Source organism: Vipera ursinii (assembly GCF_947247035.1).
Source record: "Vipera ursinii genome assembly, chromosome: 1".
NCBI lineage: Eukaryota > Metazoa > Chordata > Lepidosauria > Squamata > Viperidae > Vipera > Vipera ursinii.
Genome location: NC_139512.1, coordinates 130,960,350 through 131,212,717, shown reverse-complemented (window position 1 = coordinate 131,212,717; position 252,368 = coordinate 130,960,350). Strand labels below are relative to the sequence as shown.

At 39.7% G+C, this 252,368-nt stretch overlaps 4 protein-coding genes across 9 annotated transcripts; 3 read left to right on the top strand and 1 right to left on the bottom strand.

The window, feature by feature from the left end:
* The first annotated feature begins 20,120 nt into the window (after positions 1-20,120).
* Positions 20,121-71,621, top strand: OSBPL11 (oxysterol binding protein like 11). Of its 3 annotated transcripts, XM_083348214.1 has the most exons (14): positions 20,121-20,516; positions 40,024-40,092; positions 42,701-42,876; positions 44,049-44,128; positions 46,736-46,915; positions 49,336-49,537; positions 51,855-52,000; positions 54,079-54,219; positions 57,870-58,368; positions 62,271-62,457; positions 65,380-65,562; positions 67,337-67,490; positions 68,996-69,230; positions 69,905-71,621. In XM_083348214.1, exons 1-14 carry the CDS (start codon positions 20,212-20,214, stop codon positions 69,925-69,927), a joined length of 2,580 nt encoding a protein of 859 aa, XP_083204340.1. In that variant the 5' UTR covers positions 20,121-20,211; the 3' UTR covers positions 69,928-71,621. The 3 variants fall into 3 exon arrangements, with proteins under 3 accessions (XP_083204340.1, XP_083204342.1, XP_083204341.1); XM_083348216.1 differs by lacking the exon at positions 68,996-69,230; XM_083348215.1 differs by lacking the exon at positions 68,996-69,230 and having other exon boundaries at positions 44,049-44,149.
* A 219-nt stretch (positions 71,622-71,840) lies between these two features.
* On the bottom strand, positions 71,841-144,269 carry LOC310642831 (TGF-beta receptor type-2-like; the record flags this gene model as incomplete). Its single annotated transcript, XM_083366770.1, has 11 exons — positions 71,841-73,435; positions 80,741-80,868; positions 83,999-84,140; positions 85,208-86,019; positions 94,427-94,629; positions 98,358-98,508; positions 98,784-98,919; positions 141,454-141,558; positions 142,690-142,778; positions 142,928-143,162; positions 144,249-144,269. The coding sequence occupies 11 exons, from the start codon at positions 144,267-144,269 to the stop codon at positions 73,226-73,228; spliced, it is 2,232 nt and encodes a 743-aa protein (XP_083222896.1). The 3' UTR covers positions 71,841-73,225.
* A 1,256-nt stretch (positions 144,270-145,525) lies between these two features.
* On the top strand, positions 145,526-182,534 carry SNX4 (sorting nexin 4). 3 transcript variants are annotated; one of them, XR_014491327.1, is made up of 15 exons: positions 145,526-145,737; positions 148,037-148,155; positions 153,392-153,530; positions 155,484-155,633; positions 157,606-157,653; positions 158,969-159,024; positions 161,086-161,158; positions 164,191-164,252; positions 166,337-166,402; positions 168,246-168,335; positions 177,586-177,685; positions 179,176-179,321; positions 180,228-180,342; positions 180,457-180,552; positions 180,668-180,725. XR_014491327.1 is itself a non-coding variant. In XM_083353680.1 (15 exons), the coding sequence occupies exons 1-15, from the start codon at positions 145,537-145,539 to the stop codon at positions 180,713-180,715; spliced, it is 1,506 nt and encodes a 501-aa protein (XP_083209806.1). In that variant the 5' UTR covers positions 145,526-145,536; the 3' UTR covers positions 180,716-182,534. The 3 variants fall into 3 exon arrangements, 2 of the variants coding, with proteins under 2 accessions (XP_083209806.1, XP_083209807.1); XM_083353680.1 differs by having other exon boundaries at positions 180,460-180,552; positions 180,668-182,534; XM_083353681.1 differs by lacking the exon at positions 180,457-180,552 and having other exon boundaries at positions 180,668-182,534.
* Positions 182,535-196,037: 13,503 nt separating this feature from the next.
* ZNF148 (zinc finger protein 148) lies at positions 196,038-247,653 on the top strand. Of its 2 annotated transcripts, none has more exons than XM_083367704.1 (7): positions 196,038-196,312; positions 223,236-223,581; positions 227,122-227,247; positions 229,396-229,519; positions 230,018-230,101; positions 239,217-239,335; positions 240,232-247,653. In XM_083367704.1, the coding sequence occupies exons 2-7, from the start codon at positions 223,252-223,254 to the stop codon at positions 241,834-241,836; spliced, it is 2,388 nt and encodes a 795-aa protein (XP_083223830.1). In that variant the 5' UTR covers positions 196,038-196,312; positions 223,236-223,251; the 3' UTR covers positions 241,837-247,653. The 2 variants fall into 2 exon arrangements, with proteins under 2 accessions (XP_083223830.1, XP_083223829.1); XM_083367703.1 differs by having other exon boundaries at positions 227,119-227,247.
* The last annotated feature ends 4,715 nt before the right edge of the window (positions 247,654-252,368 follow it).

The following is a 252,368-nucleotide window of genomic DNA, read 5'->3' as shown; positions in this document are numbered from 1 at the left end:
GATGGCTCCCGACCTCCGCTCCTTCCGACGTGATCTAAAGACCTATTTATTCGAACAAGCCGGCCTGGTCTGATGGGTTTCGGGTTTTAATTATAGATTTTAACTAATTTATTGTATCGGGCACAATTGTTTAATTTGTTTTTAATTTTTGTATCCTGTATTTTTGATATTTATTGCCTTGTACACCACCCTGAGTCCTTCGGGAGAAGGGCGGTATATAAATCAAATAAATATAAATATAAAATATAAATATATAATGATAAAATTAATCTGTCGGGTTCAGCACCCACTGGAGTTCAAACTGAGTCATTCCAAAGTAGTATAAAAAAAAAGATGAGTATTTTCTATTTAGTGAAAAATTATAGTTTTCATTTTGGGGAGCTTTTTGTCTACATATCAAGTCTTGTTAAAGCAATTCAACATAGAACCTATTGTCTTATAGCAATTACATCCTATTGTCATGTTTTGCGCACGCAAAAAAAGGCAGCGATAACCTCCCACGTGTCCTGTTTGTGATCTTCCCATGTTCACGTATGGAAAAGGAAGAGAATCAACATGGATCCTTCAGTTTGAAACAGTAAAGCAACAAAGCAGTTTGTAATTAAACTTTAAATCTGTGAAATTTTAAAACACCGGTATTTTTCCTCCTGTTCTCTTGCAAGTACAGGGTCTGTTTTTTTTTCAGATCAGCCAAGCCCTGATCTATTGATCACAATAGGAATTGACTGACAGGCTTGTCTTCAAAGCCTAATGTGGGCTGAGTGAGTGTGATTGCATAAGGTGGGACTAGAACTCACAGTCTCCTGGTTTTTAGCCTGTGCCTTATCCACCAAACCAGACTGTCTCCCTAACACTGGAAGACACTAGTATCAGCCTATGATAAGTTGCTGACAAGGTCATTTTTCAGCTGAAGCTACAACACATTGTTTACAGCTTTTTTTGACCTTGCTTTTCCCAGTTTAGTATTCTAATTTCCAGCCTAGACAAAAGAAAGGTGGTTGATTAGGGAAGAAGAGCTCAGGATTGGGACTCAAACACTCTTCCCCTGCTTGGCATGGCCATGTCTGCGGGCAAATCCACACCACACCACCGGCCTGGAAAACTGTTCCAGACTATCTGAAAACAAAACTCTGCTCATAGAGCGTTCTGCTAAAGGAAGAGAGAGATTTCTTGTTGACTTGCCCTTTCTTCTAGATTCCCATATTCCTGCTCCTGGGGATTTGTTGCCTACTCTGATTTTTCAGAGAAGCATTTTATCTGCACCATTTGCTGACATTTTCATCATTTTCTGATTCTATTATTAAGGAAGGTGAGTTGGCTGAATGAGTCATAGAGGGTGCTATGACACCAACAGATAATTAGCCTGTGAGAGTGCAGAAGCTGCTGTTTCGTGAATCCCACTGATGAGGACAGGCTATCTGTGATAAAGAACCTGTAAAAGGAATTGAGAGTCAGGGCAAAGGACACAAAATGTTGAAATTAGAATTCACCAATTAGCTTGAACACCAGCCACATTGACCTCATTTTTCTGCTTCTCTTATTTTCATATTTCCCATATCAACAAAAGAAAGAAAGAAAAAAATGTTATTTTAATTCTAAATCATATCTTTCATCATAAAAATTTAATCGTATCTAAAGGTCAACCGTTCTTTTAGTCTTATTCAAATAAGTATTTGAACATATAATGCCCTCTCTAAAAGGTCAAATCTTCTGTTTTTTAAATCTAACTCTTTCTTTCTTTGCCAAGTAGCTTTCCAAGGCAGGGCAATTAAGTTGCCCAGGAATTTTCTTTCTATTTTTGTGAAATTTGCTTGGCCATAAGGAAGACAATTTAGGTATTTTGGGGGGAGAATTCTGCCCATTTATATTCCTTAAACAACTCCCAGTTTCCTTCTCCCTCAGTTTCTCTTTTCATTCCTTGTCTCCCAAATTGTGGCATTTTCCCTAACAGCTCTATATTCCATTTTTAAAAATCTTCTTCCTTGCCATCAGATGTATTTTGCAGACCTAAGGGGTAAAGGGTCTTTTGCATTTTCATTGTTATGGCTAAATGTTGCAGTATTTTGTTTGTATATGGTTGTTTATATTTCCCTTATTTTAACTCTTCCATCTCTAAATCCGTTTCCTCTACTTCGTCTTCTAGTTTCTGGTTTGTTTGTTCATACTTTGAAGTCGTTGCCTGGGAGTTTCTAGTTGTAGATTTAATTTGGAGATTTGCTCATTTATATTATCTAAATTGTTTTTTGTCTCATTATGTTTTTATGCCCTCTTTGTATGCAAAAATTGTTTGGTGAATTAGTTATAGCATAGAGTATATTTCCTTCTGAAAGGTGTTTGTTTTTTCTTGAGGCATTATTCCTGGAGATCTTCTAGTATCACCAGTCTCAGTAAGAGTAGATCAAAGTTTCATCTAGTTTTCTGGCCTTTATGTGTAGCCTTTATAATCGAATAGATTCCAAAGTATAGGTTCAGTCCTGAAAACAATATTTTATAGTGATGCTTTGTCTCAAGTACCCAAAAATTGTCAGTCAAGCAACGTTGTAATCCACAATGTTTGAAGTGTTCAAAATGTTCAACCTCTCTGAAAACAGCTCAAGAGTTTCTCCCAGCCAGGCGTAGGCCAAGGTCAAATTTTTCTTTCTCTCCCACTAGCTCTTGAAGTTAAAAGTCCAAGCTCAGCAGGTATTTATAATCCAAGAAGGTCGGGGCGATAAGTATGCCAAAATATTTTCCTTTATTGTTAGCTGTTCTCCCAGGCTAGGAGTCACCAAGCAGCCAGGAAGCAAGTTATAGTGCTATACACAAATCCACCATTAGATGTCATTCAAAGTTAATTTTCCACTCTTAAAAGAAAGAATTGATTTCTTATATTTTGCCTCAATGTTTTTTTTCAAAGAGAAAATCTTAGTTCTCAAATTTATCAAAGCTATAGCTTTATGTTACTTCCACTTCAGTATTGTATGTTTCCCCCATAAAATTAAAACACCGCTTCTGCTCACATTCAGAGGTTTTTAGCTTCTTGGGAGCCTTTTCCAGGAAATTTGGTTGTAAAACAGTAAAGAAAGGATCAATATTTTCACCCAGTTCCAAACATGCTGCTTACGATGTGCTAATTGGTGCTTTTTTTCTTCAGTTGTCAGCAGCTAATGACTGGCCACAGGAATGTAGCCATTTTTTCCCCTGCCATTTTGGAGGCTTTTCTTTGGATCAAATGAAAAGACCACCATCTCTTTGTGATCAATGAGGTACTCCTCCTCTTCATAGCCTCTTCGGGGCAACTTTAGGCCCTTTTTAGGACCCCCAGCAGGGCAAAATCAGACGCAGATGGCAGATCCCTGCCTTCCTGCATCCATGCCAATGGAAAACCAGAAGTCAATAATAATGCATTCTGTTGGAATGCTTGGTTTGGCCTGATGTCACAGAATCCCCAAGTATTAAGTTGGGCTGACCTCTTTAGTATCTAAGTCCCAACTGAGGCATCCAGATGCTCTCACCTGCCAAAACTGTGTCTCTCTCTATCAAATTAAAGTTGCCAGCTAAGGAATCCAAACTCTGTTTCCAACAGTGGCTAGAATTTTAAGTTCCAGAAGTGGTTACAATATAAAATATATCACAATCTTAACCCGGCGACTGCAACACCGAGTAGGTGTGCAGGCTGGTGGCACTCATCAGCCCAAAGGCAGAGATGTGTGTGGTGCACTTTTACCAGTGGTCGCTGGTGAAGGGCCCTGGCAGGCTGGCAGGGGGACACTCCGGCAGTTGCATGGGACGACTTGCCCTCTGCCAGGCAGGAGCAGCCCAGCAGGACAGCCCAGAGCAGTGCAGCCAGAAGGGAAAAGAGCCCCACGAGGGCAGCAGCATGGGCAGCCACTTGGTGGCTGCACAGCACCCAATGTGGACGAGTAATGTCCCAGCAGCAGTAGGGCTAGCAGGCAGGGCTTGGTGGAGGCTGGGGCTCACTGAGCGTTTGGTTTGTTGTGGCTGCAGGCAAGTAGGCGGTTAAGATGGAGAGGTCAGGGCCGGTGGTAGCCAGTTTCACCAGTGGACACTGGTGAAGGTTCCTGGCAGGCCGGCGGCAGGAGGTCACTCTGGTGGTCGCACAGAAGATCTGGCCCAGCTAACCCAGTGCCTGGTTCGGCGCCCTTTCCAGACTGTGGTGTAGTTAATCCATGTCAATAAGCCTGAAACAAGCAGTTCAACTTTTATGTTTGTCCAGTGTCCATATTTCAATAATATGCCAGCAAATTAATGAGATGTTAGGATAGGATTATGTATCTCTATAGACAATAATTTGCTAAACCAAAGATGGAGTTACACAATATGCTAAACTACAAAATGTACTTTACATGCAATAATGGCTGGATAATAAATCAGAACAAAATAAGTCATTTTGTGATTTAAATTGATGTGGGAATCCTGTGAAAGTGAAACTGACAAAACATATGGCAGTGTGTCAGGCTGAGGTATCTTCTGGGCATATGTGAAAAAGGCAAGATGGTACAAACTATTGAAGTTATCTTCCGTTTATTTTGTATCACATTCATTTTTTATTTTGTATTACATTTATAATCTACCTTTATTTTCTGCAAATCATACCAGCCTATATACAGGTAGCCCTCAAGTTACAGCAGTTCATTTAGTAACCATTCAAAGATACAATGACAATGAAAAAAGTGACTTATGACCATTTTTCACACTTATGACTGTTGCAAGATCCCCATGATCATGCGATCAAAATTCAGATTCTGGGCAACTGGTTTATATTTACGACTGTTGCTGTGTCCCAGGGTCATGTGATCATCTTTTGTGACCTTCTGACAAGCAAAGTCAATGGGGAAGCCAGATTCACTTAACAACCGTGATTCACTTAACAACTTATCAACTGCCGTGGTTCACTTAACAACTGTGGCAAGAAAGGTCATAAAATAGGGCAAAGCTTATTTAACAAATGTGTCACTTAACAACAGAAATTTGGGGCTCAATTATGGTCATATGTCGAGGACTACCTAATAGAGCTGTAGTGGCACAGTGTTTAGAATGCCATACTGCAAGCTAACTCTGCCCAGAGCCGGCAGTTCGATCCTGAGCAGCTCAAGGTTGACTCAGCCTTCCATCCTTCTGAAGTTGGTAAAATGAGGACCCAGATTGCCTGGGGCAATATGCTGACTATGTAAACTGCTTAGAGAGGGCTATAAAGCACTATGGAGCAGGATACAAGTCTAAGTGCTGTTGCTATTTGCTAAGACTATTCCTAGCATCCTTAGGCAGAAAAGATGTCTAATTAGTATATAATCACTTTAAGACAAATGGACAGGTGTTTTAAAGCTGACACCACACTGGAAAACTCACAGAAGTCGTGCAAGTTCGGGAGATGTGGAGATAGAGACTTGACCCAAAAAATTGCCAAGAGTTAGACATGAGTGAATGGATAATATCATCATCATTTGTCAGATAAATGAACCCACAACTCTTTACACTTGTACGAATCCCATTCTTCAAACTGGGAAATCAGTGATGCTCATGTAGCGTAAAGGAGTCTCAGACTAGTCGAAGAAGGCAACAAACATTTTATCTGCTGTAGATTTCCATCCAGCAGTAATTCTTAGACCACATTACTATTCCTGCGCTCTCTCTCCTTAGTCCCAGTGTACTATACACAGCAATTCCTATAGCACTGTGCCTTCTCAGCAGTTAATCTGCCAAATATCAAAACCACGACTGAGGCCTGGGAAATTAAGTTAGAGTGGGTGGCATATGGCAGATGTAGAGATTCAGTGTTGCCATAGGAACTGGTGTATAAAAAATAGCAAGTAGGAGTAGTAAGAGCAAAGCTGTTTGGCAAGTACAAGAAGAAAAAACTCAACGCATTTGATGTGACTAATACAGCAATATAAGGGACAAACAAGGTTGGAATGAAAATGAATGCCTCCAACTCTATAACTTTGGTTTAAACAGAGACATTTTGATAAATGAAAAGAAAATAAAATTTGAAATGAGCTCTTTTGCTACCTATGTTTATTTATTTTTTTATTTTATTTTTATTTTATTTAGAGTTATATACCGCCCTTTCCCGAAGGACTCAGGGCGGTTTACAGGGCATTTAAAAAACAGTCAATACAAACGTTAAAACAAATTAAAAGAGATTAAATAGAACCCTGAGAAAATTAAAACCCAGTTAAAATTAAAATTAAAAATATTCTCAGCCTGGGCCAGAGAGCTCGAAGAGCCAGGTCTCCAGGTCCCGGCGGAAAGAACGGAGGGTAGGGGCAGTCCTAAGCTCCGCAGGCAGCTGGTTCCACAGGGCAGGCGCACCCACTGAGAAGGCCCTACCCCTGGGTGTTACCCGCCGGCAATCTTTAGCCGGTGGCACCCTGAGGAGACCCTCCCTGTGGGAGCGCACTGGACGAAGGGAACTTGATGCTGGCAGCAGGTGTTCCCTCAAATATCCCGGGCCCTCCCCATAATCACTCAGTATACAATTCTGTCAAAAACGGATAGGCTTCTTAATGCCATCACAAAGGAGCTCCATGCTTTGTCTCTTCAGCCAACTCCTCATGATCCTTTCCACCTGAATCAAACAAATGCCCACTAAGCCATTCCTTCAATGTTGGGAAAAGATGGAATTCGATGACACCAAGACTGAGCTGTATTGGTAAAATAGGGAGATCCAATTTTGCAATTGATGCTTGGGTAGATAATGAAGTATAAGGCCGGCACTGTCCCATTACATCAATTTGTCCTGGTGCTTCTAAACTCTGATTTAATTGGTGTTTCAAACTTTTGAATAAAGCACTCTCTTTAATCGTGTTCAAGAAAAATCCACAGATATCCCAAAAAAACATAACCCTGAGTGTTTCCGAGGTTTGGGTTTTGAACTGTTTCTTCAGAAGCAATGCTTTGTGATGAGCTGAAGCTTCATTTCCCGGTCATAATGGTGTAACAGCTTAGCAAGGCAGTCCAGACAAGAAGCATGCCCAGATGAACTAATCCTACTTTATTGGAAGGTTTCATTAACAGAATCTTACAAGTCTGAAAGTACATTTCTCCCCCATTGCCTTTATAGTGCAAGAAACTAGGAAAGATCCTTTCTGTTTGCCACAATCACATTCCTGTTGCTGGTGAAATTGTCTCTTATCCAACTATTCCTCTGGTTGTGGCTCTTCCCCCTGTCTCCCAAAGTCATTCCTACATACTGTTACATACTGTGAAGAAATTTTTTACAATTCTTCTAGCTTGATAACAATTGGTGGCCATTTTCCACCCTTGGAGCTTTTATTTCTGTGTCAGCCTGAAGGATCTCATCTTGCAAATGAAACTCATGGCCTGCTGTCACAGATCATCCTTGATCACATAAATCAGCTTTCCCGTTAGCCACAGGGTTGTTTTTTTAAGTCCAGCAATGCACACTATTCATGTCAACACAGTCATCACCATAAACAAACTGTATTCTGTGGTGAATTTTAATTGGAAAGACTTCTTCAGTAGTCAAAATATATTAGGCCATAACTGTGGGTTATATCCACAATAGATGGATTCACACAGGTTGCTAAGCCATGAGTGCTTTTATATTATTTAAGCCCGATGAATGTGATTTATTGAGTTTGTCATAGCAAGTTATACAAATACAACCAATAATATTTATTCAATAAATCTTCAATAAACAAACTAAGGTAAGTTTCTATGCTGGTGTCCATCTCCAGGCTCTAATCTAATTTATTTTGAAAAAAACTGTTAATTTCCCACAATAATATATAGCGATCTGTTTATTTTTCTGTTTTCTCTTTTGATAGTATAGTTCTGGAAAATTTTAGTACTGTCTGTAACCCATCCCTTGGAGGCAAATGTCAAACATAAGTGAGCCACATTTATAACCTTACAGCTCTACCCCTCTGGTAGTTGGATGTTGTTATCAAGGAAACATTTAAATTTCTCCAAAGCACACTGAAATGCAAACCGTAAAATAAACTCTTTGGCATATTAGTAGTTCAATTATTAAGTTTGCTTCATACTCTTTAATAAGAGCATGGAGTTTGTTTGTAATTCTGTAATGATGTTTGCTACTGTCTATTTTTTAAAGATTCATAGACCTGTATATCTAAATAAATGATCTGGTACAAATTAGCAATGCACATTTTAAAAGAAATTGAAGAGCTATGGGCAATATGTTACAAGCTCCAGTTTAGCATGTTGCTTACTTCAATTGGGAACCACATAGAATATGCTAAACCAGTGCTTTTCAAATTTGGCAACTTCAACTCACAACAGCCAGCATAGGAATTCCAGCAGTCTACACATTTTAAAGTTGCCAGGTTTGAAAAAGACTGTGCTAAATTGTTTACCATTTCATAAGGTTGTCATTGAATCAAGCTCAGCTTTTGATTGCTACATGGACACATCCATGTAATTTTTCTTGGCACCAATATGGTAGTGATCTGCAATTGTGTCTGTTATTAGCTTCTTAGATTACTTTTCAGCTCTGCACTTTCCCCCATGGTCTCAAATTCATGTACTAAGCGTGTCCAACTTAGCTTCGAAGATCAGCTACTGATGCCACCTACTGGGCTTTATCCTATGGTAGCTATCACTGCACTAAGTGGATAATTGAGTAAATTAAAGCCAGTATTTTCAGTTTTCCTTTCTTTTCCATCGAGATACAAACTACTGTGAAATGCTCTGATGAATCATTTTATAGAAAAAACAGTGTTTTGTATAGGTTAAGATTTGTAAAGGATTAGAAGTCTGTTGAGATCCAGGTTAAAGTCCACTTAGTCCAGAAAACTCATTCACCATCTTTAGACCTGTCATTTCTTCTTAGCCCAATTTCCCCACAAATCTGTAGTGAGAAAAACTGGAGCAGAAATGCTATATATTCTACTTTAAGCAGGAGTGGGCAGTTAATCTTCCCAAGGGGCCACATGAGAAATTGGGACTGTTGTAGCGGGTTGAACCAATTGGCTGAACTTAATTCTGCTCATTAATCTTATCTCTTTATAAAAAGCAGTAAATTATATGGTTTCGATTAGCTGCATCAAATTTACCGTATTTTCCGACGTATAAGATGACTTTTTAACGCATGAAAATCTTCTCAAAAGTTGTGGGTCGTCTTATATGCTGTCGCCTTATACGCCGGAAAATAGTAAATCCTCGGGAGCAGAGATGTTAGTGGAAACGGACAAATCCAGCGCTCGAGAATGGCGAAAGACGGCCTCCTCATAAATAAACCGACCAGCCCAACCGAGGCTGAGGCTCCAGCTTACTGGCGTCCTAGGGCAGCAGACCCCCTTTTTTTTGGGAAGGGAGTGGGAGTCAAGCGCGTGCTGAACTGCCAGCACTCGGCGAGCACGAGAGCTCAAGGGAGTGCGGGAAGCCAGGCGGAGGCCGACCTGACATGTTCGCGCGGAGCTGAGCTTCACCTGACCCTGGGAGCTCAACTTCAGGGTGTGGTGCCGTGGCCAGACCTACAGCAACACCTGCCCGGGAAGGTGCAGCTCAGGAATTGCGACAGGCAGACCGCAGCGGAAAGCTGGCGCTGGGGCTTCAGCAACCCGGGGTCGCCCCTCCGCCCTGAAGTAGAAGGTGGCTTTTTGAAAAATAAATATTATAATATGTGCGGGGTTTTTCCCCTTTATTTCTTTTTCCCCTTTCTGTATACTCCAGCGATAACTTATGCAAGTGAAAGGAGGAAAAAACCCGCATTTGCATTTTCTTGGAAAACTTTAGAAAAGCACAGCAAAATGCAGGGGAGGGTAAACGGGCTTCTCGATCTCAGTGCCACGCAGGGCTCCTTCTGGTTTCTAGTTACTTGGAAACTCGGGGCTTTCTTTGAGGGAATCTCAAACTTGCGGCGCAGGGCTGAGCCCGTTTCTTTCACCACCACCACCACCACCCTCTGCCGCCCTTTTCATTAACTAACCTACGGAAAGAACCGCCTTCTTTCAGACCTGGTGCCTTCCCGAAGTGTTGGGCCACAATGCTCGTCGCTCCAGGCCGAAACAGCCAGCGTGTGTGGCTGAAGTAGAAGGGGGCGCCAACGCGAGAGGAGACGAGGTTTAGGCAAGGCAGAGCAAAGCTGATCTCGAGGCCAAAAGCTCTTGATAAACCTTCACCTAATTGAGAAGCAGCCCTGACTTCCTACTTACCCGTATTTTCCGGCGTATAAGACTTTAACCCATGAAAATCATCTCTAAAGTTGGGGGTCGTCTTATACGCCCAGTCGTCTTATACGCCGGAAAATACGGTACATTTGTTACCTAATTTCCGATTGACTTCACATGGGCTGGACAGGGACAGCCGAAGGGCCGGAGGTGGCCTGGGAGCTATAAAAAGCCCAGGCTTGATCTTGAGCAGGCATGTCAAACTCACGACGTCACGTGAGGTCGCGCGACGTATCGCAACTTTTCCCCCATTGCTGGCAATGGGGTGGGCGCAGTTTTAGTATGATGCATCAGGCCCACGGGCCGGCAGTTTGACATGCCTGATCTTGAGTGTAAGAAATTAAATAACATCAGTACAGGTATTCCTTGACTTACAACAGTTCATTTGGTGACCATTCAAAGTTGCAAATGCATTGAAAAATGTGACTTATGACTGTTTCTCACATTACAACCATTGCAGCATTCTCATGGTCATGTGATCAAAATTCAGACGCTTGGTGACTGACTCATATTTATAAGAGTTGCAGTGTCCCAGAGTCATGTGATCACATTTCCTGACCTTCTGACAAGCAAAGTCAATGGAAAAGCCAAATTCACTTAACAACCAGGTTACTAACTTATCAACTGCAGTGATTCAGTTAACAACTGTGGTAAGAAAGGTCATAAAATGGGGCAAAACTCACTTAACTGGATTTGCATATTATGCTAAACTGAAGACTACGTTCTCATAAACAAACTTAGTCAATGACTTGGGTTAATGAGGACATAGGTCCTGCCATCTTAGCATCATCCTATACAGCCTCCTAACTTCCACTGTGACTTAACTGGGATTCAATAGATGACTAGAATCTAGAATAACCATATTTTATAATTAGATTAAAATCTGAAACCAAACTTAGTTATTTCAGCTTCTGGGGGGAATGCTAGCAATGATGTCTGATCTCAGCCATTGCTGTTTCTTGAACTGTGTTCTGTTGAATGCCAGCATTCCCTAAATAACTTGAAGGTGTTCCATGTCCTAATTCTAAAACCAAACATAGATGTTCTGGTAGAGTTCAGCTTCATTCAGTTTCAGCAGGGAAAGAAATGCCCTATTTACTCATCAATGAAAAAGTGATGATGGCAGAGTGCTTCTTAAATCCCACATTGAGATAATGGAAAACATTATCATTAAAACTTTGGAAAACATTCATAGACAATACTACCTTTTTCTTCACTGTTATCTTTATGAAAATCTATTATCAACTCTCATTGTGGCTGAATATTAAAATAGGACAAATGCTGGAGCAACTTCCTTTAACGAATTTCACTCCAGACACTGAAGAAATATGCCATCTTAAGGAAACTTATGCAATCTATAGATGGTTAACTGATATATTAAAGGTAAGGGAAAAGCTAAAGGTAAGGGAAAATTAACATTAATACTATATATCCCATTAGTGTTTTATTGCCTTGAAAAAATTAACACTGACTCTGGTAGGTATATTATTACCCTGCTGAGTATTCTGGAAACAAAAAATACTTTATTGTTGTGTATTATAAAGAAAGAATGTGATTTTGGACCTTACAAAGAATAATAAGATTTACTTCTATTGTGTATTATCTTGGAGCTTACAAAGAATAATGAGATTTATTTTGCCTTCTACAAGAAATTTGAAGCCGTGGTGGCACAGTGGTTAGAATGCAGTATTACAGGCTAATTCTGCTGACTGCCAACTGCCAGCAGTTTGGCAGTTCAAGTCTCACCGGCTTGAGGTTGACCCATTCTTCCATCCTTCTGAGGTCGGTAAAATAAGGACCCAGATTGTTGGGGGCAATAGGCTGACTCTATAAGTTGCTTAGAGAGGGTTGTAAAGCACTACAAAGTGGTATATAAGTCTAAGTGCTCTTGCTATTAAAATAGCAGACTTAGGATCCTTTCCAAGTTTTTGTACTGGATGTTGTTAGTTGCTCTGTGTTTAACAAACTGCTACCCTGGCCCTAGCAGCCATTTATGTGTATGTGTGTGTATATCATTGTTGATTCATGGCAGCTACCTGGATAAGTCTCTGCAATTCTTCAAAAGGATTATCAGAATTGGCTTGCTCTTGCCTGCTTCCCAGGGCTGAAGGAGAATAACTGGTGCAAAAGTACCAAGTTGGCTTCATGCAGTGGTGGGATTCAAATACGTGAACAACCGGTTCTGTGTGTGGATGCTGCTTCCGGAAGTCCATTCAGGGCTTGGGCAACAAAAAATTAGCTACTGGTTCTGCTGAACTGGTACGAACTGGCTGAATCCCATCAGTGGCTTCATGTCTTTGGTAAAACTAGTTTCCCAGTCTCTACTCTGGTACAATAGGAGGGTCCATCTGTGTTTCCAGCATTTTTATCCAAATCTGTGACTTTTTTATTATCTATCAAACGTGTGTTCTACAAATAGGACTTTCTACAGCATAAATTGCTTTACACATATTTCATAGTTATCGGGGAGGGGGGAAGAGTCCAACTGCAAATCAAAAGATGACAAAGCCAAAAATGAAAACATGAGTCATGTCTTCAAGTCTTGTTGAATGTGCAAAAATCAGTGTGCCCAATGCAGTGTGGTCTACATATTGTACTACTTGTACTCTGCAATACAATGAACAGCGTAGTGGGTAATCTGATATGTACAAATGCATGCAAATGTCATTCTCAATATGAGAGAGGCACTTTTATATACTAATAGTTTTAGGAAACTCCTGTGCAAAATCATTTTTGCCATTGAATTTGCAATGTTCTCCAATTATATCTGAGGTTGGTGGCCAAATAGTTATTTTTATTTGCAAATGCCCTTTCCACCCATTTCTCAGAAGTGTCGTGCCTCATGTTAGAAAATCTCCCAATTGTCTCACGCTTATTTTCCTAACTTTTAAATAAATCTTGAGTCTTCCATCTTTATTACAGTAGATGTACAGGGAAAGAAGATACCTTACTCTCAATTTTGTTTCCTAATCTGGATCAATCCTAATGTAAGTTTCCAGTTCATAAAAGAAAAGTATCTGCACTGTAAATTTGTATCTGTAGCTCCTCAATGCATGGTGAGTGGGAGTACTCCTAAGCCCCTTAAATATGTGTAATACATTTGAGGCTTCCTTAGGCCTCAAAGCTTCATGCAAGTTCTTGAGAATCTTAATATTTGACTTGTAGAGCTTCCTCTGTTCCAAGGGCATTATAATAAGGTAAAATATTAAAATCCTGAAAAGCTGTCTAGGTTTCTACCTATTCCATCTTATACTAAACAAAATCAAGCCAAGGTTATTTTGAGTTTCGTTGTTATGCTTTACTCTTCCCTAAAAGGAGATAATCTTTTTTAGAAACCATTCTAGAAAGGGTACCCGTTATCAGGTGCCCATTCTTCCTCTATATCAAGATCAGCTAAATCCCTTTCTTGACATTATTACTTCATTAAATTATGGAAATTCCATCAGGCATGCCATGATGCAAATGACCTAAGGTACATGATTTATCTCCTATGTGTGATTATACAATAACAGTTGAGGTCACTGCTCCTACCCAAGACATTTTGGCCCTAAGGTAAAGGTAAAGGTTCCCCCGCACATGTGTGCTAGTCGTTTTCCAATTCTAGGGGCCGGTGCTCATCTCCGTTTCAAAGCCGAAGAGCCAGCGCTTGTCCGAGGACGTCTCCGTGGTCATGTGGCCGGCATGACTAGACGCCAAAGGCGCACGGAACGCTGTTACCTTCCCACCATAGTGGTCCCTATTTTTCTACTTGCATTTTTACATGCTTTCGAACTGCTAGGTTGGCAGAAGCTGGGACGAGTAACAGGCGCTCACTCTGTTACACGGCACTCGGGATTTGACCCACCAAACTGCCAATCTTCTGATCGACAAGCTCAGCGTCCTAACCCACTGAGCCACCGCGTCCCTTTTATTTTGGCCCTAGCAACCTCCACACTTTGGACCATGCTTTCTGCTGCTTTGTGGCCAAAAGCACCTTGATATACAGGCTTCCTGGCTATGCTTGCTTATTTTCACCAAGAGGCAGCAGTGATGAGCTATCTCTCCCAGTAATACCATATGGAAGTGTCACCTTTCACAGTGCTGCTGCTGAGACCGTTAGAGACAGAGAGATTGTCTCTAACTAGAGATTGTTCTAGCCATTTTTTAAAATTTCCCAGAAATTTCACTAGATTCTGAATTTATGGGCAGAATATTCAAGCTCAAATAAGAGTACCTTTCCAGGAAAAAAACAGAATTAGGTAAACTTCATCCTCTATGAGGCATTTTGTTTCTTGGTACCTACAAAAGCCTACTGTAAACTCTCTAAAGACTCAAGATTTTGTCCACTCGGAGAGCCAAAATAATTTTTAAAAATGCAACTCTATCAGCAAAACAAAACAAATGCCCCCACACCCAAAGCCTTGTATATGGCTGACTTAGGATACTGTGAACATCACCATAGTAACCTAGGATTTGTTTTTATTATATTATTATTCTTTTGAATCTGTATTGATTGCTGTCAACTGCCTGGACAAGTCTTGACAATATTTCATAAATAGTTTGCCATTGTCCTCTTCCTAGAGCTGACAAATGGCTTCATGCCTTAAGGTAGCAGGAGAACCCAAATCTCCCAGCCTGGTGTCTTAACCAATATACTAAACTGGCTGGTCTAACTAGGAATAAGGTTCATCAAATTAGTACTTCATCTAATTTATAGTTGACCTTAAACCTTTAGCTATTAATTAGAAATACAACCTTGCCATGAGTTGAAGAAAACTATCTCAGATCTTTTTCTTGTGTACTTGTTTTAATTTATACCATTTATGTTTACGAATCACATAAATGAGCAAGACATGAATTTGGAATCAACAAGTGACCTCACTTTTAATTTCTGTTTAGTGTTAACTAGTAACTGGGTGAACATGTGCGTAATTACTGAACACTTCTCTAATTGTGGTGGTCCAAGTCATTGACAGTTGAAAGTCTTGAACTATATAGCTAAAACTTACGGGCAGAATGAAATAATTTAATTGCATGAGAAAAGAATTTGATAATATTTACTTGGCTTAGATGTAAAACAGGCTCAACAGAAATAGTAATAAATCCTTATGACAGATCAGACAGGTTTGTCTTGTTATAAAATATGTTATTTTTCCTTGGTTCCACCTAGGAAAGCTCTTAATTTCAATCTGCATCCTAGTAGTTCCCTTCTTATTAAATACGCTAGTATTTTTAGTATGTCTATTACCATAATTATATAGTAAGCTTTCATAGTAGATTAGATCAGGGGTGTCAAACTGCCGGCCTGCAGGCTGGATGCGTTATGGTGAAACTGCGCCCACCCCATTGCCAGCAATGGAAAAAAAGCCGCGATACATCGCGACACATCACGTGACATTGCACGTTTGACACCCCTGGAGTAGATCATCAAACTCTTAATGAAATTCCCTGCTATAGCTACTCCTGTAGCTCCTATAGGAGCTATACTCCTATACCTACTCCTATAATAATTTTTATTCAGAAGAGGCCAATTATGGCTGACATAATTTAGCACTACTGAAGTCTGATATAGTGATATCTGAATTATTGAAGCAATGTAAAAAATAAACCATGGAGGCATATAAAAACAGTACTTACTTTCTTTAAAATACGTGCTTGCAAGTAAATGTATTATTCATTTATTTTGTTTGATATAAATGTGCATTAACAAATGAAACACAGTATAAGCCAACAAATAAATAAGACAGCATGTAAAGCACTCTAAATAGAAAAGGCAGCATAAAAAGATAATGAGGAAATAGTTCCAGAATTTGGCCAAGTATTATAAACAGGACTAAGGGACGCGGTGGCTCAGTGTGTTAGGACGCTGAGCTTGTCGATCAGAAGATCGGCAGGTTGGCGGGTCAAATCCCGAGTGCCGCGTAACAGAGTGAGCGCCTGTTACTCGTCCCAGCTTCTGCCAACCTAGCAGTTCGAAAGCATGTAAAAATGCAAGTAGAAAAATAGGGACCACTACGGTGGGAAGGTAACAGCGTTCCGTGCGCCTTTGGCGTCTAGTCATGCCGGCCACATGACCATGGAGATGTCCTCGGACAAGCGCTGGCTCTTCGGCTTTGAAACGGAGATGAGCACCGGCCCCTAGAGTCGGAAACGACTAGCACGCATGTGCGGGGGAACCTTTACCTTTACCTTTACCTATAAACAGGAAGAATTCCACTTGGAAGCAGCCACAACAGGGATCAAAAGCAGTGTTGTGGTGAATGTCTGAACAGGGAACATAAGAAAATTAGCTTGGCTAATAAATACTGGCTGAGTTTATACATTGCATGGAACCTTATTTATCACATTTTAATGCAATGTCTGAAATGTATTCTGGATAAACATAACTCCTTTTGGTGAAGGTGGATATGGGGCCAGTTCAGGAAAGGAGCTGTGGGGAAAAACAACTCTGATAGCAATGTAGCACATCTTCTATTGATACTTCTATTGCCTGCATAAAGAAATTTCCACTATCGTAGCAAGCTTCGACAGGGTGTTTTCATTAGCCCAGGGGTAGGCAACCTTGGCTCTTTATGACTCAAGGACTTCAACTCCCAGAATTCCTGAGTCAGCTATGCTGACTCAGGAATTCTGGGAGTTGAAGTCCATGAGTCATAAAAGAGCCTAGGTTGCCTACCCCTGTATTAGCCCATAATGCGGCACCTGAAACTGTGGGAAGCCTTGCATTCACCCACTCCCTGCATTTGGTTCGCAATCTTTGCCAAACGGGTATGGGCAGAAAGCATGTTTCCTTCCACCTGACGGTTTTAAGAGAAGGGGAAATGTAGGGAATGCTTTAAAAAGGTAGAATTGGGGGTATTTAGAGAGCATGACATGTGCTCTGTGGGCTACTTTACGATCTGCACCACTGAAGACAGCGTTTGTAAAATGACCACCACCATGATCTGCTTCTTTGCCTTTAACTAAATATATTAATTTATTAGAAACTATTTCTCAGGGTTTTTTTTGAAAAAATAGCGTTCTATAGTATTTGGCGCAAAAAAACCCCTGCTTATCCAATTGCATCTTTTCTGAGCTGTATAGTCTCTAATGTATAATTGTAGTACTGTTGTGTATATATACAGTAGTGGCCAAAATTGTAGAAACCTTTTGGGAAAAGTGTACATTTGAGGTTTGATGGCTAATAACACCACTTTTTTTGGAGTGGTACCATAAAATTATGTATCATTGGAAAGATAATTTAATCAAGAATGTAATGCAACAAAGTTTGTTCAGTTGTCTGTATTCTGTGAAAAGTTATAGCCAAATAACCAGAAAAAGGAAGCACAACATTCTTAGGTTGATATTAGGTAGCTTTCCTTCATCTGATTGTAGCCAATGAGCATGAGTATTTAGAGCCAATCAGGTGTCATCTTGTTTGGCAATGAGCCAATCAGATCACAATAGGATTCAGTTATTGATGTCATGTATTGAAGCTGAGAGGAGGATATTTCTCAGTTGTTATGTGATCACTATCAAGTTGTTGAGTTTTTTGTGTTCTTTCATTTAGTGAGCTTGTAAAATGTAATAAAATTAAACGGTGCAAAGAGTTGACTGGTCGTCCAGAAAGAGATGTAAAATAGTATTATTAAGTGAACAAGGCTACAGTTATAAAGAAATTAGAAGAAAATTTGATGGAAACTTAACCAAAGGTGGCATTTCTAAGTTTTTGAAGAGGTATAAGGAGACTCAGTCACTACAAAACCACACTGGTAAAGGCAGGAAAAGGTGCACAACAGCAAGTGATGATAGAATTAAGAGACTGTGCCTACGTGACAGAAGAAAATCATCTGGGTGTATACAAGATGAAATGGCGCAATGCATGGTGAAGTTGAGTGCAAGGACTGTTTGGCGCAGACTGCAGGAATTTGGTCTAAAATCTAGAATTCCACGAAAAAAGCCACTTTTATCTCTCAAAGGTTGAAAAGACTAAACTGGGCTAAAACCCATGTTACCTGGACAGAGGAACAATGGGACAATGTTATTTGGAGTGATGAGACCAAGTTTGGTAGTGATGGCATAAAATACGTAAGAAGAATCGGAGAAGATTTGCATCCTGATCGCATTACATGTACCGTGAAACACCCAGTCAGTGTTATGATCTGGGGTGGTATGACATCAAAAGGTGTGGGCAGAATTTGTATGATTAATGGGTATATAAAAGGCCAAAAATACATTAACGAAATACTTGAGCCCAAACTGAAGCTTTCCACACATGATCTTTTCCAAGACAACGAAGCACTTATATTTCAGCAGGATTTAGCTCCATGTCATTTTGCTGCTGTGTGCTAAAAGTGGTTTCAAGATAATCATATTCCACTGCTGGAATGGCCTGGGAATAGCCCAGACCTTAACCCAACTGAAAATCTATGGAGCCGACTAAAGAAACTTGTTAGTCAGAAGCAACCCAGCAATAAAACCCAGTTAATAGAAGCAATCATTCAATCTTGGTTTCACATTATAACAGCTGCAGAACTAAAGGATGACATTGTAAGGCCGTAATTCATGCTAAAGGTTACCCAACTAAGTATTAACTGACACGGTGATAATTTTTGTATATCTCAATTTTTTCTATGGTGATAATTTTTGTATATCTTGTTTTTTTTCTACATTTCACTTTTCTTCTTTATAACTGCTATTCCAATAGCAGATCATAAAAGTTATTGCATTACATTCTTGATTAAATTATCTTTCCATTAATATATAATTTTATGGTACTACTTTAAAAAAGGTGGTTATTAGCCATCAAACCTCAAATGTACGCTTTTCCCAAAAAGTTTCCACAATTTTGGTCACTACTCTCTCTCTCTCTCTCTCTCTCTCTCTCTCTCTCTCTCTCTCTCTCTCTCTCTCTCTCTCTCTCTCTGTGTGTTTGTGTGTGTATGTGTGTGTGTATTAAACATTGCTAAAAATCACAAAAAACGATTTTTAAAAAAAAAATAAAAAGCATGTTATTTAAAACTATTTTTCTGGAACGCGAAGCTAAAATTGGACACCGGTGGAAAAAAAACGAAAAAGGGTTGCACAATAAAGGATCCATCCACCCCGTCGCGAGCTCTGGAACTCCGCCCGAGACCTTTTTCTTCCCTACCACGTTCTCTAGCCAGAAAGCCGTCACGTGCAGAAACGGGAACTGCAACCAACTGAAGGGTGACCTCAGTCCGGTGGCTGCATTCACAGCCTCTTGCCTCCAAACCCTAGTTCCTTTCCTGAACGTTAGGCCTCCCTCCACCACGACCGATTAAACCTACATTTAATTAACTAATCTCTCTCTCTCACAAACACACACAGAAAAAACAGCGCCTATTTTCTTGCTCGCGCTTGCTTCTTTCCTCCGGAGCAAGCGCCGACTCTGCCCTTAACAAACATGGCGGCGCGGGCACCACTTCCTTTTCTCAAGCGGACGAGGCGGTGGGGTGGGGTTAAGGCTAACCCGGAAGGGGTGGCGACCTGCTGCTTGCTGTGCTGCTGCTGGGTCGGGGAGAGGCAGCTCGGCCGAGCCGGGCGCGCTCTCCCTGCTGGGTGGATCTCTCGGGTGGGCGTGAGGAACGGGCTTCCTTGCCGGGCTGGGCTGGGCTGCGGAGGGAAGACGAAGGCGGAGCCTGGTGTCTGAGGGTGAGGGCAGCTCCCGGCCGCCTCTGGGTTAGTAGGCTGGAGAAGGACCGGGAGAGCCGCCTTGAGCCTCCCCCTCTCGGTCTCCTTGCGCCGGAGCATCCTTCTCTGGGCAGGGTCGAAGAAGAGCCGCCGCCCTGACTTCCTCCCGAGGAGACCGGCGCCAAGCCCTTCGCCCTCCCAAGCACTTGTTTACACGTCCCGGAGAGCTCGGGAGAGCCCGGCTACGCCTCCGCCGTCCGGCCGCCTTCCTCGCCGGCGTCGCTGCGAGCCAACTCTTCCCCTCCCGCCATTGGAAAAAAAAACAAAAAACACGTTTTAGTGTTTTGTTTTTTTTTGTCTTCTGCCCGCTCCGACTTGCCCTTGCGGAAAAGTTTCCTTCCAGGCTGCTGCTGCTGAGGATCGTCCCTTTGTAGAAAGGGGGTTGATGACATTTGTGTTGCCTTTTTTTGGCCTGCCCGGCTGTGGCACTAAGTGCAGCCCTGACTGGCCGCCTCCCACCACCCCGGTGGGCGGGGGTGCTTTCGTTTCTCCGGCCATGCAAAGTGGGGAACCCATGCCGGCAGCCACGCTTACCGCGATGAAAGTGTCGGAGAGCGAAGGCAAGCTGGAGATCTTGCTCCCAGCCCCGAACTGCCCCAGCAAGTGTAGCAGCAGCAGCAACAGCAGCAGCAGCGGTGGGCTTAACAGCAGCCGAGGAGGAGGAAGCAGTAGCAAAGTGTGGCAGTACAGGTGGGTGCTTTAACTGGAGCCGGGGGGCGGCGGGGTGGGGGTGTGTGGAAACGACAGCTAGGAATCCAAAGTTGACTGGTTGGGACTTGCCTTTTTTTTAAAAAAAAAAAAATCCCATTTATATCCCGCCCTTCTCCGAAGACTCAGGGCGGCTTACATACAATTTTAAGCACAAAACCAATGTGCTTAGCTTTTGTAATCGGGAGCGAGATGGTGAGCGTGCAACTTTCAGAAAGGATGGAAGAAATGGTGGCAATGCTTTGTCCTTCTCCCTTCAAAATCCGGTGTGCGTTATAATTTATATATAGGTCGTGTTCTTGAGAGTCAGCACGATAAACCAGTGGAACGGCTGGCCTTCAGAAGTTGTGGGTGCTCCATCCCTGGAGGCTTTTAAAAAGAGGCTGGAGAGCCCCATTTGTCTGAAATAGTATACTGTCTTCAGCTTGAAGACCTTCCAACTCTGTTATTCTGTTAAATGCATTACTTTGTGCTTTTCCAGGTGGGGAATTGTATTTTCAATTTTTTTTTCTCTGAACCCCCAACAGGGGAGCTGAACCCTTCAGTCCCCCACCCCACCCCCTATATCAGTTGTGCTCAATTTTCAGAGACTGCCTGGTCAAGTCTTTGTAGTTTTCTTGGCAAAGTTTTTCAGAAGTTTGCCATTGCCTCATTCCTAGGGCTGAGAGAAAGTGACTGGTTGACGGTCACTCAGCTGACTTTGTGCCCAAGGCTGGACTATAACTCAGGATCTCCCAGTTTCTAACCTGATGCTTTAACCACCACCACTAAATGGACTCACTTATCTTTCAATGTTATCTAATATGTCTGTATGTTTCAAAACAGGAGATAATTAAAGCTAGTCATAAATGGTAAACAGGTAAGTGAGAAGCACTTGAGAAAGAGCAGTAGGTCAGAGGGCTTTGATGTGCTTCCCATTTTTCAGAATGTGAGTTTGATTTTAAAATGTCAGAACCACTATATACAGGAAGAAAAATGAATCTTATTATAATCAACTAATGCTTCTTGCTGTTGCGTATAGTGTCTTTTTGCAGAATTGTCACTATTCATACTTTATGCCAAGACACAATTTTCTTTAGATAATAGAAGGATTGCTAAATTTACACATTGTATGAACCAGAACCAAGTAAATTTTTTATGGTCATTATTTGGGACAGCCAATCAATGAGGTATGATAGAACTGGAATTACTTCTTAAGTGTATGTTTGTGAGTCACCAAATCTGGCACTGGAATTTTTGATGTAGGTCAGTGTGCCTGCTTTCAGCCAAAGCTCATTTTCTATCTGGATTGTTTATATTTCATTTAATCTAGTAAGATGCATATATATTTTTGTATAATGGTTTAAAAACAGAGAATGAGTTTTTGTTCTCCCTTAGGAACGAAACCCAGCTGGTGACCTGGTCTACTCATCTCTCTGGACCCAACACAACTCATAAGGTGGTTGTTGTGGGGAAAAATAGGCAGGGATATTATTTGGTTCCTTGTATTGTACAAAATGAATAAGAGTATGATATATATTTTTTTCTATTTTGAATGCTATAGATATGCCAATATAAAGTGAATGTTTTACTTGTTGCATCCACAATTGTGGATATTCTTCAATATTCTGTAATCTCACAGCTATTTTGGGTATCGATTTATTATTTCTCAAATTTTACCCAGTTTAAAATTTAGCTGTTTTTATTAAACTTAAGCCAAAATGATTTAAACAAGCATTTGTATTTTAATTATGTAATATTATAGCATGGGCATTTAAAATATGAACAAACTAAAAATCTTCTTATAAAATATTTTCAGCTACTGGTTAATTAGCACTTGTCCTAAAAATTTCAGATTTGTGTTAAACATTTTCTTTCCTTCTAAATATAAATATATGCCCTTTTCCTTAAAGAGAAGAAATGAACTCATGTTAATCTGTGCTTTTTCATTTATTTCTCATTTTTCTACTATTGACTAATATAGTTGTACATATCTCAGGTTTTATAATGAAATGCAGATATTTTAAAATGCATAAAATTTTATAGAATATTAATGTAGCAATTAAAACATGAAAATAAAGCCATCAACAATTAAAAGGCTGTTAAAATATGTTTTAGAGCATTTTAAATTGTCAACAAGGTTAGTTTTCTTAATTTAGTGTGGAGTATATTTTAGAAAAAGGTGACTGAAGAAGATGTAATTGAAAAAATGATCATTTAACATTTATGGACATCTATATGTACCAATCTATTCAGTTGAATTATAATTTTATCAGAAGTTAAATAAGATTAAAATGGTTTAGCAATCTAGACTTTAATTAGCTGCTAGATTTGCCTGGCTTTTGAATCAATGCTGTATGCAGGTTAGTTGTAATTTCAAAATATCTATTCAATTAATTTCTAAATAGTTAAGGTTACAGTTAAGATTACAGTCATATCCACATGTGCTTCGTCTTACAAATCTATGTTTTCAGAAAATACAATATTCCCTCTGGGGTTTTTTGGTTAGATTTGTTATTTAAAATAGTCGTGAGAGAGTATTCATAGGAGATGTTGAAAAAATGCTGGAATATTGGTTAGATTCTAATTTGGTCTTTCGACAGCTTGTTGATTGATTAGTTGCTGTCAAGTTCCTCTTGATTCTTAGTACCGTAACTCATTTCTGCCTAAAATGGTTTGCAACATAATAGAAGTAATTACCAGTATTCATAGATTAACAGATACAATCAAAATTAAACCAATCAATTCAGTCAGCATCAATTAAAATAATACAAATAAACTGCAGTAATTCATGGTTTGAATTAATTGGAAATAAAAATGAAAGTGGACTTAATTCAGAAAGAAAATCTCCATTCTGCAAAGGAAATTAGGCCCCTACACAGTTAACCATAGACACATTGACAGCTATATCACTTGTCTATGGTAGACTTCCCCATGGAGAAAATACATGGATCTCTTCTGTCTAGTTAACAGTGGCTATGGGAAAATAGTTAATTTTCCACTGAGCCTTAAATCTCAGAGGATTTACCATGAGCCAATAATTATTTCTTTATCTTAAGCTGCTTCATTGAATTTCTGATAGCAGAATGACAGCAGAATTGGAATGATGTGCTCTGTGTAGGGGTTTTATAGAAATAAAAGAACATCCCATGTTTTTGTTTTAAAAAAAATACATCTATGGAACAGTGAATCAATTAGTGTACAAAATATATCTAGAGAAATGTAAAACAGAATAAATACAGTAGATTTCTGAAAGCACACATAAATGTTTTACATATAATAAATGAAAACTGTAAAGAAATAGTTGATTGTACAATATTATTTATCTCAATATGCCTCAAGTCAAAAGTGTAATGTTGTTTGCAGTTCTCCTTTTGTAAAAATACAAGATGATTCCTGTTTAACTTGTCTGGTAATTGAAAGTCAGTTTAAGCAGCCTGTCAAATTTATCAGTAATAGGTGCCAGTAATGAAAAAAAAAGCTGTTGTTACACTTGAATACTCTAGACATAAGATTAGAAAATCTAAAACCATGAAGTCTGACACCCAACACAGTTCCCAAAATAGTACTTAACACTTGCCTTTGATTTACATTTTGAGCAAATGTCCCATGTGAAAAAGCTAGAGACGGAAAATGCAAAAATTGATATTTTGATTTTTTCCCCTAACTTGAATGCAAATGGAAATTACAATAGTGTAGTTACAATAACTGTTCTGTCGCCTTCAGGCATTTGAACGTGCATGCTGCAAATGCAAAGAGAACTGTAGGGGACAATAATACGGTTATATTAACTTGAATCTGAAATTTAATATCCTTTTGATAAGGAATAGCTCTGCATCTACCTGAAATTGCATGGCTTGTTGAATTGGAGAATGATAAAAAAGAAGATTACTCTAATTTTAAATAAAAGACCATTTTTGAATTTAAAAAGATTGTGTGATGTTACAACCCTGCTCAGCACTTTTCAGAAGGACTGTGTAGATCAGGTGTGTCAAACTGCCGGCCCGCAGGTCGGACGCGTCACCAGGATACTGTGCTTACCCCATTGCCGGCAGTGGGGAAAAAGCTCCAATAGGTTTTACAACATCACGTGATGTCGTGAGTTTGATGTGTCTGGTGTAGATGCATCCTACATCATTGCCCCTCGTTGTCAGTGGATATGGCTAAATTCACCAGAAATTGAGGGGGGGGGAACCCTTTTGTTTCGGAAGGAGAACTCCTACCTTATTACTCCTCTGATAAACCAGAATTGTTTGAAACCATTGTTTGAAATGAATTTCTAATTCCTGAGTTTGTAAGAAGAATGACAGATCAGGATATGGTGTTGACCATAATGAGAGTTTATGATTTCTGAACAATTTAGCTTCATTTGATGGTGAAAAGAATTAAACCGGAAGGATTTAATGTGTATGAAGCTGCTGGATCGATGAATTGATTTCTTACTATTTGACAATGCATGTATAAAATGTTCTGGGTTTCATCTTTTTTTGTTGTCAGGTTTCAGCAGTTGTGATTTATTGGGATAGATTAGTATGTTGTCATTAAAAACTTTGAGATTTACAATATATAGCCCAACTTGACTGTGACATTTGTAGGCACCATGTGATTCATCACAAATGGTAGACCTCAAAATGAACCTAAAATGGCCAAAATCTTGCAAAATTTTGATATCCAAAATCTCACAGGTTTTCTGGTACTAATAAGCATGGCAATACCTTCCAAATTTTATGAATCTCATATGAGTATAATCGTTTTAAAAATTGTCTTGATCTTGTTTCTCACACCATAGACACAGCACAGTACCACATGGAACATCAGTAATGCTCAGACTACGGGATGGAAACTGGTTTTATTTAATAAGCTATGATTAAATGAATTGGCACAATATCTGCATCATGTCAGTCTGTGCAAGTGGTGGCAAAGTTATGTTATATATGTATCATAGGTGACAAGTCATAACACTGTGGGTGAAATGTGAGTATTCACCAATACCCAGTGACAATTATTCTTGTAAGCAGCCCTATTATCTTGTGAGTTTGGGGGCTGTGTGAGAAAAGGGTGGCAGCCTTTGGATACTCTAGATGGGGGGGGCGGGAATGTAATGGTTTCTCTTTGTTGGGGAGGGCAGCAGTGTCAAGTTAGGCATTTGCTGAATTTTTACCCACTGAACCCAAAAGCATCCTTATCACTGGTATAAGCTATGTCAAGACTTCCAGGAATGTAACAATGATATTTTGTAACTGAACTTGCTTTCTAAAATCATCAACTTAGTATCAACTGATGGCATGGCAGAAGTCATTTAGTTGACCATCTCTATAGACTTTTTTTTTTAGTAGGCAGACATTCCATCCTGGCTCTTAAAACCGTAGCCACGTCTAGAAACGTACTTATATACAGATAAACATACTTTATTTTAAAAAAATATCAGTTTTTAAAAGATGTTCCTAACATTAGTTCAGGCCTAGGAAGGGTGGTGTCTAAAGAAGTAAAAAGTTGCAGCAGTATCAGCTAAATTGTTATTTTTTTTATTGCATCTGCTTAAAATGCTGTTTGCAGAATTTGGTAGGCTGCAGATATTAGAAGGACAGTTTGTGTTTACTGCAGGCAAGAATACATAAAAATACACCCTTCCATCTCTACATGAACAGCTTGCCAGTATGCAGCCTGTGAATCTGTAAATTCCTTCTCTGCAGTAGGTTGATCTAGACATAAATTTGCTTTAAAAGAATGCATAAATGGTTCTTAAAGACAAAAAACCGTAGTACAGATTTCTAACTTGCTCCTGTGAGACTTTATACCTTTTGCCACTATTTCTGATGAGCAGAAAGAATTGTTATTCCTCTATGTTAGATTATTTTTAAGAATCATCATATTTGGACTTAATTGGCCACATATTGCAAACTGACCTTGACAAAGGTTCTTGAACAGGCGAAGTTCTTAAGCAGATGGTTTAACTTGTGACTGAAAAGAAAAAAAAAACAAGTTCTATAACTTTAAATGCTCAGTTTGTTCTCTTTAGAGAGATGGTCCTCAACTTATGACCACAGTTGAGCCCAAAAGTTACGTTGAGCCCAAAAGCTATGTTGCTAAGTGAAACCTTTGTTCAGTGAGTTTTGCCCCATTTTACGACTTGCTACTGTTGTTAAGTGAATCATTGCAATTGTTAAGTTAGTAACATGGTTGTTAAGTGAGCTTGGTTTACCCATTGACTTGGCCTGTCAGAAGGTCGCAGAAGATGATCACATGATCCCAGGACACTGCGACCATCATAAAGATGAGCCAGTTGCCAAGCGTCTGAATTTTGTTCGGGGGACCATGGGGGTGCAGCAATGGTCGTAAGTGTGAAAAACAGTCATAAGTCACTCTTTTCAGTGCTGCCGTAACTTTGAATGGCCACTGAATGAACTGTTCTAAGTCGAGGACTACCTGTATCCAGGAAGTGACTTTGGGAAATGGCAGTATGTCAATGACACAACATAAAAGTTCTACACAGAAGGCCCCAGTTTGAATCCCTTGCATATTTGGTTCAAGCTAGGAATAACTTTGAAAAGTCACTTCAATTAATCAAAGCAGCATAGGGAAACTTCTCACTTGCAGGACCTTCCCATTCAACCTAAGTAAAATTTCTCCTCTGCACACAGGTGGTCCTGTGCAGGTAGGGATGCCCTAATGGTCGTGAGTGTGATAAACAGTTATAAGTCACTTTTTTTCAGTCCGTTGTAACTTCAAATGGTCACTAACTGGAACTGTGGTAAGTCAAGGACTACCTGTACTGGTCACGGAGAAGAGACTCAGGTTTGTTTGTTTATCTTTTCCATCACCGTGTTGTCTGCACGTAGCTTTGTAAAAGGCAGCCCAATTCTGCATGCACGGAGAGGAAGAGAATGCTTTAAATGTAGAGGAAGTTCTTTTTCTTTTTCTTTTTTAATTCCACGGGCATATTGTTTCGTTTCTGTGTGTGCAAATAGAAAAGCCCTTTCTCCATACAGAGATAAAATATTGATTCAACTGTGAAGAAAATGTTGTCTTGTTCTTGACAGTAAAAGTTTGAAAGAAACACTGAACTACTAGTCAGTGGTATCATGAAACATTTGGGAGGTGTCCTGTGAGAGACAATGAGCCATATACCCCAAAACAGTTTTTCAAGTGAGGTTAAACTAACTGGACAGTCAGTAGTTGGACTCGACATAAGTCATCTTCATATGATTGTATTCCCCATCTGGCACTTCGAAATGTCCTTTGCCACTGCTGTCTGGAATTATGTGAAATGCTGGCAGTGTGTATTAGAAGTAATATTTTGAGTCATTAAATTTTCCCAAAGAGATTGCTTTGCACTTGTGTGTTTCTCATTTACAAATGACTTGTTATTGAAAGGTTGATGTTAACCTTGGAGATATGAGACATAGAAGGGAATATATCACAGGGAAGAATCAGTGTGGAGTCCATATTGATTTATGGCTGATAGCAGGTGATCATATTAGCTTTGCAAACCTGCCTATAAAAATTACTAGGCTCATGCACTCTCCTCTTTGTTCAGAGGCAGAAAGAAAAAAATAGATCTTCACAGTATGCAAAGGCTTCTGAAGTCTTGAGAGTACACGAGGAGAAAATGTACTTTTTATCAATTTCTTTTCTATCTTATACAAAACACCCTTTCCACTTTTTCTCACCTTGTAAGTCACTTATACAAGTGTTAGCTCTGAATACTAAATAGTCCAGTGTGCAGATTTTCATTTTTCTCTCTCCCCCTGTTCCTTCCCCTTCCCTAACATATTGACTTAGAAATGGAAGAACAAACCAAGGCACCTTGTTATTTGTATAAGCAGTTTCCCGGTTCATAACAGAGTGCTAATTTTTAAATGTCCCTAAAGATGGAAATAGGGACGCGGTGGCTCAGTGGGTTAGGATGCTGAGCTTGTCGATCAGAAGGTTGGCAGTTTGGCGGGTCAAATCCCCAGTGCCGCGTAGCAGAGTGAGCGCCTATTACTCGTCCCAGCTTCTGCCCACCTAGCAGTTCGAAAGCACGTAAAAATGCAAGTAGAACAATAGGGACCACTATGGTGGGAAGGTAACAGCGTTCCGTGCGCCTTTGGCGTCTAGTCATGCCGGCCACATGACCACGTAGATGTCCTCGGACAAGCGCTGGCTCTTCGGCTTTGAAACGGAGATGAGCACCAGCCCCTAGAGTCGGAAATGACTAGCACGCATGTGCGGGGGAACCTTTACCTTTTAAAGATGGAAATGATAGTGGTGCAGACGTTTACCATTTTAATATAGGTTTATTTTAGCATTGGCATGGCCATCTCCAAAGTGGCAAACAGAAATCTTATTGCATCTGAAAAAGGCAGTTGTTTTTGAAGTCATATTATACATTGGAAGAAGATTTTGGGAGTAGGTTACCGTAAAAAGTAAAGGTGAAGGTTTCCCCTCCACAGTTGTGTCCGACTCTAGGAGGTGATGCTCATCTCCTTTTCCTAGCCAAGGGGGCCAGCATTATTCTTTCCATGATCACGTGGCCAGCATGACTGTATGTAGAGGCACACGGAATGCTGTTATCTTCCCACCGGAGTGGTACATATTATCTGTTTGCATTTGCATGCTTTTAAACTGCTAGGTGGGCAGGAGCTAGTGCAAAAATGGGAGTTAACCCCATCACATAGTACTTGGCTTTCAAATTGCCAGACTTCCAGTTGACAGCCCAACATCTTAGCTGTTATGTAGCTCTTCTATTTAATCAGATATGATAGAAGAGGTTAGCATGATTTCCAGGCCAAAATCATACTTACAAGAGGGTAAGCACACATTAGTCTACCACAGTTGCTTCCTTAGAGCACCGTCTAACTAAATCCAGTATTGAAATGCATTTTGAATCCTTATATATAACTGACGTGTTCAGATATGTTGCATTATTTAACAAAGGCTCTTAAGATAATCTTTGTTAACATTTTTTACTGTGGGCACAACGGCACACATCAAAAATGAAATTTAGTTGCCCGCTCTCAAAGTGAAATAAAAAGGAAAAAATAAACCAGTGGGTCTTGGCTCCAAACAGTTCTGCATATCCTCATTTTGAGCAAAATATTGGATGGAAAAGGAAAAAAGAACTCCATGTATACGAAGCTGACTTCTATTTAACTGAAAGCTTGACATAGCTCTACAACTCATATAGGCAGCTGCAGTGGTGATGCCAGTGGATCCTGCTAATAAGGCATTATCAATTTTTCAGTTTTTGGCTCTGTCATAATAAATAATTATCCATTGAATGGGATCTTCAGCTCTTTTCAGGTTGTATATTATTTAAGCTTACATTTCTGAGCAAAGATGCTTAGATATTTAGTAATTCTACCTCCAGGTTATGTAGAGATGGAAGATGTTCTTTTGCTTGGGTTATTTTTGTGGGACCAACGTAAGTAGAATTGAATAGTGTGCCTTAGATAGGTTTGAGAATTGTAATATGTTATCCATTGTTTTCTGTCACAGGGGATAAAGCTATCAGTAAGTATTGGTGATAATAGGTTTACTCATTACCTTTCAGAGATAGCATACCTCTAAATAAAAATTGCTGGAAAATCTAGTTGAATGGTAGCTTTGAATTTAGTTGTTTTGGGGGTTTCTCAGAAGAAAAACACGGAGGCCATCAGGAAAGGGTGGCTACCCTTTATGGATTAGATAACCTTTGGGCTGATTCACCATGTTGAAATTATATAGAATATTTTAGAATATTATATAGAATATTTTAACAAAGTACTTTTTAAAAGTTGCAACATGCTCATGAATGTATTTCTCACCGTATGTTAAAACGTAAATTAGAAAATCAGTTGCATGAGAGGGGTAACTGCAAATCTGATTTTTCTCGAGATGAATGGACTATCTTTAATTTGACTTCATAGGGTTACCTGTGATATTGTTGATAGATTAAAAATGAAGTCATTTGCATTCACGGAACAGCATAAAACTGAACTGGGCTGAATAATTTTGGAAATAAATAAATGAAGACTGTGGGGGGGGGAAAACAATGAATCAGAATTCCATGTGCCAACTCTATAGTAACAAGTTAGTTCATGGAATTCCATAGATAAGGCAGGAAAACTCCCTTTTGTTCGTCTTCTGATACTTTTGTTTAAGCTATAGGTTATATTTGTAAATTGTGCTAAGGCTTGTTCTGGTTTGCTTTTCTGTGGATTACTTCATGTCCAAACCTATTTGGACATGAAGTGGAAGAAAACAAACTAGATGGAGGACAAGCCAGCAATTTCATGGCTGATGCAGCAAATCAGGATGAACATGAAGCAGGACTTAATACTAGGTATGGATATCAATAAAGGAGAACATTTGTAGCTCAGGGTTGAAATGAGGTATGAATATGTCTATCGTGGGAGCTGTTAATAAAGCTCCATGAATTAATCTACGGATCTGTAAAAAGTTTTATCCCCAAACTATGAATTCCTTGTTATACATGTATAGTAAAATGTTTAAAAATATTAATTTGTTTTATCCCCAAACTATGAATTCCTTGTTATACATGTATAGTAAAATGTTTAAAAATATTAATTTGTTTTAATTAAGTCATTATTATTTTGCCCAATATTGCAAACAATGGGAAAACTTTTGGGTACTTTTTCCATATCTCCATATTGGTTTTTTTTCCTCCTTTTCTACATGTCTTTTCATTTTGAGGGAAATGCTTTAAAATAAATGTTTTGAAAAGAGCTTTAAATTCTTGTAGGGAAGGATTTGGGGTGATTTCCCCCCCCCACTTTTTTCTGCCTCAAAATCATTTTCTTCCAGATCAGATTATCAGAATCAGACATAGTCAAATGGGGCTGTACCCTAAATTCATTTGCAACATTATGATACTATTTTATCTTCATTTCCTTTTTTAATAGTACTCCATAAAGTTGAAGCGCATCTTTTTTAAAAATTGTTGTAGCATTTATGTTATGCAATTATATCCAGATGAGTACTACAAGATGATTTCCTTTGGAGTGACAAACAGTTCTGATCATTGTAAATCTAAATTTACAATTATTTCCCTCCTGTGCATGTTTTTCTTTGGTCTCAAAGAAATAAATAGAAAGGTAGAATAGATGCTGTCTTAGAGGAATAAGAAAATTGGAACCTTCATAAGAAGGTTGTCGCACGTGTGTGTTTTAATGTTGTAAATCATATGTGCGAACATTAGAGGTTTTTTAAAAATTTGAACACAGCTAGACTGTGCTTTGCAGGAAACCAGTAAATAAATATTTTTAACCCTGAGTTTTCATTAATAAAGGCCAGAATAGGTGAATTGGCATGCCTTGTCTTAGACGAGAGTATAGATATAATGGGTGTAACCAAAACCTGATTTGGGAAAATCAATTAGCAACTGGTTACAAACTCTGTAGAGAAGATGGCAAGGGCATAGGGCAGAGTATTAAAAAATCATGTGGATAAAGGTAAGTCAATAGATATCATTTGATTTTTTTTAAAAGCCTATGATAAAATCCCTCATCAAAGACTTTTCAGTAAACTTAACAGCCGTGGAACAAAAGAGCAGATCCTCTCGTGGCTAAGCAATTGGCTGAATAGAAAACAGAATAGGTGTACAGGTTGTCGACCTACAACCACAATTGTACCCCAAATTTCTGTTGCTAAGGGAGACAGTTACTGAGTTTTGCCCCATTTTAGGATCTTTTTTGCCACAACTGTTAAGGGAATCACTGCAGTTGTTAAGTTAGTAGCATGGTTGTTGAGTGAATCTGGCTTCCCTATGGACTTTGTTTTTCAGAAGGTCACCAAAGATGATCATGTGACCCAGGACATTGCAACTGCCATAAAATACATGCCAATTGCCAAGTGTCCGAATTTTGAACATGTGATCATGGAGACGCTGCAAATGCGAAAAATGGTCATAAGTCTCTTTTTTTTCAGTGCCGCTGTATCTTTGAATGGTCACGAAACAAATGGTTTTTAATTGAGGACTACCTGTAGATGGACCTTTGTCACAATGGAGGGATCTAACTAGCCGGCGGTTCTGTCAAAGGACAGGCGCCTTTTAACATATTGATAAATGATCTGGAATTGGAGATGACTAGTAGAATAACCAAGCTTACTGATGACTTTAAATTGTTCAAAGTGGTAAAACCAAAAAGGGACTGAGAAGAGCTTCAGAGAGAGAGCATGTGTGAAAATGGCAGAAGTTGTTCACTGTGGGCAAATGCAAAGTGATGCACATAGATCCCCAAAATCCGAACTACTCATCCAAATTAATGGGGTCAGAGCAAGTAGCGATAGATGAGGAAAGAGTTGTTGGTAAACAGTTCAATAAAGGTGTCAATAAAGTGTGTGCATCCACTGTAAAAAAAACTATACTGGAAATAGAGAGACCATTATTGTTAACGCCCTTGTATAAATCAATTATGTAACCACAATCTGGGATATTGTGTGCTACTCTGGTCAACGCAGCTCAAAAAATGGAGCTGGACAAGGTTCAGAGGAGGACAAAGAGGATCATGGGGTTATGGCAGCTTCCCATGAGGAATGCTTCCGATTATTAGGGTGTTTTAGTCTAAAAAGTAAGAGAAAAGAGAGGAGATAGGATTCACGGGTACAAAATTAGGCATATTGTGGATAAAATGAACAAAGAAAAGCTATTTCCCCTTTTTCCAAAATACTGGAACCAAAGGCCAAGGCATTTATTTATTTATTTTTTAGACAATTTATAATTTAGGTTCAGAATTTGCTAGCAGTAGATGACTACCTTCAAAAGGCTTTTGTCTAGCTTCAAAAACGGGTTTGACCATTTCATAGAAATCATAGGGGTTAATGGCTATTAGCCATGATGGGAATGTGATTGCTTCTGAGACCATCTGCTGGGACACTTGGAGTCTTTCTTGTGCACTTGGGTCAGGGGTCCAATCCTGCAAGGCACCGTGTACGTTGTTGTGTTCTTACCCGGTGGATATAATTATATACGTATTAATAATTGGACAGATACAGATTGAACTTTTGAAATTTTGCCAAAGAATCCATTAAATTGAGAGCTTTTGATCTTCTGATGAGTAAGGTGATTTGTATGTATAATTTGCAATAGCTTTTTTTTATGCTTTTAAAAATAGCTAGACTTTCTCCACATCTGCTTTTTTTATTTGTGCCATTTACCCTGTGTATCATGTTCCAGTGTTGATTTAGAAAAGCTCCTATTGGGTCTCATTTGTGCAAATTATTGGATCTCTTTATTTGTTTCCATGATTAACTTTGCAGGTATTTCATTTTCCAAATCATTAATGTAGCGTCATAGTATCTCTGATTTATTTGGTCAGTAGAAGATGGTATAGGTATGTAAAGGAATGTAGAGACGACCTTGATAAATGAATGGATGAGTCATTAAGGGCTGAGAATTTACTCTTAGGAAAGTGGAGAACGTGGGAAAGCAACTCAAAATAACACCACTTTGATTCTGATTGATGTAAGATAAGGCAGAGAAAAAACTTTGCTAGGCTTTCCAAATGGATGTTACCATGTTGAGTTAGACAAGGTCAGGAAATGTGCGCTGCAAGGAGGATTCCAGGAATCAACTGCTACATTATTGCTGTAGGTTATAATAACAAGAATCTTGAAAGCTTGTCAGAGTTTCTGGGGGCCCCAATTTATATCAAGCAGAATCAAGGCAGGCTTATACATTCCTTCACCAAGGTTATCTCTACATTCCTTTCCAGGATAAGAGTGGGCAGGCTACACTCCTGTCAGCCAAAGCAAAATTGACAGTGCCAAGGAATGATAAGGATTCTAACTCCCGAATATTTTGAAGGACATCCCTAGATTAAGGAATAAAATGCTATCCTATTTATACACTGCGTCTCATTTTGGTTTTTCATCTTTACAACCCTCAGATCAGCTTCCTATTTTGCAAGTCGGTCAGCTGATAGTTGAAAAATAAGAACTATAATAGTGATGTTACATATATCCAACTTTTATGATGAGTAGTTTAAGACTCTAGAGTTCTTGACAACCTGTGCTACAATATTACTATATGGAGGGAGGAGGTTCTTTGTTTCTTCCACTTTAAGAATCCTCACCTGATAATTTTGTGTTGAGGCAGACATGGTTGAATCCTCTCTGCTTGCTTTCTTCTTTCCGGTTTTGCTAATTTTTCTGTGCTACTTCTCTGAAATTAGCTTATAGTTGTCAGTAGGAGGCATTGTGACATCAACAAGAAAGCTGCCAATCAGTGAGGCGCTCCCTCCTCTTAAGTTTCATTAGATTTCAGTTCTGATGATTTATTGGTTGAAATGCTTCTGTAATTATTTGGGTGTTGTTCTTAAGATGGTATTTTTTGGAAAATCTAGTTGCAGCTCTGTTTCCCCCCCCCCATGGCTCATATAATACAGGAGATATCAAAAGAATTAAGCATTTTTTTAAATACGCAAGCATTCAGTGAACAAAAATAATTGTGTATAAAATGTAATATGAGAGTGATTGCCTCTCTTTGTGGTGGGGCCTGCCCTCTGGAAGGATCTTCCCCCCCCTCCATGCATGGGCCCAAATCTGTTGGCATTACTAAAAAAATAATGAGTTGGAGGTTTCCTTGGGTCCCAGGACTGAGCTGTCTTGTCCAGAGGAGGCTTAACACTTGCAAGTTCCTGCTTGCCAATTAAAGGTGTTTTTGTTTTAAAATGGCAGTGTTTGTTTTCAGTTATTTTGGATATTGTAAGCCACCCAGAGTCAGGATGTTTATATTGGATATACGTATAAATAAATAATTAGCCTCTGAAAGTAATTCTGCAGTATTTTAATCTGGATTTGAATTTAATCACAGTTGAGTCTGTAGAAGAGGCTCTTCGTCTTCTGTGCAGGATTCTATATGTAGGACTTTAATTAAGTGAAAGTCCTGCATAGCTGATTCTGAAAGCCATTTGTCTGTTTAAATGGGATTAACTGCGCACAGTAGCAAATACAGTATCATTTTTACAGTTTTTCAGCCTTGATGTCAGTATTTATTTATTATTTATTTATTAATTTAATTTGTATACCGCCCTTCTCCCGAAGGACTCAGGGCGGTGAACAGGGCAATACATATTAAAAGATAAAATACAAAAATTAAAAAAAAAATAAACAAGGTGCCCACAAATAAGTTAAAACACATTAAAAGCAGGTTAAAACACATTAATAAAACCCAACCCCATCCCATCAGGCCAGGCCAGCTTGTTCGAAAAGGTACGTTTTGAGATCGCGCCGGAAGGAGCGGAGGTCAGGCGCCATCCGGAGCTCGACCGGAAGATGGTTCCATAAATCCGGCGCGCCCACAGAGAATGCCCTCCCCCTGGGGGTCACCAGTCGGCATTCTTTGACCGGTGGCACCCTGAGGAGGCCCTCTCTGTGGGAGCGTACTGGGCAGAGGGAAGTTGATGCCGGCCGCAGGTGCTCCCCAAGGTATTCCGGACCCATGCCATGTAGGGCTTTGTAGGTCATTACCAACACCTTTAATCTCACCCGGAAGACAACTGGAAGCCAATGCAGCTCGCGGAGCAGAGGTGTAACATGGGAGTGTCGGGAAACTCCCAACACAACTCTCGCGGCTGCATTCTGTACCAGTTGGAGCCTCCGAGTGGTCTTCAAGGGTAGACCCATGTAGAGAGCGTTGCAGTAGTCCAGACGAGAGGTCACGAGCGCGTGAGTGACCGTACGTAAGGCATCCCGGTCTAAATAGGGCCGCAACTGGCGCACCAGGCGGACCTGGGCGAAGGCCCCCCTAGTCACAGCTACTATATGGTCTTCTAAAGAAAGCTGTGAATCTAGGAGGACTCCCAAGTTGCGAGCCCTATCTACAGGGGGTAATAACTCACCCCCCATAGAGAGAGATGGGATATCCTGAATATCCCAAGATGCCGGTACGCACAGCCACTCAGTCTTGTCAGGGTTGAGTCGAAGCCTGTTCCTCCCCATCCAGACCCGAACTGCCTCCAGGCAGCGGGACATCACGTCGAGGGCATCACTGGGGTGGTTTGGGGTCGAAATGAAAATGAATGATCTCACCCAGCGGTTTCATGTAGATGTTGAACAGGAGAGGCGAAAGGACCGACCCCTGAAGGACTCCACAAGCGAGAGGCCTCGCGGTCGACCTCTGCCCCCCTGCCAACACCGACTGCAACCGTCCCAGGAGATAGGAGGAGAACAACTGAAGGACCGTGTCTCCCACTCCCAATCCCCTGAGACGCCGCAGCAGGATACCATGGTCGATGGTATCGAAAGCCGCTGAGAGGTCTAATAGGACTAGGACAGAGGAATATCCCCTGTCCCGATCCCTCCAGAGATCATTCACCAGAGCGACCAATGCCGTTTCCGTGCTGTACCTGGGCCTGAAGCCCGATTGGTACGGGTCTAGATAATCCGCTTCATCCAGAACCAGAGGGAGCTGATGCGCCACCACACTCTCAACAACCTTCGCAAGAAAGCGAAGGTTGGAGACTGGACGAAAGTTATTTAACACAGCTGGATCCAAGGCAGGCTTCTTGAGGAGAGGTCTCACTACCGCCTCTTTCAAGGCGGCGGGGAAACTACCCTCACTCAAAGAGGCAGATATAACCGCCTGGAACCAGCCTCGTGTCCCCTCCCGGGCTGCATAAACCAGCCAGGAAGGGCACGGGTCCAATAAACATGTGGTGGAGCTCAGCCTCCCCATAATCCTGTCCACTTCCTCCGGAGTTACAGGATCGAACTCCTCCCAGATAACATTGACAAGACCACCCGTGTCCTGATCGTCCGACTCTGCCCAGTCGGAGTCCAAACCAGTCCGAATCTGAGCGATTTTGTCCGACAGATGTTGACTAAACTCCTCGGCACGCCCCTGCAAGGGTTCCGCACTCACCTCCTGATTAAGGAGGGAGTGGGTCACCCTAAACAGGGCGGCCAGGCGATTATCTTCGGACGCCATAAGGGTAGCGAAGTAATTAGACCTCGCCACCCTTATCGCTGTGAGATAAGACCTAATATGGGTTCTTAGTCGCAATCGGTATGAATGTGCTCTGACAGTGAGGAGAAATAATTTTTGAACCAGAATTCAGATTTCAGCCAAGTAGTTTCATGATCACAAAAACTTTAAAAACACAATTTCTTAAAAAATTGTTTACACTACTCACATGAAATTATTCCTGCAGCAGGCAAGCCTCAATTTCATCCCAGGATTATTCTATGGAAAAAAGAAATCAGAGCAGGTCCTTTTCCCTAATTGTTACACAGTTTTCTGCCACAAATATTTTATTACCTGCTTCCAGATTTATGATATACAAGTATATCATTTCATTCTATTGAGTATAGGCAATTAATTTGCTCTTCACTCAAAAATTTTTCACTTTCTGCATGAATTATTTTGGTCTGAAACAGCTCCTTAGAATAAGTGCACAATCAACAATCTGTGAATTGAGTGCATTATTACATAAAAATATATTGCATATGGGTAGAAGATACCCAAGATGAATAAATATATAGTTTCACATATGCTTTTGGAAATTGTGACAAAATGGCTCCTGTTGCCTACAATATTCTGAGAGACAGGTCTGTGACGTAGGCTTCTGAAGGAAAAATAGGTTAAATTGGTATTTAGCAGACATTTTCAAATAATAATTGCAGTTGCTTGTTTAGTTAAATCTCTTGGTTGGAACAGTTTCTCTGACCATTTAAGGTATTTTACATAGAACAGGAAATAATAATTCAGATTTGCAAGACTCATTTGTAGCTTCTGATTTTTAAAATTTTCTTCAGGTGTAGCTCTCCTAGGACTGCTAATCTGTTATGAACTAATAAGGGGCTTAGGTGATTTCTGACATTGGCTTTAGTTCTTTATATAAGGCCCTGAGTTCTAGTTGTGGAACTTAAAAAAATAGCAATTCCCTCAAGTTCCTGGAGGAATGCTCAGCTGCTGTCCTATAAAACTTCTGGAATGTGATGCAGGAATGAGCCTTGGTGGAGCAGTGGGCTAATGCCTCCTTAAGTAACACCAGCTGCCTGCAATTAGTGCAGGTTCGCATCCCACCAGGCTCAAGGTTGACTCAGCCTTCCATCCTTCCGAGGTAGGTAAAATGAGGACCCAGATTGTTGGGGGCAATTAAGCTGACTTTGTAATAATGCCGCTTGGGGGTGTATGAAAGCCCTAATAATTTTTCAGGGTCACCTTTATGGTACCATTGCATTACTTAGTTGGGTTGGAGCTGTCATTCACGTTAATTCTCAATGAATTCTTTCAAATTTGTTGGCGGCACCTTGTGAATGTTAATAATTGGTACTCCGGTAGATGGCAGCATCTAATTGGCTTTGAACTCAAATGGCAAACCACTTCTCTGTTGCTGCCAAGAAAGGGACACACTTTGTTTGAGGGAGACTTTAGTACAATTCCTATGAAACAGGGCCAAGATGGATGCTGTGCATCTTCATATAGGAGGACATATATAGCATGGAGTTGGTCTGCTCTGTGATGCACATAATTTACTGAGGGGTCCTTGGTGTTCTTTGAGCTTGGTTGATTTCTTGCAGACATTTCATTATGCAAATTAGGTAACATCATAAGTGCAGGTAGTGGCACCTACTGTAGTTATTTGTGTTGGCTGCTGGCTGCATTTGGACATTTGCTTGGTAGGGAGAATTTGTGCATTTATAAAATGGCTTTAAAGGGGAAGTGTAACAGTTGTAAAGAACTGGTGTACAAATGTTCTCTCTATCTATTGCAATCTTTTTCTAGTATATTTTCCTGTAGTTCTGCTTAACTTCTATATAATTGGACATACCGCAAAGCAAAACACCATTATTATTTTCTAAGGATGTTTATCAGGTCAAAAGGCGTTTTTGGAAATAAAGGTGATTGAAGACTGGACTCTTTTTTTTCCTTTGCATTAAATGTTTTTTTTTAAACTAAGGGTTTTTTAAATGTAAAATGCAAGAAAAGTTAGATATGGCACACAAAGCAAAATAATAGTCTCCAATGATGTTGATGATTTATGACATATACTCAAAAAGTCCAAGAAGTGTGTATCGTTTCAAAATTCTAAATGTACTTTTCCTTAATTAATAGGGGCCAGTGATTTATTTGTATAGCTTAATTTTTAAAGATATTCTTTTAACCTTAATTAACTTCCATTTTTATAATGAATAATAGTTAAAGTGCCCACAAACGTTTCCTTAAGGTTGGAAAGCTGAAGGGTATTTAGTAATTTAATCTTTAATATTGAAGGTTTATATACAAGAGAAGTCCAATAATTTATTACTGATTCTAGTAGTTTATGCATCAGTAATGTTGCTTCCAGTTTTCAGATTGATAGATTATTTAAAGCATCTCAGTTCTAAATCAATTCTGCAAAGACAAACAAGAAGCAAGAGCTTGCAGGAATTTCTGTTTTAGAAGTCATTTGACATTTGTGCTGAGTTACGAAGTCTCTTCTATTACTCTATCAAATATGAAATTATGCAATATGTATGTGAGATATTTTAATTGTTGTTATTTGCCTATAGCTGATGAATTTTGTTCTTATATTTGCCACAGTGATCATATGGAAAACATTTCTGGCTATTTAATGAAATATACAAATCTTGTAACAGGCTGGCAGTACCGGTAAGTCTAATTTTTCCAAAATATCACTATTTCAGATGGAATAGCTTTATTCATCAGGCAGAAATTGTTGGCAATATTCTGATTGTTTTAGAAAATAATATGTGAATGAAGACTTGCTTTAATCTTTTGTTTTTGTGCATGTATTTGATTTCCTGACCTGTAAATTTTTCACTGAACAAAAGAGGGCTTTGTGTATTTTACCCCTCAAGAGATAATGCAAAGAAAAATACAGCTATGAAATATATCCGAATGTGGAGGTTATAGTGTAGCTGCTATTATAAGCAACTGAAAGATGATTTTGGCTGCCGTAATTGACTTTTGATTAGTCATAATGTTTACAAGATTTTAAAAGTTGGAGCTCATATTTTGAGATTTCTGAAAATAGGATTACAATAAAATCCTACCTGCTGCCATGTCTATTCAGAAACAAAATCCATTCTGTAGTTTATTTCCTGGTAATATATAGGACTGTAGGGTAGGAATTTGCCTTCTTAGTGTGACACAGTTGCAGCTATCTTTTTCTAGTGAATATTTGTGTGAATTTGAAAATGAGATCTGAACTCTTGAGTTTTTTCAAGTTTGCAAAGGCTCTGGGAAAGCTACATTTTTCCTCTTGCTTACCATTCTCCTGCCTTTCCTTCTTGAATAAAAAATTGTTATGATATAACAGCATCCTTGGAATGCTTATATACTCTTTGAAATATTCTCTGAAGCATGGTCTTAAACAGCAAAAAAAAAACATCCATGGTTTTGCCTTCAGTCTATTTTTCCCCTCATGCTTTGAGTTCTGTTTATTGAACATTAGGGGTCCATATTTCACTTGTTCCTGAGATTGGCAATGTAAATTGATTTTTCAATTTGTGAGCTACACTTTGAAATCTCAGGACATGCATAGTCTTGTCGAGATAAGAAGGCTCATTTCCAACTGGTTCTGTAGTGATTAAACTATGCCCATATAAAACCATTGCATTTTTTTATGTCTAAGAGCTTTTCTAAATGGAGTGGTAACTATCTTGATTTTAGTGGCACTACCATTGTCATAAAATGGAATCTTCTTAAATAACGGAAACATGTTTCCTTAATATAGGTTTTATTTGGAGTAGTGTGTGGCATTGTCAGTCCTCTCATTCGTCCATTGAAGATAAAAAATATTTTTATATTTTTATAACAATAACAAGCACAGCAACATTTGCCTAGTCTAAATTGCCCAATAGATCTGCCATGTTGTATGACTCGCTGTTACTAAAATAGGGATTTCTTTCTATCAGCAATGGCAAGTTAGCTCAAATTATGGAAAAAGTTTGGAGTGTTACCTCTACTTATTGTTGTCTTCACTGCTTCTTTGTTATGTGAAAGCCTCAGCTAAGAAATAGGGATATATTGGTAGCCATGGATCCTGATTTCTTACGATCTCTGTAGTTCCAACTTCTTCTGTTTATGTCAACAGTTTTTCAATCTAAGGATAAAAATTTCTGAGAATGTGCAAAATCCCATTTCAGAATGGAAAGATGAAATGCCAGGAACATTGCTTTGGGCTGGCTGATAGGTCTGAATAGCACACCGCGCCACACTTTTCAGCTTCATGGAATTTTGAAGTCTTTCGGCAGAAGCCTCAGCGATAACATAAATGCTTCAAAACTGAATCCAGTCTTCTTTTTCCTTACAGACCTTTTTTTTGGGGGGGGGGAATATCCCAAGTATTTTCATCCTTGTGTTCATTTTTGAGAGTTGTCTTACAATGTGGTTGGTTAGTTTTGATGTATTGCCTTATCATTTGCTTCCCTGTTGTTTCGGGAGCTTTATGCAAACATGGCAGAAAACAGAAAGGTCACCTGCTCAACCCCAAAAGCTGAGTCCACATTTTTCCATCCTCCAATGGAAGATGAAGAATGGCAGAAGGCAGCTTTTTCTCATTTGGTCCCTTCCCTGTACAGTTCCCAATGCCACATTTCCCCCTATTCTGGCAAAAAATATCATTGGGCACACATGTCTGAGAGGGAGAAATGGTTAACAAGTAATGACCTTTGTCTATAAAATATATTCCATACTTCCACTCTCCCTCTTAAAAAAAAATCAGAGTGAGTTAGGTTCCTCCTGGAAGGAATTAAGTCGGGCTGTATATCATTTCTCTTTAGATCAGTATTTTTTGAATTTGCCAACTTTCAGATGTGTGGACTTCAACTCCCAGAATTCCTCATTCCCCATGCTGTCTGGGAGTTAAAGTTCACCCATCTTAAAATTGACAAGTTTTAAAAAAACACACTGGTTTAGATTATAATCTTTGTAATGGGCAAACAGCAAGCAGCCTTCCTCTCTCTGAATTGTGCTGTAATGTCACCGAACAGCTGGACAACATGGGCACAGCACACTCCCTTCAGCTCAAAGTCTTCCAAAAGAACTGCACCTTTTCACTATTCAGCTTCCAGCTCACATCAGGATTTTTCAAAGACTCTCTGTGCCGATAGTCTCTAGTAGGAGAGGATTGCAGCCTCCTGGATTGAGATCTGTATGCGGACATATTACCTGAAAAGGGCTCAAATTTGGAAGTTAGCTACATGTTTGAAAAAGTGGGGAGATTTTTGAATTTGCTTTTCCCTCACCATTACAGGTATTTTGTCTTAAACAATGAAGCTGGTCTCCTAGAGTATTTTGTGAACGAACAGTCCAGAAACCAGAAACCTAGAGGTACATTGCAACTAGCTGGAGCTGTGATATCCCCTAGTGATGAAGATTCTCATACCTTTACAGTGAATCCTGCCAGTGGAGAACAGTATAAACTGAGAGGTACGGGGTTTTTTTTTATAGTTCCATTGTTGCTTGTTCACTAGGATGCAATCCTGTTTCTTTGGTTTGTGGTCTACATTGGCCTTTGCCTTCATTCTGTATGAATTCAGGCAGGGTATTTGTTGGTATAAAGAAAGAGAGAGAAGCAGTCACGTTATATAGAACAGGGGTGTCAAACTAAATTTCATTGAGGGCCGCATCAGCATTGCGGTTACCCTCAGAGGGCCAGGTGGGCGTGGCCTACTGGGTGGGCGTGGCTAGAGTGCGTATGGCCTACTGAGTGGGCGTGGCCAGCTCTACATCGTTCGCATCAAGGGTGCCTATGGGGGCCTGGGCAGGAGTGGGAAAGATCTGAGGGTCTCTGGCAGAAGGAGGGTCTCTGGCCCAGGGCCAAGGCAGTGGGGGCCGTTCCCTCACTGTTTCCAGGATGGCTTCGCGGGCCACATGAAACTGCTTCGTGGGCCGGATCCGGCCCCCGGACCTTGTGTTTGACATGTCTGTTATAGAAAATAAAATCCAGGTATTTATTTCATTGAGCTAATTCATAATAGAGCAAGAGAGATTTCTGAGAGACTCGAGACTGCAGGACTTTATAGGTTTTATTTGTTAAAACAACACAGTGGTTGCTTGGAAGTAATTCGAAGGCCAGCTTGCATTAAAATTAATGTAAAGTTTAGTATTCAAATTGTTTTTGTTAGGTGCATTACTTGTCTGTTCTGTCATGTGAAAATGAACGCAATGTAAAAGACAGTATGCTTTTTTGTTACTAGCTCTCATAGTCGTTAGTTTATGTGTTTTGGCAAATACCTTGCTGTATCTTTTGTTGTAGCCCTTGAAGTTGACTCTGTCGTTTAGTATCGTTTTCCAGTTTAGTATCCCTTGAGCAAAATTTCACTTTTAAATGTTGCTGCTAGCAAAAAGTAGATTTATTCGGTGAATTTCATCACTTTTTCCCCCCCCTCTGGCAGTCTCCAGCATAATCTGCTAGCTGTTTAGGAGTTTCCACATTCTTCTGGAAAAACGTTTTTTAGCAGAGGTGGAAATAGCCACTCATTCTGCTATGATGATGGTGGGGAACTTCTTTTGTCCATTCACAGAAAGCTAGACTCTTTCAATATAACTGGAATTGAAACTGTATTGTGAAAATTCTTCTCCTTTTGCTTTTTATTCAGCTACAGATGCCAAAGAAAGACAGCATTGGGTCAGCAGGCTGCAGATATGCACACAACACCACACTGAAGCAATTGGAAAGGTACTGTCTGTAACAAACACTGTAAGTCATGCAGCAATAAGAGTGTATAATGTCTACAAATCATGTGGACCAATAGATCAATAGGTCCTACTTACATTTACCAAAGAAAAGAAAACCCGATACAAGAACAGCAACAAAGTCAAGATCAATTGGATTTAATTTAATTTGGGTGTAAAAAATCTACAGATTAAGGGTCAACCTTCCTGTAGCTGACTTGTAGGTTCCTTTTTCCTTTAATGTGCAGCTAAAGTTTTATCCAAAAAAATGATACAATTTAACAAAACCATTCCAAAGCATAAGATTCCTGTTACTTTTCACAAACAGAATCTCATTTAAAAAAAATCCTAGCTGTGCACATAGTTACTTTTATCTTTATAAGACTGAAAAGAATCCAAGGTCTCTGGAAATCATAGTCCTCAGATTTAAAACAAGCAATAAATATTGAACTATTAAGTTTAGATGAAACATTGATGAAAGTCAAGTTTTCAAAGATGTTCTGTGTTGTTTACAGCTTGTCCAAAGAGAGGAACAAAGCAGCTGTATACATCACTTTTTATAAATTGGGTTATTATTGTGATCAATTTATATGAGCCCTCTGTAATTTTCTAATTGTTTTAACTTATTTGATGTATAACGTCTCTTGGAACAGTTGGGAAGTCTTGGATCTGTTTTTACTTAGTAAAATTAAAATTACTTAGCAAAATTAAAAGCTGCAATTATCTGGGAGTAAAGCTTATTGAATGCAGTGTGACTGTTTCAGAATGAACATAGGTGAAAAGGGGTTGTGAATGTGTTTGCTCTTGCAGAAATGAAAAGGTGGATAATATTTGACTAGCTGATATTATTGACTATCATGGTTAATGCTTAGTGTAATTGTTGTCAGTCAGCAGCTGGCATGTATGAAAGTGATGATGGCTGGCATAGCCTAGTAAATCTCAAATGGAGTTTTGTAACATATTGAGGAAGCTCTATTAAGTGATTCACCAAGTAAAATGAATTCACTGTATATTGCAGTTCCTAAATGTGTTGCTGCACCATGACTGATAAACCAGTTTTCTAGGTTGCAAAATTGAACTTATCATGTCCTCTTTCAGTTGCTCATAAACAGTGGAATCTGGCTTTAAACTTTAAGCATTATCATTAGCCAGCCATCTGGAAAAGAATACATAGTGTTGTATCTTTGCAAAATAAAATTAATAAGGCAGATTCAGTCTATGGAAACTTCCCCCGTTCCACATGTTTGTTTTTATATTCATTTTTGTATTGCTATAATGTGAAAAAAGACAAAATTCAAAATAAAAACAAAAGTATGAAAAAGCAACAGCAATGCAAGAGCAATAACATAAAAATATTTACTATTAATAAAAGCCAACCATTTTAAGCAGATAATTAATTCTTGTTCATAGGATCATACTGATTAGTCTTTTTATTTCGTTGATTCAAAGCTGAGAGTGAATGTATTACTACTTCAGTCCTATATTTAAAGTCTAGAGGTTATTTCTTTGCAGTCATCCAAATTTCTCTTTTTAGCTACACTGGTAAGCTTGATATGTCCCAAATTCTTCATAAATTTATAAATTCCATGTTTTGATATATAGTTCAACATTGCGTTATAATTTTTAGTCTTTACTTGTCTTCCCCAAATAATATTAACAGTAAGAAAAACAGCCTATTAACTGTAGAGTTAATTTGTATCCAATATCTTCAAATTATTATTTTTAGGATAAAAAGATTTGCAGTTGTAATATATGCTGAGATGTTCATTAAACAAAAATATTTTGATGAATTAATCTAATCTTAACATAACAAACTCATTTTACATTCTTTTAAGCATTTAAAGTTTTAAAATTTATTTGTGTTAATAGGATATTCTAATTCTGATTTCAAAATTCTTGCCAATTAACTATTAAATTCATCTATGATACTTTCCAACAACCAAGTAATCCGGGAATTTCAAAAATAGCTAAAACACCTGTTCCAAACAGAAATTTTTAAAAAATGCTTTAGCTCAATATATTTAGATCATCATGAATGTTTTTTACACAGGATCAGGTTAAATAAATGATAATATGCTGCACTAGAGGGTTAATAATTTTTTTGGATGAGTATTAAAACAACAGCCACTTTTACATTCGGTTATCTCAGACTATCGGTTTTTCACATAAAGAGGAATGGAACTTTTAAGTTATGCTTAAGAATTTTCCAAGTATATCTTGCAACCTTTAGTGCTGAAAAACAATTGAATTTCTGCAAAAAGAACAGTGAAGCATCTGCTGCCCTCTGCTTCATTGTAGAGCTTTTCTAGGATTAATCAAATACGAAAAGTGGAACACAAACACTTAACGACCAAACTGTATATTGTCTTCCATGCAATGCTGGGTCTGGGGTATGTGACTGTGATGGATGCCAGCCCTAGCCCCCAAAGAATATTTAATACATGCTCCTAGCCTGGTTGTATTAATAATTGTATTAGAATATATTATCAGTAATTTAGAAGCAGCCTAATAAGGAAATAGTTACGTACTTCATAAAATGGGCAAGTTAGAAGGATGGACATTTAAACAATTAGTTTTCAAGGATTTCCTAATACATATGTTTGTTCACCAGAACAATCCCCCTCTGAAATCTCGCAGCTTCTCTCTCGCATCTCAAGGAAGTGGCTCTCCTGGTACGCAGAGAAGACCCAGCCAAAACACAGCTTCCTTTTTCAGTGTTGGCCATCACAAGTTGCCAACTGGGAAGAGAATTCCCATTCTGCAGCCAGATCATTTAATCGATGTACGAGAGGTTTGTATAGATCTTTGTTTTTTTTTCATTTCTCTGGAAGAATGGTTTCCCTTTAGAAGGTGAATAGCCCCCCTGTGCCTTCTTAAAAACCATGATTATTTTTGTGGAAAAACACCGGGACCCTACCAGTTTTGAGAATTTATTGAGGCTTACCCTTCTTTATATAACTGATATCTTGAAAAGACGCAGTCTCATATTTCTAATTCATACCGGAATACCACAAGATGCACAGATACAATATGTGTCCTCTTAAGTTGAATGTTTCTCTTCGCATACTGTGGTTGCATGTTCAAAAAAGTACACATTTCCCTCGGTGACATTCTTTTGTTAGTACTGTTAATAATAAATTAAATTTATATGCAGCCCAGCTTCCAGCAACTTGGTTGGTTGTTGAAATATATCAAGGAATATTTAATATTTTAAATATATCCAGGAATATTTTGCCTACTATTTGCTTAGGTTTATTTAAAAGCTACTTTCTTGCAATGTTTTTCTAAAATGATACTGTTGGTAAAACATCTGAATTAGTGACTTGACAAAAATCCGTAGCACAGGCTTGAATGACCTAACATTTTTATGTATCTTGTACATCAGCTTATATTAGTTAGACGTTGCTTTGCCTCATATCTTGAGTAACTACTGTAATTGACTAGGGCACTTTGTAAAAAAGTGTTTCTAATGTTTACTTGTTGCATTAAAACAAATTTTGACTTGTGAGAACAAAGGATTGCTGTATGAAAACATCACATGCATTTAATTTTGGACAGTGCTATATGCAAACCAAAAACTAAAGTTGTGAGAATTCTTCAACCCTGCATTCAGTTTTCCTTTTTCATTATAGATGTTAGTTAGCAGTGGGTGAAGGTTGGGTTCAGTGTAGTCATTATATTTCTTGATTTCTTAGGCATAGCTAGGAGGCAAAGAATGCCCAGTTGACCTGATCTACTCTCTTTTCTTTTTCTCTTCTTTGGCTTACTGACTTTTCTCATTATCCTTCTATATATCTCATCCTCCAATCTCTATGTATGCCTTGACCTCTCCACATTGCTAAATGCTACCATTACTTAATGCACTAAAGTTGGCAGTAGAATTAGAAGCAGAATCCAAATACTGATGGAAAGCTGACTGGGATTAATATATTTGATTCAGCATAGATGGAAAATGAACTTATTTGGCATTGTAAAAGACTTTAAGTAGGGGAGAAAAAGAGCATATAAATGGGTGTAAGAGAACACAAAACGTCTATTTGGACTTTTCTGTAATCAGATACTTTTAAGATCTAGTGAAAATTAACAAGTCTAAATGCTGACGGGCGATCCCCAGAGGGAGGGCGTTCTCTGTGGGTGCGCCTGCCCTATGGAATCAACTGCCAACGGAACTCCGGACTGCCTCCTGACCTTCGTTCATTTTGCCGGGACCTAAAAACCTGGCTCTTTGAGCTATCTGGTCTGGACTGAGGGGTTTTAATGTTTTTAAATTGTGATTTTAATTTTTTGGGGCTAGACTTAATTTAATTTTATTTTTATTTTATATTGTATTGTTTTTAAATTTTGCCTTGTAAACCGCCCTGAGTCCTTTGGGAGTAGGGCGGTATATATGCATATATGGTGCCTGGATATAGTGGGAAAACAACAATCCTGAGTTCCGGAAAAATAGTTGGCGTTAGCATTTCTAATAGATTGTGTTAGATTCCTGCTTCTTTGATTGCTTTGGACTTGATTCCAACTCTTGGTTTCTCAGATGCAAGAGATAATCTATTCATACATATATAATATTGAAGTAATATGTAAAGTACTTGTGCTGGATTTTGACCATGAATCAAAATTCTAGATCCCCTCTTTAAATTGCTATTTTTTCCACTTAGATGAATTTATCCCTTTTTCAGGAAAAAAAACAAAACCCAAATCCGCTATCACATTTTTATAAGATTCCTTCCTTTGAAATAGGAGCAGATTGAAAAGCAAAATATAAGTCAATTATAATTAATTTATGTACAATATCCAGTATAAAATCTGAGAACTTGTTAGATCTTCGAAATCTGAGGTAAGAATAAAAGAGCAAGGAAATATACTGAGAAGCAGAGGATTTGGGTGCTGATCCCTGAGGCTAAGAAATTGAATGGTTTGGGATTTAAAAAATCTTTAACTGATTCTTGTCTTTACTATTTCTTATTCATAAGTGTGAAAATTAGCAAATAAGTTGTCAGTTATTGTAATGACAGCTGTTTCTTTGCTAAAGAGTAAATTACAGATTTTTACAACCCTCGTAAAGAACATTTGACTGAACTACAAGGAATACTATTTTCACAAAATACCATTTTGACCAGGGAAACCTTTTTTAAAAAACTTTTTTTAAAAAGGGTTTTCCTGAAGTTTCATGTTAACAACATTGTGAAACCTTTGTGCCTTGATTAACTGCAGAAGATGTCTCAAGCTGAAGGACAGCAGAGAGATTTGGTAAGAAGCATTGAATGCCTCCCTGCCTCCGGTCATCTTTCCTCCTTAGACCAAGACCTACTGATGCTCAAGGCAACCTCGATGGCAACAATGAATTGTTTAAATGACTGTTTTCACATTCTCCAGCTGCAGCACGCATCACAACAAAAGGGATCCTTATCTACTGGTGAGTTATCATCCTTGCTCTGTTTGAATAAAAAGGTAAACATCAGAAGTTGTGCATTTTGTTTTTTCTGGAAACCTCTAAGGCCCAGGTGTCAAACCTGATTGCGTTATGTGATGTATCGCGAGGATTTTGCCTTTGCAGATCACGTGCGAGGAGGCCTGCGCATGACACATCTGGCTCATGGGCCGCCAGTTCGACACCCCTGCACTAAGGAATCTCTGGCGTATTCCTCTTCAGAAAGTGGATTCCTTATGGGAATTTACTCTCAGTGTCATTTGGACTTGTATTTGGAGAGGAATTCAGTTTCAGACAGTATTTATAGAGAGCAGTACTAATAATATAAAAAGTACATGCCTTAAATTAATTGTTGAAGCAGTCATTTGCTAAAACTGTAATAGCTGTAATCTTTTTATCTCTATTTTTGTCATTTGTCTCTGACTTTATAGTTGATGTTTTGCATACGCTGCCTATTCCTGAAATCAGATCACTTTAAATCATGTCAGATGACACTATAATCACCATATATGCAAACGTACTTTAAATGCATGAGGGAAAATTGCTGAAGCAGAATTTATTTAGCAGATCCATTAAACACATTGATTGCAAAAGGCACTCTTCATAGCAGGCATATTTTCAACTGCTAAAATTTCTGTTTCCTCAAATAAAGCCTGTCAAGCAATGATGGGACATGCTTTCGTAGTACATTAGGATTTGATAACTTAGAAATTATCCACTCTCTCTGTTGACATTTTGTTTTCTAAGAGGCTTATGTAAAAGATGCGGAGCCAGTGACTCATTACTCAGTTATACAGTTTTGTTCAGAATCCTGTAGTGTATTTGATCCTTGAATTGATTGTCTGATTCCAAAGTTGATTTCCAGAGGATGAAATCCTGAATTCTGCATCTTTGAGTGGAAAGGCTGTGTAAGAGATAATATGGAACAAGTGATGCATTGTTTCAAAACTGCAACCTATACTTAAAGACCACCCACCTATATAAGACAAATGTTTTAAAAATTCGATCTTCAACAGAATGGGGTAGTATAAAGCTTTGCCTGTATAGTTTTGTACTTATTGGGACTAGAATATCAAAGCATGAGTAGCTTATTTATAAATGATTTTGCTGTTTCCTCTTAAGTGGGTAAGGGTACACATACATACGTTACCTGTTTGGCATTAAGTCATATAATAAAAGTCCATTATGCATACCAGCCATTGAATTAATAGTAGTTAAACCAGCTTTGACTTAATGCAATCTGTAAACCAGATCATAATTAGCCTGGGATGGTCTTAGGATCTCAGTTCTCTGAAGATGTTCCTTTTTCAAGAATATTTTAATCTATATAACTGAATGCCAGTTGAATTTGTGTCTGTTTTCTATGTTTTAGAAGTTTTTAATAAGCCTACGTAAAAGCAAAAGAATTAAAACAATGCCCACCAAATAGAAATGTCATTATTATGCAAAATGAAAAGCATAGGGATTTACATGCAAAATAGGACGTACACACTCCTCCAATATTTAGGACTCCTGACAGAGTTCATTGCCATTGGCTTGAAGTTTAATTACTGTATATAAAATATGTTCAGTCTATCCAGATAAATACTATGTAAAGTGCTTTTTTCTAAGTTTTGTTTTTAGTGACTAAGCTGATAAATCCAAGACTATAAGCTGAAGATGGAACAGGCTGTCAGGCTGAACCCAGATGTTCCTTTATTCAATTTTATGCAGGAGTTTATTAGTTTCTGCAAACACTAGCATTTGAGAACAGAATGGAACATTTTCATTATTGATAAGGAAATGTATCCATTCAGGAAGACTAACTGGGAGTGGAGAGGTAATTGGAGATACCAGCATCATTAAATAGCTTTTATTTTCAAGTAATTGTAATTTATATAATAGAGCAGACTATTGTGACATTCTTTTTGACCTAAACTTGCATTATTTTACTTTAGTTATATTTCCTTCTCCCTGTTTTAATGGCACGCCTACACTGTTGATTCAGCAACCTGTCTTAACGATATTATATAACAATCTAGTCTTACTGGGTTCTTTATCCAGTGTCTGATTACATCTTTCATAACCCCCTTCTAGTCAGGAACATGTTCTGTGTCATAGGCCTCCCTCTAATGAGAAGAGAATGAGAAGGTGGTGCTGTCTTGTATCCAACTGTTTTCTTGTTGCTGCAGAGCAAGTTTTAGTTGCCTTTCGTGTCTTGGAAGAGAGGGCGTGACACTGTTGAATGGCAGAAGCAATTTTAGGAAAAGCTTCAATTCCTCAAATATGAGCAAATTTCAGCATAAGGTCTCTCTTGCTTCAGGAACAACCATCAGCTGGTTGGAACCAAAGATTTCTTTGCCAAATCACTTCAAAAATGGAGCTGATCAGAATTTCCCTGCAGATGAAACAAAGCCAGCATCAGTCAGACAGGAACAGTCCAATTCTGAATCTGGTCAACTAACTGTGGTAAGGTGTAAAACACTTAGCTGTGCATTGTGTTTTTGTTTTTCCTGTTTTATTTTAAAGAAAAGGACCACTCTTGGAAGAATCAACTATAGTTATCCAGAAAAGAATAGACTCTTATCTCACTAAAGTTTAAACTTAGAATAAGTTGCAGAATATTGGGACAAATAAACATTAGTGAAACTGTAATTAATGTAGCTATATATTGTTTTAAAGTAATATGTGGGTTGAACCATGAAAACTTTCAAGGAATGCAAGTCAAGAACTTCTAGGGGAATTTAATAGTAATTTCTTTTGCCTGACCTAGAGAAAGGGATGTTTTGTAATGTTAACAAGCTAGTAAAAGTATACTGTAAGTAAATAATAAAAGTTAGATAAACTATTGTGGGAAGATGAAAGTCCAGGATTTATTGTGTTAGTTTTGTAGCTACTGTTAGTTCTTTGTAGCTGTCTTTTCTTCGGGCCACTTCTCTGGTTATTATTTCTCCTTTTTTATCCCATATTGTTAAGAGTACAGAAACAATTAAGGAGCAGAGATGTCTTTGAGCCTACATAGCTGCTCCATTTCTGCTTTCTTCTCTTGGCAAAGATGAGGTGGTTGTGATTACCATCCATCATAATTCTATGCCATGGGGCTATATATTCTTATTTGCACTTGATTCACAAGGGCAAAAGCTCTGGGAGTGCTATTTTGTGGTTGTTTTAACCATTCAGTCATGTCGGGCGCTTGGGGACGTTACAGGCAAGTGCTCTCCATGCTTCCCTATCCAGAACAATGTCTTTCAGTGGTTGGAGATTCATCTTTCTATCAGTTTGGGTGCTATCAAGCCAGCGTGTTCTTTGCTTTCCCCTTCTTGTTCCACTAACTATTCCTGGCATGGTTCACTTCTCCAATGAATTTGCAAACGTGACACGGCCAAAGGAAATCAGATGTTGTCTTGAGATTTGGTGTGTGCTGTTTAGCCAGGCTGTAATAATTGCCAGCTCTTGGCTTCTGATGACTGAGAAGGCATCTGGATAGCTGTTGCAGTAATAAAAGCATCCAGTGACACCTGTACATGGACTATAGCCTAAGGAAACGTCACAACTCCAGTGACGTATGACGTGCAGAAACGAAACCAAGCCACATTATAAACAAAACTGAACAAATGATTACCGTAACTTGAATTCTTGAAAAAGTTCTGATAACTCGATGGAGTGGTAAAGCGATAGAATCTAGGCGTGTGTGCTTGTTGGGAAAGTGTGAAGAGAAGAGCAGGGAAGAGAACTCGAAAGTGATACTAAGTCTACAGCAAGAGTTCCCTCTGGAAGGCATGACATCTAGATATAAACAGGCAGTTTTCTTCTACAGGTTTATCTCTAGAAGGGATTTAATAATTGTTTACTGCAAATTCCACATTGTAACGTAATTTAATATATGAGCTGATTGCATTGTCAGTACTCAAAAAACCAAACCCAAACTATTATAGGATCTTATTATAGTGTATAGCAGGGGTGTCAAACTCAATTTCATTGAGGGCTGCATCAGCATTGCGGTTGCCCTCAGGGGGCCGGGTGGGTATGGCCAGGGTGGGCGTGGCCTACTGGGTGGGTGTGGCTAGAGTGTGTATGGCCTGGGTGGGCGTGGCCTACTGGGTGGGCGTGGCTAGAGTGCGTATGGCCTACTGGGTGGGCGTGGCCAGCTCTACATCGTTCGCATCAAGGGTGCCTATGGGGGCCTGGGCAGGAGTGGGACAGATCTGAGGGTCTCTGGCAGAAGGAGGGTCTCTGGGCCAGGGCCAAGGCAGCGGGGGCCGTTCCCTCACTGTTTCCAGGATGGCTTCGCGGGCCGCATGAAACCACTTCGCGGGCCGGATCCGCCCCCCCCCCCCCCAGGCCTTGTGTTTGACATGTCTGGTCTATAGCCTCATCTATAGGTAAGCTAAAAGAAGGAGAATGTATACATATTGATATCATTGTTTAAGAAAAGAAACATCGTTTGTGGCATTTAAGAAGTTGTCTGTACTGAGTCATGGCACCAAAAAAGTTTAGAATACTAAAAATTTTAAATACCTTATGGGTTTTTTTGGGATTTATCCCAGGAACCAGAGGAAATAAATCCAGAAGATGAGTTAGAAGACACATGTGAGAATAAAGAGGATGACCTTGGAGCTGTGGAAGAACAGCGCAGTGTTATCTTGCACCTTCTTTCTCAACTCAAGCTTGGCATGGACTTAACAAGAGTAAGTTGCTCTAAATATTGCTCTATATTAAAGGCAAAGGAATGTACTCCTATAAACTGGAGTTTGTCCTAGCCATTCTGTGTTACGGTTTGTTCAGAGAGCTGTCTTGGGATTCAACCATCATATTAAAATAGTAATATCAAACACGATATTTAGGATTTGCCCATTAACGGACCTGAAATGGGCGGCATGCTCTACGTTCAAAAATTGTTCAAGTTGGTAAATGTGAATTGAAAGAAATGTTCATGATATAACTATGTAATTTGTACTATTGCATATCGTTTGTATCCTGTTTGTATGTCAGCACATTAGGTACTTCCTGACTGGTGAGATGCAGCAATAGTTTGTTGGCTTGCAAGATAGCCTTACGGGTCCTAAGTGCCTTAGAATACTATGAACCTGATAGGGGTAAAATTGGGCTTTGGTTGCTCTTGTGAAATACTAATCAAAAGGTGTCCAAACTGACCCTTGTGGCCCTTGCCATTAGCAAAGAAGGCTGGGAGTTGCATGGTTATTACTCAAGCTGATCACCTTCTTTATTTATTTTTTTTTAAGTGAGAGCATCAATTGATTAAATCACATGGGCTCATGTGGTGACTACTGTGACATATGAAAAAAATGTGACTTAGAATGTAAGTGGAGTAAATGGCAAAGAATATGAATTCGGAAATGAAAGAAAAAGAAAGAAATATATGCTGTGTATCTGTGATACTGAAAGAAAACTGTAATATATGAGAATGCAAACGGCCTGGTGTTGTGGAGTCGAGTTGATGAATAGATGCAGGGGGTCAAGGTATAAGATTAACTATGAACAAAGGGGCTAGGATGTAGCCAGAAAGTATGAATTGGTGTCATCTAAATTGTGTGGTGCACAGGAAAGTAGGAATCCGTGGGTTGTGATAGTTACATGTGGTTTTGCCCGTGTGTTTAATTATAAGTTTATTCCTATGTATCCATGAAAAAGTAATGAATGAAAAAGCACAACTGATTTGATCCTTCATGAAAGATTGTGAGAATGTAAGTCAGAAAAACTGGCATTTTTCTATTTTTTGCTTATTAATAAAAATACAGCATGATAAACAAGGGAGATAAAATGAAACTTAAAAAAGAGATTTCTATATAGGTATAAACTGTACACAGATACAAACATATCCTTTTTTATTTAACTTGCTATAAATCAAAAACAGATCTTCTTAGTACTACAGTCTAAAGGCATCTCAGAAGTCAACAATCCCAATCCAATCTTCAATATGTGGGATTTCATTTTCTTTCTATCTTCAGAAAAATATTCTTGGGGGGAAAAAGTGGATATGGAAGAAAAAGAAAGAAGTGAAAGAAAAAAGAGTGAAAGTGAACTAGCTGCAGGAAGAGAAAGTGCTAGGGCTGTATCAAAAAAAATTAGAAGGTAGATTATTCCCCCAAGAGAATGAATGGAAACTGGCTGTAAGGAAAAAGAACGTGAAAGCTGCTTGGAACAGAACGAGAGGAATTTTGTTTCGGCACCTCACAGAAATGTGTGAAGTTATGCGAATGGAAAGTAACAAAAAAAAGAATGGTTGATGGAGGAAGAAGCTGAAAGAGACGGTCGATGACACGAGAGAATGAAAGCTGAACCTGGGAGAGTGTGAGATGTGCTGTATAATGTGCCTAAAACAAAAATAGTTCCTGAGAACTGGATTAAAGAAAGCAAGGCTTGGTTAAGATTAAAAGAGGATGGAAGTTAAAAATGTTGTTGGGAATTAAAAAATAGTTTTGCAGAAGGTGTGAAAAGGGCTGAAAAAGGATCCTCCAGCAAAGCTAATGGAATGGAATTAAGTGTGAGTTTTCTAGTATGTGTATGCATGTGCACACATGTGTACATCTGTAACTGACGATAAGACTGCAGTGGCTCTTTCCCCTCTATAACAGAAAAAGTAGCAAGACTTGAATGCAAAAAAAAATACAAAAATACAGAGCAATTAGTTTGTTAAGTCTTCCTGAAAAGCTGTGTGGCAGAATTTTGATTGTCGCTAAGTAAAATAAGTTCAGAGTGGCTTTATGCCAGGCAGAAAGTGTCAGGTTTGATCTTCAACAAGTCCTTGTCAAACGTATGAATGTGAGAAAGTAAGTTTATTGTATGTTTGTTGATTTAGAGAAAACATATGGCAAGAGGAATTATGGAATGTTTGGTGAGACTATGAAATTTAAGGTTGGTTGCTGGATGCAATAAAAGCAGTATGAGATGATGAAAGTAAAGCTGGTGTGAGACTAAATTGGAAAGTTAAATGAACGCTTCAGCATAGAGCAGGGAATGAAACGAGGATTTGTGATGTCCCCTTGGCTACACAGAAACATATAGGAAACGCAGGTGCAAATGTTAGAAGTGATTTGGATGTCTGTGCATACAAGTGACACCATGTCTTTTTTTTAGAAGAATCCAAATGCTCTGTAATTAATGTAAAATTGGAAGTGCATTGAACATTATGGGTCTGCAAGTTTAAGTATCAGAGACTGAAGTAGTTGTGTTTGATGGGGAAAATAGAATGAACATTTGTTACTTTACATTCGTGTGCCTTGGTAGAATATTTCTTAAAGAGGGGAAAGGTAGCTCAATCAATTTTAAGACGTGCAAAGGCTGGTTGAAATGTAGTGGCTAGTATGTTTTCCGTTGTCAGAAGAACCCAAAACAGCTAAGAATGTGCTGTGGCCTACATGTGAGTTGGGCATACAAAAAGAAACTTAAAAATAAGTTGAATACAACAGGAATGGGTTGCTTAAGAAGAGTTTATGATATAACACAGAAGTGTGGGGTCCAGACTAAATGGCTCCTAAATGAATTTGGATTATAAATGTTAGTGATCCACGAAATAGATAAAATTTGTACAAGCCGGGCCAAGGCAATGATTGCTTACAACAGGGGTCTTCAAACTCGGCCCTTTTATGACTCATGGACTTCAACTCCCAGAATTCCTCAGCCAGGCATGCTGGCTGAGGAATTCTGGGAGTTGAAGTCCATGAGTCATAAAAGGGCCGAGTTTGAAGACCCCTGGCTTACAAGAATAAAGTGTATAGAAAAATATAGTGAACAGTGATAGTTTAAACTATCATCTTCTTCTCCTTCTCCTTCTCCTTCTTCTTCTTCTTCTTCCTACCCTTCCCCTTCTCCTTCTCCTTCTCCTTCCTCTTCCTCCTCCCTCTTCCCCTTCCCCTCTTCCTCTCCATCCTCCCCCTCTCTTTTTCTCTTAGCAATAGCACTTAGACTTACATACCTCTTCATAGCACTTTACAACGCTCTGTACACAGTTTACAGAATCAACATTTTTGCTCCTAATAATCTGGGTCCTCATTTTACCAACCTCAGAAGGATAGAAGGCTGAGTCATCTCTTCCTCCTCCCCTTTTCTTTTTTTCTTCCTCCTCCCCCCCTTCCCCATTCCTCTTCTCCTTCATCCCTCCCTCCTTTAATTCCAAAATATCTTGTGGAAGCATAAAAGCACTGTGAATGAGAAAATATGAAACACTAAAAGCCACAAATGTACAACGGTCATCTATACCATTGTGCCTTCCACTAAAACCTTTTCCCCCCTTTGTTGGTGCTCTTAAAAAAAAAGAGAGAAGAAAATCAGAAAGTCATTATGTATCTTTCTGTAATATCGTTTTCTTTTGTTGTAGGTGGTTCTTCCCACTTTTATTTTAGAGAAGCGCTCTTTATTGGAAATGTATGCCGATTTCATGTCCCATCCAGATCTGTTCATTTCCATTTCCAATGGCACAAGTCCTGAGGAGAGGATGATCCGTTTTGTTGAGTATTATCTCACTTCCTTTCACGAAGGACGCAAAGGGGCAATTGCCAAAAAACCATACAATCCAATCATCGGAGAAACGTTTCACTGTTCGTGGAAGATGATGAAGAGCGATGTACTGAACAGCATTAATAGTAACTCTTCATCTCATTCTGCCTCTGAGCAAGTGCCTGTTTCAGAAGAGAGCCAGGCTCAAGAAGAGTCAGACTCTTACACCGTCCGGTTTGTGGCAGAACAAGTGTCTCACCATCCTCCAGTCTCAGGGTTCTATGCTGAATGTGTGGAGAGAAAGATGTGTGTTAACGCCCATGTTTGGACAAAAAGTAAATTCCTAGGCATGTCAATAGGAGTAACCATGGTTGGTGAAGGTAAGTGGGAAATGTTGCGGTGCTCCTTACGCTCTTTGAGCAGTTGGAATCGACAGCTCTGGATAGCTGCATTTTACAAAAGAATGTTATTCTTCAGGGTATGATGTATTGCTAATCCTTTGATGCAGCCTGCTCCACTCTCATGACTTCCTAAAGCAGGGGTGTCAAACTGCTGGCCTGCGGGCCGGACGCATCACAAAGAAACCGCGCCCACCCCATTGCCGGCAATGGGGGAAAAGTTCCGATACATTACATGACATCACGTTACGTCGTGAGTTTGACATGTCTGTCCTAAAGTGTTAGATAAATGGTTGTACATCGAGGACTACCTATATGGCAGTTGGAAAGACACCTAGGAGATAATCTACTGTGGTCTGTGTCTGGCATGGGAATAACACTATAGCATACCTAGCAAATGGCCATGCAGCTAGTAGTTAAATACTTAAAGTGAAAAAAAGATTGCCATGTAAGGTCCTGTCTCAGCTATCTACCCAGGAAAGTATGACTCTTTAAACAAACATTATTTCAAAGGAAGCTTTTACTGAGAGAAAGTGATTGCAAGGCAGTCAGGCAGAATCTGAAGTTTCTGCACAAACCATTAAGCTAAATTCCCCAATATGTAAATGCCCCAGTCCATCAGGAGCCAATCCGCTGGTGTGAACGTGTTATGAGAACTCTGAGCCAAGGTGATAACAAGTTGTCTAACACGGGTCCCCAACCCCCGGTCCGTGGTCCGGCACCGGTCCGCAGTATACCAACAAGCGGGCTGCACAAACAAGGGAAGTCCATCCTCGGGATGCAGGCAGTATTCAAAACCACGCCCCCTCTGGTCCGTGGAAAAACCTTTCTTCATGGCACTGGTCCCTGGTGCCCAAAAGTTTGGGGACCTCTGGTCTAACAAGTCTGATGGCCCATCTCCTCCCCTCCCAAATTTCCATACAGATACATCAAAGCAACAGATTGTCTACTCCCCAATCTAAATCCCCCCTCCCCTCGGAATGGCAGCGTTCCGACAGGGACCTGATATGCCATTTCTAAGGCAGCTTGTTGTTTCGTAACTCGTATCCCTAGGAAGTTCTTCCTGATGTCCAGTTGTAATCTGTTGCTATGTAATTTATACCCATTATTCCTTTTCTATCTGCCTGAAAGGCCCCTGGACAAATCTACAATGTCTTGGCACCAGGGACTGGTTTCATGGAAGACAATTTTTCCATGGAACGGAGGGTGGGGGGAAGGTTTCAGGATAATTTAAGTGAATTATATTTATTCTAAATTTTCTAAATAAACAAACAAATAATGTCGGTTATTTCTATTATTATAACATTGTATTAGATTAGGCCAGTGACTTTCTGCTTCTAAGAAAGTGGGAAGGAAAAGAGACAATCCTAAACTCAGCCTTCCAGCAAAACAAACGAAAGACCTAGCATGTTCAGGAAGTGCTTAGAAAACCATTGAGAGGGAGAGAGGACCAGTACCGGTCCACGGACCAGAGGTTGGGGACCCCTGTTTTATATGATAGCACTTCATGTACTTGAATACAACTATTATGTCTCCCCACAGCCTTCCCTTCTCCAGAATAAACACATACAACACCTCCACATCTTAAGTTTTTCATTCCAGGCTCCTTATCATCTTGGTTGCAATCCTCTGGGCACACCTTGGGGTTTGGCAATGTCAATTCTTAAGATGCAGCACCAAGAACTAAACATGTTGTTCCAGATGTGCTTTTACCAATGCAGAATAGAGAAATGATGTCCTCTCTTGATTAAATCCTTCTGTTGATGCAGTTTAGGACTGAATTTGCTTCTTTTGCAGCTATATCACACTATTGCTTGCCTGTGATCCACCATTTCCTGAACTCACCTTTCATTTTTCCTTTCCATATGAAAGACTGTGTTATCTGTGTTGAAATTCACCTTCCTGGATTTTATTCTGGTTTATCAAAGCCCTTCTGAATCTTAATACTGCCTTCTTTGCTATCCCTCCTCATTTTTATCTCAGAGAATTTTTTTCCTATTTACTAATTTCTCCTGCAAGTTGTTTATACAACATCAGGGCCTAGAATAGAATTCTGTATAAAATTCCTCTTTTAGTGGACTTCCATAGCTACGACAGCAATTAAACAGTAACTTTACGATCAATCCTTGCATTTTTGACCTTCACAGGTCCATAAACCAAAGGAAAACTGAAGTAAGATTATAAGCACAGGGCCAGTTTTGCTTAGTGATCATTGAACTTAACAGAGTTGCAGGTCTCATTCTGTTAAATGAAAACTACTTGTAATCATTCCATCTTGACATGATGCCCTTGATATCTTTTTGTATGGGTATGTGCCAATATCATCCAGTCCGTATTTTGCCATATTCTCCACTATGATCTCATGGGAGGCTTGCTATGTTAAACCAATGCCAGATCCTGCCAAACAATGCATTTTGTTCTTTTCTGGGGAAAAAGATTAAAAAAAAAAGAAATATGAAGTGCCTTGTCAGTGCAGAGAAAGACAATTGCTCTGCTAATTAATTGTAATAAAGGCTTCTCTAAATCAGAAAGAAGCAAGGAGAAATGTTTTGAGAGTTATAACAAGCTTTGTAATACCGCTGGAATATAGGTTTTTCTTTTAGAAGCAAGATGGCTTTTAGGTTTCAAGATTGAAGAGATAATCAATGTGGTTTCAGTCTCCACAGGTTTCCTAATTTCTACATGTGAATTTTGTTTCCCAATCAGGTGATGTGTTGTGTTTCATCCAGTTTATTTTTCAGTTTTTCTTCTGCTTGTGCATTCCCATTTGTGCCACCTCTTAGGTCCATAAACCCTTTTGTTGAATCTGTAATATTACCTATAAATAATTGGCTTTGATGGGTGATGCATATCCAGCCCAGGAGTAGCAGTGAAAAAAGCCAGTTTTGCTCCACATCTCATGTTTCTAATATGAAGCTATATGGCAATGTGGTTTTTAATTAGATTTTTTTTAATCCTGCCTTTATTATCACCTCAGAACCAACAGCATGAGTTTAGGGGAGTGGGAATACAGAAATCACTGCACAAAAAACAAGATATTCCCCAGGTGTACTGGACTACAGAGCTAATAATGCTAACCCAGCAGAACCATTTGCCATAATGGCTAAGAACAGACCTGGGCATTCTACGGCCCATGGACCACATCTGGCCTGTGGTGGCCTATAGGCCACATCCGATCCTTTAGCTGTTCCTGTCTGACCCACAGCGGTGGCCACGGCAGCCCTATTGGTTTGGCCCTCCACAACAGTCCTAGTTTCCCATGCAGCCTCTTGGGAAAATTAATTGCCCACCCCTGGCTAAGAGGATTGTGGGGTTTGCTGTGCAACTCTACTTGATGGCACCAGCCCTCACTTTGGGGCCTTCAAACTTATTTCCCCAAAGCCCTGGTCCAGAGGGGGCAGGTCTTCTGAAAGATGGGTGACAAGCTCCACTTTTTCTTCTGCATTTTAGTGATTAAATTGGGGGGGGAACCCTTCCCCACAGGGGATTAAACTTTTTCATATTTTTTCTTAATCCCATGGAATCTATTCAAGTCCTCACAGAACCCTAAAGTTCTGTGGAATTCAGTTTGAAAAACCCGATTCAACCTGAACTGATTACGGTAATTTATTCCTGTTGGATAAACTGCCCAGATCCTGTTTTCTCTCTTTACAATGAATATGTTCCCCCAAGTCGAGTTCATTTAGTGCTAACAAAAAATAAGATTGTTTTTGTTTGCTATCATTTTAAGTTACACTGTATTGCAAAACTGACTGGTTAATATAGAATGAAAATGATACCAAAATGCAGGGTATGCGTAGAGATCCGGTGTGAGGTAAGCACGGAAGACATGAGTTGTTTTTTAGTTAATGTGGATTTCATAGTTATTCTTTCCTCCCTCACAGGTACTTTAAGTCTTCTGGAACGTGGAGAGGAATACACATTCTCCTTGCCTTGTGCATATGCTCGATCAATTTTGACAGTCCCCTGGGTAGAACTGGGAGGGAAAGTCAGTGTTAATTGTGCAAAAACTGGATATTCTGCGAGTATTACGTTTCATACCAAGCCTTTCTACGGTGGCAAACTTCACCGGCAAGTATTTCCGCTGGCAGGACTTTGTTGTTGTTTTTTTTAATTGTCGCGCTATGCAATATTGTAAATTTATTGTGTGTGTTTCTGAAACCCTCTTGAAACGAGATACTAAAAATTAAAGTGCTTATGTCTCAACTCATCTTTCTGTTTATGCTGAAGACTTGGAAAATGCATCGAAAGAAGTCAAATCATGCTTTTGAATTTGATTCCGAGGTAACCTTTAATGGCGTTAGCAAAATTCTACAAATTTTGTCAGAATTATCTTCCAAGCAAAAACAGCCAATAAATGTCCTTACTTAGCTTGACTCGTAAGACTATAAGTGCCAAACAGTATGACTGGATAGGTGTTTTCTTACCTTTTTCCCACTTTTTTTTTTTTTTTAAAAGAGGAATAATGATTTCTTCAACCTTGTTTGAAGAACCTTAATGTATCATCTGGTGCACTTTCGTCCAAAAAATAATACAGGTATTCCTCAACTTACAACAGTTCATTTAGTAACTGTTCGAAGTTACAACAGCATTGAAAAAAGGGATACCTATGACCGTTTTCACACGACCATTGCAGGTGATCAAATTTCAGATGTTTGGCCTCATATTTATGAGGATTGCCGTGTCCCAGGATCACGTGACCAAGCTTTGCCACCTTCTGACAAGCAAGGTCAACGGGTAAACCGGATTCACTTTATTAACTTTTACAACACTTTGATTAACATAGCAGCTGCAGTGATTCATTTAACAACTGCGGCAAAAAAGGTTGTAAAATGGGGCAAAACTCACTTAACAAACGTTAGATTTAGCAACAGAAATTTTGGGCTCAGTTGTGGTGTTGAGGACTACCCGTAACTGGTGTCAGTGGTTTTAGAAACATATGGAAATGGTCTTCCCAGTCTTAATCTGAGAATACTGCAGATATCCCAAGCTACATTCTGCAGTTTTCAGAACCTGACTTTCTGGCAGCCAATTGGCTACCAAGCCTGAGTCCAGGTTTCCCAAGACTTGTTGTGACAGATTGGACCATGGTTGCACTCGTCAGGTTCACCTGCAGTAAAAGGCGGGTCATCTCGGTAACGATGCTTGCACCTTGGAACGTTTCCCCCAGCCCCTGAAAACTGTGAAGGGTCCAGTAATGCACTTAGTCACGGGTGTCAAAATGGATCTCGTCACGTGACGTATCGTGATGGGTTTTTTTGCCTTTGCGGAGCCGGGGGTGGGCGTGGCCTGCACATGACCCATCCGGCCCATGGGCTGCCAATTTGACACCCCTGTACTTAGTCCTAACTTATTGACTGCCTCATTTAGTGACTGTTGGAAGTTATGATGGAGTAAAAAATTAGCTTTGCAACCGGTCCTTATATTTACAACCATCTTAGCATCCCATGGCGTGGCCTTTTATGTATTTCACAACAGATTTGTGATAAGCAGTGCTAACAGAGAAGGAGGAATTAAATTCATAAATTACAGTCATGTGCTGTTTCACTTAGTGACCAAAGGGGAGGTCTGTCCCAATTGTGGTCACTAAGCGTGAACTATCTGTAAATCTTTTAGGCAGCCTTTGAAGACACTTCTATGTATGAATAATGGATGTGCTTTTTAAACTTGTAGTTTTCTTTCTTCCTTTGTGAATTTTGAATACTTTATAGTTTTTTCAGGTTAATACCCGTAGTTGCCATTGTATGGGAAGCAGCATAGAGTTAGATTAAATAAGAAATGAAACCAACTACTTGATCTGTTCATTCAAAATCTAGAAAATGTTTATTATTGAGCTGCGCAAATAAAATCACTATTTCAGTGACTGTGATTCTCCAGAAATCTATCTGTCAGAAGGGGATTGGGGTATGGTGTTCTGGATGTAGTTTGGTCCTAAGTCATTCTACAGTGCTAGGATAATACTTTGGGAGAAAAACAGAACATTCTAGAGGACACTGAGATGGTCCATACACAGAATAAGTTTATTGAAATGAGACCTTTTGTGAGAAAGCAAAATATTAATAGCATTGTTGCACAGCAGTATTTGGAAGTATCTGTATGTGTAGCTCACATTTTCCATAAAGCTTTGGCTAATTTTTTTCAGCTATTTGGTCTGTCTTTAGATATCCAACAGAGATGGGGGAAAAGTGTTCTTTAAATACTGCTGTAACAAGGAGTTGTATTTTTCAGAACTTTCTCAGGCATTTTATATTCACTGTACATTTCATAGGGAATATATTGCTAATGGCTGAAATTCTGCAACATGAATGGCTTCTTTGCTTAAATAAATGTTGTGATTTATTTCTGGCTGTGGTAGTATTATTTGTAATTGTTTCTACTAATTAATTGTATTATTTGAATGGTATCAGTTTAAAACCTTGTGTAGAACAATATATAAAATGAATTTCATTGATTGATACTGTAGGTGGGAAAGCAAGATAGATTTCCCTGATCAGTGTATCAGAAAAACCTGCAGCTTTTTATCCATTCCAAATGTTGCTGCCTATTAGAATGTATATTGAGTATAATATCTCTCCTAAAGAGGAAATGATAGTCTCAGCTAAACTCTATAGTGTAAGCAAAAATATTGTTTTAGTGGTATATTAAATTGGGCAAAGAGATATTGTTATTTTATTCATTGTACTTTTAACATTACTTGATATACCACATGCTTTTAACAGTATATTTATTATCCTGTATTGGGTGATTATTAATACTAAAAAATAATGTTATTCATTTCACATGAAGATTAATGAATGTAAAAAGTGAACAGTTTTCATTAGCATTGAAAATGCAGGTTGTTTTTTAATAGGGATGTAAATAAGACTGCAGGCAGGTGTCCATTTTTAACTGTCCCAAGTTCTGCATTACTTCTTGTTTCCATATCTGAGCAATATATTATTTTCATCTGATGGTTATCTTTTATCACATGTTTTTTTCTGCTGCTTTTTTCAGGGTCACGGGTGAGGTGAAGCAGAACACTACTAACACAGTGGTTTGTAAAGTACAAGGCGAATGGAATAGTATCCTTGAGTTCACTTACAGTAACGGAGAAACTAAATGTGTGGATTTGTCAAAGTTGTCTGTGACACGGAAAAGGGTGCGGCCCATAGAGAAGCAAGCGCCATTCGAGTCCAGGTGAAAAAAACTGTTACGTTTTCACAATTGTCTCTTAGTGGAACACAACCTTCACACGCGTGCAGTATGTAGCTCAGATGGTACGATTCCTCTCATTTTCAGCTGAAGATAATTATTTGACAATCCAGCTTTTGTACATGTGTTTTGTATGTCTAGTACAGCAGTCAAAGTATGACCCGCAAGCAGCGTGTGGTCCTCCTCAGAACACATTTAATTTTAGGCTATTGGATCTGGGAGGAGGAATCGACCCTAGCTGTTTTCAAAGAATAAAACTGGAAATAATATATTGTCGAGAGGCATTTCGTTTCCATTCATGAACGTAAAAACCTGAACCATACCTTCCGAATGGGTTGGAAAATTGGTTCTGCCCCTTGCTGGGATGCTACTATTTTTCTGGTGATATCACCTTCCAGTGTCTAATTGGTTGGGGGAGCAGGATGCAGCCCCTCACCAAGGAAAAGCTGTCTATCCCTGTCCTACCTAGATTGTTCATCAAGGCAACTTGTTCGGTCAACGCCACAGTCTGTTTCCGGTTGTATCTGACTTGAGTATAATGGCAATAATTTACTCATCTTTATCAAGTGTGCCCAGTAGTTAAATATTGAGTTTTCCAATCTTTTTTTTAAGGGAGACATATCGTATAGGAAATGCAGGGATGCCTTAACTCTTTTAAGTGGATGATGGTTTCATTCTAGTGCACATTGAAATATAACCCAATAGTTGGGCATTTCCTTGTCTCTTTCCTTGTCCCTTTACATAAATCAGGGAGGAATCATCCATTCTCTTAATTGGAAAACTAACCCCAGATACAGATATCACATGTGGTTCCCCAGTTATACCAGTTACTGTCTGAATGTGGTGGGGTAGGGCTTTGTGGTGATCTTGAAATACAATGCTAAATTCCTCATTTTGGGTGGTATCTTGGACATTGCAGGAGAACTCTGGAAGGAATTACAGATGGGCTGCTTGTTTAGCGCTACTGTGAGATTTCAGGCGTTAGTTGGATAGAATTTTAAAAGGCGGCCTTCTTATCCAGTGTTTCTCAACCTTGGCAACTTGAAGACATGTGATAGACTTCAACTCCTAGAATTCCTCAGCCGTCATGCCTTAAAGTTGCTAAGGTTGAGCAACGTTATTCTAATCCTTTCCCTTATTATGATTGTTTGAGCTGAAATAGGCCTGAGGGGGATATTTGTAAGATCAGGGGAATTGTTAGCAAAAAAAACAAAGGATGAAACAAGTATTCATTCTGGTTTAGAGGCTCTATTTTTAGACAACAAAGTGTTGGGGTGAAGAAGTTGATAATACCAGTCTCCCTCTCCCCCCCCCATGGGATGATTATAAGTGAATTACGGGAATGAGAATGGGAAAGGGCTGAGGAAAATTTAAAGGGGTCATAGTGGGAAGGGAAGAGAACATAAACGATGGTTTTAACCAAGGGATAAGAAAAACTGCTTTAGTTAGGGAGTGTCCTTGCAGGACCCAGTTGAGTTGATCTGGGCAGCTGCTGGAAAGAAGCACTTATTTTCAGCCTACCCATCATGCAATATTTGAGAACTGACATGGGGTGTTGTGTTTTTTGTTTTGGTTCAAATAAATTCATGAGCCCAGCACCTGAAGGACAGCAAGGGCAGGTTCCTGGAATATTCAATAAATAGTCTTTTCTGCCCTCATGCTACCTTTTTACATCTATTGTGGTTATACTCCTGGTCTTGCCTTTACTAAAGGTGGCAGCCGCCTCAGCTTGAATTCCCTTCCTCCCTGTCAAATTCAGGAGACTGTGGCAACACGTGACAGAGTCCTTGAGGCAAGGGGACATTGAAAAGGCCACGGAGCATAAGAAGGCCCTTGAAGAGCAACAGAGAAACGAGGAGAGGCTCCGGATGGAGACAGGCACCCCGTGGCAGACAAAATACTTCGTTAAGGATGTAAGTAATGATGAGACTTGAAACAGAAGAGTAGAAAGGTGAACCTTCAAACCCCAAATAGAGGACCATTGCTGCCTGCTTAGCTTTGAAGCACCGTTGAGGCCTCAACTGCTGGTTCCTCTGTGTGAGTTTCAAGGCCTGCAGCAGATAGGAGGGTATCTTCCCAGGAGGGCCTTTTCTCATGCCTGTTTTTTTATTTCTTGGCCTTGCACAGTCTGTATCTAAACAGAAGGAACAGTGCAAGATAAGTTCTCCTTCCATAGATGCAAGATGGAAACCGCTCAGCCAGTGCCTGGCGGGCTTCTCCAGATACCTCAGGTCCCCTTATGCTTTTTTTTTCCCCTCTCTGCTTTGGGCATGTTTGCATGTGCAAAGGAAGCTGAGAAGAGATATGATGGCACCGAGAGGGTTGCAAGCGCTGCTCTCTTTTGTTCTGCTTCTATTCCTCCTCCCTCCCCAATGTATCTTCCCTAGCCCCAATACAGATTCACACTTTTTCCGTTCGTTTTACAAGTTTCGAAATGGTCACTTTGGCTCGGCTTTTTTGTAGAAAAGGGGCAGTTCCAGCAGCGATCCTCTGTCCAGTGCAGGGATCTGATTTTTTAAGGCTCGTGCTGAGAGACGGTTGGACACATACTTCAGAGGGAAGCTTAGTAAACGCTTCTTGGTTTGCTTTTCTGTCTCTTGCTGAGCTGAAATCTGCCTTGTTGTAATTTAAGACTATTATCCCACTCTAGACATTAGAGGAGGGGTCCTGGCTTTCCTCCAAGCAAGAGCTCTTCAGGTGGTGAAATGTGACCACCTCATCTGCCCCTTTTACCAAGGCTTATCATGCCCATTTTTCTTAGACTCTGGTAAGGTCCAGTCTTCATGTACCTGGTCATTCTCGTAGCTCTTCCCTGCATTTTTCCTATAGTAGTTCTAGAACTGGTCATAGTATCTGGGGATGAGGTCTAAGCAATGCAGAATAAGCGATAAGCATTCAGAGGGGAGGTTTTGGTCAGTCTGGCTTGTTTACTTCAGCATTGGTTCTGTAAGCATTCAAACAGATTACCGTATATATCTCAGGGGAAAAGATAAAATAAGTATATATTGCCTATATAATGTGAGGAAGTTCAAAGCCAAGCTGCTAAATTTTGTCTGCTTTCTATGTGCGTAAAGCATGAACTACTTAAAATACATCACAGTTACTGACGTTGATTCTTTCGTCAGATATTAAATTAACAAAATGTTCTTGCCTTCTATTTTTATTGTAAAACTTTTGTCTGAGCTCGGATTGTGATATTTATTTATTTATTTATTTATTTATTTATTTATTATTGGGACTTATATGCCGCCCTATCTCCCGAAGGACTCAGGGCAGCTAACAACAATAACATACAATAAATACAGAAGTTAAGATAAAATTAAAATTAAAGGCCTCTGTACAATAAATTAAAATTAAAATTAAAATAAATTAAAAATTAGAGTTAAAAAATTAAAAACATAATTAAAATCCCTGTCAGTCCAGGTCAGCCAGGTGGAAAAGGAATGTTTTGAGGCCGCGGCGAAAGGACTGGAGATCCGGGGCCATCCGAAGCTCATGGGGGAGCTGGTTCCACAGGGCTGGCGCTCCCACAGAGAAGGCCCTCCCCCTGGGGGTCGCCAGCCGACATTGTCTAGCCGACGGTACCCTGAGGAGGCCTTTTCTGTGTGAGCGTACTGGGCGATGGGAATTCGTTCCTGGCAGCAGTTGGTCCTGCAAGTATCCCGGGCCTGAGATATACTTGATCTGTCTGCTTTCTTTCACGTTTGTTCCTTGGATTGCTAATGGAGATTGGCAGTAGCTAAAATAAGCTCATGGCTAGAATGGGACTTAACAAGGCAGCTGTGCTGACTTATAACACAAGTCCAAATCATTAAACAAGTGTAATGTACTAGGAAAATGCCTCAAAACTGACACCAGACTATAGATTGTGCTTTTAAGGTACAGATAACCCATTATCTCTTTTATGTAGAATGCAACCCATAGTTTTCCCATGTGAGAATGGGTCACAGTGTCTTGGGCTCGCATTAACTGCTTTTTTTCTGTGTACTTTCATGTCCACCAGAGGGCAGTCTTCCCTCCACAATGGCCTACAACAGTGGTCTCCAATCTTGGCTACTTTACTACTTGTGGACTTCAACTCCCAGAATTCCTTAGCCAGCAGTTGAAGTCCACAGGTCATAAAGTTGCCGACACCTGGCCTACAATGTCCACGCTTGGTCTGCTGTGACTTTCAGTACAGTGAGTGGGAATAATGAAATTATAGTTTGGGATCTTATGAGTTAATGATATACAAAGCTACAGACTGTTTGATGTTTAGGGCAACGTGTGTTTGCTGTTGGGCTAACGTGGAAACCATTCAAGTATTCAGTCTGTTCTCTCTTTGCAGGGAGATGGCTGGGTTTATTATAACCCTCTCTGGAAAAGGATGCCTGCAGTACAAAATCATGAAGTGGACACTAATTAGATGCATTTCTTCATAGTAGTTCTTCTCTTTTTGTCTAATCTGTACAATTTCCAAAATGCTGTATCTTGACTATTGAGTCCTTTTGGATTTTTATACAATTGCACAAAATTAAATAAGCAGAAAAAGAATAAAACTTCTAGGGCACTTTAAAGTTGTAGAAAATCAAAAAGTAGGTGAAAGGACATTTCCGGCTGTTTCTACTCCCTCATTTAAAAACCAACAACCTTATTTGGCACACAACATTTTATTTGGACATTGTCTTTTTAAGCGCACACTGCAAAAGCTGCCTAAATTTTTTTTTTTTTTTGAAACACAAACCAACCAACTTAGATGCAGAGGCATTGAGAATTGGCTAGGCTATTTTGCTCCAATGGATATACATCCCGAATAAAACCCAAACAGTGTTTTTAAAATCTGGGGTTCAGTTTGCACCCATTTCTGAACTACTTTAGTGCTCCTGTAAAGAGAAGCCACCTTTTTGCTGCTTTGGATTACCTTTACTGGAAATCATGAAGAGGAGAACTTTTCATAGATCTGACCTTGGAATCAGTGTTATGAGATGCCTGGATCAGAACTTGATATTACTTTTTAAAGCTGCTTCTTGGAGGCAGTGCGTGCATAGCTGTGGAATAATGGGGGATTCATGTAAGCTACATCATATTTAAAACATTGTAGTGTAGATTAGAATTGTTTAAGGGTTTTTTCCCCTCCTGTCTGCAAAAAAAATGACGTGGAAGAGGAAGATGGGGCAGAGGGTAAAATTCAGACCAATTTCCAATTTTTTCCCCAGCCTCATTTCCTTAGTGAGGTGTTCGTAATTGTTTTGCACTGTAAATACCATGAAAATATTTAGTCTCCTTATAAAGAAGATTGAGACTTGAATTATGCAACTTTTTTTTTAAAGTTACTTCCTTTATCTCTCTGCCCGCCTCTCTCTCCTTGCATCTGCAAAACAGAGTTAACGTCCTGGGCTGTCCGGGCGAGTAATTTCATTTCTCTGTTCAAAGTCAAGCATTTGTATGTGCCCATCAAGTAGAAGGACTGTACCTTTAATTTTTCTATAGTACCTGAAAAGGCTTGCTTTTTTGCTATGGGGGTGCATACAAAACCAAATGCAATCTGATATCAGGAACCCATGGTCAGGTAAATGTACCCCTTGTTTTTTATATTACCAATATTTTATTGAAGTCCAAGAATTGCTGGCAATTAAGAATAGTACTGATTTATGGCTTTCATTCTTATTACTATGAGCTACCTTAATTTTTCTAAGAGTTGTGCCTTACTCTATTTCTTATGATGTAGTCTTCCAATCAGTGAATATACCATAAGTCAACAAAAAACAGCCCCTCCCTTCCATCATGAAAACGTATGTGTATCTGTGTTCGTCAAGTGCTTTTATTTTTCTTCCATACACAGGGACATATTAGTATATTTAACCACCCAAATGTGGTTTAATAACCACGCTTACGTTCCACAAAGGCTAAAAAAGAACTCAGAGGAATGAGCTGCATACAGGTTGATATTCCCTTATATTTCTTTTTCTTTTTGTTGTGAAATGCACTGAAACCTTACTGTGAGTTGTGTATGATACCATGTGTGATTAATGGGGAGGGATGGAAATAAAATGATCAAAAGGAAATGTTGTTTTCTCTGCTTTAATAATAATAAGTAATCGGCGCTGATTGTACTTGGCGCTGCAGAGGGTGGATGCTCAAGTTTCCAATGCCTAAGCCTAATGGCTTTTAATTGCTGATAGAATCTCTCTTCTTCTTCATAAAACTCACATGCCAGTTTATGGTGATTCTAGGTAATTGAATGATACACTGTAAGCAAGCGCTCAGCTTTCAGGATCTTTACAGTTCTGCTGAGTAACAACGTACCTGGAATAGGTGAACTTTCAACGAGAGGGGCCAATCGAAGGGAAAAATGTCTCAGACTGTTTATGATTTTAAACAAATTTATCCTAAATAAGCTTCACCAGTTTCAATAGAACTTCATTTCAGTTACCATACGCATTGCAAACAGTCACATATATGTAAATAACTGGAACTTGTGCACGTAGAGAGTTTTATGACGTGATCCAATTGTAATTCAAGCTTTATGTCAGGACTGGTCCAAAAATGCCCTTAATTCACAAGGAGAACTAAGGAACTTGGATGAGAAGGATGTTTGTGCTGAAAAGTTCTAACTTCTGTTTAGAGGTCCACAGGCTTGAAACTGATTATCTGCTTAGGCTCCTTAGATATAGAGGGGGGGAAATGAATTAAAGGACAAGTGATTCGCATATGGATTCTGGCTGGGATGGAGAAAAGATGGTTTCTAAGTAAAATTCACAATAAGTTACTTTAGGATTGAGCTAGCAGATTTAGATTTTGGATTCATATTAGTTAACAGTTTCTTTAAATGATGTAACAGAATGGTTCACAGCAAAGTCGCTGGGTTAACACACGGGTGTCAAAGTCGGATCATGTCACGTGACATCGCAACGTATATCTTAGCAGAGCCAGGGTGGGCGTGGCCTGCACGTGACGCATCCGGCCCACAGGCTGCCAATTTGACACCCCTGGATTAACACATTCCAAGAATGATTTTTTTAAACCACTCCTTAACCCATAATAGTATGGGTCCCATATATGTAAGTCATAAATCACGGCTTATAAGATGTGATGGCTGTTTTTACATGTCATATTTAAACCAGAGACAGGCTGTAATCTGGCTTTGTGCATTATCTGAATCTGTATTAAAATCATTAAAAAATCTGTGATAAGAATTTGTTTTTTAAAAAGTAAGAAACTTCAGCTTTTACTCAGTCAACTTCTTTAAAAAAGTATTCTTTAGAAAGATAATAGACTGGGTCAGTATTTAGACCATCTTAAAGAATTGATATTTAAGAAGAAAAATGTTTTAAATGCAAAAACAAATGCCTTGTGTGTTAATGTATCTGCTTTAGCACGAGTGGACTTTATTCACACAGCCGGGTTTACCAGTGCAGTAGCCCATATTGTACCACTTTCCATTCTGCTGATGTGAAATCAGAAGAGTGACTCAGTCTTGGACTCATGTTGCATTTCATGGTACATTTTAAAAAAATGATTAAATATTCTGTGCTGGGTGAAACCTTAATATAATCTAATATAAATGGGTCTTACATATTTTTTATCTGTCCGAGAGACTAAATGATGGGGCATTTATTTCTTGGAAGACATGCCCTATTGGTAGTTCTGTCCTGCTTTTATTTCTCAGTCATTGGATGTTCCTGTCATTATTTTGGTTCTCGTCTCTTGAGCAACCCATTTTGTTTGCTTCATTGTCGATGCTGTTGTTGTTGAGAATGTCATCACAATCTGTTTGTTCCATCAAGTTGAATCGCTCTGCAACACAGTGGGCTGTAAGTCTAGCTTCAGGGTCATGATCCCAGCATTCTGTGATGGTGTCACACAGAAAATGCATTCCCTGAAATGAACAAGAAGAAAACTATTATGTAACTTCCATTTTAAAGTGGATCATACTTTAAATGCATAAAAGTAAGATTGCTAGAGCTCTTTTACTGGAAATGTTCATGCAAGTAAATTTGCAATATTTAGAAATTCTAATTTCATAATGGTAATTTGGTGGATAAGATTTACTCAGATGCACCGTAAATATGGTGGGATGAGGGTTCAGTGCAAATGCAGTAGCATCCATGCTTAATTGTTGCAAAGAGACATCTTCCTTGTCAACCTCTCCAGTCCCTCCCTAGTGTAAATTTCAATTTGATAAAACTATAACACTCAACCATTCTGCAATCTTAGTTCCACAGTTAAAGCTACAATTTGGATGAAAGTGCCATATTGAAGAGGCAGTTGCTTGAATTAAAGAATATTCCCTCATCCACTCCAAAATCAGCCAGTCAACCTAACATTACAAACAAACCTTTCAGTGCCTACCATCCCACCTTGACAATGACAGATCCTCGTGTCATTGTCTCCATCTTATCCCCAACTTCCTGCTAAGGCGTCCTAAAGTCTTCATTTATTCTAGGTTGGAAATGATGATTTCTTTCTCCCAATGTAAAATTTCCCATATAAGTAATCTAGGGTGCTTCATTGACAGGTTTGGAGAGGACACCTCCGGGACCATAATCTGCACGGGTCCAACTCAACTCATATTTTTCAGTGCAGGCTCTTTCATTCCTGGGTTGCTGTAGGAGTCAAGGTTATGTGGAAAGCACATGTAAGTGGCTATTGAATGCAGACAACAGAAGAAATGACCACGAAGGATACAAGAAATAGCTCCTACCAAAGCAACTGTCAGATACTTGGAACTTGAGCCCAGGTCAAGAAAGTAATTTGAAAATAAAATAATTTATCACTCAGAGATAAAGGCTGGGGGGTAGCACATTCGGATTTGCAAGATTTTGTTATTGTAATTGCTACAATAAAAGTTAGTGCTGGTTTACTCAGCATCTATTTTTTAGTCTGGTCTACTTTGTAAAGCTAACGTCGACCTGGAGCCCCAGCTGAAATCAGTCTTCAAAATTCTTCACCAATCTATCTAAGCACACTTGCATGTGTGTTGTACGTGTATGCATGTGGATAGATTCAAAAGCCACACTTCAGTGAAGAAGCAAGGCACAGCATAAAAACACATGAAGCAAATTATAACTGATAATTTTGTGCCTTCGAGTCTAGGTGGATTCCAAGTGACTGCCTGAACTAGTCCCTGCAGTTTTCTTCCCAAGATTTTGAGCCTAAAGTGGGACTAGAACTCAAAGTCTCCAAGTTTATATAACCTGCTGCCCTAACCATTGCATACATCTATAAAATAAGCTGCCTTATTTTATGTGGATATATCAACTGTTCTCCCTCTTAACACATTAGTAGGCTTTCAGATACTCTGCTTCCTCATCCTAATAGTAATAGAAAGCATGAAAGGAAAAGAGTCTCTGTACTTGAGAAGGGAAGAAAAAAGTAGAAGCAAAACTGGACAGAGATGAAATAAGGGACACTTCTGTATTAGCAAAAAATTAAAATTCAGCAGACAAATAGCTTTTTTGAAGCAGAAAGGCTAATCTCTAAAGGCATCCAAGCATTAATTCATAGGTACCTGGGGGTTTCCTTTGTTTTTCAAATCTTCGGCTGCCTGAAGGGACTTTACTAGTCCCTACTGAAAAAAGAAAGTGATGGGAAGAGAGGATAGTTTTGAAAGAACAGAAAAATTAAAAACGAAATAACTAGCTGTACCCCCACAGATTTTTGCAGTCTAGCTTTAAAATGTGAGTTTTTCTACTAATAGTTAATTTTAGGACAGAATTTTTACAAAACAAATCTAGCCAACATGATGAAATGGTAGGGATGATTATTATTTCTGCAGTTACTATAAGAATCGGAGAACGGTAGCAGAACGGTCTCTTGATCAATTATTGCAAGCAAGGAGAGTTTTACATTTTCTTCCTTTTCAAACTGCAATTCTTTATTTTGCTTGGGTGAACACATGCTCAGACTACATTAAATTTCTGCCAAAGTCAACTGCATATTCCACCTTCCCACTGTGATGTCCAGCACAATTTATCCACATCCTGCTATCAGGACTGACACTTGAGTGTTTTTCTCACTCGGACTATAACCCAGTTTAACATGGTAGATACAGAATGCATTCAGAAAGTATTTAGATCCCCTTCACTTTTGCCAATTTTGTTATGCGTTAGGTGATTCTACAGTTGTTGAAGTACAATTTTTCCCCCCTCATTAATCTACACTCAGTACCCCATAATGACAAATTGAAAACAGAAATTTAGAAATGTCTGTAAATTTACTAAAAAGAAAAAAAAACCGGGAGATCACATTCACATATTTTAGTTATTTCTTTTTTGAGGTACTGAGTGTAGATTAATGAGAGAAAAAATTTCAACAACTGTTTGTAGAGGCAGGATTTTTGTCCAATGGCTATGACCTGACATTCAGTAGTATTGCATTTGTTACCATGGCTGAAGCTGAAAGGTGTACAGTGGATTCCATCAACTTACGGTAATTGAAAATGGGTTTTTTGAATGCCAACCTGGGTTTTAAAACATTGAGCACAGAGGGCAGTAGATCTAAACCCTTTTTTTCCTCTACAAATAGAAAAATAGCTATAAAATTTGAGAAAATGAGTATTCAAAAAATGGAATCTCCTCTTCTAAATGTTTCAGTTCTCCCATCTTGTCCCAGATTCTTCTTGCAAAATTTGTTTTTCACTTGAATTCAGTTGCTGAAATTCCATCCCATCCCAATAAGGCACTCATCAACAGTTTGGCCTACAGCTCCATCCACAGATGGCATGGAGGACATTCAGCTATGGAAGGTTGGAAAAGCTATTGCAGCATCTAGCCAATCAGCTGTTCTTCAAAGAGATACTGTAGGTGCAGTTAAACCTGGTGAACTATTACTTAGCAAGTTACCATAAATTTCTATGGCTACAGACTAGACTGGGAAGTAAAAAAAATCTTGGAAGAAGACGGTGACAAAATACTTCTGCATTAGTGCCAAGAAGACCACTGGTACATGTCCATATAATCATCAATGAGCTTAAGGATAAAACATAATGTTTATTTTTAAAAGTTAGATGCCGGTACATTACTTTTCTTAGCTTGGCACATACATGTATGCATTACAGAAATTGTACTGACTCAGAAATTAAATTTAAAAGAGTATTGATAATTATTTTTTAAATACTAGTAGTATTTAATTATGTTTAAATATCAATTACTATTGTTAGGTTGTTTATATTATATTAAGGCTTGCTGTTGTAAGATGTTTAAGGGTTAAATAATCGGTATTAGTCACTTGCAGGAATACACAACACATGTTGTCTCTGGAATATCTTAGCAACAGTGTTGGCTAAGTTCAAACATTTCCCACATGTCTAAAACGCTCCTAAGTACACCTCGAAACAACCTCAAAATAATACTAGCTAGCAATGGTAGAGCAAACCAGTTTAGTGTAGAGATTTTTCCAGGTTAGAAATGGAGACTGAATTCGAGTCCCTCCCATCTTAGGGACAAAGCCAACTGGGCGACCTTGGGCCAGCCATTCTTTCTCAGCCCTAGGAAGGAGGCAATAGAAAACCACTACTGAAAAACCTTGACAAGAAAACTGCAGGGACGTGTCTCAAACGCTGCCTGCACGCACACTATGATAGAGCAGCCAAGGAACTTAAAACAAAATGTATGGATAGTTTTGGTATAAAGAAGAGACTTCAGGCACAAACCTCTGGAAAAGATAATCAAACAACGAATCAGCGAACAACTTGATGCAAACAAAGTCATCACTAAAAGCCAACATGGGTTTGTCAAAAACAGATCATGCCAGACAAACCTTATTGCATTCTTTGACCAAGTGACAAAATTAGTGGACCAGAGGAATGCTGTAGATATAATTTACTTGGACTTCAGTAAGGCATTTGATAAAGTAGATCACAACCTACTACTTGATAAGATAGAAAAATGTGGGTTAGATAGCATCACCACCAGATGGATTCGTAGCTGGCTGACAGGCCGTACTCAGCGTGTGGTCCTCAATGGAACTGCATCTACATGGAAAGAAGTGTGTAGTGGGGTGCCCCAGGGCTCTGTTCTGGGCCCAGTGCTCTTCAATATCTTCATTAATGATTTGGATGAGGGGATAGATGGGGAACTCATCACATTTGCAGATGACACCAAGCTGGCAGGAATAGCCAATGCTCCAGAAGATAGGCTTAAAATACAGGAGGATCTGGACAGACTTGAACACTGGGTGCTATCTAACAAAATGAAATTCAATGGCGAAAAAAGTAAGGTTCTACATTTAGGCAACAAAAACCAAATGTACAGGTATAGTATAGGGGGTACCCTGCTCAATAGTAGTAACTCTGAGAGGGATCTTGGAGTCCTAGTAGACAATCACTTCAATATGAGCCAGCAGTGTGCTGCAGCTGCCAAAAAAGGCAACACAGTGCTAGGCTGCATTAACAGAGGGACAGAATCAAGATCAAGTGAAGTACTAATACCACTTTACAACGCTTTGGTAAGGCCACACTTGAAATACTGCATCCAGTTTTGGTCACCATGATGTAAAAAAGATGTTGAGACTCTAGAAAGGGTACAGAGAAGAGCAACAAAGATGATTGGGGGACTGGAGGCTAAAATATATAGGGAACGGTTGCTGGAATTGGGTATGTCTAGTTTAACGAAGAGAAGAGTGAGGGGTGACATGATAGCAGTGTTCCAATATCTCAGGGGCCGCCACAAAGAAGAGGGAGCCAAGCTATTCTCCAAAGCACCTGAAAGCAGGACAAGAAGCAATGGACGGAAATTAGTCAAGGAGAGAAGCAACCTAGAACTAAGGAGAAACTTCCTGACAGTTAGAACAATTAACCAGTGGAACAACCTGCCTCCAGAGGTGGCGAATGCTCCAAGACTGGAAGTTTTTAAGAAGAGACTGGACAGCCATTTGCCTGAAATGGTATAAGGTTTCCTGCCTGAGCAGGGGGTTGGACTAGATGACCTCCAAAGTCCCTTCCAACTTATTATTATTATTATAAAAGAGATCTTAGAACAACAGACACCTTTCCTAAATGCTTCACAAAATTGTTACCTGCATCTTCTGAACTTGCAATGGTCGCTGGAGATAATCTTATGTATTTTATCTAAAAATATTCCTCCTACAATGGAGGAATTCAAGGCAAAACCAAGAAAGTCCAAGTTGCCTTTTGAAAAAGCACCTTTGGGACAACCATGACCTGGATGACTGAGACTGCTCCATAGACAAACTCCTACAATGGATTTATAATGAAAATTGGAAAGTGATGCAAATTATATACAAGGATTTATCTTGAAGCACACTTGGGGTTTCTGTCACCCCACAAAAGGGAATATATAGGTAGTCCTCAACTTACCACACCACAATTGAGCCCAAAATTTATGTTTCTACGTGAGACAGTTGTTAAATCAGTTTTGCCCCATTTTATATCCTTTCTTGCCACCGTTGTTAAGTGAATCGATGCAGTTGTTAGTAATATAGCCGTTAAGTGAATTTGGCTTTCCCACTGACTTTGCTTTGCTTGTCAGAAGGTGGCAAAAGGAGATCACGTGACCCTGGGATACTGCAACTGTCATAACTGCCAACCAATTGCCAGGTGTCTGAATTTTAATCACGGGGATGCTGTAGTGGTTGTAAATGTCAAAAACTGTCATAAGTCACTTTTTTCAGTGCATTGTAACTTTGAACAGTCACACACAAAAAATGGTCGCAACTCAAGGATTACCTGTACTTTTATTTTTTATCCCCCCCCCCCCGCCTCAGATCTCGGGTCCATTCAGATTTCATGTCAAAAATGTTCAATCAGTTCCTGGTTGGTGATATTTTAATACTTCTTTGACACAAAATGATGTTTCTGTTTATAATACATAACAAAAGCCACCACTCTTTGAATTCAGTGGGATTATACTAATCTACAGATAGATGTATATAAGGCTTACATTAGTGAGTTTGTTGCTGCTTATGCCTCCGTGAAAAAGAAAAATCGAAATTTGATTAAAGATGTTTTGCTGGTACATGCAAGGAATCCCAATAAATTTTATTAATGTCTTCCTCTAGTGCAGGGGTAGGCAACCTTGGCTCTTTTATGACTCAAGGACTTCAATTCCCAGAATTCCTGAGCCAGCCTGGCTCAGCTTGGAAACCTCTCCCTTTAAAGCCCTGTATATGTTGGATCTTAAAATAGATTGGATTCTGCTATAATACTTTTGTATGTGTAAAACATTTTTGATATGGCTCAGATTAATTTTGTAAAGCAAATTATATATGTATATGGTTGTCACATTTTATTAAATGGATTGCAATTTGTTATTTGTAGTCTGAAGAAGAGTAATAACAACTTGGTTAGTTTCTGGAATAACTGAGTTAACAGCAAGGCAACAGGTGGGCTTGTTCACTTTCCTCGTTGGTTTTTGATTTAATGTTCAAACCATCAGCAATTTGTGTTAGGCAACCTCACGTTCTTGTTGGATATATTGATGGATTCTGGGTATGCATTATTTCTATATGCTGATGACATTTTTGCCAACATCGGATAATTATTTAATTGCCTAACTTGATGTATATGATTCAACAATTTGCTAAATATTCAGGTTATAAATTAATTGGAAAAAATAATTTAGTTCCTTTGATGTATAATAGATTACTCTAAGAAGTTGGGTTTTGCATTCTATTCAGAATATATTAAATAATTAGGATCACATATTGGAAAAACATTTCAAAACGTGGAAAGAAATGTGGTTAATGTTATAGATCAGATTGCTATGGATATTAATAGATTGATTAAGGTTCCATCTAGTTGGTGGACCAAGATTAAGGTAATTAAAATGAACATTACTCCAAGCAGATTATATTTTAAGAGACATTTCAACGTTAATTAACTTGTGAAGGAAAAAATTAATAGAAATGGGTTCTGCTTGTTTCTGCTGGCATTGGATTGGCCGCTGTTTTGAAGGGAAAGGAAAAAGGTGCAAAAAAAAAGCTCTTTGATAATTAAACCAGATTGTGTTTTGCAAGAATTAACTATGAGTAATACAATTTCAGAGTAATTAATTACTTTAATGGTTATATAATTGCACTGATCTTTGTTACAAGAAGGTGGACATTCAACAAAAGAAAAGATTCTCTTTGGTTCACTTCCCAAAGCTATCATATCACTTTTAATAGTTTTAATAAAATCAGCAGTACAGACATCACATCGGTCTGGAATGGCTTGAGGACTCACCTGATGCACCAACCAGTTAGTTGGTATCTCTGGTCGTTCTCGGCCATACAGCACGATGTCTCTCATAACTTCCATGCAAGGTCGCTCTCGAGCCTTCGATCCAAAGGGTGGTTCATAATTCTTCACCTCTACAATAATGGAAGAAATGGAAGAGGTTTCAAAATACGGCATTGCTGTAAATCAAATACAGGGAGAAAAAGGCCGATGTGCTTATTTCCTGCGTGTTAATTGGCTCAATGTTTAGATGCTACCAAGCAGCTGCAGATAAATAAACCAGTAAATATCTGAGCTCTGCCACTTGCATAGCTAGATCCATGTCCCTGCTAGAATATGTGCAGCTGGATTCAGGAGGTGATGATTTCATCTCTGAGGAAGAGTCTTGTGCCTGCCTCTCAGAAAAAGGTGGTGGCGTGCCCTCTCCTGAAGTGTTCGTGTCTTGATAGTGCCATATTTGACAACTTCATTGTTGTGTGAAATGCCTTTTTTTAGAGGAAGTTTGTTGAGAAAGCAGTAGGCACTCTATTAACAGAATAACAGAGTTGGAAGGGACCTTGGTGGTCTTCTAGTCCAACCCCCTCTCAGGCAGGAAATCCTACACAATTTATAACAAAGTCTAGAGAAAAATGAATCGTCTAGATCAGGGGAAGTCAACCTTAGCTCTTTTATGACTTGTGGACTTCAACTCCCAGAATTCCTGAGCCAGCATGGCTCAGCTTAGAAACCTCTCCCTTTCCCCTCAGCATGGCTGGCTCAGGAATTCTGGGAGTTGAAGTCCATGAGTCATAAAAGAGCCAAGGTTGCCTACCCCTGGTCTAGATCTTCTTTAGTTGGGATCAGGTCTAATCATGGCATAGATACAAAATTAGTCACTTTAATAGATGTCCTTCATCAGGACTTGGGTGGTAGGAACACATCCTTCCCAGTAAGCCTTTTAGCAACTTTCACTATCATCTGCCATGGTATCCTTCTGGACCACCTGCAAGGATTGAAAATGGGAGGCATTATCTTGCAGTGTTTCCATTGCTACAGTTTTTGGAGTAGTCATGGGAGATAAGTAGTGGAGTCCTTGACCACAGCAGTGTGTAATGCCAAGGAACTTGGTCTTCTTTCCTATATTATTTAACATATACGTGCTGGGTGAAGTGTAGCCTCCTGTTGATGGTTGATTCACAGACTGATAAGGATTCAGGAATTTTTGATAAACAGCCTGCTCCTTTATTAGGGAAATGAACTGCATATTCATCACAGGAACACCTTTAGAAACAGACTAAAAATATATCTATCCAAATTCATATTGGCATTCTGAAATTTGATTCTAATTTGGAAATAGTTCAGTTGCTGAAATTCGTCTAATCCTATCCATTCTATCTCAATAAATCTTGCTAAAGAACACAGATCTTGCTTGGAACAATTACTTGTGATTCAGACAACTGCAAAGAAGCTAAAAAAATGGCATTTGATTGTAAATCAGCAGAACTACAAGTCTTGAACTACAGTCTGGAGTCTATCATGTAGCAGATGTGCATAAACAAATACCAAGATGGAGTTAGTATGTAAATATCTGAGTTATCTTAAGAATATTGACCCTGATAACTGTGTGTCCAAAGGAGCAAATACATTTAATTATTTTATTTTATTTATATAACCACCCATCTCAACAAACGGCACTGGGTGGCAAGCAGTATCAAAAAGTTTTTAAAAAGATATACAAGCATTAAAATACAAACAGCAACCAACCAAATCACACTAATCATTAGGAATAGGCTCCTTCACACATCTGGGGCTTTAGAAAAGGCCAGCAAGGTTCGGGTCAACCAGATCTCTGGAGGAAGAATGTTTCAGAGGGTGGGCATCATAGCAGAAAAGACTCGTCTTCTGGACTCCATCAGAATTCCTTCATTGATTGAACCCAGGGCAGTTCCATCCTGCCCGATTTGATATGATGGGCAGAAATAACCAGGGAGACATGGCCCTGTGAATAACCTCAGCCCAAGCCAAGGAGCGGTTTAAAAGTGATCACCAGCTACCTAGTGCCAGATAGAGTTGGAGCACTAGTGAAGCTGCTACTGGACCAGGAAACCCTTGTATCAATAACCCATGCTGGATAACAACATGTTCTACATGAGGCAGGCTTTGAAGATGACTTGGAAGCTCCAACTGGTCCAGAATACAACCAACGTGCCAACTGGGGAAATCTGCTGTAGCCTATTACTCCCATCTTGGGGTTCACCATACTGATTGTTAGAATGCTTTTGTGTCCACTTAAAATAGCTGAGCGTTACTTATGAAGCCCTACGAAATATGGATACATGAGGGATTGCCTTATCAAATGTGATTGATTCTACCCATTCTGGCCAAACATCTTTAGAGAATCCCATCCCCATGTAAGGGACAGGGATTGTGAGCTAGTTGTCAGGCTTTCTCAGTGATGGTGACTACACTTTGAAACATCGTTTCAGCATCTGGAAAATCAGAAATGGCTGAATGGGGAGGGAAAAAAGATAATTTTATTTCAATCAGTCTTTGGCTCTTAATGTTATTTTAGGCACCCAGTAAATACTTTCACTTATTGTGTTATATTTTCCTATTTGTGTGTGTGTGTGTGTGTGTGTGTGTGTGTACTTCTTAGGGATCTACTAAGATTGGAGCAGTATACAAAAATGTATAAATAAATAAATAAATAAATAAATAAATAAATAAATAAATAAATAAATAAAGTAAGTAAGTAAGTAAGTAAGTCATAAAACTGGTGCTCATAGAAACAGAACGTAAAAACAGGATGAAATCAGACACAGACCAAATTAGTTGAATCAGAAGCAGGTGGTGGAATCAATAAGTCTTGGAAAGTTATACTGTAGTGTTGAGTCTAACGTCACCAAAGATGATTCTGAGCTCTGCTAAAGTGGAGAACAATTTTAATATAATTTAATGATAGCAATTATTTCATAGAGGGTAAGTAGTGCAGTTCCACGTGAATTGCACGAAATTGTATTGCAATGAGCCAGATCACCCAGTCATTACTCTAATGTTGACTTGATGGTTCTTGGATATAGGTGACTTTTCAATTTAATGACCAGATTTCTTCTCTACTGGACCTGGAATGTCTTCCATTTCAGGAATGCATTTTCCCATGCTCTCTGGCTAGTAATTGTTAGAATATCCAGATGGAAACAATATTGCAATAATAATTTAAAAATGAGAGGCAATTCATCCCCCTCCTATGGTCCAGGAAAAGATGATTGAGAAATGTTTCCTTACCTCCTATAGCATCACACCTAGAGGCTATCTCCCATAAAACCAGAGCCATAGAATAGACATCCATTTGTTTAAAGGATTCCAGATCTTCAAGGTTCACTCTGGATTCCAAAACCTCAGGAGCCATGTATCTGGCAGTACCCACCTAATGATAACCACATACAGATTAAAACAGGTACATGTGTGTAAATGTGAGAGAGAAGCCATGTTAGGTCAAAGGCAACACTAAAAGCTATGACAGATTCATCCCATCATAGGAGAAATGTCTTGTCACAGGCTTTGCATACAAAATAAAATAACTTTTAAATCATCATCATCATCATCAAATAGGGAACCTCTCCAATATTTTATCTTCAGAATTTTGTCCAAGGAATATGTTAACCATTTATGTTGAACTTTTGAGTAATAGCGAATATGCAAAAAAAAAAATCCTTGGGAAATAACTCATTTGTACTAATTTTGGTTTGATAAATGCTCCTCCATACCTTTGCTGCCTTTTCCAAAAGACAGAAAAAGAGTGGAAAATAGCACGATTTTAGTCTGAGCTCCTAACCAACTGTTCAGCAAAGATGATGCTTTGTTGCTGAATAAAGAAAGTGTGTGTGCTGAATAAAGTGTGTGTGTGCTCACGTGTGTGTGCTGTGTGTGTATCAGAAATCAATCCATACCATCTGTAAACGTTGCTAGCTGCCATGTTACTGTTATGGGTGGAGCCAGATCCAAAAGAAGGAAACTATTATTCTGACTTACTGCCTATAATGAACGCAGTCCCAGGTGGCAGACAGGCTGACAATACAGGTGCAGCGTTCATTGGATTGATTTCAAGCAAGCCTATTGTAAATAAGAACAATCCTGCATGTACCACGTTAATATTTTAATAATACTGTATGCCCTATCTTCATGCTGTGCATGAACATTTGCATGGGAGAACACAAAACCTGGAGAGTTCTACACGTGTGTGTTTCCATGCAACTTGAAACATGTTCCTGATCAGAAGGAAGCACACCCAGGATTTCATTTCTGTTTACATATGACTGTGTTGCAGGTGAAGAAATGAGTGGGGTGGGAAAAAAATACAAGAAATTATGTCAGTGTGGGTGATAGCGATGGTGTGTTACAAAAATGCACAAACCCCTCTTTGCTTGAGTCTCCTATAAACCTTCCCTATTCCCCAACAAGCAAAGCGAACTACTTTTGTTCTGCAGTGCTCACCTGTCCACTATTTGCAAAATCTTCCACACTTAAAGATGGATCCAGTCTCAGAGCAATTCCGAAATCACACAGCACACATTCTTGTTGGTTCTTAATGAGAACATTTGTGCTTTTGATATCGCGGTGGGCAATGGGAATTTTGGGACTGCCACCAGGAGTGTAGTCACTGTGCAAGTAGGCCACGCCACTCACGAGGGAACCTGCTGTCTTTTGCAAGTCTCTCCAGCTGAGAATATTCCTGGACAGGTAATCCTTAAGATTGCCTTGGCTGTGATAGGCAGTGATCAGCCAGTATTCTTTCTGAAGTCCAGAGTGTCTCTCCTCTGCAGAAAGGAACCGAAGGATGCTGCAGTGCTTCAGGTTGGCATCCGCGAAGATCTGGCTTTCATTTTTCCAGGATGCAAATTCCTCACAAGGGAAAATCTTCACGGCCACCATCTCATACTTGCCTGAAGATGCATGCTTCAGTTTGGCTTTCCAGACTTCTGCAAATTGCCCTTTCCCCACTCTTTCGTCCAACTCAACCGGCAGGAGTTCGTTGATATGGTTGAGGCTGCTGGCACAGGCTGGGTGGAGAGCAGAATGATGATCTATCTTGACAGACAGGATCTCATCATAAGTGGTGGCTCTGCGGGATTCAGGCAGCTCACGGCACTGAGTATGTTTCTGGGCCCACTCCTTGGACTGTCTCCTCTGCCGATGGGTTCGGCAGAGGTAGAATATCACGGTGATCATGATAGCCACCAACAGCGGGGGCAGCAGGCTGATGGCTGCTACAGGAATGATTTCCCTGCTATGGAGCATAGAGTATCCTACGGGGAAAGAAAAAGGCAGAGATTAGCAAGAATGTTTCAACCTACGCAGAGGAGTTACTTCAAAGAGCTTTCCCCAGTGACCTAAGGGGTTTTAGGGCCAAACCTTTCAGCCCAAGACTTGGGGCCGCAATCCAGAGGTCCCCCAATTTTAGCATCCAAGACAGGCAACAGTCTTATTGTGAATACAGTACAGGAGGTTCACCTTTCTCTCAGTTGTTCTGGTGACATTAGTGAAAGGTTGCTCCTCCACCCGTATAGGAGACTTTCTCTTCCTATGCCTGCTTTCACAACAGGAAAGGATTCCTGGGTTCCTGCTCACATGGCAGCAGAAGATTGTGGAAGGACTCAAAGGCTCCCTGCTGTTCACCCCACCATTCTTCTCTAGCAAGCTCCTCAGTCACGTCTTCAGCACTGACATGAAGAGGAGGGGGGCTACTTGCTACTTCCCTGTGTCACCAGAAGGAGAGGCTGTACGATCTTCTCATTTTTATGCTTGTTTTTCTTCTTCTTCTTCTTCTTGTTATTATTATTTTTTTAAAAAAAAGATTACAGGTAGTTCTGAACTTATGACCACAACTGAGCCCAAAAATTCCATTGCTAAGCCAGATGGTTGTTAAGTGAGTTTTTCCTCCATTTTATGACCTTTCTCGCCACAACTGTTAAGTGAATGGCTGGAATTGTTAAATTAGCAACACAGTCGTAAAGTAAATCGGGCTTCCCCATCGAGTTTGCTTCTCAGAAGGTCGCAAAAGGCGATCACGTGACCCCTGGACACCGCAACCATCATAAATATGAGCCGGTTGCCCAGCATCCAAATTTTGATCGCGTGACCAAACGTTTGTAAGTGTGAAAAAAACGGTCATCAGTCACTTTTTTCAGTGCCACTGTAACTTTGAACCATCACTAAAGAAATGATTGTAAGACGAGGACTACCTGTACGGTATTCTCGTCTCTCATTCCCCAATTACAACAAGGCAGTGGAAATCAACAGCCGCCTTCCTCCTCTTTCATTTCACCTTTAGCAGAGTCTAGCATGCTACAGCAGGCACGTCTGGGTTTTCCAGAGGTCATCTAGGCAGCCTTCTGGGAAGCCATTTAGAACTTCTTTTCAGGTCATCAAGATGCTGAGAGGGCTATATAGAGACTGCATTGTACACTGCACCTCTTGGGCGTTGTTGCCCCTACTTTGAAAGTTATATCTCGGCTAGTAGGAAAGCAGTGCAAAGGCTGTTCCCAACTCCCTTCCTCCTTCTTAGGCTCTCTGCTATATTTGACCCTGTGTCATCTAAAGCAAGGCTAAGCAATTAATTTCCCCAAGGGGCCATATGGGAAACTGGGACTTTTGTGGAGGGCCGAAATCAACAAGGCTGTGAAGGTGCATAGGCATGCACACACAAGCATAGGTAAATAGAGAAGAAAACCAATTGGCCTTCAAAATAAAGGAAATGTGGTTGTATTGTGTGTGTGCATGGTGTACACTTATTCACATTTGATTTCTAATTTCCAATTAATCTCATGTGGTCTGGACAGGGACAGCCAAAGGGTTGGATTGGCCTGGGTGGGGCCATAAAATTCCTTCGTCTGCTCTAAAGGAAGATTAGCATGCTTGCAGATTAAAAGCACAGACACAGGTCCCATGCCATGAAACTGTAGCATGGCTACAACTTGAGGCTTTACCTTGCAGTTTTTCCACTTGCTCAGATAAAGAAAACTATAGCTGTGTTAATTAGATAGATTACATTAATTAAAAACACTGCATGCATGAAATAATGAAATCATAATGAGAACTAATTTGGTGTAGTGGTTAAGACACAAGTCTAGAAACCAGGAGGCTGAGAGTTCTAGTCCTACTTTAGGCACCAAGCTTCGTGATCTTGAGCCAGTCACTCTCTCTTACTTGCCTAGGTAAGGAGGAGGTAAGGGCGAGTCATTTCTGAAATCCTACCAAACAAAACTGCAGGGATCTTTCCAGGCATTTGCCGGAATCAACATTGACGCAAATCTTCCCCTTCCTCCAAAATTAATGAAATACAGAACTTGAGGAATCTAATTCGGCATCCCTATAAGAGACAACAGATCTCCCCCAACCTCCAACTCCAACCCCTCAGGATACGCTAGACTATCTAATCCTGTGAATTGGGCTGGTAAGAATGGAAACTAAGACATCTGGAGAGCACCAGGTTGAGAAAAAAAGAGCAGTCGGTCAATTGACTGATTCAGCATAAAGCCGCATCATATGAACGCCACGTGGCTGAGCGAAAGAGTTTTGCTGATGGAAAGTAATAATTCTTCCTGGAGCAGCTCCCCCATTCCTGAACAAGAAAACCCGAGAGAATGCAGATGGAAAACTTGGGTAGCTCATTTGTTCCAGGCTTTTAAAAATATAAATATAGTCCTGTTATTAATTATTGGGCATTTTAAAGAAGAAAGCATTAAGCCAAAGTGCCTTATCTTTCTGATAACCATGCATTCATTTATGTTCACTAAGAAGCAATGTGGGTTCAAAAAAAAAAGTAGAACCTGCTAAAATGAGCTCTGTGAAGAAATGCAACTAACTCAAACAGCATCGGTCCATTCAGACTGATAAAATCAAAGCACTTTTAAATGGAAAGGCAAGGATAACAATGCTTAAAAGTCTAAGGAAACAAGTAGATACAATTTCTGTGAGCTGAGTTGAGCTCTTAGTGACCTCCTGGACAACCCATGTAGTTTTATGGGCAAAGAAGAGAAGAGGTTTTCCATAACCTTCTCAGATTTTGTTTTATTCTTCTATCTAGTATGTGGATTCTCCCATCCAAGTACTAATCAAGGTTCTGAGCCCAGAGAAGGTCACCATTTTTTGAGGGAGGAAAACAAATACCAGCTCTTAAATGACAGTGATCAGAGTGTTGCGCTGGGGTTGATATTTCAAAAGGAGGGAGCCATTGCTGAAAAGTCTCCGCCAGTCTGCTAACGAACAGAAGCTTCAATTTAAAAGCTCCAAAAAAGAACAACTCCATCGGGCAGAGAAGGTGAAATGGAAGAGCTGGTCCTAACCCTAACCCTAACCCTACCAGTATTTGGCTCTGAAGTATTTGGGTCTAAAGTAGGGTGCAAAAAAGGCAAGGGCCTTAGAACGGAGGTCCCCAACCTTTTGGGCACCAGGGACCGGTTCCATGGAGAGAGGTTTTTCCACAGACCGGAGGGTGCGTGGTTTTGTGTGCTGCCTGCATCTCGCGGATGCGGCTTTGCTTGTTTGTGCAGACCGGTTGCTGGCATGCCACAGCCCGGTACTGGTTCACAGACAGGGGGTTGGGGACCCCTGCCTTAGATACATTCTGAACATTACTAGAACAGTGGTGTCATTTCAATACAAATGAGATTTTATCTCTTTGCCCCAGCATGAAGCAATGTGTTCAGTCCCTCCATTCTTACTCATTAAATTCGAAGCAGGGATTTCTTGCCCAATAGAATAGTGAAGGATGAGTAGTTCAGAACCATCCCTCAAGAGAAAGACTTCAGGGCATGACTTCAGTGGGTGAAGTCTACCATTCAGATCCTGGGAGTAAGAAAGCCAGACTCCTCAGCTGTTTGACTTGGCCCTTCCCGAAAAGAAAAGAAAAAAGTCTGCTGCAGTTGATTTCTGCTTAAGCTACGAATGCTTCTAAAATAAGACACCAAGTTCAAACCACAAGATCAGCATCAAATGATATAATTTAAGTTTGCTTTGGAAAGTGTGAGGCCTCTGCTATCTTTTTCGGTAATGGACTTACCTGATGGCTATGACAACATCTCTGAAATGGTGACATTCAATGGAAAGCAGAACCTTTTTTTTCTTTTTGAGCAGATTCCAGGGCTGCAGTGTGCAAAGCTGAAGTAATGCCTCCTGGCTACATCACCCTTGGGAACTCTTTAAACAAGTTCCAGCCGCAAATGCAAAGTCATCAGTTTATAGCAGTGATTGTTGCATGAGCCTAAAAAAGTTTCAGGCACACTGCTTTCTTTGAAAACAAATGAAAGAAAGAAAGACGTTGCCTTGTATTTCTTTGTGGTTTCAAAGGTCTCTGACAGAATTTTTTTTCCCCCTGCATGATATATAGGTTGGTTTGTGACAAGGAATGAGGGCATCAATATGTTTCAGTAGGTATCATATCTTATAAACCTAGAAATCAATCCGGTATAAAGGTCACATTCCGGTGGAGGTCCTGGGCTATTTTAAAGCCCTTTCTGCTATCAAGGATAAAACATTACATTAATTCTGTAAAGCCATCTGTTGTTTGATACCTGAAACATGCAAAAATGCATCATTGATTAGGATTGTTGCACTGTTCATTTGCTCTCTGTGACTTCCTGCAGCCAGGTATAGCAACCAGGATAACCTTTTGCTCAGTTTTGTAATAAATAATATGAAGTGTGAATGGGGAAGCCCAGAACTCACAAAACCCAGAAGTTATGAAGGGTGCAAGCTCCTTGTTTTATGTCACAGAGTCTGAATGAGAGAGAAAGAGTGAGATTCCAATGCTCTGTGATTGTTAAGAGTTGACATCAACTTGATGGCACATAATTGAATGGATTTTCTGCATTATTTTTCTTTAAGTAGCCATTAAAAACAACTGGAACAACTGCCTGCAGAACAGCAACAGCAGAATGCCAAACTCCTGTGCATGTCCCTAACTTTACTTTTACATCTTAAGTTTTGATAGCTTTCTTTTGAATAGTTTTGTGCAAAGAAAATGCAGCCACCTAACATTTCATCTGTCTTTTTATGCTAACTCTTCCAATTAAACGAAAACTGGGCTTTAACTGCTCTGGTGAAATTTGACCATTTTGTCAGAACTCGATCTGGGAGATTCCTAGATTCCCCTCTTGCTTTATAAATCATCCCCAGTTCATCTGCAACACCTGATCCCTGGGAAGTGGGGTCACTGTATCTCATGACCAAATGCTGGATGAATTATGACAAAGTAGAAGAGGCATTGCCAGACTGCTTCCATGGGAAGTCCCCATCCTGAGCAACCTCCGTTGTTCTTCCTTCTCTCAGATCTTCTGAGTGAACTGCTGACACGCTGTAAGGGACAGGGCAGCTCTGGCTGAAGTTGGAGAACTCTCTTGCTACCCTAAGAGATCTGTCAACATACTCTGTAAGTAAACTGGGAGGGGGGATAAATATGATTCTTTCCCCATCATGTCACCAGAATGCCAACCACTATTCACTGCAAGTGACAGGAAGGGAAGGGGCACACCTGCTCAGCTAAGGGCCAATGAGAGCTGAACAGATCCCACCCCCTGCCGCATCTTCAGCTCAGTAGTTGCTGAAGTGGCATGTATTACATAAATAGTAGGGTTTGTGTGGGTAAAGATGGCAAACAGTACCTCAGTTTTGGTTTAGAAAAATGTCATGGTAGCAAGGAGGGAGAGGAAGGCTGTGTGATGCAGAAGTGTCCTTCAAGAATAGCTAGCCAAGCATCCTGAAGCCAAAGCTAGAAGACTGTATAGATATGCCAATATGTGAGGACTTCTGGTTTGTGTCGCAGCAGAACGGGACACAGGAAGGCAGGGCTCTGCCTTCTGCGCCCGATTTTGCCCTGCTGGGAGCCCTAAAAAGGGCCTAAAGTCGCCCCAAAGAGGCGATGAAGAGGAGGGGTGCCTTGTTGATCACAGAGAGATGGAGGTCTTTCTGTTCAATCCAAGGAAAGCCCTCCAAACTGGCAGGGGAAAGACTGGCTACATTCCTGTGGCCGGCCATTAGTTGCTGACAACTGAAGAAGACAAAAGCTCCAATTAATATGTTGTAAACACCATTTTTGGAACTGGATGAGAATATTAATCCTTTCTTTACTATTTTACAACTGAATTTCCTGAGAAAGGCTCCCAAAAAGCTAAAAAATCTCCAAATGTGAATAGAAGCAGTGTTTTAATTTTATGGGGGAAACATGCAATACTGAAGTGGAAGTAACATAAAGCTATAGCTTTGATAAATTTGAGAACTGAGATAAGATTATCTCTTTGGAAAAAAAACATTGAGGCAAAATATAAGAAATCAATTGTTTTAAGAGTGGAAAATTAACTTTGAATGACATCTAATGGTGGATTTGTGTATAGCACTATAACTTGCTTCCTGGCTGCTTAGTGACTCCTAGCTTGGGAGAACAGCTTGAAATAAAGGAAAATATTTTGGCATACTTATCACCCTGACCTTCTTGGATTATAAATACCTACTGAGCTCGGACTTTTAACTTCAAGAGCTAGTGGGAGAGAAAGAAAAATTTGATCTTGGACGACCGCTGGCTGGGAGAGAGTTTTGAGCTGTTTTCAGGGAGGTTGAACATTTTGAACACTTCAAACATTGTGGATTACAACCTTGCCTGACTGACAATTTTGGGGTACTTATAGGATCACTATAAAATACTGCTTTCAGGACTGAACCTATACTTTGGAACCTATTGGATTATAAAGGATACATATAAAGACCAGAAAATTAGAGGAAACGTTGATCTACTCTTACTGAGACTGGTGATACTAGAAGATCTCCAGGAATGATGCCTCAAGAAAAAACAAATACCTTTCAGAAGGAAATATATTCTGTGCTACAAATAATTCACCAATTGTTGAATATAAAGAGGACATAAAAAGAAATCATAATGAGACTAAAAACAATTTAGACAATATAAATGAGCAAATCTCCAAATTAAATCTACAACTAGAAAGTTCCCAGATAACGACTACAAAGTATGAACAAACAAACCAGAAACTAGAAGATGAAACAGAGGAAATGGATTTAGTGATGGAAGAGATAAAAGAAGGTCTGCAAAACATATCTGATGACAAGGAAGAGCTGTTAGGGGAAATGTAAACAAGGAAGAGCTGTTAGGGGAAATGTCACAACTTGGGAGACAGGGAATGAAAAGAGAAATGGCGGAAGAAAGGAATTGGGAGTTGTTTAACGAATATAAATGGGTGGAATTACACCCCCCCCCAAAAAAAAAACCCCACCTAAATTCTCTTCCTCATGCCAAGCAATTTTTAGAAAAATGGAAAGAAAATTCCTGGGTGATCTAATTGCCCTGGCTTGGAAAGCTACTTGGCAAAGAAAGAATGTGAGAGTTAGATTTAAAAAACAGAAGATTTGATCTTTTAGAGAGGGCATTATATGTTTAAATACTTGTTTAAATAAGATTTTGAAAATGGATGCCCTTAGATATAATTAGACTTTTATAATGAAAGACATGATTTAGAACTAAGATAGCATTTTTTTCCTCTTTTTTGATATGGGAAATATGAAGATAAGAGGAAGATTGATATGAATAAAACTTTTAGCTACATAACTGTAATTAATACTGAGAAAATCATAACTGACAAAGATATTTCAAATACTGATAGGAAATCAAACCTTAACAAGAGCACAAAAAACAGGATATTAATTTATGAATTGACATTATTGATTAATGAATTGATATTATTATTTGTATGATATTAGTAAAATATTATGAAGCTGCTTGTCTTTAACTGTATACATTAACAATACCAAAAATTTTAACTGTGTAATGAGGGGAAAATGGAAAAAATATGGAGAAGAAAGGAGGATCAAGGAAAAAATACTGGATTGTGTAGTATTGAACAGATTTATATTGAAGAAGTTAATGTTAAATATCTGAACCCAGACAACATATTGTTTACTAAGTACTAAAGACTGTAATTCTTAAACATTAACAAAACTTTTATATATAAAAAGATGTGCCAATATGTTTTGCCAAAGAGAGGATTCGAACCCAGTAACCATCAGCTTGTAGAGCTGTTTGCCAGGGTAGATTTCAGCCTCATTCAGAAAGTACAAAGTTTGCTTGAAACTTTACTGCCACTTTCTTGGTTGAAAATGTGCAGACTTCCAACTAAACCAGCAGGGATTGGGAAAAATATCTGATTCCCACAAGTTGTTTCTTCCCAGGCTGGTATTTTATTGTTTTTATACTAGTGCCTGACAGGCAAATGTTTGGTGGAATGCTTGAGGAACTGGGGACAGTATGCTGCCTCTATTTTTAAACTGTAACAGGAAACAGATCAGATTTCTTGTAGAACTATTTTCTGATCAGGTTAAGGCAGAGAGCTACAGATGTGGATCTGCAAAGGGTCTAAGAGGAGTGAATTCTTTGGAGTCAGAGGATCACTCCATCACAACCCATATTGACATAAACACTCCTTCTTGTAGCATTAGGATAAAACCTGAGGCCTTCTGAGGAAAATTATCCTCCTTTATAAAGTAACTGGGGGAAAGGGAGATATTTTTTGAAAACACCCCAATTTCCCTGGAGACCATATCCAGCCTCCCACAAATTATCCTGTGTGACAGAGGAACAAGTGAGAACTCAGGAATATCTGAATGTTCAAATATTCCGTATGGGTGTCAGTCACCACTAAGTAGACTAACCATTGGTATGATTTTCAAAGATAAGCTTGTCATTGCATTCCTGCTCTTTCACACAACCACAGATGTAAAAAACGCCATCCTCATTCTGCTGCTGGGCCATGATGCACTGTGATGTGTTATACTTCGATATCATGACATTTTCCACTGGCAGTTGTGGGTTGTGGCAGAAAGTGTTCACTTTTATACTGGCATTGACTTGTTTCCTGAAATGACAAGAAAGATATAGATATTAATGGTCTAATATTAATGTTATCTGATATTTGATATTTTGCATTCCATTTTTGTCTTTCATTTTTTTAGAGTAGAAGACCTAGTTCACACCTCACACTAAACTACATTTTTCTTAATCATGGTTTGTTAAATAAAACTTAATTGACTGAGATTACCACAGGTTAAATTGTAACTCAAACATATAATATTATGGTTTAGGATGAGGAATATCCCACTCCAAACTTACTGAATTTTTCATTGTTTAAATAAACTTCCAGCCAAAGAATTGATAATTACATGGGGCTACATGGGGCTGCCCTTGAAGAGTGCTCGGAGGCTCCAACTGGTGCAGAATGCAGCCGCGCGAGTTGTGGGGGTGTCCCGACACTCCCATGTAACACCTCTACTCCGCGAGCTGCATTGGCTTCCAGTTGTCCTCCGGGTAAGATTCAAGGTGCTGGTTATGACCTATAAAGCCCTAAATGGCATGGGTCCGGGTTACTTACGGGAGCACCTGCGGCTGGCATCAACTTCCCTTTGTCCAGTGCACTCCCACAGAGAGGGCCTCCTTAGGGTGCCGTCAGTCAAAGAGTGTTGACTGGTGGCCCCCAGGGGGAGGGCGTTCTCTGTGGGCGCGCCAGACCTGTGGAACCGTTTACCGGTGGAGCTCCGGATGGCTCCCGACCTTCGCTCCTTCCGACGTGACCTAAAAACATATTTATTTGAACAAGCCGGCCTGGTCTGATGGGTTTAGGGGTATTTTAATGTTATTGTATTAATTGTATTGAATTGGGCTGTAATATTTAATATTTTTTTAATTTTTGTATGTTGTATTTTATTGTATTGCCCTGTACACCGCCCTGAGTCCTTCGGGAGAAGGGCAGTATAGAAATTAAATTATTATTATTATTATTATTATTATTATTATTATTATTATTATTATTATTATTATTATTATTATTATTATTATTATTACAATGCTAATAGGTGGTCACATTGTAAATATTATCACAGATTTCTCTCACTTTCTTTGATAGGAAGGCAGACAGGCACACAGATTTTATCTGTGATGATTGAGGGTAAAAAAGTTGAGGTTCAATGTTAATGCTTCCTTCTACTGCAACAGAGGAAGTTGTAAGTCAATGCCTTTTCTTTTCTTTTTCCCTTCTCCGCCTCACTTTTTTCTGCTTTTTCCTCCCCACTGTGTCCTCCTTGGGCTACTGCGTGGCCCTTGCTCATCGCCTTAGCTCTGTCTCTCATGTTCATCCTGCCCCTGTTCCTTCCTGCCTTCAAGCTGTCTCAATCCTGAAAGGCCCTGGCCTGCCTCAGCCTGCTCCTCCCCAAATTCCTCTGAAGCCAATGATGCCTCCCCCTCTATCTCTGTTGGCTCCAGTTCCAGCTCATCTTCCTCAGCAGATTTACGCTCCGACGGGGGCATGACACCCTTCAATGTAGTCATGATGCAAAACAAGCTGGGCATTTTGGGTTCCTAAAGACTTTGCATTTGGTTTGGTGGCAGTTTTGGTGGCCAGGCATGAAAAAAGACATTGAAAGTTATGTACAAAGCTTTGCTACCAGTACAGCTATGAAAAAATGCCGTACCAGCTATGAAAAAATGCCGTAGTAAACCTCTTGTTTGCAACCTCTTGTTGCAACCAGTGGTGGATCCTTCCCATCCCTGGGAGGAGATAGCCATGGACTTTATTGTGGAGTTACCCAAAAGCAGGGGAAACACAGTAATCTGGACTGTCATTGACCTTTTTTTGAAGCAAGCTCATTTCATCACTTGCTCGGGATTTCCGTCTGCCCAAAAGCTAGCCAGATTATTTTTAAAACAAATCTATTGAGCACCATAAAGGATTGTATCAGACAAAGGGGGGCCTCAAAACACTCCTTTTCCACCTGGCTGACCTGGACTGACAGGGATTTTAATTATGTTTTTAATTTTTAACTCTAATTTTTAATTTATTTTAATTTTAATTTATTGTACAGAGGCCTTTAATTTTAATTTTATCTTAACTTCTGTATTTATTATATGTTATTGTTGTTAGCCGCCCTGAGTCCTTTGGGAGATAGGGCGGCATATAAGTCCCAATAATAAAATAAATAAATAAATAAATAAATTTACTGCAAAATTCTGGAGGGAGTTTGTAAAACTGATTGGGTTTACCCAGGGACTTTCATCTGCTTTTCATCTGGCTGAATGTATGAACGCAATGGTGGAGCAATACCTCAGATGCTATGTTAACTACCAACAGACTAATTGGGTGGAATTCCCACCTTTTGCTGAAGTAGCATACAACAATACTGTGCACAGTAGTACTCGACTCACTCCCTTCAAAATAGCCACTGGTTGGGAGTTTGTCCCTATGCCTGAATACCGCCAAGAAGCTCCCACCTCACAGACCCTAGGTCAGTAGTTCACCTCTTTGCAAACTGTTTGGGCAAATGTAAAAGAACAAGCCGATAAGAAGTGATCTTCCCAGAAGATCATGTGGGGGAGAAGGTTTACCTCTCTGCTAAATATCTAAGGCTGAAATTACCTAGCAAGAAATTGGGACCTACATTTCTCAGTCCTTTTCCTATAGTCAGGATTATAAATCCTGTCACAGTTCAGTTGAAAATCCCACGGCTATTAGGAAAAGTTCACCCTGTTTTCCATTGCAGTTTGCTAAAGCCAGTCACAGAATCATCCTTGCAGCCAGTTCCCAAGAAAGTGCCTGATCCCACTCTAGTGGAGGGAGAAGCACACTATAAAATAAAATGCATCCTTGACACTAGATTGTACTGTATAAGGGAAAATTACAATATTTAGTTCAGTGGAAAGGTTACCCCTTGTCAGAAGCTACTTGGGTGAAAAGCAAACAGATTAATACAAAGGTCTTATGACCAACATCCTCAAAAACCCAGGGGGAATTCCTAACTTGTATTTTTGTTTTCTCTATAGGACTTGCTTTCTTCTTGGGGGGGGTGTGTGTGTGTCCAACTTTCAACTCTACAATGAACCTGGCTGAAGCCATCTTGCTTGTTCTAGGTTGCCACAAGAAAAGGAGGAGGTGCAGAGGATATCTGCTAATCTAAATATTTTACTGTCTCATGGGGAAAAAGCTCATTTCTGTCAGGTGGGGGGCATGAGCATTTGGTTAGAAAGCCTGCCAAACTATTCTATTGGGGAATGTAGCTGATTGCATAACACTGGGGTGGGAAGCTAAACTTTGTAATAGTGTATCACTTTGGAGGGAATTTCAGACTTGGATTCACTTTTGACCGTGCTGATACTATGTAGCCAATAAACATGCTCTTTGAGGAAACCTCTAGCCTCAAAATTCTGATTTATTTGGTCTCATTTGTCAGAACCATGATATTTGGCCATGCAAGGCAAGGGCTGGGTGGGGGGATGTGAGGCCGGTCAAGTCTGGGAGGGTGGCATGGTGATGTCAGGCCAGACAAGGTGGGGGCTGGGCAGGGGGAGGTGATGCCCAGCAAGGCAGGGGCCGGGTCAGCATGTTGAGGGTCAGGCGGGAGGACGTGAGGCCCAGCAAGCCGGATGCCTTTCAAAATGTTGTCCTTTTGTTGCCCTGTTACTGAACTGCCCCATTTCTGCAAATGTGTTATTAAGTCAAATAACAGAGAAAAAATTGGGCTACATAGGAATGTACATGACAGACTATTATTTTAGGCTATTGTTGTTCTTGGGAGGTTTTTTTTAATGTTTGCTTACCATAGAGAAACACAGATTTCTTCTGGCTTTTCACAATAGGAGCTAAAATCACAGTTGCTGTAGCACACCTGATTTTCACAAATGGGATATGTATTGTCACACCACTTGCAGACATTGCTATTCATATTCCTTCCTGCTCGGCTGGTGCATGCTGTGAATATAAAATTGAACAAAAAGTTTCAGCATCAGTATGAAAACTTTTCTGAGCCTGACTTGATCGGCAAGGCATGCTTTTCAACCCTATCTTCCATTGACTGTGAATGGTTAAAGAAGGGCCAAAGGTGATGCCCTACAGGAGAAGTACGAGCAGGTTGGAGCTTCTTGGGAGAAGTTGATTGGAATGGCGATCTTAAGTCTAGTAGAAACCTAATTCTTCCCTAAAACCCAAAAAATGTCAAGAAAGACCAGAAATATTTAGCCCAATACCCCCTAGTGCAAGGGGCTGGGCTCCAAAGGATTGAGTGCACCAAGAGTGCTTTTGAACTACATCTAATTCATACTGTTCACAATTCTTATACTGCGTGCTGAAGATCCTATGTTTCTGTTCACCCAAACAGGGCTTCTGGGAGAAACACAATTTTGCATGACACACTGAACTATAAACTATCTGTATGAGCTTGTACAACATGCTAGAAGATTAAGCAGGCTGTCAACTTACATTCCTTGTATAATATACACAGTGAGCAAAGCACTCAGATGAGGTAGCCATGCACAGTAGTATGGACAAACCATCTCTTTGAATCAATCAGTCCAACTGATTATACATTAGCTGCATTCAGATATTGTATTAAACCATGATTTATCTAATAATGATTTATATACAAACTCATTTGACTAGATTTGCATTACATGCTAAATCATAAATACAGTTTTTAGGTGTTATGGCTGGTTTTACGTAACACAATTAAACAAATCACTCTTAAGTTCAGAACAATACATTAATTTAGTCACATATATCTAAATACAGGAGGAGGCTGTATTTTGGCTGTGGAAATACATATTTAATTTATTGAAATAGGTTGAGGGAACATTGCAATTCAACATCAATGAAAAGCACCAATTACTACCTGAAGGCAACACCTAACAAGATCTTTAGGCTTTGTTCACAGTACATCCTTAACCCAAATTGGGAGTAACCCAGACTGGACTTTGCCCACACAATCACAACCCACATCTTGACTTCTTGACACACAGACACACACTCCATTTTGGCAATGGAGCACCTTGTGGCCCCACATCTTTATTTTGGTTTCTTCACATCTGAGAGGTGACTGGGTTTCTGGAGTCACACAACACAGCATGATTCATTTCCCCAATAGATGCAGAAACCAGTATAAAATGCTGGATCTGATAATGACCATAGTACGTGTGTTGCATCAGATTCCAAGATTCAGACCTTTGAAGGCGACAAAGTCAGAATTCCAAACCTTAACAGCTAAGGATGATGTAACCCCAGTATTGCATCATGGCATTAAAAGGAAGAAATATAGTATGAAAAGTTCAAGATTGAATTCAAGGGCTCTATAAACTAATGTTAAGTTTTATATGCAGGCTGCCTCTGTCTAGAAATCTGATATAACCAGTGGTATTAACTGCCTATTCAAATATTGTAAGCTAAATCTCAATCAAGGCTTGACATGTATATTTGTACACCTGCTGAAATAAAAATGTCGTTTGTCTTCAGTGACATCTGTTCAATGGAAAATTGAAGTCAGGTCTATGTTACAATTTCATATTTACTTTCTTTAGTTTGGTAACCAGTTAGGTTTGATTTCAGTTTCTATAATCCTCAGCCAGTATATGTTAACAGAGTATGATGGACATTCACGTTCAATATTTCCGAACAGCACCATGTTGGAGGAGGTTGCTGTGTATGACATGCCAAGTGATTTCACATTCTTGTCACCTTTGGAAACAACCTGTTTTGTTTCGTTTTTTTAAACATAGGCAAAAAGTAGAGAGTGTCAAGCAAAAATGAAGATATGGCTGGACCACATTTGGCAGATCCCACAGGAAGGCCTTCTTTCACACAAATGTCTGTCGTTAATGATCCCACTCCATTCTGGCAGATTTCCCAGATCTGGGAAAGATCAAAAGAATGGAATGACAAACTAAAGCAACAGAGTTATGTCAAAGATCAAAACAGAGCATACGAGGAGATGGGCTAAGCTTCTCAATTTTTTTATATAAACACTCGGGTTTTCTTGACAGATGAAAAATGTAATTTTTAAACAGCTTTCAGACTGTGACATTAAATCTTCTAATTTTGCCTTTTTCCCCCAGCTAGGAATATTTTCAGTCATATGTGTGGACAATAGATATGGTAGAGAGGCATGAGCAAAGCAAGTAAGCAAAACAAGCTCCAGTTTCTGCTCTCTCTCCCCGTCTCTGCTGAAATTAAATATTCAGGTATTTAATATATTATTTTTAGTACTTCATTCTCTCCCTCCCTCTCCCCCCCTCTCATCATAGAATTAAAGAACTGAAAGGGGACATTTAGGGCATCAAGCCCAATGGCTGCTCAGGGCAGGGAGCTTTTCCAGACAGACAGCTCTTTAATCTCCCTCAGAAAACACCCAGACAGGAACTTTTGAGTGACTCATGCCTCACTGAAGATGTCTCTACAAAAAAAAGAAAGAAAGAAAGACCAGTGAGTAGACTTGTCCGTTGAGGCTCTCTAGAGAAGGAAAGAATGGGAGATCACCAGGAGTCATCTGAATGGCAGATCCTTATGAGGAGATCATAAAAAAGCAGTCTCCCAAGGGTTTGAGCACCAGAAACTGAGGGAGATGACATCTTTGCTCTCGGCAACAGTGGAGCTTATGGTAAGGACACTAAGTCAGCCAAACTCACTTTTAATCACATTTGGAAATGTTCCATTTAAGCACATTATGAATATTAGAGACCTTCTAATCGGCAACCTTAAATCTGACACCTGTTGAGTTTTACCTTATTTTTGGAATTTAAGGGATTTTAAACAGAGTCTTAAGAATTTCAAATAATATACAAATGGCAAAAAAGAAAAGAAAAAGCTTTTTTTTTACTGAAGAAAGTTTCAAATGGACTGGGAGACCAGGAAGATTTGGAATATTGATTATTTTTGTGTAAGATTTGAAAAACAACTATATAATTAAATAATATACTCAAGGGAAATAACTGGAATTGAACTAAAGTGATGTTAAGAACTAAGGCTGGAAGGTTGCAAATAGACACTAGAGGGAACTAAAGGATCAGGCAGAAAAGAGTTAAAATAATTAAGCTGTTTATAACTTTTAACTAGTCCTTAAAAATCCTTCAAAAAATTGAGTAAGATTTTAATAACTATTTCTCAGAAATGATACAGATTTCAGTGATTAAACTTTTAGAGGATGAGAAAAAAAATAAAAACAATTCTTACTTGACACAACATGAGATAATTTGAAGACATGGAAGATAACAAAATTGAGATTACCAAAATAGGAATAAGAAAGACAAATCAAGAAAAGGATCAGGACATGGAACAGCTGCAATAAGAAATCCTAGAAGATGGCTCTTTATGGGATTTACAAAACAGGCTGGTGAAAGCTTTTTTCAAGACTTCTTTTGACTGCCAAAAGTTGCTGAAAGATCAAATCCTGTGGTGCTGTTTAAACTATTTAAAGGTGACATGGTGACCAAAATTGGCTGCAGTATTCCAGGTGTGGTCTTACTAGGGTTTTATAAAGCGGTAGTTGATTCTATGCCTCTGTTTATACACCCCAGGATTGTATTGCCTTTTTTGGCTGCTGCTGCACATTGCCGCCTCATGGTTAAGTGATCGTCCACTAGAACTCCACGGTCCCTCTCACAGTTACTGTTTTTAGGCCAGGTCTTGCCCTATCTGTACTTGTACCTTTGATTTTTCCTGCCTAAATGTAAAACTTTGCTTTTCTCCACATTGAAACTCATTTTGTTGGATAAGGACCATTGTTCAAGTTTGTCAAGATCTTTTTGAATCCTGTGTTTGTCTTCTGGAGTGTTGGCTACTCCTGCCAGTTTGCTGTCATCTGCAAATTTGATGAGTTCTCCTTCAATTCTCTCATCTAAGTCATTGATGAAGATATTGAACAGTACTGGGCCTAAGACAGAACCTTGTGGTAGCCCGCTGCTTACTTCTCTCCATATGAATGTAGTGCCGTTGAGAACTGCTCTTTGAGTACGGTTTGCCAGCTAGCTACAGATCCATGTGGTGGTGATATTATCTATTCCAGCTTTTTCTAGCTTACCAAGGGGTAGGTTGTGGTCTACTTTATCAAATGCCTTACTGAAGTCTAAGTGTACTATGTCCACAGTATTTTGATGGTCTATTAGTTTAGTCACTTTGTTGAAGAATGCAATAAGATTGGTTTGGCATGATCTGTTTTTAACAAACCTGTGCTGGCTACTAGTTATAATTTTGTTTGCTTCTAGTTGTTCGCAAATCTGTTTTTTGATTATCTTTTCTAGGATCTTCCCAGGTATTGATGTTAAACTGATTGATCTGTAGTTTCCTGGGTCCGTTTCTTTCTCTCCTTTCTTGAAGATGGGAATTACATCAGCCCTTTTCCAATCCTCAGGTACTTCCCCGGTGCTCCAGGATTTTTGAAAGGTCGGATAGGTGTTCCCTTACCATTTTCTTGCTTATTTTAATTTTTGTTTCTAATTTGTCTTTTGCAGTGGTTTTTTGGTATGTTGGGCTATAGTTTCTTTTTGTGGGAAGACTGATGAAAAATATGAGTTAAGCAGCTCTGATTTCTCCCTGTGCCTGTAATTTCCTTACCATTTTCTCTCTTTAGTGGACATACAGTTTCCTTGACATTTTTCTTGTTGTTAATATGTTGGAAGAAGCTTCTTTATTATCCATGATTTCTGTAGCAAGTCTTTGTTAGTTCTGAGCCTTTGCTTTCTTGACTTTATCTTTGCATGTTCTGGCTGTGCTGATAATCAGCCTTAGTTATGTGCCCCTTTCCATTTTTTGTATTTTTCTCTTTCAGATGTCAGAGAGATCTTTGTGGAGCCATTCTGGTTTTTTCTTGAATTTCTTGTTTTTCTTTTTCAGTGGTATTGTGCTGGTCTGGGCTTTTATAATCACACTTTTCAGAGTTTCCCATGCTTCTTGGGTTGTTTTCCCCTTTAGGATTTTCATCCATGGGATCTTTCCTAGGTTCTCTTTGAGTTTGTTAAAGTCAGCTCTTTTGAAGTTCAAGACACTGGTTGGATTGTTTTCTATTGCTAGTGTTTGCATTATATTAAATTCCAGTATGACACAGTCACTTTCACCCAAGGTTCCGGCAACTTCAACTCCCTCTATCACAGACATGTCAAACACAAGGCCCGGGGGCCGGATGCGGCCCGCGAAGTGTTTTCATGTGGCCCGCGAAGCCATCCTGGAAACAGTAATGGCCCCCACTGCCTTGGCCCTGGCCCAGAGACCCTCCTCCTGCCAGAGACCCTCAGATCTGTCCCACTCCTGCCCAGGCCCCCATAGGCACCCTTGATGCAAACGATGTAGAGTTGGCCACGCCCATCCAGTAGGCCATACACACTTTAGCCATGCCCACCCAGTAGGCCACGTCCTCCCAGGCCACACCCACCCAGCCCCCTGAGGGCAACTGCAATGCTGATGCGGCCCTCAATGAAATTGAGTTTGACACCCCTGCTCTATCACTTCTTCTCTATTAGTTAGAATTAAATCCAGTATGGTTTTACATCTAGTTCCCTCCTCCACCTTTTGGATGACAAAGTTGTTGACTAGGTTGGTTAGGAATCTGTTTGATCTCCTACTCGTTGCAGAGTTTGTCTCCCAGTTGATATCTGGATAGTTGAAGTCTCCCATTACTACTGTGGTATGCTTCCTACATACATTTGTTAACTGGTTGGCAAAGAGTTCATCTATTTCTTCTGATTGGTTGGGTGGCCTATAATATACACCTATGGTAATGTCACTTTTCCCCCCTCTTTTATATTGACCCATATACATTCTGGAGATATTTTCTCTTGGATCAGATGCATTTCTGTAGATATGTAGTGTTCTTTTACATATAGTGCATTATGTGTGAACCAAACCATTGTAGCTTAGTGCTGAAGAGTTTTATCCTTATTGTCACTTTCCTAGACTACTGCAGTGAACTGTACATGGGACCACCTCTGAAGTAACTTGGAAACTATAATTGGTCCAGATTTAACAGCCAGGCCGCTGACAAATAGAACACATTATTGAAAAAAAAGTCTATATTTCTTCCAGTAGGATTCCAGGCCAAATTCAAATTCATTACCTATAAAATCATTATCTACATTCAACAAAATGCAGCATTAAGCTGCATCAGAAGCCCCTTTACTCATAAAGAGTCTGTTGTTGTGAGGTCATCTAGAGAGGGTTTGTTTAGAGTTCCTTTCTCTAAAGAGGTGAAGGAAACACAGGTCAGACTGTTCCCAGAGTCTTCCTCACATTCTGAAAAGCATGGACAATGCTTTTTTTCCCAGTGGACCATCAGCCACTAATCCAATGATGGCTGGGTAGCTATTCAAGGTTGTTTTGATTGAGTGGAGGGGGAATTATGATTTGAAACATTTTAATTTTAGGTTTATTTTGAAAACCACCCACCACCTATATAAATGAGCAATGTAATTTTTTTAAAATAAATAATAAAATGTGTTCAACAATTGAAAACTTCTGTGTTAGCATTATGCTTGGATTGGACAAAAGTTTGGACAACTGCTCAACATGAGGTTCAAGATAACACTGGATTTGACAGTCCTCTGATTCGCTAACTTTCCACCACTTGCTACTGAACCTTGGGAGGTTAACAAAAATATTTCCTGCTTACAGAACAACTGGAATAAGAGAGAGTTTAGAGACTTAAAGTCTTGAATGGTAATATATGGAGGTAGTTACGTCTCTCTCTTTCAAGTCAATGAGGTCCTGCCAAGGGGGATCCTTTCAGAAGCTGCAAAGAAAACCTAGTCCCTGGTTCTGATTATCAGAGTCATGGTGTTCTTCCAAACAATATCCATTATTTTCCATTATTTGACTCCTTACTGTTTTGAGAAGCCCTCTGTTCTGGCATGACACCAGCAGTGAGTCTCCCGCCCCACTTCCTGGTGCCTAAGAGTTATATTTTGCATGACAAAAGAGCCAATGTTTGAAACAAATTGGTGAATTGGTGAATTCACGTGAGTGCGCGCGCGTGTCACTTTACAGGAAAGCTGATTTGTAGTATTGTTAAATCCTTATGTCTTCAATTTATTCTTGGAGAGCGTATTGTATTTAATTAGCTTAGACCCAATTCCAAGTTTTCCTTTTCCACTTTTTAAAAAGTTTTTATTTTGATGTGTTGCATTTGCCTCAGCAACATCTGGAAGCTTTTTGAAAAAGCTTGTTGGTACTTTAACTGCTTGTGCAGCTTTATTACATTATCTGCGTATTAGCAGTGAAAGAATTCATCTGGGTTTAATTAGGACTAAGTTGAATGATGTGGCAGTTAAACTAAGTTAATGGTTCAAGGACATAACGTTCTAATAGTAGGTTTAGCAACTTTCTTATTCTATTTTTTTCATTAATTACTAACATATGTTCCATCACACACAAAAAAATTGCCTTCAAAAAAGAGTGGAATCGCACCATTGCAGTAACCTTCCACTGAAAGTCTTTGAAAGAATTGGGAATTTATTGGAAGATAAGGTTTTTAAAAAGCTTTCCTCAAGTCAATTCCTGGTGACAACATGAACATGTTTATTCATCAGCTTGTATACTGCCTCAATCACAGAGTATTTATATCCACATAGCTTCCTTGGCAACAATGCAGAAATTGTTTGCCAATGCCATTTTCCAGATTTTTTTTCTTTAAACTTTCCCATCTAGTCTTCAACCTTGGGATTTTCTGGTAGTCTCCTATCCAACCAGTAACCAAGTCTGAACTGCTTTAGCACTTTCAAGATTACTCTTGAAAATTTTTGGATATAATATAGAATTAGAGAAATGGCAAAATCTTTGGGATAGAAACTATAAATTGGCAATGGCAACTTCATAAAAAAACTTATATAAAATTTTTTATGGATGGAATTTACCACCCGTTAGCAAAAGACACCCCCTAAAAAGAAGATCTGGTGCCTCTTTTGGAGGCCAAAAAAATATAAGACTGGGTCTTATTTTTGGGGAAACATGGTAAGTATACTTAGTGAAATTTATCACTTTAGCAATGGCCTTGGAAATCAGCATATTGATTGAATAGCTGGATTAAGCAGCCCTAATTGTGATCACTCATACCCTGGTCATCTTGACTATTGCAATCTGTTGTATATGGGGCTGTCCTTGAAGAGTACCTAGAAGCTTCAACTGGGCAGTTATATGTGTTTCTGGTAGAGCACACGTTACACCTCTGTTGTGGAAGCAGCATTGGCTACCAGTTTGTTTTTAAGTTCAATTCAAGATGTTGGTGTTGACCTTTCAAGCCCTACATGGCATGGAACCTTTCCCTGCTTTCGTTTGCCTGTCACATCAGATCTCCTAGAATGGATATATTACAGGTTCCTACAACTTGGGAGCTACATTTGGTTGGGTCTTGGTGGTGGTCCTTTTCTGCTGTGGTGCCCGTATTGTGAATTTTTTTCCCTGCAGAAAATTGGTCTATGTGGCTGCTAGGAATTGAAAACAACTTGATGGCATATATTCCACTCATCAATCAATGACATCCCCATTGGAAGGGTGTGGATTCTTGGTTTAGGAGGAATTACGTTTGCGAGCTTGGTCATCATGGTCTATTAGAAAACTGACTTTTACCCTAATTTCTCAATCTCATTAGTCCACTATTTTAATTTAATGTTTTCCAATTATCAACCATAGAGCCAATTCAGTTTTCCAATTGTTCTACACAAATGAATCCAGAAACATTATAGCCAAGGGAAAAGGTTATCATGGAGCAGGCCTGGGATATATTTTTATATGCAGACCATTAGAAAAAGTACAGTTGTGACAACAGCAAGGAGTTGTCTATATTGTCTATGCTGTATATGTTGCTCAGCTCAATCCTTTCTCTCCATAAAGTTAGGAATGTATGAAAAGGAGGCATCCATCCATAATGATTGAAAGTATCTGATCAGACAGGTGGCCAACTGTGTTTATGTTAAAAAATTATGTTAATATAATATTTTAACATTACACAGAATAAATATGATCGAAAACAGCGGGGGATGCATTTTAGTTAAATGAATGGTAAGGATGCATGAAAACTATGGTCTCGTGTTTTTTTTTAACTCAAGATTATCTCAAGGGGAGGGGAAGAGGATTCTCTCTCCCCATCAAAATTTTCAATTTATGTTTGGGTGTTCTTAATACAGATGTTGAAATTATGGATACTTATTGCAAATTTCCTAGCTGTTTTCTGCCTCAACCCCACCCCAGCGTAGGTTGTTCAGGCACTTGTTCTACGCAGGCTTTCTGTCAAACATCTGTGATCATTTGCACTAATCAGATCTTTTCTGGAGATAATTGTACCTTTATTCCATGGGCTATAAATAAATTAGAAATGAAATTCAGTTAAGGGTGTTATTAATTTCAACTGTTTTAGTTCACATATCTGCACTGGTCTTTTCTGCCCTGTATTCCAGAGCAGATAAATCACAGAGAGAAAGGCTGAGCTAGATGGCTCAAAAGAAAAATCAAATGTTCCTACAAATCTGAAATACCCACCGAGATCCATTGCATTTCTGAATGATGACTTCTCAAACAGGGCAAAAAAGAGTATCTATTAACAGAGATGGAGTTCAGACATCTGTTAAAGCCACCGGCTACAAGTGATGGTTTGTTGATTAAGACACAATGTCCAGATTCCCCCAAATGCTAAACTGTAGATCAGGTGGCTACTTTTATTTCTGTCTGGTACATTGAATGAATTTAACTGTTATGTCTACTGTGTGAAGAAAAGGTTGGTTCTCCTTGGCTGAAACTGAATGACATGTTGGCTTCTTTGTTGAAGAAGAATGTAACTTGACCAAACCCAAACTAATAAATGTGTTCTCCTCAGGGACCAGTTGAACAGAGTCTGGCCAAGATATTGTGTTGCCTGAGGCCAAGCAACCATCTGTGCCCTTTCCTGCCTCTTCTACCAATGTCACCTGTACTCACCTCTCTTGAACAGCTGTCCCATGGAAAGTACGTGGTAATAATTCTACCTTCAAGTTACTCTGTCATGTGGTACCTTTGGCCTCCATGGAAAAACACAACTGGATTATCAGAGGAAGTTGATAACGGCCCCCTCTTGCCACAAATGTCGGGCATTCATCCAGCATTGATCCTGGATAGGGATCTTATTTGTCTCTTGAGAAACCTATATGCGGGCCAAGAAGCAACAGTGAGAACTGGACACGGAACCACTGATTGGTTCAAAATTGGGAAAGGAGTCCGGCAAGGCTGTATACTGTCGCCTTGCCTATTTAACTTATATGCAGAGCACATCATGAGAAAGGCAGGGCTAGATGAATCAAAAGTTGGAATTAAGATTGCGGGAAGAAACATCAACAACCTAAGATATGCAGATGATACCACTCTAATGGCAGAAAGTGAAGAGGAACTAAAGAGCCTCTTGTTGCGAGTGAAGAAGGAGAGTGCAAAACCTGGGTTGAAACTAAACATTAAGAAAACCAAGATCATGGCATCTGGCCCTCTCAATTCCTGGCAAATAGATGGGGAAGGAATGGATGTAGTGACAGATTTTATTTTCCTGGGCTCCAAGATCACTGCAGATGGGGACTGTAGCCAAGAAATTAAAAGACGCTTGCTCCTTGGGAGGAAAGCCATGGCAAATCTAGACAGCAGACTGAAAAGCAAAGACATCACCCTGTCAACAAAAGTGCGTATAGTCAAGGCTATGGTCTTCCCAGTTGCAATGTATGGCAGTGAAAGCTGGACCATAAGAAAGGCTGAGCGCCAAAGAATTGAGGCCTTTGAACTATGGTGCTGGAGAAGACTCCTGCGAGTTCCTTGGACTGCAAGGCGATCAAACCGGTCAGTCCTAGATGAGATCAACCCTGATTGCTCTTTAGAAGGCCAGATCCTGAAGCTAAAACTCAAATACTTTGGCCACCTAATGAGAAGGAAGGACTCACTGGAGAAGAGCCTAATGCTGGGAAAGATTGAGGGCAATAGAAGAAGGGGACGACAGAGAATGAGGTGGCTGGATGGAGTCACTGAAGCAGTAGGCGTGAGCTTAAATGGACTCCAGAAGATGGTAGAGGACAGGAAGACCTGGAGGAACATTGTCCATATGGTCGCGATGGGTTGGACACGACTTCGCAACTAACAACAACAACAACAACAACAAGGGAAATTCCCCAGATTACAAACCTTTGCCTTAAGGGAGAGGCTGACCCTGTTGGGAAGAGACCCAGAGATGAAGAATGCATCATCAGGCAATAACTCCTTCCTTCCACTCCCTCACTGGATTAAAATGCGGTTAAAATTGTTGAAATGTGCCAAGACAACCAAAAGCAACAACACAGTTGCACTTCTTTTGTCTGTGTCACTATGTGGCTCATTCACCTGGGTGACCAATATCCTTTCTGTCCAAATCTAATTCTAAATCCATAGAATTAGAGAAATAATAAATAATAATCTCATATTCTAAAAAAATGTTTGCAGGATTGCATTGAAAACTGCTGTTTCTGGTGTGAGAGCTTGAAAAAAGTGTCCTGACAATCGTTTGGAATTCTGAAAAGAAAAAAAAATGTGATTCTTAGGTCAGAAGTTTGGGTATACAATTAGAAAAAGTTCTGGATAGATGCACATGAGTGAAGTAACTTGATGGTTGCTTCTGTTGCTGTTATATTATTGTTGTTGTGCAAATGTCACAATGTAATCAACCAGATAATGATGCCAATGATTTAGTTCCTGGTCAAGAACTTAATATTGGAGGCACCTCCACAAAATGTATACTGTTTCAACTAAAGCGGGTATTGTGCAAAATTAGTGGTGTCAAGTCCAGTAAAGTTTAAAATCTGGTGAATCTTTCTGGTACTGTAGCATGAGCTCCAGTGACAGTCAATATGAAAAGTGATTTTTCTCCTGTATACCCTTTTTACTTCAATTTGTAAATCATAGTACTTTGTTACTTTCTCTGGTTGTTTTCCAGCAATTCAACTGCCTCCCAGTATTGTCACATCAATGGATCACACATTCTTCTTTTCTATAATAATAGTGTCTAATTATTACATTCTGACTGTGCCTGTCAATAGGAGTTTTGAAATCCCACAAAATGTTGTTCACTTTTTGTAAAAACCTTTTCAGAGATTTTCATACTCCCAATAGTTTTGGTTTTTGCAAACAATAATTTTCTGCACAAATTCCAATGGATAATTCTTGCCATGCTATCCCAGCATTGTTTATTGCTTGTTTGCATGATACAGCTACCAATGAGCTAATATACAGAATTCTTGCTACTGTTGATGCTTTCTTGGGTTTTCTCCAAAAAATAATTTCAAAATAGTTATATGACAGTCTCCAATTTATCTCTCAAACAATCCATGAAGTAGGCTGAGGTGAGAGTGAGGGACTGGCCCAGGGCCACCCAGGATGTTTCCATGACTACAGATGGACTAGAATCTAAAACTTTGAATCTTATTTCAGTTCTTTAACTACTATATTACCATGGATCTGTCTATATTATATGTCTGGTACATTATGGGTACAGTATGAAGGATAAATGCTGGATGGTAGATTTTAAAGGGGTCGAGCTGAGTTTCATCCAAGTGGAAAGAATTCAAGATGAAGGGGAATAATTCAGATCAGAAGCAGATTCAGCTTTGAATATGTAAATAAATCAAGGTTTCTTCTTTCCTGGAATAGTGAGACCTCATATTAAGTGTGTTAGGTTCCTCTGACGGAATTGATATATTAGATCTAAAGTATGATTTTAATTGACAGTAGGTTTCTGGGGAAAATTATATGTACTCATGTTTCTCCTTGAAAAAAAAAGATAGACAGTAAAGTGAGAAGCTGCGCAGTCCTAAGGCTGTCCATTCAGTTTACATTGTTTTATTAAAATGAAATGACTGTAAGTCTTCCAACGCTTAACACAGATCCAGATGTAAATTTGCAAACTTGGATACACAGACACAGACAGACACAGACACAGACACACAAAGACAGAGAGAGAGAGAGAGAGAGAGAGAGAGAGAGAGAGAGAGAGAGAGAGAGAGAGAGAGAGAGAGAGAGAGAGAGAGAGAGAGAGAGAGAGATTAAATGCAAAGTTGTGAAAATTTAGTTTCTGCTGTTTCTGTACAATTTGGGGCCCCTAAGTCCTTGTAGGATGTTCCAGAAGCTTTGGTACCCCCACAGGCCCTAAAGATATTGACCAATTATTAATTTTAACACTGGAAAATCAACTCAGCCAAGATTACCAAACTCCAAAAATTCCTTAGTGGTCTTACTGACCATATTTTTTCTGGAACATTGAAAAAGACTGACTTTCCTAGATTTATCCTATTAACAGGAAAAAAAAATAGTTGAAAAAGTAAAAACTATGGGAATCTAAAGAGCAGAATTATGCAAACTATAGTATTCCCTGTGACAATTTATGGAAGCAACAGTTGGACTGTTTAAAGCAGGATAGTGAGAATATTGGCACCTTTGAATTTTGGGGCTGAAAAGACTGAGAATACCACTGTAATGTATTGGCCTTTTCTTATATGTATAAATGTTTGCTTATGTTGCACTGCTTGCTAATTGCTTGAATTCAACTGCTAAGTGCTAGTTCATGTGTATGTTTGTAACGGTTGCTATCTGGCCCAGACTGGTTGTCTCCAGCCGGCTAAGTAGGTCTTTGGGCGGGAAACCTCTGCTTCAAACCGATTGGTCGCCGCCTATCGGCCAACCATATAAATAGCTGCATAGCAGCTCCCTTGTTGCTTCTGTTGTGTTTTACCTTCAATAAAGACTGTTGCTGTTTTGAACCTTCTGTCTCGCTCAATGCCTGCAAAGAACCAGCTACACAACACTGGTGACAAGGACGGGATGTGCTGTTTCATCGTAAGAGCCTGAAGTCACTAGGGGGGTGAGACCAGCACAGAGCCTGGTAGAGAACAGCATTCCCTCCCTGTCTGCCTAACAAGCCACGCTAGAGACCACCCCGCCCTGAGGATCAGTCCAAGGGCCTACGCAGAAGCCAGCATCACGAGGCAACATGAGACATGAGCCGCGAAGACTTCCCACTATGGCGAAGGTTGGAAAGCTCGAAGTTCCTGTGTGGAGAACTACCTGCATGCAAATCAAGTCAGCGAAGATGGGCTGAAGGCCGCAACCCTCCTCTGTGTGTGCAGCCCAGCCACCTTCGAAATCGCTGAGAACTTGGTCGCCCCAGTGCTTCTAGAAACCGTCACGTATGCTGACCTCAAGAAGAAACTGCACGACCATTTTGAGCCTAAGCTATCGGTGATAGCATGGAGGCACGCCTTCGAACAACGCAAACAACAACCCAGAGAGTCAGTGACAGAATTCATTGCAGCACTTCATCAAGCTTCACGACTCTGCAATTTTTCTGACCTAGAGGAGCGACTAAGAGACCGCTTAGTCTGTGGACTCAGGAACAGAGAGCTCCAACAAAAACTCTTTGCAAAGAAAACTCTCTCACTTCAAGAGGCCATAAAGGAAGTCATGGTGGACAAAGCCACCAGAGGGGCCATGAAGGCATTGCAGCCCTCCAAAACCGTGTCATCTACAGAAACCGTCCACCACAAGGATGCCGAACGATTGGAAGACACCAACTCTGACCACAAAGTCGACAAAATTAAGTGGCACCACAAAAAAGGAACAATGCTGGCTGACAAGGCAGTTCTGTTCCCTAGGTGTTTGAGCTGTGGAGGCCCCCATCAACGCGCGGCATCCAGGTCACCGGCATTCACCGGACACAAACAACAGATTTGCCTTCTGTCTGCAAGGAATTCACAGATGTTTTCGGCCCAAGTTTGGGAGAGTACAAGGGCCCTCTGATAGCTTTTAAACTTAATCCCCAGGTCGTGCCAATTCGGGTCAAGCTCCATCTGCCGTTTGCATTAAAGCATAAAATTGATGCAAAGCTAGACAAGCTTGTTAGGAGGTTTTACAACCTGTAGAAAGGGGGAGTGGAAGACCCCATTGTAACGCCACTCAAGGCCAACGGAGAGGTAAGAATATGTGCTGACTACAAGTGTACCATTAACCGGTACTACAGCAGCATGCGTACCCTGTCCCAGTCGTCAGCCATATTCTGGCATTGTTCCAAGGAGGCTGTGTGTTCACTAAATTAATTTAGTGCAGGCCTACCAAAAGCTGCTGGTAGACGAGGCCACGGCAGCCACACAAACGATTGATATGCACAGGGGGGACTTCAAGGTAAAGTGCCTTCAATTCGGGGTAAATGTAGCCCCAGGGATTTTTCAGGGGATCATGGAGCGCATGCTCAAGGACATTCTGGGGTTCTGCCCCTACTTTGATGATGTACTCATCGCCGGGGAGTCCACAGAAGTTCTGGCTGAGCGGCTTAGAGCCGTCCTTCAGCAGTTCTGCGCCACGGGACTTAGATTAAGGAGAGAAAAATATAAGATTGGGGATCTGTCCACAGAATTCCTTGAGTTTCGAATCGATGCTGGGGGCATCCATCCTGCAGAGTCAAAGCTGAAAGCGATTCAGCTGGCACCAAGCCCTAGGTCCAAGGGAGAGCTTCAAGCCTTCCTGGGCCTCCTGAATTTTTATCATTCATTCCTCCCCAACAAGGCCGCTGTGGCAGAGCCGCTACACCGGCTCTTAGACAAAAATTCCCCATGGCAGTGAATCAAGCTCCATGAAAGGAGTTTTCAGGCAGTCAAGGCATTGTTGTCCTCGAACTCAGTGCTCACGCACTTTAACGAATAGCTGCCAGTTTGCATTACGTGTGATGTGTCTCCATATGGGGTTAGAGCTGTGCTGAGTCACTTGTCGGTGGATGGGAAACAGTCACCCATCGCCTATTACTCGAGGACCTTGTCCTCAGCGGAGTGCAATTATGCGTAAATTGACAAAGAGGCCTTGGCCATCGTGGTCAGGGTTAAGAAGTTCCATGATTATTTATATGGGAGGCAGTTCACGGTCTTTCCTGACCACAAGCCCTTGCTAGGCTTGTTCACAACGGACAAGCAGACACCTCAAATTCTGTCACCACGAATGTTGAGGTGGTCTATCTTTTTTTGGGCCAACGACTACAAGCTGGTTCACAAACCCAGCAAAGAAATGGGTCACGCAGACAGCTTTAGTAGATTGCCCTTGCCGCACATGGAGCCCAATCCGGCTCCAGCTGCACGTATTTTAGCAATTCAAGACTTGCCAGAGTTTCCCCTACATGCAGGAAATGTCACTGCAGAAATGGCAGCCGACAAAATCCTAAGTCGAGTATTGGCTTGGATTCATACAGAATGGCTTGAAAACAGCGGGGGCCCTGAGTTCCAGAGTTTTTCCAGTCGGAAAAACAAGCTTTTGGTTCACAAGGGGTGCATCCTTTGGAGTAGCAGGGTCATAGTCCCCAGTTCACTCAGGCCCAGAGTTCTCCAGTCTCTGCACGAAGGCCATCCGGGCATCATCCAGATGAAGGCACTGGGGAGGAGCTACCTCTGGTGGCCAGGGCTAGATAAAGCTATTGAAGTCCAAGTACACCGGTGTTACACGTGTCAACAGTCCAGACCAGAGATTCCACAGGCCCCTGTCCACTGATGGGAGGAAATGCACACACCGTGGTCAAGAATCCACGTAGATTTTGCCGGGCCCTTTCAGGGACAGTTGTTTTTAATAGTGGTTGATAGCTACTCTAAATGGTTGGAGGTGGTTCCAATTCCCAATATGACTACTGCAAGGAACATCCAGGTGTTGCGGTCAATGTTTGCAATGCATGGGCTTCCAGACGTCTTAGTCTCTGACAACAGAGCCCAGTTCACCACGTCAGAATTCCAGGCCTTCCTCAGGGCCAATCTCATTAGGCATGCCACATTGGCTCCTTTTCACCCGTCGTCAAATGGGCAAGCAGAACGGATGGTTTGCGCAACCAAAGAGTCCCTTAAATGCATTACTACAGGGGACTGGCACCACAGGCTGGCCAACTTCTTGTTATGCCAGCATACAACGCCTTGTATGGCTACAGGCAAGAGCCCCGCAGAGCTGCGTTGGGGCAACAGACTAATAACAAAATTGGACAAACTGCACCCTGATAGAGTAGCCTCTGACATGGCATGACTGAAGGCACCTAGGCATTTACAGGTGGGGGACCAGGTTTGGACTCGGAACTACAGGCAAGGGCAGTTGTGGGTGGCAGCAGAAGTTGTTAAAGTGTCAGGACCACTCTCTTACAAGGTGGTCCTGGAAGATGGGCGACTCATTTGTTGACATGTAGATCAGTTGTGCCGGCGACTAACAGAACAGTCGTTGGCTCAGGACTTCCAGGGGGAGCAGACCTGGAGTCCACAACCTCACACTTCAGCAGAGCAGTTCAGGCGCTCTGAGACATTTTGCAAGAAAGAGAAAGGGGACGGGGCCCAACCAGACCTCCAGGCAGTCACCTGACACCCAGCAGCAGCCATGCCGACTTAATGGCACTGTTAGACTTTGGGCTGGGCCAACTGGGATAGGCCAGCCAAAGGGACTCGAGTTGTTTTGACTCCACTGAATCACAGAGCCCGGGTCTACCCAGCACGGCAGATGAACCACTAGACCAGGAGATTCCGGCAACCCCTCAACGCTCTGAACGAGCCCAAAGACCACCCCCCAAATATCTTCAAGATTTTGTAACCAAAATGTGGCTTCCGGTGGCGTCGCGGCGCCGAAGACAGCCTTCCCGGGCTGCCCGCGGCTCAGCTGTTTGTTTTTTCGCCCGTAACAGCGCCGAACAGCTGTTCGGGCGAAATTGAAGCCCCCTCCTCGGGAGAAGAGGAGGGGGTGAGGCCCCAGGTAGGGGTTGAGTTCTCCGAGGCCGCCTGAGCTCGGAGCTTGGGCGGCTGAAGGATTGAACTCCCCCGAAGCCTGGGTTGCTCCCAGCTGGCCGGCGTGTCTGCTCTGAACTTTTTGGAGCAGAGCCAGGCGTCTGCGAACCATCCCTGCCTGAAGAAAGGACTATGATTTAAAGGAGCAGGCAGAGCGATACAAGAGATAAAGGTGAAGAGGCTTATTTTATTATACTCTCTAACTACTTGAACTTTTTAAACTCTAAGTGAAAGTGCGTCATATTTGAGGATTAAAAGATGGCGGCGAAACCTCCCCCTAAAACTCTTCGGAGTGGTGGATCCTCGCCAGTGCAACAATCATCTTTACAGGCGTTGCACCCTTCTGAAGCGCTGACAGCGAAGGAGTTTCGAGATGCTGTGGATAAACTTTTGGACTCAATTAATCAATCAATGGCTGACAAATTTGTGCAGATGGAGGAGAAATTGGAGAAACTGGAGGAGAGAATGGAAGAGAGGATGGAACAGAAGCTCAGCGTGATGAAGGTAGACATTTTGTCTTCAGTGCATAAAGTGGCGGAATGTGTGGAAGAATTAGATGAAAAGATGGATGATTTGGCTCAAAGGAATGCTATATTAGAAGTTAAAGTAAGAGAGAATGAAAATGTAAGAGACAAACTGGAGAAGGACTTAAGCTTAGCCCAATTTTACCAGATGCAGTTTGCTGTCAGAATCAGAGGCTTAAAAGAGGATACTAAAGAAGATTTGAAGCAGCTGATCTCTGAGGCTTTTGAAGAAGTATTAAACCTGCCAGCATCTGAAATAAGAGCAGCTATGGATAAAGTGTTTCGGGTGAATTCATGGATTGCCAGACAGAGGAAGTTGCCTAGAGATGTGGTGGTTTATTTTGCAAAAAGAGAGATCAGAGATCAAATTATACAAGCTGCCTATGATGTTAAAGTGGTGATTGCTGAACAAGAAGTTTTGGTTTTAAAAGAAATTCCTCCAAGGATTTTAAGGGGAAGGAAGGATTATACATTCCTCGTGCATGAGCTCAAGCAAAGAGATATAAGGTTCAGATGGGAGATTCCTCAGGGGCTGATGGTGATGCATGAAGGTAAAAGGTACCGGTTGATTACTGTGAAGCAAGCGCGTGATTTCTACAATAATGTCCTAAAAGCAACCCCATTAACGCTCCTGGAAGCTGGAAAAGGATCTGGAGAAGAAGAACAACAAGAGGAGGAAACAGAGGAAAGTGGCGTGGGAGGAGATCAAGTTACAACTTCTTTGGATGATCCTAGAGAGCAAAGAGTGACGCGTGCTGCTTTAAAACGAGCAAAGAAAATAATAGAACAAGATCAGCAAAAGTCTTCAGTTTCTTCGCAACGTACATACAGTCAAGCTGTGGGAGGGGCACGGCCTAAAGAAGTTAGTCCTATCAAGGCTGTGGTCCAAGGGCTTCTGGATGATATGCATGGCAACTAAATTTTTAACTTGGAATGTTAATGGACTAAATTCACCGCAGAAGAGGAAGAAAGTTTTTCAATATTTAAAGCAATTTAAGATAGATGTTATATGCTTGCAAGAAACGCATATTAGAGTTTTGGATCAAAAGTATTTACTGAACTCGAGACTGGGTACGCATTTTGTTGCCTCTGCAGAGAATAAGAAAAATGGAGTAGTTGTTTATGTTAAAAGTGCCTTAACAGCAGACTTAATTGAAGCAGATAAGCATGGAAGATATGTTATGATTGAGCTGCTGTTAGAAGGTAAAAAGATGCTTCTAGTTGGACTATATGCACCTAACCAACAACAAGCTGATTTTTTTAGCTTACTTCATACAAAGCTTACCCAGTTGGATTATAAATCTTTTATTATTATGGGAGATTGGAATGGTGTTCTGGATGTACACTTGGATAAAGCTGGAGCTTTTAAGCGTATTCCAAGCCACGCCAGACTGCCTAAAACTTTTTTTGAATTGAAGGATGATCTCGAATTGCGAGATATCTGGCGGGAGAGGCACCTGCAGGAGAAGGATTATACTTTTTACTCTGACAGACACCAATCTTTCTCAAGGATTGATTTTATTTTGTTGACTAATGATTTCTTTTTGAGAACTAAAAAAGTGAAGATATGTGCAAGAACTATTTCAGACCACAGTCCAGTTTGGTTGGAGATTGATAAGGAGAAAAGAGACAGGCGCTCGTGGCGCGTAAATGAGAACTTGTTTAGAGATCAGAGAAATGTGGAAGAATGTAAACAGCGGATGAAGGATTTTTTTGAGATTAATATGAATAAGGGTACCTCTATGGATATGGTTTGGGATGCTAGTAAGGCCTATATGAGAGGTGTGTTGATATATATGAATAATAGACGTAGACGTGTAGTGGAAACCAGAAGGAAAGAACTGGAGAATGAAATAAAGGAAAAAGAAAGGGCTTTGATTTTGAATCCAGGGGACGTGAAGATTAAAGAGGCTATTAGGCTGTTAAGAGGACAATTTGATAAATTAATGGCAGACCAAGTGGCAACCAATCTGCGGTTTGCTAGGCATAATATTTTTTGCAACGCTAATAAACCAGGCAGATGGTTAGCCTATAGACTGAGGAAGAAACAAAGGGCCTCTAATATAGACAAGATTGAATATAAAGGAAGGGTCGTGTTTCAACAGAATCTTATTAAGGATGCTTTTGTGGATTTTTATTCGAAATTATATACCAAAGAGGAAATTGAGGTAAAAGACATTGATAAATATTTGGAGAATGCTAATATTCCGGTCCTTACGCAAGCACAAAGAGAGGGGATTAACCAACTGATCACAGAAGAAGAAATCCTTACAGCAATTAAGGATTTGAAGGTTGATAAGGCGCCCGGTACAGATGGCTTGTCTGCGGCTTTTTATAAAAATTTACAATTTGAGATGATAAAACCGTTAAAGGAACTGTTCCAGACAATCCAGAGGGGGGGAAAGGTGCCACCGTCTTGGAGAACAGCTTTTATCTCATTGATTCCGAAGGAAGATCAGGATGCTACTCAAGTTAAAAATTACAGACCAATTTCGCTTTTAAATACAGATTATAAGATATTTGCTAAGGTTTTGGCTAATAGACTGATGAGGGTTCTGCAACAGGTGATTCATGGGGATCAAACGGGGTTTATTAGTGGTAGGCAAATGAAAAATAATGTTAGACATATAGTTGATGTGTTAGAGTATTTGGAAAGGCACAACCAGATCTCTGCAGCGCTAATCTTTTTAGATGCTGAAAAGGCTTTTGATCAATTGAATTGGCAATTTCTGTTGAGAATGTTAGATAAAATGGATTTTGGGGAAAATTTCTTACAGCCGATTAGGGCATTATATCAAAAGCAAACTGCCCGAATCATAGTTAACAATAGTCTGACGGCAGTATGTAATATTGAGAAGGGTACAAGGCAAGGATGTCCGTTATCGCCCTTGTTATTTGTATTAACTTTAGAGATATTATTGAACAAGATTCGGAATTCGGAAAAAATTAAGGGGATACAAGTTGGAGATCAGGACTATAGATTGAGAGCATTTGCAGATGATCTGGTTGTTACAGTGACCCAGCCAGAGAACTCTGTTGTGGACCTGATAGAGATAATAACACAATATGGGAAGGTTTCTGGATTTAAAGTAAACATACAGAAAACTAAAATTTTGGCTAGAAACATGACAGTTTCACAGAAGGCCTTCTTGGAAGGATTAACTGGATTTGAGATTGTTAAAAGGGTTAAATATTTGGGGGTAATTTTGTCGCCCTCGAATACAAAGCTATATAAAAATAATTATGAAAAATTGTGGGGGAAAATTCAAAAAGAATTGGAGAGTTGGCAAAAATTGCAATTGACTTTGTTGGGACGGATTGCAGCAGTGAAAATGAATGTCCTGCCCAAATTTTTATTTTTATTCCAAATGATACCGATTCTTAAGAAAGACTCTAATTTGGAGGAATGGCAGCGTGGTATCAATAAATTTGTGTGGGCAGGGAAAAAGCCACGAGTTAAACTTAAGATTATGCAGGATATTCGTGAGAGAGGTGGCCTTAAATTGCCTAATTTTAAATTATATTATGAAGCTGCTGCATTAGTAGGAATAAGTGATTGGATCAATTTGACGCAATCGAGGTTATTAAATCTTGAGGGCCATGATTTGTTGTTTGGCTGGCATGCATATTTGTTGTATGATAAGAAGGTAGGTACTGTGTTTAGGACGCATATTTTAAGACAGGCATTGCTGAGAGTTTGGAAGAAGTATAGACATAAGCTAAGTTGTAAGATACCATTGTGGGCAATTCCAAAACACGCAATAGAAAATATACATGCTGGTTTCAAACACGATGAGACTACCTACAAGGAAATTTTAAGTTTGGAAAGGAATGTTTGGTGCTTGAAATCATATAGCTTCTTGCGAGAAGAGAAGGTTGTTCAAACATGGTTTCAATATACTCAGTTACGGGCCAGGTGGAAAGAAGACCAGAAAATTGGATTTGCAACGATTGATGAAAATCTGATAAAGCAAATTAGAAATCAGGGACCTGCACACATTAAACGGATATATCTTGCATTGATAGAGATTGATTCAGAAACAGAGCTTGTTAAGGACTGTATGATAAAATGGGCCCAAAATATCCAGGAAGTTATTACAATGGATATGTGGGAGAAGATCTGGGTGAGGAATGTGAAATTTACTCAAGCTCAAAATTTAAGAGAGAATTTTTATAAGATGTTTTATAGATGGCATTTAGATCCTAAAAAGCTTGCAAGTATGTACCCGAATTATCAGCCTAAGTGTTGGAGGTGCGGGGTTGAAGATGCAACATATTTTCACATATGGTGGACATGTAAAAAGGTTAAGGCCTTTTGGATTAAAATTTGGTGGAATATACAGAAGATCTTTAAAAGGAGGATAAAGTTTTGTCCGCAATTTTTTTTGTTGGGAATAATTGTTGATGCTACAGTGGTGGACTCCAAGTTGATGCTGAATTTAGTCACGGCAGCAAGACTTTTGATAGGACAATATTGGAAGAAAGAGGAGCTGCCGACTATAGAAGAATGGACTTTAAAGGTTTCCGACCTGGCAGAGATGGCGAAGATATCGGCTTATTTGAAAGATCACTCGCAAGAACGTTATATTATGGAATGGAGAAAGTGGATTGAGTTTATCCAGAATAAGTATAGGGTTAAGAAGTTTTATCTAGCATTCGAATAAGTCTTCTTTCGTGTTTTTTCTTTTTTTTTCCTATTTTTTTTTATATATATTTAATAATGTTAAGTTTTGTTTGTTCTTATATAAGTTAGAGAGTGATGGATTTTAGAATTTATGGTTGTTAGTATATGGTTGCTTATGATTGCTTTTATATATATATACCTTGTATTTAGCTCTGGGAAGTCCGGGGGGGGAGGGGGGTGGGGGGGAGGGAGGGGAGGGAAGAGGGAGGGGGGAAGGGGGGAGGGAAGGGGGGAGGGAAGAGGTAGGGGGGAGGTAGGGAGGGGAGGGTGGAGGGGGATGGGGGTTTTTAATGGAAAATTGTATTGTAAAACTTTTCAATAAAAAAAAAAAAGATTTTGTAACCAAAATGTGTGTTTGCTTATGTTGCACTGCTTGCTAATTGCTTGAATTCAACAGCTAAGTGCTAGTTCACGTGTGTGCTTGTAACAGTTGCTATCTGACCCAGACTGGTTGTCTCCAGCTGGCTAAGTAGGTCTTTGGGCGGGAAACCTCTGCTTCAAACCTATTGGTCACCGCCTATCGGCCAACCATATAAATAGCTGCACAGCAGCTCTCTTGTTGCTTCTGTTATGTTTGACCTTCAATAAAGACTGTTGCTGTTTTGAACCTTCTGTCTCGCTCAATGCCTGCAAAGAACCGGCTACACAACAATCACAGTCCTGGCTGACCAAGAAAACAAACCAAAGGATCATCAAAGAAATCAACCCAGAGTTCTCACTGGAGGCACAAATGACCAGATTCAAATTATTCCATTTCAGTTACAGTATGCAAAATTTCATCTCTCTGGAAAGGCTCTAATTCTGGAAAAAGTGAAAGGAAGAGAATGACCAGAAGTAAGCTGATGACAGTCTGCTGGGGGTCCTGAAAACACAAGTTAAGGATAAATCATCATGGAGAAATTCTATTTATATCAAGCGTCTTCAAACGTGGCCCTTTTATGACTTGTGGACTTCAACTCCCAGAATTCCTCAGGCAGGCACGCTGGCTGAGGAATTCTGGGAGTTGAAGTTCACAAGTCATAAAAGGGCCACCTTTGAAGTCCTCTGATCTATATGATAGTGATGACTCTGGATTTAACTCCAGACCTGGAACTGAGTCTAGACTGAGAACGGTCCAGGTAATCTGTTTCTTCCAGGGCCCTCTGTTATTACAGACCCATCACCTTCTCAATGACTTTTCAAGGAAAATTGGAAACCAACTGATAGTTATCTAAAATTTCCAGGTTGAGCAATCACTTCTCCTGGATGCACGACTACCTCATTCACTCTCTCACTCTACAACACCTTTTTGTTACTCTGATTCAGCCTCCCATTATTTTCCTGGAGGTGTTCATGAACCAGGAAGGGAAGGACTCCAGACTGCAGTGGGACTGAGATCTTGTCCCCTTCCTCAGGACCAGCAGGCTTCAACTCATCCTTCACAATGTTGCAAAATTGAAGACTCCGTCATCTCTACTAAATCTGCACAGCTAGATCCAGGATATATCAAATATTAAGCGGGAGTCTTCTCCGCTTACTCTAGAATCAAGATAAATGCAGTCTTATTCCCAGGTAAGTGGATATGCACTATGGCAGTCCAAGTAATAAATACTAGTGGTAATCAAACCAACTTGGGGGCTCCATAAAGCTCAGGTTTACTATAGTTTCCTCTCATACATTGATTTAGGACCACGATTTTACTGAGGCATGAAAAAAATCAGACTAGTGAACAAAACAAATCCATAAGAAAGTGGGAGAAGAGGAGCCTTCATATACTGAAGAAATTAAACCAAGAAGCATTTGATCCACGACCTGCTCTCAAGCCTGCTGGTTCTAGCAGAAACATTTCCACTGACTTGGGTTTTTTTTTATTAAAGCCAAGGAAATATTTCAAGATAAACATCAGAAAGCAAACACATGCATGCAGACACACATTTAAGCAGGTACCATTAAATAAGTACAGTTTGTATAACCTTCAGGCTGTTCCAAACTGATATTTGCACAGCAAATGGTGAAAAGAGTTAACATTTTACCTCATCAACTCCAATTATTTCTTACAAAGGATTTATTTGTGTGGTTAAAAAAGAGAAACAAAAGGGTTTTTTAAGTAATTAAACCATGTCTGAGATATAGAAGTCACTAAAAATTCCCAAATCATGGAAATATATTCTGTCATTAGTAACATAAAAGGAAAGAATCTTATTTGGGGTTGATTCAGTGAGCTGGTTCCAGAATAGACAGGGTATCTCTTCTCTCTCTCTCTCTCTCTCTCTCTCTCTCTCTCTCTCTCTCTCTCTCATCATCTCCATCCATCTTTCTAACTATATCCACTTTTCATGTGAATGCATGTGTATTGATTTAGCAAGTGTTTTTAACATTCCATAATAAACAGCTTTACAACTAAATTTATTGAAGGAGACAAGACTTACTTCCTTTTTCTGTCTTTCAGGATTCTAAATGTGGTGATAACAAATACAAAGCATTTCTGTACAATATATATTTTGGGGGATGTTGTTAGGAATTTTTAGGCTGTGTCCTTATTGGATCCCTCAACACCCTAAGTGCCCACTGCTCCACCTTGAGCCTTGGTGGAGCAGTGGGCTAATGCCTCCTTAAGTAACACCAGCTGCCTGCAATTATTGCAGGTTCGCATCCCACCAGGCTCAAGGTTGACTCAGCCTTCCATCCTTCCGAGGTAGGTAAAATGAGGACCCAGATTGTTGGGGGCAATTAAGCTGACTTTGTAATAATGCCGCTTGGGGTGTGTGTGTGAAAGCCCTAATAAGCAGGCATATACATAGAATGAAGGCTACTGCTAAGCTTGTAAGCCGCCCTGAGTCTTCGAAGAAGGGCGGGATATAAATGGAATTAAAATAAAATAAATAAATAAATAAATAAAAGAGGAAATAAAGAAGAAGTCCTTACTGAGAAAAGAAACCATAGAGTTAATTGCATGCATGGAATTACTTTTTTTTTTTGCATTTGTATAATTTAGGAGAAGGCAACCTGCTGTCATCAGGCCCCATCTGCCTGGGTCAATGTCAACATATTGGGGGGAAGTGTAATTCAAAATGTCTTCAAAGGCACCAAGTTACCTAGCCTTAAATATTTTTGATTTGATGCAACCCACAATCATAACACAGCAGGTTGTCTTGTCCTGATCCTACAAAGACAAGCACACTTCATCTGGAAGGAAATCTCACTGACCTCGGTAGAATGCATTTAAAATGACGGTACTGAATGATCTATAACAGGGGTAGGCAACCTCGGCTCTTTTATGACTCATGGACTTCAACTCCCAGTCAGCTATGCTGACTCAGGAATTCTAGGAGTTGAAGTCCATGAGTCATAAAAGAGCCGAGGTTGCCTACCCCTGATCTATAAGGAAGGCTGAGCACTGAAGAATTGATGTTTTCAAAGTATGCTGGGGAAGAAGACTCTTGAGAGTCCCTTGGACTGCAAGGGGATCAGGATCAGTGAAGCCTAAAGGAAATTAACCCTTCAGGACACATACTGAAGCTGAAGCATAAATACTTTGCCCATCTAATGAGAAGAGAGGACTCCTTGGAAAAGACCCTGATGTTGGGAAAGATTAAAGGCAAAAGGAGAAGAGGATGGCAAAGGATGAGATGGTTAAATAGTGTCATTGATGCCATGAACATGAATTTGGGAAAACTCTGGGAGACAGTGGAGGACAGGGGGGACCGGCATGCAATGGTCCATGGAGTCCCAAAGAATTGGACATGGCTGAACAACAACACACTAAATGATACTATAGAAACTGATTTTTTCCAACTGGAAATCCTGTCTTGGAGACTTAAGCTTCCTAGAGTTTCTGTTATCTTCTCTGCAGAAGATATAAATCTGTCCAAATGGATGGGAAAGGATTGCAAAGAACAACATAAAGAGATCTGGCCTTATCTTTGGAACAGTAAATATGGCAGAAGTGTTATGTATATCACATGTGAGAGATGGGGGCTTGTGCTCTGTTTTAAGTGCAAATGGGTTATTGCTGGTTTAGATGAATCGCCTGTGAAGTGTTTGGAAATTTTTGACAGCCGCTCCATTTGCCATCTGGTGGAACTTTGATGAGCCTACACAGAGACGTCAGAGCAAGGCAGCTGCTGTAACTCAGTGATCAAGCTCTGTGATCCAATAAGCTCAGAGTTTTTCAACTTGTTTTGGAACCTTTTTCTTAAAAATGCCACTAAATTAGAAGAAATGAAGAGAGGGGGTGTAATGATCTTTAACAGCAACAACAGCAACAAAAATCAGATTGATCCAAGAGGCAACCATATTTTTGCCTCTGATTCAGCTTTCAGCTGATGCCTTTTCTGTCTTCCAGAAATTTAAAATTATTTCTCAATGTTAATAATTAATTCAATTGATCAGTGTAATTGGTCTGCTGTTTCTATGCAAATAGAGTTTCTTCTACACTCCTCTCCCAGCGTGTCTCCTGCCCAACTCCTAGCAGATTTGGAGAAGTCATACTGGGGAGGAAGGAGAATTCTATCCAGTTCTCCAGTTCTGAAAGAATGTACTATAATCTCAAAAACCACAACTGTCATATGCATTAACTACAAAGACTCTGGACAAACTTGATTATCAGGAGCTCTTTGCGAGTTTGTTGTTTTCCTGGAATTGGGTTTCATGGCCTGCGCTCTCTCTCTCTCTCTCCCACCCCCCACCCCCCAATGTGGATAAAATCTTATAGCAATTCTTCAGTTCTGAAGGAACGTAATCTCAAAAGCCATAACTTCAAAGCCATTAGTGCTATTATAATAAACTGTTTTATGTTTATTTCTTTCAGTTGACATTAGTTTAGATGTCTTGCTATAATGGCTTTATCCCAAAAAGGAAATTATGTGCTCGATTTGGATATACACGGGGCAGAAGAGTAGAGTGTGGTTTTAAGCTTTTGTACAATAGTACACAAAAATCAAGTGGCACATACTGCAAAATATATATACATACATATATATACATATATACATATATACATATATACATATACATATATATATATTCGAATCTTTTTCGAATCTCAGAAGGGTATGGCTGACTGATGAGAACAAATAAGTTTGAAATGCATATCAGTCTCCCTCTAATTCTTTGTTAGCAATCCAAAAATATTTACATATATATATATATGCAAATCTTAGGCTGAAAATCCATTTCTATATCTTTTTATCTGGAAGTAAACTAGCTCTTGGCCCTGCATAAGTACTATCCTATTTTATTCTAAGTCTAGAATACCTAAGATTATGCCATTTTATATATAAAGCTATCTGACAGATGAGATTTCAATAGAGAACTTCCTTATTGTGCCACTCCTATGAAAGTAATTCTATTCTATACTGCCACTAATTCTGAAAACATCTTGCCTTAGAAATAAGGGTTGTTCCAATTTTATTTTTATTTAGGCACATACCCAAAAACATTTTGCTCATCCGACTTGTTTTCTTTCATTTGGCTTTGCTTTTTCCCCCCAGTCAGATTTATGAGCCCCTAAAATATTTTGGTTCGTTCTGGCCTTACGTGCTGCAGACTCGGAACAGCTTACTAGCTGGTTACAGTGATATTATTAAAAACCATACCAACAACAAAGAATGAGCAAACAACCAAGATTAATTCTTCCAACAAGAATAAAAAGCATCCACAGTTGGAGATAGTTCAATATTCCATCTATTCATCCCATGCTCTCCAGAACAGCCAGCCTTTTCAAAAACTTAACAAGAAAGAGATAGTCTTGATATCTGAGAGAAGGTTGCCCTGAAGGAGCTGGGGTAGGGGTACATTATTGAAAAGGCATGAGAATACAGTCCCTTAAGGTAGTCTTCCACAGGCACTGGAGGGACTCTTAACATTAATATGCCTTCTCTTGCTCAATGTGCCAGATGGAGAGATTCCACTCATAGCAGGCAAGCTCTGAGATAACCATTCCCTAAGCCAGGGGTCTCCAAACTTGACAACTTCAAGTCTTGTGGACTTCAGATTTCAGAATTCTTCAGCCAGCTATGCTGGCTGGGGAATTCTGAGAGTTGGTCCACAAATCTTAAAGTTGCCAAGTTTGGAGACCCTTGCCCAAAGCCATAGAAGATTTTAAAGATGGTGCTCACCATCCTGAATTGCACCAGAATTACAGAATTGATTATCTGTAAAACTCTGGCTCTGGTCATTTGCAGAGTTCTGGATGACTATCTATCTCCTGCGATACAGTCAGAAGACCAGAAGTAGGAACTGGTCTCATCTTTCTAATCTACCTTTTTTTGAAGGAAGCCTGATCTTTGCTTCCTGCCATATACAGTACCTCTCTGTCATCATAACATCAATTTTTCATCCTCCTCTCTATTTCTCTCAACTTTCTCCTCCCTTCCTCCCTCACGACAATTAATAATGAGTTGCACCATACTCCTCTGCCTCTACCAGGCTTCCATCCATATCCCAAGATATAACACTGTTTCAGTGACTGCTCTTAATCGTGTCACTCTACAGGTATCTCTATAACCATCCACATCACTTCTCATTAACACCCCCTTACCTATATAGTTCCCAACAACATCCCATTCAACTTGCCTCTGTCCTCCCCATTCTGTACTTACTTAGGCCTCAAAGAGAGCCTATCCTCAATTACTGCTTCTCATTTGGGATAGTTTCCACCACTATAGTAATTCCAACCTTTTTCCTGCAACCTTTCTCCCTCTTCCTCATCAATTCCTGTTTCGTATTGTTCTCTAGCTTCTGCTTACAATTTTATGGTGGCTTGCTTGCAGGCTGCTCTTGTAACGCTGACTTCCTTTTTAGAACTCACCCTTGCTGACAATACCTGGCACTGCAGCCATAACTGTTGGAACACCTAAGGGAGGGGTCTTCAAACTTTTATTCTTTTATTCTTCTAGCAAGCTGTCCACAATTGTGTTTTACCATGGGAGGCAGCATACAAATTAAATCAATCCATCAAATAAACACATTGTTAATACTGATAAAAGTGTGCCTGGCTGAGGAATTCTGGGAGTTGAAGTCCACAAGTCATAAAAGGGCCAAGTTTGAAGACCCCTGACTTAAGGTGTCTTCCTTTTACTGCTGCATCTACTGTAAATGATGTTCCACTATTACTATAAACTTGCTGCCCCTCACTACCTCCAGAACATCTAAGTCAAAGTTGTTATCAGGTTTATCTTTACTCTGCCAACCATCTCTGAGCCAGGTCTGCAGCCAACCTCTATCTTCTACACAGGACTTCAGCCAATATCACAATTCCTGGCTCTCTCAACCTCTCTCTATGTTCTCATATTGTTTGTCTTTTGTCTACCCAATGTTCCATCTGTCTCTGCTCACATGCCTCACTACTCAACTCCAATAAGAATGGCTCATTAGTGGGGAAAACCACCCCCACACACTCCCTTGCTTTCTCCCTAACCATTTTCATTTCACCATATTATCCAGATAAACATATCCCTTTACTCAGTGCCATGTTAAAACATAAAAAAGATTCTTTCACTGTTCAGAGCCACTACCTTGTTTACTTATATTTTAATGTGAAATATTGGATATACTTTCTTTTAAATTTAATAATATGTATATTTCATGTTGTATACCCCTTGTGGATGAAAAACATGGCAGTACCCCCTGCTCAGTGCCATAGGACTAAACAGATGTGTAAAGGATTATTTAATTATTTGGTGGTCGAAGATTCTGTTGTAATCCTATACATAATGACTCCAATCTAAGCCCTACTAATAAATGATGAATTGCTCCAAATAACTGCTTATATCAGATCTTAGAACTTATTCAGATGACATTTCAATATCATTCAAAAGCCAAAGAGCCTTCAAAACTGTCAAATTTGAGAAATACAGTGCTGATTGAAAAAAATACCAGGCTTTCAAGTAAAATTATCTGAAGAATCCTGTAGTACAGGGATCCCCAATCCCCAGCTCACAGCCCACTACCGGTCCTTGAGCCATTCAGAACTGGGCCATGGAAGTCGCTGGCAAGCGCATGCATTCCCCTTGCATGACAAGGAGGCAAGCGCATGCATGCAAGCAATGCACAAGCAATGGGCGCCAGTGCCCGCCACTCATGCAAATGGAGCTGTTCATATGCCTGTGCACTTGCCAGCTGCTCGCATGGAACCATACCCTCTTCCCATTCCCCCTGCTGGTCCATAAAGCCGGAAAGATTGGGGAATTCTGCTGTAGTAAACACTGGATCTTTGATTGAATTGGGTCTTCATTTTGGACTTTACTAACATAACAACACAAGCAAAATACATGCAAACTGCAAAAATATAAATGAAAAGCATTATATAGGACTGTTAATTTGTATTTTTAAACATCTAGTTAAACAAAATTTAAGTGTCCTTTTTTACTTGACAAAGTCTGAGTTATTTCTGCAGGAAACATAATTCAAAGATCTCTAATTATCTTCTTTTTCCTGTTTTTTTTAATAGCATCAACAAACACTAGCGCTAGATGCTATCTAGTTTTGTGGTCTTTGAAAGTGCTGTTTCCCAATAGCAATTAAGCACAATTGCCCAACAACCAAAGATTAAAACACAGGTGATTGATGAAAAGATAGTTGGATAAACAGGGAGAGCAAGGGATGCAGATGGAAGTACCATTATGATCACCAATCAAGAAAAGCAAATCTCTGATGGCTTTGTGACCACCATATCAGAGATGGAAGCCATGATATCATCCAGATAGAAAGGAAATCCTTTTGTGTGTATGCTAAGCTTGGCCTCCCCAACTTGGTGTTTTTTTACAATGAAGTTCTAAGTAAATCTGGAACTTTTCCTGATAGCTACATCCTCCTAGTGATGAACAGACCCTGCTTTGCACAATCCTGAATTGCCTTAGTGACTGAACCCCAACCAAATGGATTCACAAAACGCACCAAATTATAACATGGTTTATTTGGTTTAGCTTACTGTGATGCATTAACCTGTAATGGGCAGTGTTATGTATCGTGGGTAGACCGGTCAGGACAGATGACAGGACGTCGAGGTTTTAACTAAAGCTTTATTGTGGTTGAACTGAGGAGTCTCCACAGCTCAGCTCCTTTAAATACTGTTGCCGGCAAGCCGGTGTCCAATCCACATCCTTAAAGGGTCCCGCCAGAATGGCCTGACCAATGGGATGGGAGTTAGGACGCCACCTGTTGTTGCCGGGTGTTACACAGCTGACGTTCAGCTGAGCTGTCAGCATAACAATGCTAAACGCTACTATTCAATATATAACAGGCAGGCACAACTCAGCCATGTTCTTTATGCAAGCTCCTCGTCAAGTATTAGAGAAATAAATATATTATGGGAATAATCAACATGGTGTCCTTTGGCTATTTCAGAGTACAACTCACACAAGTGTTTTGCCCTTGCCTGCTTCCTCAGATTGACAGATTGAGAGCATCTGGGCTACATGCCCAGAGTGGGATTAGCATAGCTTGGGTGGAGGGTTGGACTAGATGACCTCAGGTCCCTTTCAACTCTGTTATTCTATTCTAATGAAATGGTATAGGCTTTCCTGCTTGGGCAGGTGGGTTGGACTAGAAGACCTCTAAAGTCCCTTCCAGCTCTATTATTCTGTTCTGTTCTATCCAAAATCCTTCAGTTTCTATCTTAACTCTTGATCACTACGCCAAAGTGGCTCTCAATTTGTTTGTTTTTCTTCTGTTCAGTTGGGTCCCATTCTTGGAAACTGTCCGGACAAGTCCCTTCAGTTTTGTAGGCAAGGATTGTCAGAAATGATTTGGCATTGCCTCCTGCCTAGGGCTGAGAGAAAACAACTGGCCCAAGGACGCTCAGCTGGCTTTGTGCCTCTACTTATCTACCAAGGGATGCACTCAATCCCGGGGGTGGCATATGTCAAGTACACTGATTCAGTTTCAAAGTTTTCTGCTGGAAGAACTGAAGTACGGTAATCCATGTCTCCTTGCTTTGGGCAGGACTTGATAACTTTCTTTGTGAAATGGATTGAAGACAATGACGGTGGTGGTGATGATACTAGTGGGGGGTGGGGTGGGGTGAGGAGGGAGGGAGGGAGGGGCAGTTGGTGATAATGGTGATAGAAGAAGAAAAGTATGTGCTAAATGGAGAGCAACCCAAAGACTATCTTCCTGTACATCTGGTGAGAATATTCCTCAGCATTTTCCAGTGACTCTGGAAAGATGCCCATTTGCAAATTAAAGACAGAAATTAAAGTTCTGGAGGCTTAGCTGATCTTATACGATTGCCTGTTCTAGGTGTCTGATTTGCTGCAGAGATTGAATTGATTATCCATCTGCTAGAGACATAGCCTCTCATCCTAAGTTTGCCTAAAAGCAAATCATTTCAGATATGAATAAAATGACTGCTTACTTTCATCAGTACTAATGATGTGTTTATTTGACGGATTGATTTGATTTGTATGCTGCCTCCCATGGTAAAACACAATTGTGGACAGCTTGCTAGAAGAAGAAAAGCAAACAAAAAACAAAAACAAAAAAAACCACACACCCAAGTGTCTGACCCACCACCTCCAGTCCATCTATCCATACAATCCTCGGAAGCGCCAAGCTTCCCCTTGCATCTGAGGAAGGAAAAAAACCCTTTATGGCTTTCTGAAAGGGTAAAAGGTTGGGGGCTTTATTGTGTAGTGGGTTCTGGGCAGCAGGAAGGACGCGGAGACGATGAGTACAGCATGGCAGATCTTTATTCGCTGGTAGTGACTGTACTCATCGTCTCGGCGTCCTTCCTGCTGCCCAGAACCCACTACACAATAGTGGCGACGAAGGTGGGATTATTAGCAGAAGCATTGGAGGAAAGCAAGGAAAAGGTAATTAATGATATAGATGAGATATTTAGTATACATACTAGATATGCAACGAGAAATTCTCTCCCTAGAGAGGTGCATATAAGATTTACCAAAAAAGCATTAAGGGCAGATATATTACAGAAGCTGAGAAATGTTAAAATAAAATACAAAGGAAGATAGTGATGTTAAAACAGATCCCAAGAAGAGTGAGAGACCTGAGAAAGGAATATCAATTTCTGATGAAATGCTTAATTAAAAAAGGGATAAATTTTAGATGGTTAATACCAGAAGGAATAATGATAAATTAGCAAGAACAGAGACATAGACTGGACACATTAGAGAAAGCAGAACTTTTCTGTGATCAATACTTTGGGCAGCGAGAAGAAGAAAGGCTGAGAGGGGAAAGAGTAGTCAGACAGCAAGGAGACGAGACAGAGAAGCAACGGAGTAAGTATAGCATAGAACAGGAGGAAAGGGTGTTGAGAGAAGGGACAAGAGCAAAAGAGGCAAAAGAGCAAAGAGAGATGAGAATAATGAGAGCAACTATGAACGTGTGTCTGTGTTCGCTTCACCTGGACACATACTGTAACAGGCTTGATGAACAACCAGGAGGAAGGTTTTGCAGTAGGGCAGGAGCTGCTATAGAAAACGCACACTTCCTACGCCCCATTGGATAGCAACATTTAAGGGCAACACTTATGGGATGTGACTTGATATAATGAGCAGTAGGAATAACCTTGAGGAACATAAAGATGAGCTGCAATCAAGATAACAATCAGATAAAAAATATTTGAGTCCAAGGCAGAAATGTAATTTGAAAAAACATCTCAGACTTGACCCTCCCTAGTTCTCACAAAGGCAAAGACAGGATTGGGGGGGGAGCATACTCAGACTTTCGTTTAGACCTCGTTTAGCTATCAATTTAAATGAAATTTGGTTGTTACAGTTTCTGTAAACCCAAAGTGCTGAGTGCTCTATTTGGAAGATAATAAAGTTAAATAACTGCATATGATCCAGAAAGTTGTGTTGTGTATTGGGAGCACTGGTGGCGGTGCCCTAGTTTACCTGGATTTATTTTCACTTTATACAAACAGAGCTGTTGAGTTTAATTTGATTTACATTTTATAGTCAAGATACTTGGAGTGCATGAAGATGCTTATGACCAGCATTCAGGAATGCTTGGTATCTCACTGAAATACAAGGGAAAGATTTGAACTATTCTCCTCTTTTACCTTCAATCTCTGCAAGTAGATGTGCATAGGATCAGACTGTGGAAGGTCCTGCTTGACAACCTGTTGCTGTGTACAACTCTATGCACTGAATGCTGTAGGTGTGCAGGTAAGCGTCAGGGCTTGCAATCTTAATTTGGTTTATTAGTTTCTAGCTGCTGATACCCATGAATTATATTGGACCTTCATCTAATTCTTATAAGACCTAAGTAGGGGCTTCTTGGGGAACATTGCACAAAATCCTATAAAATACAGCTCTTCCTTTCTGCTCTGCATTCTGTTTTCTGGACTTCCAATTTAGCATCAACCAGAGACGTTCTCATATAGCAGCCTTCCCAATTGGTGTCCTCATGTGGACTTCATTCCTTTAACTCCTCAGCCACATGAATATGACAGGAGCTGCAGCTCCACACATCCATAATCTGATTTATTGAAGGCTGTTTTAGTGGAAATAAACAAATAAAAATCCCCTCTATCTCCAACTTCTAGTTTCCATGTCTATTATGTTAAAAGATGTCTCTATGTGTGCATGTCTATGTGTCTGGAGGAGGATAATGCAGAAAAATACCATTGTAAAAATGGTTAATCTATTTAGGCAAGAGTCATAGCTTAGTTCACAGGTCTGCAACCCGCGGCTCCGGAGCCGCATGTGGCTCTTTCAGCCGTCTCCTACGGCTCCCAGTCCTCTGCCATGTGCAGTCCAAAAAAAAAAAGTGGGACTAAAAAAGTTCAACCAATCAATTCAAATATGCAGGGTAGGTGCATATCTCGCCTTGGCTCCACTCTTCAGTCAAACCCTGTTCTGCACATGTGCGCATGTACACACACATTTATTTATTTATTTTAATTCCATTTATATCCCGCCCTTCTCCGAAGACTCAGAGCGGCTTACAAGCTTAGCAGTAGCCTTCATTCTATGTATATGCCTGCTTATTAGGGCTGTACATGTACACACATGCGCACACATTTTTTGAGGCTCCCAATTTTTCCTTTTGTGAGGGAACCGGTTCCGAGTGGCTCTTTCACTGTTTCAGGTTGCTGACCCCTGGCTTAGTTGCATGCAGGAAGTTCATCCTCTGCTTTTTTCAAATTAAAAGTATCTCAAAAGTATCTTTAAAATATCTCAAATAGTGCCTCTTCCTGAGGCCTTGCAGATCTACTGCAAGTTGTAATGGTAACTATTGGATAAAATGGATTAGGCCTATATGGAGAGCTCTGTATAACTTTATGAGTATAGGTTCCTACATGCAGTGGTTCATCATCAATCTAATTGTCCAGTTCAGCAATCAAGGAGAAACATGAGAAACTGTGCCACAAAGAATACCTCCAGCTTGTGTAGGATTTTGGACGGCAGGAATGCTGCCCAAACAGTATTGTAAATGATGCTAATATAGTTAGATTCTAAAAGCTCACCAAACAAGAACTATCTGTAGATAAAAAGAATAACAGATTTGGGAGGGACCTTGGAGGTCTTCTAGTCCATTCCCCTGGTCAGGCAGGAGACCTATACCATTCCAGACAAGTGATTGTCAAGGTCTGTTCTTCAAAAGAAGTTGGAATAAGCAGCACAGGGAATAGCAAACTTTACCCATAGGACACTGAATGCACAGGATTGCCATGCCTAATACTTAAGAAGTCCTTTACTGGAAGTGCTCATGTGATTCCTCAGAATTATGAACAATCTGGTTTTAGTGGAAATGGGGGGGTGTCACTTAAATTGACAAATTCTATATAAATACGTGTTTGCAGGCGTTACATACATACTGCAACATCTGAGAAGTCCGTATACTTTTTTTTGACTTGCATATGGCATCTCTGGGTGAGTGCCTTCATGTTATAAACCAAGGAGGCAGGTAGCCTTTGTAGTATCGTAGGACTTTCTTTCAAAGTCTGGCATGAGAATTGTAACAGACCATTATAGACATATAAACAGAATGTGGGCAACAAGGAATTATTTGCTTATGAGCTGGCTGTGCTGAGCTTTAAATAGTAAAATGCTGTTGCCCAAATGTCCCTTTCACTTCTCAACTGTGTTAGTTTACTTAAGCTTAATTAGTTCTCTGCCTAAATCTGTGAAAGTGCATGGGAAAAAGAGGGTGATGAAGAGGGCTATCTCAGCATTCAAATATGCTGAACTCGCAACCATTCAACCAATCGTCTCAGCTGGATTCAGTCTGGTTAAAGGTATCAACAATTCTGAACTGCAGTTTCTAAAAAGTTCTCATGCATAATGTTCATACTGACCCAGACCTGGCTGTGGCAATGACAGTTTTTTGCCTTTAAGAACCTGAAGAACGGAAGTGAATTACCAAACACTCGCTGAAAAGAGGCACAGACTGGATTTTCAAGTCAGCTTTATTCTAAATTCTCCAACATCTCAGCCGTGTCCTTCAGCTAATCACCCACAGAGGAGAATGAAGCAAGGAGAAGGAAAAATAAACAGTGAAAGTTAGTTCTTTTACTTACGGAGCTGAAGCAGCAGTAGCAGAAGCTGAGGAAGCCTCCTCCAGTAACCCATTTTCTGGATCTTGCCAGCAACCAAATCCCAGTTTTGCAGTGCTACTCGGTTCATCCTCTGCCAGCCAACCTAGCCAGGGCTTGTGGGGCTCCTCGCTAAAAGTGAAGGGGAGGCAGACCCAGCTGTTTCAAATCCAGCTGTGTGAGTGTGTGGGGTCCGCCCAGGAACTCAAGTTCCTCAGCTGACGAATGCTGGCTCTTTCTGAATACACACAAATATAGGAAAAGGAGGAGGAGGAAGGGGGAAGGAAAAGTTGGCACCAAGAGCAAAGCTTGATATAAGGATGACAACGCCGAGCCGCTTCAGGAACAGGAAAGGAAAAAAAAAAACTTGCCATCCAAAGCTGTGCACGGAACACCTCATGTCTGTCTCTAATTTTAGCTGGCCTGTGAGATTAAATGTGCAAAACCTTTCTTTGGAAGAAAAAGGATGAAATCATAAATCAAGGCATATCACGCCAGCTCTTTTCCCATCAGACCTCTTTCCATTAGGAAGTAATGTCGAACAGATCTAGAAATTAGGAAAAGCTCTATGCATTTATCACTGTGTCTGCTTTATAGCCCTCATTGCACTTCCGTTCTGCTCTTCCTTGCAGTCACTGCCAAATGCACCTTTTTTTTTAGAACAAAGGAAAAAGAAGCAGTAAAGCTATCAACAAGAGAAAATACACTCCCCCCAAAAAACTGATGAAACATTTGTATAACATAACATTGCACAAATACAATGATGTTACACAATCCCACAAACAGCCTGTTTGTCTTTCTATGGAGGGAAAGACTCCTAGAGCCACTATTTTCCAGCTCCAACTTTTTACTTTCAGAATAATAGAGTTGGAAGGGACCTTGGAGGTCTTCTAGTCCAGGGCTTTTCAACCTTTTCACCCATTGTACCACTTTTAAGTTATGGCAACATCCGAGTACCACCAGTCGCCTAGAAAGGTGTCAGAAACGATGACACCCCCCCCAAAAAAGAAAAAAGTGATAAAGTACAGGTAGTCCTTGACTTACAACAGTTCACTTAGTGACTGTTTGAAGTTACAATGGCACTGAAAAAGTGCCCCCCAAGCCACAGCTGAGCAAGACACCTGCCTGCCTGCTTGGTAGCACTCTTCCTCCTGTCCGAGGTTTTCATTGTTGTGAGCATTTCTGTTGAGGATTCGCAGTGGGGGTGGGGTAGGGGGGTGTTTGGTTTTTATTCCCGTCTGTTGGGTGGTTGCAGCAGGTTTTGGTCACTTCACATGACCCTGGGACACTGTGACCGTCATAAATTTGAATCAGTTGCCAAGCATCTGAATGTAAATCACAAGACCCTGGAGATGCTGCAACATTCCAGCTGATTGATGTTTCTTCTGGACTCAGCAGAAGTGCCAGGATCAGCGCCGAGCTCCAGCTGGAGCCTAGTGCTGATCCTGGTGCTTCCGCTGAACCCTGACAGCCCCGAAGAAGCACTGATCCTGGCGCTTCTGCTGAGCCCTGACAGCCCTGCAGCTCCAGCCATCTCTCGTTCAGGCTTGTGCGGTGCTGCCACCGGTTCAGCTCATTCCCCTCCCTCGCTACCACTTTTCTAGGATGGTCGCGTACCACCTGCCATGTGCCAATGTACCACAGGTGGTACCCGTACCACTGGTTGAAAAGCCCTGTTCTAGTCCAACTCCCTGCTCAAGCAGGAGACCCTATATACCATTTCAGACAAATGGTTGTCCAATCTCTTCTTAAAAACCTCCAGTATTGGAGCATCCACAACCTCTGGAGGGAAGCTGTTCCACTGATTGATTGTTCTCACTGTCAGGAAATTTCTCCTTAGTTCTAGGTTGTATCTCTCCTTGATTCAAAATAAGGATCAGTGTGACCTCTTTTTCTTTGCAGCCAAGCATGATGGGATCACCTGGCTTAGGCCCTTACTCCATGGCTACCCTGCCAGATCGCTAACAGATGGCTAAAGGAAAAGAGTACATCTAACTTAGGAGTGCAGGCCACAGGACAAAACAATATTCCCCTCCCTATTTCATGGGCTTGTCACCAGTGGCATTATGTGGATGAACTCTTTGTGGTAGTTAGGAGTCAAGCCTAATTCTGCCCACAGGGTTTTCTCATCCAGCTAGAAGCTGATAGAACCAGCCACTTTCCAGAAATCCTCTCTTTTTCTTAGAGCCCACGTTATAGTCTGTTTCTTGCTCCATCTTCAGGGTCTCCAGAGAAAAGAGAAATGAAGCTTTTTCTGACTTTCAAAGGGTCGAAAAGACTTTTTGTTGGCATCAGTAGAGGCCTCATTGCTGTGTTTGTCGGAAGCAGATAAAGATGCACGCCTAGGGTATAGCACAGGGGTTCCCAACCAGGCCTGCGAGATGATATTCCAAGGGGTGCGAAAACTTGGGTTTAGAAGTTTCAAAATTATAGTGTAGATGCATAATTCGTTGCCATTATGTATTTTGAACGAGAGGTGGGAGAATATATCAGAAGTCTTCTAGGGGTGCGGGGATAGAAAAGGTTGGGAACCACTGGTATAGCAACATGACTGAAGCAAAGTAGATCTGGCTTAGGTCAACGCCTAAGAGAGGTCACACCCATCCTTATTTGTCCTCTTTTATTTTGTGTGGCATTCCACGGATGATGAAAGATACACATGTCATAAAAACATACCTGAAAGCTTTGTAATTTTTGCAAAGTGAAACAAAATAACGATTAGACATATTTGTAAGGAACTCAGCCAAGTTTGAGGAAGGTGGATATCAAAGAAGAGTTAGTTTGGTCTGCCTTTTTGTGAGGGCATTTCCAGGGCACACATGCTGCCATCCATAGTTTAGCCATGAACCTACTGGCCCTCAATAACCCAGTTGCAACGTCTTTGTACTTTATTTGGGGTTATTGTTATTGTTTCCATTCAAAACCCACAGAAGTAACCTATGAGGAAAACAGACATCCAGCAAATGGTTCCTCTGACCAAAAGCAATCATTGTGTGACATTTGCAGCTAGAAAACAAAGCCACAGATGTGTGTTTGGTTTGCAGCTCTGCTGCTCGGGTAGAGGAAGCATCAGGCAAGCAAATCATGACTGGAAATGTGTGAACATATCCAATGAGAGATAAACACACACCGACAGGCCTCCCTGGGGAACATTTCTGTGCGAAAAGTCTACACTGTAGGGAGCTTCCAACTTCTAGGGGAAAGCTGAGAAAGTGAAGACAATGGCTGAGAAAGCAAAGCCTTGATGACTTCAGCTTTCATTTACACAGTGGAGTTCATTGCACAGTTTCAGTGATAAATCATAATGAACATTTGGGAGGCAGAAGACAAATTACACTGGCTTATCCACGTTGACTCATTCATACTTTGAATGTGAGCATATGCTCTTGCACAAGATATGGGGGGGAGGGGGGAAATGCCTCAAGACCTAGAAATCGGATCTCATAATTTTTCATTGCATTTCATTCTGAAGTACTAATTACTAGGACTGGAAGAATTGAATTGGTTTATGTCCAGTTTAAGAAAGGAGTCAAAGTTCCTCTTATTTTTTTATTTATTATTACATTTTATGCCTACTATAAGGGGACTCTGGGAGTCTTACAAGTTATTCTACTACAGGCAATTGTGTCTCATGAGTCAGTGTGTGGGGGTTTTTTGCTGCTTTTTTTGCCCTTGGGCATGAAATTGCCATTGCTTTAATTCTATAGAAATTAAGCAATGGCACGGGGAAGGAAAATGCTTATTTTGGGAACCTGAGCAGAATGCCAGATTTGCTTAATTGCCTTATTTGTGACCTATGGCATCTTCCAATCATCCCACCACCGCTGTGCCAAAGCTACAATTGCTTTATGCCAATTTAGCCTTTAGCACTATTAAAGATGGTGCTATGATGACACTTTCAGTCCCTAGTGGAGAAATAACAAAACTTTTGTGTGATGATGTAAACTCATAGTGTAGAGTGTGCCCAATCACTCAGTTGATGAGCCATTTAAGCATGTGTGGAAAAACCTAAGTTGTTTTTCAGTTGAATGAAGGTGAGTATAAGTGTCCCAGATAATGTTGTAGGATCTAATCTGGGTTGGTCACTAAGATCAGAGGTTTAGTCTTCCAAGCTTTAGGATTCATGCTGGAGCCCATCCTCAGGGACCTTCTCTCTATTGGAATGTGTCACTCTCTCCAGCATGAGCCCAAAAGCTTGGAAGACTAAACCTCTGGTCCCGATGAGCTATCTATATTGGATCCTGTTTTTCAGTTCTTAGAATACCCTGAAAACCAGGGTGAAAATCTCTGTGCATCTGCCTGTTTCTTAGCATAGCTTCACCTCAATGTTTTATGACATCAGCACATTTTATTTCCAAATCTTTTCCTTTGGAGTCCCTGATGTTTTTTCCAACTGTCATCCAGCTGAACTATTTCCTAATTCCCTTCCATCCAGAATCCCTTACCTGGCTTATCATGGCCAGCTCAATCTAGAAAATATTAGGATATTTTTGGTATTCAAATGTGCAGCATATTATTTTACCTCCTTTTACCTGGTTTTCATTTTGTTACCTCTTCAATTCTGAAGATAAACTCAGAAATCCTTTCTGTTTCCACTCCTCTGAATAATATAGTGTCATCCACACACAGGTCCAACCATACTCACTAGTAAGGGATTTATGCAAATCCTTGAAGACTTCATTTCTTACACACCTCCATTCTGTATGCCCATTGTTTACTCCAGTCCTGATTTTTAACCAGATATCATCTCATGAAAGGGTTTTCCCCACTTATTTCATCCCTCAAATTTTATTCCATTAAAACCAAATATTATTCAAGTGACACTTTCACAAAGTAGTGGTTAAAGTCAAATACCACACTACCCTATAGTTTAACATTATTTTTGTTAATTAGATTTGGCTTATACAAGATACTAAGCCAGAAGTCATCCTTTTATAAGCTACCGTGTTCAATCTCCTGCAATGTGTTACGCCAAAAGCAAGCTGACATGGGGCAGGATATGAACAGGATGTGAACCTAATCTTGGATTTACCTCTTCCTGCATTGACCTTTTTTTGCTAAATTAGGAGGCACCATGAATACTTTTATAGGGATGCGGTGGGTCAGTGGGTTAGGACGCTGAGCTTGTCGATCAGAAGGTCGGCAGTTTGGTGGGTCGAATCCCGAGTGCCACGTAACAGTGAGCGCCTGTTACTCGTCCCAGCTTCTGCCAACCTAGCAGTTCGAAATCACGTAAAAATGCAAGTAGAAAAATAGGGACCACTACGGTGGGAAGGTAACAGCGTTCCGTGCGCCTCTGGCATCTAGTCATGCCGGCCACATGACCACAGAGACGTCCTCGGACAAGCGCTGGCTCTTCGGCTTTGAAATGGAGATGAGCACCGGCCCCTAGAGTTGGAAACCACTAGCACGCATGTGCGGGGGAACCTTTACCTTTACCTTGAATAATTTGAATCTGGAGTCCTCAAAAAAAACTGACATGCCAATGAATCCAGCATCATGACCCACTTTTCCTCCTCTCCTCAAGGAGGCAAGAGGCATAATCTAAAGACACACGAACAACGAGGAAGTCAAAAAGTAATTCTCCCTCCAAATGGCTCAGGGTAGACATTATGCCAGTCACGACTGCTTAATCAAAATGTAGGATCCAAGGCTCAGAGTGAGCTTCCAAACAACGTGACCTGTTTTTTGTTTAGAATCACAATTTTCAGCTGAGGTCTGCTCACTACTGCATCATATGTAAGTGGAGCAACTACAGCAGTGGTGGTTTATTTCTCGAACTCCTCTGCCAAACCAAGTGAATCTTCCCCTAAAGCTTTGGGTTTTTGCTGCCCCCTCCTTTCCATCTTTTCGTGTTTATACAAATTTTTATTCATGCAATCCATGTGGATATCTGGCTTTTTTCAAAAGTCTGTCAGTTTTTCCACATTGGTGTTTATGGGCCAATTTCCCCTCCCATTTATGAGAGAGAGAGAGAGAGAGAGAGAGAGAGAGAGAGAGAGAGAGAGAGAGAGAGAGAGAGAGAGAGAAGCACATTTTCTTCTGGCTTTAGAACTGGCAGGATCAGGGTACTTTCTTTTCTGTGAAAACTTTCCAAGTTTTCTCTCTCTCTCTTTTTTTTTTTTTTTAAAAAAAAACCTGTTTGTGTTTCTCTGTCTGGGTGCTTGGCTCAATGTTTGGTTCCCCTCCTGCTGCCTTTGTGGCCTCTGCAATTTCTCTGATCATGGGGGAGCATCTTTGATGTTCTGTTTCTCAGTCCTCTTATTTCCACAAAGTCTTGGCTCCTTTTGAAAATGCTTTTGTGGATAGAAGGCCACCAAAGTTTATTTGTTTTTAATCACTGACCGGTAAGATTATTCATACCATATCGCTTTTGCATCATAAGCCTTCAATATATTAGCCGTCATTACCATTGTGATAATAAATTAACAATGTGTCCAAGACTCACAACATACCAGAATACAAGAACGATTATTCAAAAAAGATTGTACATTTTTATGTGCATGTATGTGTGTAGAAACCAGAAGAATTTATGTCCAGTTGATAAACATATAGATTGGTCAGCAAAATCAAATTTATTGTACCTTTATTTAAGCTGTCTTTAAATAGATACAGTAAGTATTAATTGTACCAACAGTATTAACTGCTTATAGAAGGCTATTACTGGACAACTACCAGAACTTCCTTGGGAGATTTAGAAGCCATTTTGGCAATCCCATTCAAAGGATCACAGCTGATTAGGAGATTCAGAAATTCAGAAAGGGCTACAGGAGAATAAGGTTGTGCATCATAGATTTTTAAACTGTTTGCCAGAGATGTCGTCTGGGATCAGGTGGCCCTTACTGGCCAGTTCAAAAAAGGGCTTGCATGATGACCTCTGAGATGAACTGATGAGGCAAGCAACCTCAGCCACCTTGGATGAGTTGTATCAGTGTTGCATTGTAGAGGAATTGAAGCCGAACTGGGGTGTCAGGGGCAGAGGTGACACACAGGTCTTTCTTTCCTCTTGCTGTTGTGCCCCCAAATTCAGAAATGGAGGAGCCAATGAAGATTGCAGCTGTCAAGATATTTGGACGAGAGTCAGGAACGGTGAGATCTGGCTCTCTGTTTTCATTGTGGAGCCTCCAGGGCCCATTGTCGGAGAGTGCCTGACAAGAAAACCAACAGCAGATATTAGAGCATCAGAACAACTTGCCAGCAAACACCCGCCTTCATCCACAGTGTAAACCAGGGAAATTCCATCTGTCCCTCATGAGAGCTCACAAGAAGGTTCATCCAAAAGATAAGGAGAGCTCATGAAGAGAATTTCCTCTTTTGTACTGAAAATAGATACATGCTGATGATAATAGGTTACCATGATTGTAATTATTTTGTCTCCAGGATCTTTCTCTTATGCACTTAACAGCTGTCAAAAGCACAGGAGGGCCAGATTCTTTGGGTGCCTTTGCATGTAGAAGTGCAGTAAAAAAGGAGCAGGGCATCAGTTGCAGCTGCCATCTTGGCTTGTTTGCTTTGTCCTAAAGATACCTCTGGGACACAGTACTTTTAAACTTAATTATCAATATTTTTCTCAAAATAGTTTCTCCTCCTGAACATTTTAGCTTTTAGGACTTAGGAAAAAAATACATGTGTATTTTTTGCTTTTTCTCATGTATACTCCCCCCCCAACTCTTATTTAAAATAAATGCCATTCTAATTTGTGAGTGCTTTAAGTGTATCTGGCGCATCTGTAGTCCTTCTTAGGTGTTTGTACAAATTTCTTCAAAAATTATTTTAATGGTTTACTTTTATCGGTTCTTTCTTGATAAGTTGGAAATTCCCAACTTATTACAATAATTAATATCTTGGTAGAACAGGCCCATCTTGCTTAGGTACATAATTGAAAAAGACTTTGAACATGACTGATTTTACAAACCAAGAGTCATTTTAATGGATGATTGCCCATTATTGCTCAAAATCTTATTTCAATTATGGGCGGTCTCTGGGGTGTTTGGTGTGTGTGTGTGTGTGTGTGTGTGTGTGTATTGCAACAGGTCTCTTTATTTGTATTTTAAAAGATGAAAATTTTGGAATTTTCTGAATCCAAACCAGTGATGCTATTGAAATAATTCCATGAATTCTAAATACATCTCATTATTATTACAGCTGGGCCCTCAAGATGAACTGACAGGTGCTCCACTTTCTCTTCTTAAGGACACTCTTTAGCTTTCTTACCTATCACTATGTCAGCATACCTGTTGTTGAGGTTGCTCCATTTTCTTTATAGCAATTACCTTCGGACTAAATAGTAAGGAAGAATATATTCCCTTGTTCCTTAAGCTACGCTTCAAATATTTGCATGGTTGATTTCTCAACTTAAAAATATTGTCACAGAGCGCCTGGCAAGAAACCCAACTGCAGGCATTGGAGCATCAGAACAATATGCCAGCAAACACCAGCCTTCACCCTTCAAAATGGGCCTGTTCTAAACCTGCATTTAACAATAAAGAAAACTGTGTGCTTAAAAATCCGGAAATACTGCCGGTTAGTAAAAATAACTGGAAGTTTCTATTATCTAAGTTTATAATTCAACTGCATGTTGGAGCAATTCAAGAAATGTTCAGCTAACAGCTTACGGAAAAGCGTTTCGACTGAAGAAAAAAATATGGATTTTTGTGTATACGAAATACTGGAGGAACAAAAAAAGAAAAACTGGATATATTTCCGTCTTCGCTTTTATTATCACTTCTCTAATATGATTGTGTTCAGGGTTTTAAAACGTTTTTATTATATAACGGATGTTTTTTTTATTTTTTTATTTTAATGCTGTAAGGCAGGGGTCTTCAAACTTGGCCCTTTTATGACTTGTGGACTTCAACTCCCAGAATTCCTCAGCCAGGCACGCTGGCTGAGGAATTCTGGGAGTTGAAGTCCACAAGTCATAAAAGGGCCAAGTTTGAAGAGCCCTGCTGTAAGGCTTCTGAGGCGCGGAAAGCGAATTCAAGCGCTTCGTTTCCTATTCTGTGAAACCGGGGGGGGGAAACTTTCTCGGTAGGGAGTAGCCGGACTGATTGCGCTGAGTAAGCCGAAGCCGCATTTGCCTTTCCTCCAGGAAGCCAGCCTCCTCCCGGTTGAGAGGATAAAGAGATGCTTCCCGGTAAAACGGGAGGGGGTAGCCACGCCTACGGAGCAATCTTGCCGGTTCTGTCCCTCTTTTTTGTTTTCCTATCTGCCCATTTGTCTGAAACTAAAATCCCTTCAGGGAGCAGTCGCGGGATATCCTGAAAGCTCCCAAGCGAACCGCGCAAAAGGCGCGAGGCGACTTTTCGCGAGAAAAGGGATTCTCCGCTCGAGAAACGAAGCTGGGAGGGAGGGAGAGGCGGAGAGAGGTTCGCGCTCCCGCGTCTCTTTCTCACACTTCCTCCCCCCTGGGCTCCGCCCCGCCTCAAAGAGCTCTGGCGCATGCGCGGAAGCAGCCTCCGAGCCCCCCCCTCCCGTTCTCCTCCTCTTCCTCCTCCTCCTCCTTCTTCTTCCCAACTCGCTATGGAGCATCTCCGCGCGGAGAGCCCTGGCGGCGGGAGCAGCACCAGCACCACCAGCAGCGGCGGCGGCGGGGGCGGCGGCAGCAAGGAAGGCGACGAGCCCGAATCCCTTCCTGGTCCTCTGCCAAGCCAGGCTCATCAGACGGCAGCGGCGACCACAGCTGCAATAGCAGCGGCGGCCACCGGACCGCCAGCTTGTTCGGTAAAGGAAGCTCCGCCACACCCGGGCAGCAAGGGCAGCGGTTAGGCCGCGGCCGGTTGGACGGGCCAGTCCCGCCTCCCCAGCCCAGCCGAAGCAAAGGCGGCGGGAGCTCGGGTTGCGGGCGCGCTTGTAACCGGAGCCGTGGTAGGAAGAAGGCGAGGGGGAGTCGTGAGAATGGAGCTGCGCGTGTGTTTGGGGGGTGGGTGGGTGGGGGAAACCCGTTGGGCTGAGCGCTAAAGCGGCGGCTTCGTGTGGACGAGGAAAGCGAAGGGAGGGTAGGAGCCCATCACCTGGCTTAGTGGCCGAGATTGCCCAAGAGGAGAAAGAAGGGCGGGGCTCTGGTGTCTCCACCGCTTGCCGTACACAGCGGGAAGCAGGTGCTGGGCATGCGGGGAAAAAGGCGCTCCTGTTTAAAAGTCTGCCTCTTTCCCCGCCTCTCTCTTTTTCCCCCTTTTGGGTAATTTTGCTCCAAAACTTCCCCCCCCCTTTTTTTTTTTTTCCTTTCCGGGAAGGGAAAGGACCCTGGCTCGCTTTGCAGGGACAGGGACAGGGACCAGGAAGAAGGCTGCAAACTTTCCGAATTGGATATGCTCCAGATGTGTTGGGACTAGAGTTTACCAAACCGCGTTGTGGCTTGTCAACTGTGATTTATGGTTTAGCAGTGGCGATCTGCTTTTTAAACTTTGGCTTAATGTGTTTGTTTGTTTTTTGCAATTTAGCCGTTGTGTGGCTGAAAGGCACCATCTTTATCAGCGCGCCTCTTGGTTGGGAGAGGAATGTGATGAAACGTTTAACGTCCCCTCTTCCCAAGGTTTTATGGGATGTTATTCCATTCTTGAGTGCAAATGTTAAGTATTAGATCAGAGAATAAAATCTTGTCTTTGCCCTAATCAGGGGTAGGCAACCTTGGCTCTTTTATGACTCGTGGACTTCAACTCCCAGAATTCCTGATAATTCTGTGAGTTGAAGTCCACGAGTCATAAAAGAGCCAAGATTGCCTAGTTATAAGTTAAGTGTTATTAGTTGATACTCTTCTGATTCTTAATAACATAAGCTAACTTTTACGCTAGTTGGTATAAATGTTGCTGTATTTTAACTGTGGCTGGATGTACCTTCCTCTAAGGATTTTAGGCAGGAAGTGTGTCTTTAGTGTGCATATGGACTCTATATGGACTCAATCATGGGTAACATAGGATTCTTGTGGGCTGTTCAAATTTCATCTGCCTTCAGATTCCCATTGTTAGAGTCCTAATTTTGAATGTTTTTTTTTTGTGTTGAATGCCAGAGTCAGTATCTTGCTGATTTAATGCCAGCCAGCCAGGTTAATGTACAACCTGCCTAAACTAGGAAAGAGGGCAGACATTTGATTTTAGTTGCTTAAACATACTAGGAAAGAGGGCAGACGTTTGATTTTAGTTGCTTAAACATACGCGCTGAATGCTTCACTACAAGGGATAAAAAGCAGGGAAGGACTTACTACCATGCAACTCCATATAACTTGGTATAAATGGCCGATTAGAAATATGAAGGCCCTGTAAATCAGGAGAGAAGAAGCTTCATTAGCGTAGGTGAAATTAGTGTGTAGTATAAGCTACTCATTTGCTTTTTAAGATTATTCTCCTCCCCCCCAAAAGATCAAACAAAAGAGCTGCATATATCATATTCTCAGCAATGTAAGACTGTCCTTTGTAAATTCGAAAAGAGGAGGCATTGGTGGCAAGACTGTTTAGCATCCATGCTTGTTGGAATGATTTTGCTAGGGTGATTGCCTATATGGAGTTCAGTTTTCCCAGGAAATCTGTGGTTTCTCTTAAGTAGTTGGGAGTGCTGGTCTGACTGAAGGAGTACATGAAACCTGATATTCCAGTTGTGATTAAATGCTTGAGATTAAGTGAATCTCCCACTTTCAGTAGGAGGATTAAGATAACTTTCCCTCTTTAAACAAATTAATGGGAAAAACTATCCCTTCTTCCAGGTGAACAATAATTTGATACAACTGTTACCATGACATGCACTGCAATACCTTATGTTTTCCTGCACTCTTTGTCTAATGGATAAAGTATTCAGATAGGACAGACACTTTTCACTGACTTGTGTGAAAAGGATTGTTATAATAGAGGTATTACTGTAAAGATTAAAATATATGCATTGTAAATTGATATTACTGTCATCACTTACAACCAGCAACATTTGATTCTGCTTTTTAAGAGCCAGTGGTTTGATACCTGGCGGCAGCAAAATGTTTAATAAATATAGAGCAACAGCTGTAATGTTTACTGACATATTTTTTTCTTAAAAGATCATGGAGGATTGTTTATTGAAAAAAATAGAGATCAGCATTGCAGAAGCAGAGAAGAGGACAGGACGGAATGCTATGAACATGCAGGAAACCTATACTGCTTACCTAGTTGAAACAAGGTAGGTTAAAATCAAAATAAAGCTAACCGTTACATTAGCTTTTTACTATTAGTTTGAAAATTACTTTCAATGTATTTTATGGTTTATGTGGTTTTTCCATTTGGTCTTAATAAGCTCAGGAACAAGGAGAATTGCTTGGATACTGTTTGGTTCCCAATTTTGGAGCCATGTTCTTAAAGAATCATACTTTGTTAAGATAACCTATGCATAAGAAAAGAAAGATAAGTTATACAGTACATAAGAAAAGAGCTGACTTGGTTCTTACTGTTGTGAAATCTCTTAAAAATAAAAGCAGTTCATTGGCTGGGACAGTGTGGCTCATAAATTCTTCAGATCAAGCAGATTGTCCATAGTATGGGTGGTTCAGTATCTTCCAACAGTATTAGATTAGTGTTTCAGTTGTGGCTCAAACTAAGGTTGCATAACAAATATAATATTTTTATTTATTTTATTTATGTTTCTAGACTGCCCATCACCCTCAAAGTGGAGCTCTGGGTGATGTACAGTTTGATCAACACATAAAACAGTATATAAAGTTGCTATTCGAATATTAAAATTAAGATTAAAAATTAAAATTATAAAATTATAATATTTCATAGAAATAAAAAAATCCAAGATGGCCATTTAACAATGATTAATAAAGGTGGAAAGGGGGCTCTTATGGCACCAGCCAACTCCATGATTGCCCCCCCCCATGCAAGGCTGCAGAGCCACGTTTTGACCCCTTTACAGAAAGCCAGGAGAATGGCCAGGGTTTGTGTGTGTGATCCCTAAAGTAGGGGCAGCCGCAGAGAAGGCTGTCTTCCTAGACCCTGCCAATCAAAATTCTCTGATTGATGGGATCTGTGTTGTTGTTGTTAGCTGCGAAGTCGTGTCCGACCCATCGCGACCCTATGGACAACATTCCTCCAGGCCTTCCTGTCCTCTACCATCTTCTGGAGTCCATTTAAGCTCACGCCTACTGCTTCAGTGACTCCATCCAGCCACCTCATTCTCTGTCGTCCCCTTCTTCTATTGCCCTCGATCTTCCCCAGCATTAGGCTCTTCTCCAGGGAGTCCTTCCTTCTCATTAGGTGGCCAAAGTACTTGAGTTTTAGCTTCAGGATCTGGCCTTCTAAAGAGCAGTCAGGATTGATCTCCTCTAGGACTGACCGGTTTGATCGCCTTGCAGTCCAAGGGACTCGCAGGAGTCTTCTCCAGCACCACAGTTCAAAGGCCTCAATTCTTTGGCGCTCAGCCTTTCTTATGGTCCAACTTTCACTACCATACATTGCAACTGGAAAGACCATAGCCTTGACTATACGCACTTTTGTTGACAGGGTGATGTCTCTGCTTTTTAGTGTGCTGTCTAGATTTGCCATGGCTTTCCTCCCCAGGAGCAAGCGTCTTTTAATTTCTTGGCTACAGTCCCCATCTGCAGTGATCTTGGAGCCCAGGAAAATAAAATCTGTCACTACCTCCATTTCTTCCCCATCTATTTGCCAGGAATTGAGAGGGCCAGATGCCATGATCTTGGTTTTCTTAATGTTAAGTTTCAACCCAAGTTTTGCACTCTCCTTCTTCACCTGCAACAAGAGGCTCTTTAGTTCTTCTTCACTTTCTGCCATTAGAGTGGTATCATCTGCGTATCTTAGGTTGATATTTCTTCCGGCAATCTTAATTCCAACTTTTGATTCATCTAGCCCTGCCTTTCTCATGATGTGCTCTGCATATAAGTTAAAAAGGCAGGGTGACAGTATACAGCCTTGCCGGACTCCTTTCCCAATTTTGAACCAATCAGTGGTTCCGTGTCCAGTTCTCACTGTTGCTTCTTGACCCGCATATAGGTTTCTCAAGAGCCCAATAAGATGGTCTGGTACTCCCATCTCTTTAAGAACTTGCCACAGTTTGTTATGATCCACACAATCAAAGGCTTTAGCATAGTCAATGAAGCAGAAGTAGACGTTTTTCTGGAACTCCCTAGCTTTCTCCATGATCCAGCGTATGTTGGCAATTTGATCTCTAGTTCCTCTGCCTCTTCGAAATCCTGCCTGCACTTCTGGTAGTTCTCGATCCACATACTGCTGAAGTCTAGCTTGTAGGATTTTAAGCATGACTTTACTAGCATGAGAAATGAGTGCAATGGTGCGATAGTTTGAACATTCTTTGGCACTGCCTTTCTTAGGAATTGGAATGAAAACTGATCTTTTCCAATCCTGTGGCCACTGTTGAGTTTTCCAAATTTGCTGGCAAATTGAGTGTAGCACTTTTACTGCATTGTCTTTTAAGATTTTGAATAGCTCAGCTGGAATACTGTCACCTCCACTAGCTTTGTTGTTGCTCAGCTTTTCTAAGGCCCACTTCACTTCACATTCTAGGATGTCTGGCTCGAGGTCAGTGACCACCTCATTGTGATTATCAGGGACGTTAAGCTCATTCTTGTATAGTTCTTCTGTGTAATTTTGCCACCTCTTCTTAATCTCTTCTGCCTCTGTTAGGTCCCTGCCATTTTGGTCCTTTATCATGCCCATTTTTGCATTAAACGTTCCCTTCATTTCTCCAATTTTCTTGAAAAGATCTCTGGTCCTCCCTATTCTATTGTTTTCTTCTATTTCTTTGCACTGTTCATTTAAGAAGGCATTCTTATCTCTTCTAGCTATTCTCTGGAATTCTGCATTCAATTGGGTGTATCTTTCTTTTTCTCCCTTGCCTTTCGCTTCCCTCCTTTCCTCAGCTATTTGCAAAGCTTCCTCAGACAGCCATTTTGCTTTCTTGCATTTCTTTTTCTTTGGGATGGTTTTGGTTGCTACCTGTTGTACAGTGTCACGAACCTCTGTCCATAGTTCTTCAGGCACTCTGTCTATCAGATCTAATTCCTTAAATCTATTTGTCACCTCTACTGTATATTCAACAGGGATATGATTTAATTCATACCTGACTGGCCTAGTGCTTTTCCCTACTTTCTTCAGTTTAAGCCTAAACTTTGCAAGGAGAAGCTCATGGTCTGAGCCACAGTCAGCTCCTGGTCTTGTTTTTACTGACTGTATAGAGCTTCTCCATCTTTGGCTGCAGAGCATATAGTCAATCTGATTTCTGTGTTGACCATCTGGTGATGTCCATGTGTAGAGCCGTCTCTTGGGTTGTTGGAAAAGAGTGTTTGCTATGACCATCGTATTCTCTTGACAGAATTCTATCAGCCTGTGCCCTGCTTCATTTTGCACTCCAAGGCCAAACTTGCCTGTTATTCCAGTTATCTTTTGGCTTCCTACTTTAGCATTCCAATCCCCCATGATGATAAGAACATCATTTTTTGGTGTTAGTTCTATAAGGTGCTGTAGTGCTTCATAGAACTGGTCAATTTCATCCTCTTCAGCACTGGTGGTTGGGGCATAGACTTGGACTACTGTGATATTGAATGGTTTGCCTTGGATTCGAACTGAGATCATTCTGTCATTTTGAGGATTGTATCCCAGTATTGCTTTTCCTACTCTTTTATTGACTATGAAGGCTACTCCATTTCTTCTGAAGGATTCTTGCCCACAGTAGTATACCTGATGGTCATCTGAATTAAATTCACCCATTCCTGTCCATTTTAGTTCGCTGATACCTAAGATGTCAATGTTCAGTCTTGTCATCTCTTGTTTGACCACGTCCAGTTTTCCTTGATTCATGGATCTTACATTCCAGGTTCCTATGGAGAAAAAATCTTTACAGCATCGGACTTTCCTTTCACCACCAGACACATCCACAGCTGAGCGTCCTTTCGGCTTTGGCCCAGTCGCTTCATTCTTTCTGGCGCTACTAGTACTAGCCCTCTGCTCTTCCCCAGTAGCATATTGGACGCCTTCCGACCTGAGGGGCTCATCTTCCAGCGTCTTCCTAGACCCTGCCAATCAAAATTCTCTGATTGATGGGATCTGTAGCATAGGGTATCTCAGGGTGGGGGAGGCTTTGGGAGGCTGGAGGCAAGTGGGCTTGTGCCTGCAGTATGGTCTCCCCTGCACCCAAGGTGCCCTTTACTCCCTGTAGTGACCCATGCATTCATTTAACAAATACATTGTGGAGAGTAGGGATGGGAACTCATTAAGTGAAGTGGTTGACTTAACGTCCTCCTGACTTTTGTCTGTATTAGGCAGGCTCCATTACGGTGGCAACTCAATATATGATGATATATTTTTAAGGATTTTTTTAATACCACCTTTATTATTTTTTGAATAACTCAAGGCAGTGAACATATCTAATCCTCCTGCCTCCCATTTTCCCCACAACAACAACTCCTTGAGGTGAGTTGGGCCAAGAAAGAGTGACTGGCTGTTTTTTCAACCTAGATCTCATGGTCTCCCAGGATTCTAGTCTGAGAGCCTTAACCACTAGGCTTAATTAATGAATTAATTAAAAGGTGAACTTTCTTTTTTCTTTTCAATAACTATTTTTCCTGGCTTTTACGTAATGAGTAAAGAAAATGTAATCAAGCTGTTGATGACATTATAGGCCAATTCTGCCTATAATGTATGAATTAAATACTAGCATGTGGGGGTGACGGCTGGGGAGATCTACTGTTAGGTGTTTGTGATCACACATGAGAAAAGATGTCGTCTGGGAATGTCTGCCATCTGTTCATGTGCAAGGACCCCTTTAAAAAGGAATATTGGAGGTTTGAAACTGACTGGGAACAGCTGTATGTTTTCTAAGACCACTTGTACAATAGGTAATGATACTAAGATTTGCCACCTAATCCATTACAACCTACAAATTTCTTATTTACTGAAGATATTTGGGGGGGGGGGAATTAGCCATCTCCCATGCATGTTAAGGGATGGAGTGGAAGACATCTCATTGTGGTTGTATGGTGTTCGTATGCTGCTACGCATCACCTTAGGAATATCAAATGAAACAATGTTTTTGGATACTTAAACTTACAATATTTTTCTGTTACCGTTTACAGTTGTTTTGCTGATAGAAGAATGCACTATCATTTTTTCCCTCAAAACACTGATAGAATCATCTTAAAGTATTTTATTAGCTTATATTATTTTGCTAGCTAATTAGCATCCTTCAATTAAATTAAATTAGCAATTTAAAACTAATTAATGAAGCACATATCAAACATATACAAAAGTTAAAATATATGGTTAGTGTCTGCTTTGTTGGTTTTTCTGACATTCAGGTGAATTTTTCCATCTCCATCTTTTTGTATCTTGAAACTAAACTAGGTATTCTACTGATTTTCACTTGATCTTATCATGATGTTGTTTAGGTCTGTGGAGTCAATGGGTGAAGGACAATGTTCCCCTCCAGACTCTCTTTGGAGGCGATACAGTGAATTTGAACTGTTGAGAAATTACTTGCTAGTGAACTATCCACAAATCATTGTACCACCTTTACCAGAAAAAAGGGTAAGACTCTTTTCCAGTTTCAGCTCATTACGGTCATTTCTTTTAACACATTATTCATACTTGGACTTATTGAAGTTCATTCCTCTGTGACGACATACCAAAACATTATTTGGGGTTCAGGAGCAATTCTTGGCTTATAATTTAATCATACGTGCAATCTTTACCCTTAAAGCTGCAAATACAACCTTCAATTTATGTAAAAAATGTTTAAAGTTTAAAAAATAGGAGATGTGAGTAAGAGTTGAGCTTGTGTAGCTTTAAAAAAATACCTAGTACTTCATTTTAAATTTATGCAAATTGTATATAATGGCAAACATTATATTTGGAGTGAGAAAATTTAGACTACCACATTTACCTGACAGGAAATGGGTTTTTTCCATGATATAATGGGAAAGGGGCGGTCCATCTTCCAAAATTATTCTGCAGCTTAAGAGAAGCTTTTTATGTGATGAATTGTAAGTCTATTTGTAAAATGTGAACAGTTTTTTTCATATACTTCCTGTGCTGTAACTTCACCACCTCCAACCAACTTTCTTCCTGCTTTCCTTCCAGCAAAGCTGCCTCCTCTTATTAGCAAATTCCCATCCTGCTCTTTTGATGTTTCTTTTTTCTGTTTCTATTAGAAAGACAGAGGAAAAAGTATGCCTAATTGATTACATGCTTTTTTGTGTCAGATGGGAGAAAACAGTTGATATATGGAGATGAGGAATGAAATAATTTTATAAACAAGGTACCTAATATTGCAAGCATTTAATTTCAACCAATAATACTAATTCTTATTTTCCTCCTCTTTTGGAGGCAGTGTGGTTTCTGGCAAGTATATATACCCACTGTCAAGTTTCTGACGTATGGGGCTTTTCAAGTGACTCTGAGGCATTGTTTACCTTAAAAGTCCTTTATTAGCCTAATACACCGGCAAATGCTTGCTCGAAGGAAGCTGGAATCTGAAATCTCCGCCCCTTGCACAATATATTAAAACACAATTCTCCACCTTTCTAATTTTGTCATTAATCATATTCTCCAATTAATTTAAAGAATCAGTTTCCCTTCCGTTAGAAAACCTGCCAAGGTCTTATCTTCTTTAGTTAGAGATGGCCTTGAAGGTACAATCCTACTTGTCCCCCCTCTCAACCTTAAACTCAATCTCTTAAAGCAATACACAAGTTTAACATATGAAATGGCTACTTCTTCATCTCTTGTCAAGCAATAACATTCAATGTTAGCAGCGTTGACACCCACGTGCATGTGTGTACAGCCACACATGGCTGCAAATACTCATGTGTATGAATATTCTTTCTCTTATGGGTGATAGACACCTCCAAGATTATTCCAGCTAGTGCTCACATCTATTATCCATAAGTTGATAACGGGATGTTGCTCACTGTTTTCTCTTCTCCTCCTTTTAAAGGATCATCTTAAATTCAGGTTGTTTTCTTGTTAGGTAAATATTGTACAGTACTCACCTGCTGCCGGTGTCAACTTCCCTCCGCCCTGTGCGTTCCCACAGAGAGGGCCTCCTCGGTGCCACCGGTCAGAGAATGTCGTCTGGTGGCCCCCAGGGGGAGGGCCTTCTCTGTGGGCGCCCCGGACTTATGGAATCAGTTGCCGGTTGAGCTCCGGATGGCACCCAACCTTCGCTCCTTCCGACGCGGTCTGAAGACCTATTTATTTGAACAAGCTGGCCTGGCCTAATGGGGGATGTGTTGGGGTTTTTATTGTGGTTTTTTTACATTATTATTTATTGTTTTAGCTCGGGCTTTGTATTTAATTCTCTTTTAACTTTTGTACTTTGTATTTTATATGTGCCCTGTTCACCACCCTGAGTCCTTCGGGAGAAGGGCGGTATACAAATATAATAAACTAAACTAAAACTAAACTACTTTGAAAAACTGTGGATAGCCTTAAAAGGATTATAAATATTCCATACTATTAACCTTCCTCCTTGTTCCATAGGCAGAATTTGTGTGGCATAAGCTCTCAGCAGATAACATGGATCCAGATTTTGTAGAGCGACGGAGGATTGGCTTGGAAAATTTTCTTTTGCGTGTGGCTTCACATCCGATTCTTTGCCAGGAAAAGATGTTTCATGCATTTTTGACCCAAGTATGTTGGTTGGATTTTGTAAAATATACTTATGCACCTTAATTCTAATTAATCAAATATGTATATACATTTGTGGCAGAAAGCTCTGAGGTTTCTTTCTCAAGTAGGACTAAAAATTAACTGAAAACTAGGACAATTGATATTATTCAGATAGATGGAACAGCAGAACCAGTGTGAAAGAGTTTGCTGTGTCTCTTCTCATTCTAATGCTCATGGTTCTCTTTATCCCTGTCTCTTGTCTCTCTCTCTGATAAAAGGTTAAAAAAAAATTAAAAAGTATGTAAAATGCTGGGAGCATTTACAAATTCTTTGAGAGATCTGGTGTAACATGTATCCTAATTTACAGTTTAAATGTTGGAGATGTGGTAGTTTAGAAGCCACCTATTTTCATATGTGGTGGACTTGTAGCAATATAAAAGCTTTTTGGATTAAAATTTGGTGGAACATTCAAAAGATTTTTAAGAGAAAGATAAAGTTTTCTCCGCAATTGTTTTTATTGGGTATTGTTGTAGATTGTGATGTTAAGGAAACCAATTTGATGTTGAATATGATAACAGCAGCACGGTGACTGGTGGGACAATATTGGAAGAAGGATAGTTTGCCTACTATAGAAGAATGGGTGTTTAAAGTTTCGAATCTTGCAGAAATGTCTAAGATTTCTGCTTACTTGAAAGATCATTCACAGGAAAGATATATTTCAGTTTGGAGGAGATGGATAGATTATATTCAGAATAAATATGGGACTGAAAAGTTCCATTTAGCTTATGAGTAGATTTTAGAGGGATATTGTTATTGATCTTAGTGTTGGTACTTTGTATGTATTTATGTTAAAGGGGAGTTAAAGCACATTATGAATTTGGTTAATTGTATATTATGCATAATTCTTATTTAGAATATGATTATTATAACTATAATCCTGTATTTAGCTCTGGGAAGTGGGGGGGGAAGTGGGCGGGATTGGGATGGGGGGGGATTTGGGGATATATTGTAAAATCTTGTTTTTGTAAAACTCTTTAATAAAAAAAAGAGATCTGGTGTAGTCAGTAGCCTAATTAGTGTTGTTTCATAAAAGAATATTAAACAAGTTAACAATGTTAATTTTATGTTAAGAGAAGAAATATCTTAGAGTAGAAAAGTGTGTTCTTCTAAAACTGTAATCCTGTAAGCAAATAAACCCCTGCACTATTTATTGTATATACACAATACTACTTTTACAATCTTCCCTCTCCCAGACATCAGCTATTAACTGATCTTGAAGTGATTTAGTTATATAAAACATTTTGTATCAATTTATAAATTTGAGCATTGTATGGAAAAAATGTGATTTTCTGTCTTCTCAGACAACACTAGAATTTGACAATTATCCATTTAAATTAACGATACAAATATGGCATTTGCTGGTATGGGATGTGATGATGCGACTGATGTAGGCGGATTCTAAAAGGCATATTTTAATCTATAGGCTGATGTGGTTATCATTATTGTTAGGATTGTCAGATTAGTTTTCATTCTATGAGAATGGTTTAACTCTTGTTTATATTGTCTTGGACCAATGCATTATGTCTCACACAAGGAAGGGCAGTGCTATAACAATCAGTGCATCATTAATAAAGCCTTGAAGTAATAATGAATATAATTTGAAGGAGCCTTGGTGGAGCAGTGAGCTAATGCCTCCTTAAGTAACACCAGCTGCCTGCAATTAGTGCAGGTTCGCATCCCACCAGGCTCAAGGTTGACTCAGCCTTCCATCCTTCCGAGGGAGGTAAAACGAGGACCCAGATTGTTGGGGGCAATTAAGCTGACTTTGTAATAATGCCGCTTGGGGTGTGTGTGAAAAAGCCCTAATAAGCAGGCATATACATAGAATGAAGGCTACTGCTAAGTTTGTAAGCCGCCCTGAGTCTTCGGAGAAGGGCGGGATATACGGTAAATGGAATTAAAATAAATAAATAAAATAAATTTCTATTTCTAGGAAACTGGCTGGAAGGAAATGGTAAATGAAACAGGGTTTCAACTGAAGGTAATTACTTTATAATATGCTATAATTATATATCCAAAATGATGTAATCATGTGTCAGGGTTTTATATTGTGTGCTAAAATTCAGTCAGTTCCATTCAAAATACTTTTTTTTAATTAACTTTCATTTAGAAAATAAATGTTCTATATCCTTCTAATTATCTTCTGAAATATGTGTATATACATGGGTTAAATTGCTACTTAGAAGAGAGCATTTGCACAAAAATGCTAACACTGCATACCTTACCATCTTCATAACCATAAATCACACTTAGAAAGGAGGCATTTGCTATGATTGTGCAAGAAGCAGGGAAAGGAATATACAACTCTGTCCTAAGTCCCAAGTAACACATTAATCGTGCATTTTTAAGATATGCTTAATGCTACCACAAATATTTTGAAAGATGCCTACCATTATGTTGAAATATTCCAACATTATTGTTCTACTCTGAATTGGAATTTTATATTCCAGCTGCTGTTTCCTGCTTTTGTAGTTTAAAATATCTTTTTTGTTGGAAACCCAAATAGACTTCTAATATAATTGCTTCTTGGAACATCTAAAACGCTGACTTTGAAATTACTTGCTATATAGTGAAAATACATTATATAAATGTTTTATGAAAATACATTATATAAATGTTTTATAATGAGAGAATTAAGGTGCTACATTGTAGTATAGTATGATGACAATTGGAATGTTTGTGCAGCTTACAAGCAACATAATTATTGGTCTGCTTTAGCCCCTCAATGTTTCATTTAGTGCATGAATCATGTGCCGTTTTTTCCTATCTGCAGGGTATAGGTTCTTTTATCATACATAATTTTATTAAGAATTTTGGTTATATTAGTAAAATAGAATACATACTAAATTTAAAGACAGTATTGTAGAAAGGAGTAAACATTGCAAGAAAAAAGTAAAGAAGAAAAATGAAGTGACTAGCAACCTTTATTATAACAAGATTTAGTGATTTCACCCTATCTAAGGTTATAAATAATTTTATCTCACAATTTTTTCCTACTGGATTTACAAAAGATACTGGTTAAAATCTTGAAAAACTTGGGGAAAAGAAGAAATGAAGAGAAATATAATCCTGTGACAATATTTGAACAAACTAAAGATTAAGACCATTAGAAGTAAAAGGAAAAAATATAAAGTTGATTAATTTGATCTGGATTAAAATCTTCTAGCTTCCGTTTATGGGTTTTGTGCTACAAGTTAGTTTTGTAAAATGTTACACTTCTGCAAGAATTACCACAATCACTTTAGGTTATAATTTTGTTTTTGTTTTTAATTTTTGTACATATGTTTCTCCAACAGGCAGATTCTAGGTTAAAAGCTCTTAATGCAACATTCAGAGTGAAAAATCCAGATAAGTAAGTGTGGTGGGGCTTAAAAGCAATTATGCTTATACTTATGTAACAATGGAATCCTGATTAAATTCAACGGAATTTGTTTCTGAATGAAATCATAGAATAGTATTACTGTTTAAAGCAGTGGCCCTCAAACTTTTGCGCGTCAGGGACCAGTTCTGTGGAGAGAGGTTTTTCCACAGACTGGAGGGGGCATGGTTTTGTGTGCTGCCTGCATCCCGCTGATGGGGCTTCACTTGTTTGGGCGGACTGGTTGCTGGCATGTCGCAGACTGGTGCCGATCCATGGACCAGGCGTTAGGGACCCTTGGTTTAAAGGACTGCAATATATTTTAGGAGCTCCCTGTTTTAGTTTAACTTAGCATTCAGTGGATATCATAGCCAGTTAGGTATAAGATTATTAAAAAAAAAATCCCTTGTCACCCTTCTATAAAGTTTGTTGCTGAAAGGAGTAATCAAATTGTCCTGTTTTCTGTGAGTCAAAAGAGTGGATATGCTGGGTACTAAAAGATTTTGAACATTATTTTAGAACAGTAAGAACAGTATCATTCAGTTACATATAAGCGAAATGTTGGTCTGCACTCTCCCGGTGCAGTGCAGTGTCCATAGGAGCCACTCATCCATTTGTTTTCACCTGGGTCTTCAAGTGGTTCATATCCAAATTTTCTCCAAATTAAATTGGCAAAATATTGCTGGCAGAATTTGGCTTCCAATCCCCTTCTATCTTGGTAACCATCTGCTGAGCCTACTCCAAATGATGGGGGTTTTTTTAGTCTCTGATGTCCAGGATAGGATGTAGTATTCCATATGGGGTCTAAGCAAGGAAGAATAGAGGTGGACAATTAGTCCCTTCAATGTGGAACAAGTATCAGCTTGGCAGAACTAGATGAATAGATACTCTAGTTGTTGAACTTTATAAGCGGTGTGGTGGCCTAGTAGTGAAGATGCTTACCTGTCACTTAGAAGACGAAGAGTTCAATCCTAGGTAGTGGCACATGTTTCTCTTCTAGGATGCAAAGAAAAAATATCTGCTGTGCCCCAACTCTACCCTGAATTAAGGAATTACAGGGTCATAAAAAGGGAGTTTTAGTAGCTGAACTTTCCCATTGTAACTATTGTGTACCTGTTTGAAAGTTTAATCATCTGATAGAAGAACACTGATCCACACGTTCCTCCTACCTAAGTGGTCTATAATAAACTCCCATGGTAATATCACTTTTGATTTATCTGTGAAACAATCTCAGAAAGATTTCTGTGTCGTGATTCATGACTTTCTGCTCAAGCATGTCCCTCCTGATTGAGTAGCATAGTACCTCTTTCCTTTCTCTGGAGTCCATTCATTTGAAGAAGCTGTTGTAGCCTTCCAGGACTATATTCTAACACTTACATTTGCTTGTACTTATTTTGCTGAAGTGCAGATGCACTTTGAAAGCAACTTAAAACATATTAACTTGCTCAAACTAACTTTCTGTTATATTGATTAGAAAGGACACTGTGTCTGATCAAACTCCATTTCTTATATCACTTTGGAACAGCACTCAACTTTGGAAAAATATATTCAGAATCATTTGATGCTGAAATTGCCTGAGGTACTTGTCTCATTAAAATATAACGAAGCCTGATTTGAAATACCACCCAAAGCATGTAATAAACATTATCCCTTGTTTCTAGAATATATTCTGGAGAGAGAATTATGATTTTTTTCCCCCTCTTCATAGCCACAGGTTTTCTGTGAACATTGATAACTGGACCACTCAAACAAGTACACATCCCTCTTAAGTATGTGCATAGTCTATTTTGTATGAGCAGTTGTGTTGTGTTTCCTAAACTCTTAATTTTCAACAGATATTTTTTTGTTCATTTTGTTCATTGGGGAATAAGATGTATGGGTCAAGATTTACATTATTTTTGTTGTATCTACCCATTTTCCTATATCTTCTAAGGGGTTGAGTGGAGTTTGTCTCTGAGATGTCAGACTTTTATTCAGAACTTTTGTCTTGGCATGGAGAGAACAAGTTTGTGTTCCCCATTGTTAATAATGTATTCCACCATGTTGTATTTTTAGGAGATTTACAGAACTTAAGCACTATAGTGATGAGCTGCAGTCTGTCATATCGCATCTTCTAAGAGTCAGAGCTGTAAGTGTTTTCATCTTTGGCTTCTGATGAAAATAATGTAAGTCAGCATGTCTTAATGTGCAAAACATGGGATCATTTGTTTCTTTGTATGAAACTGATTAAATCAAATAAGCCCTCGCTCTACATACAAGAAATTATGTGGATAATTTGAAATGATAGGGACATATGTAGTGAGGTAATCAATATGAGACATACCTTTCTGGGGGAGCTGTGAAAAAAGTTGTATTTGGACTCTGTGTTTAAGCTCTTCAACTAGCAGTGTATGTTTAGGAACTGGAATTAATTGCTTCTGTGCCTTAAGGCTATTTCTGGGTTTAATGGTAACACTTGGTATCATGAATCTAAACATTAAAATATACATTTTTAATCTGTTTTCTCTGTATGTTACCTATCATTGACTTCAAGTTAATAATATACATTTTATATATAGAGAGATTAGGCTATGAGATATGGGGTTATGGGTATATTAAAAAAAACAAGTCATTTTATAAATGTTTTGATGCTTAAGTTAGTGTCCATGATATATTCTGTATATACGGTGAGGGGAAAATTATTTGATCCCCTGCTGATTTTGTACGTTTGCCCACTGACAAAGAAATGATCAGTCTATAATTTTAATGGTAGGTTTATTTTAACAGTGAGACACAGGATAACAACAACAAATCCAGAAAAAACGCATTTCAAAAAAGTTATAAATTGATTTCCATTTTAATGAGTGAAATAAGTATTTGACCCCTTCGCAAAATATTTATTTATTTATTATTTGGATTTATATAGCGCCCCTCTCCCAAGGGACTCGGGGCAGTGTACAGGGCAATTAAACACTATAAACAACACATAATATACAAAAATTAAAATGAAATTAAACCAATAGCCCTAAACAATAAAACACATTCTAAAATTTAAAATTTTTAAAATTTAAGATCTAAAATCCCAGTCCCTCAGTCCAGGCCGGCAAGTTCAAATAGCCAAGTCTTCAGGTCGCGGCGGAAGGAGCGAAATATGACTTAGTACTTGATGGCAAAACCCTTGTTGGCAATCACAGAGGTCAGATGTTTCTTATAGTTGTCCACCAGGCTGGCACACATCTCAGGAGCGATTATGTCCTAATCCTTTTTGCAGATCCTCTCCAGGTCATTAAGGTTTCGAGGCTGATGTTTGGCAGCTTGAACCTTCAGCTCCCTCCACAGATTTTCTATGTGATTTAAGATCTGGAGACTGACTAGGCCACTCGAGGACTTTAGTGTGCTTCTTGAGCCACTACTTTGTTGCCTTGGCCATATGTTTCGGGTCATTGTCATGCTGGAATACCCATCCATGACCCATTTTCAGTGCCCTGGATGAGGGAAGGAGGTGCTTACCCAAGATTTGATGGTACATGGCCCTGTCCATCATCCCTTTGATGCAGTGAAGTTGTCCTTTCCCTTAAGCAAAAAAACCACCCCCAAAACATAATGTTTCCACTTCCATGTTTGACAATGGGAATTGTGTTCTTAGGGTCATAGGCAGCATTCCTTCTCCTCCAAATACAGCGAGTTGAGTTGATGCCAAAGAGCTCGATTTTGGTCTCATCTGACCACAATACTTTCACCCAGTTCTTCTCTGAATCATTCAGATGTTCATTGGTGAACTTCAGATGTGCCTATACATGTGTTTACTTGAGTAGGGGGACCTTGCAGGCACTGCAGGATTTTAGTCCTTCACGGCGTAGTGTGTTACCAATTGTTTTCTTGGTGACTATGGTCCCAGCTGCCTTGAGATCATTGACAAGATCCTTCTGTGTAGTTCTGGGCTGATTCCTCACAGTTCTCATGATCATTAAAACTCCACAAGATGAGATCTTGCATGGAGCCTCAGACCGAGGGAGATTGACAATTATTATGTGTTTCTTCCATTTGCGAATGTTCGCACCAATGTTGTCACCTTCTCACCAAGCTGCTTGGTGATAGTCTTGTAGCCCATTCCAGCCTTGTGTAGGTCTAGAATCTTGACCCTGATATCCTTGGACAGCTCTTTGGTCTTGGCCATTGTGGAGAGTTTGGAGTCTGATTGATTGCTTCTGTGGACAGGTGTCTTTTATACAGGTAACAAGCTGAGATTAGGAGCACTCCCTTTAAGACAGGGGTGTCAAACTGCCAGCCCATGGGCTGGACGCATCACAACAAAACCGCGCCCACCCCATTGCCGGCAATGGGGAAAAAGCTTCGATACGTTGCACAATGTCACGAGTTTGACATGTCTGCATTAAGAGATGCTCCTAATCTCAGCTCGTTACCTATATAAAAGACACCTGGGAGCCAGAAATCTTGCTGATTGATAGGGGATCAAATACTTATTTCACTCATTAAAATGGAAATCAATTTATAACTTTTTTGAAATGCGTTTTTTCTGGATTTTTTGTTGTTATTCTGTGTCTCACTGTTAAAATAAACCTACCATTAAAATTATAGACTGATCATTTCTTTGTCAGTAGGCAAACGTACAAAACCAGCAGGGGATCAAATAATTTTTCCCCTCACTGTATATTCTGATGAACCAAAACGGGAAATGGAGAATGGTGGTGGGTTCAGTGTGCTTGAGTAGTGCTTAAAGGGGTAAAAAGACTAGGATGTCTCCTTCCATTCCTTGTCATTTTATTTATTACTTGTACAAATCCATTTATCCTTGTATAAATTCAAATTATATCTTGCACAAATTAATATTCTTAAATTGTTCTGGGCAGCTTATTCTCTTTGCCCAAATGAAATTATACAGGTGGCAATATAAAAGTTTTAAACAGTATATTTAAACTGTTTAGTGTTTTCTGCTCAACACTAATAAGGAGTCTGATTCCAATAACAATTTGTTCCACAATAAAGAATTCACTTTGGAAAAAGCAAAAATTAGCATCAGTGTATACACAGTCGTTTTTGTTTTCTCCCAATAGTAAGCTAACTCTAAAGAGATAATTTCAAAAATCTTGAATGTTTTTTAAAATGTTTTTCTGCCAAGGGAGAAATATGTTTACCTAAATACAGTTTCTACTTTTTTAGAGAGTGGCAGATCGTTTATATGGTGTATATAAAGTCCACGGGAATTACGGGAGAGTGTTCAGGTAAGACATGAGAACACACTTTATTTGTAAAATCATCCCTTTATATTTTGAAGACTGACACCCAACTTTTTAATGTTATGTGAGCATTTGAAATGATTGAAGCAATAAAAAGCCAAAATTTGAAAGCCACAGATAGATGAGCCATTAAGAAGATATGAAATGGTGTTGGAGTAGTTAGGAACAGGTAACAAAATATTATTCCTTGCCACATCCCTAGTGTTTTCTAACTACAGCATGGACCATAATTGTGAATCAGAAATGAGAACGTCAAGCGTTGGAAAAGTTGTACTTTCACAGACTGATGGAATTGGGCCAGTTGGCTTCTGTCTTGCCTGGTTTCCCTAGAGAAGAAGCCTCAGCCTCTTGGTGGTTTTTCGTGGCGTGGCCATGGGCAGAGATCAGATGGCTAGTAAGCGTAGGCCAAAGTCGGTTTCCTGGGTTAGAGATCTCTATATCCTGGGCTGTATACCAAAGATAACCATTTTGTGTAGGCTCCTTTGGCTTAATTGGAACGTGAATAGTCTCCCTCCCTCCCTCCCTCCCTCTCTCCTCCTCATCTCTTTATGCCTGCTATTTTCATTTAAAACAAAAATGTAACTTAAATTGGGGTTTGTTTTTCTGCCAGTAGAAATTGCTGAAAAGCAGTATTTGAGACTGTTTGCTGTGCTGGCAGTTTGTTAGTGAGAGTATGAAATGCAGTTACTCACGGAAGGGGGAAACAAAGTTGAGAATTTCGTATTTGTCTGCCTGTAAAGAGCCCCAGCCCACCTGCCTCTGTGTATTTGAGATTACCTGCTCTTCTTAATCATGTAAAGCAGGGGTGTCAAATTCGCAATTTTACGTGACGTGTTGCGACGTATCGCGACTTTTTTTTTCCATTGCTGGCAATGGGGTGGGCACGGTTTCGCCATGTTGCATCCAGCCTGTGGGCCGGCAGTTTGACACCCCTGATGTAAAGGGAAAGGAAAGGAGGGGAAAAAACAAAAAAAAAAAAAAGAAAAAAACTGTCAAGAACAATGGGCACTTATTTTTGAAACAATGACCAGCATTGGTAACATCATTATTAATGTTTAAACTTCTATTGAGATTTTTACTTACTTTTAGATATTAACCCAGTTCTATATGTTTAGTTAAATATTTTTTATTATTCTTGCAAATCCTTTATTTGCTGATATTTTGTTCTTTATCCACTGTATCTTTTCCCACCTTTTTCCTGTTATATAGCTAATCTATTTTCTAAATGCTTTAATCCATGAATTATTATTTTTTTTAAAAAAAAGTTTCACTGCTCTTCTTGCCTCCAGCCACCTTGTAAAGAAGCAAGAAGAATCTGTTAAGTCCACCAATGTTTGTCTTGTTCAAAATCTGTCTGAGTCAGAATAAAGCTACCTGTATTAGATCATTTTAAAACATTTATTAACTTGAATCTATGACAGGCTGTACGTAAAGCTATTTTATTGTATCCTGCATTTTTGCATATGAAGTGATTTGCTCTCTTCTCTGCCAGAAAGCGGGGTGGGGGTGGGGGGTGATGTAGCAGAATGTTATTTCTGGACATAAACTATTTAATATCTAAAAAGAACAAATGGCACCAATATAATTGTGCAGATGTTGTTGGTTTTAGTTGTGTCTTTAGGTGTGTATGGCTTAAATGCCAAGATAGTATGCATAATTCTTCAGTGTGATGGCAATTTGACACTCTTTCTGGGTGGTCTCTTACCATCTGGGTAGAGCGCCTAGTAATTTTCTAGGCCAATAATTGTGGCCTTTCAGATGTTACTGATGTATTACTCACAGCATCCTTTACTATTTACTATCTTAGCTTGCAAGCAGCTTTGATCAGTCAAAAATTCCCTGCCTTGTTGTCCTTGTCTAATGAAATGGAGAAGTACCTATTTCATTTTAGAATTTTAAGTTATTAAATTATTAGATGATATATTGCAAATAAACCCAAAGCAAACTTTTTCTGTTTTAGTGATCTCAAAAGGTATTGGGAAATAAATTTTTATTATTTTACTTAGGTGTTGCCAAAACAGGAAGTAGAATCTGCAGTGCTGTTTCTTATTTAACTCTTTTTCTTTTAGTGAATGGAGCGCAATAGAGAGAGAGATGGGGGATGGGCTTCAGAGTGCTGGTCATCACATGGATGTGTAAGTATTGGCTATATTAGAGTTGATGGAAACCAGATGAGCACATTAAGGGGGGGAGGGGAGAGTAGCAGTGTGGGCTGTGCTGTATTTCATGGGCTCTTAGGTTGGGGCTGTTTTAAAATATGTTGCATTAAGTAGCCCCAAAAGTCCCTGGTGACTAAAAGGGATTTCTTTTATATTATTATTTTGAAACTATAGAAGAGGCTGGTGCTGTTCCAAGGTTTCCTTTTAAGTTTTCATGCCAGAAAGTTGTAGAATAAAACATAATGTAATGCAGACCTGATGTTTTTCATTTACTTGATAGCAGTAGCTTTGTTCTATTATATAGATGCTACTTAACTACAAATTTGTTTCTTAAATATTCATTTTATTTGATATTTTAATTTGGGGAGATGTAGACTACTATGGCCTTAAAAGGAGCTTTTTTTCCAGAAAAACTCTGAGCGTAACATAGGGTTCACTTGGCAGTTTGCTGCATTTATAGACTATTATTGGCCTATATTGCAAGAGTTTGGTTTTTTTTTTAATGCCCAAGGGCTTGCTTTTCCTGATTGGTCATTGAGGAAGATAATTCCACAGCACTGTTAGGGCTAATTAATTTAATTTTCTTTTAACTTTTGTATGTTGCATTTTATTGCCCTGTACACCGCCCTGAGTCCTTCGGGAGAAGAGCGGTATAGAAATTTAATAAAATAAAAATAAAATAAATACCATTTTCCATTAGGAAATTATGGGGCTTCTGGAATCATCCTACTATTGTTGCATCAAAACAACAATCATGAGGATAGACTTTGTATTATATATTGCTTCAGTCAGGGCTGGGGTGATCTTAGAAGACAATGAAGAAATTATGAAACAAACCACAACTGGCAACAAATTGAGACACTATTTCTAATTGGCAAGATGCAGTCCTCTTCCTGGCCACACCATAATATTATATATATATATATATATATATATATATATATATATATATATATATATATATATATATATATATATATATATATATATATATATTCACAAACACGAAGCCGAACAAAAGCAGCACAACTCACCAGCTCAGGTCTGGAGCTGGCAGCTGAGACCAGCCCATCCACTCAGAACACACCCCCACCCAATCAGAACACACCCACCATTCAAAACACACTCCCACCCAATCAGAACACACTTGGTCCCCTACCCAATCAGAGCACACCTCCACAGAACACACCCCCTCTGGCAGTTTAAAAAAGAGGAACAAACAGCCACATGCTTCTCCCAGAAGAAGGAAGCAGAAGCCTGATGATGACGGATGGGATTCCGTCGAAACGTTGTGCCTACACCTTTAATTCTACCCGGGAAAAACCCGAAAAACCAAGGATCCACATACAGGCACCCGCGAAAACCTCAGAAAACATATATATATATATATATATATATATATATATATATATATATATATATATATATATATATATATATATATATATATATATATATATATATATATATATATATAATATTAGAATATATATTCTAATATTTGATCACTATGTATGCCTAGGTGGCATAAATAAATATGATTTTTTTCTTAAATATTTTCCTCTATTGCAATAAAACTTTTTTTTAAAGCAAGAAATGTTTGCCCACTACAAAATTTATATTTTACTGTAGTAATTATTGGAAAGGTTTTCAAAACTGAGACATTGTATCTTCTGTATCAGTTTTGGTTCTGTCTTTAAAGAAAATGTATGCTTTTACTAAGTCATTTTAATTAGGCCTAATGAAAATATTTTTAAATATTCCTGCAACGTTGATCAAGTTTGGGGAATGCGAGTTGGTTTTCTTTTTTTCCTGCCAGGTATGCAGCTTCTATTGATGATATACTAGAGGAAGAAGAACACTATGCAGATCAGCTGAAAGAATACCTCTTTTATGCAGAAGCTCTTCGGTACGCATGTTAATTAATACATATGCTGTGATTTTTCTGATAAAGCTTGAGTTTTTATACTGAGGCTGATACTGACAGGCTCAAATTATGCTCCTTCTGCTATGTTTTGAACAGATTTGTGCTTTTGGGGGGAGAAAAGGCAATTATTTACAACTGACTGGAATTACTGTAATGGTTTGCAGGTGTTTTGCAAAGTTACTACAGAATTTTTAGAACCTGGGATTTAGTAAATATTTAGCTTTTCTGACAGCTGTGTCGCAAGTGTTTGTCCAAATATCTAAAGTAAGTTGAACTTGTGTGCAGATACCTATGGCAAAGCGGCCTTGAAATCAAGATTATCAGGATATAAGAGGGTCAGGAATTCTTCATCGAATGAACCAGGCAGAGTGGCTATAGGAAAGCAGGGGAAGGAGAATGTAAGATGTTCAGAAGATAAATTAGGCCAACAGAACATTCCAATAGATGGAAGGGAGATTGTTGGAAGACCAAGTATGGGCAGGCTGATATGGTCATGTTGAAGACATGGAGGTAGGACCTGCCTTATTCACAGCTTAAAATAAGTGTACAGTTGCAAGAAAAAGTATGTGAACCCTTTGGGATTACATGGAGTTTTGCATGAATTGGCCATAAAATGCGTTCTAAACGTCATGTAAGTCACAACAATAGAAAAACACAGTCTGCTTAAAATAATACTACACAAACATTAGCTGTTGTCATGTTTTAATTGAACATAACATGGAGACATTCACAGTGCAGGGTGGAAAAAGTATGTGAACTCCTAGCCTAATGACTTCTCCAAGAGCTAATTGGAGCCAGGAGTGAGCCAACCTTGACTCCAATCAGTGTGATGATATTGGATGTGTTGCTGACAGCTGTCCTGCCCTTTAAAAACACACACCTGTTTTGGGTTTACTGGTCTCAAGAAGCACTGTCTGATGTGAACCATGCCTCGCAGAAAAGAGCTCTCAGAAGACCTACGATCAAGAATTGTTGACTTGCATGAAGCTGGAAAGGGTTACAAAAGTATCTCCAAAAGCCTTGATGTTCATGTGTCCACGATAAGACAGACTGTCTACAAATGGAGAAAGTTTAGCACTGTTGCTACTCTCCCTAGGCGTGGTCGTCCTGTAAAAATGACTGCAAGAGCACAGCGCATAATGCTTAATGAGGTAAAGGAATCCTAGAGTGTCAGCTAAAGACCTACAGAAATCTCTGGCACATGCTAACATTTTTGTTGACACATCTACAATAAGGAAAACATTAAACAAGAATCGAGTACATGGGAGGACACCACGGAGGAAGCCATTGCTGTCCAAAAAAAATATTGCAGCATGTTTGAAGTTTGCAAAAGAGCACCTGGATGTTCCACAGCACTACTGGCAAAATATACTGTGGACAGATGAAACCAAAATTGAGTTGTTTGGGAAAAACACACAACACTATGTGTGGAGAAAAAATGGCACAGCACACCAACATCAAAACCTCATCCCCACTGTAAAACATGGCGGAGGGAGCATCATGGTTTGGGGTGCTTTGCTGCCTCAGGGCCTGGACGGATTGTTGTCATTGATGGGAAAATGAATTCCAGAGTTTATCAGGACATTTTGCAGAAAAACGTACGACCATCTGTCCGCCAACTGAAGCTCCGCAGAGAATGGGTGATGCAACAGGACAATGACCCAAAGCATACAAGTAATTCAACAAAACAATGGCTTCAACAGAACAGAATACGCCTTCTGGAGTGGCCCAGTCAGAGTCCTGACCTCAACCCGATTGAAATGCTGTGACATGACCTTAAGAGAGCGATTCACACCAGACATCCCAAGAATATTGCTACACTGAAACAGTTTTGTGAAGAGGAGTGGTCCAAAATTACTCCAGATCGTTGTGCAGGTCTGATCTGCAACTACAGGAAACGTTTGGTTGAGGTTATTGCTGCCAAAGGAGGGTCAACCAGTTATTAAGTCCAAAGGTTCACATACTTTTTCCACCCTGCACTGTGAATGTCTCCATGTTATGTTCAATTAAAACATGACAACAGCTAATGTTTGTGTAGTATTATTTTAAGCAGACTGTGTTTTTCTATTGTTGTGACTTACATGATGTTTAGGGCGCATTTTATGGCCAATTCATGCAAAACTCCACGTAATCCCAAAGGGTTCACATACTTTTTCTTGCAACTGTACAATTGCTTTGGGATTTTGCTTCTTCTGAAACTGGAACAATCGATGATGCCCCAGGTTATATTTCTGCTGAAATATGCCTAGCCAGAAATGACTCCAAAATATACAGGCTGTGAAGATTTGTTTTTGGTTCAAGCTAAAATGCAAACATGGTGTGGAAATTATGTTTTCTTCGTAACCTTGAAATAGGCTTATAGTTTGAGTAAAGGGGAACTTTTGATCCTAATGTTTCTGATTTTTTTGGTCACTTGTGTGCTGAAATATGTTATTTTTGTATACCTACAATGCAGAAAATTCTGTAAATGTGGAAATGCTTGATTTTTTTTTGTGTGCTTAATCTAACATTGGGAGAAAAGCCGCTCTCAAATGAGATGATTAAAATTTGGAATGAAACATATTTAAAATCTTATTTTTAAAAATAATGTAGCTCTTTGTGTTAAAAAGAGGGTCTCCTTTCTTTCTCTGGACATTCATATGATTAAGGACTTCAATTTTCTAGGGTTCTCTATAAAATAAGAAGTTCTCTATTGCAGATGGTTCCCTTTCACATGGATTAGAGCAGTGATTCTTAAAAGTGGATCCCTTTCCACTTTTAAAAATTATGGAGGAACCCCAAAGAGCATTTGTTTGTATGGGTTATTGTTGTGTATGTAAATAGTTAGCAATAAGCCATGGAAGAGATTGCAAACACTGTGCAGCTTTGCAAGGTTTAAAGCGGGAAAATAAGGTGCAATCATTGGACGCCACAACCAAGGAGCGGGAAAACAGACTGTTTGTATTGGTTACAGTTCAAACGCTTTCTCTATAAAAGGGTTGCAACATTTGACATTTGACAGTTGACTTTGTGTATTCAATAAACTCGTTCAGTGTTAACCACTCTGAGTCCTCGTCAATTCGAACCAAACAACTGGCGACGAAGGTGGGATTGACAGAAGACCAGAGATTAGGAAGAATTGTCGTGAAGGCGGCAAAGTCAGAGCGAGTCACAGTCAACTGAGCGGCCGCGGCAGAATAGGAAAAAAAATTCTCCGAATGGCGCAAATCGGGTCACTGAAGGAATTTGACCCTAACTTCCCCGAAGATTGGGAAGAATACATTGGTCAGGTCGAAGGATTCCTGTTAGTGAACGGAATCACCGACGACCGAAAAAAAGCGGCGGCACTTTTGACAATTTGCGGCACACCGGTCTACAGAGTCGCTGTCGGGCTGTGCCAGCCACAACCAGTCTCCAGCGTGCCCTATGCCGACCTCCTTGCAAAACTAAAGGTTCACTTTACTCCCCGAAGGTCCGAACTTTTTTGGCGGCGCATCTTCGAGAAGAGAAATCAGAGACCGGGGGAGTCCATACAGAAATTCGTCGCTGCCGTCAGGGAAGCCGCAGTACGTTGCAAATACGATAATTTAGAAATTAGGATTCGGGACAGAGTCGTGCTGGGCTTACGCGATGAACAATTACAAAATAGAATAATCGCCAAACCTACCGGCGATTTACAGGAAGTGCTCGACGAACTCCTAACGTATGAGTCAACCGGGTATCGCGACCCCCCCCACAGTAGCATGGCAACAGCACCTGAAATTAACCAAGAGGGCTATGTGGACTGCGGGGAGGTGGATCAGCAGTGGGAGGAAGAGATCGCCGAAGTCTCCAGGCGATTTGGAAAGATGACACCCAGAACCGATGTGGCAGCTGTGGCGGCAACCATCCCCGCGCTTCCTGCCGATTCCGCACCGCCAAGTGCAGGGCTTGTGGCAAGACCGGCCACATCCAGGCCATCTGCAGAAACCGCGTCCGGGACTCCCGTCTGAATGAAGTCGATGTGTGGCCAGAGGGTAAGGTAACCCCCAATGCTAGTGGCAAGGAGACCCCTAGATCCCGGGCGAAATTTCCAAACCTAAGGGAGGTGGCCCGAGTCAATCGGAAACGGCAGGGAAGGGGGCACAATTTTCCGGACGGAAAATTAAAAATCACAGTCCTTCTGCAAGGGGTTCCTTGCAGAATGGAAATCGACTCTGGGGCTTCAGTGTCGATAATTTCCACTGAAACCCTGGAGAAAATTGAACAACTAAGCGGAAAAAGAATTCCACTTAGTCCAACAAATATTCAATTAATGGACTTCCAAAAAAGTCCAATAATCGTAAAAGGAAAGACCAGCCTTAGAGTAAACTTTAAGGGGTTTAAGGGGGTCTTAGATTTGGTAGTTACGGAGGGGAATAGGACTAGCTTAATAGGGCTTAATTGGTTTCCTGCCCTGGGAATTTGGATAGGGGGAATAAATTCTGTGATTAGAAATAAGACCCTCGAATCCGTCTGCAAAGAATTTGCAGACGTATTCGATGGATCTCTAGGCAAGTACAAAGGGCCCCCCATTAATTTTAACCTAGACCCCTCAGTAAATCCAATCAGGCTAAAGGCCCGGAGGGTACCTTTTGCCTTAAAAGAAAAAATCGAGGCCGAGCTCGACCGGCTTGTAGGCCTCGGAGTTTTAGAACCTGTCGAGGGCGGTTTGTGGGAGACGCCGATCGTCACACCCCTCAAACCCAATGGGGATGTGAGGATCTGCGCCGACTACAAAGCGACCCTCAACATTGGAATGAAAAAGCATGCTTACCCGGTCCCGACGGTGAAGCAGGTCCTCGCCACAATCCAGGACGCCGCCATCTTCGCCAAGCTCGACTTGGCGCATGCGTACTTACAGTTGACTGTTTCCAAAGAGGCGGCAGAGGCACAGACAATTGTTACCCACAAGGGGGCGTTCCGAGTCCACAGACTGCAATTTGGAATTGCAGCAGCTCCAGGCATCTTTCAAGAAGTGATGGAGAGGACCTTAAAGGGCATACCTGGAGTATGCCCTTACTTTGATGATGTCCTAATAGCTGGAAAAGATGAAGGAATGTTAGTAGAGCGACTGGAACAGGTACTGGGTAGATTTAGAAAGGCTGGATTAAAATTAAAAAAGGAAAAATGTAGCATAGGGGTTAAATCCACTGATTTTTTGGGGTTCAGGATTGACAAAAGCGGAGTCCACCCTACCCCTGAAAAAATTAAAGCAATAAAAGGGGCGCCTGAACCAAGGAACAAGGCTGAGCTACAGGCCTTCCTAGGCTTGGTAAATTTTTATCACACTTTTGTGCCACATAAGGCTGCCATTGCAGAACCACTGCACAGGCTTTTAGATAAGAAGACCCCTTGGCATTGGCAAGACAAGCACAAAACGAGTTTCCAGACCTTAAAAGATATCCTTTCCAGTAGCTCAACTGTAACCCACTTTATAGAAAACAGACCAATCTACCTGGCGTGCGATGCTTCGCCTTATGGCGTTGGGGCAGTAATCAGCCATTTAGACACCCAGGGAATGCAAAGACCCATAGCTTACTACTCCCGCACACTAACCAAGGCAGAGCGGAACTATGCTCAAATTGACCGGGAAGCTTTAGCCATAGTGGCAGGAGTTAAAAAGTTCCACGACTACCTGTATGGCAGGAACTTTACAATACTGACAGACCACAAACCCCTGCTGGGACTGTTTACCACAGATAAACAGACTCCCCAAATTATGTCTCCCAGGATGCTGAGATGGTCCATTTTCCTCTCAGCATATTCATTTTCCCTCCAATACCGACCAGGTAAGGACATGGGTCATGCAGACGCTCTTAGCAGATTGCCCCTTAGCACAACAGAGGAGGACCCTGCCCCAGTGGGACAAGTAATGTCCCTACAAGATATTCCTGATCTGCCCCTAACTGCTAAAGACATAGCTGAGGCAACCAATAAGGACCTCATCTTAAGGAGAGTAATGGCCTGGGTCATGAGCGGGTGGCCCAACGCCAACCCGGACGTAAAATACAGTCCATTTTTCAGAAGGAAAGATGAACTATCAGTTCATATGGGTTGCTTACTTTGGGGAACTCGTGTAGTAATTCCAGAAATCCACAAATCAGCTATTCTATTTGAATTGCATGAGGGACACCCCGGAATAGTAAGGATGAAGGCCCTGGCTAGGAGTCACTTGTGGTGGCCAGGATTGGACCAAGACATTGAGGAATGCGTTGCCAATTGCCATCTGTGCCAACGTTCCAGGCCTGAACAACAACACATCCGCACACATAAATGGGAGCTAGCTAGGAATCCTTGGTCCAGGATTCATATTGACTTCGCTGGACCTTTCCAGGGGTTAACGTTCCTTGTAGTGGTCGACAGCTACTCTAGATGGCTAGAAGTAGTACCGGTCAGTTCAGTAACGGCAGGCAGAACAATACAGGCATTAAGGGGCCTCTTTGCCACTCATGGGTTGCCGGATTTAATAGTGTCTGATAACGGGCCACAATTCACATCTATTGAATTTCAGGATTTCCTCAAGGCCAACTCGATTAAGCATAAGACTTCTGCACCCTTCCACCCCTCCACCAACGGATTGGCCGAAAGGAACGTGAGGACCACGAAGGACGCGCTTAAAAGAATCATTCGAGGTGACTGGCATCAGAGACTAGCTGAGTTCTTGTTGGCTCAACACACAACCCCTTGTTCGGCTACAGGGAAAAGTCCAGCTGAAATGAGGTGGGGAAGGAAAATCTTGACCAAGTTGGACAGACTACACCCTGACCGACTCCAACCAAACATTGAATTAGACATTCCTAACAGAACATTTGAAGTGGGGGACTTGATTTGGGCCAGGAACTACGCCCAAGGGGATAAATGGATTCCTGGGGTGGTAACTGAAATCTTAGGTCCCCTATCATACATCATTGAGGGGGAAGGGAATAGGATCTGTAAAAGACACATAGACCAGCTGAGGAAAAGATCTAGTGGGTGTGTGCCAGCTGAGGGGGACCAAAGCTCAGTAAGGGCAAACAGTACAGATAACATTAGGCCAGAAAGTGGTGTAGTGGTTGGGCAAGATGACATATTTCCTGATGCCCATCAACAACAATTCAGTCCAATTGATTGGGAAATACCCCTGCGAAGTAGGCCAGTGACAACTGAATCCCAAACACAACCTAATACACAAGGCAGTACATCTGAAGCCAGTAACCCTGAGCCCAGGTCTAGTAGTAACCAGCATGGTAACCAGCAGCCAAGCAGTCAACCAGGAAGAAGGGTCCCTAGCAGCCAAAGTAACAGATACCCTTCTAGAATACATAGGCCACCAAAATACCTAATGGATTTTGTAAAGAAATGACACCAACTGGGGGGTAAGGGGTGTTGTGTATGTAAATAGTTAGCAATAAGCCATGGAAGAGATTGCAAACACTGTGCAGCTTTGCAAGGTTTAAAGCGGGAAAATAAGGTGCAATCATTGGACGCCACAACCAAGGAGCGGGAAAACAGACTGTTTGTATTGGTTACAGTTCAAACGCTTTCTCTATAAAAGGGTTGCAACATTTGACATTTGACAGTTGACTTTGTGTATTCAATAAACTCGTTCAGTGTTAACCACTCTGAGTCCTCGTCAATTCGAACCAAACAGTTATATTTATTGATATTTATCACATTAAATATGTAATATCCATATTACGTATGTGGATTGAGAACTACCAGAAGTACAGGCAGGATTTCGAAGAGGCAGAGGAAGTAGAAATCAAATTGCCAACATATGCTGGATCATGGAGAAAGCTAGGGAGTTCCAGAAAAACATCTGCTTCATTGACTATGCTAAAGCCTTTGATTGTGTGGATCACAACAAATTGTGGCAAGTTCTTAAAGAGATGGGAGTACCACACCATCTTATCTGTCTCTTGAGAAACCTATATGCGGGTCAAGAAGCAACAGTGAGAACTGGACATGGAACCACTGATTGGTTCAAAATTGGGAAAGGAGTCCAGCAAGGCTGTATACTGTTACCCTGCCTATTTAACTTATATGCACATCATGAGAAAGGCAGGGCTAGATGAATCAAAAGTTGGAATTAAGATTGCTGGGAGAAATATCAACAACCTAAGATTTGCAGATGATACCACTCTAATGGCAGAAAGTGAAGAGGAACAAAGAGCCTCCTGATGCGGGTAAAGAAGGAGAGTGCAAAAGTTGCCTTGAAACTGAACATTAAGAAAACCAAGATCATGGCATCCGGCCCTCTCAATTCCTGACAAATAGATGGGGAAGAAATGGAGGTACTGACAGATTTTATTTTCCTGGGCTCCAAGATCACCGCAGACGGGGACTGCATCCAAGAAATTAAAAGACACTTGCTCCTGGGGAGGAAAGCTATGGCAAATCTAGACAGCATATGAAAAAGCAGAGACATCATCCTGCCAACAAAAGTGTGTATAGTCAAGGCCGTGGTCTTCCCATTTGCAATGTATGGCTGTGAAAGTTGGACCATAAGAAAGGCTGAGCGCCAGAGAATTGAGGCCTTGAACTATAGTGCTGGAGAAGACTCCTACAAGTCCCTTGGACTGCAAGGCAATCAAACCAGTCAGTCCTAGATGACATCAACCCTGACTGCTCTTGAGAAGGCCAGATCCTGAAGCTGAAACTCAAATACTTTGGCCACCTAATGAGAAGGAAGGACTCACTGGAGAAGAGCCTAATGGTGGGAAAGATTGAGGGCAATAGAAGAAGGGGACAACAGAATGAGGTGGCTGGATAGAGTCACTGAAGCAGTACATGTGAGCTTAAATGGACTCCACAAGGTGGTAGAGCACAGGAAGGCCTGGAGGAACGTTGGCCATGGGGTCGCGATGGGCCGGACACGACTTAGCAACTAATAACAACAACAATCACATTAAAAGTTAAAATGCACCTTCATAGAATATTTCTTTATTGAATCACATAAAATAACAGTATTAAATCCATTAGATATTAACATAAAATGTTTTTCATAAACTATTTTTAACAAAGTAACAAGAAAGTTGATATTGTTTTAAATGTTTACAAATATCTTCAATATTTGACAAATTTTGATTTTGTGGACCCCTGAGCGGGTCTTGGGAGACCCCCTGTAATCTGTGAATCACACTTTAAGTGCTAGACTGGGACTAAAAAAATCATTCTTACTGCTTCTGAATGTACATAGATTTGGATTAATGAGTAGAATGTTTCATTTATAATTTTTATTAACTATTTTCAGGACAGTTTGCAGGAAGCATGAACTGCTGCAGTATGAGTTTGAAATGGCTGCTCAGGATCTCCTATCAAAGAAACAGCAGTGTGAAGAATTGGCAACAGGTGTAAGTTTGGCTCTGTCTATCCATCCCTTCATTTACCCACTTTATTTTCTAAAGTCTAAAATTAGAATCATATTCTTAAGAAACATGGCATTAATATATAGCTTGGTCATAAGAGGTTCATGAAGTTCTCTTTCTCTGTGTGTATGTATGTATATGTGTTTTATGAGTCTCCTGTCAGCAAAGCAATTATATGAAGTATGTGCATGTTGCACACTTCTATAATGCATTTCAGTGATTAATGCTATTCATCAATAGAAGTCTATTTCTTGACTACTGTAAGAGTGTTTCATATGCTGTTGAATAAGCTGCAGGATTTTTGTAATCTTGCAACAGGGAGGAATCTTTTCAGATATTTTAAGAAAGTATAGAACAGTCTTGTATGTTCAAGAACTTGGAAGACACTCAATGAATTTTGATAAAAAATGTGCTGTATAGTTCATGTGATACAGCTCTTCTTAATAACTTATTATACATGCGTTCAGCTGTACAATAATATGATATATACCATCATGTAATAGGTACCAAGTTTGGTAAACAAGTGCAGAAAGGCAAGGTAGACTTTACATGCTGATGAGAATGGTCTTTTGAATAGGGCAGAAGGGAAGGAAGATATCTGGCTAGAAATTTATCAACATTTTTGATGGTTGAAAAGGACAGAACTAAAAAAAAATTAATTCCACCACTAAGTATTGGCAACAAAAGTAAATTCTATATATGTCATAGTTCAAAATTAAATTGTATATACAGTGTGACAATCTTTATTCTATAATAACACTTTATAATAATAATTACTGTTGCTTTGGAAGAATCTGATGCTGTTCTAAAAGAGATTCAGTGTTTCATTGATTCAGCTTAAAATATTCTATAAACAATTCTGCTGAGCATATTCTGTGCCACCCCTGCCTTTTTCTTGGTCTCTCCCTGGTTTTTGACTTCAGTACTCTTCGCTGCAGCTAGAATATGTCATGGTGAACTGAGCAATCCAAATATGGAATAAGGATATGGAACGTAAGGTGCAGCATGTTCTCGATTGATCTGTTTATGGTTTGGAAGATAAACTGACTTGTGCTTTAAATGACGAATACAAAATAGGAACTTAAATGCTTTGTTTTCAATTCAGTAATCTGGACTGGGCAAATCTTGCTTCCTTTTGGACTGGTTATGAAGCTGATCCGGATGTGATATTGTCATCCCATTAATTGGTAGAGTTGATTTGGTGATATGGCTGGCTAGATGGAGGTCCTCTCCCTTTCTCATTGCTCCTTGGGTGTCCTTCCTGAAGCTGTACACTCACTGGAAGAGGAAGAGGGAGACTATTGTACTGCAGAAAGAAATTTTATCTGGGATAAAAATAAAGCCTTTTATTTTTAGTAAATATTTTAAACCGACGGCCCATATAAACATTTTCCATGCAAAAATTTGGATGCCTTGTTTTTCTAGAAGGTAGTCAAGTACTTCTTAAAACAGCCTGATTATTATACTTCTTTCAGACGGTAAGAACTTTCTCCTTGAAAGGAATGACCAGCAAACTTTTTGGCCAGGAGACACCTGAACAAAGAGAAGTAAAAATAAAGATTCTAGAAGAACAGATACAAGATGGAGAAGAACAGCTTAAAGCAAAGAACTTAGAGAGCCGGTAACCATTGCTTCTGCCACTGCGTATATACCGCAAGTGATTATTTTATGGGTGTCCTTGTATGTGTTCCAGGTGCTCATGAATACCCCATTATTGGCAAAAACAACTCTGTACAAACCATTTTGTACATCCTGTAATGCAAACTATGAAGGTTGAGGCTATTGGACTATTTCCATGGTTAGCAAGTTTTATACCTTGGTTATAGTGAAGTTTTAGTTCTGTTAAACTTGAGGCATGTTGAACAATAAGTCCCTGGAGACGTATTGCTCAATTCTTTGAAATTAGGACATTGCTGGTTAAATGAAACATTTTGTTCTGTCACATTTACTTTTCTTACTGTTGCCCCTTCCCACTTATATAATAATTATGATTAAATCTAAAGTTATATTAGTTCAGTATTATTATTGTATATATTTATATGTACCTTTTATTAATTTAGTGGATTTGTTTTTTTTAAAAGTTTAAGTGCATTCATTCCAAGTCATAGAAGTACTAAACATTTCTTGGAGAGATTAAGATTTCAAGCAATAATTTGCCAAGAATACTCCTACAAACTAATGAAACAACTCCAGCTATAAGAAAAGCATGTGTTACGATTTTGTTTTGTTTTAAATGTATTTATATAGCTCCAAATGTTCAAGTCAATGTGTTATATTGATTGCAAAACTGAAATGAAATGGAGATGCTAAAATGGAAATAAAATGGCTAAGGAAATGGAGATCTTGAGCAGATGGTAATGTTGCTGAAATGGATATATAAGAAATTGTAATTAATAGACAAGAAAATAGCAAGCATTTGGAGAATCACTGTCTTGTTCAAATATATGAATAAACTCATGTCATCAGCCTGTTTACCTGGGGATGGTCTTATGCTAAGGTGTTCCTTGCTTGCTCTAATTTATTTCAGAGACTTCATGAAAAGTGCTTGGGCTGATATTGAACGCTTCAAGGAGCAAAAGAACCATGATTTAAAGGAGGCGCTGATCAGCTATGCTGTGATGCAGATCAGTATGTGCAAAAAGGTAAGTCTGTCAGAGAAGGATTTTCAAAAAAAGAACCAGAATATGAAATATTGAAATATGAGGTTTTATCCTAAATTAATGAAAACCTCAAGAGAGCCCTTGTATTTTTTATAGTAGGCTTCTGACATCTGTTTGTCATTCCTTGAGGATGGAGAACATTCTGTTCATGTTGAGTGCAAGAATGCTTCCATCATGACAGAAAAAAAATTGGTAATTTTAATAGAAATTAATACATTGATATGTTGCTGGAAGTTAATCACTTGTTTACTTGAATGCTTAATTCAAATACGGATATTTCTTTTTCTGTCGTGTTTTGTTATTCCAGGGAATTCAGGTGTGGACAAATGCAAAAGAATGTTTCAGCAAGATGTGACCCAGGAAACACTGTCCTTCTTGGCAAAATGCTGGAGAACCGAAGCACAAATGCATGAATATGGATGCTAAGTTGCCTCGTTCACTATATCATGGAATTGGTGTGTTGATGAAAATAGGGCACAAAGAAACGGTCTCTGTTTCTTGATGGCCACCTTGTGGCTTGTTTTGCATGCAGTAGCAAACTGAACTTTGTAATTCTGTTTTGAGGTAAGGCTATAGGAATGATCCAGGCTGGCTCCATTGATCACATTAATCAAACTATTCACCGTACCACAAGTTTGTACACTATGTAAATCATTTCCAAATGCCCCTTCTTTAAAAGTTACAGTACAGTAAGCACTGTAACCTACACTGTAAACATGTGCTGATGAAGATTATTTCTTTCTTTGTTTTATAGATATAGTGGTACAAAAGTAAATTTTCCCCCCAAGTAATATTCCACAATATCATATGTCGCACATCTCAGATTCTACCCCATCTCACAAAACTCCCTAAACTTTGTAACTAAAGGTTTTGGATATTCATTTGTTATATATGAGGGATGTTTCTGAGGTCACAATTTAAAGCCAATAGGAATTCCTTATAGATGTTTTCCGTTTGCCAGCTCAAAACCTCATACAGCTACTATCATTGATCTCAATAAACTTATTTAATATAAACTTTACATTTATTCGGTATCCCTGAGCTTAAAGCATTTGATTCTTGGTTGGTTTTTAATAGGAAAACATCCCCTTTTTGAATATTTGAGAACACCAATATGAAATCAAATAGGCTTTATTTGCAATATGAACACGAATTGCTTATACATGTCTTTGCCTTGATTTTGTATAATGTACATTTATCTAGGTTTCTTTGAAAAGGAGGCGTAATGAGTGCATTGTCACCTTTACAATGTGTTCAAAAAAATCTTTTTTGCTAGCTTTATATTTCTTATTCCCAGCTGTCAGAAAGTGCTAATGCTCCTTGGCTGCTTTTTTCATAACGATATTTAAGCGATTAATATGGAATGAAACCATACTTAACTGTGAATCTTCATTGAAAAATCATGGTACTCATTTTGTCAAGCATGATTTAATTAGTTTACAGTACACATACTAGAAAGTACTTAATCTGTTTATTTCCTCAAATCAGACCTACTTTACTATTTACTAAGAAATAATACTTGCAGATAACTTTTTTGGCTTATCATGTAACCTATGAACTTTTAAAATGATTAATTGTAATTACATATTTATTTCAAAAGAAAATCTAGTATATTAAGGTAAATCAGCACATTGTTCCATTTCAGAGAAGTGTAAAATATAGTTCCCCCAACTGATAAAACTTCTACATTCCAAAAACAATAAGCAGCTACAAACATAGACTTTTATAGTAGACTTTTAGAGTAGTTGTGCCTTAATTTAATATCAGTAGGCACTCGGAGTCAATATTTTCCATGCACTTGATCTTCCTAGTGCCTTCCTTCTCTTACCCTTCTTTCATAAGCTGTGTAAAATAAATGTATTAGTATGTCTTTTGCTAACTGTATTGAGAAGGGATCAAAAGGTTTGTGCCAAATATATTTAATAAAACTACCCTTTATTATGTTTTGTTTTCCACATTGATTTGGATTCTCTTTAATTTTTTACTTTTTTTGTTAATATGCTTTATAAAAAGCATATTATTGATTTGTAATTACTCATTTTCTGTTATTTCAAAATCTAGTATTTTTCTTTAGGAAGATTTTCAAGTATTTGTTTCTGTTCAGTGAGGGTTCATATTTCTTCAGATTTCAAGAAGAGGGTTCTGATTGACATTTGCAGTGATTAAAAAATGTTTAAAATCTCTGCTTACTGAAGCACAGTAGAACGTTCTTGAAAGATTTTACCACTATCTGAGGCTTCTCTCCAACTGATTTCTTCTAGTACACTATGCCAGACATATGACGTCGCGCAACGTATTGGGACGGTTTTGCCATTGCCAGCAATGGGGTGGGCGCGGTTTCCGAATGACGCATCTGGCCCGCGGGCCGGCAGTTTGACACCCCTGCACTATGCAGTTTGAGGATACGATTATAGCAAGCAAGCTTTCCAATTTCTCTTGCAGAACGATGAACATTTTATGAATTAGTGATATCTAGATGTGCTACTGTAGTATCATGTATGACTGACATACGGGTGCACTCAGTAGTAAACCTTATGGAAAGCTCGCAGAGGTGAGCTTATTTGGCAAGAGAAAGAATGCCGCCTTCTCCATGATTACCTGGAAACCTTTTGATAAGCAATGCACTACCCGTGGGGCAGGAATAACATGATTGAAATTGCTCATCCTCCACTTTATCTTAGCTTCACCTTCCATCAGTTGCAGTTTCTCATGACCTTCAAAGGTAACCCGATAAAATATGCTGCATTGGTCTATTCTGGTAGGGATAAGGGCATGAGTTATTGTCACTAGTTCTTGCTCCAGGTAGGGCTGCAATGGTTGCACTAGTTCAAGCAGGGTGGCGTGCAAATTGTGGATCTACTCTTTTGGAGGACACACTGTTCAAAGTAGTAACAGGAGCCAACAGAGAATTAGATGGTCTTTGCACAAGCAGTAAGGCCATCTTGCAGTTCAGCTTGTTTTGTCTCATCCAGACCTCCACAGCCTCCATGCTCTGGGTCAGGACTTCCCTGGCATCTCTGACCCAGAGCACTGCACTATAAGAGAGCATTACTGCCTGCTCAGGAAAGGAGCACAACTGCTGCAGAGCCAAAGGACACCGTCATCATAGTCAACTATGAAACATCAATGAGAATCAACTTGGAACACTTCTGTCACTCCAGGTTGTGACACATAGCCAAGGCAATGTCAGATCCATGCCCGGGCCTGAATCCTGACTGAAAAGGATTGGATAATCCATTGCCTCTAGGTTCTGTATATCTGAAACTGTATGACCTAATCAGAATGATAGTTGTCTAAAATAATTAGATTCAAGGAAAGCCTCTTTAAGAAGAAACACACCAGTACCTTCTTAACATCTGACACACACTTACCCCAGTGACACGGGTCACTTCCTAATCAGGAAGATCATCTGAACTACGGGCCAAAAATATTGTATTGAAAAGCAGGTTCTGCAAGCAGAAATAAATGCTGGGGAACTATAAAATCATTGCTTCTGGACCCTAAGATGCAAAGTCAAGATTATGGCAAATTTTGCTGATTTTGTCAGTGTGCAAAAGGTTCACAACAGCCAGGTGATAGCTGTTCTTGCTCTTTCTTCCCAAGTCTGGGGTGTTATGTGGCGAGCGCCTGTCTGTTTGAATTCTTATTACGTTTATTTGCAGCCTATCTCACCAAGGGGCTACTCTAGGCAGCTTACAGCAATAAAAAAGAAAAAGGAAATGTAAACAAAGGGGCAAGTAAAATAACAATGATAAAAAAGGAAATAAAATACATCAATATGACTAGTAAAAAAGATGGGCAAGTGGGGAGCAGAGACTGGGGAAACCAGATATTTGCAAAATGAACAATGCATGCTTACGTATATATGTACTTAATAACTGAGTCCAAATTAAGTTTTGCAAAATACCCAAAAACAAAACATTAGAAGTAGATTTTCAAGCTTGTGATAAATAGCATCCTATCACTTATGGAAAGATGAATCTCGAATTCTGCAAAAGATGGGGGAAATTTTCAGAGCATCTTTGGGATAAAAGGATAAAGGTAGAATGAGAAAAAAAAGATAGCCTTTTGTATTGATCCACTTTAATCCAAATTAAAAATATAATAAATAAATAAATAAATAAAAGTATTTTCAAACATATAGTTTCCTGTACTGTTAATTATTTTGAATGGTTTTAACAATTTGTGAACTGCCCAGAGTTGGTGGGCGTTAGGCAGAATGTAAATTTAATAAATATAATAATTATAATTAAATCAGTAATTGATATTTCCTGGTATTTTGGCTATTGAATATTTTGGATAAACAGCTCCCTGAATATCATAGAGAAGCACTTTGTTAATGCTAGTTTAAAATACTTAATATCTTGGATAATGGAAGTAATGATTCAGATCTAGGTAGTTGTCTATATAGTGTGCAAGCATATTTTTGTTTTCCTTGAAAATCCAAATATTTGTTAATACTGCACAACTCTCTCCATATCCCACAAAATAGATAAAATATGGCTTGAATAAACCTATTTAATTGTGCTCATATGTTAAAGAAGGTAATTTTGGATTTTTGAGTGAAGCAAAATTTGATGATTGTGAACTGCTGTATATTTTTGCTTAGGCAAAAATGTTTACACAGCACCCTCTAGTGAATATACTGAATTTAGCTGTGCAGTAAAGGCTTTTTTATTTAAAAAATAAAGGTCAAGGTGTAAGAAAAACCTAGTGTTACCAGAACCAAGAAAATTTGGTCATGTCACAAATCAGATTTCATCCAATGTAACTTTCTGTGATTGGCTATCCAGATAGGATTGTAGCAACTATAACACTATATCTCTTAACCTGAAACTAAGTAATAAGGAAATCAATTACTATTCAAAAATCTATTCTGTAGTCTGTCTCCTAGTAAACTTTTAAGGCTGTTTCTTTTCAAAAGGCCAAAGTCCTCAAAGAGGAACACATAGTATGCAACCAATATGTTCCAAAGAGGAAAGTAGGTAGTGATGGCATAGCTATTTTGATTTTTATGTAAATACAGGAATCCACCTCAAATTCTGCGCAAAGCAGCTTCATCCACATTTCACCAATGATTTTTATTTTCTACAAACAGAGGTTTTTTTCCCCTCTTCTAGATCCATCATTTCTCTTGATAATAGGGATTTAGAATCTGGCTTGTAACAGTAGCTGTGGTAGGTTTTATTTCCAACGAACCCAGCAACTGCCTAGGAAAAAAGTGGCTGTTAGTATCGGGCGTGTTGTATTGGGAGCGATTCATGGCTGAAAATTTTGTATCTCTTTGGTAAAAAGATCCATGAAATGCAACTACAGTAGCTCCAAATCTTAGTATTTTAGAATGGTATTTTTCAGAATGGCTCCTTTCCTGCTTTTCCCATCCAGTAAAATACTGTGTGAAATTCTAAATGCAGTTTCTGATTCACTTTGAAGCTTTAATTCAAAAACATTGTGATGCACATTCCACTTATTCTTGTGCACTTAGATAAAATGCTGTTGGATTTTTAAAAAATATTATTGTGCTTGAATAAGAAGCCACTTAGAGCTTTTCAACAAAGAACATGTAATAATCTGAGAGCTGACCCAGAAGCCACAATAACTATTTTCTGGTTCATGTTTTATGGAAATTATATGATTGGAAAAGCAGAATTTTTTTATTTATATAGTAGTGTGGTCAATGCTTAGCACTTTCTAAAAAAGGATTTGGGAATGTGAACAGTATGTGTAAGGATTAGAGCACTTTAGAAAGAATAGATAAAACATAGATGCTGACACGAAAGAGCAGATGGAATTGTGTTATTCCTGTTAAATCATGTTCCTGCTCTATTTATATATGCAGCTTGCCTCAGTAACTTCAGTGAAGAACTCTTTATACTCAATTTTGCATTACCAGTTCAGTGCCAATGAAGAATGATGATACTGTCTGAGGAATATATATACAAGAATTCAAAGTCAAATTAATACCCCAGTAATCTAGATATTACCAATTTGGGGATACTCTTGGTTTTCGGCACCCAGAGTTCATTGCAGAGGGATTAGTAGGACCTTCTGTTTAGATATTAATAGGCAGAAAATATTCCTCTTCCTCTTTTTCTATTTTAATAAGATAAATAAAAATCACTCTTTGAAGAGGCTGTTGCTTTGCCCAATCATTCAGGTGCTCCATTTCTGAAGTGCCTGGTCTGGTCTAGCCTGTAAAGCAGACATAATCTAATGGCTAAATCAAATTCTTAATAACCCTGGGTGGAATGATAAGGGTCAATGTATTTATTGTCAACTGTGTCATTGATTAAATGGTATTCTACTGGAGAAGCTTTGAGGGAAATACAAAAGCTAAACATAACTTATATGGGTCTCCCAGCATGACAACCATTTACAAGATGCTTTTGTGGAGGTAGGGACTGTTGTGCAAACCAAAAGCTAATGCTTGGAAACAAACCAGCAGCAAAAAACTTAAACGCAAGAACAGCCATTGGAGTGAGAAAGGTTTTGCATGCTTATTTGGTGTCTGCCCTTCAGAAGAAAAAATCTTTTTTTATTGAAGTTTCAGAAATGGTGTTAAGTTACTGAAGTTGTTTATATTTGTCTGGCTGGGAATCATCTTTTACAAATCTTTGTTACTTTTTTATTGATCTCTTTGGACGTCGCTTTTTCTCTTTACTTTTTAGATACTTCTTACTTTGTATTTATCTTTTAGCTCTGTATTTTCAAACCCTAATAAAATTATTACAAAAAAGGAAAAGGTAAGTCCCAATAAATATAATGACATTTCCTCTAGATCAGGGGTACCCAACTGGGGGTGTGAAACGATATTCCAGGGGGTGTGAAAACTTGGGTTTAGAAGTTTCAAAATTATAGTGACTATGCATAATTGGTTGCTGTTATTGTGAACTTTTGTAAGGAGTTACAACATATCAAAGCGTTCTAGGGGTGCGGGGGATATAAAAAGTTGGGAACTGCTGCTCTAGATCATAAACACGTATGTTTGGCATCTAACATGCAAATTCAAAATGAGAACATCTCCCTCCAGTTAAATGAGTTATGTTCTGCAATTATAATAGCAACAATAGAAACTTATAATACAATTTACAGAGTTGTCAGTATGTATGCAGCCCATTTCAGGAGGAAGTAGCATGTAAGCCTATCGCAACAATAATAAAAGCATCTTGAAGGCTAACGTTTGTTTGTTATAAATTTCTGGGAAGTCCAATTGATGTCAGTATATATCCCAAGCATTTACTGCCTCCAAAACATTGATAAATTGATCTCATGCTGGACAGCTGATAGACATTTCGTAGGGCGTTTGCTTCCCACAGAAGCCTTTGCCATCTATTTCTTCCTCAACAGGGAATGTTTTATACAAGTAGTCCTTGACTTACAACAGTTCATTTAGTGACCATTCAAAGTTACAACAGCACTGTTGTAGCATTCCCACGGTCACATGATCAAAATTCAGACACTTGGCAACTGACTCACATTTATGAGGACTGTGGTGTCCTGGGGTCATGTGATGACCTTTTGTGAACTTTTGACCAGCAAAGTCAATTGAGAAGCCAGATTCACTTAACAACCTTGTCACTAACTTAACGACTGAAGTGATTGACTTCAACAACTGTGGCAAGAAAGGTCATAAAATGAGGCAAAGTTCACTTAACAAATGTCTCAGCAACAGAAATTTTGGGCTGAATTGTGGTTGTCGGGTGAGGACTACCGGTACACACTCGTGATGCTGCTGGAAATACAGGGGAAAAAATGGTCAGAAGGAAGAGCAGCTGTAGACGGTGATGAGTCATCTGTTGGTTATGTCAAAGTTATGGGAAAAGTGAGAATTTTAGTCCTCTGGGGCAGGTAAGGGTAAATTACATTCTTAGTGCCAGTGATATCAACTAACTATTGCTGCTCATTAAGCAAAGCAATTTTACTCTACAGCAGGAGTGTCAAACTCAATTTCATTGAGGGCCGCATCAGCATTGCGGTTGCCCTCAAGGGGCCGGGTGGGTGTGGCCAGGGTGGGCGTGGCCTACTAGGTAGGCGTGGCTAGAGTGCGTATGGCCTACTGGGTGGCCATGGCCAGCTCTACATCGTTTGCATCAAGAGTGCCTATGGGGGCCTGGGCAGGAGTGAGGCAGATCTGAGGGTCTCTGGCAGAAGGAGGGTCTCTGGGCCAGGGCCAAGGCAGTGGGGGCCGTTCCCTCACTGTTTCCAGGATGGCTTCGCGGGCCACATGAAACCACTTCGCGGGCCGGATCCGGCCCCCGGGCCTTGTGTTTGACATGTCTGCTCTACAGCATCCTGGAAGAGAAGATGACAGCACCAGTGTGCTGCTGAACCCTGGGAGAGAAATTGGCGGAAGAATCAAGATTATGGGCCTTGCTAACATTTGCGCCGGTGGTTTAACCCTAATTTCCCTGCAATCTTTACTAACTATAGGCTTCCAAACAAATCTGAGAAAAGGTTGAGATGACGTAGGCTTGGGAAAAAGAGTGGCCTCTCTTAGGCCGAGGGCTAAACTAGACATCACTGTGATCATTCTGTTCAGTCGCTTCCTGATCTGCTCCTATGTCAGTTTCTGATCTTAACTTCAAAGTAAAGCAAGATGTGATGCTCTAACCACCTAACAATGGCTTATTCCCCATTCCCTGCTTAAATACACTAGCCAAACTCTACTTTAAAAGAAAAAGTACATACAGGGGATTTTTTTTTCATGCCGTTTGACTTTAAGGTATCTTGTTAAAGGCATGACACAAGTAAAACAAACCGAAAACGGACAGCATAATTTACTAGAAAAGAGCAGTCTCTTATGTTTCAGCAAACTATTAATTGCATATTCTTTATTGCTTTGTTTCAATTATTCTCTCAAGGAATATGAATCTTCTGAAAAGATGACACTGAACCATTCTGCTCTTCAAGGACATAAGGGAAGGGTACCTTATGAAAAGCTGGCTTTGTTCCCTTTTTGCAACGGCATCAACATATTTACAGGGCATCACCTCTGAAACTTTTTACGGGTTTTTCCCCTCTTTATTTAGATTTTATGAGTAAAGTGAAATGATCTTTAGAGGATACATGAGCACATCTGGAAAACAATCCTTTATTATTATTGAACATATGTTTGTCTTTTTGCTTGTGCAAGCGCTCTGAACAATGCACGCTTTTGCAGAAAGCTAAACTGGTGAGGCTAAAGATGAAGCCCGTTATTTTTAGAGAAAACCATTCCCATTTTAGTAAGCCATTTAAAATACATTCTTATTATCACTTCCCCCTGTAGGAAGGTCACCTCAAATAATATCTACAGAAGCTTTTCTTCTGTACGCAATAGCTATTTATCTCCCTTTCTTTCCTAAGACACTGGCTCCACACAAAGTCCAGATTCACATGTCATTAGAGCTTAATGTGATTTATGTTGGTTTATGCGTTTGGGTGAGCCTAGCTGTCATTAGTATATTCCATATGTTGGAAACTAGATCTTCATAATGCAAAAATTTCAATTCCCTAGATTTTTTTTTTAAAAAATAGCATTTTAAATTGACAGGAGTCAAATACAAGTAATCCTCGACTTACAACAGTTCATTTAGTGACCATTCAAAGTTACAACGGCATTGAAAAAAATGACTTATGACTGTTTTTCTCAGTTACAATCTTTGTAGCGTCCCCATGATCATGTGACCAAAATTTGTATGCTTGGCAACTGGTTCATGTTTATGACCATTGTTGTGTCCCAAGGTCATGTTAGGACCAATTGCATCCTTCTGATAAGCAAAGTCAATGGGGAAGCCAGATTCACTTAACAACCAGGTTACATTCACTTAAGAACTGTGGCAAGAAAAGTCATAAAATGGGGCAAAATTCACTTAACACCAGAAATTTGGGGCTCAGTTGTGGTTGTAAGTTGAGGATTACCTGTATCTTGTGGGATCCAAGATTATAAGACTGTTAGTATCTGATGGATCACAGGAATTGTATAGGAGCTCCAAAACATATCTATGATTGTACCAATACTTTTGATAATTTAAGGCACAACAAAATGCGAATAGCTCTTTAAAAACCTGGGCATACCAGGCTGCCTCATTATCCTAACGAAGAATTTGTACACTGACCAGAAAGCAAACACCTGGGATGACACTGCAACTAAATGCTCTGGGAGTATTTTTGGAGCTTCAGCTGTCCTGAAATTACCGAGGCTATGGTAGTTTGGCTATGGAGCTGGTTGTAATCCTTCTCAAATCTCATGGATCTCATCTATTTTAGTGTGCTCTATTTAGGATAACCTGTGAAAAATATCCAGAAGTTGCAAATAGCGCAAAAACTAGGCTTTTATTTTGCAAGAGACAAAGAAGACATGCTGACTGTACTGAAAGCCTGCACTGGTTATCAACTGCTTATTGTTCATAACATTTTGGGTGTTGAGAAAACCTAAAGATGAGTTGCTTTGGCCAAGCTTTTAATTCTTAATCAATTTTTGTTGCTCCTCACATTGGAGTTTTAAGCTGCCATTTTTGTTTTGTGCTGTCCCATATTGAATGCTTGTTTAAATACAAAATTAAATAGTCTTCCAGGTTAGGGCAAGAGATCTTTCCTGGGATGGTGTTGCTTAGGCCATTCTTACCACTGTACTAGATGGATCAAAATGATCTATTTCAGCTTTGTCCTGGACTCTTCTATGTTAGTACCTGAGTGCTGGCTGAGATTCTAAAAAGAAATTTATTACTAGGCCTTGTGCAAAGGTTTGGATTCTTTTACCTTGAACATTTACAAATTAACCTATAGCCATTACTTCACTGTTTGCTCATTCGCTCCTTGTGTTTTCATCTCTTAAATCCTGGTTCTGGCCCACAACAGCAGCCCTTCTCACCTTCTAAAGGCCAATGTTGCATTTGTTAGCTTGCTAGAAAAAAGAGTGAACAAGTTTAGAGCTTCAGAAATCTACTGGAAAATTTTATAAAATTCACACTACAGAAGGCCATGGCAAGTCAATTCTGCATGTTTGCCATGCAAATAATAAGGATGAGTTTCTGTAGTCACCAAGAATCTGTCTTTACGCTGCAGGAATCTTTTCTTTTTCATAACAGGTAAACTTCCAGTCCTTTTCCACAAAGATCCACTCTTAGCTTCCAACTCGTTGCCAAGTTTTAAATTTCACTGTCATAATCTAAAGGTAGAAGGGACCTTTTTGATGAGAATTCAGTATCAAAAATATATATGAAAACTGACCAATGCTACTAAATCTATTGCTTATCCCTGCCATATAATTTGCTTGCCCCGTCACCCTGCTTTAAAAATAACTATTTCCATGACACCTATTGTTCATAATTTAGAAGTCATATTTTTTTGGCTCATGTTGTTCCTGTAGTCCCCAGTACTGGTTCCTGAACTTTTTTATTCACCACATTTTTTAGGTTTGTAGTTGTATTGTCAAGTTTGATCTTTCAAATAAGACTACCGTATTTTCCGGCGTATAATTTTATTTATTTTTATTTATTTTAATTCCATTTATATCCCGCCCTTCTCCGAAGACTCAGGGCGGCTTACAAGCTTAGCAGTATAAGACGACTTTTGAACCCCTGAAAATCTTCTCAAAAGTTTGGGGGTCATCTTATACGCCCAGTCGCCTTATACGCCGGAAAATCAGTGGGTGGCGTCTGGCGGGAGCCGGCAGGGCAGTCCTGCGCACGCGCGCACTCCCCGGCTGCTCCTTAGCAGCTGGGGAGTGCGCGCGTGTGCAGGACTGCCCTGCCGACTCCCGTCCGACGCTCTTCGCTCTTGAGGCAGCTGCTGCCTCAAGAGCGAAGAGCGTGGAGCCGGCAGGGAAGTCCTGCGTGTGCGTGCGTTTGCAGGACTTCCCTGCCGGCTCGCTCTTCCCTAAGAGCGTCGGACGGGAGCCGGCAGGGAAGTCCTGCTCCCGTCCAACGCTGCGCTTCCGCTGGGTGGTGCTGGCCGAGACGAGCCAGCAGGCAGCCGCCGTGAGCGCGGCACTGAGGGGCAGCAGCCCCACGCACAGCAGCAGCCGCCGGCTCAGCAACAGGTCCGAGCGCAGGAGCCGCACCACCAGGCTGCCCAGGAAAAGCAGCCACACCGAGAGGCTGCACGCCCAGTCCAGCTCCATGAGGGGCAGGGCGGGAAGCCGGTCGGGAAGAGGGACCGGGAGCCCGGGCCGAGTGCGCCTCGGCCGACGGTGAGAGGGAAGCGGCACATGAAAAAGAGGCTGCGGGCGGAGCTGCCCCGCCCTGCACCGAATGGGAGAAGTTCAAGACCTGGGGGAGGAAAGCAGGAGGGCCGCCGGCCGTGGCGGGTGGCGGTTGCCCTCCGGCGCTGCCTGCCGCCCAGGAAACGCTGCGTCTCGGGGGCCAGCAGAAGCGCGGGAGCAGTGGGAGGGCCAGCGGGGCCAGTCGGGCCTTCGCCTCCTCTGCGACGGACAGGGAGGGCAGGGCATGTAAGTATTTTCCGGCGTATAAGACAAAAAACCTTGAAAAACTTCTTAAAAGTAGGGGGTCGTCTTATATGCCGGAAAACACGGTACTGGCTGATCTTGGAGGTTGGTTTGGATCATTTTCATGAAGTACTTTCTGGTAGCAGATAAGAATACTTTAAAGTATTTTAATTGTTTTGTTTAGAAGAAGATATCTAATTTGGAAACACAACGCTCTGTGAATCTGGATATACACCATAGAACCAACAGGACTTGTTTCTCCAGTGCCTGTATTACAGAAATATTTGTAGTCCTATTTCATCTTATCATTATACATAAATACCCAGGGTGCACAGGAGAATTTTACATAAGTTTATTGCTTTCAGACACCAATCCAACATACAATATTAAGATGTTCTATGCAGCAGTGCTCAAAATTCATTGATGACCTGAGCTCTACTTTATGAATTAAAACTAATGGGCGCTACTTTATTAGAACACTTTATAACATGATATAGTCTACATGCTAACTTTTTATGCTCCTCTACACTCATCTAATGCTCCCACAGTTCCTTGCAGATTCTCGCTTTTTATATACACTTTTAGTTTTTAACTTATAATTTATATCTTCTAGCTTTTTATATTTTTTTTAGATTTTTGTTTCCACTCTTGGTACATTAAATGTATTGTATTTTGTATTGGTGTGATTTTAAAATGCCCTGTAAACCGCCCTGAGTCCTTCGGGAAAGGGCGGTATATAAATCTAATAAAATAAAAATAAAAATAAAATCCTTTATGCTTCTTTTTAATGGTTATATCCCACTACAGTTGGTCAATGATCATAATACAATTTTGACTATACTTGTCATATAAGTATATGAGGGAAGGGAAAATAAGATGCGGTGGTAAGGTACCTATAAAGGAAGCAAGGCAGGTTAAGTGAGCAAGCAATATGAACTAATAAGCATTAAACAATAATCTAATTGTTTTAGATTAATTCATATAAAAAATCAAGTCTGCCTTTTCTTCCATTTGTTGTAAATGGGGTCTTTTTTGTACACTGCCCAGAATTACATTATTGGAGCTGGGTGTCTATATAAATGTCATTAATGAATAAATGTGGTAACTTTAAACCGATATTGACAAAGGTTAAAGTAATTTCTTTGGTTTTTCAGAGTCACACTATCCCTGAAGATTTCCACACTAGCAGTTCATCATGTCACCTATTCATACAGGCATATTTGATGTTGTCACAGTGGCAATATAAAGAGGCTGGGGGCATATTATCCCTGCTGTGGATATTTTTATTCTGTGGATATTTTTATTCAAACAGATAACATTGCATCCCTTTTTGGGTATGTGCATTTTAGAAAGATTGTCGACAAGCATGTTGAGGATAAGGATGAAGAGCCAGGAAGGAATAATTTATGAGGAATAGATAGAACGAAGACAATTGTTCTTGTTATTAAAGAATACATGCCTGCACTTCTTATCTTTCAACATGTATCTTTAAAAATGATTTAGAAATTGCAAGTGGTTAAAAACATAGCCACTAAATGATCAATACTGTAAGAGCAAAGCAGTCAGCACATGCTACAGATATCCCAATTAATTGCCAGCAAATTAAAGTGCCAGTTTAAACCTTTAATGGCCTGCACTTAGTATCTGAAAGACTGCTTGCATCCCTAAGAACAAGAGTACTATTTGAGGCCTTGCTGTCTGGCCAGGACACCAAGAAAAAAAATGATGGCATTAAGAACAGAGCATTTTCAGAGAAAACTCTGCAGCTGTGGTGGATTTTTCCTCCTCCTCAAATCCCAGCCCCCTCTTACTGCTTTCAAGTCATCTTTGACAATGCTTTCCTTCTGTAAAAACATTTATACACATATAGTCTTCTGCATCTCTTTACTTCATGACACAAATTTGCTTTTTTTCCTGTTTTATAAACTATTAAGAATTTTTTTAATGTTGGGATCCAAATTACTAATGCATACTCTGCCTCTCCCATTCATTTCAAAATATATGTGAGAGGTGCACCAAGATAAATGGATTCTAGTACTATCAAAAATATATAGTACAGTTGACTTTCTCCTCCCTTAAGGGATTGGGTGTGCAGAAGTGTGGAAAGCTATAAAAAATGCAAGAGGGTCACAAGTTGGGAGACTCCCTAAAATGCAATCAGTAAAGAAAGTTAATTACAAAATAAATGTTTTTCTGAAAGAAACCTAGGTTGGAGGGCCTGCCCTATCTATATATTTATGCTGATCGATCAAAGTTCACAGAACCAAATTTTCTGTTTCCCCAACCTACTAAACGCGGGTGTTGGCTTCGCAATGCTCAAAACCAGACCGTTGTGTTTTAAAGGCGCCAGAGATACTTCTCTACTGCGGCGGTTCTCAAACTTTTTGGTCTTGGGAATCCCTTTATATTCTTAAAAATGATGGAGGATGCAAAAAAAGAACTTTGATTGTGCACGGATGGCATCTGTCGCTATTTATTTTTATTTTATTTATTTTAATTCCATTTATATCCCACCCTTCTCCGAAGACTCAGGGCGGCTTACAAGCTTAGCAGTAGCCTTCATTCTATGTATATGCCTGCTTGTTAGGGCTTTCACACACACCCCAAGCGGCATTATTACAAAGTCAGCTTAATTGCCCCCAACAATCTGGGTCCTCATTTTACCTACCTGGGAAGGATGGAAGGCTGAGTCAACCTTGAGCCTGGTGGGATGCGAACCTGCGCTAATTGCAGGCAGCTGGTGTTACTTAAGGAGGCATCAGCCCACTGCTCCACCAAGGCTCCGTTTACCGGATTAGGGATTAAAAGGGAGAACTTTTACAATGTTTACTTATTGGACTTATTGGCGGACCCTCTGAAAGCTCTCGGGGGTGCCCAGACTCCACGTGGAGAACCGCTGCTCGGGGGGAATATCCAGGGCGGCTTCCTTTCACCTTTCCGGAAGGCATCCTCGAGGGACCCACCTGCTCTCTGCTCCTTTCATTTGCCTTCCCGGCCGGCATTTTCAGCCCTGCCCCGGCCACCGAGGCCAGCGCCGGGGCCGGAGAAGAAGGAACGGGACCCCCCCCCCACCAGCCCTCCCCCGAAGTTACAGCGACGGGCTCCCCGCGTCCCCTCTCGCCGCTAAGCGGCTCCTTCCCTTCCGAAGAGGGCGCGCGCGCGCGCGCGCGGGTCGAGCCTGGTGGCGGGTTCGGATGCTGCGGCTCTTTTTTCCCAAGCTGCACCGCGGCGGCAGCAGCGGCGGCGGCGGCGCTGCTCTCTGGCTCGGCCCGTCGCTGTCACCGCCAGGAGGAGGCTGCGGCGGCTGCGCTTTCCCGACCGGCCTGGTGCCCGCCAGCCGCCGCAGCTTGCAGGAAGAAGCCACCGCTTCTGCAGTCGCCGCCGCCGCCGCCGCCATCATGGTGCCCGGGGCTGCAGCCCCGCTGGCGGCTTGGGGGCTCTGAGCCCCCTCGTCGCCGCCTCCTCCTCGTCGCCGGTTGTGTCGCCGCCGCCCGCCGCCCTTCTCGCCGCCGTTTTGGGCCGCCGGTAAGGAGCCCCGAGCGAGGCGGGAGCCGGAGCGCGAGGCGGGCCCGGGGTTTGGAGGGGCGGGCGCCCCTCTGCCCGCCGGTGGGGCCTCGGCGGCCCTCGGGTGGCGGGCGGGCTCAGCCGCTTTGGGCCCGAGTGCGCGAGAAGCGGGTTCGCGAAGGACTCCGGGATCTGCCTGCTTGGCACCCGGCTTGTCCGGGGCCTGCAGTTGCCTAAAGTCAAGTGTCTGCCGGCCCTGGGCAGCCCCAGCAGGCCTCGCCGGAGCTCTCCCGTTGCTTCCTCTGCGCTTTGGTGAGGCGGGCAAAGGCGAGGAAAGAGACCCAAACAAAGGACGGGGCTGCGGGGCTGGGCTGCCAGGCAGGTCTCCTCTGCTAAGGCTTCCCACCCTACTTTCTTCCTTCAGCCCAGGGGGGCCCTTCTTGGCAACGGGGTGGGGGGGAAGGACCCTTTCAGACAAAGGGGCTTGTAGGGCCGGTCCACCTCCTAGGTAGGAAAACACTCCCGTCCGCTTTGGCCAAAAGACGATTTCTTCCCCTGGTTCCCTGGCTCCGGTTTGGAAAGTTAGGACTGCCAGAAGGTTGGCAGGTTGCCCTTCGAAGGCTTGACGCTAATACAACAATCCTCGCTATCGAGAATGACCCCGATCGTAACCCCGTTTGAATGCAAAGATTGACAACCTGGTCAAGCCCCAACTCTTAACTGCTTCCTGTTTAGCCAAGGAGTGTTCCCTCGGATCTTGGATACAGGCTGATCGACAACATAACAAGACAAAGGGAGGGACAGATTATATTATATATATATATATATATTTTAAAAAAAACAACAACAAGAAATTGCAACTTGCCTAATCCGTAGAATCCGTGCTCGGATGGGTTTGGACCTATTCTGAATTTTTTTATTTTGAGAAAAGATGAGTGAGCTCCCCTGCAGAAATAGTCCCTTTTTGAAAAAAAAGTGATTTTAGATTCAGAATAGCTTGAAAATAAATAATTCAGGAATAGCAGTATCTGACTTCTTTTTGTTGTTTAGGAGGAATTCTAATTTCTTTGGAGACAGAGCCTCAGAAACATCGACTGAGGCTGCATGCCTATGCACGTGTGCATGGGAATCAAATATCCTTAATCTCAGTGGCAGTTATTTTTTTAATAAATGTTCATTGGGGTACAAAAAGGGTGATAGATCCAGAAATAAATTTGTTCCCATAATTGCCATTTTTTGTCTTTGTTCCCTTGTATTATCAAATGACATTCCTTTTCACGATTATATTATGAAAGTAGGAAGCATTGACAATAACTGAGCCCATTTACTTGGCAATTTTACTTTTGGGATGGCTTAAAGAGTTCTGTAATTTATTTTTAATTTTATTTATAGATGAAGATGTTAAAATGCTTGGGAGCTTACTTATGAGTAGAAATGCCCGATTCTAAAAGTAGTTAGCTAAGATGTAATACTCTATTCATAATTGTTTGTATTATCTATTTACATGTAGAATTGAAAATTCTTGAAAAAACTTGCCACAATTCATATGTTTAAGATCACCTAAAACTTAGGAGCATTTCTGATAAGTGCTAGTCCCCCTGGAAGTGCATATAAAAATATTTCAGTGCAGGATATTGGAATTTGTTAATCATATTTTTCAGGAAATGTTTATCAGCAGTATAGCTACTTGTTAAATCATGTGTAAAAATCTTCATAGGAGAACATTTTCAGTGGCATCAAGTTTCCCATTTACCCACATGGGAATAATCTGAAAAATGTCTCCAAAGTGAATTGTGATAATAACAAAACTCATTCATTATCAAAATATTTGCTTTCTATGAAAGGTACTTGTAGACTAGATAGGAGCATTCAGATCCAACTTAAGTAGAGACATTCCTAAATATCACTAATGACTCCTAAATCTCATAATAGTTCTGGTTTACCTATACTATTGAATAATTATTCTATTCCATATGTTAACTCTGGCAACATTCTGATATAAATAATATATTGGAATAAAGATAATTCCAGACTGATAGCTATCAACTCTAATAACCAAACAAACTAAATTTCATCTTTTCTTGATTTTTTTTGTATTAAGGAAAGAAGAAATGAATATTACAGTAGATGTTATTTCTAGATATCAGAAAATATCCTTTTTATATATAATTTTTACTAAAAATTACAATTAAAAAGAAAAACTAACAAATCAAAAATAAAAGAATAAAAGAAAACAGAATGCAGAAAAGAAAAAAGAGTAGAAAGAAAATAAGAAATACGATCATAGTAAAGAAAAAAATATATGCAAAGAAATCATTTTTCCCTTCAACATAACAAGTATAAACAATTTTAGTAACTTGTCATTTTTTTAAAATTACAACAAAATATCTCTTCTTCTCATATTCTACTACTTCTCCATAAACAGATCCTTAAAGCCTCGTCGTTCAGTCCTGATTAGCAAAAGTCTTAATTACCAGAGACAACAACATATCTATTTTAACCTTGATCAAATAAACCAACTTTATATTCCTTACTTTTAACAACACTGATTTTAATCTATTCAAATAATGTCTTAGAACTTGATTTTTCTTTTCATTCTTTATTCCTTTTCGCAAGATTCTTCACAGCTTTAACAAGTCAGTTTTATAAATCATATATTGGAAAGTTATCCAGGACGCTCTTTTGATTTGTATTTCTACATCCCTTTTAACTATTATGACATGCTCTGTTTTCAGTTGTATATCCAGTATGGCATCTTTTCCATATCATTCTTATAGCCTGTCATTTTTTTAATCTACTTTCATATCAGTCTCAGCTTTGTCCAGTAAAATGTGTTCCTTTTCCATCACATATTTAAATACAGTCTGTCTATAGTAGACTGAAGGGACGCGGTGGCTCAGTGGGTTAGGACGCTGAACTTGTCGATTGGAAGGTCGGCAGTTTGGCGGGTCGAATCCCGAGTGCCGCGTAGCAGAGTGAGCGCCTGTTACCCGTCCCAGCTTCTGCCAACCTAGCAGTTCGAAAGCACGTAAAAATGCAAGTAGAAAAATAGGGACCGCTCCGGTGGGAAGGTAACAGCGTTCCGTGCGCCTTTGGCGTCTAGTCATGCCGGCCACATGACCACGGAGACGTCCTCGGACAAGCGCTGGCTCTTCGGCTTTGAAACGGAGATGAGCGCCGGCCCCTGGAGTTGGAAACGACTAGCACGCATGTGCGGGGGAACCTTTACCTTTACCTTTATAGCAGACATGTCAAACTTGCGATGTCATGTGATGTCATGTGACGTATTGGAGCTTTTTTTCCCATTGCCGGCAATGTGGTGGGTGCGGTTTCCTTGTGACACGTCCGGCCCGCAGGCCAGCAGTTTGACACCCCTGATCTATAGAGACAGACACTCTTAAAATTCACTTCTAGAATCATTGTTCAAAAGTATTCTTCAATATTTCCAATGTTAAAATATTGTATTTGCAAGTCAAATTTAAATGTTCTTTAATTATATTCTTTAGTTACTTCTAATTCCCTCCAGTGTCCAACCTTCAAAGTTCCATATCAATTTTTTTAAAAAGAATTCAAAATGAAAGCATTATAATTAACCCCAAAATCTTTATTTCAAATTCATGTGTTGTAACTTTCCAAAATCAAAGTCCTAATCACCCTTTAGCTGCATTTCAAGTACGTTTTTGAAGATCTTAAACTTGTATTTAGGTTTATCTCACCAAGACTTGAAGGAAACTCACCTGGTGCTGTAAAACCTGTTGATCCAAAAGTTCCTAATAGCTGAAAAGCAGTTAATAAGCAATTCCTGAAAGTGATTAGAAAAGGAAGTATGTGAACTCGGTGTCCTTTGAAAAGAGAAGATGGTTTTCCCTTATCTCCCAGAGCTCTGGCCCTCTGGAGATCTTTGTCTTACGGTCTTTTCATGAGGAACAACTGTCTGGAACATCTGTAGGTGATCTCAAGTCCTTTCCTTCTCTGGAGAGGAATTACAAAGAGTCATCTACTTATACTTAGTGGACCTGCTTTTACTGTCACCATTTCTTCTCTCAAAGTCTGACATCCAATTTTATAATAGAAATCTTACATGAAAGTACCTTGTGCATGTAAATTGTAAGACATAAAGGGGGGGGAGTTCAGGCTACAAGCTAGGGTACTCTTAAATAAAGTTTTGAAATACTTTAGAAAAGTATGTAAATGTCAACTCTATATTTAATTTTGAGACTTAGTAACACTATTTGGTGAGTTCTGTCATATTTGTCTGATTTTGATGTAATATATACTGTTGACCCCACTTAAATGTGTAAATAATGGTTTATAGATTATTTTACTTCTCTACTTCCCATTTTACCAGTGATTAAAAATAGTTTCGATTGTGCAAAATGAGTCAGTTGTATTTAATTGAGTGAAACATGTGATCTGCAACATGTATGAAAATGAAATATAATTTATGCTGAGCTTATTTTTGTGCATATCTAATTGATAAAGTTGGGATTTGTTGCTACACATAAAAAGTTGAATCTGATTGTAGATGGCATTTATCTACATGTTTAGGGTAGTCATATTTTCATGATTATCTTTAAAAGTTAAATTTACATTATTTTTTAAATTGATTTAAGCAATTTAAGCTGAGCTACCTAGAGGCTTTATAGTTTGAATAAATCTTCATGATCTCTTGAATTTTACTCTTAATTACTAGTTATTTTTGCAAATAAGTAGATACTGAAGCATCAGTAATGGTTCTGGGAAATTTTCTTTTTCAGACTGCAATGTTGAAAATGTTACCATTGTTTCTTGGAGAGAAACTGGCTTTACTTCTGTGCTATTTCTGTGGATTTCTTTGAGACTAGCAGATCAGTAACTTTGGGTTAGGTTGATCTCTTTATGTTGACATAGCTTTCCAAAGGGTTAAGGTTGTGACTTTTGTGGAAGTCTACCATATTTATTTGAAAAAGTAATGGTTGCATGGTTTCATGGTTTCTTTTAAATGTATCTTGCCTTCTCTTTCTCTCTGATGGAAGATGGAAGTTAGATTCTTTCATGTCTTTCATTCTTGAAATTTCCTTGAACTCAGTTTCTGGTGATTTAATTAACATATCCATATAAATTTTGTGGTGGAATTATGGGAAAGGTTTACTAGTAATGGGAAATACAATTTCAGAATATTTCATTAGTACTTAAAATTCACAAATAATGATTGCTCTGAGAATGTATGTCCTTTTAATTGCATTGACCTCACTAGAATAGATTATATCAGAGTCCCCCAATCTTTCCAGCTTGGCGGCCCAGAGGGGAAGGGAGGAAGCAAGGAAATGAGTGCCTGCGTGGCCCATGCTCATGCACACGCAAATGGGCGGGCGCACGACAGTGGTGCTAGTGTGCACATGTGGAAGTGGGCCACGTACACCCATGTGGAAGTGCTGGCGCCCGTGCACATGCACAAACAGGCTGGTGGAGCCTGTGCAAATGGGCTGCTGGCGCCCGCATGTATGTGCAAACAGGCCGCTGGGCCTGTGTGACACTGGTAGCGGTGCTAGTGCATCCTCACATGCACAAACGGAGCCATTAGCACCCACACAGTGGTGCTACCGTAAATTGGGGCTCGCCAGCTATTCCCACGGCCCAGTGGCCAACAGGCTGCAGCCTGGCACCACCAGGCCATGGACATAGGTTGGGGAATCCTTGGATTATATAATGGTAAAGGGACATCCTTGCAGTAAAAAAAGTACTCTTATAATTTTACAATTATATCCTTTTCATCAGATGAAATAAAATGTCATATTGTTATGCCTTTTACAAATTGACATAAATATTGATTGGTTTAGAAAAAAAGCAATCTCTTCCATCCTAAATATATATTAAATGAACATTTAATAATTTAATAATAATGAACATAATTTTCTTTAGTTATTTCCTTATTTTAAAACTCCTTTCTTGTCATGTTTGCCAATGTCCTTCTGCTTGCATTTTTCATATTTAAAAAGTTATAATAGTGCTGAAAATTTGTCTCCCTCCTTAATCTCTTTTTTAATACAGCTAAATCAGACAAGGCAAAAAGTTATTTATTATTCAGATTATAATTTAATGAATAGTTTGTGTATTTGTGATTAGGAAGAGACATGATCTCTTTACCAAGAAACCATTGATATAATGGATGCCACCATAGAATGTAAGAGCAATATTTTTCAGTAGGTGCAACAAAAATTTCATAATAAAATCACAGAAATATTTTGGCAATGAATATTGCCAATGCTTTCATTAATACTGCCATTTTGGACTCAGTTTGGATCTCTGAAATCTTGTAAGAGCATTATTGGCCAATGTTCAGTCAATACAATCTGAAATAGGTCACATTGATCAAAATTCATAAAAGAAAAATCTTACATAATACCCTCTCTTGTTTTTTCTTTCTTAAATTACCAGAAGTATTATATATTGATATGCCCTTTGCCCTTTAGTTTCAAAACTGAAAATAAAATTTTAAATGGGATGGATCAGTTCAAAAAGTCACCAATGCTTCTGTTACCATTTTCAATCAGAATATTTTAGAACCAATATAACATTGCATGTATAGTATCAACACATAATTCTAGATTCAAAACAATTAGTCACAGACGGTCCCTAGCTAACTTTGGTTGCTTCGTCAGCGGAACCATCTTTACATGTTTGTTTAGTGGTGAAGAAATGACAGGTAGAAATACTGATTACTGTGTTGTTAATCAAGTGCTACATCGTGCTTGAATGAAGGGGGGGCAAGTAATCAAGGTCACACTTTGGATCTGGTCTTCTTGTCAAGACCACACCAACATCATTTGAAGATGGAGATTTCCATCGCTCCCTTTCATGGTCAGATTACTTTCTCATCATCATAAGAATGTTTTTTGAAGTGCACCCTACATCCAGGAGATGGAACTTAAAGTATTAAATCTGTCCATCCGAAACACCTAATAGAGTCAGGGGGTTGTAGAGAAAACTTGGGGCTGTTCCTAAAGGTTTGGTGCAAGGCCTGGTCAAAGTCTCAGTCACCACTTTGCATGACAGTGTGACAGGGGCTTTGGATTTTATCATGCCTCTCCCCTCCCCTTGGTCACCCCTCGGCTTTCAAAGGAGCTTACTAAAATGAAGCATAGTAAGGGATGCCTAGAGCACTGTTGGAGGTAACTTGAAGTGAATCTGACCAGAGTCTAGAGCAGGGGTGTCAAACTGGCAGCCCATGGGCTGGATGCGTCACGTGCAGGCCACGCCCACCCTGGCTCCCCAAAGTCCAAAAATGTTGTGGTACATCATGTGACATGATGGAGTTTGTGGTCTAGAGCTTCTCCCAAGGCTACCTCAGGGTGGTAAAGACATCAGAGTATTTTTACTTTTGGTCTTTATGGTTTCTCAGATGGCCACGTGCTGACTCTGTTTTAGCTCCCTTCTGGGGAAGTCAGATCTAGAGATTCACTTACAGGCCATGGAAAGGAATATGCTATAATTATGTTATGTTATGTTATGTTATAATACTAATTATTACACTAATGCTATACTATACTATACTATACTATACTATACTATACTATACTATACTATACTATACTATACTATTACATTTATAATACAATAGATAATAATATCTCCATGAATGAAGGCGAATATACATGTCCCGGGATAATATTGCAGGATTCAATCTCGCTAGAAAGAAGTTCTCTGAAGATGAGGCTCCAGTATGAGCCCAAAAGCTTGGAAGACAAAACTTGTGGTCCTGGTGACCAACCCAGATTGGATCCTGCAAAATATCATATCATATCATATATTAAATATTATATATAATAACCTTGAAGGGGATTCAGAAGCTTTTGGTGGGGTGCAAAATGTGGTGGTATGGGCAGTTTTGGGTGCCGATTCTTTGGCATATGTGACATTTCTCCTCTGTGAGTTGCATTGGCTACCTGTATATTTCCGGGTTCCGTTCAGGGTTTCCCTTTAAAACTCTTCATGACTTGTGGGCAGGTTACTGATGGGGCTGTCTTTACCGAATAGAATCTCCCCATCCAGTTAGATCTGGCAGGAGAGGCATTCTTTGGATCCTAACCATGAGGCAGTACCATCTGGCAGGACGTTTGAAGAGAGCCTCTGTTATGGCACCCGCACTCTAGAATATCACCCCTCTGAAGATCAGACTCACCCTGATTGTATGGGTGATCCTGTTTCTTGTTTATACTGACTGGGGAAATACTTTTACAGACTGCTGGTACTTTAGAAAAACTTGTGCTTGTTTTTTTTTTTTTTAAACTTGGGGCAGTGTCTGCCACCTAATAAGTAAGATGAGCAATTAGAGACGCCTTTTAACCTTGGCTCCATGTTCTTGAAAGGAATTTCACACCCCAACAAAGTTTGAAAAGACAACAGGACTGAAGAAAACCAGCAGACCTCTCACAAATCCATCACTGCACATCAGATGAACACAATTTCCCCCTTACTTTAACTCTTGTGAATTTCTAGCTCATAGAGCAAGCAAAGGATGACGGTCTAAGAATCAGCCCGAATATTTTGTTCACCTTGACCCTTTTCTGGTCTCCATTCTGCAGCCTCTTTGGCCCTTAACCCTGGCCTGGATTCAGGGTGAACTGCAGTAGAATGACTGACTGAACATTCTTCCCTTAGTCTCTAAGGGAAGACATTTTACAGCTCCACCACCACAACTAGCAAGGTGGACAATTTGGACTATTTAAAACTACTCATCTCCTGTTCAATGACTTTTGGTGGCCTTGTTTCCCAGCAGGTGCTAAGGGTTATGTTTCTTATTGTTATACCTGTTATGCCAGACCTCTAGTTGGTATATTGGATTTTGTTCCCTTTCCACAGGGATCTTGAGGTACAGTTTCCCTGGACATTATTACCAATCTACCATATGTCAAGAAACTTGACTGCTGTCTTTTTTCCCCAAGTTTGACCTGATTTCAAAAATGGTGTGTTTCGTTCCTTGTCATGACCTTTCCTTGCCCCCAGAGCTGTTTATTCATATTTTTGGCATGAAGGCATGCTGTGTGATCTGATTTCTGACAGATATTTTCAATTCACAATCTACTTCAAAAGTTGTTAAGCTTTCTTTTTCTTCTCCCTATCGCCCCCCCCAATAATGTGATGAGAAAATTGAAAGAATGGTACCTTACCCAATAATGTTTTTCTTTCTGAACGATCAACAAAAGAATTGGAATGGTCTTTTTGCATATAGGTAAGCTCACCTACAAAAGCTCAGTTAATTATTTGTATTTTTACCATTCTAGAACTTGCATGGTTATCACCCGTGTCTGTTGCCTGACACTTGCGCACCTTATCCCTTTTCTGAGGTTTTTAACTTCCACCAGAAACTCCAAGCAGTATAATAGGCATTTCTTCAAAGAGCACATGAATCTTATCAGGTCTTCTTATAACGTACCACTGATTGACATCCAGAAGGCTGTCTCATGCTATTGAAGATTGTATCTGGTTTTCCGTCAGACTCCTTTCTTTTATTAGACATTTTCTTGCAGTTGAATAAATCAACCTGGATACCCCACACTTTCACTGTAGGAGACACTTGGAAACAGACAGATCCAGGGAAGCCATGGAAGATTACTGCGTAGCCTCCTTTCCACAATCGTTCCATTTGCAGCATTTATGCAAGAAAGAAGGTAGAACGAAAGGAAATGGACCTTCCTCTTCTGTCAGGTTCTCCTGGATGGGATTTTGGGGCGGGGGGGCGCAGGCAGAGGGACTTTTTCGGTTTTAACCAAAACTTAAATGGAAGCAGTGGAAGACTACAGGCTCATCATCTATGAAAAGAAGAGAAAGAGGAGGAGGAGGAAGAAATGGAAGGAAGATGGTGAAGGCAAATTTTGGCAAGATCAGAGGCAAATAGTCTGAGATCACACAGATACTTTAGAGCAGAGGTCCCCGATCTTTTGGGCACCAGGGACCTGTTCTGTAGAGAGAGGTTTTTCCGCGGACCGGAATGTGCGTGGTTTTCGTGTGCTGCCTGCATCCCATGGATGGGGCTTTCTTTGCTTGTTTGTGCAGACCAGTTGCTGGCATGCTACGGCCCTGTACTGGTCCACGGCCCGGGGGTTGGGGACCCCGCTTTAGAGTAACAAGAGTCAAGGAGCCACCCCCCCCAAGGTATTCCACTGCAGGGCTGGAAGAAATGATGCAGAAGCGAACTCTGCTTCTGCATAAGTAGGACTTCCATATGTGGACAATTGTTGTCCATAACATTGTTGGGACTTATTTTTAATGGGTTAGTTCTTAGAGTAAGCATAATAATCAGAGAGCTGCATCCTTCAATCACTGTCGGTAAGGCTTGGGAAAATCTGACACTTCAGCAAAATGGCATGGAAATACCCAACCTGCTAAAACATTAAACAGCATGTTAAGCAGATCCCTTCATTGTATACTTCAGCAATTCATCATCATTTATACTGCTCCTTTTATTTAAAGAAGGAATGGCTGCCATTTCAAAATATTTACTCTAGGCAGCACACAGAGGATTAAAACACACCTCCCCCCCATGGTTTACAAAACAAATATCGAGCATTAATATGGATCTAACATTTTTCCACTTCCAGGCAGTAAAGGTAAGAACTAGATAAATAACCACAGGTTAGGGTTAGTCGTCTTGCCAGAATGCAGTAGGAACAATGAGGCCCTGGCGGTCTAAATTGTACAGTCTCTCACCATCACTGCCTTTGAGAATTGTTGACCCTCACTCTTATCTTTTGGATCTTCTGAGGAGACAAGAAAGCAGACTCTGGTGAGAGGTGGGAGTAAGAAGGAGATTAGGAGCTCAGGGTCCTGTTTGTACTAGGATAAATCTCAGCCCCCTTTCTTTTTCATAATCTCATCTTGAACACTGCCAGCGCACTTTATATCCTCCCGTTGAATTCCAGTTCTGTGGATTAAATCTTTCCCTTTGGTTACAGGCCCATCTTTTTACCCTTTTCTGTAAACAAAAATAGTCCATGTTTTTGAAATCTTTACTTTTGGCTTGAAAAAGCTTCTCTCCTCCACCACCCCCCAACCCCCCTCATAATCCCTGAATGTCTTTTGCTATTACTTTATATCTTATTAACCTTTTGAAGTTATGGTTCCCAGATTTAAGATAAATTAATGGTTATGTAATAACCCGATTCATTTTTGTACACATGAGAAGTACATTCCTTGTTCACCTCATAGGCAGCATGAAAGAGACCGAAACATCGATAATGTGAGAGCTTGTTACCAGTAGGTAATAGAATTTGGGAGAAACAGCTGCATTATCACATGCTATAAAGGTAATTTAGAGGTGGGAGATAATTGCCTAATCAAAAGTGAAACCATTCATTATCATCCTGAAGATGAACTAGTTTGGTTCATAATCAGAAGCCAAAGTGCTTTTAGAATGGTTAATGCCTTATGACATGCACAAACCCCCCAACCCAACTGAATGATGAGATCCTTTCTTTTCATTGCTTAGGCAGCCAGGTTTCCCAATTACTGTTTACGTGTTTTAAAGGTGGTGTTCATAACTTTTATATAAGGATAAAGTATACTATTAGCAACTGTGTGGGAGAAATCCAGTTATTCTTAAAATAGCAAATGAGCTTACAGAGACATTAGTATTTTCTAAAACAGCCATAGATAAAAAAATATTCTCAGGCATCCACTCCATCTGTAGTCTGTTGGCTCTTATCCAGCAAAGAAAGTTTAATAAAATGTCTACTTTACCATTTTTAAAAAACTTCTGTAACACTTTTCACTGTGTCTTCCTTTGGTTGTTACCAGAATAGAAAAATTACACTCTCATCCAAATAAAGGCTCATCCTAAATTTCTGGGCAATAATGTCTGTTCTTTTATGTCCTGTTCTCTCCGTCCTATTCTGGATATCAGATCTTATGTGAGGGAAGTTATCAATATGTGTACCACAAAGCGAACAGATCTAGATGGATTCTTTCTGTTATTTTCTAAATATTTAAAGAATAGGCCTTACCATAGCTCTTGGTTTTTCTGAACAGTGATCTCATAGGTAGTTTGTAAACATTTTTGGTCTTTATTTAGATAATTAATGACTGGTCACCTAGCAGCCGCTTGAAGTTATGACAGACCCCCCCCCCCAAAGAAAAAAAAAGCTACTTAAGATCAAAGTTTCAAAGTTACGGCTGCTGCAGTGTCCCTCAGTCATTCGCTTTTACAACTGACCACAGGGATGCTATAATATCACCCCATCTCTCTCCCTCCATTGCGTTCCCTGAGTCCCCAGAGGCCTTAAGCCTAGCCTAGGTCTGTGTTAGGCCTCCCAGGGTCTTCCCATCCCTTGAGGCTCTCCATTTAAGGAGCCACACTTAATGACTTCATCTGGGGACTGGGGCATGTTGCATTATGATCGTAGGTGGAGAACTACCTGTGTTAAAATCTTATATCTTTGAAATGGGTTGTCTTCTGTGTTTCAGTATAATTGCTTATGCTGTCTCGTGAGGACGATTCTGGCTCCCCATCAGCATTTGTTCTAGAAAATATAAATAATGCAATCCCTTCTTTACATTTCCACTAGTAAGCTTTCATTGTTTTGGTTAATTTGAAGTGAAGATAGCATATTGAGCATAATGGATTGTTCAGTTAGCCTTAAAAACTGTTGTTAGTTTCTTCTGAATCACTGCAACCTTTAAAAGATAACTTTAGACTATCTATCTGGCACACATTCCATTCAGTTTTTGATGGGACAGGACTCAATTCCGCTTTCTCCTCCTTGAGAACTGCAGAAATCTGCCTAACTTCAAACAGACCTAGGCGTTGGGTCAAGATATACTGGGAGTTGGTAGAGGACAGGAAGGCCTGGAGGAACGTTGTCCATAGGGTCGCGATGGGTTGGACACGACTTCGTAGCTAACAACAACAACAATACTAGGAGTTGTCAGAAATATCAATATTTCTGTTTCACAGATTTAAATTCTGTTTTTATGGAATTATATATGATAGTAACAATTCCTTTCTTTCTTTCTTTCTTTCTTTCTTTCTTTCTTTCTTTCTTTCTTTCTTTCTTTCTTTCTTTCTTTCTTTCTTTCTTTCTTAAAATTTCAAGTATGTTATTATTTGTCCAGTTTAGAATTATACGAGCAGATTTTCTTTGGCTAATTGATATTCTTAGCATCTGTAATTTTTCGACAATGCCAACCACTCATAATATTTAGCAGAGGTAGTAAAACATTTATTGTAGCTCTAGATTTCTTTCCTTTTATTCTCTACTTTTTTATAGAAGATTCTTGAGACTTTCAAAACAGATGGGAGAATGCAAAGTTTTCAGAGGAGTAAATGGAGCCTATTCCACTGAAGGGATACTAGATATGCAAATACTCATAATATACCAACATACAATTGTCTATATCAAGTAATACTTAGATGACTTTGGTTTACCTTGAAAAAGCAAATGTTGCTTGGATGGGGAGCGATCAGGAAATCCCCAGGATGTAGTCTATAATGGGAAAAACAATTCCAGAGATAAAAGTAGGAAATTGTAAGCCGTTTCCACAAAGTTTAATATGATTAAGAATTAATTATTCCCTCCTTGATATTTCAACTGAAAAAAGATCAGTTGAACTTTTCATAGTAGAGGCCAATAATTAAATTTATGAATCTCAGTGACAGATGATGAAAATATTAAAAGTTGTGCAACGTTTACCTGAACCTGTTGTTTTCATGTTTTCTTTGTGTAGCTAATAGCTTTTATTAAATCATGTAAAGCAGGGGTGTCAAAACTCAATTTCATTGAGGGCCGCATCAGCATTGCGATTGCCCTCAAGGAGCTGGGTGGGTATGGTCAGGGTGGGCGTGGCCTACTGGGTGGGCGTGGCCAGACTGTATGGTCTACTGGGTGGGCGTGGCCAGCTCTACATCGTTCGCATCAAGGGTGCCTATGGTCGCCTGGGCAAGAGTGGGACAGATCTGAGGGTCTCTGGCAGGAGGAGGGTCTCTGGGCCAGGGCCAAGGCAGTGGGGGCCGTTCCCTCACTGTTTCCAGGATGGCTTTGCAGGCCACATGAAACCACTTCGCGGGCCGCATCTGGCCCCCGGGCCTTGTGTTTGACATGTCTGATGTAAAGCTGCTTCTGCATATAGCAGTGGTGGTCATCAGAGAAGCAGGGTTTAGAATTTTCCAAGCGTTTGAGCCAAAATGCAGGCAGCTCTTGATTTCTTTGCAAAGAAATGAGTAAATCAGCTTTTATCATCCATCCTCCATATATTTTGGCAGACAGATTTAAAAAGAATTGGGACTATTGTATACAAATATACAGATTCCTCATTTATTGTATGGCCACAATAAATGAGGAATTTATTTGTCTCATATCTGCTAAATTTTACCAATACCCAAGGAAGATGAATATAATTTTGAGAGTAGGAAGAACTCTATGTTTAAAAGTTGCCCTTTTTTTAACCAAGGTACATACTAGCTCACTGGAGTTTATATGCCCTTAATGAGTGAGTAATATATGCATATTCTATTAGCTTGTTTTGCGAACAGTTTCTCTTATAGGTACAATTTAGTCTTTGCCTGCCTTGTTTCACTATCCAGATATTTTTGAAATTTCAGCTACTATTTCTTTAAAGCTGCACTGCTTGTTGAAAAATAACGCTGTTAAATATAGTTTTCCTTTTCTTGCCATGTAAACCTAAGATGTGCCTGACCTATCAGGACCATCACTGAAAATATTTTTGGGAACCATAGTTACCATTGGCTTGTCTTCTCTGATATGTGTAATAAAAGATATTTTAAAAAGTATTTAGTTCTCTTTGCATGGATCAAAATATTATCTATCTATATCTGTCTGTCTGTCTGTCTGTCTGTCTGTCTATCTATCTATCTATCTATCTAATCTATCTATATCTATCTATCTATCTATCTATCTATCTATCTATCTATCTATCTATCTATCTATCGTAGGGAAACACACATGCTAGACACAATACAGTCCTGACAGCCTAGATTGCTAGTTCATTCTTTTGGTAGTTGTGCATCTATCCTTGGTGCACCATGAGGAGTGAACTGCAGTATCTATACATCAATTAACTAGTGGCACAGCTTCTGGGCACAGCTTCTGGGCGCCTCTGCTGGTCTCACCTTGCCTTGTATTGCAATGCCTCCCGTCTAGACAGGTCCAGCTCTGGCTTCTTCTCTCTAAACACACGAATGCAGCTAGGTTTTTTCCCCACCAAAGTGGTACCCATTTATCTACTTGCAATATTGCAAGCTTTCGAACAGCTGAGTGGGCAGGAACTAGGGACTGAGTGATGGGAGCTCACTCCATCTCATGGAGCCAGGCTCAAAGCACCAAAGTGCAGACCATTTCTGGCCAGAAGTTCCAGTATCATTAAAGCTCTGTGCCACCACATCCCAACATTATTCTTGCTATATTTATTTATTGTAAGTGGAACATATTACAGCAAGGGGCCCCAAACCCAGTCCATGGTCCCTTGCCAGGACTCAGCCTGTTTAGACCCGAGCTGTGGAAGTGGCAGGTGAGCGTGCACGCTTGCTTGTGAAGCTGCATTTGTGAAAGTGCATGCATGCGTGTGAAACCATCCTCTCCCGCCCCGCCACCGCCACGTCCGCCAGTCCACCGATCTAGAAAAATTGGAGAACACTATAGCATTATTTGTTGGAATTTAATTTGGTGAATATATGGTGATATTTAAATCTTTCAAAGAAAGAATATTATTTTTCTTCAATTCCATATTTTATGTGTTCCTGACTTGATTGTTTCTTAGTATCTTGATTCTCAGTTGGTCAGATAGGCAACTGTAATATAGATCTCTTGTGGCACAGCTGAGCCCATTGTGTGAAAAGTGGGAGGAGGTCTCAACTCTTCTCCAGAAATCCTCTGAATTTACAGACTCTGACCCACCTTGGTGTAGTTGCTTTATTTGAGTACCTGACCAATAAGTAGCAGAGAAATAACAATAATAATAACTGAACTTTTGACTGGTGCTATTCAAAATCAGATATTCAAGCAGGTACTATTCAAATCATTTAGAAAACAATAAGTGTTACCAACTAACCTTGGCTCTTTTATGACTTTTATGACTCGTGGACTTCAACTCCCAGAATTCGTGAGCCAGCCATGCTAAGGGGAAAGGGAGAGGTTTCCAAGCTGAGCCATGCTGGTTCAGGAATCCTGGGAGTTGAAGTCCAGGAGTCATAAAAGAGCCAAGGTTGCCTACCCCTGAACTAAACAGAAAGGAAATAGACAAAACACAAAGGATATTAAAGACAAGCTTCTAATAAACTGCTTTTAGAAAATAGAAGGAGAAATGAGCATGTTGCTTGGCTAAGGTGTTTGACTGGATTTCAAAGTGCTTGGAAATGACTGAAGTGAATCACAAAATTATTTTAAAAACCCAATGCACTTGTGGGAAATATAGCTGACAATCAGTTGTGAATAAATCAGCCAAGTTAACTGTAATAATATGTGGGAAAGACCTTGGGTGATGGGGCAAAGAGATGCTGTCTAGGGAAGTGTCAGATAAGAGAGAGCATAACCCATAGCTGCATAGTGGGCTGAGCAAGAATTTCAAAGGGATCCTTGCTAATTTCTGTAAAGGTGATAGCGAGAGAATATTACTTTCAGACTTGCAAAATTCTGTTGATATAGCTTTGCAATAAAATAGAATTAGTTTTATCTGGTTGTGTTTCCTGTCTGGTCTGCTTGTTAAGGCTGGCCTCATGACGAGTAAAATTCATCTGACCATTGTCTAGGTAGCATCACTTCATCCTGCCTCCTAAGATTTTTCCCATATACCATTACATTAACATCAGAATAATATTTCAGGAATACTCCTCTTACTATTGGTAACACTGTTGAGTTTCCTGTTAATAATTTTGACTAAACTGTGGACTGGATATCTGACCCTGAAACTTCAATTCAGCTTCTGCACCTCCTATATATGGATTACTTGAAACTCCAGTAATGCTTAAAAGTTTATGAACCTCTTTAAATTTTCAATGTTTCTGAATAAATGTGACCTAAAATGTGATTTTTTTTACCCATTCAAGTCCTAAAACCAGTTACAAAGAGAACCCAATTAAATGAGTCTGAAACATTCTATTTATTGAGAAAAATGATCCAATGCTACATACATGGGTGTTCACAAAGTACTACTGCAGACATGTCAAACACAAGGCCCGCGGGCCACAAACGGCCCGCCATATGATTGAATCCGGCCCGCACAACTCTCCCAGAAATTACAAAGGTCCGGCCCCCACCACCTTGGCGCCGGCCCGGCTGAGCACCTGCTCAGTAGGAGGCAAGTGCTGGTGGAGCCCAGCAACATTTGCAGCTCATTAGCCCCTCAACAGCTCATTGGCCAGAGCCCAGGCAGCCTCCTCCCAGTTCCAAAAAAAAAGTGGGACTAAAAAAATTCAATCGATCAATTCAAACTGCTCACAAAAAAAAAAACAACTCTCAAAGTTCGAATTGATTGAATGAACTTCTTTGGTTTGTGGGACTGCCTACAAACTTCTTTGCTTCTTTGGACTGCACGTGGAGTCAACGGAGGAAGAAACAGGAGGAGTGGAAAGGTGAGTGGGACCTTTTTCTACTTGCTGTGTGGGTGGGGGCGGACTTGAGGAGGCCAGAGAAAGAGCCGCTCTGTTACCTCTGCTGGCATGCTTTGGCGTTTCATCTCCTCGTTCGGTCGCTGCAGAGGGCGAGCCGAGGCGCCCGGCCCGATCCTGCAGTGCACCAGCCCAGAGGCGCCCGCGGGAGCTGAGCCATTAATCTCCTCGTTCGGACGCTGCGGAGGGCGAGCCGAGGCGCCCGGCCCGATCCTGCAGCGCCCCGGGCCAGACGCACCCGCGGGAGCTGAGCCGTTAATCTCCTCGTTCGGGCGCTGCGGAGGGCGAGCCGAGGCGCCCGGCCCGATCCTGCAGCGCCCCGGCCCAGACGCGCCCGCGGGAGCTGAGCCATTAATCTCCTCGTTCGGGCGCTGCGGAGGGCGAGCCGAGGCGCCCGGCCCGATCCTGCAGCACCCCAGCCCAAAAGCGCCCGCGGGAGCTGAGCCGTTAATCTCCTCGTTCGGGCGCTGCGGAGGGCGAGCCGAGGCGCCCGGCCCGATCCTGCAGCGCCCCGGCCCAGACGCGCCCGCGGGAGCTGAGCCATTAATCTCCTCGTTCGGGCGCTGCGGAGGGCGAGCCGAGGCGCCCGGCCCGATCCTGCAGCACCCCAGCCCAAAAGCGCCCGCGGGAGCTGAGCCGTTAATCTCCTCGTTCGGGCGCTGCGGAGGGCGAGCCGAGGCGCCCGGCCCGATCCTGCAGCGCCCCGGCCCAGACGCGCCCGCGGGAGCTGAGCCATTAATCTCCTCGTTCGGGCGCTGCGGAGGGCGAGCCGAGGCGCCCGGCCCGATCCTGCAGCACCCCAGCCCAAAAGCGCCCGCGGGAGCTGAGCCGTTAATCTCCTCGTTCGGGCGCTGCGGAGGGCGAGCCGAGGCGCCCGGCCCGATCCTGCAGCGCCCTAGCCCAAAAGCGCCCGCGGGAGCTGAGCCGCTTGTTTCCTCGTTCGGGCGCTGCGGAGGGCAAGCCGAGGCGCCCGGCCTGATCCTGCAGCGCCCCAGCCCAGACGCGCCTGTGGGAGCTGAGCCGTTAATCTCGTTCGGGCGCTGCGGAGGGCGAGCCGAGGCGCCCGGCCCGATCCTGCAGCGCCCTAGCCCAGACGCGCCCGCGGGAGCTGAGCCGTTAATCTCGTTCGGGCGCTGCGGAGGGCGAGGAGCGGCTCCGCTGCTGGGGGCGCATCTCGGCCAGGCCTTGCAGGATCCAGGCCGGGCGCCTCGGCTCGCCCTCCGCAGCGCCCAAACGAGGAGACAAGCGGCTCAGCTCCCGCGGGCGCGTCTGGGCTGGGGCGCTGCAGGATCGGGCCGGGCGCCTCGGCTCGCCCTCCACAGCACCCGAACGAGATTAACGGCTCAGCTCCCGCGGGCGCGTCTGGGCTGGGGCGCTGCAGGATCGGGCCGGGCGCCTCGGCTCGCCCTCCACAGCACCCGAACGAGATTAACGGCTCAGCTCCCGCGGGCGCATCTGGGTTGGGGCGCTGCAGGATCAGGCCGGGTGCCTCGGCTCGCCCTCCGCAGTGCCCGAACGAGGAGATTAACGGCTCAGCTCTCGTGGGGGCATCTGGGCTGGGGCGCTGCAGGATCGGCCCGGGCGCCTCGGCTCGCCCTCCACAGCGCCCGAACGAGGAGACAAGCGGCTCAGCTCCCGCGGGCGCATCTGTGCTGAAGCTCCTCTGCCGGGCTTCTTTCGCATGCAATTCTGGGCCAGGTGCTTCTGAGGGCAAGCAGAGGTGCCTGGCCCGGATCCTGCAAGGCCCCGGCCGAGACGCGTCCCCAGCAGCCTCAGGCAAAGTAGCTCGCATGCAAAACAAGCCCGGCAGAGGAGCTGGAGCAGCTCCGCTGCTGGGGACGCGTCTCGGCCGGGCCTTGCAGGATCCAGGCCGGGCGTCTTTGCTCGCTGCTCCGGCTCCTCTGCCAGGCTTGTTTCGCGTGCGAGCTTCTTTGCCGGCCGCTGCTGAGGGAAGATCTCTGGAGAGGAGCATAAGTTGGCAGGGAAGCTGCATGAGGGAAGGCTGCTCCAACCAGCCAGCATCCTTTCCACGCATGAGTGGAAATGGGGTTTCCCTTTCAAGAAGGGCCAGCCTCCCTCATGCAGGACTGGGAAGTGCTGCTCCCTGCCTCCTCTTGCTCTCCAGAGATCTGTCAAGGCAGAAGAAGGAACACACACACACACACACACACACACACACACACTCTCTCTCCAAGCTTGGAGACTAGGAGGCTATCTACATTTGAGCTAACAAACTACCAATCATGCCTGGGCTTGGGAAGAAGGCCCTTTCCATCCTCTGCACATGCTTGGCTGCAGATGTTTGGGGAGGTGAAGAGCTTGTGGGGCAATGAGATGTCCCCACATCAAATTAGCTGGTGCAATGTGTTCTCTCCTGACCTAGGCATTTCGAGTAAGCTGCGCTGAGTGAGCAGCATTGAGCTGGCCACGCCCACCCGGTCACGCCCACTTGGTCACGCCCACCTGGCCACGCCCACCCGGCCCCCTGAAGGCAACCATAACGCTGATGTGGCCCTCAGTGAAATTGAGTTTGACACCCCTGTACTACTGTATATAGAAAGTACTACTGTATATAGAAAGTCAACATTAAAAATCAAATCACAACTTCATACAATCAAAATTATAGCAATGACATTGTCATATTGTTGTTGTTGTTGTTAGTTGCGAAGTCGTGTCCGACCCATCACGACCCTATGGACAACGTTCCTCCAGGCCTTCCTGTCCTCTACCATCTTCTGGAGTCCACGCCTACTGCTTCAGTGACTCCATCCAGCCACCTCATTCTCTGTCGTCCCCTTCTTCTATTGCCCTCAATCTTTCCCAGCATTAGGCTCTTCTCCAGTGAGTCCTTCCTTCTCATTAGGTGGCCAAAGTATTTGAGTTTTAGCTTCAGGATCTGGCCTTCTAAAGAGCAGTCAGGGTTGATCTCCTCTAGGACTGACCAGTTTGATCACCTTCCAGTCCAAGGGACTCACAGGAGTCTTCTCCAGCACCATAGTTCAGAGGCCTCAATATGTTCAGCTAAATAAATATGTGTCCCTAATAATAAACCAAGAAAAAAAGGTTAAGAATGATAGACTGAAATATTAGGTGTAGTAGTATTAAACAAGTGGAGGTCAAACCACTCTAACTAAGGTATATATAAAGGTAAGGAGAGTCCAAGCTTAATGACAAAAATGCTCTTAAAGGCATTATGACCTGGGTTATCTTACTTTTTGATATTCTGCTGGAATTGTAAAGCAGACACAAACTGAGGTAGAAGCATTAGATTGAAATTTTGATCATAGACTGCGCATTGCATCCCTATAGTGAGATTGATACACCATATGTGCCCTTTAATGAAAGCAGACATGCAAATGAAGGAAACAATTGGGGGGGAAAAGATTTCTGGCTGAATACTTTAAGAGTAGCCAAGAAGAGAAGCTAAATGACCTAACAAAGGAAGGTATACAGTACTGAAAAGCAATGAAACCAAGCATGTATACTAGAATGAGCAGCTGGTGATGCAAATGCAGAATTGGCAAAATAAGCCATTAGTTTAACATCATTCAAGGGAAGTTAGTAAATGAAAATACATGGCAATGGTTTCAAAAAGGCACATTAAAGAAGGAAACAGAAGAGCTGATTTTAGTGGCTCAAGAACTGTCACGATATATAAATGTAATTAAAGGTAAAAACTGAGGAAACTTGTCAGTTATGCAAATAACAGGAGGAACACCTGGTATGTGGATGTGAGAGGATTGCACTGACTATTTAAAAGATACAGTAAAGTGGTGTTATTGGAATCTTGGTAAGAATTACATCTTACCAGCAACCCAGTCACAATATTGACGAACAACAGAAAGGTCATGATCCCATGGGACCTACACATACAAACCAGTAAGGATTTAGTCCATAATAAGCCAGTTATGACTTAGTTATAAAGAAACAAGTGTGGATAATTGACAGCACAGTAGCTGGCAATAGAAGGGTCAATGAGAAAGAAGAAGCAGAGAAATAGCAAGAGATAGCAAGCAAATGTGGAAAAGGAATTTGCAGTGATGCCAGTAGTGGTTGGTGTGCTAGGTACCATACTAAAAGATCTGGAAAAGTACTTGAACACGATAAGAACGAACAGGATCCAAGCAGAACTAGCTAGCAGGCTGAACACAGACAACACTGAGAAACAACCAAAGCATACTCTATGAGCATTTTGAAAAATATACTGTATGGATGGGCAGTTGTACATCATCAAATTATAGCAGTAGCTTAGGAATGGTATATTAAAAGTCAAAATAGAGGAGTGTTTTGTTATTGGGGCACCAGATGGAGTACCACAAAGACTTAGAAATTGGATTAGAACAATTTAAAATAGCCCAATTGCAAATAGTGGAGCTGTGGAGTTCAGAAATAATTACATGCTACCTACGCAATTCCCAGGTTTATGGGTAGAGCTCAAATGAAGAACACACTTGACCAACATTAGCCACGACATATGATTAGTGATATTGAAATTATAACAACAGTAATTAAATCTCTAGATCATATAGCCCTGTAACTTTTGGAGTGTATGACCGGGTAAATCTTTCCCCTCTTTTGAGAGTTGGATAAGAATACCCAATCTACAATTTAAAAATCAATTTTATTAAAAATAAGTGAAAGGAAAATGTAAACCTTTAATGTCTCAGGTTAAAAGATTATAGTGCTAACATTATATACTGCTGCTCCAAGTTCTTTAATAGATTCACAGGAAAATTATAATATTCTGGACAAATTCCAGGATAATATAGAATGTGTAAGAAAGTGGGGAATTTTCTGCACCAAAATCCTGAATTAATCAAACAGCCTGAGATTGAATAAAGGCAATGGATATTGGCAGTAAAGCAGACTAAAATACACAGAAACTAAAAATAACCTTAGTACAGTGCTAACTACACATCTGTGTTTACCTAAGCAACAAAAGAAACAAAAACTTCTGATTCCATTTTACCTTGTTTTGCTTTCTGGAAATTTCCACTTTTAATTTGGGGCTGAAGGAAATATACTTTTCATGTTTTCCTTTTTTTTTTTGATCCCAACATATATGCTTGATTGTTTTGCTTTATTTTTCATTATCACATTTTATAAAAGACGCGAAGTAAGGATTTTGAAGATTTTTTTTATAAAAAGACAAGTACCCTGTGAACTTTATTTGTGTTTCAGATGCATTTTAAGACATATATATCTGTTATTTATGCTTCATGGAAAAAAATATTAAAAAATCTAAGCAAAAGCATTTGAAGAAAAGAATTAAGGAACTTGTGAGTCCATATATAAAGCAATTTACACTTGAAACAGAAAGCTTTTATATCTGCTCAGTTGAAACTTAATTCCTTTTATGGACTTCATCCTTGAGGGAGATGGGCAGTCTAAAAACATGGAAGATAGGTAGGTAGGTAGGTAGATAGATAGATAGATAGATAGATAGATAGATAGATAGATAGATAGATAGATAGATAAAAAGAAAAAAGAGAAAGAGAATTATATAAGACAAGACTTGGAAATTATTGGCTTCCTAATTAAAAAAACCACAAGATATTATTTCTACTAAGGATGCTCAGGACAAAATATATAATGATTTATTTTTATTTTTATTCTCATATAATAAAGAAAAAGTTACTGAAGGAGAAATTAATCATTTTATCTACTATAGTTCCTCCAAAGATTACATATCACCAAGTTAATTATCTGGCTACACCTTTATATGTATAAGAATTATATTAAGAATTATATTAATTACATTAAGTTATGAAAAAAAATTCTTAGTCCAACTTAGTAATATAATATACATAATGAAGAGGGATTGGAGTCTTCTTCATAGTTGGAAGGTTATAATGAAGCTTGCCTGAATAAAATTTCTTTCAGTTTCTTCTATCAAGATAATATAACAGTGCTTTTGAAACCTGGTAAAGGTTTGGCTGATTATACAAGTTACTGCTTGATTCCTTAATAGATGTTGATACTAAAATGTTGACAGCAACCCTGTTATAAAGACCAGGGGTCCCCAACCCCCAGGTCGGGGCCCACTACCAGGCCTTGAGCCTTTCGGAACTGGGCCGTGGAAGTGGCAGACGAGCACCTGCATGCATTCCCACTTGCGTGTGCAGAGGGCAAGTGTGTGCCGTGCACTCCATTTGCACGAGCACCGTGCAGAAACATCTATTCCACCACCACCCCAGTCTGCAAAGCCGAAAAGGTTGGGGAACTCTGATACAGACTGCTAAAATTTAGATTTAACAGTAACTCTTATCTTCCCAAATAGTTAAAAAATTGAAAGTTTGTTGTACTTTTATTTTAATTCCTGCAGTCTAGTTTCATATAAGGTCAACAAGCCTTTTATCTGTTACGTTATTAATTGATATACATTACTTTAAAAAAAAATTATTATTAGATGAAGAAAGGGCTTTTAATATAGAGTAGTTGAAATTTTTGAGACAAGATTTGGCCAAACACGGATTTCCTTCATTTTTATTTATTGAAGACCAGGATCATTACAGGTGGGACTATTTCTTTACCTGTCAAGATGTTTGATGGAATTCATCAAGTGTGACCTCTCCTCTTATATTTATTTTGACCTTTTTTGTCAGGCAATCACATTCGGGCCATAAAAGTGGCTTGAGTTGAACAAATTATATGTTGATAATATGTGTCTTATTAGAAATTATTAATGTTTTGTGGCAAAATTTATTGGCATTATGCCACAGTTTGGTAAATTATTAGGTATTTTGATTAATTGGAATAATAATAATAATAATAATAATAATAATAATAATAATAATAATAATAATAATGAGGAGGAGGAGGAACCTTGGAGGTCCCCTAGTACAACCCCCTGCTGAGGCAGGAAACCCTATACCATTTCAGACAAATGGCTGTCCAGTCTCTTCTTAAAAACGTCCAGTGTTGGAGCATTCACAGCTTCTGGAGGCAGGTTGTTCAACTGGTTAATTGTTCTAACTGTCAGGAAGTTTCTCCTTAGTTCTAGGTTGCTTCTCTCCTTGATTAGTTTCCATCCGTTGCTTCTTGTCCTGCCTTCGGGCGCTTTGGGGAATAGCTTGACTCCCTCTTCTTTGTGGGAGTCCCCGAGATATTGGAACACTGCTATCATGTCACCCCTCACCTGTCTCTTCATTACAATACACATACCCAATTCCAGCAACCTTTCCCTATATGTTATAGCCTCCAGTCCGCTAATCATCTTTGTTGCTCTTCTCTGCACTCTTTCTAGAGTCTCGACATCTTTTTTACATCATGATGACCAAAACTGAATGCAGACTTTTTAAATTTGCCATAGGCTGTAAATATATTTGTGAACATCTGTGAAAAATAGTTTATTCCTTGAATTCTTGAATAGTTTAAATATCTTGGAATAATTATTGTAAGAACAGTTTTTTCGTTTCTGGACATAAATATTTCAACCTGCTTGTCCCAGATTTATTTTTATATAAATGGATAGATAATAGAGAAAGATGTACCTACCTATTTGTTATAAGGAAAGGTAAATGTAATAATGAATATTATTCTAAAATTCTTAGAAGGAATTCCTTGCTAATACTTTTAAGGAACTTAAAGCAGGTTTGGTGAGTTTTGAAGAATGCTTTTAATAAGAACAACCCTCCCCTAGTATTTCTTTATCTAAATTATGGCTGATAGATTAAAACAGAGATTTTAACTTTCCTGATTTTCAACTCTACCATTGACTATATTAGTTTAACAGGTTAAAAAACAATTGTGGGCACAGTTTTAAATTATATCCTACCAATACCTTAGCTGAAACTTGTTTCTTTGGATAATTGTTTTAATCAAGATTCTGCTGCATTTTCAGTTATAAAGGTAGCAAGGTGCATATGAAAGATTTAGGGGCAGAAATGTAATTCTGATTCTTATTCTTCTGACAGATTTACACTTTGGGATAATCCCAGGCTGAATGTGGTTTGTTTGGGTTTTGCATTTATGGGTTTATAGAGGAATTGACATATTAAATCAGCTTACAAACGTCCCAGTTTGGTCTTGTGTTGCACGTTCTCATTTGAGACTGGAGTGCAATGTGGAGGTCACAGAGCAGGTTGCAGATATGGCTAGGAGGGCCTTTGCACAGATCCATCTGGTGTGTCAGTTGGGAGACCCTTCAGGCAGTCAATCATGCTCTATAATCACTTCACAATCGGACATTGGAACTCTCTTATTTTCAAGGAGGCTGTCCTTGAAGACCCCTTGGAGGCAACTTTTTAATAGAAAATGGCCATTAAGTGGGTGAAATTAAGCATTCCTTTGTTCTTAAAGTAGTCCATAATTAAATCGTATTGTTTTGTTAGATTACATGCTAGCAAATTAGGTTTCCACTTTGCAGATATACATTTCTGTATTTTTTATAATGCTGACTTTTAATAGGTCAGTCCTTTATGGAGTGGTGGGATTCAAATATGTGAACAACTGGTTCTCTGTGTGGATGCCAGTTCCGGAAGTCCATTCTAGGCCTGGGCAACAAAAAATTAGCTACCGGTTCTGCCGAACTGGTGCGAATCCCACCATTGCCTTTATGCCTCTGATTTGATATGGTAGCCTTTCGTATCCAAAGCCCTGCTGCACTCCTAGTACAGAGCCAAAATGAGGGTGGCAACTACTTACTGTTTTCCCTCTTTGCAAGTAATTGGAGAGAAATTATTCAGACCAATATTAGGGTTGGTATAAATATTTCTATGTTGGGTGATTAATGAATAGGAGACCTTTGGATTCCACCAATGTAAAGTTTTCCTCAGTCTAGTGTGGTCTCCAGTGTCCCTCATTTTCCTTTTTTCTGATGTTGGAACTTCAGTAAAAAAAAAAATCTGTGGAAGCTTTTAAGACAGTCTGGGAGAGGGGAATCCAGTTCTAGGTTTTGTTTCCCCCCCCCTCCTCTCGGAAGTCAGATCCTCACCCCATTCTTGGAAGAGGAAATCTTCTGAATGTCCTATGACTCCCAGTGACCTAGGAGTGCACTCTGACATTCTTCAAGAAACTCGGTGCCTTAATGCTAAATATCTGGGGCAAATACATCCTGTTGTGTGTATTTTTCTAATAATGTACGTGGTTTTCATTCTGTATATGCTACGTTTGAGATTTAAGGGTTACCTGAAGTATTTTATTTGTTTGGGGGGGGGACCTACTTCATTTTCTGGGAGGGGATTGGCAAAGCTCCTGTAGTTAGATTTTGTCTCATCAGTAAAGTATATTGTGTTCCCTATACTGTACTTAGTCAGGAAACATTCCTTTCAGCAGTGTTGTCAGCAAGTCTTACGTTTGTATCTCATATCTAGTTTTCAACTCGGTTTATTAATTCCATTTTTATAGGTTACTGCACTTAAGAATGAACATTGAAGATAAGCTAGGAGGATTGTTTCTTAAATGTGGTAGCATAGAACAGATGCAGTCATCGAGGGATATGGTTGGAATGGGTGCCACCTCTGACCAGTCGGCAATTTCTGTGGAACGGCAAGGAGCAGTGCTTCAAGACCGGGCTATGGCACGTCAAGAAATCCTTTCTGCAGATGAAGTTTTACAAGAAAGTGAACTCCGACCGCAAGAAATGATCCCACATGATGAACTTATGGTTCATGAAGAGACGGTGAAAAATGATGATGACATAGAGGGACATGACAGACTTCCCCAAGGGCTTCATTATGCAGTCAATGTTCCTGTAAGTATTTTCTTTTCACTAATTTTGCCTGCAGTTATTTTGTAGAGTTTTGCTTTAAACTGTAAGCAAAGGGTAAACATAAAAAAGGCAGTGGTTTATGGCTATTTCATTAATTAATGACAGATTTGGTTTGAAGTCAATAGTGGGAAGAAATATATTTTTAAAAGGTTGTTCTAAGATAACTTCATCCGGTTTTTCTAGGTGTGCGCATCTTTGCTACTATGTATTTGTCATTAAAAGCCTTTCTAGCGTCTTCTCTGTAGTCTAAAGCAGAATTCCCCAAACTTTCTGGCTTGATGGCCTGGAAGGAAAGAGAGGATTAGGGAAATGTGCATGCATGCAGCCCCATGCACACATGCACAAATGGGCGTGCACATGATGGGAGCGCTAGTGTGCACATGCACATGCAAGTGGGCCATGCACACACACAGCATGTGCATTGGTGCCCATATGCATGCGTGAACGGGCCGTTGGAACCCATACGCATGCGCAAACGGGCTGCTGGCGCCCCCATGCATGCACAAACAGGCCGCTGGAACCTGCATGATGTCAACAGTGGTGCTAGCATCCCTGCACATGCATAAATGGGGCTGCTAGCACCTGCGCGGCGGTGCTACTGGGAATGGGAGGGGCTCACCAGTTATTCCCGGCGCCCGGTGGCTAAGAAGCCATGGTACAGTAGCAGGTTGCGGACCATAGGTTGGGGACCCCTGGTTTAAAGAGTAGTGGTTCTTAAAATTGCTGATGGGATTATGACATTGAAAAAGAGTTTTCCTCTATTAATTCTCCAGACACTCTCCTTCTCCAGATTTGCAGGTTTATTTTCTTTTTCATTTTGGAATACTTAGAAAAGTTTCAGCCATTAAGCAGATGAATAGATGAATGGGATTGGAAGAGAGTGGGCAGCAAGGCACTGATAAGGACTGGAAGAAGGCAAAAGAGCCAACAGACAGGGTAATTAAAGAGGGATTAGGAATGTAGTGGAGAACAAGGCAGTGGAAGTGCATGGTGTGATGAGAGCTGCCTGAAAATCCTGCTGGGGCACTGTACTTTTTGTATATATACAAGATGGTGTTGATCCTGAATGAAAAACAGTAGCTAAGATAGCTGTTACAAACCCTTTACAAGCACTATTGTGCTCTTGTAGCCAAACCATTTTACTAATGTTGATGAAATTTTGTTTTATAATAAAAAAGCAATGGAAGATTTACAAAAACTTTATCAGGGGACAATTCTTCATGATTGTGAGTTATTTTTATATCTGTTTTTTTTTTAAAAAAAAAGTCTACAGAAGATAAACTTCAAAGAAGATTATAGGGTTATGAGATGATTTTACACAAGAAAATTTATCCCTTGATTCATGTCAGATCTAAAGTTTATGGAACTTAGGTATGAATTTACATTCACCATATAAAAATTATATGTGTGTAGGCAAACCCTGGTAGCTCAAGACTTGGGGATCTTGATTCTGAAAAGATGAAACCAAAATTCAGCTTTGTTCATTATAATTGAAGAATTTCTGAACTTGAGAATTAGCAACTACAGGTGGTCCTCATTTAGTGACCACAATTAGAACCAACAACAAGGTCATTAAGCAAAGTGCTCACTAAGTAGAAAATTAAATGAGTGTGACTGTGCTTATGTTTTTACTTCAGCTTTCTTTCTTTTGCTTTACTGTGTAAGAAGGCTACAACCCCAAACAGCCAGCTCTGTCAAACAGTGGGGAACTTTCTCCCCCTCCCCCTCCCTTTGGAATACTCACTCTGAGGCTGGGATAATGAGCAAGAAGGGAAGTAGTGTTTGTATATTCACTGGAAAAGAAGAAATTATAAGGAAATATGGAGAGACACAATGGGAAATACATATTGAAAGCAATATGTTTGTGCCAGTTATTTGCCCAGTATGCTGGCTGCTCTCAGCATGAACTACTTAGGAAGCAAACAGAAGTCAAAATTGTGAAAGTGATTAAAGTCTTGTCAGTTACAGGCAGCAGCTATTAAGCCTGCTAATTAAGGTCACAGAGCTGAGTTTGTTAACTTGTCCTAGCACTTTTTAGGGAGGAGTTACACTGTGGAAAAAGTGGGTTCAGGAACAACTAGCTTGCCTAGGCAATCTCTCCAGTCTGCTGGAAGGGAGGAGAGAAAAAATTGATCAGGCACAGGGTGGCATATACTAACTGACTGTATTGACAAACACAAGACTGAGAGAGAGGGAAAGACATTGCAAAGGTTGTAAATGTGGGCATTGGTTACAAAAATTACTTTTTTTAAATCATCATCATAACTTAAAACAGTCACTACCCACAGCAGTTGCTAAGCAGGGTCTACATGTATGTTTTAATTCATTAAGTATGTTGTCAAATTTCGCCTTGTGATCTTACAATTGAAGGTTTTGTTAAAAATCTTGAGAAAGGAAATGAGATATAGGACATAGAACATGAGGATTTTATTATAAATACTTATGTAGAACAAAGCCATGTGTCTAAATCTTAATGCCAAACTGAACACATTTGCGTCTTACTTCTCTGTGGGAAATAACCTGTTTTGATTTTAACACTTGCTTTGAATGTAAGTTGAGTTTTTAAGAAAACATTAAAAAAATTAAAGCAACTGCTAATCTGTAGGAAAAATAACACTGATTTCAGTCATTAAAATTCTGGAACTTCACATTCTTTTGAGATTTATATAGCAACTCTACAGCAGTAGCAATCAAAAATTTAGATTAAAAACATTATGACCGAGGTACCAGTTACTGCCCTTTGGAGCAGTGGACCAATTTCTAGGCTCAAGTTTCCACTGCAGAATTGGCATTCCTTCATATTGTGACTAAGACAGCAGATCTCAGGTCCTAGTTAATTTAATCTCAACTTGTAAAGCTAAATAAGAACTTGGTTAATATTTCAAAAGGAGACAAACCATCCAGGCTTCACAATACCAAGAAGAAATAAACATGTGGGAAGGGGTCTGTGTTAATGACTTCAATATCGTTGCCAAGAAAAGAAGATGGATGTGTCCATGTAATCATGTCCATGTAGGCTAATCTGAGGGAGAATTTACCTTTTTGTATTGTCATGAATAAGAAATCAAAAATGGTTTATCTGTTTTAAATGTTTGAGTAAACATGTTTTCAGCAGATCCTCAATTTAACAGACTTTAATGCAATGGACATCAGATGCAGTGGACAAATTTTCATTGTATTTGTGTCATCTTGCATCATTTAATGATATCATTACTGAAATCTGTATAATTTGTGTAGTTATACCACTACTGATGACATCCTATCTGATTTAATGCAGTTGGCAATAATAGACACAGCCTCTATTTGTTCTAATAAATCAAGGTTTTATTTGTATGTATGACACATAATTCAGGTATAACTGTATTTGAAGTATAACACAACAGGGCAATGTCAGTAGAACATTAAATAAACAAAGTTATTCTCCCCCCTCCCCCCAAAATCCAACATAATAAAAAGGTACTGAGCCCTTTCGAGCGAATTGCCATTATTTCTTAAAATATGCTGCAATTGCTCTTTTAGCAGATCAGTGTGAAACAAGAAATTACATTTACTGATGTGACTGAGCAGCAGAAACGGGACAAAAAGTTAATGCGAGAAGGTATAGATATGCAAAAGAAGAAGAAAAGAAAGCAGCGTTCTCCAGCAAAGGTAAGACAATTAATGAAAGACCTGGTAATGAAAGGGCATGGTGCTTTACCATGGAATCTGTCCATTCCATTGGAAATAATATCTGCCAATAATTAGATTCACCTAGCAACAGTTCTGAAGCAAAGAAGGTCTGAAAGATATTCATGGCATGTTTCTTTGAATTTCTTTTCATAGCATAAGCCTTTGGTGTACTTTCACATCTCAGGAAAGCCCTTCTCTAAATATTTTTTTTATAATAATGCTCTACAGAGTCCAATTACCAATGAATACTTAGATCAGGGCTCTTCAAACTTGGCCCTTTGATGACTTGTGGACTTCAACTCCCAGAATTCCTCGGCCAGGCACACTGGGTGAGGAATTCTGGGAGTTGAAGTCCGCAAGTCATCAAAGAGCCAAGTTTGAAGACCCCTGACTTAGATGAATAACACAGCTTTAATAAGGGCTTAGTATTGAGACAAATAACACTGGATTTTATGAACTTTATTTTTATCCATACAATGCATTAGTGCTGAAAGTAATCATTGTGTGTATCTGAAATGAAATAATTACCTTACAGTGAACAGGTGATAAGGATAGATGTAATAATTCAAAACACATTTTCTTGATCTGAAACTTATTATTTAAGGTTTTACATCTTGAGTTTCCTTCCATTAACTCAGTCAAAAACATGTAAGATCTTGGGAATGAAACACATATTTTTTAATTCAGACTCCCTGTTTCGCTGTGGCCATTTGCAAATGTGAACTCCAATTATTTGTTCTCATTAATTTCCACTCAGCAGTATGTCCTAAGTGGCAAGTTTCATACTGTGAGATTTAAGCTTGCTTGAGAATGTCAAATGTTGTCTCTGTTGAAAATAATCACTCTTGAAAATATTTCTCTTGTTTTAATTCGGTTTCTTAACTTTTCATTAACTGTATGCAAAACAGTTAAACATTTCACATAGTTGTTTCATTCATCATCTGAAAATACTGGGGGAAAAAACCAAGTTCTCCTTCTTCATTGCCTATATTGCCCTTCAGACTTTCTTGGTATTGTATAAACTAGATTTCAAAATTGCCTGCAAAAAGCGGCCTTTTAGTGCTACTTAAGAGTAGCACTTTTTAAACAATGGCTTTTGAAAATTATAATTTAACCTAATTAGAGCATGACAGTTTAATATGCCTTCTGCTGTGTTTCATATACGTGGTTAGGGATTAAGAGTCCCCAGGTTTAGATTTGTCTGTTCAAAGCAGCACTTCTAGTGAAATTTCAGCATGTGCCTTGTTTAGTATCATTATTTAGCAATTATACTAAAGACAAAATTCATAGTTCACACAGAAGGTTAAAGATAGCATGGGCTGGGGTGGTTCGTCTAGTTTCTTTTGCCGGACAGAGAAGCCTGACTGAGGCTGTCGGGCAAGGTGAATCAGCATACCGCTTATTCATGAACATGTAATTAAGACTAAAAATGGCGTTCCTTTGAGAGAAATCTTAAAATTTCACTAAAAATCTGCAAGCAAAATGACCAAATTATCCTCTTAGGACATCACTATGGCTATCCCCAAAACAAAGTAAAATAAAAACAGCAACTTTGCAGTTGGTAGGTATTTGTAAGCAAAAAGGTTTTTTAAGTTGTAAGCAAACACTCATCCACCCACTCCCTTTGAAGCTTATTTTGCTGCTTGTTTTTTGTTAGGTGTCCCAGAAAGGTCATTTAAACTTGTTGCAGGATGCCAGTGTTAAGAGAAAAAAAGGTTACACCAGCAATAGTATCAACATGTTTCTAGCTGTTCTACTTCATTATTTACATAGAATCATAGGGCTGGAAGGGACCTTGGAGGTCTTCTAGTTGGACACACACACACACCCTTGCCTAAGGCAAGGGTCCTTATACCATCCCAGACAATGGTTGTCCATTTTTTTTCTTGAAAACCTCCAGCAATGGAGCACCTACAACTTCACCTATATTGCAAACACTGAAAAGATAACAACACTGTTACATCACTGAAGGAAATAATTGCAGTTCATCCACTTTTATAAATTTCCCTATTTTGCATTGTGGCTTGATACCAAAGTGCTTAATTTCCCCCTACTGAATATGAATTTGCATTGAATATAATTATTCAGAAATTAATGTGAGACTGAATTTTGCCGTTTTAAAAATAGATCCTTACAATAAATGAGGATGGATCACTTGGTCTGAAAACCACCAAATCTCACATTTGCGAGCATTGTAATGCTGCCTTTAGAACCAACTACCATTTACAAAGACATGTCTTCATTCATACAGGTACTGCTTGAATTTAAATTGTTTCTTTTCTTATCAATCTGAAACAATTGACTGAATAATAAATATAAAGTAATGTATATTTTAGATTCCGAAGTGCAGGACATCTGGCATCTAAGCTTAGGTATTTCATGCACCAAGGTGTCAAAAAATACCAGAGACAATTATTGTCCTTACAGTTAATTTAAGATATATTGTGTTGCTCTTATACAGAGATACTATGTATTTATAAGCAACCTATCTTTAATTCTGGTTTGTTTATAAACTAGACTCTGGTTTCTTACTTGGCCAATGAAGGTTTTAAATATATATTGTATATAGTGTCTCAGGAGCACTATTTTATCCCAGAGAGTTTGGGTAGATTTTTTTTTTTAATTGAAACATTTGCAGGCTTACTTAGTTGCTGCCTTCCAATAATTTACTGTTTTATTTCGCAAGAGCATATTTAGAAATGAATGTTTGTAGCTTTTAACTTACAGATGTGGAATTATATTGTTTAAGGTGAAAAACCATTTCAGTGCAATCAGTGCGAGATGCGTTTCATACAGAAGTACCTTCTACAGAGACATGAGAAGATTCACACCGGTGAGTAGAGTGCCTTTGAGTATCTTTGCTGATATTTTTAAAAATTGTTCTACAAAATCATGGCCAAGTGAGTTAGACAGCTTTGTTTTAATATATGAAAAAATTTAGGTATACAATTTAGTTTGCTTTTTTTTTAAAGTGTTGAAGTAGTGATAACTGGTACAAACAGTGCTTGCAAAATATTTACTGTTGGGTAAACGATAAACAGGAATATTCCAAAAGTATTATAGCCCAAGTACATATTGCATAAATCTTTGCACCTTTCTTTTATAAACGTTCATAAGGAAAATTAAAAATGAGATGGAGATTTAGCAAAAGATAATAGAAAAGGAAAATTATACTGCATTTGTGCCTTAAAAAATCTACTTCAGGAAAACCACATTTTCTAAACAGCTTTGACTTTAGTAGGTTTTTGGCATTTTGGTGCATGCCTTTTCATTGCTTCCAAAAATATTTAGGAGTACAGTCCCCTTGGACTTCTAGATGCCAAATTTCAGACTCTCTTTCTGAAAAGTATAACTTGCACATAAGCTAAGTGTGGCTTGGTGAGATATTTCATATTTTTAAAATTACTAATGCTTCGTATGTTTTGGTCCATATGTAAACCTTGAGAAACGCAATAGCATTTTTTTCACAGTGAACTTGCCTGCACAAATCTTGGAATGCTTGCATCTTAGTTTTAATAGTATTTGGATTTGTGGTTTGACATCTTGACTCATCTAAGCTATGCTTAATTTTTATCTTTTTTTTCCTGGCTATCTTCTACTGCTGTTCTTCATTATTGTTGCTATTTACTTAGTTAAACAATTTTAGTATAAGTATGTAAACATCTAATTTATTTTTCAAAAACTAATTTTCTACCCTAGGGATATGTGAGCATTCCGCACAGTGAATTGAAATGATTAGCATGTACAGCATGTTTAACATAAAAAATACTTCTCCAAAAGATTTCCAACATTTACAAAGACGAAAAATTGCCTAAATGTATTCTAGATGTCACTTGTAAAAAATACCTTAGATTCACTCAGACTGATTATTCAGATTATTTTTAAATATGCATAAACCAGCTTAGTTTGTACAATTTATTAGAATATACACTTTTCTAATTTATGAAGATGTGACGCCAAACAAGAAAGCAATAAGTTACTTGGAAGAAATGATGACATGAAAGGAGTAGGATCCAGGTACACTGGATTTGTAATCTGTTTGTGACATGGCAATTATTACTGGGAAAGTCAACTAAGAATTACAAACATGCTTTAATAAACCTGGAATTCCATTGTATTAGTCTATATTGGTACATGGCATTTTTGAAACTTGCAGTGTTTATCCTCTAAGATAAATAATAGCTGAGCTGTGTATAGCTTTGAACTTGATTTCCAAAACGTGTTTCAGAAAGCAAATATACTAAAATAGAGCCACCTTTTCCTGGGATTTTGCAGCTGCACTGGTAGTGAGACAGTAGCAACATTCATGCCTTCATGCACTCCAGAGCATCATTTGGAAGCAGAATCCAAAGTGCTACACAGAATGATAATAAAAATTAGCCATAGGAAGGGTCAATCAGAAACAAAGGAAGAAGTGACATTTCCTTTTCCTTGCTGATCATTTTTCCTCCCAAAATAGAATCCTGACCGTGTTACTTTTCTTGTAAAGGAGAAAAACGCTGGTGATCAGTACCCACTTTTCAGTCCATTTAAATGGGGGAAGATAGATTGGGAAATATTTTACATTTGTTGCCCATTTTTCTTTCCTGTGTTCCTACTTAAAACCACCAACAGCTGCTTTTTAAACAAGTAAATAAACAAAGACTAAAATCCCAAAGTATGCTATTTGCATAATTGCCATAGCCATATTAGGGCCATAGAAGTACTGTATATAGTAGCAGATAAGATTATTAATCCGCAAACCATGTCGCAAAAGTTCTCTAAATTCTTTTTTAGTGCTTCCTTGCAAATGTTTTTGACCAGAGAGAAACTGGAATGTATAACCTGCAGGCTTTTGTATGAAAAATTCAATATTTTAGTTGCATTTAATTTTGATTTCAAGGGCTGAAATTCAGCACATAATTAAAATGTATTTTATATTTAGAATTCTTTGTGTTTTCTGAAGATGTTTAGACTTTGCTTCTCCTTTTATATGTAGTAAATTCACTGCAGGTAGCCCTCGACGTACGACCACAATTCAGCCCCACATTTCCATTGCTAAGCAAGCTGGAAGTTAAGTGAATTTTGCCCCATTTTACGACCTTTCTTGCCACAGTTGTTAAGTGAAGCACTGCAGTTGTTAAGCTCAGAAACACATTTGTTAAGTGAAACTGGCTTCTTCATTGACTTTGCTTGTCAGAGGGTCGCCAGAGAATCCCAGGCCACTGCAACTGTCATAAATACGCACCAGTTGCCAAGCATCCAGATTTTGATCACATGACCACAGGGACGCTGCAACGGTCGTAAGTCTCCTTTTCAGTGACTTGTAATTGTAATTTCAAGTGGTCACTAAATGAGTAGTTATAAGTCAAGGATTACCTGTATTGCCTTTTACGGTAAATTGTTTTAAAGAAATTAACAGGTTTACATACCGTGTTTTCCCAAAAATAAGACCTACCCCCCCAAATAAGCCCTACTTTTGGGGTGAGACGCACGCCTAAAAATCAAACTAGGGTGGGAGATGGGGGGTGGAGCTGTCCCACGCGTCCCGCACCTACCTACCAGGCCTCCAATGAATCAACACCTTCCTCTCCTCGCTCCACTTCTTCTGCAGCATCCCCCAGCCTGTATTTCGCAGACAGAGGCCTTTCCGGAAGGCCTCTGCAGCCAAGTACTGAGCTATGGATTCAATCCGTAGCTCGGTTCTCTGCTGCACGGGCCTTCCGGAAAGGTGTCTGATGGCGAAATGCAGGCTGGAGCTCCTTCTCAGCTGCTGAATGAAGCTGCTCCTTCAGCTGCAGAAGAAGTGGGCCAAGTGGGCAGGACTGTGGGGGCTGCCGCCGCAATGTAAGTGGAACCCTCCCCCCCGAAAATAAGATCTGGTGCCCCTTTTGGAGGCAAAAAAAGACCAGGTCTTATTTTGGGGGAAACACAGATGATCCCAAATTTCAGCTGAGGTACAAATAGTAATCTAGTCTTTCTAATTAGCCAACCACATAGATCAGGGGTTCCGAACTGGGGTTCTCGCACCCTCTGTGGATGTGAGACGATATTCCAGGGGATGCAAAAACTTGGGTTTTCAAAATTATAGTGTATATGCATAATTGGTTGCCATTATTCTGGGCTTTTGTAAGGGATGCGAGAATATATCAGATGCGTTCTAGGGGTGTGGGGGATAGAAAAGGTTGGGAGCCACTGACATAGATGAACAGGAATAAACTTTCTCAGTTTCAAGCTTATAAACTCCAGCTGTCTTATATCCCCCCCTCCCCCGTAGCAGTGGTCTCCAACCTTTTTGGCACCAGGGACCGTTTTTGTGGAAGACAATTTTTCCACGGACCAGGGGGGATGGTTTTGGTTTTGATCACTTGTCCACTGCTCACCTCCAGCTGTGCAGCCCAGTTCCTAACAGGCCACAGACCAGTACCGGTCCATGGCCAGGGGGTTAGGACCTCTGCCCTGCAGTATAGTTCCCAAATATTTTGAAGTGCTATCCCTATATACAAAGTCTCAGTTGTGCATTGGGACTCGTTCTTAATCTGGAAGATCAGTTTGATAACTGAATTCTTCTTGATCATATGTAGTCTGTGTGTTCAGGTAGTGACTTTGGCAAGGGGTACATTTGCACTGTGTAGGTCTTCATTTGAACCTTTCCCAAGCTGGTGTCATGTAATTCATATCCCAGTTATGTAGAATACAACCATAACTACCGTGAATTACTGATGATTTCTTCTGAAGCTTTACATTATAATGTGTACGTTATAGTTGCACATTTTAATTGGCTGCTAAATGTACTGGGCTGCAAAATTCCAGGGGACAACGAGATGTCAACAGTTAGGGTTTATTTTATCTCTTTGCTGTCATCTAGTGATGGACAAGATTTTGGTGACCTAGATATGGTATGATTATTCCGTTGTAAATTTTGAATGCTTGGGTCAGTGGGATTTTATTAAAGAAAAATATTGCCATCAAAATTAACTGTAACTCTTAACAAAATCTCAGTAGCCTGTATGGTATTGTGGCAAAGGCAAGGAATTGATCCCACGGTTAGAGATCCTTCACTCTAGTTGGGCAAAGAAATAATATTTATTTTCATTTATTTATCTCACCCTTATTATTTTTATAAGTAACTCAAGGTGGCAAACACATACTCCTCCTTCCTCCTATTTTCTCCATAACAACAATCTTGTGAAGTGAATTGGGCTAAGAAAGAGTGACTGACCCAAAACCAGCTTTCATGCCGAAGGTGGGTCTAGAACACTCCTGGCTTCTAGTCTGGTGCCTTAATGACTAGACCAAACTGGCCTTATTAAAAATTGCTTACTTTCCAAGTACTAAGTTGGAATACTATAGCCGTATTTAGATTTTGTACGCTTAGCTTATGGTTTTCTTTTCCACATAATAAGCACCCAGTGGCCTGTCTCTCAGAGCACATTTCCTTTAAATTTATCAACCAAATCCTACACAGTTAAGCAGCTTTCAGCTGCTGTCCACTGTTTCTTTTGCTTCTGATTTCCAAGCTGAATTGCTTTCCAAACCTGTTTTCCGTGCCTCTTTTTCCTGAAACTCTTTGGTCCTGAGTTCTGCTGCCTGTTTGAGATTTTCATGAAAGTGTCCAGCACTGAAACCAGATTTCTTAATGTCATATGGCTACCACTACCCCAGTTTAAGGTTGATTTTGGAGGGGAAGACTTGCTCTTTTCCTTTTTTTTGGCTTCCTCTATCACATATGATATTTTCTTTTCAAAGTCTTGGCCAGACCCATTGACTGGTCATATTTCTCATTGGCCTTGTAATTACTAATGTTAATTCCTTGACCAATGGACATGGTTCCTTCAAGGTACATCTTGAAATCGCCCTTCCCTACCAGCTGTCACCAAGGCAGTTACGGTTTTCGGTCCAATATGGAAGAACACAACTAGCTCTCTGGCACATTTGGAAATAACATAACCTCACTCCCAAGTGTCTCAGAATAGATTGATTGCAGTATACAAACCAGAATAAATATTGTGTTACTTCATACTTTCAGACTAAGGTTAATGAGGTCACATTACTAATGTATCTGAATGGACTGTGTGACCTGATTCACACAGCATATTGAATCTTTGTGTGAACCCAGCCTTTATGGTTTCTAAGCCGTGGTTTATGATGTTTATAATGATAATCTGATTCTGCCTCTGACTGCACAGATCGTTTGGCAATTTGCAATCCAATCCAGTCCTTTGAATGTCGCATAGCTGCATCCAAATGTGACTCATTCTATAAACCATGGTTAAAACCGTTTAGGAAAAGAACACACAACCTGAGATTCAAGTCCTGCATATATTCCCTGTAAAGCTTGAATGCAGACCCTTTCACTTAACAGACAGAACAGATGATCAAGTATGCAATTAGAGAGTGATCATGTTAATGATACATAATTTTAATTGCATGTACACAAAATAATAGTAGAGTCTGAATGGGGATGGCAACGAGTACACGTAATTAATACGTACAGTTTGTTTTTGGTCTGGACTTACTGGTTTTTGGCTTGCAGCTCCTGTATGCCAAAAGTTACAAGTATGGCTCTAGGATTAGAAAACTGAATTTTCCAGAGAAAGTTGCAGCACAAGTGGATTGAAATTTTCGATTATTTTTAAATCAGTGAGACTGGATTAGTTTAATTCCAAATATTTATTACAGTGTAAAGGTTTAAGCTAAAGCAAAGTAACACGTCCTATGGAGAAGAGAAAAACAAATAAAAAAGGAGATGAAAAGTATAAGCATTGGGGGGAAGGTAGTATTTAGCCAAAACTAAATGCTGCCAACCTAGCAGTTCGAAAGCACATAAAAATGCAAGTAGAAAAATAGGGACCACTACGGTGGGAAGGTGACAACGTTCCGTGCGCCTTTGGCGTCTAGTCATGCCGGCCACATGACCACGGAGACGTCCTCGGACAAGCGCTGGCTCTTCAGCTTTGAAACGGAGATGAGCACTGGCCCCTAGAGTCGGAAACGACTAGCACGTGTGTGCGGGGGAACCTTTACCTTTACCTAAATGCTAATCAGTAAGAAATGAGTCTTTTGTTAATATAGAATTCTAGCAGTGGTTTAATATTTTTGTATACTGTGTTATCTGAGTATAAATTGCCACCATTACTTATCTACTAATTTGTTACTGGATTTACCTTTACAGCTATGTTTTCTAAAACCCTTATTCTATGCCATCTGAAAAAAGGAGCATTATGTTGTGGACTTTTTATCATGAGTAAATGTTATTTTCATAATTGATTTTACACCAAAACTTCACATTGCTCACCATGTCCCGCATATTCAACAGAGTCATCAGCAGTAGTATACTTTTACCATTTGAACAAATGCTATTCACTGCATGCCACCTATAAACATTTAGAACAGTAGCAGTGTCAGCCATGTGGGTTTTTACATAAAAGGTAATTCCATAACATATGCTATGTTTCTACAGTGGATCAATGTAAACACTTTGAGATAGTTGTTTCTACGTATTGTACTGTATGATAAAAGGAAGCGTTTGACATTTCAAAGAACACACTTCAGTGAACGTACATTTCAAAATCCAAGATACTGTTAATGTCAGATTAATGTTACGGTATGATTACTTTTGATATTTGTAACTTGATAACTGATATACAGAGAAGATTTTTATCTAGGGTTATAGTCCGCTTCCTGCCAAGTGCTGCAGGGATCATTTGTTTAAAAAGATTTTAAAAAGCACCGTAACAGCATTTACCCACTTGCATGAGGCAGAATTTGCTTTGTAAAAAAACTCTAGATAAAAGTCTCTTTTCCCCCCGTTTCTTATTTCAGATAATATGATTTCTCCAAATTCTGCCGTGGAATAGCCCATCTTTTCCACGAAAAGTTTTCTCTCCCTCCCTGAGTTGAATATATGAGTGAAGTTATAAAAACTGTATTTGATCTTGGTTTCAAAGGTTTTCTTCACTATTTTTAAAATTAAATATTGGCTCTCATCAGGATTTCCTACTCAAACAAATATTTTATTTCTTCTGGTCTATGAATTCTGATTGACACAGTGCCATCACGTCATTTTCCATTCCTAATGACTGCATAGATTTTTTTTCATGACGATCTGTCCCTAAACTGGTCAATATAGACTCAACTCTTTCAACTGTATATTCATCAACATTGTACTTGAGTCCACCCACCTTGCTGCTGGCCATCCTCTACCCTTTCCTTCCATGTTTCTCTGCCTCAAAGCTTTTTCCCGAGAAATAGATCTTGGCTCAGTATGTTAAGTAGGATCATTTGTGATAAGTCATTTGTGCCTTGAGTTGAATAGCCACCTCTTTCCCTGCTTTATGACAGGTTATCAATGAAGATTTTGAATTGTGAATTATTTTACAGCTTAAAATATATTACACTTATTGTGCACTTTCGGTTATTAGAAACAGAATTAAACTGAATGTCAGTGCGGGTAGTCCTTGACTTACGACCTCAATTGAGCCCAAAATTTCCCATTTTACAACCTTCCTTGCCACAATTGTTAAGTGAGTCACTGTAGTTGTTAAGTTAGTAACACAGTTGTTAAGTGAATCTGGCTTCCCGATTGACTTTGCTTGTCAGAAGCTTACAAAAGGCAATCGCATGATCCCAGAATACTGCAACTGTCATAAATATGAGTCAGTTGCCAAGCATCTGAATTTTGATCCCATGACTTTAGGGATGCTGCAATGTGTGAAAAACGGTGATAAGTCACTTTTTTCTGTGCTGTTGTAACTTCAAATGGTCACAAAATGAACTGTCGTAAATTGAGGGCTACCTGCATACATAAAAATATAATTTAATATAAAGTAATTTCCAGTATCAGATTAGAACTTGCAACCAAAAGAAAAATACAGTTACTCCATTTTTTCCCCATTAAGCGTCTTTATTCCATTGGGAGCTGTTATCTTTGTGAAAAGTAGAGAGTAATGTAAAATTGGAGATCAGATTTGATAAGCATATAGCAGATAATCAAAAAGAAATGTGCAAAAACCCTGATTTTTCTCTGAAATGTTTGGTTATCGGTTGTGATAGTTTTGAAAATATAGAAGAGCAATTGTCACTGTTTAAAGAATTGAAGTTAACAGACTTCATTAACTGTTGTGGATGGTGTACATCTCATTTTCAGGCAAAACAAATAAGGATATGTTTTATGGGAAAAGATAACCTTTAGCATATATTTGAGGGGCTGAAATTTAGATCCCAGAGGCCATTTTAAAAAAGGTTTTAAAAACTATAGATATAGTGTTGATGCTTTTATGTTTGTGTACATTTTCAAGAAAAATCATGATAGTCATACAACCCTCAAGGACTATGTTTTCTTGATTTGACATGGAATTACTTCTTTTCTTAGGAGTAGTTTAAAGAAAGTTCAGAGAGAAGTTTGATTTATTTAAAATGATATTAAAGATTCCATATTCTCCAGGAAGGCTGAGTGTATAAATCAGGAATTTATTTTCTTTCCATATTGCCTAACTAAATAAATGTAGAATTAGGATACTTGATTAGTTAACAAATGACTATAGTGTATTCAAAGTTAGTATGGTTACTTGATCTCTTTACAAAAGTGAGAAAAAATAATAGTAAATCTTAAATGCAACAATTTTTTGTACAAAAGTTTACTATTTTTAAATTGCTAGATGGTAAAGAAATATTCCTCACTATCACCAACATCATATAGCTCTTTGTGTCAAAAACTTTTTAGGAAAGAATATGTGCCTGATACTTGTTTTACATTTCTAGTTCTGAGACACTTGAATGAAAATAAATATATTCAATGCTGGTTTTCTTCCAAATTGTATGTTCTGAATATTATGGCATTTTCATGTCAAGTTTTGCGATGGTATCTTAATTGTATTTGAGAATAAAAATTACTGCAAGTTAATATGGAAACATACATAGATCTTATTTCTCATTTATTTAACGATACTTTTTATTTTTATTCTTAGGTGAGAAACCATTTCGATGTGATGAATGTGGCATGAGATTCATACAGAAGTATCACATGGAAAGACATAAGAGGACTCATAGTGGAGAGAAGCCTTATCAGTGTGAATACTGCTTGCAGGTAATTAGACTAGGAGAAAAGAAAGATTCAGTGAAAATTGTCAGAACTGTTTGACTAATGTGACTATGTAATTCATCGCAGTACTGTATATCAGGGAAATAAATATAAGCAAAGTGATGAACTTGTACAGGTAGTCCAGGTAGTCCTTGTTTAACATCCATTCAATCACTGACTGTTGAAAATTTTAAAAATTTTAACATTGCTGAACGAGGGGTATTTACAATGGATTCTTGTAGTTGTGGCCATTGCAATATCCTGTAGTCATGTGATTAACATCTGTGGCCTTCACTGCCAGCTTTCCAGAAGCAAAATCAATGGGAAAGCCATTGGGAAGTCGCAAATGGTAATCACGAGACACACTGCAACTGCATGGAACCGCATGGCCACGTGTCAGTCCTTATGAATGTGTTGCTTAGTGACAGAGTTCCCAGTGCCAATTTACCACTGGTAAGCAAGGACAAACTGTATTATAGTAGTTGATGTTAATGTGTGTCTTGTAGAAGAGGAGCACATTTATTGTTATGTTATTTTTACATTTAATTTTTCAAAACCCTTACTTGAATCTGGTTGAATGGTTATTCAACAAGGAAAACTGTAAACCCTAGGGACCATACTTTTAACTACAGAAACGAGAGCAGAGAAGCTGAGACAAATCAGAATTGTTGAACAGAATTAGAAGGTTGAATTTTGTAATAACTTAAAATTGTTTTAACATAAATTCTGAGCCGTATCTTTTGACATGGTGGGGTTTCACACAGCAATTTCTGTAGTGCCTTTCTGGGATTTTTTAAAATTGCCATGCTAGCAATATGACTTATGAAGACTTTCCTATGTCAAAAACTAAATTGGCCCAAAACTTCTTTTTTCTTCTCTAATCCAAAACATGTTCCTTGTAGTTCTTCTCAAGGACTGATCGTGTACTGAAACACAAACGTATGTGCCATGAAAACCGTGACAAGAAACCCAATAGAAGTGCCACCAAAGTTGGCCTTTTGACTCCTGATGAAGATCAAGGCTTCCCTATATCTTTGAAAGACTGTGCTTTGCCAAAAAAGAAGAGGCAAAAAACTGAGAAATTGAAATCTTCCGGGATGGATAAAGAAACTGGGACAGACAAATCTGAACATAGGAAAGATAAGAATGATTTCTTGCCATTGTACGCTGGCAGTACTAAAATAAAGGATGAATATATGGTGGCGGAATATGCAGTTGAGATGCCCCATTCTTCTGTCACTGGAGGTCATTTACACGAAGCAAATTCTGGAGAAATACACCCACCTAAACTCGTGCTCAAAAAGATTAACAGTAAGAGAAACCTCAAGCAACCACTGGAGCAGAGTCAGACCATTTCATCCCTAGCTTCTTACGAAGACAGCAAGGTTTCAAAATATGCCTTCGATCTGGTGGATAAACAAGGCTTACTGGAGGCTGAAGGCAACGCTGATATTGACCAGGTTGATTCTTTACAGGAAGGTCCCAGTAAACCCGTCCACAGCAGTACAAACTATGACGATGCAATGCAGTTTTTAAAGAAAAGGCGGTATCTCCAAGCGGCTAATAGTAACAGCAGAGAATATGCTCTGAACGTTGGCACTATTGCTTCACAGCCGTCAGTCACCCAGGCTGCTGTAGCAAGCGTGATAGATGAAGGTAGCACAGCATCGATATTGGATACGTCAGCACTGAATGTGGAGATTAAAGGAAACCATGACAAAAGTGTCATTCCAGACGAAGTACTTCAAACTCTTTTAGACCATTATTCGCATAAAGCCAATGGCCAGCATGAAATTGCTTTCAGTGTGGCTGATACTGAAGTGACTTCCAGCATATCTATAAATTCTTCTGAAGTGTCAGAGGTTACGCAAACGGAGAATGTTGGAACAAGTTCTCAAGGTTCCTCCTCTGACAAAGCCAGTATGTTACAGGAATATTCCAAGTTTTTGCAGCAAGCTTTGGACAGGACGAGCCAAAATGATGCCTATTTGAACAACTCAAGCCTTAATTTTGTGAATGACAACCAGTCTCTTACAGGGCAACCAGCGTTCTCTGCTATTGACAAACAGGTCTATGCATCTATACCTGTTAACAGTTTTCGATCGGGAATGAACTCTCCCCTAAGAACAACTCCAGACAAGTCTCACTTTGGACTGATTGTTGGCGATTCCCAGCACTCTTTTCCCTTTTCAGGTGATGAGCCAAATCACTCTTCATCATCCTCTACCCAGGACTTCTTGGATCAAGTGACCTCTCAGAAGAAGGCAGAGGCACAGCCTGTCCATCAAGCATATCAGATAGGCTCATTTGAGCAACCATTCAGGGCTCAGTATCATGGAGCACGAGCTGGCTTATCATCTCAGTTTAATACTGCTAATGGACAAGTGAACCTGCGGGGACCGGGGGGAAGTGCTGATTTCCCAGAATTTCCTTTGGTGAATGTAAATGATGCTCGGGCAGGGATGAACTCGTCACCTGATGCGACAACAGGCCAAACATTTGGCTAAGAAAATCTGTAGAAATAACATTGGCACTTTACCACAGGTCTGTTGAGAATGAGTGTCTTCTGTATAAGATGGCTCCTATACAGATTTAAGGCCTTGTGTTATAATGAAAAAGTAAGCTGGTACAGCATATTAATAATTCTTTTTTTTAATTGTCTTTTTTTTAAATTGCCTTATAAGTGGGCGTCCACTGAAAAGGCAGGTGGCTGTTTCCTTTTTTGAGATCAGGAATTTGCTGTGTTGAGATTGATTAAAAAAAATGAAGCAAACCAAAAAAAAAAAATCCAGCTAAGATATCTCTCCTATAATAATTTCCTAGTTTGGTAACTTTGATTATTTGGGAGAAAATGATCATTATGAAATTATTCATATTGCATTTCCCAATTAGTCTAGTTGTTGCACTTCATCAGGGAATATGAATAAGCTGTACAAATTCAAAAGTTTAAATGTCAGGAGATTGTAGCTAGAAGCTACAAAGAATTTTTTGGGGGGGAACTTATTTTTAAAAAAAAAACTCTGTTAAATCCACATAATAACCCTTTTATTGGTTTCCTTTAATACACTTTAATGAAAATAATGATGTTTGCTAGACACATTTTCCTATTTAAATGTTTGATTAATTAAAAGTTATTTAAAAGCTAAGTCCCTATTCATGCATTTAAATTTTAATTAATTTTTACCAGTGATGACAGTTAATCAGATGGTTAGATTTTAGCTAAACGCTTTGCAGTCTATGTTCCCAGTTCTGTAATGTTATATAAATGATAAAACTCCAGGATTTAAAATTTAACTATTTCATCCTACAAATTTGCAATAATTAACATTAGAGCACTTAGATCCTTCCTCATATTTCTCCTTTAAAAAAAAGTATTTTTGACATTTAGGCTCATTATCCAGCATTATTTTCACCTTACATTGTAGGATTTTTAAAAAAATTAATAATGAAAATGAAGGGTATGTCTTAACATCCACAAAATGTTTTGCTTACCCAGAAACACTTGGCACTTCAGCTTGTTAGATACTGTAAACTTTCTCTAAAGCAGTTATTCTTACTGCATCTCTTAACCTGAATGAGCAATTTCACTATAGTTTTGCCAGCCAGAGCTGGTGAACAGTGTTAGTGATAGAAAGTTATACAGTCCCTATTTTAATATATTTCATACACAATAAAGTGTAAATTTTATCCCTTTCCCATTTTCCCTATAAAATTGTTCTGAGTTAAACAGTGCGCTGCAATCATTCTATATACCGTACACTTTTTTAAATGGCATGGTTTTACTTAACATAAATGTTGGGTTAATGTAGACATTTTTAAAGCTGAAAAATGATTTTTATTTCAGTCTGTAATAGAACAAATATTTTATTCTTTCCACGAATTCTATTCTATGTATCCATTAATAGAAAACATTAAGTAGTATTATGGAAAGGCTGAGTGTTAGGAATGTGCTTCTCTTTCTCAAAAATAATTCAGATAGGGAAGAAGGATGCACATATCAGTTTAACTTATATATTCCTTGCTATTCTCTCTCACAAAACCTAAGAAACCAGAGTTCTTTCAAAATTTGGTTAAGAAAAAAAATCCAGAGTAATTGTGACTTTTAATTAAACATAGCTTCCTATCCCATTGGCAGTTTTCCTCCTCTATTTCTTCAGTAGAACTTCAAGGCCATCATAATATTTACCTAAGAGTTCTGGATGGCAAAATACTCTTTAAATCTACTTGTGAATCTTCGTAGATTCATTGTGCATTCCTTTCCATAACAGTTAGGTTGTTGCATCCCATTTTTCTCTACACAATGCCTACAAATTTAAATACCTGATTAAATAATCCTCATGATGATGCAGTTATACGCAAATACTTCTAAAAATTAATCTTTTATTTTTTCCTGTTGCTAGTTGTATCTGTGCCCCAATAACGTGTTAATTTTAACTAAGCTTTTCCAGCAGGATATCTCAGTGTTCCCCTATTTATTTAGTGAACAATAGATTATGTTTCAGCGAGGTAAGCAAGATTGGCAAGTAAAACAATGTAGCTGGAATAAAAAGGAAAGTTTGCAGCCATTTGTGGATAGCCAAGAGGAACCCAAGTTGTGTGGAGAAAATGTAGGTGTTTATTTCCTATGAACATACGTAACATTAAAAAATGAATACTGTAAAGGGAGGCCGAATGAACTCTAGCAGACATCCAAAATGCTTTATGTGCATGGCTACGAACACCAGAATGCTTGATTATGATGGCTTCTTGAGATTCATTGAGGGAAGTTACTCCATAGCATCATTAAATCTATTAATTGGAGAAAGGGTGCTTTAGCAAGAAATGTTTTAAGCCCAAAGTGGCATAGATGGAGTATGCAGGAAATACCTCATGTATGAGTAGAAGCCTTAGTTTTGGTGTTTGTCATCCTGTCCGTAAAAATCATGTAAGAACCCAAATTACTTTTTACCTAAAAGCAGCTTTCTAAATTAACTAGGATTAGGGAATTTTGCAGGTCAATCTCATGCACACGGTACATTTGTGAGATAGTACTAATAAAACTATATTTTGCTAGAATAAAGTTTTGTTACATTTTATTTAGGTCCTAAAATCCTGTTAAACTCCACAGTATATTTACAGTTCGGTTGACTATCCTTTGGTGTCATCTTTAAACAGAAATATACTGCTTATTTTTTTTAAAAAAGCCTTATCTCATCCTTCAATAGTTTAAATTTGGATACATGCTGGATCTCAAAGTCTTTAAAAAAATTGTAAATGAAGGAATTGGCTTTTGATTTAGAGCTGAAATAGCTACCTTATCATTTTTGGGGGGAGGGGCTCAATGACTCAGGCTATATAATTTACCAAGAATGATTTATTTAAAGAGAAACAACACGATGAACTGCAGTGCACTACATGTCTGAAGAATAATTAGAATGATTTGTTTTTCATTTATGTTAGATCACCTTTCTTGCTTTTTCTGAAATTGGTCTAAAACTTTTAATATAGATTCCAAGGTAAAGTAGGTTGCCACAATATTTCGAGAGAACAAGCAGTTTGTTGAAACCTAAAATGTTTTTGTGATTTCTGTGGAATAGCTGATAATTCCCAAGCTGGTTTTTCCCTTGATTCTCTTGAGTGGTGTAAAGTCATGTAGTAGACATAAAACTATGACTGTAACTTTTACAAGCATATTGCAGAGCATTTGTGTAAGTGCTGCAAATTAAGAGACTGGTCAAAATGAATGAAATACATTATAATCTCATATGCTTGCTTTTTTTCCTTATTTATTTTGTGATTTTAAAGGGGGATTCTAATCAATAGTGTGAATTAATACATTTTAATGATAGCTTTTGGATTTTATTTCCATAGTTTTGGGATTATCTTCAGAAATAGCTCCACATACAACATATGTTCCATATTTGCTCAGATTATTTTTAATAACGTGTGTAATATGTTTCATGAATATTTGAAGAAGATCCAGATACAAGATCAGCCTGCTTGAATATTTCAGTATTAACTTGCTTTGTATTTGTAAATTTGCAACCTAAAATTTTATCGGGTAGAAATTCTTACTCAAGTTGCAGGGAGATATAGATATTAGAATATAGTTCAGAAATTTAGAAAACAAAATGTGTTTGTGATCTGGGTATTTCATTTGGTAAAACCTCATATGTAATATTTCCAATTGATAAAATTATTAATAAAAACGATGTTTATATTTTCTTAAATTCTGCTCAAACAGAAGCCTTGCAACTTTTTGAAATGCTTTTCTTTTCTGTTAATGCATGTTTTTTTAGGTATGCAGGACTTTTAACTATTCTTTTTGCGTGCAAGGAGGATGTCCTGAAGAAGTATTACAGTGAATGAAAAACAACATTGTGTTAAATTTAGCTTCCATTATTTTTCAATTAATTTGTTTCAGGGAAATTTGATTGATTAATTGATTTTGCTATACATATAGAAATCATTGTTTTTCTTTTCAATAATAATTAAAAAAGAGAGAGAGAGAGAGAGAGAGAGTTCTTTTGGTAATAGACACAAATTGAAACAAGCAATTTTCTCAGAGTTGTTTCTTGCATTCTTTACCCCAGTACATGGAAAAATAGAAATATGTAAATGTTTATTTTATTTTTTTATGCAATATTGTTCTGTAAATATGAGTTATTAAATAAGGATGTACCTATGATTGAATCTTTTGATTCTGCACAGTTAAGAGTTTATATATAAAATATAAATGTGTCTTGACAATCAAGGACTTACTGTCAGTCTTCCTTTTTGACGTTTTAATTAATGTTATGCATTCCATTTGTTAGACTTGAGTACCAATGTGGGAATTTGTATTGTCTGTAAAGTATGTAATGTTTTTACAGCTTGTTTTTAAACTAAAAAGGAAAAAAAAGAACCTTGTATATAAACAGATCATAGAACTGCTTTATATCAGGAGGCATATGATGTACTGTATGTAAGCAATAATGCCTAACCATGCTAACTGTACAAGTAGCATAAGGATAGTTCCAAAAACTGTTTGGGGGAATTCAATAGTTTTGTTTTAAGTTAATGTTTTTAATCAATAAATCCGACATTTTTTTCTGTTTGAAGCATAATGTTGTTTACACAGCACAATCGGAGTTGCAGGAAGAGTAGAGTTTTAGATCTGTATTGCACCTGCCACACACATTCATTATGAAACTAATGGCTCAATTGCACTTCTGTAAGACGATGAAGATGACCAATGTCGGTGTCCTGGAAGGAAGAAAAGACTTCTCCCACACCCATTTCTGTGCCGATTGAAAATATGAATATGCATCTCTATAAAATCAGATTTGTGCACTATAAGAAAATAGCTCTGTTTATATTGTACACTGCAGTTGAGCATTGAGTCATGGTTTATTTTTATAAAATTACTTTTTGCTATAGGAATTATCAGCTGATGAGATGAGCTTTATTTAATTCAAGTGAAAGAAATCAAAAAGTCAAACGGAAACTTAAGTTTGAACTGTGGTTTCAAGCTGTACAGAGTTGAATAGCAGAATTATTTGAAAACTTGTTTCAGTGGGTGGGGGGTGGAAATCGCAGATTTATAAATGTAAATGACCTACATTTTATAGGAGGAAATGTTTTTAAATGCTAGTCATTTATATAATATGTGCTTTGAAGGATTTGCTAGTTCACTTCTGTCACTTTTAGTACACTGGTATCTTTTTATATGTAATGTATGCTTTTTATTATGGTAGCAAATCATTTCAGTAGAAGGAATTTTTGCAACAGTATTTGGGAATTTTTGTTGTTGGAAACTATACTGGATTTTGTCTCTGTAGTTTTGTCTTTATTTTAACAGTGTTGGGGAAAGAATCCTGGTATTCAAATAAATCCAACTTTATTTTTAGAGTGCACTCAGTGAACCATGCTGTGTGATCTACAAATGGGTCCAGAAATAGGATAACTTTGGAAGAAAGCATAAAGTTTTATTGTACAGCCCATTAAAAGAATGCTATGCTTGGACTCAAGAAAAGAACAGAATTCTACTGGAATGCATTTTCTGATACAAAGTATTTGTTTTCCTGAAATCATATGCATCCTTTAACTTTCAGTTCATAAAATCCCCTCTAACATCAATGAATATCTATTTTAATGTTAATACAGTATTAGCACACAATCACAAATTGTTTTACTGTTACTTATGATTTCATCAAACTCGATTAAATTCCCAGTTTGAGTCTGAAAATATGTATAAATGATACAGACCATTTTTGTATAAACCTTGAATCTATAAATTTGTGTAATTATTTTGTATTTGAAATAAATTAGGAGATGCAGGATTCCTGGAATATCAGGAATTTTGTGATGACTGTGTGTTTCTGTGGTAATTGTGCACATGTGGTGGCTTCTTATTTGAAAAATGCAGATTGTTGTAAGACACTAAAGAAATATTAGTGAGTACACTTTAGGTAATAACTCAGTTTTCCAAAACATAGATTGTGCAGTTCTTGAAGAAGTTGGCCAGGTTTTCCTGCAGTCATAGTCTCTCTTTCTTTATGAGAGAATAAATTCTCACAAGTGTCATTTCATTCAGTAGTAACAAATTCCTAATGATGTCATGCTTTCAATTTTTGCTTCATTTATGTTTGCCTTTTCTTTTTTTCTTTATGTTTTAACAAATTAATAGGCATATTTAAAAAAGATGATTCCTTAAATATAGCAACTAAAAAAATCAAAGAGAATTTGTTGCCGTTAGAACTGGAGAGATATTACGGTATAGACAAATACTGTTTTTGCTCTCTTTTCCATTAATCTTCCTTGGAGCTTAGGTTAAAGTTTTATTACAGCCAAATCTTGTATTTTCAGACAATTCCATCCAATTGTAGTGAACTGCAACAAACTCTGTAAGTAGAATCCAGCAGCAAGTACTACCTGATAATTTGGCCAGATCTACTTGTAGGAATAGAGGTTTAGTCCCGCTACGAACATTTTTCATTTTTTTAAATTGTAGAAATTGTTCTTAAGTACATTGTAATAATTGTAGTTTACATAAAAGTAGCTTATTTGGAATAAGAGTAAAATTATTTGAATAGAGTATATGTGTAGGCAAGTTTAATCATCCTTACTCTTACAAGTGGCATTGAAATCATCCAGGTTTATCTATTCAAAACAAATACTGATGATAAGTAGTATAGTAAATTTATACAGGGATATTAAGTCAGTGTTTTATGATAAGTTGTGGGAGAAGTTAAAAGCTTTCTCAATTGTACAGTGTCTGTTATATTATTATTATTCTTGATGAGGGTACAAAGCTGAAGACAAATGTTACCCCATGCAGAAGAATCTGCGGTTGAGGTCAAGAGGAAGGTGGAATGACAAGCAGTCTCATGCCATAAACCAATTATCTCCCCAAGCTAATTTAACATCTACCAACAAAAAAGAGGGTTAAGTGAGAAATCTATTATAATGTATATGGTTGATGTTGTTATATACTGTACTATACTACACTGCACTACACTACACTTCCATGTTGGAAGCACTGAAGCCTTGAAAGGATCAGCTGATGGCATCACAATTGCCTGGGGGATGCCCAGTTGGGAGCACCTTTCGTGTCCCCATTAAATTGCCTGCTGAGGTGGTACCCATCTACTTGTGGTCACCCACTTTCAAACTCCTGTGTCAGCAGGAGCTGAAGCGTGTGACGAGCTCACTGGCCCATGGCAGCAACCAGATCTTAAATGCAGGCCTGCCAGTTGACAGTCTAGTGTCCTAACCTCATGAGCCACTACATTCTATGTCAGGGGTGTCAAACTTGCAACATCTCATGACATGTGACATACCACAACTTTTTTGCCATTGCTGGCAATGAGGTGGGCGCGGTTTCGCTATGATGCATCCGGCCTGTGGGCTGCCAGTTTAATAGCCCTGTCCTATGTGGTTATATTATTTAAGACTAATATAGGTCTCAGAAGAGCATTGAAGGCTCTTACATAATTTTGCAAGGGGATAAATTGAAAATTACCTATCAAAAGACCAGAATCCAGAGTTTTGCTAGGAGAGCATGCCTAGGGCACCAACAGGCAATTACGTAGGTAAATAATATTTTAGTATTTGGCGATGGTTTTTCATATTCCTATATTGCCCAAAATGTTCAAAGGAGTGTGCTTTCCATCAGAGTCTTGTGAACAAAAATGAGTTGTATGTTATTTATAGTAAAAACACTGGAACAGATGCTCTATAGTGCACAGCTGGGTCTATCCCACTGAGCAAATTGAAACTAAATTTTGAAGATCAAATGCAGGTGTCTCGTCTTAGTCATTAGTGTTGGTAAAAGTGGAGGCTGGACCATAGATATCTATACTAAAGATTAGCTAAAATGACCATTTTTGTCTCTGGCCACAGTTCATCTGTCTCTGGAGGACAGATTTCAGTCTGTTTGGAAGCAATCTCTGATGATAAAAGTCAGGTTCCCTTGGCCTGCCTTCCTCCTATCTGCTGTCCCTGCAGTGTTGAAATAATGAATATGGACATACAGCACCTGGTTGATCTAAATAGGTTTTAAAATCTTACCGTTGACAAATGTAGGTGCACAATCGTACTTGTGGCACATCTTAGGCAATTAGAAATATTTAGATCTGGAAAAGTTAATAAAACTAGAAACCCCAACTCTGGCAAGGTGTGATACCCTCCCTTCAAGTTTATTTAAATTTCTCGGGGACTCTAGTAACAATTTGTTAAAACATCTAGATAAATTTAGCTCTCCTCAAGTAGCAGAAGTTTGCTCCATTATGTGTAAACTTCACCCACAAATGGCTGCCAGTAGTTCTTGTTTTTAGGGGATAGTTCTGCATTGTTTTGTTTTACTGAATGTACTTTTATTTATCAGTGACCAAAATAAAGTTTCTGCCTGTCACTTCCAACTGTTTTAGAGGGAAGATAAAACATTATGTACCTGGGACATTGATGGAAAAGTTAAATTTCTTGAACATGGTTTTCAGTGCTAATTCGGGAGGAAATATGAATTGCTGCTATCTCCTCATAAGGCTTAAGTTTCTCCTTGTTTATTAGCCCTAGACTATGATCCCATAACAAGATATACAATTGCCATATTTTGCACCGCCCCATGTATAATCCCCAGGAACTGACTGGCAAGAGATGGTTGATCAGTGGAAAATCATATTATGTCTAAATGATCTTTTATTCTTTCATCCATATCAATCTTCACTGTATTTATATAAATTAATATTTTGATTTCTAGAAAAGCTATCTAGAGTTTAAATATCCAATTCTGGGCTAGTATTGTTAAGCTTTAGATACTTAACTGCATTCCTCAGTTTGGCTTGAATTTTTTTTCATTGTTATATTAATATTTATTTTATATCTTATTTTGTATGTTTTCTTACATGTGGTCTTAAAAATATTTAACAAAAGCATGCATTTAATATTAATGTTAATATTTTACTTCTTTTTTCTAAGTTATATTCAAGACTGATAATGTTACAAATAATGTTGATCATTCCTTCTTGCTTAGTTTTTGAAAAAATTGTAAGATAGAATTTCCAAAACTCTATAATTTATATATGGGAGATTTATCTTTTGCAATCTAACATTGCAAAACAAGAATTATTTAGGGAAACTGTCCTAAAGACATTTGTGCCAAAGGTGCTTTTTCTAAAAGGCAACTGAACTTTTTTGGGTTTTTTTCTTTGAAAACATTTCATTTTTCATCCAAGAAGCTTCTTCAGTTCTGACTGTGGGAAATGAGTGGTGGACCAATATGGAATGACTAATGGGGACTCAATTTGAACTGAAGAAGCTTCTTGAATGAGAAATGAAACATTTTCAAAGAAAATCCAGTTCTTTGGTAAAAGCACCTTTGGGACAATCATGACCTGGGTGATTGAGTATCTCCATAGACACCTAAATACTGTCTATAAAAATATACGCCGTTCGTTTTAGGTTACTTTTATATTACAGCATGAATAACAAGATGTAAATTCACTAGGATGTTGAATTCAGATGGGTCCCACCAAGGTACTGGTCAGAAATTCCTTTTTTACTGTGCACTGTGGGATAGAACTTCCTTTTAAAAGAAAGAAAAAGTAGATACTATATTTTTTGTAGAATGAAACTTAAAGTTTTCCTTAACTGATGCTGCAGAAAATCCCATATACCATCACACTAACCAAAATTATTCAGTCTCAGGTTGTAAACAGAATCTTTTAGTGGTAATTTAACATTAACACCAATAAATTAGAAGAAATGTGTCTCACAGAACTTCATAATTCCTATCGTATCTGTGTGCTCTTCATATATTTTTTTCTGATAATTCAAATTCATACTAAATGTTCTATGATAATCATCTGGAGATATGCTATTTATTATGCATGACATGGAAATAATGTAAACATGAACCATATAATGAAGTGGCTGAGTCAGATGCTAGTCAGGTATTTGGGCTATTTTGCACCATTCATTTCAGTTTCATAGAGGATCTAATAGAGGATCTATTTTAATCATAAGCACATGTTTTGATGTCTCTTCTCCCTGGGAATAAATTTAGTTTGATCAAAAAATAAATAATTTGGAAGTGTTAATCTTAGTGTATTAATGTTTCATGATGCCTTGTTTTTATTGGCCTTGGGAGAGAGCGATGGCTTTAGCAACAGCAATACACATCTATCATATTCCCCATTCCTCATACCCAAGTCTGAGCATACATGAATGTTCCATCTGCCTGCCATGCTATTTCTTTACATTCTGTTTTTAATACTAAAATTTAAGGGTGTCAAAGTCATAGAGCTGTAGTTTTAGAAATGGCCTGGTGCTTTGCATCTTTCCACTTTTCATGTTCAGAGGTGAAGGGTCATTTATAATTCTCAGCACAGAAGTTGGCAATCTATTTATAAGCACTGTATATTTCGTTCTGCATTCTATACTATATTGTACATCATCTGCCATAAACACATGTTTTCTTAATAAATCGGATTCCTATTAGAAGGCGTAGTTAATGCAGTAAAATCCAATTGTGAGCGCAATAGGAAGGAAGCTTGTTCCTTTCTATGTGTACTCTCAAAAA

What these genes read in the sequence shown, in the direction of transcription:
- ZNF148 (XM_083367703.1), top strand. Translation starts at nt 223,252, where the DNA reads ATGAACATTGAAGATAAGCTAGGAGGATTGTTTCTTAAATGTGGTAGC. An exon ending in ACATGTCTTCATTCATACAG is followed by an intron (nt 229,520 to 230,017) that starts GTACTGCTTGAA and finishes ATATTGTTTAAG; the next exon opens with GTGAAAAACCATTTCAGTGC. An exon ending in AGTGTGAATACTGCTTGCAG is followed by an intron (nt 239,336 to 240,231) that starts GTAATTAGACTA and finishes TGTTCCTTGTAG; the next exon opens with TTCTTCTCAAGGACTGATCG.
- OSBPL11 (XM_083348214.1), top strand. Translation starts at nt 20,212, where the DNA reads ATGACATTTGTGTTGCCTTTTTTTGGCCTGCCCGGCTGTGGCACTAAG. An exon ending in AGAACAGTATAAACTGAGAG is followed by an intron (nt 42,877 to 44,048) that starts GTACGGGGTTTT and finishes CTTTTTATTCAG; the next exon opens with CTACAGATGCCAAAGAAAGA. An exon ending in TTGGCATGGACTTAACAAGA is followed by an intron (nt 54,220 to 57,869) that starts GTAAGTTGCTCT and finishes CTTTTGTTGTAG; the next exon opens with GTGGTTCTTCCCACTTTTAT.
- SNX4 (XM_083353680.1), top strand. Translation starts at nt 145,537, where the DNA reads ATGGAGCATCTCCGCGCGGAGAGCCCTGGCGGCGGGAGCAGCACCAGC. An exon ending in TTCATGCATTTTTGACCCAA is followed by an intron (nt 155,634 to 157,605) that starts GTATGTTGGTTG and finishes TTCTATTTCTAG; the next exon opens with GAAACTGGCTGGAAGGAAAT. An exon ending in GCAAAGAACTTAGAGAGCCG is followed by an intron (nt 179,322 to 180,227) that starts GTAACCATTGCT and finishes AATTTATTTCAG; the next exon opens with AGACTTCATGAAAAGTGCTT.